The 285,401-nt window shown below is 49.5% G+C and overlaps 4 protein-coding genes across 8 annotated transcripts; 1 reads left to right on the top strand and 3 right to left on the bottom strand.

The window, feature by feature from the left end:
- Positions 1-2,111: 2,111 nt before the first annotated feature.
- On the bottom strand, positions 2,112-79,463 carry LOC143827143 (uncharacterized). Its single transcript, XM_077316462.1, has 3 exons — positions 79,306-79,463; positions 17,094-17,299; positions 2,112-2,218 (listed from the first exon to the last, which is right to left on the bottom strand). Exons 1-3 carry the CDS (start codon positions 79,389-79,391, stop codon positions 2,193-2,195), a joined length of 318 nt encoding a protein of 105 aa, XP_077172577.1. The 5' UTR covers positions 79,392-79,463; the 3' UTR covers positions 2,112-2,192.
- A 27,280-nt stretch (positions 79,464-106,743) lies between these two features.
- Positions 106,744-159,577, bottom strand: PDGFA (platelet derived growth factor subunit A). Of its 3 annotated transcripts, XM_077317210.1 has the most exons (7): positions 159,061-159,576; positions 157,221-157,317; positions 125,176-125,280; positions 121,660-121,847; positions 111,439-111,565; positions 110,128-110,205; positions 106,744-108,469 (listed from the first exon to the last, which is right to left on the bottom strand). In XM_077317210.1, exons 1-6 carry the CDS (start codon positions 159,127-159,129, stop codon positions 110,150-110,152), a joined length of 642 nt encoding a protein of 213 aa, XP_077173325.1. In that variant the 5' UTR covers positions 159,130-159,576; the 3' UTR covers positions 106,744-108,469; positions 110,128-110,149. The 3 variants fall into 3 exon arrangements, with proteins under 3 accessions (XP_077173325.1, XP_077173326.1, XP_077173324.1); XM_077317211.1 differs by lacking the exon at positions 110,128-110,205 and having other exon boundaries at positions 159,061-159,573; XM_077317209.1 differs by lacking the exon at positions 106,744-108,469 and having other exon boundaries at positions 110,165-110,291; positions 159,061-159,577.
- Positions 159,578-179,326: 19,749 nt separating this feature from the next.
- Positions 179,327-275,226, bottom strand: LOC143827051 (cAMP-dependent protein kinase type I-beta regulatory subunit). 3 transcript variants are annotated; one of them, XM_077316229.1, is made up of 11 exons: positions 275,002-275,226; positions 272,504-272,700; positions 256,503-256,673; positions 254,173-254,264; positions 236,460-236,521; positions 235,875-235,921; positions 224,900-225,058; positions 213,454-213,514; positions 208,566-208,687; positions 183,184-183,265; positions 179,327-182,988 (listed from the first exon to the last, which is right to left on the bottom strand). In XM_077316229.1, exons 2-11 carry the CDS (start codon positions 272,678-272,680, stop codon positions 182,816-182,818), a joined length of 1,146 nt encoding a protein of 381 aa, XP_077172344.1. In that variant the 5' UTR covers positions 272,681-272,700; positions 275,002-275,226; the 3' UTR covers positions 179,327-182,815. The 3 variants fall into 3 exon arrangements, with proteins under 3 accessions (XP_077172344.1, XP_077172342.1, XP_077172343.1); XM_077316227.1 differs by lacking the exons at positions 272,504-272,700; positions 275,002-275,226 and adding an exon at positions 257,894-258,684; XM_077316228.1 differs by lacking the exons at positions 272,504-272,700; positions 275,002-275,226 and adding an exon at positions 258,014-258,684.
- Positions 275,227-278,887: 3,661 nt separating this feature from the next.
- LOC143827052 (dynein axonemal assembly factor 5-like) lies at positions 278,888-283,665 on the top strand. The gene is made up of 4 exons (XM_077316230.1): positions 278,888-279,479; positions 281,506-281,690; positions 282,555-282,679; positions 283,431-283,665. Exons 1-4 carry the CDS (start codon positions 278,951-278,953, stop codon positions 283,606-283,608), a joined length of 1,017 nt encoding a protein of 338 aa, XP_077172345.1. The 5' UTR covers positions 278,888-278,950; the 3' UTR covers positions 283,609-283,665.
- Positions 283,666-285,401: the final 1,736 nt, after the last annotated feature.

Raw genomic sequence — 285,401 nt, 5'->3', positions numbered from 1 at the left:
TTTTTTACAACCAGGGAGATGAAGCATAGTTCTGTACTATACTGAGGTCCCAGTAAATACCCTGGAGCTATATTATGGCTATCAAAGAAGTCACAAACACCAGGTCATTTTTTTCAAAAAGACCCCTTCCTGCAAACCCGTCCTGGGCTGAAGTGAAAAGAGCATGTTGCTTTTAATAGACCTTGATCTCCAGCTACCACCTGGAGGTTGACAAGCCTGGGAGACATTGAATGGAGCTTTGCACATGGGTTGCCCTGCGCTGAAGTCAATTCGGAGACCTTATCTGAACCGCCAGGACCGGTGAGTTTCCATCATGAATTTGTGGAAGAGCGGAGGCCGGTGGGAAAGCAGGCCATCTCGCTGCCTCGGTGTGAACTGAGAACATGTGGATCTGGTTTGCTCCTCTGAGTGAGAACCCACAGAAGGTCTGGAGCCAAATGAGGTATGTAAACATTCTGCTTTCGACAAGAAACATCTGAGACGTAAAGAACATTTCTAGCGGGAGCCAGCATGGGGTCCTGGGGAAGAGAGGCAGACTCTAATCCGGAGAGCAAGGTTGGATTCCCCGCTCCTCCACACGCAGCCAGCTGGCTGACCTTGGGCCACTCACAGTTCTCTCCGAGCTCTCTCAGCCTCACGTACCTCACAGGGTGCCTGCTGTGGGGAGAGGGAGGGAAGGCCGATTGTAAGCCGCTTGGAGACTCCTACCTGAAGGAGGTAGTGAGAAGCGAGGTATTTGTTTATCATAATTTTTTAAGCCACTCCTCACCCCAAGGGTCTCGTGGTGACTTGCAACGTGAAAACCATATAAATCTGCCTAAAAGCAGATAACATAAGAAGGAGAAGGAGGAGGAGGAGGAGGAGGAGGAGAAGGAGAAGGAGAAGGAGAAGGAGAAGGAGAAGGAGAAGGAGAAGGAGAAGGAGAAGGAGAAGGAGAAGGAGAAGGAGAAGGAGAAGGAGAAGGAGAAGGAGAAGGAGAAGAAGAGTTGGTTCTTATATGCCGCTTTTCTCTCCCTGAAGGAGTCACAAAGCAGCTTAGAATCGCCTTCCCTTTCCTCTCCCCACAACAGACACCCTGTGAGGGAGGGGAGGCTGAGAGAGCCCTGAGATTCCTCCTCGTTCAGAACAGCTTTCCCAGTGCTGTGGTGAGCCCAAGGTCATCCAGCTGGCTGCATGTGGGGGAGCAGGGAATCAAACCAGCCTTGCAGTTGGTGCTCCTAACCACTAGTTCTCATATATAAAACATGAAACTAATTATGTGGCTCGCACCATACCTCTAGACAAACAACTCAACCACATGGGTTACTCTCCAAAGGCCAGCCTAAAAAATTCAGCCTTGCATGCCCTCCAGAAACTAAATGAGTCCGGGAGGGCTCAGGTGTCATCAGCGAGTATATTCCATAGGGCAGGGGTAGTCAACCTGTGGTCCTCCAAATGCTGGCAGGGGCTGATGGGAATTGTAGTCCATGAACATCTGGAGGACCACAGGTCGACTACGCCTGCCATAGGGGACGGAACACCATTGAGGAGGTCCTTCCTAAAGCAGTTTAACAACCCCCTTTCCCTTCCCTTCCTCTCCACAGATCACAGATCAGACCCCCTGTGAGGTAGGTGGGGCTGAGAGAGCTCTAAATCCGATGAACGAACTAGGGGTGCCAACCTCCAGGCGAGACACGGAGATCTACCAGAATTCACCCTTGATTTTTCAACTAACGCCGATTGAGGAGCTCTGCGCTGGAGTCAGCAACGCTACTAACCCGAGGAGAACAAAATCTTAGGAGGGACGTTGGTTAGGCAAGGCACACCTCTGCATTAAGCTCCCGTTTCCCCAATCTCTCCAAAAAGACCCGGGGACCTCCGTGGTATTTGTCCCGCACAACGGCGCCGTTTTATTTGTGCAAATGTGAGCATCCATCAACGGCATAAAAGGGACTTTTCATTAGCTCCCTTTGCCGAGGTTGGGAGGCAGAGGGGCGAGAAAGCTATTAATTTAGCCACTTCTTTCCGATGAACTCCAGGGTTGCTGCACTACCCGGAACTGATGAATACAAAATAAACGGGGGACCGCATTAGATGTAAAGGTTAATCCATAAATCAAAGGAAATGTCAGATGCCTCTTAACGTTGATTGAGATGTAATTGGGGGTCGGCGGATGCTGGGTTTTGTTAGAGGAATTCGCAAATCTTCTCCGGTTAGGAGCCGGGCTGCGGGTACAACCCTGAAACAAATTAAGCCGCGTGGACTGTTTGTAGCAGCACGGCCAACGCAATTGACCCACCTGCACCAGGCTCGGCCACCCAGTGCCTGGCTTCCAGAGAAATGTCCCCCCCAAAAAACCACCATCCCAGGACAAGAGGGGTTTCTTCCGTCTTTTAACTTTAAAAATAAAATTATGCGTGGAGCTTTCGGAGAGAGGGGTCAGGTTGCCAGGTTTGATTCTCGCTCCTCCATACACAGCCAGCTGGGTGATCTTGGGCTAGTCACAGTCCTCTTACAGCTGTTCTCGCACAGCAGTTGCCTCAGAGCTCTCTCAACTCGCCTACCTCACACAATGTCTGTTGTGGGGAGAGGAAGGGATTGCGGTTGTAAGTCACTTTGAGACTCCTTCTGGAAGGGAAAGGCAAGGTATGAAAACTAACTCTTCTTCTTCTTTTGCTGATTCCCCTCCGCAAGCTTTCCCTCCCTAGGCTCCACCCCACCTCTAAAATCTCCAGGAGACATGCCATAAATCTATTTTTATTATTATTATTCGTCACACATAATCAATGCAGGGGAACTAGGACAGGGGGATTTGGCGCTCCGTATGACCACTATAACGGGGGGTGGTAGAAGGAGAATCAATACATTTCTTGGGCCCCTAAAGGTAAGGTATCCCCTGTGCAAGCACCGAGTCATGTCTGACCCTTGGGGTGACGCCCTCTAGCGTTTTCATGGCAGACTCAATACGGGGTGGTTTGCCAGGGCCTTCCCAGTCATTACCGTTTACCCCCCAGCAAGCTGGGGACTCATTTTACCGACCTCGGAAGGATGAAGGCTGAGTCAACCTTGAGCCGGCTGCTGGATTGAACTCCCAACCTCATGGGCAAAGCTGTCAGACGTCTGCCTTACCACTCTGCGCCACAAGAGGCTCATTCTTGGGCCCCTAGTGGTGTGCAAATACTTCTGCCTTCTTCCTGACCAAAGTGTGCTGGAGGCCAGGACTTCCAGAGGAAAGCGGGAAAGATGCTATATGTAGGAGAGCAGCTATATCTGATTCATAAGGAGGGGAAATCTCATAGGAGTGTGTTTATGGAGAAAGTGGACAGTGTTTGCACGCAGAAGTGGCTCCACATGGTGGCAATGTGAGAACATGAGGAGAGCCCTGCTGGATCAGACTAGTGGTCCATCTAGTCCAACATCCTGTCTCACACAGTGGCCAACCAAGTTCCTCTGGATGGCCACAACAGGGCATAGAGGCCAAGGCCTTCATAAGAACATCAGAGGATCCAGACCTGGGGTCCATCTAGTCCATATCCTGTCTCACAGTTTCTCTGGAAGTCCAACAACAGGGTACAGAGGCTGAGGCCTTCCCTTTAGAAGAACATAAGTAGAACCCTGCTGGATTGGACCAGGGGTCCATCTTGTCCAACATCCTGCCTCTCACAGTGGCCAACCACTTCCTCTGGAGAGCCAACATGTAGGCATACAGGCTGAAGCCTTCACCATAGAACAACATAAATAGAACCCTGCTGGATTGGACCAGAGGTCCATCTAATCCAGCATCCTGCCTCATACAGTGGCCAACCAGTTCATCAGGATGTCCAGCAACAGGGCACAGAGGCCGAGGCCTTCCCCTGAGGAGAACCTCAGAAGAGCTCTGCTGGATCAGATCAGTGGGGGTCCATCTAGTCCAGCATCCCATCCCACACCGTGAAGGCCCACTGCTCTTCTGGGAGCTCGTTCCACCAGGTAGGGGCCAGAATCGAAAAGTTAGATGTAGTTGCCTCCTCCGGCAGCAAGGGGGCAGTAGAAGGCAACGTTATCTACCTCTGTAATCAAGTCCAAGCCGCTGTTGCGGAAGCTTCTTCCCAGTTTCCAGACTGACTCGTTTCTTTTCTGTCTCGTCACAGTCAAACTTTGCAATAGATCTAGCACTTTTCCCACACTGATGAATAGATAAGCACCTCGTAGCCTTGTGATCTAGAGAGCGCCCAGCAGCTCAGACTGCTTGGAAACATGACGGTTAGACAAAAGTGTAGAGAGAAAGCATGCTCACATTAAAAGCATCCATGTTCAGAGGCAGTGAACATGATCCCCAGGCCTAATTCAAGGTCTTTAGTAAACCCTCCTGAGTTACCACCATGTTCTTCTGACCTCTTCTAACAAGGAACAGAAGCAGGACACACTATGTCTCCCACGGGGATATTCTACCCCACTTGGTAGTCAACAAGAAGAGGAGAGGAAAGGGGAGAAAACCCTTAATGGAGAGTAGAACCATAGAGTTTCCATTGAATCCTAGACTGGTATGATGTCACGTACGGGTTAGGCCCAGAAATTACACCCTGTCCTGGCCCACAGTCTCGTGCTGGGTACCAGCTACCAAATGGTAGCCCCATTCATGGGGGGGGGGGAGCTCCTGACCAATATTGTTTTTTAAAATCTTCTATGCAGGGCCAGAGAGACTATAAGGGGAAAAAATAGATTATCTGCTCTTGTTTTTCCATAGAAGGCAATGGAGATCAGATGGGGTCACCCTCATTGGGTACCCCTAGAATTTGACCCCCTGGTCCAATCTTTTTGAAACCTGGGGGTACTTTTGAGAAGAGATTCCTACAGCTACACTGGAGCCTCTAACTCAAACTCCCACCCCACCCCACCCCCAGCCCATAGAGAAAACAGAAAATTGGAACATTCCCATAGATTTCAATGGCTTCATTGAGTTTCGTGGCACTGAATTGATTCGTATTTGGCCGAATCGATTCAACTGACCCTGGTCCCGAATCAGTTGATTCGGACGGATCAGACGGCCTGAATCAAGTCAGGTTGAATCTGAAAGAGTCCAAAATTGTTCGGTTTTGCACATGCCTAGGACATTGGACCTTGCGGAGGTCTCCCCGCTCCCCAACCCAACTTTCCCAGCCGCAATCTTCAAATCTCCAAATATTTTCCAACTAAGAACCGGTAGCCCTAAGTCACTCATACAGCTGCCGGGATCAGAGAGCCAAAATAAATGAGCATACAATTGATGTTGCTTTTCTCCTTAAAGTGACCTGTTGAGATCTCACAGAAACCTGTGTCATTTCAGCTCATGTTTGTGTGTTTTTTCCCCCAGAAAATGTTAAGGAATCTATCCATAAGGTGGCAGTGGAGTTCAAGGTTTAGAAGAAAAGATTTTTCTGGAAAGAGGGGGGGGGGAGGACCAGGGCAACTTCAGTGACCACCGGAGATTCTTGTGAATGGTGAGACAGATCCATTTTATCCTAATGGAGAAACAGATAGATGAGGCTAATTAGAGAAGGAGGTGGGAAACCAAATTCCTTCTTGGATTTAGGGAATTCATCTGGTTGAATTAACAAAGCTGAGCCATTTGGAAGGAAGTTAGGAGAAGAGAGGAGAATGTTCTCCACAGACGCTTCTTCAAAAGCTTCGGCATCACATGCTGGGTAATGGAGAATCATATTATCTCTGGTCAATAGGCAAGATTCTCTATACAGCTACAGGCAATTTTTGAGGGAGGACACACGTCCTCCTTGGGTCCTCCTAGTATTTCTGGGCCAGGAGACATGGGTGGCACCCTAGAGTAATTGGCTGCCCACTGTGAGAGACAGGACACTGGACCAGATGGACTCCTGGCCTGAGCCAACAGAGCTCTTCTGATGTTCTTAGGAAGGCTTCGGGCTCCATGCTGGACAGATACTTACCTATAGCTCATCCACTGTAACCTGCTACCCCCTTGAACCTTCACAGAATCAGATGGCCTCTCTGGCCCCTTCCAACTCTAGGATTCTATGAATAGGTTACCATGCAGACTTATGAAGCTACAGCCAATCAGAATGCTTCCCAGGGGTAGCCAGACACAGCGGCTTCATCTGCTTTTTGCTGAAAGGACGCCAGCATGGCACTGTCCTTTCCATCAACACATTTAGTAATAACAGGCCAGATGGCCCAGGTGAGTCTATTCCTCTTTACAATACAGGGCAATTCCCAGTCTTCAGCAACTCCCAGGCCTTTTGTACAAACTCTCAGATATCCATCTCAACATGCTTTGATCCAGACCTTTTCTTGACAAGAAACATCTCCGGCAGCGCTCTGCGCCTCACCTGGAACAGGAGTCGCTGGGAGGAAGGCCGCCTAACATTCAGAGCACTGGCAGGGTTTTAAGACACAAAGGAGCCATGGAGTAAATAGTTTGACTGAGAAGCGAAGCAGCTTTGTAAAGAAGAGAGGAGAGGGAGAGCCCTAACTGTCTAACTGATTAACTCTTGGGGAGGGAACACAGAGAGGAAGTGTGGAAGAAGAAGAAGAAGAAGAAGAAGAAGAAGAAGAAGAAGAAGAAGAAGAAGAAGAAGAAGAAGAAGAAGAAGAAGAAGAAGAAGAAGAAGAAGAAGAAGAAGAAGAAGAAGAAGAAGAAGAAGAAGAAGAAGAAGAAGAAGAAGAAGAAGAAGAAGAAAGACAACGATGACGACAACGATGATGACAACGACGACTTGGTGAGATCCAGCTAACCTGGGACCATCCAGGTCAGTACAAGAAGCAAACAGTAACCCAATTTCCTTGGTGGACTCCCATCAAAGAGTTAACCAGGGCTGACCCTGCATAGCCTCTGAGAGCCAACCAGACCAAGGCAAGCTTGAGCCAGCCAAGTCAGGGCTATTATTCGTCCTGATTCAATTCCTCGTTGACCTTCTCTGATGCTCTGCCAGTCCTTGCAAGACTAGAAAGGGCCTTTGGTTAGAGATCAAAGATGAGTCACGAGTGGTGAGCCCAAGCAGGAGAAAGCCTCTTTTCCATCAGGCCACCGAAACTTGGAGTCAGCCCTAGGTACACACACAGTAACTGAAAGACCAGTGTGGCCGTGAACTGGCCCACAAAGTAAGTGGCAAGATGGATATTTATACAAATGATGCATCCCGTTCCAAAAGGAGGAATCCAGAGGAGGAGGAATTGCTCAGACCACCACCGGCTCTGCTCACCTCCTGTTCGCCAGCCACAAAGAGGGAGCTGAGTTTTCAACAGGCCGTTTTTCAGTCCATTGACCAGCTTGGGGCCATTTGTCAGCTACGGTTGCCAGGTCCTGATGGGGGGGAGGGTGGCCTCCAAGAGATTTAGGGGTGGAGCCTGGGGAAGACAGGGATTTCAGTGGGGGTACAAAGCCAGAGTCTAAACTTCCAAGTATCCATTTTCTCTAGAAAAACTTCTCTGCAGCCTGGAGATGAGAGCCATTTTGATGTCGTTCAGGGGGTTCCAACTAGGCTTCCAGGAAACCCTGGGGTTCCATGTGAGCTCCACAGGGATTACACAGCCGCTGATATCACTAAATGTCTCTGGAGCCCTCTTCCCTGGTTGCTTTACAGGCCTAGTCTCCGTCTCCACAATAAAAAAAACAGTAAATGATTTATTGACTGGCTCCTGCATCTTACTTCTGCACCCATTTCTCTGAAGGTGCCCATCACCACTTCTGGGGTTCCTCAAGACTGAAAAATATTTCAGGGTTTTCTCCTTGAAAAGGGCTGTAGGAGTTAAGAACAGCAGCCTCGAATCTAGAGACCAGGATTGGATTCCCCACTCCTCCACATGTAGCCAGCTGGGTGTCCTTGGGACAGTCCCAGTTTTCTCAGCCCCACCTACCTCAAAGGGTAACATCTGTTGTAGGAAGAGGAAGGGCAGGCAATCATAAGGTACTTTGGGATTCCTTCAGGTAGTCAAAAACGGGATACAAAATCTTTCTCTCTCTCTCTCTCTCTCTCTGTCTTTTTCTCTCTCTCTCTCCTTCAGCTGTAATTCTGGGGGATCGCTAGGTCCCACCTGGAGGCTGGCATCCCTGGCTTCAATTAACAGTCCAGCCCAGCAGTTGGCTTTTACACGTGTGCCTTCTCACGTATTTCAGTGATGTGGTGATGGCCGCCATCTTGAAAGGCTGTCCAAGAGGAGTTGACCGGGTCTTGGAGGGAGAGGCTGTCTAGGGCTAATCAACAAGGTAGAAATCTCCCCTCTTCAGTATCCCTGAGTCTCTTTATAACCATTGCTGGGCAATCCAGCTGGGACAATACCATTTCACCCATCCTACCTGGAGTTCCTAGAGAACTGAATGCGGTACTTGGTGGGCCTGAGGTCCGATCCAGCAGTGTTTCCCTTATGTCTTTAGCAGTAGTATTGTATAGCTGCTCTGCTTAGTGGGCAGCTTCTTGAGCAGGCAGTTAAATTGGTTGCAGATAACATAAACTGGTCATAAATGAAAACCACGGTGTGGAATGCAGACGGAGTTGCATTTAATGGGGTGCCTCCTCCAGACAAAATTATTGTCTTGTTTTGATTTGTTTTGTTTTATTCCTGGTATCACACGCTACATGGGAAGGACACTGTGGACCTCTTGTTTCGCTGGATTAGCCTGGGAGGGAACGTGCCCAAATCCTGTGGTTTCAAGAATCTATGTTGCCGCTAATATTAGGGAGCCCAAACCAGGTTTGAAAATTGATTTATCATTTGTTTTTTATGCCGCCCCCTCCCTGCAAGCAGACTAGGGATGGTTAAAACAATGAGCAACAATAAAAACATTTTTGAAGCATAGTTTTCTGTTTGAAATATGGTTTCTGCTCCTTGGAAAAGCTTAGCAAGGTTTAAATAAGCACACTTTATTAATTTTATTTTATTTAGGGATTTATATGACGCTCCTCTCGGACATCCCATCTTGGGGTGGTTTACATGGTTGAAAGTTGAGTAAAACCAATAAAATTAACAGAAAAAATTAAGAATTTTAAAAGCCACAATTAACCACTGTTGCATCTGCCAAAAAATCTATAATAATTCATAGCCAGCTAGACGTTACAGTTAGGAAGAACTGGATGGGGAAAGGAGGGCAGACGGGAAGGGAGGCAGGCCCGAGATTTGAGAATTGTTGCTTCCTATCTGGCTTCAAGGCAGATTTTGTATTAACTTTCTTTAAATACCAATTTTCTCCACAATGGGTACCCAAATGGCTTATATCATAGAATCATAGAACCATATACTTGGAAGGGATCATAAAGGCCATCTAGTCTAACCCCCCCCCCCTGCTCAATGCAGAATCAAATGAAATGAAGGAACAATGAAAAGGCTTATAGAGAAATATCGTTGTGAGATCCAGGAGTTGGATTTGTGGGTTGCGAGTCATAACCGCTATCTTGACGATCTACTGGTTTGATCCCACAGATGCATTTGAACAGCTGTGGTGGACAGACAAAGATACCTGTCAAAAAGACTGCTGCACTTAGCTTCACTGGCCTTTCCACCAAACATCAAGTGCAGAAAAATAAAGGCCAAGCTCAGCTAAAGAGAGGCCTATGACTACACCTGGAGATGTAGAGGGGGTGGACCCTAGGGAGGGCAGATTTTGGGAAAGGTACGGACCTCAGCAGGGGACAACACAACACAAAGCCCACCCCTCAAAAGCAGTCAATTTCTCCAGGGGGAGTGATCTTGGTTGTCTGCCAATCAATTGTCTGCCACTTGGAGAGCAGCAACCGTCCTCCCCCCACCCAAGGCCTGATGTTAATATCTAATCATTTGGATTAATGACTGATTAGTTTTCCCTGCTCTCGTTGACCTTCCATAATTCCTGTACTAACATACGTTGTTGAGGCAGGAGGGGTCACGTTATCTGATGTACGAAACAGAACCGTTCCTTGGTGGGGAAATCACCACTTTGCTCCACCCAACCCAAAAGTGAGTTCAATGATTGCCAAGCACATTTGAGAGCAGTACCTTGCAGCAGCTCAATAATTAGAATTTAACCAAGTCATATATGGCCACGTGCAGTCAGGGCCCAGTGTACCTGAGGGACCGCCTCCCTGCCTATGTTCCCTCAAAGAGCTTTATGCTCCACCACCACTAACCCTGGCCCTAAAGAACCCCACCTAGTCTCAACCAGGGCCAGAGCTTTCTCTGCCCTGGCCCCCACCTGGTGGAACGAGCTCCCAGAGGAGACCAGGGCCACGATGGAGCTAAAACAGTTCCACAGGGCCTGCAAAAGGGAGAACTTCCACCGGGCATTTGAACAGCTGTGGACCCTCACTGGGTCCAGGAGGAGCCCTGCAGTGGTGTTACTCCCCCTGCTCTGGGGTTTTCAGAACACAGGAGGAAATCCCCTTCCCCAAAATAGCAACTTTCACACTGATCTTCACCCCTTGCCCATTCCCGAGAAGTGATGTCAGCATGCTGGGGTGGTTGAAGGATGATAATCAGGGTTTTGGGGGGAACTCTATGGTTTGAAGCCGTCTGTTTACCATAGAGTTTCCCCAAAAGCCAGAGCATCATCCTCAGGTGATGCCAACCCATCAGATGCTCTTATGGGTTCAGGTAAGTGTAGGGGGGGAAACCCTAGGTCCAAGGTCACCCAGCTAGCTTTGTATGGAGGAGGGAAGGGGAATTAAATCTGGTTCTCCAGGGGAGATTTCACTGCTCTTAACCAAAGTCCCTAAGAGCCTCTTGTGGCGCAGAATGGTAAGGCAGCCATCTGAAAGCTTTGCCCATGAGGCTGGGAGTTCAATCCCAGCAGCCGGCTCAAGGTTGACTCAGCCTTCCATCTTTCCGAGGTCGGTAAAACGAGTACCCAGCTTGCTGGGGGGTAAACGGTCATGACTGGGGAAGGCACTGGCAAACCACCCAGAGTCTGCCATGAAAACGCTGGAGGGCGTCACCCCAAGGGTCAGACATGACTCGGTGCTTGCACAGGGGATACCTTTACCTTTACCTTTAACCAAAGTCCCTAGCTGATGACCAATGAAATCCTTGGTAGCGTTACTCTAGTCAAGCTCTGTCGAAATGAACAGGCAGAGAACAAGCAAACAGGACAACAATTGCATATCGGGTACAAGGCAAGAAGAGAAAATCACCAGCAAAAGAAAGGAAAACGAGCATGATAAAATCGAGAGAACAAAGGCAAAACCCATCCTATTGTGTTGACAGGAAAAGGGTTTGGGGTGGGGCCTCAAAAGGACAGACCTGGTTTGGCGCCTGAATGCCCGCAGGGATGGCGCCAGGAGAATCGCCCCCGGGAGGGAATTCCAAAGGCAAAGACAGAAAGGGTCGTCTGATCGGATCTCCGCCACTTAAAACCCGACGAGCGCATCTTTTGCCTTTCGACGGGGCAAATTGTCTTTTCTTGCAAATGCAAGATACGGAAGCGGGCCTGGGATTCTCAAATTGCACAGATAGACCGTGCAAACTGTGGCGGGGGGGTCGTAGTGATGGGAGAAAGAGGGTTCCCTTTGTGTGGTTCCCCCTCCCCCCTCAGTGAGAAAGAGGGAGAGAGTCCCCGCCGTTATCCTTATCTCGAAACAATTATGCGTAATAGCTTTTAATACCCGCTATCAGATCCGGCTTCCTACACATGTACGATCTTTCCGCAAGCAAATCTTCTCATCACGGAAGGGGGCGGGGGGCACCAAAATAAGAGACTTAAATAGGTATTATCCACCCCTCCACCCCACCCCTTCCCCAAAATTAACAAAAGTTTGAATGAAGCTCTTGTTACGGCTGCTCTAGGCAGCCTCAGGAGTGGGGGCGGGGGAATTGTACGGGCTCGAGATGAAGGGCAAAAAAATGACAAAATTGGCCACTGTTACGGACACTTTATCAAGTCTGATAGAAAATACGGCAGTGGAATTAGAGGTGACAAAGGTGCAATGTTTGGTCTTTTTCTGGCGCATGAGGACTGCTAATGAGGAGAGAGAAAACGTCCCACATCTGGCATGCATCGATAAATATATCAACCTTGTTATTGAGGTGGGGAAGTGACCATGAGCCATTCGCCCCTGCTAATTTACCCACCTCGCGGGGTTGTTGTGAAAATAAAACGAGGAAGGGGCATGCAGAATGCCTTGGGGGTCTTCTGAGGAAGGGTAGATAACGATGAGAAGAATTTGTTGGAAATCTCACGTTGGTCCCCAGCAGGAGATGAGTGGGAGGTGAAACCCTGCTACATCCTTAAAACCTCTTTCTGTTTAGAGGGGCACCGTTTTTGTAGAGATGTGCTTTCAATCTTGCCAGCAAAACTCTGGACGCTGGACAAATCCCGTCCGACCTTGAAACCTCCTTGATACTTAAACAAGAGTCACTTTGGGGGTTTTACGCACAACTGTCAAGTGCAGATGTGCCTAAAGAAATTATATATATATATATAATCCCCTTAAAGTGAAACTTCCTCCAAGGCTGCAACGCAACCACAAATAGTGTAACACGAACCATCTCTACGTCTTGGTTCAAAGTCAACAATGTCGAAACCGCACCATTCCAAATCTGGAAACGTCCCATATTTAGAATTTTCGGGACACTGGGAGCTTATACAATAGAACAAAGTGTAACATTATGAAATGCCGAATGATGGATGGTCTGAATATAATGACTTTTTGGATCCTGCAACAATCCCTTAGAATCCCCCCCCCTCCTTCTCCGCTTATTTAAACGTCTGCTCCAACTGTATTCAATAAGCCCAGTCCTTTTAAATATATAGACGGACGTGAGATTCCTTTCACGTATTTGGTCTCTTTCCAGTTTTGGCAAGTGGCCACCAGACTGATTCGGTTTGGCGCGATGTCAGCATTGGAGGCTAGTCCTGCAGCAGGTAAACTTGCCAAATCTGAAATTCTGGGAGATTTGGGGAGCATGTGAAAGAAAGACTGGTTGGTGAGGGGAAGGGGAGTGGAGGGGAGGAAGCAAGAAAAGGGGAGGGGAGACCGGCCTAACGGGAGGAAAGACAGAGGAAATTGTGTGGCAAAGGGAATCCAGCGGAAAATGATGTGAACTCCAAGGCTTAGCAGGTTCCCCAATTGTCTGGGTAAAATAAGATCCTTTCAAGGATGGTTGGACGAATGCTGAAGAAGAAGAAGAAGAAGAAGAAGAAGAAGAAGAAGAAGAAGAAGAAGAAGAAGAAGAAGAAGAAGCGGAGAAGGAGGAGGAAAAGAAGGAGAAGAAGGAGAAGAAGGAGGAGGAGAAGAAGGAGGAGGAGAAGAAGAAGAAGAAGAAGAAGAAGAAGAAGAAGAAGAAGAAGAAGAAGAAGAAGAAGAAGAAGAAGAAGAAGAAGAAGAGCTGGTTTCTTGTACCCCACATTTTACTACCTGGAGGAGTTTCAAAGAGGCTTACAACTGCCTACCTTTCCACTCCCCACAATAGGCATTCTGTGAAGTAGGTGGGGCTGAGAGAGCTCTGAAAGAACTGGGACTGACTCAAAGTCTCCCAACTAGCAGCATTTGGAGGAGGAGTGGGGAATCAAACCCGGCTCTCCAGATTAGAGACCCCTGATCTTGACCATGACACCAAGCTGGCTCTCAGAGATATTTAAAGCTTGGTTTGAACGAATCCCAAGGCCATTCCGGACCGAGCCTGACTACTAGTTACAGAAATTAAAAAAGTGTTGGGGGGGGGGGATTGCTAGGAGCAAATGAAGGCCTGGATTGACATGGCCAGCAATGTGGCCATGTCTCTATCATCAAGGACCGGAGGTGATGTCATCCTGTCACCGGCGTCACTGGGCCGCTCTGACATTCGGGCGGAAACTCTATGGTCGAAGGCCTTCCAACTTTCAGAACGCTTGGCCATTTGAGGTGGTCAGGGGGAAATAAGACTTTGGCACGATGTTTGAGCTTGATTGATGGCTGCAATTTTTGCGAGCCGGACTGCCCCGTCCCACCCGTGACCTGCACTATCACTGAACAATGTGAGAAATGAGCGGGAGGCCGTGGGGGGGGGGAGGAGGCCCGCCCCACCTCCCCGTTGGCCCCAATGGCAGACCACCAGAGTGGAAAGATGACAAATATTTTTTCAAGCAATTCTATATTTTCACAAAGCCACAGGAAACAGTTGCGCCCGAGAGGCTGCGCTGGAAGAGCTCAGGAATGCGCTGGGGGGAAGCGGAGGCATCTGTCAAAGGCCTCGATGCGCCCGGTGCTCTCGAAAGCAGGAAAGACGGGTTTGGGAGAAGCGACAAAAGAGGGGAGATAGTCTCGCTTCTAGGGCGGCCAGCCTCCAGGTAGTGGCCTGAGCCTTCCCAGAATTAGACCTCACCTCCCTACTACAGAGAGCGGCTCCCTCCGAGCAGCCTTTGTCAACCAGGGTTTTGTGAATCCTTGGGGTTTCTTGATGGCCCTAGAAGGGTTTCCTGAATGGGTGGGTGAATTATCTTTTGATATAGTTGAAAAAATTGTTGAACATTTATCTGGTGATAGGACCATGTATGGCCATGCTTACCACCCAGCCCTCCCAAAATGGCCAATGGTGGGGCTGGGGAGGGTGGGAAATGGAGGGGGCCCGGGTGGGCGTGTCCACAGCTCTGCTTCCTGACCATATTCTGCATGATTGGGAAACTTCTGAGGTTTCTAGAAGCCTGAGGAACGTTTCGGGGGTTTCTTGATGGTTAAAAAAGTTGAGAAAGGAGAACGTGGTCGCGTTGGAAGGTAAATTCTATGACATAATGTCAAATGGAGACCCCTCCCCTACCCAAACCCTACCTTTCTCAAGCTCCAACACCAAAAGCCCCAGGGACTTCCCAACCTAGAGTGTGGGAGGCCAACTCTTTGTTGGGAGATACCTGGAGACCTTGGGGGTGGAGTCGGGATTTGGGATGGGGACGGACCTCAGTGGAGAATAATGCTATGGAATCCAGACTTCCAAGCAGCCATTTTCTCCAGGGGGGATGATCTGTGCCATCTGAAGATGACTTGTAATTCTGGGGGGATCCTCAGACGCTTCCAGGGGGATCCACCTGGAAGTTGGCAACTGTAATTGTGAAACTGCTGGAGATTCGGGGTGGAGCCTAGCAAAGGCAGGGACCTCAGTGGAGTCCTATGTCCCAGATTTGACCAAAGTATCCATTTTCTGCAGGGGAACTGATCTCTAGTCTCGAGATGTGCACTAATTCTGGGGGATCCCCAGGTCCGCCCCATAGGCTAGCATTGGCAGATGACAGACAGACAGCTAGATAGATAGACAGCTACTTAGGCAGAGAGTTGTCTGATGCAGATATGGGTTGCCAGGTGCAATTCCAGAGGTTCTTCAGGTCCCACTGGAAGCTGGCATCCCTAAGGCCCACCTGGCTCGACCCTCGACCCAAGGAACACCCCAACCCTCCAGGTGCCTCCCTGGGTCAGTATCTTCTAGCCAAGCCTTTCAAGGCGGGCCCAAGAAAACACCCTCTTCTGTTTGCTTGCCTCTCTCCCTTCAATCCAGTGGCGAGAAGTTTAAAAGAGGAAAGTCCAACTCAATGGGGCACACAGCAGAAATCTCCATCTGCACACATCAAACCTTGGTGACCTTTGGCTAGAACAGCGCTGTGGCCAGACCCGTGGAAGTTCAAAAAGATAAATTATCTCCCCGGTTCTTTGCATGGAGCACCGTCTCTAAGGTTATACCGCAAAGGAACTGGCACACTTTCCTTCGATCCAGCTCTTGGGTGGGGTGGGGGGAGCCAGAAAACAGAAAGCTGTTTCAAAAGTAGCAGCAGAAGATATCTCAGTTTTTCCAGGGGTGACCACATTTTCCTTCCTCTCTGTGTCCCTGGAAGGGCCTTCTGAGGAGGCCTTCAAGAAAAAGCCTACGTACCACTTTTGGGGTGGGCAAGAGAGGGCTGCCAACCCCCAGGTAGGGCCTGGAGACCTCCCCAAATTATAACATATCTGCAAACTACAATTCTCCTGGATGCCTCGAAGGGTAGAGTCCATGATACTAGTGGCCAAACTGTGACTCTATGGTATCCGCAGACTACAATTCCCATGAGCCCCTGCCAGGATGCTGCCACCAGCTGCACCAGCATGCTGGCAGGGGCTCATAGGAATTGTAGTCCACGGACATCTGGAGAGCTACAGTCTGGCCACCCTCGATATTGCTGGGATTCCTGGGGTGTCCCCCAGAAGTGATGAAATATCTTCCATAACACTCTAAGAAATTCCATAACAATCTAAGAAATATGTTAAAGGCCATAGATCCTGCTGGGGTTCCTAGAGTGTCACTCAGAATTTATTAGGCATCCTCCACAATGCTCTAGGAATTTACCCAATCCCTGTGATACTTACCATAGAGATTGGTGAAATTTCTAGAGCATTGTGGAGGACATGATAGCCCATCCTTGACATCCCAAAATTCTCCTGGCTTTGCCCATTCAAGGCTGGCAACATACCCAGGTTTAATTATCCAATTTTGATTTCTGGGCTGCTGTTTTTCTTGTGCGTTGATTGCAGCTGTTTTGTTGCTCTTTTTTTTAAAAAAAAAATTAGGCTTCCCTGTGAATTTCCTCATCTACATCTAAGATCAAATGCAAACCGTCATTAGGCCTTTGTGTCTTTCAAGGAACCTGGTTTCCAAGAATTCCAGGTTCACCTTTTCAGAGCCTCGTCCGTTTCAATATAATCTGGGTGCTCCTTGCCAAAGTTCCACCCACGGGAACCACGGAATGATTTCAAAGGCTGGAGAGCCGTCTGACGGAGAGGCTGATTCTGGGAAGGCTCAAGGGGGTGGCAGGTGACAGTGGATGAGCGATTGGGATGTGAGTGTCCTGCATAGTGCAGGGGGTTGGCCTAGATGACCCAGAAGGTCCCTTCCAACTCTATGATCCTAAATTCCGTCTAAACCTCCGGAAGAAGTTCCTGACAGTTACAGTGGTTTCTCAGTGGAACAGGCTTCCTTGGGAGGTGGTGGGTTCTCCATCTTTGGAGATCTTTACACAGAGGCTGGAGAGCCATCTGACGGAGAGGCTGATTCTGTGAAGGCTCAAGGGGGTGGCAGGTGACAGTGGATGAGCAATAGGGATGTGAGTGTCCTGCACTGTGCGGGGGTTGGACTACATGACCCAGAAGGTCCCTTCCAACTCTAGGATTCTACGATTCTACCATTTGTCACGAAGGACTGTGCTAACATTGCAAACTCACCGGTGATGGGGATCTCCCTCGACTTGGGGGCTGCACCCTTCTCAAGTGGTTTCGCTTTAATGTCTCGGCCAAACAAGGTTCTGAATGCCGCGGGGTGCTCCTTCGCCCGCGACGAAGCCGCAGGGTTCGACCGTCGCTCGGCCTCCTCCGTATACAATCGGCGGCATTGACGAGGCGTCCTTTCCCTTGTTCTGTAAACACGGAGCCTAAAATTAAAGAAGAGGAGGGGGGGGAGTCAAAACCACCCTCCCACTTTACCGAGGAGTAAATAGGGAAGGAGGGAAGCGTCTCGTTCAATGCCGTTCTGTTTCCAGGCGACTAAAAAAGGAACGGGTGCGAAAGGTGGGTCAGGGCTATTTCTAGAAACAGTGGAAGGGATTCTATAGCTCTTCGACGCCAGGATTCAGACTTTCCAGACGCCGAGAAGTGTTAATGCAAAAACCCGCTCTGTGTGAGACCAGCTGACGACTGTCATTAAGCTGCCTTAATGGGGGGGGGGGAGGCATAGGGTTATGTTCAGGGGGTCGACCGGGCCATAATGGCTGGGGAGATCAGTAGAAGCCGAATATTCACACGGCACTCTTTCATCCTCATCAATGGAGGGCCAAGCCATGCATAAATCTATCAAATGGCGGGGTGCCTCTCGGCGTGATGGAGTGGTTAAGAACAGCGGCTTCTAAGCTGGTGAGCCGGGTTTGATTCCTTGCTCTTCCACGTGCAGCCAGCTGGGTGAGCTTGGGCTCGTCACAGCCCTGATAGTGCTGTTCTGACCGAGCAGGAATATCAGGGCTCTCTCAGCGTCACCCTCCTCACAGGGTGTCTGTTGTGGGGAGAGGAAAGGGAAGGCGACTGTAAGCCACTTTGAGCCTCCTTCGGGTAGGGAAAAGTGGCATATAAGAACCAACTCTTCTTCTTCGGTAATCTCAGGGCTCTCTCAGCCTCCCCTCCCTCCCAGGGTGTCTGTTGTGGGGAGAGGAGGAGGTGGAGGAGATGGAGGAGGAGGAAAAGGAGGAGGAGGAGGAGGAGGAGGAGGAGGAGGAGGAGGAGGAGGAGGAGAAGAAGAAGAAGAAGAAGAAGAAGAAGAAGAAGAAGAAGAAGAAGAAGAAGAAGAAGAAGAAGAAGAAGAAGAAGAAGAAGAAGAAGAGGTGTTGGTTCTTAGATGCCACTTTTCTCTACCCAAAGGAGTCTCAAAGCAGTTTACAGTCGCCTTCCCTTTCCTCTCCCCACAACAGACACCCTGTGGGGTGGGTGAGGCTGAGAGAGCCCTGATATTACTTCTCGGTGAGTACAGCTTTGTCAGTGCTGTAGCCAGGCCAAGGTCACCCAGCTGGCTGCATGTTGAGGAGGAGCGGGGAATCAAACTGGCTCGCCAGATTAGAAGTTCACACTCCTAACCACTACACCAAGCTGTCTCTCACCTCAAGAGAAATAGACTTCTCTTGAGATTCAGGGCCAAGTCACCCAGTCATATTCGCAAGCAATGGGAGGAAAGGGAAGGACCCTTTAAAGAAATCCACAAGGGCTATTTCATTCATCTCCACCAGTTTGGCTCCTCAGAGCTTCTAATCACAATAGCTAAATGGATCCTCCGTGAAGGTATAGCAGGTTGAGTTTCCGGTAATGCAAACTTTGTTTTCCTAAATTCCGACGGCAGCCATGATGGGAAGAGATGCGTGGGGAGGTCAAAAGGCACCCAGTGCCAAAGAGACTGGCGTTTTGGTGGTCACGGCCCAGTGATCAAACTTCTCCTGAAAATATAGGGAGGGAGGGAGGGATTTCTTGCAGCTGAGTTAACTTTATGACGGATGTTTATTGCTTCCAAAAAGCCCGGAGTAGTCGGGGCGCATCTATTACTTAATAAGTGCATTTTAAGCCTCTAATTGCACACATTTAGTTAATTGCTATTATACGCAGTCAATTAAACCCACCGTTTTACGGCACTTTAAAACGGCACACCCTGCCCCACAGCGAGTAAATAAATAAGTCAAGAGACATTGAAATGCAAATTCTCGATACTGGCAGATCAATTATGGAAGGGTCAATATTTTCTACTTCACGGCTTTATTGACCGCATGGTCTATAACTGCTCTGTCAGCAGAGGCACCAATTAGAAGCTTGTTTGAGGCAGAATTTAACTCTAATAACTCTGGTCGCTTTCATCCAGTGATGGGTTGTTGGGGTAGGATAGAAGTACTTTCCTACTTCCGATAGGAAAATGTCTGGAAGAGATGGTCCTGGTAGAGAGCCAGCTTGGTGTCGTGGTTAGGAGCACAGACTTCTAATCTGGCGAGGTGGGTTTGATTCCCCGCTCCCCCACATGCAGCCAGCTGGGTGACCTTGGGCTCGCCACGGCACTGATAAAGGTGTTCTGACCGAGCAGGAATATCAGGGCTGACAATATTCATGGTAGGGACAATATTCGTGGTAGGGACAAGATTCGTGGTAGAGACGAAATTCTCAGCTCTCTTCTTCAGAGAGCTCATAGAAAAGAGGTTATCAGTGGTGAATCTTGATGGCCCTTGAAGTTTGAACGTTCAAAGCTGGGACCACTGGGAAGGGAAGGACGACTATAGGAACATATGTTTTTTTTCCTTTGTATCTGCTCCAGGAAGTTTTTGTTTCATCTGTATTTATAATGGTTTCCCCAAGCATTCCAACCACGGGTGGTATGTATGTTCCATCATACACTATTTAGAAATGGAAATTCCTTCGTTCAAAGTGAAAATGTGGGCCGAGGGGAAGGACATTGTACCGACTGGTACGGAGAAGGGATTTTTGTAGACACTGAGCGCCATGTTGTGTGTCAACATGACAGTAATCAGCGTTTTCCCCCTTTGAAAGGGTGTCCAGGGGTTTCCTTTGCTCTCTCCTCCTCACCAATAAAGTTTAACAAGCCGTGAAATGGGAGGAATATCTGCTTATCTTCCATTGGAGATTGTCGGCGATCAACAAAACCCTCCCCAACCCAAAGGCTGGTTTAGAAAGATGAAGACGGCGAAGGGGGGAAGAGAAGGAGAAAACCAGGCCTGGTGGGTGGGAATTAGTAGGAAAGTTCCTTCACCCAGATACATACCTAAGATGACATTTTGGAGAAGTCACTGAAATTCCACCAGAAGCCAATGAACTAGGGGTTCTGCTCTGAGGGATTTTGAGAGGGTCCAAAAGAAGAACATAATACTCACTTCATCTTGTAAGGGAAATGGAGAGGTTTTGATACATTGAGGGGTTAATTTTGCTTTGGGCTTCTTTGTAAATGTGTAAACTTCACATGGGAAGCCAACGTGGTGTCATAGTTAAGAGGAGTAGACTATAATCTGGAGGACCGGGTTTGATTCCCCACTCCTGCTCCACATGCAGCCAAGCTGGGTGGCCTTGGCCCAGTCACAGTTCCTGGAGAGCTGCTTGCACAGAATAGTTCTCTCAGAGCTCTCTCAGTCCCACCAACCTCCCAGGGAGTCTGCTATGGGGAGAGGCAAGGAAGGCAATTGTAAGCCGATTTGAGACTCCGTCAGGCAGTGAAAAGAGGGTTATCAAAACCAAACTCTTCTTCATCCTCTTCAGATCATAGCCCCATCAATCTCTGTTGCAGTCCTTTATGGTTATAAACTCTGGTTTGGAAATTCCTGGAGACTTGGAGGGGCAGTTTCAGGGGACAGTGAAGCTTGGAGATGGGACACGTTCAACAGAGATATGATGCCACTCTGGGACTTCCATGTCTCCTCAAGTCTATGGTATCCATGGAACTGAACTCTGTTTTCTAGAGATCAGCTGTAATTCTAGGAGATCATCTAGATCTCACCTGCAGGTAGCACCAGCAGAACGATCTTCTAGGTCTTGTTGTGGTAGATGCCAGAGATCTAAGCTTGGGTTTGTCCACTGTCACTGAAGGAGTTATTTCTATTTCTAGCCTTAAAAACTACATCACCCTTCTCTAGCAAGGCCAGCTCTGGGTTGGCAAATCCCTAGAGACCTTGGAGGTGGATCCAGGACTGGGCAGGATTTTGGACGTGGAATATGACACTCCAAAGCAGCCATGTTCTCCAAGGGAACTGATCTGTCTGTCCACTAAGCCGCAATTCCTTGGACCCCTCCCTTTCTCTGCATCTCTGGGTAGTTCTACCTTGGTGCTTCAGCAGGCACAAACAGGGTGCTGAACCAAATTGGTGGAGGAAACATCACGGAACGGTAGCCTCCGAGGCAGATGAAGCTCTGGAATGCACCCAGGATCAGTCAAGATCCCAAGGGACCTTCCCCTGCCAACCCACAAACAATCTAAGTTTTGCATAACAAACTGGAATCCAGGTTATGGGCCTCAAATGCAGTTCTGCTGCTGAGTTCCAGATCAACAATAACATCCAATGGAGAAGGGAACATTTCCACATGGCTTTATGGGTTTTTTCCAAGTGTGGGACACTTCTGCCAGCCTCACTTTGGCCTCTCTGGGACTCAGCTACCAGTTTTCTTTCTTTTCTTTGGAGTGGACAAGAATGGAAGAAACTGCTGGATTGAAAGGGGCGATTTGTGGCTTGTGAAATCGTTGCACCTATTGGCATTTTTGAGAATGGGGCACGTGTGGCGAAGGGAGAGATGGACCTCATGGGAGAAGAGACATCAGCTTGAAGCAAGTGCAGTTGTGGTTCTGTGATATCTGTAGACTGGAGAGAAGTTAATTCCAGATCTCCAGGCAACTCCTTGCAGTTGGTATCCGTAAGCCCAAAAACATTAAGGGTTTCCCTCCGTCTATGGACTGGCCTGACCCGTATTTATTTCCCTCTATTCGTTTGACTTCCTTCAAAGAATTTCATGCACCCCAGTGATTGTCCATGTCGGTCCCTTGACAGTCTTTGTTTTCTTAGCATCGGCCACAAAACTACATTCTGAACACACCTTCCGGCTTAGTAGGTTTCCCGTTCAGCCTACAACTCCACACACCTTGACCTGTCTTTGATTTATCCCCGTATGAGGCCCTTGTTCTACCTCACTGGACTGGGAAGTAGACATGTGAAGTAAAATCCTGACCCCTGTGACCTTTATCTTGGCCATTGTTCCAACCACTTAGCCGCCGTCTCTGTCCCAACCCAGCTAAGACGTTCCCTAGAACAAGCGTGGGGAAGAAGGAGAGGGGGCCAAACTAGTCGGACAGGTTTGCAGGCCATTTCACGGTGGCGTCTCCCATTCCACTTTTGCCTAAGTGGTTAATAATGAACCATTTAGAAACGGCCGATGCGAACATGGGGCAAGGGGGTGTCATGACTGGATTTTCGATGCAAGGGGTCGCCGAAAGTTCACCGGGGCTGGTGGCCTATGGGACGGCTTAATCTCACCGTGGGAAAAGTTTCCGTAGGAGGGGGAAACGGGAGGATAAACTCCCGTTTCTTGCAAAGACGCCATGGGGCCTGCTTCCCCCTTCCAAAAAGGGGTAGGAAAGGGGCCGTTTGCTTCACGTGTACCATAAATTAGGCCCTACCTCAACTGCCAGAGGCGACCTGTAAATCAAATTCCATTTCAGATACTTCTGAAAGTCGGTAGGGGGAAACTATCTTAGCTGTTCCCCTAAGTTTTTCCCCCCCTTTCTTTCCATGAACAGAGATTACACAAAAGGAGAAACCAAAGACCAACAATTCTCATTCAATTGTTGACTGAAATTTTGAGAGAAGACCTCCTATATCTCCTTCATAGGTTACATCAGCCTTTCTCGACCTTTTGACACCCGAGAAACCCCCTGAAACATTCTTCAGGCTTCAAGAAACCCCAGAAGTGGAGTGATTGTGCAGAATATGGTTGGTAAGCAGACCTGTGGACATGCCCACCTTGGGCAACTCCCTTCCCACCTTGCCCATGCCCATCATTGGCCATTTTGGGAGGGGGAAGGGGTAGACATGACCATATCACCTGATAAATGTTTAACAAATTAAAAAAAATATTTAGAAAATTAATTCACTCCGTCCCATTCAGGAAACCTTCCATGTCCATCAAGAAACCCCAGGGTTTCAGGAAACCCTGGTTGAGAAAGCCTAGATGAGATTCTTGTTTTTCTGCCACCTTCTGCATTCTGGGTTTTGCCCCTTTGGACTCAAAATAAAGTTTACGCCATTTTTCCAGTTGTGACACATCGTCCTTCATCTCCAAACGAAGGGGGAGGTGGGGGGCAGGAAAACCCAACTTCTGTGGCACCCCAGGTTGCGTCTTTCAAGACAAAATCACCCTGGCAGGAGGACACAGAAAACGCTGAAGTGAGAACCCCAGATTTTTCGCGATTGCCTTCCTTTCTGCTACATGAAGAGCAAAGTTATCCCTTGAGGCAAGCATGAACTTGCTGGAAAATGTTACCTCTGGAAATGAAGAAAAAAAGACAGGTAGAACTGGCCAAGTTCTTAATCCGTCAGTCAAGTTTTTACCCGCCAGGCCTTCCCTACCACATCCTGTCCCCTCCCTCGCGCGGCAGCAAACAAAATAATTTCGGTGCGGGTTGCATCGGTTCCTGCCAATTCCAGCTTTCCTGAGAAGTTTCACTTGAACTTGAAGGCATTGGAATGGGGCTCCTGAATAGTCCTCTTAAGAAAAGATAGCACCGTTCTCCTGAGATAAGGAGAGGAGGAAAGGATGGAGGATTCATAAGGGGTTAAGACCTATTAATTGTCAGGGCAGGGTTTCTCAACTTTTTGACCATTGAGAACCCCCTGAAACATAATCCAGGCTTCGAGAAACCCCAGAAGTGGTGCAATCACGCAGAGTATGGTTGGAAAGCATAGCTGTGGACACGCCCACCCGGCGGTCCACCCTTCCCACCCCCTCCAGGCCCATCATTGGCCATTTGGGGGCAGATCAACATGAGCATCTATGGCCGTAGCCCCCAATAACTGTTTAAGGACTGTCAAGAATCCCCAGAGTCCTGGTTGAGGCCAAACATTATGAAATTGGTCCCAGAACTGCACACGTGCCAAGAGAATTTCTAAAACAAATTCCAGAATTAGACTTTCCGTTAGCTTTCCTTCATGCCTTCCCGCCCAGAACAGCAATGCATTCAAGCGCGTTGATAAAACACAGCACAAAAGCAATCTTCAAGACCGACTGCGTGTAAAATTGTTTTGGTTTAGCGCAACGTTTGAGTCCAGCGACTCTCTTCACACCGACAACATCTTATTCAAGGGATAAGATTTTGTGTGCATCGGAGGAAGTGTGCGTGCACACGAAAGCTTATACCTCAAATAAAACTGGGTCGGTCTTAAAGATCCAAGCGGACTCTTTGTTCTGCTGCTTCAAACCAACATGGCTAGCCACTTGAATTTATCTTGGGGGAATAATGCGTTATTGATGCATAAAGGCACATCCATAAAACACCACTCCAAAAGACCCGTATGTCATTTGTTGGCATCACAAACATCCAAATCAGAGAAAATGCAGCTGAATGCCAAAAGGTAACTTCTACTATACAAAACTGAGCTTGTCCCTTCCACAATGACTAACAGTGACTCATAGAATCATAGAGTTGGAAGTGACCTCCTGGGTCATCTAGTCCTACCCCCTGCACTATGCAGGATACTCACAAACCTATCGCTCATCCACTCTAACCTGCCACCTCCTTGAACCTTCACAGAACCAGCCTCTCAGCTGTTAGCTGTTAGCTGAGATATTCTCAAGAACATCAGCAGTTTTAGCAATCCCTTTTGCATAACATTGATTTTATAGTGTAGAACTTGGAGCTGTACCTTGAATTGACTAATCCAAATCAAAAATTCCCATCCTTTCATAGACTCCAGGTCTAATATGGCCACACCAAAATGGGCTTAAATTCTGGCCGAAACATTTTGAATGGTTCTAACCTTTCTCCAGAATCTGTCTTACTCATTTCTCAATGCAAGGTAACCCTGTCATAGATTTTGTTATGTGTCTCTCCAGAGTTGCTTGCAGTGATTTCTAGTTTTAAAATAAGCTCCCGGGTAGAAAGGGATCACACAACTCCAATGATTTCCTTAAGTGTTTCATCATTTGTATAACATCAAGACTGGTTCAGCTTTATTAATGCACGGGTGCAAATCATTCACATAGAAGAGAAGGGAGAATATCTGGAATGAACCGAGTGCTAGGGAAGCCCAAACAGGCACATTTTTGTCTGCATAAAATTTTGATATTTTTTAAAAATGAAGGCAGATTGGCACCACCCCAGAAACAAGAACGTCACACCTGGAGGAGAAATCCAGGATGTAGACAGGTGAGACAAACATCACACTTCTTTGTTCCTTCAATAAAATGCAAATACCATGCCGTTCCCGTCTCAATTTGCCCCGGGGCCATGCAGGAAAAGGAGGGGGTGTTTCCCTCTTCTGCCACCACTCTTTGAAAACAACGCACCGCAGTTTAAAGAGGCAACAACATGGTTTTTAAAAGGCCATTCACCCTCCAGAATTCGAAGGTAGGGAGCCAGTTTCAAAAGGGAAAGCCGAGCAGAGGTTGAAGGGTTAAATTCCCTACAGAGGGATCCATGCCCTCTGGCTCCCCCTAACTACTTAATAAATTACAAGACCCCCCCCAGGTTTTCTGCCCCCCCCCCCAGTGATCAAAGCTCCCAACAGTTTTGTCCCTCTAGTTTCCCCCTCCCTGACTTGAATGCCCCAATCTAGCTGGCTCTTGTCAGAGCTTGGAAGCTAAGCAGGGTCGGTCCTGGTGAGTACTTGGAGGGGAGACCACCAAGGAAGTCGAGGGATGATAAAGAGGCAGGCAGTGGCAATCCACTTCTGTGCATCTCTTGCCCTGAAGACCAAACAGGGTCAAGATAAGATGACTGCGACTCAGCTCCGTTTCCCATCTCTCAGCCTCTCTGCTTTGAAGGAAGCCGCCTCTTCTTTTTGAAATATTTTCCTTCTGTGATATCAAAGTTAAGATGGCACTAGGGCCTTATGTGTTTCATGACCTTCGTGAAATTCAGGAAGAACAACTCTTTGATAACGCTTAGGCAGAGTGCAGTTTAATCAGCTCAACAATAAAAAGGCCACCAATGTATCTAGTGGGGAAGTTGCATTCAACATGGAGCTTTCTGTCTCTCTCTGTCTCTCCCTCTTTTGAAGACCATTGACCCTGGAGAGAGGGTTTCATTCAGGAGGCATTATTCAAAGAGGAGTTTTAAAATGGAGCATCAGTCAATTAGGATAGAATAGAAAGAGGAAGGAAATAGGATAAGTCATGGAACTATTCTGAATTGTAATTATTTCATATGTTATGAATTTATTTGGGAGGGCATTTTAATTTCCCATCACAGTAATCCCAGGACCAGGTTCTTAATTTCTCAAATGAAACATTCTTGATCTCAGGCCAGGATTCTGCATCAAATTATTTGATTTGTCCTTGTCTCTGCTTTTATGCTGTTTTATACTTTTTGTGGTAGTTATACTGCTTGTTTTCTTATTTTGTGGCTGATATATTGTCTCTACCACCTTGACATAGATGCCTGGAGAGGGAACCCTGTATATAATTGAAACAAATCCAAATGGATCAGTTCTACTCCCCACAAAATCATTTAACACTTCTCTTTCCATGAAAGTTTAAGGAACTAATAATTGCAGAATATTAGATTAGAAAGCATTAAGTGTTGGAAGTCCACAATGTCGCTTTAAGCCTCCACTTAAAAAAAATTCCCTGCACAGTCTCCTGAAATCTCCAGGACTTCCGTAGCTGGCGAATCTACTTTGAGGAGATGGTATGTCCAAAATCTGTACCTCAAAAAAAAAATTATTCCAGATTTGAAAGAAGTATTGAAATTTTACATGTTTTACAGGTTGGGTATGTTTTCCATTGTGCTGTGGGTCACACAGTATATGACCGAAAGGCCCTAAAGTGACTCACGAGCAAATATGTTCATGCGAAACTACCCTGTGAAAACCACAAGAAATGGCCTGCTTGGGACTGCGTCCGTGATTTGATTTGAAGCTTTATAGCAGGGAAAGTAATGTAGAACTGTATGCAACACGGTCAACTACTATTCCCTGCGGCGTCATGTAAATCCACTACCTGGAGGAACTCTAGCATTGCTTTCCATCTCTGGGCATCCCATTACCTGAGAAGAAATTAATATTAATGCAAGCTACTGACAGCCAGACAGAAAACTCCATTAAGCCACAACGTCTAAGCAACTGAAACAATTACATTGAGAGGTAAATGGAAACTGTTTTTTTTTCTCTCTCTCTCTTCCAAGAGATTAATAATGTACTTTTAGTATTGAGAGTTTAGCCCTACTCTACCAGGAAAGAAGGAAGCCTTGATGGGATTGCTTAGATGTCATAACTGGGCCCCAAATGTCCACATTCTTATTTCTAAGATAATTGAGGCCCTAATCTGGTGAACCAGGACTGATTCCGCACTCCTCCTGCACATGAGGAGTGACCTTGGGCTAGTCCCAGTTCTCTCCAAACTCTCTCAGCCCCACCTAGCTCACAGGGTGCCTGTGTGAGGAGAGGAAGGGAAGGATGAGTTGCTTGGAGACTTCTTTGGGTCTAAAAACCTACTCTCCTTCTTTCCTGGTATTCTTTCCCAAGGGAGCCAGGGAAAACTGTCTAGCCACATTTTTCCATACAGTAGGTAGATTAAAACCCAAGTGTTCAATTCTCTTTGAGATAGCTCAAACCTTGCAAAGAAGGGGGGGGGGGAGATTAAGGATCTAATATTGGGTTTTTAGTAAGGTGACCATCTATCCCACCTTTGGTGGGACTGTTCCGCTTTTGGGGCATTTGCCCCGTGCCCTCATTTTTTTTAATTAAAGAAAAGACATTTTCAGTCACCGTCTGGACCCCCACTGTTTGCCTGGGAAGCACGGCTGCCTCGTGGTGGATGAGTTATCCATGGTTTCCAAAAAATCAGTCATGGCCTGCATCTGAGCGATGGATTGTTCAGAGTCTCCGATTGTGACAGTGTGATTTACGCCCGCTGAACTCGTGATATCGAATAAGCCATCTCCAGTGGGAGAGCTGGGAGCAAGTGGTGACAGTCCTGTCCCTGGGAGACAGCGTGCCAGAATCAACACCTTGGCTAAGCCCAGGACTTATGAAAGTGGTTTCCTCAAAGCTCCCCGGCAGACAGCTTCATCTGTATCCCAGCGCATGGTGTGTGCCAGAACAGATGTTTGCTCGGCAATGCTGAGTTATTCTCTGCCAGACATCTTTTAGAGTTCTGGGAGGACCTCGCTTGGGTCATTGGGCCATTCTGATGCTCGGCTCTTTGAATTCAGTCCACCGGTTTGACGGAGGATCAGATCTTCTTCAGATCTCATTCTCGACCGTGGGACGCTTGCATGGAGAATAATCTTTCCAAATGCTTCTCCCCTTCGGTTTTTGTGTGCTCATGCCATTTTTTGATTCCTCGCCACAACACTTTCCTGGCCAGCTTGATGAAGGAGAAGAAGAAGAAGAATTGGGGGTTTTACCCTGTTTTTCACTGCCTGAAGGAGTCTCAAAGCGGCTTCCCTTCCTCTCCACACAACAGATACCCTGTGAGGTAGGTGGGGCTGAGAGAGCACAGACAGGACTGCTGTGTGAGAACAGCACTATCAGGGCTGTGACTAGCCCAAGGCCACCCAGCTGGCTGCTTGTGGAGGAAAATTGGGGAATCAAGCCCAACTCACCAGATTAGAAGGCACCAGCAAAGTATTTTTTCTTGATGTGAATTTTGGCAGTGCATATTTGCGCAGAGGTTCATTTACCATTTCTTATAACCTACCGGCATACCAGTATGTAGATATAAGGAGATTTCCCCCCTGAACACAGCTGTAATATAAAAGTTTGCTAACTTTTGCTCATAAAAAGCTAGGCAGGGCCTTCTTGGTGCTGGCACCAAAACTATGGAAATTTCCTCCACTAGGATATTCACCTGTCCCCTTATGTTACTGTTTTCCATTATCCCGCCCGCCTAATCTATATTTTAATAACCAGGCACTATTTTTATTTATTTTATTCATGTCATTCATACCCCTTACATCATTAATTCTCCTTGCCTCCATTTTTATCCTCACAACAACCCTGCAAGGTAGGTTAGGCTAAGAAGTTGCGACTGGTCCAAGGTCGTCCAGGGATCTTCCATGTCAGCGTGGGGATTCGAACCTGTCCCTCTCCCATCCTAGCCCAACCTTGTAACCGCTATATCGCCCTGGCTCTCATTCTTTTACAGATGTGTTTTAATTTGGCTGTTAATTGTTTTAAGGATGCGGCTTTGGTTTCACAGCTAGCTGAATGGGCAGAACGGGAGGGCACGAGCATTAGAGATTAAGTAGATCAATAGTAAGAAATGGAAGCCGGCTTTCCAAATTGCAAGAGGGAGGGAGGGAGGGAGTGGATTGTGAATGGCAGCATTGTATTTCTTTTTGCGCATTGTTAATGATGCACGGGGCATGCCTAGAGCAAAGCTTCCAAAAGACATCATGTGCCCTCTATGCTCCATAGAGTTGTTTGATTTTGACCTACCCTTTGATTCCTTCAACTGTGAAAATGGTGTCTGGTAGCAGAAAGAGTTTATGGAGGCCAGGAATGAGCAATTCAGTGGCAATAAGCTTAAAAGTACCTCAATAAATGCCAATTTGGGTACTTTTTGGACCTATCCAAGCCCAGTTGCTTATCTCGGCCCTTTAAATGGACTGAATCTGCCACAGCTGAATCGGGATTCAGCAATTCAGCCACGATTCAGCTGGTTTAAAGGGCGGGGTGTAGGTGGAGCGCACTAAGCAGCTGATCTGTCATGATCAGCTGCTTGGCAGGCCCTTTAAATGTCCCCCCCCAGGCAGTGGAGAACATCTGTAAGGGAAGGCATTTAAAGGGCATACCTAGCAATTGATCGTTCATGATCAGCTTCTTTGTGGGACCTTTAAATGCCTCCCCCCCCCCTAGCCTTCTCAGGCAACAGAAAACTCTCTCCTGCCTAGGAAGGCTGTGGGGGGGAGGCATTTAAAGGGCCCACAAAGAAGCTGATCATGAACGATCAATTGCTGGGCATGCCCTTTAAATGCCTTCCCTTACAGATGTTCTCCGCTGCCTGGGAAGGCGGAAAGGAGAGAGGCATGTGCATGGGGGGGGGGGGGAAGGATTCAGATTCACCCGGATCAGAACCAATAGAGGATGAACCCTAAACAGCCAGAATCTTTCTCACATGAACATGCCTAATAGGAAGCAACCCCTAAGGGTTCCCAAAGCAAGAGGTGAATAGACGTAGTACGCCCTTGACTGCCTCAGCATAGCCACTCCTTGGCCTTCCTTGGTGGTCTCCCATACAATTAGGAACCAGGGCTGACCCTGCTTAGCTTCTGAGATCTGACAAGAGCAGACTTGCCTGGGCTACCCAGACCAGGGCAGAGACAGTGGCCAGGCCATAACCAATACAGAAATGCAAGCGTACACCTGTTTGTCCCACACGGCTATCCGAAAACCTGTCTGGTCTGTCTTGTCTGTCAGTCTCATCTTCCCCCTCTCCTTTCACCTCCACGTCTACAGCCTGCCTGGTCTCTTTTCCCGAGCTGGAAACAGAGGAGCATTCAACATACGTGAGTGACAAGATGCGTCTTTTGCACGGCCTCATCATTACATGGAGGCCAGTACGTTTCCTACACAGACAACAGGAGCCATTGAGAAGACAGGAAGCCAGCCTCTCCCTCTCCCTCTCTTCACCGCATGAATCTCATTTGGATTTTCGCAAGGCATTATGAGTCTGTTACAAGGAAGAAGAAGGAGAGTTGGTTTTCACACCCCACTTTTCACCCCACAAGTGGCTGACAGCTCAGGTCGGTTGTAATAGCTAAGTAATCTAAAGCAGTTATGAAAAACGTTAAAAGTATCCAAAGCCACATCAGCCAAAATTCTTAGTTACTGCATCTCCCCTTCCTATTCAGGGGTGGGTTTATGCTTAGGGAGAGCCTGTTCAGATGATATTGTTTGGTCATTTACCGACTCCACTGAAAAGTGTGGTGAAAGAGCTCCAACTTGCAGGTCCTTTGGAAGTGAGGAAGTTCCTGTAAGGCCCATGAGTCTTCCAGGAGCTCATTCCACCAGGCAGGGGCCAGGACTGAAAAGGCCCTGGTCCTGGTTGAAGCCAGGTGTACTCCTGTCAGGCTGGGGATCACCAGCCAGTTCATATTAGCTGAGCAAAGTGCTCTTTGGGAGTATAGTTGATTAGGCAGTCCCTCAGGGACACCAGGTCCAGATTACAGATGGCCTTGAAGGTCAATACCAAAACCTTGAACTTCATCTAGTGTAGTTGCCTACGAATGAGGCATATATGAGCCTTCCAAGGTGTTCTTCTGAGGACCTGTGCTGCTGCCATGGTGGACCACTTGCAATTTCCCTTGAGGACCTTCTGAGATGATATAATGGGTTCCCTTCTCACCTGGCGCTCCACAGTCACTCCTGGTTGAGCAACCTAGCGGGGAACTATAGTGCCAAAAAGGTCACATCCCAAGATAGATCAGGTGCTCTTTGTGTGAAAAAAGGGCCCTTGGAGGCTTGAGGGATGGGACCTCCGATGGTGCCCATGTGTCTGAACCCGTCGCCTTCCACGGCTGAACCGTAAGCTGCTGGATCAAAGGTGTCTCGTCTGCTCCACCACATTAAAAAAAAAGCAGCCTGAGGAAGGACGATGGCTGATTTATCCATCACTTATAGATGAGTGTATGTTTTTTTTTGTTTTTTTTTAAAGGAGCAATAGCAGCAACGGCTATTAATAACACATCATCTCAGCAAGGTAAACACGCCTTCCTAAATAAAGCCATTGATGTCTCTCGGCTTCAAGGCACAGAGGCGCAGGTCTGTGTTTACCTGGAGCAGCCCTTGTGTTCTCCAGCCGATCTCACGGGCCAAGCTAGAAAAATAAACGGGGACACACACACACATTGCAAGGATCTCTCCACACTTCTCATCTGTGCTGCATTTCCTTGTGCTCAGCAGGGGGCAATCTTCCACACCCGCCACGCCTCTCAGCTGATCCCGAGGGCTGTTTCTCAGTTTGCTTTTGCAGAGCCCTGATAATACATTGTAGCCTCATCTCATCAGGGCTTGGACGCTGAGCAGAGTTGCTCATGGGATAGGAGAACATCAAGGCTGCTATGCAGAAGAAGGCAATGGGGAAGGACCTCTGGCTCTTCCTTTGCCACGCATCAGCTGAGACCTGACACTGTATTGCCACTAGCAGGTTGATGATAAGCCTAACTTTAAAAAGAACAAGAATTCAGTAGCGCCTTAAGCAAGCAGAGTATAGTGGCCAAGAGCCGCAGACTCTAATCTGGAGATCTGGGCTTCGTTCCCCAGACCTCTTCTACATGCAGTCAGTGGGGTGACATTAGGCCAGTCCCAGTTCTCTCAGAGCTCTCTCAGGTCCACCTCCCTCACAGGGTGTCTGCTGTGGGGAGAGGAAGGGGAGGCAATTTGTAAGCCCCTTTAAGATTCTTCCGGCTAGTGAAAAATTGAGGTATTAAAAAAAAAAACAGCTCTACTTCTCTTCTTCAAGACTAACAAAATTTGTGGCCGGAAATGAGCTTCAGTGAGTGAACAGTGACTCACCAAGCTCAGATCCTCCCACAAATTTTGTTAAAGGTGCTACGGGTTTCTGAAGAAGTGGGCAGGGGGGCCTTATGAAAGTGCCTCGCCTGCTTGCTTCTTGCTCTTTTGCACTGCGACACACACACTAACCTGGCTTCCCAGAGACAAAATCTAAACGACAGTCATGTTTATCAACAAACATGCTCTGAATCAGCCTGCAGACTTTCCCTTCCTCATTTGCTTCTGGGGGGCTTGTGCACATGTTAAAATGCCACAGCGATCGCTGCCTGTTGATCATCACCTCCTTCTTATGTTTTTAACTTTTGCAAAACAATTCAGGGCCTTGCTGGAAGACTCCTTGGTGATGACACAGGCACCGGCCAATCAGTGCTACTCCTCACTGACTTCTGTTCCACACTGGCAGGACCATTTCATTGTTGTTCTTCAGAGTTTAACCCTGGAGAAAAAAAGGGCACAATCCTTAAGAGGCCTATAGTTATGTCCACCTTGATCCATTGCCTTGTCTTCAGTAACACAATTCCGAGCCATGTCAAGAGGGAATCTTGCTAAATTCAAATGATGCACAGCTTCCATGCAAGAATTTTATGCCCACTGAAACAGAACCTATGGCTTTTCCATTGGGGGGGGGCAGAAACAGGTCCCCAGATGTATGATCCTTTTCTACAATCTCCTTGGGCATCTCCGGTGGTTCCTCAGATTATTCACCCACACTGGTCCATACATCTATGACAAAATACGTTTTTCTTTTTGGTCAAGCTGGAAGAAAAAAAAATCAAGCAGTTCGTAGGAAAGATTCTGCACTCCTCCTTTTGAGCCAGCTGTGTAAAAGTACATGAACTGGAAACACTGAGTTATTTGAACAGATGTTCCCGTTTCCCCAGACCAACCAGGATCATCCTTGTGGAAAGATTGATTAAAAACGGGAAATTACCCAAAGGAGAAAGGGCCTGCTGCTGCTACAAGGGGAGTCCAACTTCCAGAAAATCCCCTGATCAATCCCTCTGTCAAGGCTTGCTTATAAAAAGTGGTTGAGAGGGTTTTTTTAACTGTATGTTTTAGAATTTTTGTTGTATTTTAATGAATGTTGTTAGCCACCGTGAGCTAGCTGGCTAGGAGCGGGGGCCTAGAAATTAATTGAATGAGTGAATGAACGAATGAACGGATGGAAGGAAGAACAAACCAATGAATGAATGAATGAATGAACGAATGAACGAACAAGCAAACCAATGAATGAATGAATGAATGGATGGATGGATGGATGGATGGATGGATGGATGGATGAGGCATTATTTATGTGCACGATTGAGCCAAAATGACGTTCTCAGTATGTTGAGAAAGGCTCGGTTTTGTTCCCCGCTTTTGACTACCCAAAGGAGTCTCAAAGTGGCTTCCAATCGCTTTCCCTCCCTCTCCCCACAACAGATACCCTGTAAGGGAGGTGGGGCTGACAGAGCTCTGACAGAACTGGGACTGGCCCGTCACCCAGCTGGCTGCATGTGAGTGGGGAATAAAACCCAGTTCTCCTGATTAGAGGCTGCCACTTTTATCCACTCCACTAAAGGATCTCTCTTTCTTGTTGCATCTTTTTAGCATCTCTTGGGAATTCTAATCACGAAAAACAGCAGAGAGGAAAGTATTTATCCTAGCTAAAAATAAGATCCCTCTAATATTTGGGGATCATCAATTGATAGAAATATAAGAGGGGGAGCAACATTTTATGGTTTTAAAAAGGTATTAATGTACCTATGTTGCATTTTATTTATGCCGTTAGCCACCCGACGATGCTGAGTGAGGGGCAGGATATAAATCAAATTATTAATAGTATATTAATAAGAATATTACCTACAAACCCCCCCAAGAGCAGACGGGTGGTCTAATGAAGGGGTGGCCAACCTGAAGCTCTCCAGATGTCCATGGACTACAATTACCATGAGCCCCTACTGTAATTGTAATTGTAATCCATGGATATCTGGAGAGCTACAGGTTGGCCACCACTGGTCTAATGGCTCCAGAACCCTGTAGTCTAGCCGCCCAAGGGCAAACAAACAGGAGGAAGTTGGCCCTTTCATGCTTATTACAAGTCTTCATTTGCTGAAGATCTTGGTAGTTTTCTTTGTCTTTTACAGTCAAAAAATGCTTTCCAGTCATGCCTCTGAAACCTCTCAGTCAATTGTTGCTCCTCTGTTCCTAGGCATTTCTATGCCACTCGGTGCTTTGAAAGATCTGCACATACCTTCTTGAACAGCCCTGGCTTAAAAATGACAGCATTGGAGAGGGAGGAAGGGGGGGGGGGGGTCCAGGGAACAAATTCCGCCGAAGCCTTGAATTCTAACCAAGTAACTTCTAAGGTTCTTGGAGACCTTGTTCCGACACTGTAGTTTCTTTGTTGCGGCCTTTGTACACACTTGTACAAAAGAAAGATGAAAGAAAGAGAGAGTGGTTGATTCGGCTTGAAAGAAATTGGGGCGGGGGGGGGGGGAGCAGGATTAGATGGCAAAGGGAGGCCGGTCAGATTGCAGACAATGTAAGCCAAAGGGGATCAAAGGACGCAAAGCGAAAGGCTAGATCAAAGTCTCGCCGAGCCACATCGGAGAATAAAGAGGCTGATAATTGCACGCAGCAAGAAAAGCGGTGGGATCGGAACGCAAGAGAACGCCATGACCTCATGGCTCCGAGTTCTTCCTTGCACGTGTCATTGGCTGGCTGACATCCATGCGCCGCCCACCTATGGCAAGCCTGGGTTAGAATGTTCCCTCCCCTTTGGAGGCAAGATTTTAAGAATGGCTAAATTAGAACCTGAGTCCCTGGGCTGTGGCCCAATGTATTGCCAAGAGGGTGCTACGGCAGACCTTCTGCAAACATGTTGGTGGGCTCATAATGAGGACCTGTGGATGTAAGCCTTCCCTTGATGCTGGCACGCCAAGCATTCTGTGAGCACATGGGAGTTTGTGGGCTATGGTGACTGATCTCTCTCTCTCTCTCTCACACACACACACACACAATTTTATGCTGCTGCTTCAGAAATCTGCCAAAGATGGCTTACAAAATAAACTAACTTCATTGGTTTACAAGAAGAAGAAGAAGAAGAAGAAGAAGAAGAAGAAGAAGAAGAAGAAGAAGAAGAAGAAGAAGAAGAAGAAGCGGAGAAGCAGGAGGAGGAGGAGGAGGAGGAGGAGGAGGAGAAGAAGAAGAAGAAGAAGAAGAAGAAGAAGAAGAAGAAGAAGAAGAAGAAGAAGAAGAAGAAGAAGAAGAAGAAGAAGAAGAAGTTGGTTTTTATCTGCCACTTTTCTCTACTTGAAAGAGACCCAAAGCAGCTTACAATCTTGCAATTGCCCTTTCCTCTCCCCACAACAGACCACGTGTGAGGGAGGTGAGGCTGAGAGAGCCCTGAGTGAGGAGACACGCATGACGTCGGTGAGCAGGGCACAAGGGTTTCACAGAGAAGTTTGAGGGCTTTTCAAAAAAGCATTTGGGCGGCCAGTTCCCTAGCTTGTGGCCATGTCCTTTTAGGCAGAAGGGGAAAGGCTGCAGACCCCCTCCGAAGCACCCATACACCCCCAGGCACCCACGGACCTCTGGTTGGGAATCCTTGGAGTAGACTATGCTGACCTTGATGAACGAAGTGTTAGACTGCCTCATGTGTGTTCATGTGTCTTACTGCCACTTGGTATCGTGCGTGTCTGGGCGTTCCCCTTGGGTTCTATTTAACCGGCAACCCATGTCCACAACACCAGACATCCGGCGCATTTCCTGCTGTCCCAAAAGAGCTGGCGACCAAGGCTATTCAAGGTAAAAGTTTGGTTGTGCGTGTTATTTGCTCATCTCCAAAAGAAAGGGGCCAGTCAACAGCAGACCGAGGGCTTTCCAAATGGCCACAGCAGAGACACCCTTGCCAAGGCCCTGAGTCAGCCTTCCGATAGCATGAGGAAAAACAAACAGGGCTCACCAGTGGGTGAAAAAAGGAGTCTCTTTTCTCTTGTCTCCAGCACCGCAGGCGCAATGTTGTGTCTGGAAGGGTCAAACAATGCCTCTGGCTGTTCGTCTTTCTCCTCGGTCGTACTCTGTTTCCCTAGTCGGCTGTCTTCCACCATACAGATGGATTGCTGACCACTTCCTCGGCAGGAAGGTAATGGGATAAACAAGGCTGTTTATGTCCTCTGGCTCTAGATTTCAGCACACCGTCCATATTTTCAAAAACGAGGGAACCTACGGGGTTCCCCTGAGATATCCCAGGTTCCCTGGAGATTGGAGTTACCAGATTGTATTGTATGTGGATGATCTGCTCAGAACAGCAGCAGGCAAATGAGGGGTCCAAATCCAACCAATGGGAGGCTCGTTTCAGGACTTGGATATCTCCGTTCAGGGCGAATCAGGTTCCTCAATGGGCCAGCTCAACTGTATATAAGTTCCCTAAAGTTCTTGTGTTCACTGCTGGTTTTCTAGAGGTGCTGAATTGACTAAACAGCCAATAGTTTCTGAAGAAACGGTGTCCATGTCTTGTCAAACTCACAGATTTAATACAATGTCTTCTATTTTTAATGTCTGTCCTTTTGGGGGCCTGTTAAAAAACTGATGAACATGTCCTCTTTTGGGGTTCGGAGGCATCCTCTGATCTGGAGGTCTGATTCCCCATTCTGATTCAATATGCAGTCAACTGTGTACCACAGTTCTCTTAGAGCTGTTCTTGAAGCTTCCTTCACTTCACTTACTTCACACATCTGAGTGGGACAGGGGCTGCCTCCCATGATGCTTTGCTCCTTTCCCCTTTACTATATTTTTTGGCAAAATGGTGTTTGCATCTTTCATTCACTGTGCCCCTTAATTCATTGTGCACCCTCGATTGCCTTCCCCACTTCCCCCCCCAAGTATACAAAAGTGTTATTTTTAAGTAAGTTATCATGTTACAACGCTGCTACAATAAGCAATGTGGAAGACGCTAAAAACAGCGTTGTAACACGATAAACCCACATAGTTGTTTTTTAACAGATGATGTTTCGGGAGGGAGGAATGAGTTCCCAGAAGACCTGTGGGGCCCACAGGAACTTCCCCAGTTTCGAAGGCCGGACAAAATGGAGATCTTCTGCCAGGCTTTTGGTTGGAGCTAGTGAATGATGGAAACAGAACCAATGCATGGGCCCTCCCTAAAGAAACCTAAAGTGACCCACCCCCTGAATGGGAGATGGAGAGGCAGAAATGAAATCCCCCAGTTGCTGAGGATTAGAATCATTTGAATTGCTTTAATTGTTTTGTTACTGATTATAACCAGGCTACTGATAATTGGATGTAGTGAACCACCACTGAAAGAGGCGATATAGAAATGTAATTATAAATAATAAATAAATTGCACCTAGAGCTGGGGATTTCTTTCTAACTCAATGCGACAAAGATACCTGTATGGAAATCTTTACTACCAACTCTTCCACAGTAGACAAGACAGTTCCAAGAAGAATTAAAGGCCTCACCAGTCGTCTCTGGTTTCTCTTCGATGGAATCCCAATCACCGGCCAAGTCCTTGTTAACTTTCCACACACGGATTTCTCCCCTAGAAATTCCGCCTTTAAACAAATCTGATTAAAGGCTTGTTTTCTTTTCCCTTCTCCGTAATAACTTCCTTTTGCTTTGAGGGATCTCACTCAATGAGCTTCACAGTGCGGCTCCTCAAGTTAAACACAGGACTAGGAAAGACCAACCCAACTCACAGATCTGTCTATTGAGAGGACAAAATTCCCCCTCTCAGCTAGGTGGAAATTCTTACTGTCCTGCAAGCATAAGGAACAGGGTTGATGCACGTAAGGTCATAGCCAACAGAATCTGAATTGGGAGAAGCGTAAAGTATTACATTTGGGTAATACTAATGTGATGCTTAAATATAAGATGGGGGATACCTGGCTTGACAGCAGTACATGTGAAAGAGTCCTAGAATCCTAGAATAATTGATCTGGAAGGGACCTACAGGGTCATCTAGCCCAACCCTTTGCATAATGCAGGAACTCTCAACTACCAGCACACCCACAGTGACCCCAGTTTCATGCCCAAGTGATCCCCTCCATCACCAAAAATCTCCATCACCAAAAATCTCCAGAATCCAGCCTGGCCTGGAGGAAATTCACCTACCATCCCACAGTGATGATCTACAATTCCCTGGATATGCAAGGAAGGGCCACAAGAGGCAAACACTGGCACATCCCTTCCTGCCCACCCACTCACAATCTGCCTAAGTTCATAAAATCCTGGTGGACGATAAGTTGAATATGAACCAACAGTGTGATGTGGCAGCTAAGAAGGTTAATGCGATATTAGGCATTAACCTCATCTTCAGGGTAGGCAGAGGAGAGGGTGTGGCTTAACCATAGCAATCCAATCATCAGTGAGAGGAGGCGGGTCAAAGAAAGCCAACAGGAGAATGACGCACAAGGGAAATGCCAACTCAAAATCAGCTTCCATAAAACCATCGGGGGAAAAGTAGTCCCAAAAGTTCCAGAAAATTTATGGGGGTGGGGGGAACAACAAAAACATCCCAAAATGAAAAGCAGTCCAGGATCAGAACTGACCAAAAAAAAAACCCATACAGAAAACCCCACTTTCTGAGAAACAACCCCATGTTAACAAACATGTAAAAGCTATGCTCCTTAAACTAAAAAAGAAACAAGGAAGGAAGGAAGGAAGGAAGGAAGGAAGGAAGGAAGGAAGGAAGGAAGGAAGGAAGGAAGGAAGGAAGGAAGGAAGGAAGGAAGGAAGGAAGGAAGGAACGTGTTTTGACTCTTGAAAGCTTATATTCCACAAAATTTTGATTTGCTGCAAGATAGTACCATCCAGAGATTGTCTGACTTCCAGGGGGATGTGGCAGCAGGGAAGCATAGCCAGCTGACATCACTTCCTGGTACCTCAAAGCCTGAAAAATATTTCAGTGGTATCGCCATGCCCAAAAGGTTGGAAAAGGCTGCTCAGGCGGAAATAAGCTTTTTCCACCATGGAAGTCTTCTTGAGACATCAGAAAATCCCACACTTAGCCGAGCAGAGGGGTGGGCAGAAACCCAGCACCATGAAATTTGACTAATTTTCTTATTGACTGTTCTTGACTGTGTTTGTTAACCTTTTCGATACTGCCTGGAGAGCATCTCCGGAGGGGGAGGACTCTCTCGCACTTCCGCAAGAAGTGACCACTGTGCCGTTTATATGGCAATTCTACGGATACCACATGCAAATTCCACGTGGAACACACTATAATTAATACGGACGGTGCGTATGCTGCAGGAACAATTTCAAAATCGATGCTTGGAGGGAGGGTTGATTTGAGGGAGACACAAGACTGCGGAAAGCATCGTACGTTCACTTACAAGGGAAAAGCTCATCGGCCTGCCCAACTCTGTCACGAGCCTTACATACTTATGACTATATTTTAGGGCCTCCCAGACCTGTCCCCCTCCCCAAATTCTAAACCGACCCTTGTTTAGAATTCGACAAAGCCGGCGGTTCTTGTGAGGCAGAGCTTCGTGGAGATCTGACCTCACTCAAAGAATGAATCATTTTGCCCCTGGGGAAAGAATGCTTTTTGCAGGATTTGGAGTTTATCAGCAGAGGACGAGGGGGGCGGGCGGGATCTGCCCGGGCAACACACCTGGCTTGTAGATAAGCTCCAATGCCTGGCGGCCAAATTTACCATCCAGTGACTCCCTATTTGATCTGACACTTGCTAGTGGAGGGTGGGGAGGGGGAGAGGAGGGAGCGGTAAAGTTTAGAGGCAAATCTCGGGGAAATGTTTTAAGGTTCGGTCTACTTCTGGAGGACTTGGATTCTGGGAACTGGGGGCCACCAGGTTCCAATTTTTGGAAGGGATGGTCTGAATGGGTCCAGGTGTGCGTTTCTGGGAGTCTTTGGTCCAGTGGCCAAGGGCTCATGGTGCCAGCAGAATTTATAAAAGAATTTCATCATCAGTGTCTTTCTGGCCTGTTGACCATTGAATCCTAACCATAATATGTAGGAAGGCTGAGCGTCAAAGAATTTAGGATTTTGAACTCTGGTGCTGGAGAAGACTCTTGCGAGTCCCTTGGACTGCAAGGCGAACAAACCGGCCAGTCCTAGAGGAGATCAGCCCTGACTGCTCCTTAGAAGGCCAGATCCTGAAGATGAAACTCAAATACTTTGGCCCCCTCATGAGAAGGAAGGACTCCCTGGAGAAGAGCCTGATGCTGGGAGCGATCGAGGGCAAAAGAAGAAGAGGAAGACAGAGAATGAGGTGGCTGGATGGAGTCACTGAAGCAGTCGGTGCAAACTTAAATGGACTCCGGGGAATGGGAGAGGACAGGAAGGCCTGGAGGATCATCGTCCATGGGGTCGCGATGGGTCGGACACGACTTCGCACCCAACAAAATATATATATACCACAATACATATAGAGATGATACCAACGTAGCATAGATCATTAATAAGGATAATTTAAAAGACCATTGCACTTAGAATATGAAACTGCACGTTGAGATTTCGGTAACCTTTTGGGGTTTCTTGTACCAAAAGGGGGAGAGGGTTTTTTTTTTATTTATATCCCTTTGCTGATGTTCTTTTTGAGAGAAGTTTTTCATGTCAGGAAATGACTTGTCTTTCAGCTGGCAGCCGCTAAAAGCTTGACGTTGTGTGGTCCGTTCGCCTTCCTTGTTCTGTTATACGGGTAGATTAGACCTTCCTGCTCTAGAAGGGTGGTTGGAAGACGGCGCAACTTACTTGCCCTGGGGCTAGGTTGGCTAGCAGGGAAATCCTGCTTTCTTGCAGGCCATCTAGTCCAACCTCCTGCTCAATGCAGGGTCAACCTACAGCATCCAGGAGAAGGATCTGTCCAGCTGCTGCTTGAAGACCACCAGTGAGGGGGAGCTCCCCACCTCCTCAGGCAGCCCATTCCTCTGCTGAAGTGCACTGACCATAACAATTTCCCCCCTGATGTCTAGCTGGTACCATTCTACATGCAGTTTAAAGCCATTACTTCAGGTCCTCTCCTCTGCTGCCAATAGGAACCTCCAAGCGACCACCTTTCAGATCCTTCAAGAGAGCCATCTTGTCCCCTCTCAACCTCCTCTTCTCCAGGCTGAACATTCCCAAGTCCCTCGGCCTTTCCTCACAGGGCTTGGTCCCCAGGCCCTGGATCATCCCCATCGCTCTCCTCTGCCCCCTCTCCATTTTGCCCACGTCCTTTTTGAAGTGAGGCCTCCAGAACTGCACACGGGACTCCAGGTGGGGTCTGACCAAGGCAGGACCTGGACATCTTGCAGTTTTTATCTATTTGCCTTCTTCCGCAGAGTTCACTGTGCCTCCCTGCCACATATTGACCCTGCTTAGCTTCCAAGATCAGATCTCTAGCTCTACAATGCTACCTTAAAGCTGGATTTTAAAAAAAAATGCAATCTGGAACAGCACAAATCCTACCACAAATCATGCTGCCTTGCTCACTTGAGAATTGACCGTCTGCTGAGCACCTTCGAAAGAAAAACCCAGACGGAAAAATGTGCCCGGACTTCCAGCAGCAAGGAGGCTCTCCCTCGAAGGCCAGCCGCCACAAAGAAGGACTCTTTGATGCAGAGGGGAATACTTGCGGCTTGGGGAGGAAAGTCGGGTCGTAAAACTTCTACCCCTCTTCGAACGCTCGGCGGCCGAGTATCAAAGTGCTAATTATGCAGCCTCAAAGGACGGCATGTGCGCTGTGCCCTCTAGGAAGATGGAGAGGTCACTCCATGAAATGGGGAAGGAGGCTGAACCTCAAGGCCTGAAAGACCCCCTTCCCTCCTGAGAACCAATTTGGCGGTGTGGTGAAAAGCAGCTGCCCCCAATCCGGAGAGCTGGGCTTGATTCCCCACTCCGCCTCCTCCACGTGCAGCTGGGTGACCTTGGGCTAGTCGCAGTTCTCCTAGAGCAGTTCTCTCAGAACTCTCTCGGCCTCGCCTACCTCTCAGGGTGTCTGATGTAAGGGAGAGGAAGGGAAGGCGGTTATAAGCCCCTTTGAAACTTCTTCTGGTACTGCAAAGCAGGGTAACCATGAAACGGTTCCTCTTCCTTTCATCTGCATATTTCATCTGCTAATTTCCTGAGCCCTGTATTGGACACTCAAGCCAGCAGCCACAGCTCTTGGCAGGAGGATCCTTTGGCTGTTGGACCCTGAAACAAAGTCCTCATTTGAGGAAGAGCAGAAGGAATCATAGAATCATAGAGTTGGAAGGGGCCACACAGGCCATCGAGTCCAACCCCCTGCTCAACGCAGGATTAGCCCTAAGCATCCTAAAGCATCCAAGAAAAGTGTGCATCCATCCTTTGCTTGAAGACTGCCAGTGAGGGGGAGCTCACCACCTCCTTAGGCAGCCTATTCCACCGCTGCGATGTAAATTCTCCTGCATTGAGCCTCTCTGGGGTCTAACCCTCATCCAACAAGTTTTGCCAGAGTGGTGTATGAGTGATAATGTCACACTAGTACAACCTTTCTCTAATTTTGGAAGATCTCTCTGTCTCCCTCCCTCTCCCTATCTATCAAAACAAAATAATAGCATGGAAAAGATACAGAAAGAAAAAAAGAGACTCTAGGATGTAATTGTGTATATCAGTGATCATTATACAATAGAGCAGCGTTTCTCAACGTTTTTACCAATAATAATAATAATAATAATAATAATAATAATAATAATAATAATAATAATTCCGGAGAACTGTGATATTTGTGCTTGGTTTCAAGATACCTTCTGCCCTCTGGTCGGCACCTTTTCCCTCCTTCCCTCCCAGGTGAGATGTGTGGCTCTCCCCTCCATCCTCACAACAACCCTGCAAGGTCAGCCGAGCCAAGCAAAAGCAGACCGGCCCGCAGTCACCCGAGGACTTTCATGTCCACGTCTGAGAATCTTTGTCCGTTCATGTGCTGCAATGAGCCATCCATGTGTATCCAGTCCCCACCGTCTTTTGTTATTGTTGTTGTTTTGGAGTGGCTTCTCTCCGCTTGCTCAAGGGGGCCTCCGTCTCCAGTTCCCTTGACAGCTTTATGGATGTTTGCGCTGAGCACCTTTGAATGGCTCACAGTCAAAAAGCCGTGGTTGTTTGCTTCCCCCGAGGCCTTTGGTCCTCATACTTACAAAGCAGGGTCCATTTGCAGCCTGCCTAATCCCGTCCCGGCACTCTTAAAAGGATGTCCTGACAAGCAAGACATCACACCTCAGCAAAGAGGGGCCAACCGGTTCGGGGAAGGGCCAATTGACTCATCGATTTAGCAAAATTAATGGGGAGGAGAAGGGCGGCGAGGCGGGGGACGCGGATTGAGTTTCATGGGCCGGCTCTTGAGAAGACAAGAAAACATCGTGGGATCTTTGATGATCTCCGAAAGAAAAGAGGCATCACGGAGGCAAAACAAAGAGGCTTTTGCTGCTCCCAGCTGGCCCCCCAACCCAAGTGGGCAATTATATAGGATTACTAGAATCTCATGGACTGCGGGCTGCTATTTCATTCATCCGCCTTATGCATTTTACGCAAACAACAAAGGGCGCCTTCAGGCGATTCAGCGGTCCATATGAATTTAGGCCAAGAGGAGGAGGAGAGAGACCTTCTCTCCTCTCTCGGGGTGTGTGTGTGTGAGTGTGTGTGTGTGTGTGTGTTTTAAGATGGGTAACAGAGGAGTCCCCCTGCCAGGGTGAAAGAATGAATGGAGATGTTTCGGATCGTGTTTGGTCTTCGCCCAATCATGCCGAATCTCAAATTAATGAGCGCTTCGGGGGAAGGCAAGCTCACCGCTTTTGGGCAACTGGAAGCTATGCGGCCTGATTTCGCAAAAATGTAAAGCAATATCCTTCTTGGCTGCAGATAAAACGGGAAGAGGAGAGGTTTTTTAATATTTTTTTCATCTCTTCCCGTTTGATTTAATACCCCCGCTGACTCGCCAGTTCTGTGCGTGTAAAGAGAAGGGGAAGGGATCCATCGGAGGGGTGAGGGAGGAGAGCAGAACAAATTGCAAAGCGTTCCAAGGGTTACTGTTCCGGCCTGCTTGGCCCAGCGACAAATTAAATATCTAGGATGAGGAAGGGGGATCGGTCCCCCTGGTTTCCAACACTCATTCGAGTGGGCTGGTGTGTCGGCCTGAAGCAGCAGGACAAAGTGGGAGTCCTGTGGCAACTTTAAGACCAACAGCGTTGAAGAAGAAGAAGAGGAAGAAGGAAGAAGGAAGAAGGAAGAAGGAAGAAGGAAGAAGGAAGAAGGAAGAAGGAAGAAGGAAGAAGGAAGAAGAGTTGGTTTTTATACCCCACCTTTCTCTACCAGGGGTCTCAAAGCAGCTTATAATCGTGGTCCTTCTTGTTTGCATCCACCTCTGGGAAAGCTTCCTGCCCCCAAAGTGTATCTGGGGATTCACCGGATTCCGCACATGATGGATAATGCACTTTCAATGCACTTTGGAAGTAATTTTTCTGTTTCACGCAAGAAAACGCAGCTGGGAAAGCACATTTAAATGCATTATTACTTATTTTTTATCACGTTTATATACTGCCCTCCCTTATGCTCTGGGCGATCTGTTCCTTGATCTCTTATCTTTGAATCTGAACTTTGTCTTTTGCATTGCATATTCTGTATTTATTTTATGCTGCCAACATTGCATATCGTTACGGCCTATGGCCGTACTCAGCAAACTCAGCTCAAGAGTTTGTGCTCGGTCAGTTGTTCCCTGATAGAGCCCAGTTTAGCAGCATGTGAAATTATTGCAGGAATTCCAAATCGGGGGGTAAGTTTTAAGTGAGTAGCGAATGAAAACGAGGAAAAAGTCAAAAACGCTTCCCCGTCATTTTTATTTATTTATTTATATTTATATACCACCCTCCCCTGAGACTTAGGGCCATTTACATAAGACTTAGAAACAGGACACAGAACTTAGTTTACGTAACAACTTTCATACAACTGTGATAATGTGAACATTAAACTGTCAACTGCAAAATATATCAAATGCGAACAGGTCCAGAGCAGAACACATGGGTGGATTTTTTAGGAGGGAGGGAGCAGGGTCCCTGTAGATGTTGCTGGTTGGTTGGTCTCAACCAAATGCCTGGCGGAAGAGCTCCCTTTTGCAGGCCCTGCGGAACTGTTTTAGCTCCGTCAGGGCCCTGATCTCCTCCAGGAGCTCATTCCACCAGGTGGGGGCCAGGACAGAGAAGGCCCTGGCCCTCGTTGAGGCCAGGCGGACTCCTTTAGGGCCAGGGATCATTAGCCGGTTGGTGACAGTGGAGCATAAATGTTAGACATTTATCCCTTTCCAGTTACAGGGCACATAAGACTCAGAACTCTTTATCTGCGGGGAAAGATCAAACTCTCGTACTGCCTGGAAAACTAAAATCACATCAGGGAGATGTCTATTTTGAGCCTCTTGTAACCGGCATGTAGATCAACATATTGGGAGCAAAATTGCTTAGGATGTGGTGAATCTAAACCCCTTTAATCTTAAAAAAAAAAAAAACCAAAAAAGCCCAAGTACATCTGCCCACCGCTTTAGCATTTTAGCAAATAGCCTCTTCTTCCCTGTTTATTTACCTTGCCCTCCTCAGCTTTTCATAACCCCGCACACAAAACCTGCCTTGGAAACGTCCAGATTTGCTTGGCCTAACGATCCCTTCAGCTCAAGTTGCCCTCGGAGCCAGCAAGAACCTGAGCTGCAGAGCCGAAACGTGTCAGGAGTTCAACATCGCCTTTTGCCTCTGAATGTCAACACACCTGAAACATCTTAGCGGCTTCCTCCAGCCAGTAGACTGCCAGCTGGGGTCCACCTGGGGCATTTTTCGTCCCTTCCAGGATGCCGTACCTGGGCAAAGGTGGAGAGGAGCCAGGACAGGATGGCACAACACTTCCCTTCTGGCCTGACATAGGCCCTGTTGATGCCAGGGGCCAAAAAGGGAACGTGGAGTTTTGTCAGCACTTGACAGTTGCAAGGCAAACGAGGGCCTCAGTCAGGCCAGGTCTGGGACAGCGCTGACCTCATGCAGAATGGGAATTTGCCCCACCACCGGATGAGGAGTGAGATGGGGCAAATTCCTAATGTGGAAAAGGTCGGAGGGTGTTCAAAAGCTATAACTAGTGCCGAATGATAGTGATAACCAATCTGCAAGCAGAAGGACACAGTGCCAAGGTGCAATCAGGCACAGAGATACTTTTTAAAAGAAGTGACTTCTACTCTCTAGTGTCATTGTCCAACCAATCAGTGACCATGACAATAATATGTTGCCCTGGGGTCAACCAGGCATGGCTACTTTTGACTACAAAAACAACAGCACTTTTCAAAATAAGTTATTTCTACTTTGTAGTGTCATTGCCCAACCAATCAGGGATCCTGATAACCAATCAGTGACCATGACAATAACATGTTGCCCTGGGAGGCAACCAGGCATGGCTACTTTTGACTACAAAAGCAACAGCACTTTTCAGAAGAAATGATTTCTACTTTGTAGTGTCATTGTCCAACCAATCAGGGATCCTGATAACCAATCAGTGACCATGACAATAACATGTTGCCCTGGGGTCAACCAGGCATGGCTACTTTTGACTACAAAAACAACAGCACTTTTCAAAAGAAGTTATTTCTACTTTGTAGTGTCATTGCCCAACCAATCAGGGATCCTGATAACCAATCAGCAACCATAACAACACCATATTGCCACAGGGGGCAATCAGACATGGCTACTTTCAACTGCTGGAACAGTGGCCCTTTCTAAAAGAAGTGACTTCTGCCTTCTAGCAACATTGTCCAACCAGTCAGGGATTCTGATAACCAATCAGCGGCCATGACAACAACAAATTGCCCCAGCAGTAATCGGACATGGCTGCTTTGTAAATACCTTAGCCTAATCAAAATGACCCAGCAAATACTGCTCCCCCAAATTACAGGAGAGAAGCTATGTTTTTGCTGGAAGTGAAACGGTTCACAAAGTGCCTGCCCTGGTTTTGACTTTACAACTCTAGCTTTTTATACCGTTTTTTTTTTTAAAGTAAAGTAACATGATACAATTAAGGTCTCCAATGCTCTGTGGCAAATTAGGGTGATTAGTCCCAACATGTTCTTTTGGTTGTCATAATTTCATTCCATTTCCTACCCTTACGCAGATGTGGGCATATCTCTGCAACTTTTTAATTTAATGTCATGGGGTCCGTAGCAGACTGGTTGCTGAGACTCCACTCGAGATGTACTCAAAGACCTTTTGTGCTTTCTACGCGCATGCCGTGCGCCTCTCCAAAGCACAATCTGGCTGTAACGCTCTGTTCTGAGGTCGAGTGACATCCCAGCTAACGATTTTCGATGAAACCCATTATTCCCAGAGTTATTTTTAAACACTCCGGCCCCCAACACACCTAAAAGACCAATGTTTTAGTAAAAGAGCAATGAAAATGGTTGGCAGCCACTACATTCTCCTTTGGAGTTCCTGTTCTGGAACTTAGGTCCCTGCAAAGTTACCTTAATGTTCCTCATTGAGAATGTTCCTGAAAAGGAAACCAGGGGTGGGATGGTGAGAATGGAGCTGGACAAGATGGCAACCTGTTTTTTATTGTCTCACTTAGCTCTTCTTACCTACTCACATATCCAACCTGAGTTTCTCAAATGAGCCAGGATCTTCTGGTCAAGATTCAAGGCCAAACCTATCAGGATTCTGAAAGAGCTGGGATCATATCTTGTGTTTTTCCTCCGTGAACAGCCCGTGTGGATGGCTGGGTTCCCTCCCACTCTCCTCAGACTGAAGAATGAACACATCTATAAAACATGAATATGAAACTGCCTGTTTCCAGCCCTCCAGAGCAGAGTTGTGGACTAAAAGGAGAAGTGCTTGCTTTATGGCTAGATGTCAGCCACCTGCTGACAGTGATGATGAGTTGTTGCAGGATTAAGTCTGAGCAGTTGGAATTTAGCTATGAAGCCTCTTGAGGGACGTTGCCGGTTGTGGAAGCGATGTAAACGCTACACTGACAAGCTGGTGCCTTGTTGATTGAATCCTGAAAGCCTTGACTTCTTGGACTGAACCATTATGCTTGTCTGACTTCTTCAATCCTGAACCTAGGACTGTGGATCTTGTTTCCTCCCTCAACGGTAAAGGTTGCTGCACTTCAGAAACACAAGATGTCATAGTTCCACTGTAATCTGCATTGGTCAGACTGCACCTGAAGTCCTGTGCATGTCAGAATCCTCTTGCCATTATTTCGGATGTTTCTGTAACTAGATTATGTAGAGTATTCACCCCCATGTAAGAGATGGGGGCAGCTTCTCTCTTTTGCTTTGTTTCATGACCCTGATGTTTTCTGCGTTTTCATTCCACCTTCCCCTCTTCCTCACCTCTAAGCAACCCATTTGCTCTGTTCCTTTCCCCTTCTCCCTTGAAGCCGAATTCCTCCTCTGAGTGTCAAGGCCTTTATCCTCGGCCCCAGTTTTGTCAATGCCTTGATTTCCAAGGGAAATCATCTCCTTCGCCTGGAAACCAGTTATAATCTCAAGAGATCTCCAGACTCTACAGAAACAATCCCCCGAGGGAAATAAAATTCCCTACCGGTAGAAAGCTAGCATGTCAAGGCAAAAGACCACACCAAAATATTTCTCCTTCTCCTTCTAAGTGCCGGACGTTTTCTTCACACGAGGGAAAATCCCTGCGCAAACAGAAAAAGAAATCGGAGGACTAACGGCCCCTCCCACAATGCATGCCACTTGGAGTCAATCTTTTAACAACCAGCCTCTGGAATCAGAGGGATTTCCCCCTCCCCGCAGCAACAATGGCGAGAGCTATCTCGTGTGAAAAAAGCATGGAGTACAAAATGGTTATTAGCATTGTAAGTGCAGCATCGTGCTTGGCGGTAATGCATTTGACCCTTCCCGGAGAAGATCACTGACCAATTATCTTCCTAACCGCTCAGGAGATTAGCTCCCCTCTTTGAGCAGGCCTCTGGATGTTTAGGCCTGGCCTTTAGCTCAGCAATTGGACCACCTACGGCTTGCCTGCGGAGACCCCTGCATATTTTACGCTGGTGGCTGGGGGAGGGAGTTGATGTTAATGCGCTAATGCGACCAGGAGATTCCAGAGCGGCTTTGTGAATGGCCATTGCTCTCGAATTCCAGTGTGGCATGGGATGGAGGCTGAGACCTATGGTGGCCAACCCTGGGTTGGGAAATATCTGGAAATTTGGAGGAGCGGAACCTGGGAACGGAAGGCTTAGGGGTGTGGCAGGAACTCAGTGGCTCCGTGATGTTCCGCAGGGCTTCAGGGCCTGTACAATGGCACTCTTCCACCAGGACTATGTTTGAGGCCAGCATGAGCGAGGAATAACTACAATCTTCCCTCCACCTCCCCTCTTCAGGGGTCTTTCCGACTCAGCTCCCCCCCCCCCAGCGTCATCTGAATAGCATTATAGGCCCCCCAGGCAGAGTGGTGCATGGGAGCCCCACCCTAAACAGCCACTCGCAGGCATAAAAAAAAGATAAACTATCGATAAAACGAAACTTACGTTTATCGATACCTCCAACAGTTTTCACATCTTTCCTAAACAGCTTGCCCATTGACAGCTTGGCGTCGTGGTTAAGGGAGGCAGCTTCTAATCTGGTGAGCCGGGTTTGATTCCCCGCTCCTCCACATGCAGTTGGCTTGGTGGCTTTGGCCAGGCACAGTCCTGATAGTGCCATTCTCACAGAGTAGTCATGTCAGAGCTCTCACAGTCCCACATACCTCCCAGGGTGTCTGTTGTGGGGAGAGGAAGGGAAGGCGATTGTAAGCTGCTTTGAGGCTCATTTGGGGAGTGACAAGTGAGGTATGAAAACCAACTCTTCTTCTTCGTATCACAAACTATGAATACTTATGGAGATCAGCATGGGGGTTCTATGCTCACAGCCCCCCTCCCCCCCAGCATACCATTTCTCCATCTTTGGAGATTTTAAAACAGACGCTGGAGAGCCATCTGACGGAGAGGCTGATTCTGTGAAGGCTCAAGGGGATGGTAGGTGACAGTGGATGAGCGAGAGGGTTGTGAGTGTCCTGCATAGTGCAGGGGGTTGGACTAGATGACCCAGGAGGTCCCTTCCAACTCTATGATTCTATGATTAGAGTCTGCCTCTTTTAATCACGACACCATGCCAGATTTCTCTGCGACTTGGGACTCTTCTTCAATACCTATACGCTTGGTCACCGTCCCCCTATATTTGGACTTGACTGCATGAAAGGGATTGGTCCAAAGACATTGCAGAATCCTGGTTCTTCAGCTGCAGAATTCAAAAGCGTTTCCCCAGGTATCCTCGGGGCCGTGTCTGCACCAGCTGCTTCTTTGTCTGTCACATGTATGCGGAATGGAATGTCACCCTCCCATCAAAAGATTTGCTTCTTTGAAGCTTCCCTTCTCCCGCTGTCATAACTGATCAGGATCTGGCGTCGGCTTCCTCGGAGGGCCTCTCCCAAGAGCGGTGGCCGTTCTCTCCCATCTCGGCCCCGAACGCAAACAGCCAGAGCGGCCCACCTGCTCCTGGGCCACTTTTGTCATGTGCAATCCTTGGGGGGGGGGTGACGTTTACCTCTCTTCGTGATTCCTGGATGTCGAGTCAGCGGGCGGAATGAACATCTGTCCCCGTTACCCCACAGTGAGCTCATTAGGAGATTTGGGGGGGGAAGAGCAACAGATGAAAAGACACTTTTTTTGCATCCTGGTAAGTGGCCTGGGGAAAAAAATGAACCATTTAGGGCAGGGGTAGTCAACCTGTGGTCCTCCAGATGTCCATGGACTACAATTCCCATGAGCCCCTGCCAGCGTTTGCTGGCAGGGGCTCATGGGAATTATAGTCCATGAACATTTGGAGGACCACAGGTTGACTACCCCTGATTTAGGGCAAAAGAACAAGACGAGCCTGCCTCATTTTCCTCCATTTCATTCCTCCCTTTCCAGACTGGCTGCACCAAGGAACCTTTTCCGCTGCAGCCCCCTGGACTTCAAAGGGCAGAACTTGGCGAAGAATTCCACCCTGGGCACCGAAAAAGCATTTCAGTGCTCCTTGATCTGTAGAAGGCAATTTGGTTCAAATCAAAAGCTGTCAACAGGAAGGTAAAACCGAGGCCCGGGCAAGCAAGATCCCAAGTGAAAGACAAAGCCCTGAACACCCTTCTCCCGCACAGATGTACACAAAAGGTCCAAGTTTGATTTTTTTTTCTCCCCCCTTCCACCTGTGCAATCCCCCCCCCCCAAAATTATCAGATCATCTCTGCTGGGTCGAATGAAAACTGATCTGTGCACCTGGCCCTGTCTGCTTTTGGAGGCCAAGAAACACAATCCAGGCAAAGGAATTAATCCAAAGTTTATTTTGAATATTTCTCCAAGCGGAGTCACGTGAAGATGACACCGGCAGAAGGCCATTCGAAGAGTATCTGAGATACAGGGAAAGGAGTTACACTCTAAACCGTACTTTTTTAGTGTTTTGACCATGGAGGAATCCCTGAAATGTTTTTTCAGGTTGCAAGGACACCCGGACGTGGGGACATGGAGCTTCAGTCATACAATCATCGAGCTGGACGGGACCTCCATGGAAATCTAGCCCGACCCCTGCACAATGCAGAAACTCACAACTCACAACCAATCAATCAATCTGGGAGTCTTAGTATTTATTTATTTACTTATATGCTGCCCTCCCCAGGGGTTCAGAGCGGTTTACATGAAAGGGGAAGAATACAATTAACTCAGTTTATCGCGATGTGGTAACAAAAGTAACAATAACAACAAGATAATGGTAGCAAATAAACATTGTAGAACAGTAGAATACGAATGAGAATAAGGAGGAGGAGGACTTAGATGCTGCTTTTCTCTACCCGAAGGAGTCTTAAAGCAGCTTACATTCGCCTTCCCTTTCCTCTCCCCACAACAGACACCCTGTGAGGGAGGGGAGGCTGAGAGAGCCCTGAGATTACTGAAGAGGAAGAAGAGTTGGTTCTTATATGCCACTTTTCTTTACCCGAAGGAGTCTCAAAGCGGCTTACATTCGCCTTCCCTTTCCTCTCCCCACAACAGACATCCTGTGAGGTGGGTGAGGCTAAGAAAGCCCTGAGATTCCTGCTCAGTCTCTTTAAAAGAGAAACTTTCAATCCGTCACCATCCAAGCATGGGAGAGTTCTGTCCCCAGACCTGAGAATTAAATCTCAACTTCCCATTCTAAATCGCACTACACCCCATTGAATAGTGATTATAAAGTAACATGATGCAAAGGAACACAACATAAGTAGGTGACAGTGTAACTTGGTTGGTCTTCAAGGTGTCATTGGGCTCAAAATTCTCAACGTAGGCTTCCAAACTCTGCACGGTGCATTTCTTAACACAGCTGCATCTCTCTAAACCCACTGACTGCAATGGAGTGAGAAAGTAGATCTTTCAGGATCTACTTTCTATAGAGAGGAGTGAGACTCCAGGACTCGGACACAATGTGCCCTTGACTTCCAAATCAGTGTGTCACAAGCCTCTGAGACAGGCTGCAGGTTTTCCAGGTCAATATTTTAGCTAATTATTGTACATCATATATCTTCAACTGTAAATCCTTTGGGGATAGAGACACATTGGTTTTAAAAAAAGAAAACCTGTTGATCTGAGCTCGTAGGGGGATTTGAATAAGAAATATAAATAACTCTCAATATTAAGCTTATTAAAAAAAATCTAGAAAGAGAAAGAACTGAGTATTCTAGGTGTTTAGACCTGCTCGACAGAGACAAGGTCTTAGAAGAAGAAATGGCCAGGCATTGTTGAGGGTAGGCCCCTGTCCATGGTGCTGACCCTGACACCAATGGCCTCATAACTCTTCCTGTAACAGGAGTCTGATGTCAAGTGTGATCAGGAGGAGCTGTGGCTCAGTGCTAGAGCATCTGTGTGGCACACAGAAGGTCCCTAGGTTCGATCCCCAGCATCTCCAGTTAAAAGATCTGGCAGTAGGGGATAGGAAAGACCTCTGCCTGGGACCCTGGAGAGCCACGGAGAAGGGCTTCAGTTAGAAGAACCAGGCAGGAGGTGAGGAGAAAGACCTTGATCTGAGATCCTGGCTCAGTAGCAGAGCCTCTGCTTGGCATGCAGAAGGTCTCAGGTTCAATCCCCGGAGAGCCATGGAGACCCTGGAGAGCCATGGAGAAGAGGCTCTGCTTGACACACAGAAGGTCCCAGGTTCAATCCCTGGCATCTCCAGTTGAAAGGACCGGGTAGAAGGGGATGGGAAAGACCTCTGCCTGAGACCTTGGAGAGCCATGGGGAGGGGCTGTGGCTTAGTGGGAGACCAGCTGTTTGGCTCTCAGAAGGTCCTTGGTTCAATCCCCGGCATCTCCAGTTTAAAAGGACCAGGCAGTGGGAAATACCTCCACCTGAGACTCCGGAGAACTGTGTAGAGGGGCTGTAGCAACTGATTGACATGCAGAAGTCACCCCCGTTGGAAAGGAGCAGGCAATGGTTACTGGGAAAGATCTCTTCCTGAGACCCTGGAAAGCATTTGCCAGTCTTAGACAAGATGGCCTCCGATGGGCCAATGACTTGATTGACAGCTTTGTGTATTCAAAGAGGCCATGGCTGAACAGTAGAGCATCCACTGAGACCAACATGGTGCCCCACCTGAATCTCTCTTGATGGACCAGATTCAGTAGAAGGCACCTTCACGTGAGGAAGTGGGGGAGAAGGTGAAGGAAAATAACACTCTGCTTTTAATTTTGCCTCTGAAAAGTTTTAATTCTGACACATCATTAAAACAGCAGTTCCTCCTCCCCGTCAGGATCCTGGCTCTTTCTGGAGTCTCAAACCAAACAATATCATTTTGAATGATTTAGTAAAACAAACAGGGACTCCTGAGCTCTCGGGTCCACCCGTAGGCTAAATGGCTTCTTTTCCAAACGACTCCAAAAACAGGAAGCTATCAGACCGGAGGGGAAGAGCTGGAAGGCTGATTTCTTCGCTGCACACCAACCAGTGGCATTCCAGGAAAGGTGCCAAAATTGTTGCAGGCAATTCCTGAATTAAATGTTGATGTGTAGCAACCTCTGCCATTCCAACAGCTTGACACCGGCATGTCCGATCAGATCCTAGCCACAATGTCCTGCTCCTAGCCAGTCAGTTTGGTGCAGTGGTTAAGAGCAGCGGCTTCTAATCTGGTGAGCCGGGTTTGATTTCCCGTTCCTCCACGTGCAGCCATCTGGGTGACCTTAGGCTAATCATAGTGCTGTTCTCACAGAGCAGTCCTGTCAGAGCTTTCTCAGCCCCGCCCACCTCACCGGGTGTCTGTTGTGGGAAGAGGAAGGGAAGGTGATTGTTAGCCACTTTGAGACTCCTTCAGGCAGTGAAAAGTGGGCTATAAAACCAACTCTCCTTCTGATCTCCATCGACTGTTTGTAGATATGACCCCTCCCCCCAAAAAATATTCCCACCTCAGAACCTTGGGCTCCTCCTTCTTTCTTCAGGTCACAGAAATGAAACAGGATGAGAATGGTTTGTACTGTACCTCGAGTGGTTGTTGGACATTGCTATATTTCAGAGGTGTCTTCTCAAATTCTTCCAACCTCTCCCATCCAGGTAAAGCCAAATACGAGAAATGACTAAACATCCGGAAGAAGTTCCTGACAGTTAGAGCGGTTCCTCAGTGGAACAGGCTTCCTCGGGAGGTGGTGGGTTCTCCATCTTTGGAGATTTTTAAACAGAGGCTGGAGAGCCATCTGACAGAGAGGCTGATTCTGTGAAAGCTCAAGGGGGTGGCAGGTGACAGTGGATGAGTGATTGGATTGTGAGTGTCCTGCATTGTGCAGGGGGTTGGACTAGATGACCCAGGAGGTCCCTTCCAATTCTGTGATGAACACATTTACCAATTGATCTGGATATCCTACTTAGATCTCCTAAGTTCTTTCTTCTGGGTACAGGAAGTGAACCAACAGGGGAAGTGCATGGGCTAAGAAATGGCTACCTGCCAGGATCCTGGTCCCCGAACTCTACCTTTCCCTCCTGTTGTGTTGCAGACTGTCTGCTTGAAAGCATTCAATGAAGCATTCTAAAGTGACCAATGATTGACTTGTATTAGAACGCTATCACGGACCTATCAAACGGGTCCATTAAGGGTTCTTAGATGGGCCAGCTCAAATGTATGTAAATCCCTACGTCTGCTGTTTGGCGTTTCTGGTTGGAGTTGAATCAATAAAGAACTGTTGGGTTTGAAGAAACTGCACCCATCCCAGCTGGCTGCTGGGGTCGAACTCCCAGCCTCATGGTCAGAGCTTCAGACAGCATGTCGGCTGCCTTACCACCCTGCGCCACAAACTCCCTCCTGTCCAAGTCTGGCAGTCAAAAATCTGGACAAGGAAGGAAATCAGGGCCTTATTCTGGGCACCCAAAGCTTGATCTGCTGGCTTTGAAAGTACAGGACAAAGTGACTTGTAATTGAGGGCCAACCTTCCTTAAGAGTATACTGCAGGTGAAATGGTGTTCTTCCCATGAAAAAGGAGGCCGGGCCCAGTTCCTGAGAAAGACACCAGCAGAGCAAGGTGATTTCCAAAACTGCACTCCTTTGTTTCTGATTTGCTTTTTCAAAATTTCCATACGTAATGAAGACAAGAAATTGGCACGCTGAGGGCTTGTGGAAATACTGGCGCATCTTGAAGCGCATCCTGTTCTAATTAGATATTTCCCAAGCGCAGGCCCACACAGGTGACGAGAAGATGCCCGCGAGCACACCTTGGCCTGGCACCTGATGCCTTTTTCCTCCAGGTACGACCGTGAAGGACGGTTCCGGGGAGAGCAGAGCCAAGAAAAGATTGTTTTTCAAGGGGCAATCAGAGGATCTCAGATGAGGCGGCTCACACTCTTGAAAATAAGGTTTCTGCTGAGTCTCCTTGTCCAATAAAAGAGCGGGCAATCACCGCCAGGCTAATATCGTTTTTTTTTAGTCATCCCGTAAAAGAAAAGAGAGCGCTTCCCTACCTGAACAGCAAATGAACTTGGGGAGTAAAAGGTGAGCTATAGATTTCTTTCTCCCCGGTGGCTGCAAAGGAACTTGAAAGTGAAGATGGTGAGGGAGACGGTTAACCAGCTGCCTGGCACTACCCTTGCCAAGTTATGGGGAGCATCAATCAGAGGAAACATTGCAGCAAAAGTCACCTTCTGAAGAAACTGGCCCTTGAAGTTTGTAGTTATGGAGCATATTTATAGAATCGTAGAATATGAAGGGGCTACAGAGGCCATCCAGCCCAACCCCCTGCTCAATGCAGGAGCAGCCTCAAGCGTCCCTGATGAGTGTTCATCCAGCCAGGGATGGGGAGCTCACCTCCTTCCTCCATTCTCCTGTTTCTCCCATTCAATTACCACACAATTCTCTGCCCTGCATGCCGTGCCTCCAGCACTGCGGTTAACCACGGAGAATTGTGCATATTAATTTTGGTGCTGGGCTGGACTGGGGGGGGAGAAGCTGTGACTCAGCAGCAGGGAATCTGCTTCCCGTGATAAATGTACAATCGGCATCATCGGTCCAAAAGTTCATGTCTTAAGCCACGTGGCACTGAATCGGATAGTCCAGGCTAGCCAGTTCTTGTTGCATTTGGGAGGCTGAGCAGGGGTGACCCTGGTTAGGATTTGGGTGGGAGACCACCTAGGTAGCCCAGAATGACTGTGCAGAGGCAGGTGATGGCAGACTACCCCTGTTTGGTCTTGAGAAAGGCATCCAGGTCGGCGCAGTGACTTGCTGACGCTTTACACGTCCAATAACAATAATGGGGTTCTTTCACAGTGGCTCAATAATGCACTTTGCAACTGGATTTTACTGAGCAAAAGGGTAAATCCCACTTGCAAAAGATCACTAAAGTGCATTAAAAGTGGACTGAAAGTACATTAGAAATAGACCGAAAGTACATTGAAAGCAGACAGAAAGTACATAAGAAGTGAATCGAAAGTGCATTAAAAGTGGGCCAAAAGTACATTAGAAATAGACCGAAAGTACATTGAAAGCAGACAGAAAGTACATAAGAAGTGAATCGAAAGTGCATTAAAAGTGGGCCAAAAGTACATTAGAAATAGACCGAAAGTACATTGAAAGCAGACAGAAAGTACGTAAGAAGTGAATCGAAAGTGCATTAAAAGTGGGCCAAAAGTACATTAGAAATAGACCAAAAGTACATTGAAAGCAGACAGAAAGTACATAAGAAGTGAATCGAAAGTGCATTAAAAGTGGGCCAAAAGTACATTAGAAATAAACTGAAAGTACATTGAAAGTGGACTGAAAGTGCATTAGAAATGGACCGAAAGTATATTATTCAATGTGTTCACTTTGGGTCACGTTTTCTTTTTTGCTTCCTTATTCACACAGGAACCCTGAGAAAACACCCAAAAAATGTTGAGCGAATTAAAGGGACTTAAATCGTGGGAACTCTGTGCATGCACAACCCCATTTTGTGATCCAGAAATATTTTTAAGCAGAGAATGCTGGAAGCGTCGATTGCCTTTTGGAAATACGGCTGTCCGTTTTAGAATTCCGCCCATCAGGATGAGAGAATTCCAAATCGCCTACTCCTGGTAGGAACATTTCAAACAAACCCCGGTTATTTCGATGCTCCGGGACTCCCCCTACCTTCCTTTGGCCGGCACCTTGAAGTGGCAGCACAGGGACAAAATAGCTCCACAGAATCCCTTGGTACTTCCGTTCACCACCTATGGTTGTCTTCCCTTGACACCAGTTGTTTTCCAGGCTTTTTCTCTCTCTCCCACTCATCTGGTATATTTGAGTTTACCTTTCACTCACTCCAAAGGGAGGTGGATATGCCATCTTCTCTCGTCCATGAACAATATATATGCCTGAGCCTCAGGCTAAGGATGCATTTAGGAGCAAAGGAAGGAGGGGACCACTAAACCAAGCTATTAAAGGGAGGGGAAGGCATAGAAAGACCTTCATCTTAACAATAAAAAGGATCTCGGAGGTCTTAAGAAGTGTACATCCGAAGAAGGTCTTAAAAATACACCTCCTCCTTTGATACGAGCGCATTTCAAAGTTTTACACAGCCTGGCAATTGCCTTCAAGTAGCTACACGTGACATACACGCCAGCGTATTATTTATGTAACCAGCAGTTTTCTCCTGCCGCGGTAATTTCCACCTCTTACCCTGTCAGCCCAAAGAGACGTTTTCACCTGAAATCTCTGACAAATGAGAAAGCCGAGCAGCAGGGGGGGGGGGGGGCAGAAAGGAAAGTTATTTCAAGGAAGTGGTTTTTGACTGATGCGAAAAGACGACGGAAAGTTATGATAATGCTAGGGGTAGCGGAGGGGGAAAACCAGGTGGGCAGACAGGAACAGACAGGTTTTCAAATAAAGCCGATACTTCCAAAATAAAACACTTCGGCAGGATTGAAATGCTTGAATTTTGTACTCTAACCTACCACAGGATGGATTAAAATGGCCAATATTCCATTTTTAAACACAAAAACAGCTGTTTTAAGGGTCTATTACGCACCGAGACAAGGTGTCTCATCTAATATTTCAGTTCAGATGTTTGGAAGCATCTTTTTAGTAAGGAGAACAGTGACCAGACATTTATTTATTTTAAGGAAAATAGGAATCCTTAGAATCAGATTTCCTTCCTGGGTTATTTTTCAATGATATCATAGGGTTCTTTTGATACACTATTTGATTTCTTTTTTTGTAATCCCCCTCCCCTTACTCCAAGGAACTCAGCAAACCAGATAGTCCTTTCCTCCCATTGCATTCATTCAGTTCTCAGTGTGGCCAAAACTGTGGATATTTAAATCCAGAGTCTGGGGCTATGGACAGACAAGTCGTATCTTTCTATAAACCTGAGACTAGATGACCCAGAAGGTCCCTTCCAACTCTATGATTCTATGAGAAAAAGAACAATCTGAAATCTTAAAAAATACAATGGGGTGCTTAAAAAAACCCAAAACTTCCACACACAAAAAGAAGAAGCAGTGCCTGTAATAGTATTGGGTCATTCAGGCAAGGGGGTCACAGGCAGAACCTGCCAGGTACTACCTCCCCCAAAACTGATCCATCGCAGTTGAGTATCAGCACTTGCAATAAACCTAACAGAACCTCATCTGTCATCCCCTCTCCCAGTTAGTTGGGTGAAAAATGGATGCTCCTGATTTACCCTTCGCAATCAAAATCCTCGCTCCAGTGATATATTGCTCTAAAAGTGATTCTCTGAAGGCCTGCCACAGAAAACATCAGTCTAATGTTGGGAGGGGGAGGGGGAGGGGGAGGGGGAGGGGGAGAGGAGAGGAGAGGAGAGGAGAGGAGAGGAGAGGAGAGGAGAGGAGAGGAGAGGAGAGGAGAGGAGAGGAGAGGAGAGGAGAGGAGAGGAGAGGAGAGGAGAGGAGAGGAAAGGAAAGGAAAGGAAAGGAAAGGAAAGGAAAGGAAAGGAAAGGAAAGGGGGGAAGAGGCGAGGAACCCAGGCTTGAGTGGAGGGAGCAGGGAGACCCAATTCACATGTCCATAAGCCTTAGCTTGCAAAAACCACATGCCTGGTGAAAGGCTGTTGTTTTACAGGCAGTTCCAAAAAGGCCCGGAACTCTGCTGAGAGCTCATTCCACCAAGCGGAATAGACCTGTGTTGGCAAGAAGCTCCCAAGTGGTCTTGTGGACTAGCAGCTTCGAAAGCCCTATCTTTGCACGAATGTTCTTTCCCCTTGTCGCTGTTTACATCCGCATCCCCTGACTGTTAACGGTAACCGCAAGCCATTGTTGGCCAGTCCGTCTCCATATCGGCTCCTCCGAACCCAAGGAAGGCCGATCGGATGCTATTTATGTGCAAGAAAGTCTTGTTGGAGGCATTTTTAAAAACAGGCAGCTTGGGAGATAAGCGAGATGCTACGGAATCTGCTGAGCTACCAGGCAATTTAAGCCATAACGTCATCGGCCCGGAGAACAGCTGGACAGAAAGGGTCACATTCAGAACAGAATCCCTGAGTCATGATTTCAGCAGAAAGCTAAGAAGGGAATGACCCATTTGTCGAGAGGAGGAGAGACGGCATAGCAAATGAGAGAAGACAACCGAGAGAGTAAGACGGGCAGGGGCGTGGTGCCGATTTCACCCCCCGGCAGGACAAATTTGTTTTGCTCGGCTCGTGAACGAATGCCGATTTACCGACCGCCTGGGCCTTGCCTTACGTGACCAGCATGTTAAATCAAGCGCCAATTTTAGGATATGGGTGACACGTGCATTCCAGACCTCACACCAACACAGGGATCTGTTGGGTCCTGAGTCAGACCCTTGGTCCATCTAGGTCAGGGTTGTCCACACCAGGGATTGCCAACCTGGGGTCTGTGGGGGTCTTCTGGAACTCTGAAGGGGGACCACAGGAGTTATGAGATGGGTGTCTGGGCTATCTTCTGGGTTGTAGGGATGCCAGGCCCCCTTGGTTTATAGCTCACCTCCTGGTGACATCTGTTCTCCTGGAGAAAATGGCTGCTTTGAAGGGTGGACTCCATAGCATTATACTCCACTGAGGACCCTCCCCCCCCAGATCCCACCTCCTCCTGGCTCCAGGTATCTTCCCAACTGTATTCTGCATGATCATGTATTTATTTATTTAGATTTTTATTTCCCGCCACCCCCAGAACTGGCTTGCAGAGGGTTACATAGAGTCCATAAATTAAAACCCCTGTAGGACCCCATCAAAATATCAAAACAGGACATTAAAATATTATAGTGTATGAATAGGAAAACATGGCGGTATAGTCCACTTCACGTCATCCCCTAGTAGGGGAAGTGGTAAGAGGGGAGTCATAACCCCCGCCATAGATTACCCTGGTGTACTGCAGCTTAGCAACAAAGGGAGAGTCAATCATATCTTCTATTCAGACCTCACCCTCAACCATAAACCTGGCGGAAGAGCTCCGTCTTGCAGGCCCTACGGAATGCTGAAAACTCCTGCAGTGCCCACAATTCTTCCAGGAGCTCATTCCACCAGGTTGGGGTCATAGGACCAAAAAGGTCATAGAATCATAGAGTTGGAAGGGACCTCATGGGTCAAATCTGGTCCAACCTTCTCGCTCATTCCCTGTCACCTGCCACCCCCTTGAGCCTTCACAGAATCAGCCTCTCCGTCAGATGGCTCTCCAGCCTCTGTTTAAAGATTTCCAAAGATGGAAAACCCACCACCTCCCAAGGAAGCCTCTTCCACTGAGGAACCACTCTAAGTGTCAGGAACTTCTTCCGGAGGTTTAGACGGAATTTCATGCTACTCCTGGGGTTTCTCGATGCCTGAAGGCGGCTCCAGGGGTTTCTTAATGGTTAAAAAAGTTGAGAAAAGCTACTCTAAGGTGCTCTTGGACTCAAATCTAATTGATCCTTCTAACTTGTAGACAGCAGGGATTGAACCTGGGGACCTCCTGCGTGCCAAGCGGAGGCTCTGCCACCGAGCCATGGGGGCCTCCCGGAGATGACAGGATGAGAATCCCCCCCCCACCCCACCCTGCCCCTCCAGCTTTCCTTAAGCCATAAATCTGAGGTGGAGATCCAGCTAAGCCGGTGTGTTTATCGCCAAGTGAGGGGAAAGGGGGCACTAATAGCCTGGGGTTGCATCATGGACAAAATAGTTACTCATTGCCAAAAGCCCACGGCTTTAACCTGCCGGAGGAATTCCTGGCTCCCCCGCTCTATCATTTCCAGATAACGAAAACCCCACACCATTCAACCTGCCACGCTAATTGCTGCCCATCAGCCTCTCGTTTATCAAATACAAACAGCCATCCCTTTAATGAGCTAACGAAGGCATCCGGGGAATTCCTAAATGCCCGGCCTCCGGAGGCCTCTCGCTTACAACCCCGCGAAGCCAGTGGCTAAGCAAATAAAACCGGGCCGTCCCAACTGGGTCACCATCATCTTGGGGAGGGGAAGGGAGCAACCCTATAAACTGAATAGGGGAATCATTAACTCGGCTACGTTAATCGTGGATTTAACTTTGTAGCTGCGCTGGTCTGAAGCGATAGAATGAAGGCTGAATTCAGTGGGACGAATCATAGAATCCTAGAATTGGAAGGTCCCTCGTGGGTCATCTAGTCCAACCCCTTGCACTACGCAGGACACTCACAAGGTTTAATTCTAGATATAAGCTTTTTGGTTGCATGCGTGGTTCTTCAGACACACTGGAGCAGATATGATCAGGCCAAAGAAGTTGTTAAGCAGAGATTGACCGACATAGAACACCAACAGGACCTAGCAAATAACCCATCTTTCATTATTAGTGAACCCAATAGATATTCATCTTACCCTATGACATATCTGGCCAAGCTTGAAGTACCTAGTCATAGGAGGGCCTTCACTTTGGCACGCTGCGATGCTTTCCCTTCAGCGGTATTAGAAGGAAAATATAAGAAAATACCCTATACTGAAAGGAAATGCACCTGTGGCTCTGGGCATGTAGAAACCATGGAACATGTTCTCTTTCAATGTCGATTCTATAATGAGATTCGAACTTGTCTAATTCTTCCATTGCTAGGCAGATTCCCAGGGCGCTCAGGAGAATTTTACATTTCTCTGCTGCTTGCAGATATAGAAAACAACACAACTTATAGAGTTGCTAAGTTCTGCGCAGCAGCGATCAAAATTCGTAATAGAATGGTCTGTTTTAAATGAATCTGGACAGCTGTGTCTATCTACCTTTTGTATTTTCCACCTTTTGTGTTCTCTATATTTTAAGATGTTTTAATTCCTGGTTTTAATGGATGTTTCTTATGCTGGTCTAGGACCGTAATAAAACTGTATGTATGTATGTACACTGGAGCAGAATGCCTAAAGCCAAGCCATGTGTCTGCAAAAAGAGCCCATGCAAACGAAAGTTTATATCCAGATTTGGGAGAGTAGAACAATAGCTGAGATACGTATGGAAACATCCTGCTTGAAATATGGGCATTGTTACCTTTAAATTTTGAATAGCGGTCTTATATTGACATTATTTTTACAGAGGGGTGTTCCTAGATATTACTAGGATATTAGAAGGTGGGGCTCCAAAAAGAAACACTATACCAGCATTTCTTGGGGCTACACGTAACAGCAAGTCACCACTTGTGTTTGCACAGCTTACACATAAAATATATTAGACTTTTTGTTTTTTAAGAAGAGTTGGTTCTTACATGCCGCTTTTCTCTACCTGAAGGAGTCTCAAAGGGGCTTACAGTCACCTTCCCTTCCTTTCCCCACAACAGACATCCTGTGAGGGAGGTGAGGCTGAGAGAGCCCTGAGATTATTGAAGAAGAAGAAGAGTTGGTTCTTATATGCTGCTTTTCTCTACCTGAAGGAGTCTCAAAGGGGCTTACAGTCGCCTTCCCTTCCTCTCCCCACAACAGGCACGCCATTAGCTAGGAGTAGCTGCGGTTAATATGACCTTATACTCTGTCCAAGAGACAAGCATTTGCTTATAAGAAGTGTGCTTGAAACACAAATAATTTGTCCCTTGACAAAGCCAGCAGGCGAAACGCGTTGGGACTTATATGAAGTAAGAATTTAAAAACATCTGTAACTGAAGAGAGACGACTCTATTTGGATTTATTATTGCCATATTGTGGTCCCAGTGCATCTGTCCACAGCAGACACCCTGTGAGGCAGGCCAAGCTGAAAGAGCTCTAAGAGAACTGTAGATTCATCCAAGGCCACACAGCTGGCTGCAATGTGGAGGAGCAGGAAATCAAACCTGGTTCTCCAGTTTAGAGTCTGCCGCTATTAACCACTACACCAAGCTCACTCCTACATAATCAATTTGTCTTCTGATCATAACCTTGCCCCTCCACCTTTTGATGGAAGATTTTTTGAACCAGATTCCGATAACAATTGAGTAGGGGAAATAGTCTGCCTTTCCTAGCTTTGTGTATGTGTCAGCTGTTAAACTCAGACTTCTCGGATTCTGAATCAGTCGTGGAAATTGTTCCAAACTAGGACCAGTCTACGCAGAACTCAGCCATTCCAAGTTCAAAATCAGCCCTTCAGCAAAGTTCATCAGACAACCAATGCGCTATCGCCCCAGTTCGATTAGTCCATTTTTTTGAATTCCAGAAAAAAGAGATTAAAACTTTCATTTCTGTAACCCGAAAATTACTTCAGGGTAACAATGGAATAAGAAGAATTCAGATGGATCAGACAAGTTTCCCATCTAGTCCAGCATCCTATCTCACATAGTGGCCAACCAGTTCCTCTGGAGAGCCAACAACAGGGCAGAGAACATCATAAGAACATCAGAAGAGCCCTGTTGGATCAGACCAGTGAAGTTCCATCTAGTGCAGCATCCTGTCCCACACAGTGGCCAACCAGTTCCTCTGGATGGTCAATAACAAGATGAAGAGTCCAAGGCCTACACAGAACTTCAGAAGAGCCCTACTGGATCAGACCAATGGTCCATCTAGTCCAGCATCTAATCTCAAACAGCAGACAACAACCAGTTCCTCCGGATGGCCACCTACAGAGCATAGAGGTCAAGGCTTTCCTGAGAACATCTGGAGAGCCTTGCTGGATCAGACTAGTGGTCCATCTAGTCCAGCCTCCTGTCTCACACACAAGCCAACCAGTTCCTCTGGAGGGCCAACAAAAGGGCATAAAAGCTGAGGCCTTCCCCTGAGGTTCCTTGTGGTCTCTGGGATTCAGAGTTTGACTGCCTCTGAACATGGAGGTTCCCTTTAGCTACTGGGATGCCTAGCCACAGATAGACCTCTCCTCTGAGAGTCTGTCTAATCCCCCTTTAAAGCCATCTATGCCTGTGTGAATTATTTAAACTGGGAATAACCTGAGCACTTGATCCCACTGCCGTCAATAGGACTACGTCTGCTGAAACCCAAGTCCATGGCGGGCTGTGGGTCAGCCCATAAAACGTTGAAAAGGGCTTAGCCAGAGCGGAGTACAAAGATCTGCGGCTTTTCGCTTTTATCCAATGAAATTTGCATATCGTCTACGAAGGAATTCCAAGAGTATTAAGGTCGGATTAGCCTTCATGAGACTGGCAAATCCAAGTTCATATTTCATAGCAGAGAAACCCTACCAGCCGACCAGGAAGTCTGTCCATTGCAGCTTGTAAAAGAAATCAGAAAACTCCTCGTTGGACTTCCAGGAAACGTGTAATTTAAGAGGGGGGAATCCGAAGCAAACTTGGGGGTTGTTCTTCAGAAGGGCTCTCTGTGGAATTCTGAATGGAGCCCATGTGGATTTTAATAACAGTCTGGAAATCACTCAATGGTATTCTGTGAATTCCTAGGAAAACAACATTTAGATCAGTGGGTTTTTATTGGGGAAGTCACCCCCCTGAAGATACTTTTGAGGACCTGTGAAGGAAACCAGAAGACCTGATAAGCAGAGAACTCGATAACAGCTTTGATAAAGCAGAAGGCTTGACAAGAACCGTGACTTTGCAGGGCAGTTCTGTTAGAGAGCTCTCTCAGCCCCACCTACCTCGCATGGTGTCTGTTGCGGGGAAAGGAAAGGCAGTAAAAAGCAGAGTACTAAAAAACCAGCCGTGGAAATGGAGAGGAATGCAGGAGTCCCATCGGGCTACACCACGCTGCCTTCCTTCCCAGTAAACGCCTTGGATTGTGCCCATGACCATTCCGTCAACTTGTGACGACGTCGTTCTCTGAATGAGTCATCCTTTTGTCAAAGAGAGGAGAAGAATGGCTGGGGGAAGCATTCTTGAACTTCACCCTACCCAAGATTATGTGCTGCTCCCCTCCCAGGCACCATCAATGGAATCCTTTGCTTTCAGTCCAAGAGTCCATTGGAGAAAAGCCATTCTTCCTGCTGATTTCCATCTTCCCCTTGTCTCCAGTTGGGTTTGGGTCTCGTGCCCTTGGATGGTGGCAGTACAAAGCCAACGCTCCTTGGCAAAGAGTTATCGCGCAAGACATGCGGGCTCAACGTGACGGTGGCCTCTTTCAGTGAATCACTTCTTTTTCTTCTTCCCTCGGGTAGTTCTCTCCATTGACAAAGAAGTTGGAGCGCAGCTCAAAGATTGCCACGCCGCACATACAATTACCGCGATAATTACCGTTGCAATTACCTGCGAAGGAACAAGACAGTCTAATTCGTCCTCCGGAAAGTCTGCAGTTCCCAGAATCAAAGGGTTTGACAGCGTTGTCGGAGAGCTGGGCTTGACACGCTGGGATGGCTATATCGGGAGGGCTTTCTGCCTGGTTATTCCCAGAATTGAGAAAAATAATAAACTAGAGGCCTTTATTTTCTGCCGCATTCTCCCTACTGTGGAAATGGACATGAAGAACGGGTCCATCTCGAGATGCCAAACCACGTCACCAAACTGTTGGATCACTTCAATAGGCCTCAATTCCCTTTTATTTCTTCTGGCCGAGGCACATCTCCCAGGGTGAACTCAATTCCCTATCATTAGTGGCTTAAAAATTCCAAATGTCTGTGTCTCCCCATCAAAAAATGGTACCATTTAAAGAGTACTTGAACGATGCTTTGGGTATGCGAATATTTGGAACCACCGAAATGTCAACTGGTGAAGTCAATGGAATGTTCTTGTCCCTTTGTTGCTGTTCCAGAGGCATATGGAGAAGCTGAGAGAGCCCTCCCCACACGCACCAAAAAAAGAGCAACTGAAATGACAACAAGCCTCAACGGAATGACCTCGGAGGAATGACTGAGGGGTTTTCTTGGAGGCGAGAGTGGCATCCAGCATTCGGATGATATTCTTTGGACTCTCCTCCAAGATAAACAGTAAATAAAATGGCAGATTGGCTGAAGACGGAGCATTTTTAGACATGACACATTAGCAATAATTGTATTGTCGTTTTATTGTAATTTGGTATTAGTGTTGGTTTCAAATGCTAATATGATTGTGAACCGAGCTCTACCGGGACTGTGAGTAGCCCAAGGTCAACCAGCTGGTTGCATGTGGAAGAGGAGTGGGGAATCAAACCTGGCTGTCCAGATTAAAAGACACCACTCTTAACCACTAAACTATGCTGGCCCTTTTCTGGTAGCCACCTAATTTCCAGGCAGGCTCACCAAGCCCCCAATGGGGGTAGGGGATCTCCCATTGCCAGCAGGAGGTGGGGAAAACAGCAGGAAATGGAGGGAACTTCCTAGTGCCCTGATGTAACCCAGAAGTGACATCATCAAGTTGCCAGAGACACAGGGGCCGCTCTGGAATTTGGGCAAACTCTATGGTTCTATCATAGAGTTTTACCAAGATGCCAGAGCGCCCCTAGTGTCCGGGAACCCTATATTGGTGATGTCAGGGAAGGTGTGTTGCCAAGAGGTACAAAGCAACCCTAAAGAAAGGGCCTTGGTAAATAAACTTAAGTCGTCAAGCAGATAACTGTAGCCGAAAGAAGCTCTTTAGGCACGCTGATCCCATATCATTGAGGGATCTAAAGGTAATAAGCAGCCCTTTGAATCGTGGCCAGAAACTACCAATCCATTCTTTGAAAGTCCCAAATCTCCACGAATCCTTTCTCTGCGGTTCAAAGGGAAGTGTTGTCGAACAGAAAGACACAACAATTTCGTTCCACTTCATGCGTCAGCCGTGCTCCCTGTATTCTGAACTCCACGGTCCCAAGTAAACAGAATTAGAGAACATGTTTACTGGCTCGGAGCCACGGAGATGAAAAGGGCCGGCTGTTTTGTTTTCTTCTAATCCTACCGCGAGTGAGTCCTCGCTTTCTGAAGCAGGTTGGGTATGTGATTAATGAATGGGATTGGGGTTTTCTCCTGTGAGCAAAACTGAAGTTTTCCCAACTATCATTAACAGCGATCCTTTTCTCCTAAATAAACTCCAGCATAATAATTTCAAAGAAATGTGTTGACACAAGCCATGCCTTGGACGGACAAGGGCTCTCAAAAGGTCGGAAGGAGCGGATGGGGACTCTTTTTCCAGTTGAGATGTCAATTGATGCTTCATGGCTTTTGAAGACTTTATTTCGAAGGCCTCAGAGCTGAAGAGGGGTCCCTCCCCTCTTCTTCTTCTTTTTTGTTATTGGGATGGTCATAATGGACAGCCGTTCCTCCGGAATTTCCCCTTGAAACCAGAGACGGCAAAGAAGTCCACCCCAACGTCCAACTGAGAAGATCTGTTAAACCAATCTCCTCTTGTAAAAAGGAACTCTGCATTCGGGGCACTCAGACCACACCGTGGGTCTTAAAGGTTTTGAAAGGAAGGGGGAGGTGACTACAAAATCCCACCGAAGGCACTTTTCAGCAATCCAGGAACGCCGAACAAAAGAAACTACACTCCAATTGGTCTCAGGAATCCAGCTTAAACTTTGAGAGAATTCTGAAGTTGAAAGGAAGAGAATCTTGGGGTCTGAAAGGGCAGGATTTGATCAGGAAGAGTGTTCTTTTTTGGGGGGGGAGCAAAAGCTTTAGTCCATTTGATGACTAACTGGAGGACGAAATAGAGCAAATGAAGGTACATAGCAAATGTTTTTTGCTAAATAGCTCTAGATAAGAAGAGATTCCCACATGACCTCTGTGCCTTTCCATGAATTCCCAGGCAGACTCTGGGAAAACCCACAGCTGTTTTTTGATAGCTAGCGTTTTAAGGGCTGGGCATCTCCTGCAATTTTATCATGGTGGCATTTTGGAGAAGCTGCCATTAATCCCTGGAGAAGGCAGCAAATATAAATGATCTAATTAACAAACAACAGTTGCAAAATTGCTCTCCCATTGCTTCCGCACCTAATGCTTACACTAGGAATGGACACGAACCAAACCACAAATTTTGCTCTGTTTGTAGTTTGCAAACTAAAATGCATGATGGGTTTACTATCATGAACTTCCCTTAACTTCCAAGGTAGTTTGTGCAATTCGTGCTGGTTCATGACCAGAGCAGCCCTCAACCTTTGCTTAGCAAAAAGCTCAAAACAGCTGAGCGGCTGGGAGCACTCCCAATGCTCAGCTGTTTTTGCAGCTTTCTGAAAACCCCATTTGAAGGGACTGTGGTCCCCTTAAAACAGGTTTCATGAGCCCATAAACAGAACTGGTTTGTCAGAGAGTGAATGGGTTGAGTTTCTGGTTCGGCCACAAACAACAAACTGAACTGTGTTTTTGTTGTTCGTGCCCATTCCTATATACTATGCCGAACCGGTATGTACATGTTCTGGTTATGGCTCTAAACCCTAGAGCAGGTTTTCTTGGCCAGGGTTTTGTGAAATCCCAAGGTTTCTTGATGGCCCTGGAAGGGTTTCTTGAATGGGAGAGAGTTAATTAAATTTGTAATTTTTAAAAAAAATTGTTAAACATTTATCAGGTGACGTGGTCATATCAATCTGGCCTCCCCAGCCAAAATGGCCAATGATGGGCCTGGAGGAGGTGGAAAGGGGAGGGGCCTCAGGTGGGCATGTCCACAGCTTTGCTTCTCAACCATATTCTGAACAATCGCACCATTTCTGGGGTTTATTGAAGTCTGAAGGATGTTTCAGGGGTTTCTCAATGGTAAAAAGTTGAGAAAGGCTGCCCTGGAGCCAGAATTTGTAGGATACATGATCACACAAACCCTACAGTTTTTTACGATGACCATACAGGGGAAACAAAGAACCTTGGCAGTTTAGTTCTTTTCATTGAAATGTAAAGGTCCCCTTTTTACAGAGTTGGTGTCGATCTCTCGGAGAACTTGGCTTTCTTCTCCTTTTCATACATTCAAAGCTCTATGTAAACATTAATTAATTTATCATTATGAAACAATGCCTCATTCACATTCATCCGCCGACTCCAGCAAGGGCCATGTCGAAGCGCTCCGGATTGTTTCATAATTACGGTAACATACAATCAGATATGTTTGTTTTTTAAATTACGGGGTAGGGTTCTTCCCTTCTTCTCCCAGCTAATTTTCAATGTTCCGTAGGCAGTCAGACATGATCTTACATGCGTCTACGGGGACAAGACCTGTTCAGAATGGCTCCGGGGAATGACAACTGGCAGCAAGGGGAAAGGAACTGCATAAAAACAAAACATTCGGCCAACTACCGAACACCATTTCCTATCAGAGAGATTTATGAAGCCGAGGGAAAAGTAGTCATTGAGGACTCCGGTGGCTGAGAAGCCAGGACAGGCTACGAAACTGTATTTGTATGCCGTTTTCCAATCTTTCACAGTGAATTTTCGAACAATAATAATAATAAAATCTTATTTTTAACCCACCCTTCCAGGCAGCTAACAGCATATCACACAAACAGCATAGACAAAAGTTAAAGCTACATTAGTTCACATGCCCCCAACCAATATTTCCAAAGAGAGGAGGTTGGCATCATGAGCTTATTTTTCCATTCCTCCCAGTGGTAGTAAAGCTAGCATGTATTGGTGGTTGTCATTTTGGGCCCCAACCATAGGCCTGGTGGGATTGCTCCATCTTACAGGCCCTGCAGCTTCGAAACAGGAGTTCTTAATTGGGATACACCAGTGTACATTTTACTGTTATAATTAGAATAATTATTGTGTTCTTTTACTATTTTATATATGCTATTACATATATAATTTATTTCCCACCACTCCAGAGACCGGCTCATGGCGGGTTACGATCGCCCATACTAAAAAAAAACCCAATAAATCCCCATTAAAACAGTCCAAGGACAACAAAAAGCATACGAGAAGAAACCCAAAAACATGGTGGTCATCCTCAATCTCCCATGCCCCAATAAAACATCTAATAAAGGTATACATTTATTATTGCTATTATTATTATTATTATTATTATTATTATTATTATTATTATTATTTCCTTACTGCTATTAGATTTTTTGCCTGGTACTGGAAGCAAAATTCTATTCCAGATATGGGTAGAAAGAGTTTTAAACATTTATGTGATTAAGAAACTTAGTGGGCTACAGAAGGGTGATTGTTCTTCTTTACTTGCTCATTTGCAGAGTATGTAATTGCACCTTATAATGTTCACTTTCTTCCTAAAACTTAATGAACTAGGAAATGACCCTGTTACTGGAGAGCTTATGCCGAGATTATGCCCAAGGGATTTTTGTTAATTGTCATATTCAAACCATTTATTCAGATTATGAGGTGCAACCACCAATTAAGCTATAGAAATTGGGATACAACATCCGGGACCCCGTTTGGTTGCTGGTATATTGGATACTGAGGGAGTCAACCAATATTATTTGAGAAAAAAAGGTCCACACCATTTTTTTTGCCAATTTGATTTTGTTCATTGATCTACTGACATTCTCGGTGAAATCAACATTTTCTTTTCATCACAGTACAGGCAGACTGCATACGATACCAAAATGAAAAATTCACAAAGTGGTAGCCCCCCATCGAAAACAACCCCAAGCCCTTTGGCACTCAGAAATCGGACTGGGAGGGGAGAGAAATGTTTGGATAAAGAGTTCCAGAAACATCCTTTGCCTGCCGTTCAAATTTGCAGTTGGAGACGCATTCCCATCCCAACCCTCTGAGCAAAGGGTTGTGAGTGTCCTGCACAGTGCAGGGGGTTGGACTAGACGACCCAGGAGGTCCCTTCCAACTCTAGGATTCTAACTGTCTGGATGGAAAGATAGCCAATTCTGTCTTTTCTTGAGTCAGCTCTCTTTGTCACCCACATCTAAAGGGCACCCTGTGTACCTCCTATTCTGCCAGTCCAGGTAAGATTTGGTGCTCGTTCAGTGGTAGGAGGCCACCTTCCCATGATGGCCCTGAGTGGAGGGCAAGGAAGTGCCTGTGAGTCACGCACTCAAATACTTCTTTGGCCTGCTTCCCGTGCTCTACAGAAGCTGTGAGCGACACACGGTTTCTCTCCCTACCCTTCTGAGGCATGTCTGAAAGAAGGCTGATATATCTCCATGCAGGGAGGGGATGTGGCTCAGTGGTAGAGCATCCACTTTGCATGAAAAAGATCTGGGTTCAACCACCAGGGAAAACCGTGATGTGAATGAGACTGCTGCTGGTCAGAGTTGGCAAGACTGACCAACAGTAGCCAGACTCAGTTTCAGGCAGTTGTGTGTGTTTATTCAGGGATGCAGCTCCAGGTTGGGAAATTCATGGAGACTGGGAGGTGGAGACTAGGAATAGAGGGTTTTTTGGGCAGGGCTTAAGTAAATATAATACTGTATAGTCCTGGAAGGGAGCCTTTTTCTACAGGAGAACTTCTCAGTCACCTGGAACCTGGAACTCTATTGTCTATCTTTCTAGCCTTCTTTATTTGGACATGGTCCAAAAGAGATGGCCCACATGGAGAGGAGAGGAATGGAGCATAGTGACACGTTCTCCCTCTGAGTCAGAGGAAATGTACAGAGAGAAACTTCAGTTTATTTCTTCCCCCAGACATTTCCAATCTTTATTTGCCATTGAAGTGTGGAATTTTGGAAGCCAGAACATTGATTTCCAACCAAGTCAGCTTCACTGGGCAGACAAGCAAAGGTAAAAGGCGAATAAATTAACAGATTTCCAAGATAGCTTTCCTAATTATACACCAGCATGGTTTTTCAAAGCTTTATCGGGGGTGGGGGAGAAACCAGACTTTAACAAGAGATACAGACTCACTAAAAAATAAAACCATTAAAATGACTGAAGGAAAACGTCAGTGTATTTTAAACTTTTTTTTCATGTGGGCTACTGGTCTTGTAAGGAATTTGATTTTCTGCCACTTCCACTGAAGTTTCTGGGATCGGGGAGGGGAGAGGGATAATATCAGAGCCAATCCTTTATTCTTTATCCTAAAGGGCACAAAATGCCCTTTTATGTGGCTATTGGCCTAGCACTGCTTCTAGCCACTGATATGGCTCCAGCTCCTTTGGCCTGGCAGCCGATCGAAAACCCAGAGTGAATAGCACTCCATTATGTTTTCACTTGCCAAGTCCAAGGGAAATATAGGAAAGGACCTGGACGATTGAGAAGGGTCATAGGGAGAGAAGGTCACACATGTCTCCCTTCCAAAACTTGTAGATTGCCCCTAGAGGCTGGGCAGGTTAAGAATTACCAAAATATCAGGTTGCCATTGTTTGCAGAGTGTTCTCAGAATATAAGGAAGGCCGAGCGTCCAAGAATTGAGGCTTTCAAACTCTGGTGCTGGAGAAGACTCTTGCGAGTCCCTTGGAGGAGCAGATAGGTGCCCCCAACACAATGATGTCACTACTAATGTGAACCAGAAATGATGTCATAGCTCCTGGGGTGACATTCTAGCATTTGCTCAAAACTGTACAGTTCGCCCATAGTTTTGGGTGAATGCGAGAGACTGTCATGTGGTGATGTCACTTCCAGGTTGCACCGGAAGTGATGTCATCGTGCCAGTGATGTCAAACGCATTGCCCCCATGTCACTGGGGAATTACTTCCTGCCACCCAAATGAGTGGCAGAGGGCAAGGACAGCAGGAAGTAAGCTGGGATCTTTCACTATACCACTCCGAGACTTCACTGTGAGGGGTGCTATATAAGATGAATGAATGAATGAATGAATGAATGAATGAATGAATGAATGAATGAATGAATGAATGAATGAATGAATGAATGAATGAATGAATGAATGAGCTGCCAGTGCTAATGTCAGGCAACCATTTTACCACATACCATACTTCACATCAGCACCTGATATACAGTGGAAGTTTCTTTATGATCACGGCCAATCACAAAATGGCAGCCATTTGGGTCAAGGGGGCGAATTACAAAATGGCAGGTTTGAGGGCTGGAGCCCATCAAAATAACATTGGGAAGTTTCAATTAGCTGCATCCAGTGAAATTCCGGTGCAGACGAAAATCAAATATTCTGGATGCTTTTGCAGAATAAACACGCTCTTTCAAGCGGTCAGCTCCGATCATCTGGCAGCTGTCAGCAGAAGATTTGGAGTGAAATGGAATGACAAGTGCATCCTATTTATACCGATGACACTCCCTGTCTCAAAATAGGAATGTGAAGCCTAAGGATCGCTTTACACTTAGGGTAAATATTGCTTTAATTTGCATGGAGTGAAAGATCGTAAATGCTAAGAAGAGGTTTCCCGGGTCTTCCCCCACCTCTACAAAACCAGAGAGTCTTCTAGTCTGGAGATGAGAGACAGATCTCACTTGAACCCACAAAAAGAAAAAACCTTCAGAAATGATCTTCAGCATCCAGAGTTAATCCATTTTTCTTCTGTCTGCCTCTTGTGGCCACAGTTTTCTCTGCACCATTTTTGATGGTTTCTTTGAACAAAAAAAGCCTGGAACTATGATTTGCCCAGAACAATGTAACCTGGGTACTACCGGTAAAACGATAGAGTTACTGGTGATTCCTAGAGTGACTGTCATCACTTCTTGGTTTCCCCTGGAAGTGACATCATCATGCCCACAACTCCAGTGAGTTTTAAATTTTTAAAATAAAATTGGAGACGTTTTAGGGTTTTTTGTTGATGCATTTTTAACCTTTTAATGTATTATCTTCGCTTTTACAAACTGCTATTGTATAGTAGTGCATCTAAAAGTTTGGTCTAAATGACCATAAATAAATAAAAGGGTCACTGTGTGAATCCAGCACAGGTTTAATATAAGTAGATTCGCCAAGAAGAAAAAGAAAGAGGTTTTTATGCCCCGCTTTTCACTACTTGAAGGTGTTTCAAAGTGGCCTGCAATTGCCTTCCCTTCCTGCCCCCACAACAGACACCCTGTGAGTTAGTTGGGACAGAGAGACCTTCAAGAGAACTGGGACTGGCTCAAGGTCACCCAGTTGGCTGTAGGTGAAGGAGGAGTGAGGAATCAAACTCAGTTCTCCAGATCAGAGACTGTTGCTCTTAACCACTACACCAATCTGGCAGCTCAGCAAACCCTTTCCAGTCAGTGAAATAGCTTGAAGGCAAAGAGGTAAAAATTATACTTTGTCACTGCTGTGAACACAATCTGGATCAGGGCCTCTGTGGCTGCCTTCTTCAACTCAACAACATGTTGGAGGATCCGAACACAGAGTCTCCCCAATACCATGTTTAATTGGCTTCTAGATCAAACTCCCTCCCACTTGTCTCCCTTGCGGTAGCATCAGATGCCCTCAACTTCAAGGTGTCCAATATTGGATGTCTTAAGGAAGCTCCGAGATCCATGATAGTTTACATTCGGGTGTCATGGTTAAGAGCAGCTGCTTCTATTCTGAAGAGCTGAGTTTGATTCCCCACTCCTCCTCCACATGCAGCCAGCTGGGTGACCTTGGGCTAGTCACAGCCCTGTTACAGCGGTTCTCACAGAGCAGTCTTGTCAGAGCTCTCTCAGCTTCGCCCACTTCACAGGGTTGCCTGTTGTGGTGAGAGGAAGAGAAGGAGACTGTAGGCCGCTTTGAGACTCCTTTCAGCAGCGAAAAGCGGGGTATAAAAACCAACCTCCTTCTTCAAATCTAGTATTGGCGTCAGTTTTGTCACTTCTGGGACGGTGTGTGTGTGTGTGTGTGTGTGTGTTACACCATGCTTCTAAGGCATTCCTTAAGGGATGAGTCATCTAGCAGACATATAAATTAGGCAGCAAAAATCACGACAGATTAGAATTAATAGCACTGTTAAAGGATTTAAACGCCCAGGCAGGCCGCTGCAGAGCTTTAAAAAAAAACTGATCGGTCCATACTGGGATCCCATACTGCAGAAGATAGGAATGCAGTCCCTGCTACCGTAAATTGTTTAATTGGGAAATGGGAACAAAGCTCAGAAGTCTCTTCTTGCTCTCAGTGTAACAAAGCCACCAGTGTTTGGGCTTCCGAGAACAAAGGGAGCAAGAAAGAGAGGTAGTGTTTGTGGGATTTCATTTACAGAGAGGTTCGGCGAGGAGACGAGCATTCTTGAAAGGGTTTTTCCCCCAAAACCCTATAAACTCCATAAACATGCAAAGGATAGAAACTTCTGTAATCCATGGCTGTGCTCCAGCCCGGCGGGGAGATATAGCAGTAAGCAATTGGGGGAAACGCCAGGGGGCAAACAGGGACAAGGGAACGTCGTGCTCGTTCTAGGGTCAAAAACGAGAAGAATTCGAATATACCAGTTCTGAGAAATCAGGCATGAGGGGCAATTCAGATGCAAGCACAGGGGGGGGGGGTTCAAGCCTCAACTGACACCCATAGCCTATTCTTGTTTCCTGATCAAAAACTCCCTCGGGAAGCTACTACTTGCCCAGCTGTACCAGACACATGTGGTATCTACTTATAGCAACCCCGTCAACTTTTTTACCATTGAGAAACCCTGGAACTGGTGCGATTGGGCAGAATATGGTTGGAAATCATAGCTTTGTACATGCCCATCAGGGTCCTTCCCATCCCATCCCTCGGCCATTTTGGGAGGGAGGGGCAGGTTCACATGACATTATTAATATTATTATTATTTATGATTATTATTATTATATGCTGTTATTTGCAGAGTCCTTTCAGAACGTACGTTACAAGGCTTCGTGCGTTTAATGAATTTCTCTTCCGTTCGGACAGTCCCGACCCTGGTGAATCTTGGGCAAAATGTCAGGCTGGCACAAGACCGCGTGGACAAATTAACTCTCGGCATTCCCCGCCCTGCGTGCATTTAATAAAGCACTTGGGCCAGAGCCAGTTACCTCTCACTGCTCAAAGCCCTCTTGCATCTGTTCATGTTGCACACTTTGGAATGCGCAAGCCGCATGCCGGGAACGTCCAAGGGTGACTTAATAGGTCACTCCTATCTTTAAGTTTTGTCCTTCAAAATAGAAACAAGGCTCTCCTGCAACCTTCTCCAAAGCATCGGGAGGGAAAGGGAAACCGCTCGGCAGCCTCGTGGATTCCCACCTCCCCTCCCCCACTGCCCAGCCAGAAAACTTGACCAAAAAAATAACAGTGGCAGATTCAGCTAAATCTCCAAGGAAGGTTACGGAGTCTTGCCCCAAATAGACATGAAGTTGGCCTCTCCAAATCTCAACTGAAGCCCTTGCAGCGTATTTTGAAATTTTAAAAGGTCTTTGTCGCTGTGGAATTGCCTGCTGAATGAGCCAAAAAATAAATCTGGGAATCGTTTCCCCCCCCCCGCCCTTTTGCCCTGTGTTTATAACCACCAAGAAGTCACGTCACACAAGCGAATAAATTATTAAAAGACTCAAGGGAAATCCCGTTGCACCCAGAGAAATAACGGGCACGAGGATGCACACCAGCCCTGTGGCTTTCCTAGGGACTGGCGACATGGCAAAAGCCCTTTGCCCACCCCTGGACTCTTGAGGCCCTGCCTCCAAACCTCAAGGAATATTCCTGATCCCAGGGGTCACCAACCTCCAGGTGCAGCCTGGAAACCTCCTGGAATTTGAGGTCATCTTCAGACTATAGAGATCAGCTCCCCAGGGGGAAATGGCTATTTTGGAGGGGGGACTCAGTGGCACTGTGACCACTCATCTCCTGGCTTCTGGAGACAAAAGGGCTGCTTGGGAGGGGAGGACTCTGTGGCACTGTGCCCCAGAGAGGTTGTAGGATGCCAATCTCCAGTTTGGGACCTGAGGATTTGCTAGACTGGCAGGTGATTTCCAGGCAACAGAGATCAGTTCCCCTGGAGAAAGGGGCGACTTGGGAAGGAGGATTCTCTGGCTTTGGATCCCATGGAGGTGCAGGTTCCACATGGGAAACAAAGAGAAATGCTGTGTGGCAGGAATTGCTAAGAACAACAAACATCACATAATTCATAAACTTGTCACAGTTTCTTTCTTCAATTAAAATATTGAATTGATAGCAAAAATGTGCTTGAAGAACAGTTCAGTTAAATATCAATCAAAAACAGTCGTATGTTACAATCAAACATGAAAACATTGGTTGGCAAAGAAATTAGGGAGGGTTTCTCAATTACTGCCTCTGTGTCAGCTTTTCTCAACTTTTTTACCATTGAGAAACCCATGAAATATTCTTCAGGCCTTGAAAAAGCCCAGAAGTGGTATCTCCAGGTCCCAGCTGGAGGCTGGCATCCCTGCCACTGTTCAGGGATGCCAGCCTCCAGGTGGGACCTGGGGAAGCCCCAGACTACAGAGATCAGTTCCCCTGGAGGAAAAGGCTACATAACACTCCCCTTCACAGAGAGAGAGAGAGAGAGAGAACGAACACAGAAGACCAAAGCATTCCTCCCTTCTCAAATTGCAAACCTTATTAATGACACAATCACCTCTCCATTAGGAAATATTTCAGTGTCTCCCTCCTAGGATGCCTCTGAGAAGCCATGGGCCAGAAGGTCCAAATTTAGAGGAAAAACATACCATAACAGCAACAACTTCTTCTGCCTGTGCTCTAGCTACATCTCTGTAAGGCAATGGCCATTTCTACAACTTGGTGTAGTGGTTAAGAACAGCTAGTCACAGTCCTGTTAGAGCTTTCTCAGCCTCACCTGCTTCTGTTGTGGGGAGAGGAAGGGAAGGTGATTATAAGCCACTCAGGCCATGAAAAGCAGGGTATGAAAACCAACTCTTCTTCTACAGGGAAGATGCTACTGGGAAACAGTGTCTCCCCCCCCCCCTCCACATCCCCATGGTGCTTCTGTGCCCCATCTACAGTTTCCCCATCTTCCATGCCACTGGGCTCACATTTGCTTTGCTGTGATGGTCTTGGAAAGACTGCAGGAGGCCAAGATGGTCTCCATAATGGAAAGGGAAAGTCCATATCTTCCCACCCACCTCAGCATTATTTCCCCTGCTGCAATTGCCTGTGATGGCTACTCCCAAAACATTCCCCCCTTCTCAGAATGCCAATTGCAAACCTCACATCTTACTCATGAGTAAACATTCCCAGGCCAGAGGTTTTTCCTGGGTGCCAGAGTGCCTCCCACATCTCCCCCCCCCCTCTCCTCCAGAAGGCGGCTCACTCACCCCATGTCCTCTGCGTTGAATGAGGACAGGAGACCAGGACAACCTATTGGCAGCAGGACATGTTCTGAGGTTGCCTCCTCTTCCATCCAGAAAGCTTCTTAAACTGGCAGGAAGTTGGAGACAGAGGGATGACCTTTCATTAGCCCTTCTTAGCCAAGGGTTCCCTTCTGATTGGGGTTAAAGTACCAGAGTGGGCCATTCCTGGCTAAAGGTCACCTCCCATTGGGGGAATATTTACAGGAGGAGCAATTAGGTGGGGAGTGAGTTGTCTGTATGCAATTTGAGCTAATTGGCCCTCGTTGGCAGAGTGCTCTCTCCCTATTAGCAGCACACCCCCCAGGGAGGGCCAATCAGGGAGGGAGTTGTCTGCATGCAATTTGAACTGATTAGCCCTCGTTAGCAAAGTGCAATTTGAGCTGGTTGGCCCTCATTAGCAGAGTGATCGCTACAGAGTGGCACACCCCCAGAGAGGATCAATCAGGTAGGGTGCAAGTTGTCAACTTGAGCTTTATAATGTTCTCTCTTGCTTTAGGATGCTTTGGGCTGATCCTGCGTTGAGCAGGGGGTTGGACTAGATGGCCTGTGTGGCCCCTTCCAACTCTGTGATTCTATGACAGACCAGAACGAATGGGATGAAATTAATTCAAAAGAAATTCCCTCTAAACATCCGGAAGAAGTTCCTGACAGTTAGAGCGGTTTCTCAGTGGAACAGGCTTCCTCGGGAGGTGGTGGGTTCTCCATCTTTGGAAATGTTTAAACAGAGGCTGGGTAGCCATCTGACGGAGAGGCTGATTCTGTGAAGGCTCAAGGGGGTGGCAGGTGACAGTGGGTGAGCTATAGGGATGTGAGTGTCCTGCATAGTGCAGGGGGTTGGACTACATGACCCATAAGGTCTCTTCCAACTCTATGATTCTATGATAGGGTTGTGAGTGTCTTGCATAGTGCAGGGGGTTGGACTAGATGACCCAGGAGGTCCCTTCCAACTCTATGATTGTTTAGTGATGATAGTGATAACACACCAGTATTTTGAGTGCCACTAATAGCTCATTCTGTATAGGGTGGTTCACACACACATGTTCATAATTCGCTTGTGTGAACAGATGACAGTCTTCAAGCAAAGGTTGGAGACACACTTTTCTTGGATGCTTTAGGATGCTTAGGGCTGATCCTGCGTTGAGCAGGGGGTTGGACTAGATGGCCTGTATGGCCCCTTCCAACTCTATGATTCTATGATTCTATGACTATGAATAGGATGGCCCATGTTTTCACACATCCCCTAAACAGTTCCACAGGGCCTGCAAAAAGGCGCTCCTCCGCCAGGCATTTGGTTGAGGTCGACCCAAACCATCGCTTCCAATTGGCCCCCAAGCCCCCTCCCCACTACGACTGACACTAATCGGCCTTACCCACTGGGTCTGCAGATGAGTGTGTGACTATGAGTTGTGTAGCACACCTCATTTTGTTAGGTCCTCCATTCTGCTTGCCAAACCGTGCATGAACCAGGTCTCTTAAAGTAGAACGTAAAATTAAGGAAGAGTTGGACAAATTCTAAAAGGTGACAGAGGAAGGAGAGGACTCCCTTTGTGCCTTGAGTAACACACCACATTTTGTCAGGTCCTCAGTCTAGCTTGCAAAGCGGCGTGTGAACAGGCCTCTAAAAGCAGAAGGGAAGATTAAGGAAGAGTTGGATCCATTTGAGGACTCCTTTGGAGCAAGCGTTGTTCAGGTATCTCCTGGGAGGCCTAAGACAGCCTTGTCATGACTGACCGCCTCCCAGAAATCCACAGGAGCAAGATGCAGATGGAAGGAGCAACGTGAAACCCAAGAGGGTGCGATCAAGTGTTGGAGTCATCTTCCCAACAGCTGGAGCGGCCTCCTCAGAAAGGTCCACGCTGAGTCTAGCTAGATGGAGGAGGGGAGGTCTCACATATTCTTTTGGCCCAAGTCCACGCACACGCCCTCCTCAGAAGGGAAAGAGAGACGAGCATTACACAGGCCGGGCCAAGAGATACCAAACTCACGCGAGCAGAAGGCAGAAAGGTACGGTTGGCAGAGAAGAATATACGTTGGCAGGGAGCCTTCATTTCAGATTTCAGACAACCACATTTCCAAGTGAGGTCAGTGTTCGGTCAGAGGGAGAGCGATCGCTATAAACACGTTCGCCAATGGTTACGCCGGGGACCAAATTAGCCTCCGCAATCGTCAGCAAACCCAAAGAAGCACACTGATCTACGATCGGAGGGGGAGAGGAAAGGTTTAAATTCTTCCAAGAAGGCTTCCCCAGTATCCACGAGAAAGGAATTATAGACCAGGCAACAGAGATCAGTCCTCCTCAAGAAAATGGCTGCTTTGAAGGGTGGACTCCGTAGCATTGTCCTCCGTTGAGGTCCTTCCATGCCCTAAATTTCGCCCACTCTCAACTCCCTCCCCAAAGTCTCCAGCTATTTCCCAACCCAGCGCTGGTGACCCTATCTCATCACGACATATTTTAATTCCTGTTTTGTTGACGGGATGGTTTAAATCAGAGGTTCTCAACCTGGGGGTCGGGACCCCTTTTGGGGGGGTCAAACTGACCGAGAAATGATATCAGGGCTCTCTCAGCATCATGCACCTCACAGGGTGTCTGTGTAGGGAGAGGAAAGGGAAGGCAAATGTAAGCCGCTTTGAGACTCCTTCGGGTAGAGAAAAGTGGCCTATAAGAACCAACTCTTTTTCTTCAGTAATCTCAGGGCTCTCTCAGCCTCCCCTCCCTCACACAGGGGGTCTGTTGTGGGGAGAGGAAAGGGAAGACAAATGTAAGCCGCTTTGAGCCTCCTTCGGGTAGAGAAAAGTGGCATATAAGAACCAACTCTTCTTCTTCTTCAGTAATCTCAGGGCTCTCTCATCCTCACCCACCTCACAGGGTGTCTGTTGTGGGGAGAGGGAAGGGAGGGTGATTGTAAGCCGCTTTGAGCCTCCTTCAGGTAGAGAAAAGTGGCATATAAGAACCAATTCTTTTTCTTCTTTTTCTTCTTTTTCTTCTTTTTCTTCTTTTTCTTCTTTTTCTTCTTTTTCTTCTTTTTCTTCTTTTTCTTCTTTTTCTTCTTTTTCTTCTACATGGATCGAGGCAGGGTGAGCAGTTTGGCCAAGGGGAGTGTGTGGCACAACCACTGTTGCTGATCCTCCTGCAAGTCTTAAAGTTGCCCCTGAACTCAATTTTTATTCTTCCAAATCATTGGATTTTGTTATCCAGTTGGTACCCCGCCCTTCTCTCCAAGCGGGTCCCAATTCTGCAAAACCAAACGGGATAATTCCACTCTGTTATAATTGGCCGCCATTTCATATATCCTCACCCTTGAAATGGAGTCTAAGACGATCCGGTCGCTTGGAAGGGAAGCAACGGGGAAACGTTCAGTCTGCTGTAACACTGACATTTTCCTTAATCGTTTTTTCCCCCCTCCCTGAACTGGCCATTCTTGCTGACGGAAGATAGTACTAACGAAGCCATCTCGATACACCCTGCGTATCAGGAAATGGAAAACCCGGATGGATATTTCAAGCTCCCTCTTTTCAAAATGTAATAGAGTCATCCGGGTTGTTCGCCGCGGGGCTGCGGTTATAAAATTTAATCATACGGAAACGGATTGCGCCCGAGCCTCATTTTCCACCGCGGCAAATATTATATCTGCAGGTAGCCGTTTAATGGGGACGGACATCGTATTTTGTGTTCAAGGAGGTTAGAAGATAATTGAAAACTTACAGCCACCTGCTGCAGGGAAGATAGCGGCGGGAGGGGAGGAGAAATTGCGTCCCTCCCTCAACGAGAGCTGCTTAGGCCAGGGCTCGTAGTCTGTTAGTGGTTTAGAGTAATCAATTAAAAGCCTTTTGATTGATTCCAAAGGTGTGCCCTTATGAGTCAGTCAGCAGATACTCTAAAGAATGTTATATTTAGGCATGCTAAGGACCTTGCGGCAAACATGCTTGGCAGACGAATGCAGAGTTTGACGACCTGCGTTAAGAGTTGTGGCAGGGGGGGGCTCGGTTTCTTTTCACCTCGACTCTGCTTGGCTCTAGGGAATAAATAATGCGCGGGGTGGAGTTTTTGCCATTGTGAAAAAGCCCCCAGCGTGGTGTCGTGGTTAAGAGGAGTGGGCTCCAGGGTGGAGAACTGGGTTTGATTTCCCATTCCTTCTCCCATGCAGCCAGCTTGGTGACCTTAGGCCAGCCACAGTACTCTTAGGGCTGTTCCCAGAGAAGAAGAAGGAGAAGAAGAGGACAAAGAAGAAGACAATGAAAGGAGGAAGGAGGAAGGAGGAAGGAGGAAGGAGGAAGGGGGAAGGAGGAAGGAGGAAGGAGGAAGGAGGAAGAGGAAGGAGGAAGAAGAAGAGTTGGTTCTTATATGCCACTTTTCTCTACCAGAAGGAGTCTCAAAGTGGCTTACAATCGTTTTCCCTTTTCTCTCCCCACAACAGAAAATGACTACAACGTGTCCCATACACAAAATACTCGACTGTCCATTGACAACCTTACCATAGGTGGTCTGTGGCTCAGCAGCAGACCACCTACCTGGCACACAGAAGGTCCCAGTTTCAATCCCTGGCATCTCCAAATGTCAAAGATCACATGGTCTTCTTGCAACCTTGACAAGTGGCTTCCAATCAGAGTACACCAAGCTTTCTCAAGCAGGGCTTACTGAAACCCTGGGTTTCTTGACAGCCCTGGAAGGGTTTCCCAAATGGGTGGAAGGCCATGTTGACCTGCCCCCACTCCCAAAATGGCCAATGTGTGTCTAAAGAGGCTGGGAAGGGGATGGCCCTAGGTAGCCGTGTCCACAGGTCTGCTCCCCAACCATATTCTGCATGATTGCACCACTTGTGTGGTTTCTTGAAGACTGAAGAATGTTCCAGGGGTATTTCAATGGTTAAAAAGTTGAGTGAGACTGGAGTAGATGATGGGTGTTGAGAGACCAAGGGGCCCGTCTTGGCAGAAGGTAGCTTCGTGGGGCCAAATTATGGGGAAATGGCAGGCTTATCCTTAAGGAAATTTCACCCTACCAATAACGCGGACTCCTCCATAGCTCTCTTAAAAACAACTGTAGCAGTGGTTGAACTGTAGCATTGATTTGAACATTGCCCCTATCTTGCTGATCCTGGATTATCGGGCATGCCTGCCTATAATAATAGCTATCTATGCCTCCTGGTAGAAAATGCATCTTTCGTCATCCTGCAAGCTATTTGGAAATTTCCCTCTGGCCAATAAATCAGATGTCATGACCAGAGCATTTTAAACTGTTCTTAACATGCTGGAAAACTCCCCAAGCCTGTCCACAGAGAGGGGCAGTATATAAATTTAATAATAAATTTAAAAATTTTAATGATGGCCTGAAAGATTTATTTTCAAGGGTAGAGATGCTGGCTTCCAGGTGGGACCTGGGGATCTCCTGAAATCACAAAGGTCAATGCCCTTTGGAGTTTAGGTTCTATTACAGGGGTGGCCAAAATGTGGCTCTCCAGATATCCATGAACTACAATTCCCATGAGCCCCTGCCAGCAGCAGTCCGTGGACATCTGGAGAGACATATTTTGGCAACCCCTGCTCTATGGCATTGTACCCCACGGAGGTCTCTGTCCTCCCCGTGCTCTAACCCCAAATCTCCCGAGGTTTCCTGGGCTCCTTCCGCATGCATTGGATAATGCACTTTCGATGTGCTTTTGCACAACCGGAAAATCTACTGCATTGAAAACCTGCTGCATTGCAAGCGCATTATCTGATGTGTGCAGTATGGGTTTTTGACAACCCTAAGCCCTTGGATCCTGAATCTAAGCAGACTTTTAGTCTCGCCCTAAAATTGCCCCTTTCCTCCGTCATAAAATTCAGGATCCACAGATAAATAGGTGCAGATAGCTTCTGGCCTCCAGGGGGAAATGGCAGGACCAGGCGGTGGGTTACTAACGCCACAGCTCTAGCAGTGGGCCGCAAGAAACTCGGCACCCATCTATTTGGAAACTCGGAACGCAATAAAAGCTTCTCGTCGTCTCCTGACTCCTTAAAAGGCAAAATGTTCAGAAACTTGGAGTTATTTATATCCTACTTTTGGGGGGATTCTAAAGGGAAGCCTGGAATGTTTGCAGTTCGGCTGAAGGATCAAGGACTCCGCGGAAATCTTCAAACGGCAGCCACTTTGTTCCCATAACCCTACATAACATGGTGAGCTGCCATCCCCGCAACAATTAAAATGCTTGTGGCCAGGGCTGAGCAGTCATAGGAACAGATGTCGTAAGGACAAACCGTAAAGAAGAAGAAGAAGAGTTGGTTCTTATATGCCGCTTTTCTCTACCCGAAGGAGTCTCCAAGCGGCTTACAGTTGTCTTCCCTTTCCTCTCCCCACAACAGACACCCTGTGAGGGAGGGGAGGCTGAGAGAGCCCTGAGATTACTGAAGAAGAAGAAGAGTTGGTTCTTATATGCCGCTTTTCTCTACCCGAAGGAGTCTCCAAGCGGCTTCCAGTCACCTTCCCTTTCCTCTCCCCACAACAGACGCCCTGTGAGGTGGGTGAGGCTGAGAGAGCCCTGAGATTAAGTAGAAGAAGAAGAGTTGGTTCTTATATGCCGCTCTTCTTTACCCAAAGGAGTTTCTAGGTGGCTTACAGTCACCTTCCTTTTCCTCTCCCCATAACAGACACCCTTTGAGGGAGGTGAGGCTGGGAGAGCCCTGATATCACTGAAGAAGAAGAAGAGTTGGTTCTTATATGCCACTTTTCTCTACCCGAAGGTGTCTCAAAGTGGCTTACAGTCACCTTCCCTTTCCTCTCCCCACAACAGACACCTTGTGAAGGAGGGGAGGCAGGGAGAGCCCTGATTTCATAGCTGGCTTCATCTTCTACGGCAGAAGTGGCTGCAGGCTGGAAAAGGTGGTGTATCCCTGGTGTGGAAGATATTTCAGATACCAAGACAAACCACTGTGTGTCCAGGAAGCACCCTTTCAAAAACAGCTACCTGTATTTTAGCTTGGAACCTCTCAAAACCATGTGACTATCCCCACGGCGGCCATTTTGTCATGGGGCCTCCAACTCCTTCCAAACGTTCCAGAAGCTGCCACACTTTCAACAAGTCTGGTTGCCCCCGAAATAAAGTCAGAAGGTTTCCACGGGCATATTAGTCTACAATATGTCAAAAAGATATAAAATGTTGCATGACAAGAGAGGTGACTTATGGTTACCCAAGCTCCCAACACTACGCAAATACGTTCATCTCCATCACCTCAAAACTCTTGGATATTTTGGCTGCCACAGACAGACTACTGGTCTGGAATTTGCCAGTTTACCCAGAATGAAGCAATAATTAGATGTCACTATTTTCATTAGAAATAATCCTCCAGCCTATTAGTTCCATTTTTCTAGTGGCATTCCAGCTCTGGGCATGTTTAATGTGTGAAAATGATGAACAACGATATTAATTTCCGTCAATTCATACGAGAGACAAAGATATATACATAACACACACCATTGGCTCCCAAATAACCCTACCGAAACGAACGCAACTGTTCTGGAGCCAGCGAGTTTTGGCTGGAGCCCAACGTGAATTACTCTGAATTAATTTGTCTTTTCACTCGAGGAGGTGAATTGCACTTTTTTTTTTCTTTCTTCAACAAGTCAGCGGAGTTAAAATGATCGCACACGCACACACACACAGATCTCCAGCCCAAACTAAAACTGGTTACCATGGTGAAATTATGGGTTTCTTGAGCTGCCAAGGCAAACAGCGTATATCCCAATTTTGGCAAGCCTGTGAAAAAACGGAGATGTCCCCGAGGACTTGCTTGGTAACATATTTCAGTTATTATTGTTATTTGAAGAGAGCTTGGAGGGGGGAAGAGGGGCGGGGGAAGAGATGTCTTTGGATTTTCCAGTTTGATTTCATCAAGAGACCAAAACCTTACCAGGGACTTGAAGGAACACATTCACCAGGGGATGTTTCACCGTGGCCTGATGGGTATGGCCCAACTTCAGAGCATGCATGCTAATTCTTAATTAAGGCACAACACCACCTTGGATGGTACATCAACTCTTACCTCAACTTGCACAGGCTGAAGAGGGTCCCAAGGAGTTAGCCTTCCCTTCCGAACTGGGGATTTCGCATTTGAAAGGACACCGGTTTAATCAATCCCTGGCATCTCCCGGTGTCAAAGATCGCATTGTCCTCCTGCAACCTTGACAAGTTGCTTCCAATCAGAGAAGACCAAGCTTTCTCAAGCCGGGCAGGATTTGGGGCAGGGTGGGACTTTGATGGAGTATCACGCTGTGGAGTTCCCCCTCCGAAGAAGCCATTTTCTCCAGGGGAGCTGACCTTTGTCACCTGGAAAGGAGCTGCAAAATTGGGGGATTCCCAGGGCCGATGTGGCGACTGGCAAACTTAGTTGAACAACACCTCAGAATTAGCCAGTGGTTTTCCAAAATTGAGTTCTGGATCCATATTCTTGGGGGCAGATCCATGGACCTATTTGCAAGGGTTCCCTTCTTCCCAGCCATCTCAGGAATTCCTCAACGACAAGCGGTCCTCAAAGATACCTGGCTTGCTCTTGTTCATTACCCGGTATTCCTAGAAGGACCTCAGCGGGGTGCAGAGGAGAGGACCTGTGTGTAGAATGATAACGGCTAGATAAACAAATTTTCACTGTCAGAGTACTTCAACAGTGGAATGGGCTGGTGGTTTTTAAGAGAGACTTATCCTGGATGCCCTAGGGTGATCCTGCATTGAGCAGGGGGTTGGACTAGATGACCTGCATGGCCCCTTCCCACTCTAGGTTTCTATGAGTCTAGTTCAGCAGTGGAATCGGCTGCCTAAGGAGGTGGTGAGCTCTCCCTCACTGGTGGTCTTCAAGCATTGGTTGGACAGATACGTATCCTGGATGCTTGAGGCTGATCCTGCATTGAGCAAGGGGTTGGACTAGATGGCCTGCATGGCCCCTTCCAAGTCTAGGATTCTATGAATAATATCCACACTCCCAAATAGCCATTTTCTCCAGGGGATCTGCGATGGGCCAGGAGAATGTCGCGCCGTTGCTCCCACTGTCAGGCATGAAAGCATTTAGCCTAAGCTTTCAAAAGCAAAAAGAGGAGGGGATCAACAGTTCCCACTTGGTAAACAAGGTTCCAGCCCATTAATGCTCTCTGTGATGCCGCTAATGAGGTGGCCATTTTGGGAAGGCGCCGTGGGGAGCCACGCAAGCGCCCCTTCTGCTAAATGTCTGGATTCATTTTAATGGTGTGTATTTTTAGCCTCGCCAGCACGGCCCTCCCTCCGCTGCACACCACTGCCTCAATCCCAATGAGTGGTCCTTTTTAAGTGGTCCTCACTTTCGTTGTCCGGGTGGCCGAAATTCGCTTTTCAGCTGTGGGCGATGGAACGAGATAAGATTGTCTGACGTCCAGCCCTTCTTCGCTGGCTTTTGTTTGGGGAACCGCAATTTCTACACACACACACATACCCCTCCTGCAAGATTTGACAAAAACACACACACACATCAGCCCACGTTGCCATGGGAATGGCCGTCATGCTGTCGTAAATAAAAAAATATTGCCAGATCACCGGGTCTGCTGAATAAACACAAGAAGAGAGATTCAAGGCTGGGGGACAGGGAGGCAGCAAGCAGGCCCGGGACAGCGAGATTCCGGAATGTCTTACAAAGGCAGGGAGATAATTCTGGTGTTTGGAGGAGGGCTTTTGCACATTACCGGTCAAGGACAGCTAAATATAAGGATTATATTATGAGCTTGGCGCTCATCGTAAAACTTGCCCACGGACACACTCCCACGTGCATCCCTTCTGGTCCTGGGAATGAAAGAGCTTACCGAAAAAGAATGCAACTATTTGCCCTCTGCCGAGAAGCCGGCCTTTGTTTTTCTTATCCCAAAGAAGAGCAAGGAGCGAGCGAATCTACTGCATGCATAAGCTGGAGAATAGAGCAAGAGTCCAGGAACACCCTCAAGGATTCGTGGCAGGATATTCGTGGCGGGGAAGGAGCTTTCGTGACTCACGAATGCTCGTGCCCTGCCACAAATTGTGTCAGTCTTGAAGATGGTCCTGGACTCTTGCTTTTGTTTCTACTGCTGCAGAACCACAGAGTTATAGAGTTGGAAGAGGCCATGCAGGCCATCTAGTCCCACCCCCTGCTCAATGCAGGATCAGCCTGAATGATCTAGGATAAGGATCTGTCCAGACGCTGCTTGAAGACTGCCAGTGAGGGGGAGTTCATTGCCTCCTTGGGCAGACTATTCCACTGCTGATCTACTTTGACCATGAACATTTTTTCCTGATATCTAGCCAATATCGTTCTCCACATAGTTTAAAGCCGTTACTGCAGATCCCCTTCTCTGTCAACAGGAAGGGCTCCCTGCCCTCCTCCAAGGGACAACATTTCAGATCCTTCAAGAGAACCATCCTGTCTCCTCTTAGCTTCCTCTTCTGCACACAGGACTCCAGGTGGGGTCTGAACAATGCAGTGGGACTTTTAACTGGAGATGCCAGGGATTGAACCTGGGACCTTCTGCGTACCAAGCAGACATTCTGCTACTGAGCCAGGGTCTCAGATCAAGGTCTTTCTCATCCCCTCCTACCTGGTCCTTTTAACTGGAGATGCTGGGGATTGAACCTGGGACCTTCTGCATGTCAAGCAGAGGCTCCACCACGGAGCCACAGCCCTCCCCCTCCCCTGCTTCCAGACTGCCCCCTGACTGTGTGGCTTGCAGTTCTAGTTTAAGACACTGTCAACTGGCCACAAACACAAGGCTTTTGGCATAAAGCAGCACAGTTCTGAGTTTATCTGGGGAATGGGCCAAGCCGGCTGCATTCTTTGGGCGTCCAGGTGGCTTACGATGGTTAGATATACACAGGGCCAGCATCAGCATACCCAGAGGCAGAGCAGCTGCCAGGGACACAAGAAAACAAAGAAGACGAAAGAAGTATCAACGTGCAGCCTGATGTGTGTGTTATGTAGAAAAGTAAAGAAAAAGGACATATTCCAAGGTTAGCAAAGCAGGAATACTCACTGGACATTTCTGCCTCCCTACCAGAGCAGGTTCTCAAACTCATGGGATGCCTGAAAAGCTCCTTCTAGTACAATTGATCTTCAGGCCACAGACAGCTGTTCCTCCGGAGAAAAACAGCTGTTTTCAAGAATGAACTTCACGGAGGTGTAAGGTCCTTCCCCTGCCTAAACCCCACATCACGAGGTCCCCTCCTCGTAATCTCCAGGTATCTCCCAACCTACAGCTGGCAAGCCAGAGAGGGAAGAAGCCACATGCTTTCAATGCATTGATCAAAAACAAAATCCCTTAGTGTATATCAGGCTTTCTTAACCAGGGTTTCATAAATCCTTGGGGTTTCTTGGTAGACCTGGAAGGGATTCCCAAATGAGTGAGAGCTAATGATGAGAGAGAGAGAGACGGACGGACGGAAATAGTTAAACATTTATCAGGTGATATGACCATTTATTTATTTATCCTTATCCATTGTTCCAATTAATATTTGTGAAACAGCCTAGGGGGTGGAACGAGTCTGAGGTATCCGAGTTGGAATACGGCCAATCAGCTTGCTGGCCGCACCCTCATTGGCCCTGCCCCTACAGCTCCCTTCCCTGCCCTGGATGCTAGCCACTTTGCTCTCAGACACCTGAGAGAGACACACAGAGACACAGAGAGCCCTGCCAAACAGCAAACGAGCCCTGATTCCCTGCTACAAGCGAGCCCTGATTACCTGCGATGGCTCCTGCTGCGAGGGAGAGACAGACAGAGACAGCCACCCCAAACTGCAAAGGAGCCTTGATTCCCTGCTACGAACAAGCCCTGATTACCTCCTATGTTAGAGAGAGATATGTGCCTACCGGTATCCCTGGGTTCTAGCGCCCACTGCATTCCTGGTTGCAATGGGCTTTCTTGCTAGTTTATTTATATCCCACCCTCCCTGAAGGCTCAGGACGATTCACATAAAACAGAAACAATAAAGATAACTAACAATAATAAAGTGATAACAGCAAGCAACATAGAACAATATGACATTTTGCCCAACAATATAGAAAAATATGGAGAACATTAAATTAACGCACACTGACAGCCCAGTGGTTTGGGTGAAATTGTAGTGGGCGCCATAGGAGGGAGGTTCAATGGGAGGGCCCTTGAGAAGTGGTGGTGCAGGTCAACCTCAACCAAATGCCTGGTTCATGCTGACCCCTCCCCCATGGCCAATGATGGGCTTGGGGTGGGAAGAGGAGGGGCCCTGGGTGGGTGTGTACACAGTCCCAACCCTATAATGCCACTTCTGGGGTTTCTCAAAGCCTGGAGAATATTTCACAGGCTTCTGAATGGTGAAAAAGTTGAGAAAGGTACATCATGCTAATGAATCATAACAAATGCTATTTTGAAAAGCATATGTGAAATCTAACACTCATATAACCTTTACACTGATGAGCATTTAGATGCGGCCGCCGTGACTGACAGATGTTTCACATTTTTTAAAAAAACAAACACTTTTGGAATGGCCTACCTGTTTGGCTCTCACCTCAGGCGGCCATTTAAATGGTAGGTCACCTCTTTTCCCAGCTGTCATTTTAAGAAGGTCAACGTTCCTCACGGTGCTTTGATTTCTCATTGAGAAGGAAGGCTTGTGCTCCCGAGGAGCCCTTTAAAAAGCTGTGAATGAGAAACAAGTCCGGGGCTCAGATGTGTTTACTAAAGACCCCTCGCTCACACAAAAAAGAAAGACCGAAGGGAACAATGAGGGGGAAATGGCTGTCGTTGGGTACTCAAAGGCCAACGGCCCTCTGTGTATTTAAACAACCTCGGCAAAGATTTTAGCGGTTGCTAAGGAACCACGAAGCATCTTAATGTCTCAGTGACCCTCGGCGTTGACGCCGATCACAAAAACAGCATCGTGGCCAAACCGAGAGTTTCCTGCCATGTAGAATCATCGAGTTGGAAGGGACCTCCAGGGTCATCTAGTCCAACCCCCTGCATGATGCAGGAAATTCACAACTACCTGCCCACCCACAGTGACCCCAATTCCATGCCCAGATGATGCCTCCCCACCCCCCAAAAAATAACAGAATCCCTGGAAGAAATTTGCTTCCCAACCAGAAAGTGGTAATCAGCATTTCCCTGGGCATGCCAGAAAGGGCCAAAAGAGTCAAGCGTGGAGACAATCCCTTCTGCAAATCGGATCACATGGGATCGGTTCACTCATGTGCACCATGAGCAATTGGTGACAGGCGTTTACACCAGTCAGGTGCCCCAGACAGAACTTGCAGTTCTAGCACCTTCTTTACAAATTCACGCGTGAAGCAGATGTCAGCAGGTCCGGACAACGAGGCATTTGAAGGGGGGAAAGGCAGAGCCAAGCAGGTGTGGGTGAGGCTGTTTAAAAAGATGCCGGATAATCAGCGCTGGATGGCGGAAGCACCGATCTGATTGGAAGTGACGGGTTGCGGATTTCGGGTGGGCAAAAGAAAGCCCTTCCGCATTCTGTGAGGCGTTAAATTGTGCGCTTTGCTGCCATTGGCTTGAGCGAAAGCAGTCCAATTACCTAATTAAAAATAGCGCATGGCTGCCAGCTAGGTGTAGGGGTTAGGAGTGCGGATTTCCAGTCTGGCAGGCCAGGTTTGATTCCCCGCTCCCCCACATGCAGCCAGCTGGGTGACCTTGGGCTGGCCACAGCACTGATAAAGCCGTTCTGACCGAGCAGGAATATCAAGGCTCTCCCAGCCTCGCCCACCTCACAGGGTGTCTGTTCTGGGGAGAGGAAAGGGAAGGCGACTGTAAATTCTGCCCAGGTCTCTTGGCAAGAGATAGCTCCCAGGGAAGTATTTTTAGGATTCATCAGATAGAAAAGCAATTTTTCCCCCTCCGTTTGCACTGATACGATTACCAGGCAGACTGTAAGCATTTTCTGCCTTGGTGTGTTTGCCGCCTTCCCCTTTTACGTATTAATTGGGGTTCTTTTGTGTCGTTATCCTTCCCCCGCTCACTGTTCAGCCACAAGATACGTCTTTGGTTTGACAATCACGCAAATGAATCCCTGTCACTCAAAGGAAGCAATGAATATCATTTGCCCATTGAAAGGGGTTTTTTTTTAAGGGGGAGGGGGGAGAGAAACAAGCTGATGGGTTCATTACTCCGACAAAACGAAGGAACAAGATTTCTCAAAAGCCCGTTTTGCTCAGCTTGACAGCAAGAGAACGAGAGAGCAGGGCGGCGTTTAGTGGATTTGGTGGGTGATATAATATTGACTGGGAACAGAATGCCTCTCTGTGCAAAACACTGAATAAGCATGACACAGCAAGCCGTGGAAGCCAATTGCAGTGGGAACAGGGGGCGGATACAAGAAGCCAACTTTCCCTTGAATGGCTACTTTCGGAACGGCCGCTGGGGCCCCGAGATGGTCTGTATCGGCTGTAATCCTTTGGGTTGTTGTTGGGGTTTTTTTTTAAAGCTAATCTTTCAAAGCTGATTAATAAAATATGCTGCTTGAATTATTATTGCCAACTGGGATCAAGGAGAGCGAGAAGTAAGTTTGCGGCACGATTTTCTAGGACTTCTGCCAATCGCTGGCCAACCTTCTGATTGGATCCATACACATTCCTCGTCTTTAGCCGTAAAAGGCCATCTATGGAGAGGATGACAGCTGCTGGGAACAGGCACCTAGCCGGGCTCCCCGCAGGCTTGCCAACCTCCAGGTGGGGCTTGGAGATCTCCCTGGATATTAACAGCTATCAAGGCTACAGAGATCAGTTCCCCTGGAGAAATAGCTGGTTTCTAGGGTAGGCTTTCTTCCTCAAATCTCACCCTCCAAAGGGTCCATCCCATAAATCTCCAGCTGCCAATCCAGAGGTGGCAAGCTTAATTCCACCACCAGGTCAGTCTACCACTATATAGATTTCCTGACAAACCACGCCTTTCCCTGAAAGTCCAGTTAGAGGAAATGAATGGAAATTGGCGAAAACCTTAGAGTTTCCCCAGTCCTAGAGCATCCCATGATGTCACTTCCAGGTCTGGCTCAAAGTGGCATCCTGGATCCGAAGTGGAATCGTGTGTGGCAGCCATTTTAAGGCTGGCTCCGCCTTCTATGGTGGCCATTTTGGGACTGGCTCCGCCTCTGGTGGCAGACATTTTGGGGCTACGCCCACCGTGCTGTGTCAGGACTCCAACGGTGTCTACAGGTTCAAAAATGGAATGAGTTCATGCACATACATTGACACATGTGCTCTAGAGCAGGGGTAGTCAACCTGTGGTCCTCCAGATGTCCATGGACTACAATTCCCATGAGCCCCTGCCAGCAAATGCTGGCAGGGGCTTATGGGAATTGTAGTCCATGGACAACTGGAGGACCACAGGTTGACTACCCCTGCTCTAGAGACAAGATGTAGTCCATTACTTGTTATAAGGACTTACTTCGAAGACTCCAGGGGAGGTTGCTGACAGACAGCAGGTTTGAGTCCCCACTCCTCCTCCACATGCAGCCAGCTGGGTGACCTTGGGCTAGTCACAGTCCTGTTAAAGCTGTTCTGACAGAGTATTTCTTTCAGAGCTCTCTCAGCCCCACCTATCTCACAGGGTGTCTGTTGTGGGGAGAGGAATGGAAAGGGGTTTGTAAGCCACTCTGAGACTCCTTTGGGTAGTGAAAAGTGGGGTATAAAACTCTTCTTTCCATAATGGGTAATGCAAAACAGGGACTATTCCCAGTAAACGACAGAATAAGCTTTTGTTAAGCTTGGCTGCACACAGGATCCGGCCCATGAAAAAAAAGTACATTTTTTTCCCTACCCTCCCTCACGTTTATCTTCTGGGGTAGGGTTCTGAGGAGGGAGGTTTGTTTATTATGTCTCCCCAAATTGTTTCTGTAAATAAAAGGAATTATATTTTTTTTTCTCCTCAGAAGCAGACACAAACAGTGTGATAATGAATGGGAAAATAAAAGCCTTGTTTTATCAGAACACGCAGCTGTCTGTGCCTTATATAATCAGGATTTCATGCCTTTAGTCTTGTCTATGTTCCATTAATATTCTGTCGCTTTCGTCTCTGCTGCCTCTGGAAACAAAAAATTCTCCTTGGCAAACAAATGACTCTGCCTCAAAGCTGTCGTTTCTTTTGCAAATCTCCCAAGACTTGACTGCCGCAGCTAAGGGTGGCAGCATAACCAGATACATGTTTAGCAGTGAGCTGAAGGTTACGATGGGCAGTCTGGTATACTGGCTAGAGCAGGGGTAGTCAAACTGCAGCCCTCCAGATGTCCATGGACTGCAATTCCCAGGAGCCCCCTGCCAGCGAATGCTGGCAGGGGCTCCTGGGAATTGTAGTCCATGGATATCTGGAGGGCCGCAGTTTGACTACCCCTGGGCTAGAGCATCAGTCTAAGACCAGGAAGGCCTGAGTTCAAATTTCCCCTTCTGTAGCCTTAGTGAGCTCACTTTCTTCAAGTCCGACCCACCTCAGGGAGTCGTTGTGAGAATTTATTTTCTTCATTCATCCCCCCCCCAATGGGGGACTCATAGAATCATAGAGTTAGAAGGGATCTCCAAGGTCATCTAGTCCAACCCCCTGCACAGTGTCGGAACTCACAACAACCTGCCCACCCACGGTGACCTCAATTTCACGCCCAAGTGATCCCCCACCACCAAAAATCTCCAGAATCCAACCTGGCCTGGAGGAAATTCACCTACCACCCCACAGTGGCAATCAGCAATTTCCTGAGCATTCAAGGAAGGGCCACAAGAGACAGACACTGGCACATCCCTTCCTGCGTAGGTTCATAAAACCAAGCAAATGAAATGATTACCAAGCTGGCAAGATGGAAAATAGCAGTTTATTCCGCTATAAACAATTCCTCAAACTTCCAGAACATCAAAACGAACTCCTAGGTAAATGAATCCTTATCATATATCATATATATTACCTTAATCCTATGGTGATATGTATGTGGTTCAAGGTGCAAATGTTTTTATGGCACTACCAAAGGGCATTTACACTTTGTGATGCTAATATTTGTAGACCTCTGTATAGTGAGACCATAGAAATATTTGGAGATTGAACCACATACATATTACCATAGGATTTAGGTCATTCCCTTCTCATATATGATAGGAATTCATTTAAAGAGGACCTATTATTAAAGATTAAAGGGTATCTTACATCGCTGATGAAGATACCGAAAACAAAAAAAATACCTAGGAGTTCGTTTTGATGTTTTGGAAGTTTGAGGAATTGTTTACAGGGGAATAAACTCTTATTTGCCATCTCCAGCCTGATAATCCTTTCATTTGGTTGCATTACGGCTGTTGGGTCTTCACCTGTTGGATTACGTTAATAAAATCAGCATTTATGCCATATGGCTATCCAGACACTACTTAAAAACTTGCAAAGAAGGAGAACTCACCACCTCCCGAGCAAGCCTGTTCCACTGAGGAATCGCTCTGACTGTCAGGAACTTCTTCCGGATATTTAGCCAAAAAATCTTTTGAATTAATTTCAGCCCATTGGTTCTGGTCCGGGGCAAGAGAGACCAACTCTGACACATCTTCTCTAGGACAGCCCTTCAAGTATTTGAAGATGGTTACTATATATCACCTCTTATTCACTTTTCTCTCCAGGCTAAACAGACCAGGCTCCCTAAAAACAGCCTACGTTATTCTCCTGGCAACACACATAGTGACTAGATGGGTGACTTTGGCTCAGATACTTTCTCACAGCCTCTGTGGTTTTGAGGGGAAATGGAAGGACAACCATGACATTTCGGGGATGTCCTTGAAAACAATCACTCTTCCGCAGCCCAGTCTACAGCACAGCAATATTTTGAAGAAAAAATGTACGGAGAAGTATGAAATGTTTTGGGAGAGTCACTCATCCTGGCCTACACCACAGGTCTAGTTTGAGCCTAGCCTACCTCACTGGGCTGTTCTGAGGAAATTTTGCCAAAGAACCATCAAACTTTGGAGATGAACTGCGGGGACTCGTCACATTCTCAGTCCAGGCTACCTCACAGGGCTGTTTTGAGGGAAATATGTGGGAGAACCATCAAACTTTGGGGATGAACTGCTTGGGACCAGGCACATTCTCAGTCCAGGCTACCTCGCAGGGCTGTTTTGAGGGAATTTTGGCAGAGAACCATCAAACTTTAGGGATGAACTGCTGGGACCAGGCACATTCTCAGTCCAGGCTACCTCGCAGGGCTGTTTTGAGGGAATTTTGGCAGAGAACCATCAAACTTTAGGGATGAACTGCTTGGGACCAGGCACATTCTCAATCCAGGCTACCTCGCAGGGCTGTTTTGAGGGAATTTTGGCAGAGAACCATCAAACTTTGGGGATGAATGCTGGGACTAGTCACATTCTCAGTCCAGGCTACCTCACAGGGCTGTTTTGAGGAAATTTCGGCAGAGAACCATCAAACTTTAGGGATGAACTGCTGGGACCAGGCACATTCTCAGTCCAGGCTACCTCGCAGGGCTGGTTTGAGGGAATTTTGGCAGAGAACCATCAAACTTTGGGGATGAATGCTAGGACTAATCACATTCTCAGTCCAGGCTACCTCACAGGGCTGTTTTGAGGAAATTTCGGCAGAGAACCATCAAACTTTAGGGATGAACTGCTGGGACCAGGCACATTCTCAGTCCAAGCTACCTCACAGGGCTGTTTTGAGGAAATTTTGGCAGAGAACCATCAAACTTTGGGGATGAACTGCTGGGACTAGTCACATTCTCAGTCCAGGCTACCTCGCAGGGCTGTTTTGAGGAAATTTTGGCAGAGAACCATCAAACTTTGGGGATGAACTGCTTTGGACCAGGCACGTTCTCAATCCAGGCTCCCTCACAGGGCTGTTTTCGAAGGCTCACACCTTGAATAAATCTTTGTTGGTCTTAAAGGTGCTATTGGACTCTATTTTTGCTGCACTATGCAAAAGGCTCAACTCCATCTTCCGTCCTCTCCAAAAACCTCCACTTTAAAAGCCAAGAAGGTGTTTGATCTTTTGATCTAAAATATGCTTTTTTAAAAAACTTGCTCTACAATGTCATTCACAGTTCAGTTCTTTGTGGGTCTTCAAGGTGCTGCTGGACTCTGATTTTGTTCTGAAAAACACAATTGTCCGACAATACGCTCTCCCTCAACGTTGAGAAATCGCAGCTTGTGGCATAGTCTGCATTTGGTGCCTTAACAGTCATGCAAACCTATTTATGGGCTTGTGTCCCACCCCACATCGAGCCACACATGAGCCTCTCTATTCCCAGAATGACTTTGGGGGCCTGGGGGGGGGGTTGAACCTGTCGGAATTCTCGTTTGAACCGTTGAAGTGGTGCATGATGGGAGCGATGCACTTCAGTTAGCTTTTGACAGTTGGTGACCGTTGGCTTCGGTTGCGTGAGGGAGAGTGCTAAATTTGAAAATTAGCCCGTCCGAAAATGTAAAACGATCTCTCCTTCTGTCCTGTAACGGTCAAAAAGGGAACAGTGTGACACAACCCAAGTGTAACTTGAGGCAAACAGACAAACAAACATGTTTCTCCAAAGACCGGTTTTACCTCAGAGAAAAGTTACCGTTAAAGCCTTATGGTGAAACGTTTTAGTATACCAGTAAACGTTTTTTTTCCCCTTACGAAAGGCGGCTGTATACTTTCTTTTCAAAGAAGAAGAAAATAGCCAAGAAAGTGCTGTTTTTACACGGCAGCTTTGATACACAATTTTCTTATCCAGCTTTCACAATGATTTTGGCATATTTCTACAATTCAGATATTGATAGAAACCAAAGTCCCACTGTATTTTTACAAACAGAGAAAAAAAATCTCCATGTTTAAAAAAATAAATATGATTTCAAATTTTTCTGCAACCCCAGGATGCTTTTCATAGACTCCAATCACCAGATTTAAGGTAATCTCAGGTTTGGTTAACGTCAGTATTAGAATACACAACGATAATGCATAAAGCAATGATGATGCATAGCTGAAGCAATAGGAAAAGGCATTTTTAAGACCAACAAAGTTTAATTATGGGGAATAAGCTGGTGTGTCTCCAGAATTCAACTTTGTTGGTTTTAAAGGTGCCACTGAACCCAAACTGTGTTTTATGTTAGCGTGAGAAAATTGTTTTATGTATGGTTCATAAGTTCAATGTAAACCGCCCTGAGCCTCCGGGGAGGGTGGTAAATAAATAAATAAATAAATAAATAAATAAATAAATAAATAAATAAATAAATAAATAAATAAATAAATAAATAAATAAATAAATAAATAAATAAATAAATATTGTGCCAGTGTTTAAAGCTGTGTTCATTTGTGAGGGGCAAGTTTGTTGGTCTTGAATTAAATGTCTTTAGAAGAATATAATAGCGCTATAAAAGGCATACAGAAAGGAAAAGGGGGCTCTACAAAACAACTCACAGCATTATTCAAAATTTATTTTGTGCAACTTAATATATTTAACAAACAAGCAAAAGAAAAAGATTCTCAGCATCGTCCTCTGAATCTTTATAGCCATCCTTGCTTCGGTTATTATAAACAATCCATTTTCCCATTATATTTTATCACTATGTTATTCTTTTCATCATTTTCAGAATGTTGCTGACCACCAAGATGCTGCATTGCCCCATCACTGCAGACCAACACGGCTACCCACCTTGAATCTTATTTCACACAAGGGATATGCTGAGTATGTTTGCTTCATCCCTCCCTAGGAAGCAACGCCACTCAATTTGCCGCAGGTTCATTGACTTGCCGTTTTATTTATTTAGAACATTTCCGTGCTGCCTCGCCAGAATCCTGCTCGTTGATTCTTCACCGTGTTTCGATCCCGGAACCCGCACGCAACAGGAAACAAAACAGGCCTGGCTGCCACCAAACAAGTACGTGACGTGTTTTATGTGCAAAATGACTTCTTACACGCTGTTGTATCGTTGGTATAGTTTACCACTGTGAAAGTCTCTTTTTTGGACAAAGGGCATGGTGTAGTGCTTAAAGAGGGGCAGAGAACTGGGGAAGAGGGGCAGAGAACCTGGAGAACTGGGCTTGATTCCCCACAGTGCCGCAGTTCAAGAAGGAAGCTCGAAGAAAGACGACTAGCATGACTGAGGGGTTGGAATCTACGCCTTAGGAGGAGAGGCTAAGAGAATTGTGTAGGTACAACTTGGAGGAGGGCAAGGTGAGGTAGGATAGCTCTGCTTAACTACCTAGCCAGTTTGGTGTAGTGGTTAGGAGTGTGGACTTCTAATCTGGCATGCCAGGTTCAATTCTGCGCTCCCCCACATGCAACCAGCTGGGTGACCTTGGGCTAGTCACAGCACTGATAAAACTGTTCTGACTGAGCAGTGATATCAGGGCTCTCTCAGCCTCACCCACCCCACAGGGTGTCTGTTGTGGGGAGAGGAAAGGGAAGGAGATTGTACGCCGCTTTGAGCCTGCTTCGGGTAGGGAAAAGCGGCATATAAGAACCAACTCTTCTTCTTCTTCTAAAAAGTTAGATTCAAATGGGTAGCTGTGTCGGTCTGAAGTAGCACCATAAAATCAGAGACCTCGAAGGGTGCTTGCACTCGAAAGCTCACGCCTTGAATAAATCTTTGTTGCTCTTAAAGGTACTACTGGACTCTGATTTTGGTGTACCTAAAAGGTTGACGTGTTGAAGAGGGAGCCAATGTGTTTACTGCAGCTTTAGAGATGACTAGGAGCAATAGATTCAAATCACAGGAAGTTCCACTGAAATATTTTTAAAGTATTTTCTGATGGTGAAGGCTGTTCGTAGATGGAATTTGCTGCCTGGGAGGGTTTTCTTCGTTGGATATTTTTACAAGGAGATTTTTCTGTCCCCAAGAAGGTGGGGGGCTGGACTGGATGGCCCTCAGTGTTCTCTTCCAGTTCTGGGTGATTCTGAATATCTGTAGCTGTCTGTCTGTCTGTCTAATTTATATACCACTCTCCCTTTCAGTTCAGGGTGATTTGCATTGGAACTTTCATAATACAATGCAATACAGTAAATATCTTAAGTATATGATGATGATGTTATCCAGCCGTGTCCGACCTTTGGTGATTCTATAAGAAAGTTTTTGCGTTACGTTTTGGTCAATGACTGCTTCTTTTAGTTGGTTCATGGTCATCCCTGTATCAGCTTTGATCGTGTCGAGCCAGCGGATCCCTTGCTGGCCACGTTTCCTTTTGCCACTGACCATGCCGAGCATTAATGATTTTTCTAACGAGTTTGATCGCATGATGTGTCCAAAGTAAGTGAGCTTCAGCCGTAATATCTTCCCTTCTAATGACATAGTCGGTTTGCTCCTCTCTAAAACTATCTTGTTGGTACGTTTGGCTGTCCACAGTATTTGCTGCATTCGTCTCCAACACCATAACTCGAAAGCATCTATTCTCCTCCTGTCTTCTTTCTTCAGGGTCCAGCTTTCACATCCATAAATTGTTATGGGGAAAACAAAGGCATTGACTAGCTGGCGCTTTAAGTATATGATAAACATCTTGAACGATAGGAACTTGTATCGAGTAGCGCAATTTGCAATTTGACTTTTAACACCCAACAATCGGCAACTCAGCTTTCTGCACTGTGATTTTCTTTTTCTTCTGTTGGTGCAGTGAATGGTGGGAGGGGCCACTGGGTTTTGGCTGGTGGTTGTTGGCTTATTCACTTGTCCTTAGCAAAAGCCTGTTGGAAGAGCTCCCTTTTGCAGACCCTGTGGAATTGTTTTCACTCCGGATTTGCGATTCGCGGCCCCGCATCCATACTGACGCTGCCCTGGCCTTTTCCGCCCATGCAGAATTGGCTACAGAAAAGTATATTCACATCCATCCAAAGTATATCCACGTACAGGTCCCAGTCGGATGCAGGTGGGTAGCCGTGTTGGCCTGAAGCAGCAGGACAAAGGTTGGATCTAGTGGCCCCTTTAAGAGTGTCAAAGTTTTATTTCTTCAGTATCTGAAGACATGGGCATGCATACAAAAGCTTATACCGTGAATAACTTTGCTTACCTAAAAGGTGCCACTAGCTTTTCTGTCCATAAAAGGGGGAGGGGGAAAGATGGTTTCTTGGGGGAGTGTTTTGTAAATAACTCTATAGTTTTCTTACTCAATGGCTCTTCCAACCTCCTTTGTTATCCCAAATTGTTATCCTGGCTTACCCCGTGTTGTGAATGTACAAGATCTGAGTTCTCCCACAAGGTCTAGAGCCTAGTCTGCACACAATAGATAATGCATTTTCAATGCACTTTAGAAGTAGATTTTCCTGTTCTGCACAGGAAAATCCAGCTGCCAAAGCACATTGAAAGTGCATTATCCTATGTGTGCAGACTAGGCCCTGGACTCTTCTTTATGTCTACAGCAGGCTTTCTCAACAAGGGCTTCAAGAAACCCTGGGTTTTATATTTAAAAAATTGGGCGATATCACCATCTATGGTTATGTCGACCAACTTATCCCTCCCAAAATGACCAATGATGGATCTAGAGGGGGTAGAAAGGGAAGGAGCTGCCGTCATAAAAACCCATGTTGGCCAAGGCTCATTGCACATGGTAGTGACTGGAGTCCAGGGACACATTTTAACTTAACTGCGTTGGGGAGGTGGCAAAGCAGTGGATGCTCCCCCAGCTTGTTTCTGGTCTGTTGGAATAGGCCACTGGGCAATGTCTGGTATTGGGAGGGCAGGGGGGGCAATGAAGTGTGATGTCATCTGGTGGGAGTGTCTTGGTGATGTCACTTCTGGTGACATGTGACTTTGAGGGGTGTGGCAGGGAGGTGTGGTCTGCTGGCATCTCTTCCGGAGTTTCTCGAAGCCCGAAGAATGTTTCAGGGATTTCTCAGTGGTAAAAACGTTGAAAACGGCTTATCTACAGTCATAAAATTTTGGTCCGCTGTACGTTGGCTCCTTCAATACATCTCGGCCCTCCGTTTTATTTAGGAACCATGTTTCTAGGCTTCAGCAATGTGGAGGTAAAAGCTGCAGATGAACCGAGACTTCCTATAGTTCAAAACTGGACTTTCCATAGACAAGGTCATAGAATCTTAGAATCATAGAGTTGGAAGGAACCTCATGGGTCATCTAGTCCAACCCCCTGCACTATGCAGGACACTCACATCCCAATCGCTCACCTACTGTAACCTGCCACCCCTTTGCCTTATAGAGGTCATCAGTTTGGCAGAACCAACTGTGCCAAACAAGAATATATAAAACTGGCTTTTACTTGGATTGCAGAATGCCTCCTTTTTGGCCTAGCGTTTGGGTGCATCTTATCCCCAATATACGATTTGGGTGAGGATGCACACTCACTCTTCCATTGGGGAGACAGACCAGCATGGCCGTTTCTGTGCTGGTGTTCACACTACATTCATGCTAGCAGGGGCTCCTGGGAATTGTAGTCCACGGACATCTGGAGAGGCATAGTTTGGCCAACCCTGGTCTAGAAGGAACAATCCATTAGCATGAGGACTTTTGATCTGTCTTGCACACCCTGGAGAACACTAAGAACATATGATCAAAACTTGCACAGGCCCCCCCCCAAAAAAAGTAAAACTGGCCTTGACCAGTTCTCAGCCCTGGCCCCGATCCAGTGGAATGCTCTGCCCAGCAAGATCAGGGGCCACTGGGACTTTAAACAATTCCAGAGAGCCTGTAAGACAGATGTTCTGCCAGGCCTATGGTTGAAGCCAAGAAACTAATACTGGCCTCCCTGTGAGAAAACTTATTTAAGAACCAGTTTGAAGAAATCTGCCGGACCACCAACCAAGCCCCTCCCCTTGGAAGGATTTTAGCTACAAAAAGATGGCTTTTAGCCTATTTAATTAACTTTAAAACGTAAATTTACTTGATTAATGATTTATGTTATAACCTATCGAAATATGGTACGGAATGGCTTCACGATGTTGCTGGCAGGGGGCTCATGGGAATTGTAGTCCATGAACATCTGGAGAGCTACAAGTTGGCCACCTCTGGGCTATAAGAACAAATGTATTATTATTAGAACAAGAAATGCATCATTCCAACATGAGGGCTCAAAGCCTGTGTTGTTAGACAGGTGCAAAAGCACAGAGGTAAATTTGTCACATAGGAAATAGACTCACCTGCCCTATCTGATCGGAAGCGTGTTTTGTAAACAGCATTTTTCTTCAGTTGGACCTAACTATACATGCATGAATGATTTAGCGTCAGAATCCCCAGGTTGTCTGCCATGATTTTATTGTTTCCATGATTTGATTCTCTTGCTTGCTAAAGTGTTGCTTTGACCTGTCTTGCCCTGATGTAACAGATGCCTTGGTTTGACACCCCAAGGTCATTTCCTGTGTTTTATGACTCCCTGTCCTCCTCCACATTCTCTCCCCCTCCCTTTTGTTAGTACCCCGTAGTTCCCAGCCCTGTTGTTCTGAATGGCCAAATAATGTTTTGACTCCTTTGAACTGTGCCTTGTTCGAATTCCCAGGGGAGGGGAAAGTGACCATATATTGTTTATGTTTTGTACCTCAGTCCTGACTATGCCTTCGTTGTAGATGCTTTCATAGAATCATAGAATCATAGAGTTGGAAGGGGCCATACAGGCCATCTAGTCCAACCCCCTGCTCAACGCAGGATCAGCCCAAAGCATCCTAAAGCATCCAAGAAAAGTGTGCATCCAACCTTTGCTTGAAGACTGCCAGTGAGGGGGAGCTCACCACCTCCTTAGGCAGCCTATTCCACTGCTGAACTACTCTGACTGTGAATTTTTTTTCCTGATCTCTAGCCTATATCGTTGTACTTGTAGTTTAAACCCATTACTGCACGTCCTTTCCTCTGCAGCCAATGGGAACAGCATCCTGCCCTCCTCCAAATGACAACCTTTCAAATACTTAAAGAGGGCTATCATGTCCCCTCTCAACCTCCTTTTCTCCAGGCTGAAGAAAAGTTCATTGTTCTTAACTAAAGAAACTTTCATTCCATGAGGAATCGAAGCCTCTCACATTTAAAGACCACCCCCCAGGTCTTGTTCCGTAAACTACGTAGCCCAGATTTTTTAAAAATTAAACCATGTGCAGGACCCTCCCCGAAAACACAAAATCGATTCGAATAGTTACAGCATAAAAATTGCAAAACCCTCCATGCAAACTCAACCCGGGTTGATTTTTAATGCTTGCCAAGAAAGTCTGATCTCGACAGCTGCAGAAAGACCAAACTGTACAGCCCAGATTTGTATGGTTCGATCTACATTAAATCTGTGGATTTTAGGCTCTGCGTGTTGACAGAAATCCATCAGCCTTGTGTCAAAGGGACACTTCACCGCGATTATTGTCAGCAACCATGAGTAATCCCCTTGTATGATGAACAATTGGTTATTTACCGTACATACTTTGGGGGGGGGGCTCTCCCTTGATCTGAGACTTCTTCCTTTCTCTGTTTTCTCATGTTAGAAGGTCCATCATGCAACAAACATTACTAGACAAGGGCAATTTAGCCAACAGGGTTACCGTAAAAAACATCTGCATAGCCCTTTATTTTCAAAAATGGCCAACAAGAGCTGTCCTGAGTCAAGGAGAAGAATATAAGCCCAAATTTTGTTGTTCCAGTTCACCCTTGGATTTGTGAGGTCAGGGGCTGATTCTGTTCCCTTTAAGAGCCAGCTTGGCGTAGTGGTTAAGAGCAGTGGCTTCTAATCTGGCGAGCCGGGTTTGCTTCCCCGCTCCCCCACGTGCAGCCAGCTGGGTGACCTTGGACTTGTCACAACCATGACAAAGCTGTTCTGACCGAGCAGGAATCTCAGGGCTCATTCAGCCTCACCCACCTCACAGGGTTTCTGTTGTGGGGAGAGGAAAGGGAAGGCAACTGCAAGCCACTTCGAGACTCCTTCTGGTAGAGAAAAGCGGCATATAAAACCAACTCCTACTCTTCTTCTTCTAATAAGACTTAGGGCTGCCAGTTCTGGTTTGAGAAATACCTGGAGATTTGGGGAGGGGGGGGAGGAAGAACTTGGGGAGGGTGGGGTTCAGTGAGGAGAGGGATTTCCGTACCAAAGAATCCACATTAAAAAACAGCCATTTTCTCCAGGCGAGCAGATCCGTTCCTCGGAAATAGCTGGAGATTCCCAGTCATCATCTGGAGGTTTTCATCCTAATAAAACCGCATGCACAAGGATCCCATGTCCCCACACTGTTTTATGTCAAGCTCCCAGTGCCCTAAAAAATTCTGACATGTGACATTGTTTGTCATCCGAAAATATAGATGAAGCCCAAGTAGTTTGCACTGCCCTGCTATACTTACGTATACTTAGAAATCATAAGGACTATTTAACTACTGGGGAAAAAACGTCCCTCCATAAAATGAATTTCCCCAGCCCAACTTTCCTTCTTTTTTTCAGTTCAAGAAAACATAGCAGGCTTTCTCCGACAGATAGAAAACATTAATTTTAGATTTGAAAAAAACAAAAAATACAAACTCCGCCTTTACCAAAAAAAAATAACACTTATTTCTGTTGAGTACACATAAAGCATAACTTTTTTTAATACCAAAAATAAAGAATTTTAGGCTTTCCGGCAGGGTCATTCCCCCACACCACAGTGACGTCATACAATACGAATAACAAGAGTTTGTACATCTCACACAGCTTAAAACATGTGAAAGAGCAAAAGGGATCTTTGTCTACTGAAAGGAATAGCCATCGCTACCACGAGATTGCACCCAGGCATCTGGTAGAAGGAACAAGATAAAATTATTTTTTCTTAACGCTTGCATATCAGCTAAAACACGCTCACGCACATCAGCTGTCCTCCAGGAGGTTTTAAAACAGTGACTTTCAAACTTCTTAACCGCCCCATTTCTCCCCCCGGGGAAATTTTTCCCTGCACTGAGGTATCAACCTTTGCCACGAAAAAGGTTGTCCTCTTGAAGTGGGATTCTGGTGTACATTCTAGGCAACCTAATTCTCACTGGCCCCCAATTCATACGATTAGGCCTTTCTGGTATCCCATGTTGACTAAGATACACCCCAGGTCCTCACCCACAACGATGCCCTTCCTTTTCTCCCATAAGGCGAGATCCGTCCCAATGGACAACCAGAAGTTACCCTACCCCATGAACGTTCTTCTGTTTTGAGGAACCTCCTCTAGACCCTTTCCCGGCGTCTCAAGAGACACTTTGAAAACCACTGTTTTAAATTAACGAGTGGGACAAGATGGACATTGGGGAGTGGGGGGGGGGGGAGAAGAGGGAAGGAAAAGAGAGAGGGACATAAACCAAGAAACATTTAGAAAATTATGCATAGGTATACCATTTTTATTTCAATACATCTCATTAGTTTGCATTCCGCTAGGAGAAATCCCGTACTTTGTCTGTCTCCCGTCTCATTGCTACAGCAGGTCTTCTATAATGGGTTATTGGTAAATGTAGTCCCGAGAGATAATAAAAAGCTAGGCAAAAGAGTAAAAAGAAAGCTTAATAATAACTTTATGGTGTTAAAAAAAAAAAATCCACTTAAGGCGCCCCAGATTTTGTATGGTTTTTTTGTTTTTTTTTTCTTCTTCTCCTTTTGTATAGACTTTAAAACACCACCAGGCAAAACCGCACGGTGTCTGTAGTTTTCCGCTGTGGCGTTTGATACATTCCTGCTTTTTCTTTTTTTCCTTTCTTTCTTTTCCGCGTGTGTTTGTGTGTGGGGTGTGTGTGTGTGTGTGTGTGTGTGTGTGTGTGTGTGTGTGTGTGTGTGTGTGTGGACTCCATCAGTGTCCGTCCATCTTCATCAAGAACTCAGGCACATTTCTTGACAAAAATAAACCGGGGAGAAGGGGGGGAAAGCACCATTGGCCACTATTGTAAGAGGAAATCCACCATCCGCTTTAGGTTTTTGCCTCGTTTCTGAAGTCCGTTCGGCGTCCTCGGTTCCGGTCACCTTCTCTCTCTCTCTCTCTGTCTCTCTCTTTTTCGGACAAGGAAAACTTCGTATGGTTCCGCAGAGTGCTACAATGCTTGCTCGGATGTCATATTAAACAAATGTACATTGTCTCTTTTTGTTCTCACGAAGCATCCTTTTTAAAAAAAAAAAACTTCTTTTTTTTAAGTTTCCCCACCCCACCCCTCCACGTAGGAGAACAAAAACGAAGGATACAGTCAATAAAGCACCATACATAGTAGGTTCAGGAATGTAACCAACAATGTACATCCATGTCCCAGAGAGAAGTGTTTTTCCTAGCTTATTTTCACCTTACATCTGCAAAGGAAAGGGAGGGGGGGGGGAGGAGAAAAAAAAGCATATTGTCATTTTATGGTTAGGAAAGTCTTATTCCCTCCACCCTTTAAATCTCAGAGGCCACCAGAAATCCCTCACACAAACACACAAACACACACACACACACAAAACATGGAAGGTGCTCTCCTGAGATTTCAGCCTGCAGCAGCACCGTTACGATATTTCAAAACGTAGAACCTCACGAGCAGAGCCGGTTTCTCCCCCAATCCCAGCCGAGGGAAAGTGGCGTGGGAAGGGCCTGTGTAACGGGCCTCACCCATGTGGTGGGCATGCATTAAAGGTTACAGCCGCCCTGTGGGAGGAAGGTTCAGCAACGCAGGCTCCGCGACCCGAACGGAATGTCTAAAGGGCTCCTGACCCACGTTTCCTACGCTCTTTCAATTGAGGCCCTTTCTGCACGCGCTGCTTATTCTCTATGTTCACTGAAACCCGGTCGGCTAGGGTTGGGCGCTTCGGCACCCGAATCGGCCGGTCACTCCCCACGCAGCCAGCGCCGTGCAAAGGGGGGGGAGAGGAAGTGCAGGTGAGCTGCGGGTTCCAGTCACAGATCGGGGTACCAATTCCACTGCAGCGACTACAACCCTCCAGATTTAAACTCTGGTTTAATCTGAATAAGTGTGCCAGCACTGAAAAAAGTAGCTACGTGGTCTTGTAGATTGAAAGCTCTGCATACTGGACAGCTTTCCCGAGATTCTGACGTATCGCATCTTAGAATGAAGTCTGTGTAATTCCCTCTGCTTCCTGGGCATCTTCTGTTTTCGCCCAAATTGCTCTCAGCGGTGGGATGTTAGCTGGGGGGTGTTGCAGCAGACTTCAAGAAAACCCCTCCCCTGTGCACAAACCTCCACTGGCGTGACAGTGCAAACTGCTCCCCCCCCCCTCCGAAAATAAAAACCCTGCAAGCACGAGTCTGCTTTAATTTCAAGTTTATTTCAGTCACTGGAAAACAGCTTGAAATGATGTCCAGGGCCACCAGGAAGACTTTAAAGAGAAGAAACCCTACTGATTCAGCTGAAATTTGGCAGCAGGATCTCTTCAGAATCTAAAGCTGAGAACGGTGTGTTACTTTAGGTTCTTTAACTGAATATGCCAAGCATTGTAGCTGGGGCCTTCTACAGGTGGCTCTGCCATAAATGTCTCTGTGACAAATGTCAAAAAATGGGTTCTTCATAACTACATGGTTAAGATTTATCCCCCAAACACCGCTATTTTCCATACAACCGCTGCAAGACGAGCCGTCGGAATCCTTGTTCATCCAAATATTATCACAGAATGCCTTGGCACCCCCAGAAATCAACAATAATTTCAGAAAGCAACAAGGGAAGGAGAAGGAGTGGCAGATTACAGTCAATTTAAAATGTCAGTCTTCCCAAATGCCGTTTTCCTCGTGTGGGAGGGAGCAAGCCAAGGGAATTTCTTCCAGAGTGTGAGATTCTTGCTGTGACGGGTGTAGCGCTAAGCAGGGAATTTGGGTGGGAAGAAAGATCAAAGCGAATCACATCTGATTTCGTGGCAACCCTAGGGTGAAGATTTTGAAAAGCGATTGGGCAGCAGAGCGACAGGTGATTAAGTTTTCCATTGCTGGTAGTAGAAGGGTAGTTTTAGCACGAGGATCCTACCTGTGTTGTTTTGGTTTTTTTTTTATGATGGTTTAATTTTTTTTCGTCCCCATTTCTTAACTTTTCCCCTAGGCCTTCCTGTTAACGTAAGGGCAGGTTTGATGCAAAAATCATCTCAGCAATTCCACATTTACCGTTAACATCATTTTCAGTATTTATACCTCCTAGAAAAATAAAATGTCTTTCACTGGCTACGGTATTTCTTTGTATGAATCTAGAAGAAAGGCTGAAGACCCATAATCCGACACAGTTACTTTCCTTCCTGCTGCAGGGCGAGGGTGTTAAGATCTCACTGCATCGTTTTTCAGGTTTTGAGGCACCCCAGATGCGATGCCAACTAGCCGTGCCTATATGGTACACTCCCGGAAGTGACATGTCCCTGGGAGTGCATTAACAGGAAGGCTCAAGGACCAGGGGGAGGGGGGAGGCAGTTTAAGGCGGGAGTAGGCATGCAGGCTCCGCCCCCTCCCAGCGCAAATATCATGGGAGAACTCACGGGGCCAAGTCCAATATAGTAGGAGGAGAAATGCTGCAAAGACTGTTTCATGTATTGTTGATTAGTTTAATGTAAACCGCCCTGAGCCTTTGGGGAGGGCGGTATATAAATCTAAAAAATAAAAATAAAATAAACTCCTGGCGGTCTGAGGACCCTGGTTGGGAACCCCTGTTCTAGACTGACCCCTATAATCTGTCGGAAGTCATTTTGCCATGGTAGTAACAACACAGTCACTGACAGGCAAATGGTTTAATTAATTCGTACGCTACCTTTCTCCCCAGTGAGAACCCAAAGCAACCCATACCATTCTCCTCCTCCTCCGTTTTATATTCACAACAACCCAGTGAGGTCGGTTAGGCTGAAAATGTGCAACCGGCCCAAGTTCTCGCCGTAGCTTCCATGGTGCGAGCTGGGATTTGTAATCTTGCAATTGCGAGACCCCGCACTCTGACCCACAACACCACACTGGCTCTCAAATAAGATCACCCCAATTTTCCGCTTCAAGCAATCAATCAGTACTACTCAATTTGTAATTAATTTCAGATAGTTTTTCTTAATTTGCTCGTCAACAGTTGAGAGCCATCAGGCAAAATCTGGGCTTGGCCATGTGCAGGTTGGGAAGCCAACCGGGAGTCATTGTGAACTTTTGTGGAGGAAAGATGAAATGTCAACTTTCTCACAACTTTCTCTGCTGTGATTAGACAGTTTCTCTCACAACCTCCTCACACTGTTTCCAGTATGTGTCTCGTGCCTGACTATTGCTGCTACGGACTTCAGGTTACAACATAACGAACACCCATCCCCACCCAACGTACCCGTTTCTTCTTCTCGATAATCTGAATTAGAACTTGACGATGTACAGGTGCACTCCATATGCTCTTCTAGCTTCACCAGGACTTCTTTTAATTTTGGCTTTTTTCTAACGTATTCCACTTTTGCCACCTGTGGGAAAGAAACGTGGAAGGCTGGGTTATGACGCCACAAAGAACACGACAACGCCCTCCCAGAAGGCTCAGGGCGGTTTACATCGAACGGGAACAATACAACTAACTCAGTTTATAGTGATGTGGTAACAACCATAACAATAACAACAATATAATGATAACAATAAACACTGTAGAATGGTAGAACACTGAAAACACTGATTAACCCGTACTGAGGGCTAGCGGTTTGGGCAGATCTGTAATAATTGTCGTCGGAGGGAGGCGGGGCCAATGGGAATGGTGGTTCAGATCGACCTCAACCAAATGCCTGGCGGAGGGGCTCCCTTTTGCAGCCCCCATGTAACTGTTCAAGTTCCATCAGGGCCCAGATCTCCTCCCTTAATCATAAACATTAAACCCCAGTTTTCCAAATCTAGCCTTCAAACCCACCATTGACAGCGACCGAATTCCAGGCAGTTCTTTCATTTCACATTTCCTTCGGCCATCGTCCTACACCAAATCATTTTTTTAAAGTCTTTGTTTCAATAATGTCACCCATATTAAATTTTCTTTCATCGAAAGAAAGGAACATTGACCTTACATTCCCGAGCTTCCATAACGAAACCTAGACTGGCGTAACAAAATGTCACAATTAATTATCCTGCTCACAAAAGCTTAATACGGCGAGCAGAAATCAACACTTTATTAACAACACTTGCGGGCCGGCCTTTTCAAATCAAGCAAGCCTACCAGGGAAGCAAAGCAATGCGCTGGATACCCACCTCGGAGAAATATTTGGCCAAGCGCCACTCATACTACGAATGCTTGTCCAGCTATCTTGGATAACTTCCTCCCGATGAAAGACAGAGCCTTTCTTTGCAAACACAACATTGAGCTGACTAATTCCGCAAAAGCAGCAGGCCCTTGGGCATGGAAGGCCTTCCCATTCTGGGCCTGGAGGCCACATGGGGAGCCAGAAATACATGTACACAAATACATAACATGCTTGTCCTTCCTACATCCCGCTAGGAACCCGAAGTGCGTTAAAACAGTAAATGCATGATTTGATGTTGTTGTTGTTAGATCAAATTGTTGTTAGTTGTTAGTTGCAAAGTCGTGTCCGACCCATCGCGACCCCATGGACAATGATCCTCCAGGCCTTCCTGCCCTCTACCATTCCTCGGAGTCCATTTAAGTTTGCCCTGACTGCTTCAGTGACTCCATCCAGCCACCTCATTCTCTGTCGTCCCCTTCTTCTTTTGCCCTCAATCGCTCCCAGCATTAGGCTCTTCTCCAGGGAGTCCTTCCTTCTCATGAGTGGGCCAAAAATTTGATATAAAACCTATCAATAAAACTAGGATTAATACCTTGAGCACCAAATGGCTGCCCACTACTTATCAGAGTAGTTCCTAATGAAACAGTGGGAACAGGGAGTGTGTATGTAGTGGGGAGGGGTGTGTGATTACGTGATTATAGCCGCACTGGCCTCAACCAAAGTCTTGGCGGAAAAGCTCTTTTACAGGCCCTGCGGAACTGTGGAAATTCCATCAAGGCCTGATCTCACCCAGGAATTTTTCCACCACGGGTTGAGACCAGAAGTATTTCCTTGGGGCCTGTTGGGTGTTGGCGGATTGTACCACCCCAATCTAGGGTTTCCAGGCTTCCCACTATAAAATCATAGAATCATAGAGTTGGAAGGGGCCATAGAGGCCATCTATTCCAACCCCCTGCTCAACGCAGGATCAGCCCAAAGCATCCTAAAGCATCCAAGAAAAGTGTGTATCCAACGTTTGCTTGAAGACTGCCAGTGAGGGGGAGCTCACCACCTCCTTAGGCAGCCTATTCCACTGCTGAACTACTCTGACTGTGAAAATTATATTCCTGATCTCTAGCCTATATCGTTGTACTTGTAGTTTAAACCCATTACTGCGTGTCCTCTCCTCTGCAGCCAACGGAAACAGCATCCTGCCCTCCTCCAAGTGACAACCTTTCAAATACTTAAAGGGGGCTATCATGTCCCCTCTCAAGCTCGAAGCTTCCCACCAGCAGCCCTAGTTTCTCACTGACATCCTGGGTGGCAGTGAGAGAAACAAAAATGGTCACAAGGACTGTGTCGTTAGGTCATTTCCAGGGACATCCTGGAAGTGATGTAGGGTAGCTCTAGGAACCACCTAGATTCCTCTATGATAAAACCATATAGTTTTAGCCAATTCCTAGAGCTCTCCCCACATCAATTCTGGGCTTTTCCCCTAAGTGATATAGTAACAGCAGAGGTCGCCCCCATGTCCCCTGCCACAATGTCTTTGCCATCTTCTGTCATCTCTGTACAGAAGACAGGAGGCAAATTCCATAAACTGTCTCCAAAATTACTCATTCAACTTGCAGCCCTCTTGACGCCTAGGCAATATTTATTGGGTTTTCTCTACTCAAAGTTGCTTCTTGCGTTAGGAACATTCATCATCTGACCATCTCACTATGACACCAAAGCAATTAGGAAACTGTGGCCCCGTTGCTTGGAATAGCTCACCAAGCAACCCGCAGTTTGGACAGAGGAAAAGAGATCCACAAGCAAAAGAGATCCACAAGCCAAAAATATATGGAGGAATGAAAATACCGTCTGTTGTAGTAACAGAACCTTATCCAGTAGAACTTACTGGACTGAACGGCTCCAGTTAAAATCCAGGCCCAGTCCTAAACCCACAGGAAGCCCAACACAAATGCCCAGGATTTTCCTTCATCCAACTCTAGCTACCCAAATTACAGTGCTTCTCAGCCAGCAGCCTCTTGCAGGTCTAACCACATAACCCAAGCTGCAGCGTTCCCACAGGGCTAACTATATAACCCAAAATGCGGTGTTCCAGAACCGGATCTCAGATTTATCAGATGACTGAAGGAAACAAGCCATGTTACACACTTCAGAAGGAAGCAAAACAACGGCAATAACCACTCAGAGGGCTGGATAAACATTCAAGAAATGTATTATAAAAATATATACAAATTTAATTCCCACCCATTTGGGAAACCCTTCCAAGGCCGTCAAGAAACTCCAGGGTTTCACGAAACCTTGGTTGAGAAAACCTGCCCTGGAGGATTAACTTTTTTTACCCGGAATATATTTTGCACAAGCGAAGAGCACAAAGAAATAAGGTTGAACATGCTGATAGAATCTGAAGGCCCAGCAGAAAACTTCACAAAAAGTTTGAGTCCAACGGCACCTGTAAAACTAACAAACTTTTATTCAAGGTCTGAGTTTTCGCGTGCACAGCTCGCAACCTGAATAAGAACTAAAACAAATCTTTATTTTTCCAACCTGTCCATCCTGTGTAGCTCAGAGCAGGCAGCAACACTGGTAAAACAATCGGCTGAAATCACAACATCCTATAATTTACCCCCCAGCGAGTATAAAATCGAAGGTTTTGGGGCAAATCTTACTTCAACTTCCAGTGAGAAGGCCAGCATTTCCCGGTGATCCTACTGACCATAAACCTACTGACCCCTGACCATAAGCCTGGTGGAACAATCTGCATAAGTGGTTAAGGTCCTGAGGGCCTTGATATTTTTTGGCAGAGCATCCCACCTGGCTGAGGCCAGGCCCAAAAAAGCCCTGGCCCTGGTCGAGGCCAATTTTATCTCCTTTTTTGGTCTTCAAGGTGCTACTGGATGCAGACCACCCATCTAAGACAGCCTAGATGGTAGCTGGTGTGGTCCCCCTAAGGGACAATAAGAATCCAGTCTATCTAGGGGGAAAGCTCCCTGCCCTTCGGCCGAAATGCTCATAACTTGCAACGTGTCCCAAGGCTGCCAGCTTTCTGCCCCGGGAAGATTTACGGCGGGCCGCAACTCATAATAATGCTTTGCTTGAAAGGTCAGCAGTGGGTTGGAGAACAACCCTTTGAACCTCTTCTTGGCATGGCCCAACACTTCCCGAGTATAAAGTCTGAAAGGAAATGTATGATGAATCTGAGTCATCCAGCCCCAAGGATGACTCATCCATCCCGTCTGCAACAACAAACACCGATGAAGACCTTCGCGAGCAAAGGGCAAAGATGGAACCCCAGCCCTAAACGAAACAGCTTTCATAGTGGCTGTCCGTTTTTCGGGGAGAGAAATGCACCGACGCCGGGGTACGAAAACTGCTTGGGACAGATATCAACCCCTGAATTCATTCCTGTCTTTTTCGAACGGAGGCCAACCGTACACAAAGGCATGCTTCGTATTGTAAACACGCAACGTGCACTGGGAAAACGGACGTTTTGCGATCCCATAATGACAGTACGAGGAATGACAAGGCTACGCATGCTCAAAACTTTAGTCATTTGAGTGATCTGAGAAAGGTCCTTTGGTGTCGAAGTTGGCCAGCCCCCACAGAAACTTTTTATTTGTAGCTACTTGTGGAGCGTTGTTCCCGACCCTGATCTAGAAAAATAAAAATACATTTTATTCATTTATTTCCCTACGCGAACGCCCTATGAAAGTCGTTTGAGGTATCTGGTCAAAGTGTAATGAGAACTGGCTGGAGTTCTAAAGGGGTGCAAAAAGAAACCCAGAGCTGAGACTCGGATCCAGTTAACTGAGGGGCAAGAATTCTCCGCTTTCCACGAGAAAGGAACAACAGTCTTAACGTCTCCCGAACAATGGAATGCTCTTTTGAACCAGAGTCTCTTTTCCCAAAAGGCATGCCTTCCCTGAAGCTCTCAAGGGGATTAATATGAGCAGGGGGGGGGGAATGACAGCCCCAGAAGCGGGCCGCTTCGAAAGGGCCGTGTGGGTCAAGGTTCCCGCGCCAGGATCCCCCGTCTGGCATTCTGCTGGGGGTTGAAATAGCACTTAAGCCGGCATGTCACAAAAACAACAGCTGAGAGGCCGGGGATATTTGTGCAAAGAGACTCAAGAGGCAATAGCTGGGTGACACTTTGGGGGGTGAGGAATTAACAGATGGAGCCCTTTTGCATGGGAGAGTGGATTTGCGGTGTCCATCCATCCTCCCCGAAAGCACCAGAGACAGGACGACGAGGAAGAAAGAGCAGGGCGAAGATTCGGAGCCAGCCAAGTGGCTGAGAGGCCATTTGGCAAATGCGAGGGATTCATCCATTCTGCCGTGAGCAGCCTCCTGCCAAGAATAATGCCACCAATATTTCACACGGGAGACTCAGGACAGCAAGCTTCAGCTCTGCCCAATCCGGCAGGCTAAGGGATAAAACTTACAAGCATATGGACCGAGGGCCGCGCCAAACTGATGACAGCCGAAGCGAAAGGACAGATTATTTTTATCCCACCCTACTTCTTGAGTAGCTCAGGGTTCTCCCCCTCCTTCTGCTTTATCACCACAAATGGCCTTGCTAGGCTGGAAGAGAGAAACCCTTTCCAGATGTTACAGTGCTGGTGATGTAACTTCACAAAAGGGAAGCCTGCAGCATGCTTGGTGTAGCGGTTAGGAGTGCGGACTTCTAATCTGGTGAGCCGGGTTTGATTCCCCGCTCCTCCTCCACATGCAGCCAGCTGGGTGACCTTGGGCTCGCCACGGCATTGATAAAGCTGTTCCGACCGAGCAGGAATATCAGGGCTCTCTCAGCTTTACCTCCTTAACAGGGTGCCTGTTGTGGGGAGAGGAAAGGGAAGGCGACTGTAAGCCGCTTTGAAACTCCTTCTTCCTTAATATCAGGGCTCTCTCAGCCTCACCTCCCTCCTTCACTGGGTGTCTGTTGTGGGGAGAGGAAAGGGAAGGCGAATGGAAGCCGCTTTGAGACTCCTTCGGGTAGAGAAAAGCGGCATATAAGGACCAACTCTTCTTCTTCTTCAGTAATCTCAGGGCTCTCTCAGCCTCACCCACCTCACAGGATGTCTGTTGTGGGGAGAGGAAAGGGAAGGAGACTGGAAGCCGCTTTGAGCCTCCTTTGGGTAGGGAAAAGCGGCATATAAGAACCAACTCTTCTTCTTCTCACTATGCATATTTTTCAGCCTTGGTTCATGCAAGCCCATCCCCTCAAATCAGCCGTGTTGGTCTGAAGCAACAGAACGAAGTTTGACTCCAGTGGTACCTTTAGAAGTAATGATGTTTAATTCTGGGTATAAGCATTCATGTGCACGCACACTTCTTCAGAAAAGTGCGTGCACACAAAAGCTTATACCCAGAACTAAACTTTGTTGGTCTTCAAGGCGCCACTGGACGCAAAAATCTTGGTTTTTCAATTGCATAGATCAAAACTGGGGGATTCCCACTCTGCTATGGAAATAAAAGAAATGGGATGTCACCATACATGACGGCTGGATGGCACAGGGCAGAATTCTGACTGTGCCGCCAACATATGATAAATACGAGACAAGGACATTAAAGTTGTCGGCCAGGACAAAGAATGACCCGCCAAACGTTACTAGACCAATACAGAACGAGCTCCGTCTCCAACCTCCTCATTTCTGTCCCTCTTCAAAGTCCTGACCCCATGCATGACCGGGTCACCACAGGTGGTGGGGACAGTCCATGCATGTGAAAGAAAGACGAGGACGGTACATTGGTTGTGTGCATCAGGGTTATTTAATAAGAGAACCAATTTGGTGTAGTGGTTAGGAGTGCGGACTTCTAATCTGGCGTGCCGGGTTTGATTCCCCGCTCCCCCACAGGCAACCAGCTGGGTGACCTTGGGCTCGCCACGGCACTGATAAAACTGTTCTGACTGAGCAGTGATATCAGCGCTCTCTCAGCCTCACCCACCCCACAGGGTGTCTGTTGTGGGGAGAGGAATGGGAAGGCGACTGTAAGCCACTTTGAGCCTCCTTTGGGTAGGGAAAAGCGGCATATAAGAACCAACTCTTCTTCTTCTTCTAAGTCTCAACACGTACAATCTTGCAGTTGACCCTGCTCCGTTGGTGACGTTCTCTGGCCGCCATCCTACAGAGGAGGAGGGTTAGTTGACGTATCTGCCATGCGAACACAGGGTCCTGTGCTCCAGACCCGCCATGGAACAGTCTTACAACGCTCAGCTTGACCTCTTGTCCCTGCATCCTACACTGTGGCCTCTCTCCTAACGGGATGCATTTCCAGTCAAAGTGACTTAATTGAGGGAGAAGCCATGATCTCACCCGTCTAGAACAAGGGAGCTCTCAGCTCCGTTGGGAGAGTAAGCAAAACCAGATCCCATCCCCTCTACCTTCAGCGTGACCCCCCAAAGAGGATCTTCTGGATTATGGGACACACGAGCCATTCATCTCCGAACATGGGAACTCCCCAGAGCCTGTGAAACAATCCATTCTATCAAAGCAACAGAAAGAGAGGAGGCATCTGAGGCCAGAGAACATAAATATGAACTCTGTTTGGAGACTCTGCGGTGCAAGAGTGGGGTCAGATAAGCCCTCTCGACAAAGGATGCTCTGCCCCCTTTTGACTCCTCATCTTTAATTAACGTTTGGAGCAGGGAGTATTTTCTCAAGACCTCTGGAGCACAACAATATTGAGTTGGCTTTTTTTGTTTTTTAAGGGCGTGGACCGCAATAATCGGATGTCAGATGTTATTATCACAAGCAGCAGCAAGAGGAGGCAGAGATTTCCCATTATTAAGCCCAGTGCTTACTGGGATCAGGGGGAATGGTGTATTTTCGTGCCCCCAAATGAGGCTGTCGGATTGCACTTCCCGAAGGCCAACTCTTGACACAAACGACTATTAAACAGCAAAGGAGTTACAAAAACAGTTTGCTAAATCCTGAATCCCAAGCCTTGTGTGGCAATGGCCACTTGTTTATCCGCTTCCCTGTCTTTTAAAGGAAATTTAGGAAGGAGAGTTGGTCTTTAGACCTCCCCCTTTTCTCTACCCTACATAATCTTGTGTTCTGTCCACCTGTTTCTTCTATGGTTAACGGTAGAAGTTTCAATCAGCAAACACCGTGCCTCTTTCAGGGTGGCTTGCTGAAGCGTTCGATCCCCTCTCTTCTGTGCTACAAAATCAATTGAAATCCCCCCTCCCCTTTGCAATTTCTCTTTTCAAGATATTTCATTCATTTATCTCTCAGCATCTTGTGTGAACAAAGACGCATTGGCCGGGAGGATTACCAATTTCGGTGGACTTTTCAAACTTCTGAAGTTTTACTTAAAAGCCAAAGTAAAATGGAGATGGAAATGAGGGGGGGGGCTAAGAAGTGCCCCATATGGGGCCTGGTTTGGCCTGGGGTCCCCAGTCACTTATTCCTATCTTGGGAAGCTGTCCTGGAAGCACCACCTCTGCATTTTTGAGCATGTAAACCAGGCTTTCTCAACTAGAGTTTCGTGAAACCTGGGGTTTCTTGACGGCTGTGGAAGGATTTCCCAATGATTGGGAATTAATTTTAAATTTTTAAAAAATTGTTAAACATTTCAGGGGATGTGACCATATAATTATTATTGCTATTGTTATTGTTGTTTTTATTAGAATTTATTTCCCACCACTCTCGGTTAACAGCAGCAGTTTCCCTAAAAACCCCACTAAAGTCCCCTAAAACCCCCACTAAAATTACAACAATTACATAAATACAAAGTCCAATAACAAGTGCGCCGGCAAACGAAACCCTCACCTACCCCCCGCTGGGGACTTAGGGGAAAACTGCTGGTCACCACTGTTAAAATGTAGTGGAATACCTTCCTTTCAGGGGCCCACAGATCTTCTCTCCGTGCTGGCCTCAACCATAGACCTGGTGGAAGAGCACCATCTTACAGACCCTGTAAAGTCATGTTGACCCTCCCTTCCAAAATGGCCGATTATGGGCCTGGAAAGGGGTGGGAGAGTCTCTGGATGGTGGGGCGATAATGCCATAAATTTCACCCTCCAAAGAAGGAGAAGGAGAAGGAGAAGGAGAAGGAGAAGGAGAAGGAGAAGGAGAAGGAGAGGAAGAGGAAGAGGAAGAGGAAGAGGAAGAGGAAGAGGAAGAAGAGGAAGAGGAAGGAGAAGAAGAAGAAGAAGAAGAAGAAGAAGAGTTGGTTCTTATATGCCGCTTTTCCCTACCAGAAGGAGGCTCAAAGCAGCTTACAGTCGCCTTCCCATTCCTCTCCCCATTTTTTCCAGAAGAACCAATCGTGGTCATCTGGAGATCAACTGGACTAGTGGGAGCACTTCAGACATTCCCAAAAGTTGGCCAGCCTAGTCCAACAGACCTCAGTAGAGGGGGAAAGAAATTCCACCTAATGAGCCAATGTGGCGTGAAGCCATAAGAATTTCAGATCCCAGGAGATGAGTCCTACATGAAACACATTTCCCCTCCTCAGGATCAAAAGCACTCTGTTTCCACAAATAAAAGACCAATTTAGCCTACATAATATTTAATTAAGGAAACAGGCTGTACAGGGATTTTTTTTTTTTTGTTAACGTTCAAATGTCCCCTGAGTCATTCTATCATTCTGAAATCAAGAGCAGGGCTCGGGGAGCCGGTGGGAAACGCATAATCCTGGCGGCCTCTAATCAGCGCTATTTCGGCCTCCCACGGATTTGGGGTGACCCCAAAGGATTACACAAATATGCAAAAAGTTCCGTCGGACTGTACCAGTCCGTAACCTTCCCCCAATGCTATCCTTGCATAGTTATAGCATATTTCAAATTATTCCCAATTCCTAAAAAATTAGCGGGGAGGAAATGAAAACACAATGCAATGGATCAGGGAACAAATTAATCCAAGTCCCATCAACAATACTTCAGAGTCTTCATGTGGACGAAGGGTGGTAACCACATTAGTAGAAGTTCCTTTATAGTGGGGTGGGTCGTATGAATTAAAGAGAAAAATGTCTGAGATACCCCTTAGGAATGAATACTAGAGGCGTTTGCTGGCAGGGGCTCATGGGAATTGTAGTCCGTGGACATCTGGAGGACCACAGGTTGACTATCCCTGGCCTATGGAACAGGAAGAAGGGGTTGCTCAGAGTAGGAGGCCACATGCCTTAATGCAACAGAGAGAGAGATCAGTTTCATAGGTAGGTAAAGAATCATAAAATCAGAGTTGGAAGGGGCCACGCAGGCCATCTAGTCCAACCCCCTGCTCAACGCAGGATCAGCCCAAAGAAAGCAACCTGGAATCACAACCGAAAGGGACATGTGCAGAGACACCAGGCAACTCCACCTGGAGCCGCCCTGTGCCACCCCACGCCACGGCTGCCCTCACCTTGACGCTTCTGTGGTGTATCCGCGAGGGCTGGCATTTCACACTGCTGGTGTTGCAACAGCCTGTGCAGCGTTTCACCTCCACGCACGGTGGCCATATCAGAAAGTTTGCCGACGTGGGATCGATCTGACTCCGAGGTATCTCGTAGATGACGGTTCGGGTTTTGCAGACGGCAGGAATGGCTTCCTCTGTGAGGGGGACAAAGCACACCGGATGAACAACCCGCCCCCTGCACGGCACAGCCCACAAACTGTTGGCTGGAAGGGGAAATCTCTCCAGGGCAGGCTGGCCGGGCATGTGTGCGCATCTACTATTACTGGAGATTATGAGAACGAAAACGTGAAACTGCCTTGTACCAAACCAGACCCTTGGTCCATCAGAGTAAGTCTTCTGTACAGTGGCTCTCCAGGACCTCAGGTGGAGGTCTTCCCCCTCACCTCCTGCCTGGTCCTTTGAACTGGAGATGCCGAGGATTGAACCCAGGACTTTCTGCATGCCAAGCAGAGGCTCTGCCACTGAGCCAGGGTGTCAGGTCAAGGTCTTCCCCATCACCTCCTACCTGGTCCTTCTAACTGGAGAAGTCGGGGATTGAACCAGGGACAGATTTCCCTTGACCATCCAGCTATACTTCATAACTGGTTTTAGATAAGAGTGCATTATTATTTAATATATTTGTTGTAGCTTGACAAGAACTGGAATGTTGTGGGTAAAGTTTGTTCCCCCTCTTTTGTTGTTCGTGGAGGTTGCTTTACCTGCCCCCTGGCCCTTTTTTGTAACTGGAGACACCAGGGATTGAACCAGGGATCTTCTGCACGCCAAGTAAATGCTCTGCAAGTGATGTCATATTTTTAAAAAGTCACAGAGGCTGTGCTCAGCTTCCCATCCTCCCGGCTTCACAGTTTGCATCACAGATGTACCTTTATTCAGTAAACGCTACGTCAGATACCTGCCTGGACTTGCCGTCTTGCCAAAAGCAAACCTTTTGATTTTATAAACCTCTGCATGGCACTTAGTCATTTGTCTGCCCCTTGGCTCTTTGTTTTTAAATTATGCATTAACAAACACACTTCCAAAGCAGTTGCGGGGACTACAGGATGTCGATGACATCCCAGACACTAGCCAGTTGGCACTGGAAGACCTTTGAAACATTTACTTATGCAGCCATCAACGTTTGACCTGATACAATGCAAGAGGGCAGCTTCCTCCCACAAAAGGACTTATAATTTAAAATGCAATACAAGGGAAGGAGGGGAGAAGAATATTTCTGTGTTCCAGTGATACAGACTCAGTAAAGGAGGGGGTCTAAAGAGCAGTGGCAAAGACTTTAAAAGAAGGGTGGCGTTTACAGAAGGATTTTACGTTCAGTTGACTACTCCAGGTTAGAAAATTTCTGAAGGTTTTGAGGGGAAGGTGGAACCTGGGAGGAGCAGGGTTTGGGGAAGGAGCATCTCAGCTCTATAATGCTTTTCTAAAGTCCCACCTCCAAAATACCAATTTTCTGCAGGGGAACGAATCTACATAGTCTGGAGGTCAGTTGTCATTACAGAAGATCCACGTTCCCTTTTTTGCCCTGGGGTCCATGTAGGGCCTGGACTGTGTGACTGCAGAAAAGTCGGGCCACCCTGGCCTGACTTCACCCTACCCACTCCTAAGTACCACGTCCCGGAAGGAATGAAAAACACCCCAGTTGGCTCCACTCTGCTGTACAGCATGGCAGAGCTGCCTAGGATATTTTTTTATTTTTAAGAAAGCAATATTGCATTGGTATACAATACCTCGGTCTTAAGAAATCTTTTTAAAGGGCCTACAGTTCCCCACAGTGTGGAGGAACCTCACTGTCCCAACTGCTGTGCGGGATTACAAATCCAGGGTGAACGGAGTCCAGTGGGCCAAATATTCCTCCATGCAAGAACAAGAAGAGGTGGGACCACCTGCCCCAGCCCAAACACCAGGCGGCAGCCCAGCGTGACATCGACCAAGGGGTAAAGGTCTCAGAGCAACTGGACAAATCACTGTGCCTCCTGCCTATCTCCTAAACGGAAGGCAGGTCTGAAACAGTGATTCATGCAGAAGCACAACAGCCAGCCTCCTCTGAGAAGAGGTAATCCCTCTGAATCTCTGCATCAGAAGTGAGTAAATGACCAGTCACCATCAGCGCACAAAGGCAGGCCCGACCCGTAACAGGAGACTGATCAGGAAACAAGGGCAGGGCCTTGTGTCATACAGAGACACAACAGGCAGTCTCTTGTATGGAAGGGCATGCGGGACTCCCAGAGGCCTGGAATATAATTAACTTAGGATATCTACATTTCTCTTGTGGTACTGCAATAAAACCAGAACACGCTTTGGGACGGCCAATTAAATCCACAGCACCCCGTTTCTTAACGGATGTCTTGCCGCCGACGTGCTCAAACACGAACGGTGAATGCAAAGAATTTTTCTGTGCTTGTCCTTCCCAGATGCCTAACCCACCAAAGAATGAGAGACTTGCAGAGAGGGGGGGGGGGGAATTAAAAATACAAAGCCTTTTCCTTCGAGTTCATTGGGTTATTCTCCTTTTTAAAACAATGAGAAAATTTACGCATGATAACGAACTGGTAATGACGAATTCCGTGGTTCGTATAATCCTTTCCTCCCTGCCTTCCACTTTTACGTTACTTCAGTTTGCCATCTCACCGGATCGCCAAAAACTATCATCCATTTGCTTTCGCCTAAATTTGGTTTAGGATTAAGACGTCTTTTTGGAGGATGGGGAACCATCCAACTATAGTTTGTTTATTTATTTGGATTTTTATACCGCCCATTCTTTACAGCTCTGGGCGGTACACAATATGTACACTATGTACCGGATTATGGACCGGATGGACAAACTACATGTTGCTGAAGATGCATTTCATTTCCTAGACAGGCCTCTCTTAACTTGAGCATCCCCTGAAACGAGGCCTCAAGATACCCCAGAAGTGGGCGATCGTGCAGAATATGGTTTAGAAGCATGGCTTTGGGCACGCCCACTGGGGGCCCTTCCCCTTCTCATCCCCTCCCGGCCCATCATTGGCCATTCTGGGAGGGGGGGGCCTATAGAATCATAGAATCATAGAGTTGGAAGGGGCCATACAGGCCATCTAGTCCAACCCCCTGCTCAACGCAGGATCAGCCCTAAGCATCCTAAAGCATCCAAGAAAAGTGTGCATCCAACCTTTGCTTGAAGACTGCCAGGTCATATCACCCAAAATATGTTTAACACCTTCTAAAAATGTCTCAACAATTAATTCACTCCCATCCATTCAGGGAACCCTTCTAGGGCTGTCAAGGAACCCCAGGATTTCACGAATCCCTGGCAGAGAAAGCCTGACCTAGACACTTAGCAGAGGACAAGGAAGGCATGTCAAAACCCACAGAATTCCCAGGCATACTCATACCTACTTCGGAACCGGCCCATAATTCCTTCGTTGCCGTTTCCCCACCTCAACCATTCACACTGCTCTCATTCAACGCTGAAATTTTAAAATGTCTCACCAATGCTTCTTTTCCTACGAATGGGTCTGGGGCGATTATCTTGCGTGTGTTTTATGACGTGAACGCCGTGCGGTATCAAGTTTGTTTCCGAGGCATCGTCGTACCCTAAAGAGCAAAAGAGACAAAGAATGGTTTCGAGTCCAGCGTCTTGCAAGGAAAGAAGATCGGGTCGCGCAAGGGGGGGGGGGTAGAGCAACGACGTGGAAAACCGCTCCTTTCCTTTGCACCCAAGCGGTCAAAACAGGGGGACACAAGGGCAGTTGCAGAACAAAATTGGAGTCCAATGGCACATTTGAAGACCAACAACATTTTATTCGAGGTGTGAGCTCTCGTGGGCATGCACGCTTGCTCAGAAAGCTACAGCTTGCATTGATCAGTAAACACACATTTCTCACTACCCCGACTGCCTCCCAAGATTGTTGTACACTATACAGGGCAAGCCGAAAAGGGACTCCACATGCCAGCAATTTGCTTTTTCACAGCGACATCAGTAGAATGGCTGCCCGTTGCCAACCTACAGGCAGGGCCTGGAGATTTCCTGGAATTACAATTGATCTCTACCCAGCTGCTTTGGAGGGGGTTCCTTCCCCTCCCCAAATCAGATTCAATCCCCAAATGCCCAGGAATTTCCCATACCAGGTTAATTGCTCCCTTTTTCTGCTTGGATGTTTCTGAAAGTCAGGGACTCACTTATATTATATATCTCTAATATACATTCGAACTGGCTCATAACTCTTCTGGGTTTGTTGTCAAGGCTTTTTGCAAGGTATGCAAAGAAACTTGGCATTTTTCAAGTTTGGGTACACTGAACCCCATAAACATCCATATCTTGCCATGTTCCTGGACCCCAACATCAGTAAGGTGTTCAGATTTGGTAGATATTTGGGATTTCCGAATTTTTCCGGCTCCGTTATACCCTAGGACCATTCCAGTCAATAGTCTCCATAGGGTATAACGGAGAACCAATATGGGGGTAGTTGGGGCTCTGGGGAGAGGGCTGCTTGGGGGCAGGAGCATCAAATCTGCAGCACAGTTGCTGATCCCTCTTCTCAGAAAAAAACCCAAGTTTTAAAAAAAATTGGACCAGGGGTTCCAATTCTATGAGCCCCCAAATAAAGCGTACCCATCCTCCATAGCTTTCAATGGAAGGGGGGGAAATATATTTAAAGAGAATGCAGTCCCTTTAAAGGAATCTTGCAAGCCGCAAGTGAACTCTGAAGATGTTTAAAGGGCTAGCTGTCCTTTTAAATGCCTTCTGCGAGCATCAAGTTCACCAGAAACCCTCCTTGGTGTTCAAGTTAATTGGTATAGTCATCGGAAGCTCTAAAACGTTTTGTTTTAGGAGACTGATTTAATGTCATGACTGTTTTATTGACTGAAATTACCCGCCGTGAGCCTCACGAGAAGGGCGGGTTATACAAACTGAAAATTAAAAAGTTCATTATTTAAATGCCCTTTAACTCTGACTAACTGGCCATCTTGAAAATCCCTGAATATTCCAGATCGCCAGAATTCAACCCCAATCTATATCTGGCTGAAAGAACAGTCGGGAAATACCGAACAGGCATTTTTCGGTTATTTTTCAGCTTGGGCATATCGAATGCACGCCCCTAGGGAGTATTTCCCCCCCCCCCCAAGGACGAAAGCACACCCAACTGCCCTGCTCCAGATTCCACCTGCAGTATAAGATTTTTTTTAAAAAACCCAAAACACAAAATCTTTGACTGTGAGGCAAAGGGCACCATGGAGCCCCCTCTCAAGAGGCTGGCAGTCTTCAAGGAGTCAGTCACCCCGGCTTGTTCGAACAGGCATTTGAAGGCTAAGTATTTGCATGTCACTCCCTGAACATTACATTTGCACAGTGGCAAAGCACGATGCTATTGTGCACAAGATTGCACAGCACGCTTCCTGTATACCATGCAAATGTGTTGGAAAGAGAGGTGGGATATACCATTTCACAGCCAAAATAGCAAGCGAGGCCCACACCTGCCCATCCAGTTTTCGGTGGGTGGAACAGCCCAAGGTGGGACGGCTTAACATAAACCATCTGGGCCACGGCACTCTTTAAGATGGGCCGAGGGCACCAAATATGAAACTGGCTGACATGACTGAATGATTCCAATGATTTCCAATTATTCCAATCATTAGACTGAATTATTCCAATGAGTAGCCCTGTTGGTCTGAAGCAGCACAATCAAATCAGAGTCCAGCCGCATCTTTATGATCTACAAAGATTTATTCAAGGCGCGAGCTTTCGAGTGCAAGCAATCTTCCTCAAAGCTCACCCCTTGAATAAATCTTTGTTGATCTTAAAGTTGCGGCTGGACTCTGATTTTAGACTGGATTAGATATCGGTCCATCAGGGTCAGTCTGGGAATGGCTCCCCAGGACTCAGGCAAAGGTCTTTCACATCACTTGATGCTCGATCCTTTTCACTGGAGATGCGGGGGATTGAACCAAGTTGCATGAGGGAGCCTGGTCTGTTTAGCCTGGAGAGAAGATGACTAAGAGGTGATATATGGTACCCATCTTCAAATACTTGAAGGGCTGTCCTAGAGAAGATGGAGCAGAGTTGTTTTCTGTTGCCCCGGAGGGTCGGACCAGAACCGATGGGCTGAAATTAATTCAAAAGAATTTTCGGAGGGAGGTGGTGCGTTCTCCGTCTTTGGAAGTTTTTAAGCAGGGGCTAGATAGACATCTGACAGATAAGCTGATTCAATGAACTCAGGCAGATGGTGAGTGGGTGGGCAGTAAGGGACGTGCCAGAGTTTCTCTCTTGAGGCCCTTCCTTGCATGCCCAGGGAATTGCTAATTGCCGCTGTGAGGTGGTAGGTTAATTCCCTCCAGGCCAAGCTGGAGTCTGGAGATTTTTGGTTGGGCGGGGGGAGGGGTGAAATTGGGCCTGAAATTGGAGTCACTGTGGGTGGGCAGGTATTTATGAGTTCCTGCACAGTGCAGGGGCTTGGATTAGATCACCCTGGAGGTCCCTTCCAACTCTATGATTCTATGAACCTGGGACCTTCTGCATGCCAAGCAGATACCCTTCCAGCAAGCCATGGTCCCTCCCAACAAGTCCATTACTCCACTACTCCGAAGTAAGAGCCTTTTCTTGGACATGCTTAGCCAAGTCCCTTTTAACTGGAGATGCACGAGACAGTGTTTAGATCCTTCTAGATGGACAGCATCTATTCCCCTGAACGATGCTCTTGACAAACAAAAAACATTATGGGAAATTTGCAACTGCACACCTATTCAACCTGAAAAACAACAAAACGAAACAAAAAAAACCCGCAGCATTTTAAAAAATTAACAACATTTTCTCCCAGCATTAAAACTGCGTGGACAAGAAGCAATGTGGGAGGAGAATGAAAAGGGGGCATTTTCAAGGGACGATGAACTGCAGGAGGTTTAGACAGACACATGATTGTATGACTTCCAAATCTAACGAAGAAAAAAAATTCAGAGCTGGTTGGCATCTGTAATGAGTTGGGGATTCCCAGATCTCATTAAGATAGTTAACCCCATAAATGAATTAAAATGTTCGCTATCAAGGCAATCTGAACTCTGTGGCCTGGATATCAATTAAGCACCAGATAAATCTGCTTTCTCTGCATAAGTTGTTTCTCCCGTTAGCAAGAAAGCCAGCAAGTTTTGAAAGGCAATGTGCAAACCAGAGTTATTGAATTTCTAGACCGCCCTTCCGAGATTGGCTCAGGGCGGTGAGTGTAACATAGTTAGGGATACAGTTAAAACAATAAAACAGTCAACATTAATGATGTATTAACAATTAAAACCAAATAATAATTAAAATGCTGTTGCCTTTCGTCCCCCCCTTTCGAGTTCTGCATCCCAACCAAAATGCATTTTTAGCTGAATAGGAATCTTTAACTTCAAGTGTTATCTTCTTATTTCGTAACCTGCTTACCGGCTGACGGAAACATTTGTTAGAGCATTTTTTCCTCTGCCTTTGTTTCCAGGGAGAACATTGTATGACAAAAGAAAACAGCAACAATTATAATAGCAATCCCCTATGCAAATTACAAACCATGCACTCCGATGTCAGTTTCCAATAAAGGCTGGAAGATTTCTTTGCAAGAGGAAAAATGAGAGAGCTGAGCTGAGAATGGCTCAGTAGAAGAGCCTCTGCTTGGCATGCAGAAGGTCCCAGGTTCAATCCCTAACATCTCCAGTTAAAGGGACCAGGCAGGAGGTGATGGGAAAGACCTCAGTGGCTCAGTGGAAGAGCCTCTGCTTGGCATGCAGAAGGTGCCAGGTTCAATCCCTAACATCTCTAGTTAATGGGACCAGGCAGGAGGGGATGGGAAAGATCTCAGTGGCTCAGTGGAAGAGCCTCTGTTTGGCATGCAGAAGGTCCCAGGTTCAATCCCTAACATCTCCAGTTAAAGGGACCAGGCAGGAGGTGATGGGAAAGACCTCAGTGGCTCAGTGGAAGAGCCTCTGCTTGGCATGCAGAAGGTGCCAGGTTCAGTCCCTAACATCTCCAGTTAAAGGGACCAGGCAGGAGGGGATGGGAAAGATCTCAGTGGCTCAGTGGAAGAGCCTCTGCTTGGCATGCAGAAGGTGCCAGGTTCAATCCCTAACATCTCCAGTTAAAGGGACCAGGCAGGAGGGGATGGGAAAGACCTCAGTGGCTCAGTGGAAGAGCCTCTGCTTGGCATGCAGAAGGTGCCAGGTTCAATCCCTTAACATCTCCAGTTAAAGGGACCAGGCAGGATGTAAAGGGAAAGACCTTAGCCTGAGACCTTGAGAGTTCACTGCTCACTTGACTTTGTTGTTCCAAAGGTCTGATTTGGTATAAAGCAGATTCAGCTGCACAGGTATTCACAATGCTGATATGCACAGCTGACCATTTACAGAACAGTTCTGGTCAAAATCTTTTCCCCAGTCAATGCCAGGCCTCTAATCCGGAAAGCCAGGATTGATTCCCCGCTCCTCCACATGCTGGTTCGGCCTTGGGCTGATCACAGTCCTGTTAGCGCTGTTCTCACAGAGCTCTCACATCCCCACCTACCTCACAGGGCGTCTGTTGTGGGGAGAGGAAAGGGAAAGTGATTGTAAGCCCCTTTGAGACTCCTTTGAGTAGAGAAAAGCGGCCTATAAGAACCAACTCTTCTTCTTCCTCTTCAGTAATCTCAGGGCTCTCTCAGCCTCACCCACCCCACAGGGTGTCTGTTGTGGGGAGAGGAAAGGGAAGGCGAATGTAAACCGCTTTGAGACTCCTTCGGGAAGAGAAAAGCGGCATATAAGAACCAATTCTTCTTCTTCAACTCCTCTTCTGACAATGACACCACGAAACAGGGCTCATGATATTAGAAACTGTGCACACAAAACCAAGGTCCTTTTCCTTTTTAAAGCACAGGACATGGCACATTCTGCAATTGGGCGCCGGAGGGCAGAGCAGTGTGGTTTTTAATTACTGTTCTACAGCACCCAACATCTTCAGGCGCTTTTTCAAAAGCCGTGATGATTGCAGGTCTCTCTCGGGCCCCTTCCCCCCCCAATTCCATACAGCAACAATGCTACCTCTATAAACTCTCTTAAAAAAAAAAAAGCGAAGGCTCAATAATTTAGGAACAAGTAGCAACCCGTCGAGTTTTTCCTTTTCATCCTCTCTGCTGCCGAACAAACCCTTTACGGGGGAACCTTAACCTTTCAGAGCGGCATCCGAAACAGGGGCAAACTCTGGGCCTGCATCCAGACATGTCCTGTTCTTTAAATAATCCAACCGCATGGGTGAAAGGGCCATGAGAAAAAGCAAAAGACGGGAGACTTGGCGTTTCACTTATCGTGAGGCGGCGGCCACAGAATCTGCTCAGCTTTGTTAAAGGGGAGACAAACCGGGCAGCAGAGCTCTCCGGCAGCGGGCGGAAAAGCCAGGGAGGCGGCGGGGAAAGAAAGCCACCAGATTCCAGCGCGCGAAGAGAGGTCCGTTCCAATGCTTGGCTTCGCTTGATGCCCTCCGCGACACAATGGGCATGTTTCATAGGGGACAACGGCAGAGGCCGAGCCGCTGGTGTGCCGTCTGTAGGCTCTTGTTAGCGTCCGAACACACACGGCTTTCATGAGCAAAGATCGAGAAAAGCTGGCACCAGGCACGCTTTCGGAGCTCAAAGGCATAGGATGGCTGGATGCTCGCAGAAAGCACCCCCGGGGTTCTCAAGGAGAACATGGTTTTCAACATCAAATGGGGCAGGTCTTCCCCAACCAGCAATTGAGGGGAACTCAAGTAAGAGCAAGCACCGTGCCACAAAACGTCTCGTGGGGACAGGGCTGCCAAACAAAACGAAGTCCGTCACGTGGCCTGCAGGTAGTGAGCGTCCAAGGCAGCCTTCCCCAACTTTTTGACAGCGGAGCAACCCCTGAAATGTTTTCCAGGCTTCGGAAGAACCTCAGAAGTGGTGACATACCCCTTCAGAGAAGCGGGTGTGGAAGAAGGATGTGGGAACTGGCCAATCAATCTACTGAACGTTTACCATTTTTTCCATTGTGGAGAAAGAAACTAGGTCTCTACAACAATAGGGGTAGTGAGGTCTAGTGACGTCAGTGGTCATCTGGAAGGCTGCGTAACCCCTGGGGAGCACTTGCTGTAACCCCAGGGTTACCCTGCTTGGGAACCCCTGATCTGAAGATTTGATAAAGAAAGACTTCCGTCTGCAAGACCGGAGCAAAGTTGTGAATGACATGGCATTTTCAGAGGTTGTTAATCCATAGAGTTGCCATAAACTGGAAGCAGCTTGAGGGCACCCAATGGCACACACGTCCAAGGAGGTTAATCTCGGTAGGAAGAATACGGCACCTCTATTCCAGTTCGCAAGTTTGGGTATTGAAAGAAAAGAGAGACTCAAATAAAACAACTGATCTATTGTACGTGAGACTTTAAAAAAGGAAGGAAGAACTGGAATCACTGCAGCCATCCATGGCTTTGACTCTTTCTTCTTCTGCTGCTCTTTGTTGTCCAGGTTTAATGGTAGACGGGAGGATAAGTCACTTCCGTGCTCAGAAAAGAGCAAACCTGATGAGATTTTATTATCTGCACAACCCGGGGATCGTGCTAGGACTGGCAATAAGATGCAAAATCATTCCCCCAACATGGCTCCGAACCTTGTAAATTAACAATTTAGTGGCATCAAGGGACCACGAGGCAGCCAGAATCCTGACTAACTTTCATCGGATTCACTTAATGTTAAAGGCACACCAAGATTTATAGCATTATTAGGACCATGTAAGTTGACAAATGAAATTATACCATAGACGTTGGACAAAAATACAATATAAGTATATGAGATGAATACCACCATTACGTCAAATGTGGCAAATAAAGGAAAACTGTGCTAAATCTTTATTTTGATAGTATCGTTTATTTATTTATTATATTTATATACCGCCCTCCCCGAAGGCTCAATCATACAATTGTAGGAATTCTTGGTTTAAGTGGCACAGCCTTATCTCAATATGTTGATTTGTGTGTCTTGTCAAAGAAATTGGTCTTTTTGCTTAAGTAGCGAGGGATGAAAATCTTAAGCATGGTTCAAACGTAAATGTCAGATGACGTTTTGCTCTTATGTGAATAACCCTTAAGCCTAGGCACTCTCTCTGCACATGGTTCGCTAATTAAACACTTCCAGGTTCATGCCCAAACACTGTTCATTAGTCCACCCAAACCACAAATAATGGTGCGGTCCCTTCTCCGCAAACCAGGATTAAACTGGCATTTAACCAACCATAGCTTGTGGTTCACATCTAGCTATCGAGGATTCCCCAAGCTTGTCCACAGAAGTACGAAAACACGGTTTGTTGTTGCATCTGAACTTGAAGCGAACAGAGTTATCTCATTCTCAACATGGCCAAATCGGTAGGTGCTTAAATCCAGAGACCACAGCTATGAGCAGACAAAACAGATTTTTCTGTAAAACTGGAAAAAGCTCCAGGTTTGCAGGGAAATTATGTGCAGACTGCCTAGAGGCTAATTTAGGAGAGAGGCAGTCCAAAAGACTAATCTGTTCCACTTAATATTTCTGGTAGGGGCTTGGAGGAGGAGCTGGTCTCATGGCTTAAGTGCCACTCAGCGCTTAACGGCCACTCAGGAAGATGCCCCGCTCCTGAGTGCCTCATCCTCCAACCGGCTTGCCTGTCTGTCCAGCAGCCAGCCAATCGCCTTCCGTCCCCCACCCCTGACCACCCCCTCCTCCTTCCACTTCCCTCTGAGGTTCGGAGGCTGCAGATCCCTGCTGCATGAGCGCTCCCCCTGCTGGTGAGTTCCCTAACAGCTGCCTGCAGCCTTTCCAGGTCCTGGGGGAAGGAAGAAGCCATCGCAGAGTTCTTCCACCCCATTCACCCCATAGCGCCCGGTGTATTCCTGAATGCAGCCAACTTGGCCCCTACTAATAATAACAACAAGTTGGTAAATAGTTTAAAAAGGAAGCAGAGGACAGTGAGGCTGTGAGGGTCTTCTTTAGGAGGGGAAATTTAATAGCATGGGGAAAGGGAATACAGGAGAAAAAGAGGGCCCCCCACAAGTCTTCGCAAGTACCATACCAAGCTCTTGGACCTGGGCCAGTGGCTGACTCTGCCCTGCTTGGCCATAGTTTACCCAGGCAGAGGGTGCTGGGGGGGGGTAGAAGAAGAGAAAGCTGAAGACAAAATTTGGGGGGGTGGGAAGGGAAGAAAGCAGGAAATGAAGGCCCCCACCAGTTGCCCCAAATCCTCCACTCAACTGACTGTGATACTAACTCTATATATCCGTTTCTCTATGACTCACGAAGGTCCGTTTTGGTGTTTCTCTCCTCTCTTCTCTGTTTTGCACGATTATTAATTATGAGGAAAAGGTTCCAGAAATTAGAGGCCTGTAGCACAGGTAGTTCAGCTAAAGGCCGCCAAAGATCCTGGAAGGCACATGGTCTTCTTGTGGGCAATTTGTGAGCAGGTGCTAAAATGTTAATTGCCCCCCCTCCTCCCAAATTGGAAAAGTGACAAGAAATCATAAGAAAAAATGCACAGGTAAACATTTCAGCATAAAGAAATCCGAATGGGTTGTTTAGATCAGGGGTAGTTGACCTGTGGTCCTCCAGATGTCCATGGACTACAATTCCCATGAGCCCCTGCCAGCATTTGCTGGCAGGGGCTCATGGGAATTGTAGTCCATGGACATCTGGAGGACCACAGGTCGGCTACCCCTGATTTAGATCATGCCTTGCGTTGTATCATTACGGATTATAGATCAGTTCCACCCAAGGTTTGTTTTTGTATCCACGGACGGTTGTTTTCATGCACAACCGTGTCAATTTACTCCAGTCTAAACACAGTGGAATCAATAAACAGGTTGCATTCTTGGTGTGCTATTCAGTATCGCGGTCTTCGTCCTTTTCAGCCCTACCCATAATCCGTTGTCAACAACATGGGATGATCTGAGCTGCCAGCACAAAACAGGAAATCACAGCAACCCATAGTCACAGGAAAGGAAGGGGAGGTGACAGAGTTAGGACCTCGCCAGTACCGGGTGGTTAAGAGCGGCGGGTTCTATTTGGAGAACTGGGTTTGAGTCCCGTCTCCTCCTCCACATGCAGCCAGCTGGGTCGCCTTGGGCTAGTCACAATTCTCTCAGGGCTCTCTCAGCCTCACCTACCTCCCAGGGGGCCTGTTGAGGAAGGGAGAGGAAGGGAAGGCTGGTTTGGGACGCCTTCGGGTAGAGAAAAGGCGAGTACAATAAACAGGTCTTTTCTCATTCTTCTTCAAGGATAACGCATGGGGGGAAAACAGGAAATATTAGCCCATGGTAGAATCCACTCCAGGGTATTGTGACTCGGACACACAATTCTGCCAGCATAGTGGTTAACAGTGGCAGACTCTAACCTGGAGAACCAAGGTTTGATTCCCCACCTCGCCACATGAAACCAGCTTGGTCACCCTGAGCTAGTCACGGTTCTCTTAGGGCCGTTCTTTACAGCAGTTCTCTTGCAGCTCTCAACGCCACCTACCTCGCACAGGTAGGTTGTTGGGAGAGGGAGGGAAAGGGGTTTATAAGCCACTTCGGGACTCTTTTGGGTAGCGGCAAACAGCTCTGCTCTTCTTCTGCTGCAAAAGGGCAGGAGGAGACACGACAGCTTCCTCTCCACTCCCATGCACCAGTTCGTCCCAAAACTATATTCACAAAAGGGGTGTGAAAGAAGAACTCCCACAGCCCATCGGATTGAGCTCCACGACCCACTTTGAGGAGCACAAGCCACTGGCTGAACCACGAATTTAGTGACACTCATTGAAACAACTTTATTTTAACGTCAGTGAAGTGTGCAAATTACTCTTCCTTAACCCTTTCAAAGGCATCGATTCAAATGGGTCGCCGTGTCGGTCTGAAATAGCACAACAAAATCAGAGTCCAGTGGGACCTTTAAGACCAACAAAGATTTATTCAAGGCGTGAGCTTTCGAGTGCGAGCACTCTTCCTCGGACTAAGAACTGACCATCATAACAGTGGGAATATGAAGCAAAAGTAAATTCTGTTAAATCAGCAAGCTGTGTCACACATCCAAATACAGCCGTAGGATAGTTCTTTGCCAAAACAGCCAATCAGTCGCCTGGAATTCAGTTGCCGTCCACAAAAACATTGGAGAAATAAAACGGTCTACGTCAGTGATTAACAGCTGTCGCTTTACCATTTGTTGCTGGCCTTTGAGAAAGGCAGAACGCATGCTCAGGATCTTGTTCCAGCTGGGCAGCAACCAAACCTGCCCATCATCAAAACCTTCCTCACTTCATTCCTTGATGGAGTAGAAGATTGCGCTCACCCACGTGGGGGGTCAGGCACGGTGGCAGAACGGGGTCTCAAAGCCGACTTATGGAGACCCCTCGTGGGGTTTTCAAGGAGAGAGGCAAACAGAGGTGTTTTGCTGTTGCCTTCCCCTGCAGAGCAGCCCAAATCTTTCTTGGTGGCCTCCCACCCAAGGTCAAACCAGGGCCGACCCTCCAGACCTGGGCCTTTGTGATATACCTAGAATCATAGAGTTGGAAGGGGTCACAGAGGCCATCTAGTCCAACCCCCTGCTCAACGCAGGATCAGCCCTAAGCATCCTAAAGCATCCAAGAAAAGTGTGTATCCAACCTTTGCTTGAAGACTGCTAATAATATCCGATCGCAATCAGTCGACACCGTTGCCCCAAACCTGATGGCTCACCCCAGGAAATTTCAACTTCCATTACAGGTTTTTTTGTTTTATTTACTTAAAAAACGCACGAGGGGGAGAACACTAAATTGCTCTTTGTCCCGGAGGTTTGTTTTCGGTGTGTACACGGGCAAGGCAGTTTTCAAAATGGGAGCGGTTCAGACATGTGACTTCGCACACACCTGCGTCCCGGAGCGAGTTCAACCCAGGGAACGCTTCTCGTCTTGATCCGGGTCCAAAGACGTCTCCGCGGCCTTCCGGTTGTTCCGCGGCCGAGCCAGCCAGTCTCATAATCAGGAAGTTATTTCCAAGTGTCTAACCCGAGCCAATTTACCCTATCATATTTTTAAAAAACTCAAACCTGGCCCGAGTAAGCGAAAGATCGCTTTCCTCCTGATGAACAGATAGGCAGCCCTGCCCAAATCCGTCCCTGTTTCCAAGCCCCAACTCTCACTGCAGATATTCCCGTGCAAGGAGAACAGAATAACACTCATTAAAATTGCAAGTGGGTGGCATGCGGAGCAAAGAGGGAAATATCAATTATCCTCTGCTAATTTAGAAAAACACCTACCCATCTCCCCGCTCTTGCAGCCCTTTGGCGAGCGTTTTTGTCAGCTCTCTCTGTTCCCGGCCTACTTGCCTGCGCCAGGGGCACCCGTTTCGGCCCCGCAAATTGTTGGACGCCTGGCTTGTGTTAACAGCAACGCTCACGCCCCGCGGCTCTGTCAATAAACCAAACCTGCCTTCCCTTTTGCTTTGCCGAAGAATCACACCCAACAGAGCCTGCGGTCATGAAATCATTTTCGTGCCTCAGGTGCACAGTGAGACGGAGAGGCCAGGTGCTTTCAAGAGGCTTTAAAAGGAGACACATGCCCTGAAGGACAGAATTTGTTGGGTTGGCTGTTTTCAAAAAAGAATACCAATTGAGGTTTCCCTTTCTAAATTCATGGAGTGGCCCGATCCTCAGCTTAGTGCAACCTCGGTTCGCTTCCAAAGACTCTTCAAAGACTCTTCAAAAGTCTTCAAAGACTTCCAGCCAAAGTAAAGAGCTTTCGGGTGAGGTATTGTCTGCCGTCGGAAAGAAAGGGTTGTGCAGAGAGGTGAGCCACACAGGTTCAAGCCCCCACGCAGCTATGGAAGCTCAGTGGGGATGGGTTGCCATCTCTAGGTTGGGAAATTTCTGGAGATTTTAGGGGGGGGGGAGACGGAGGATCAGTGGGCACAAAAATAATTCCTTGGTGTAGTAGTTAGCAGTGCGGACTTCGAATCTGGGGAGCCCGGTTTGATTCCCCGTTCCCTTACATGTAGCCAGCTGGATGACCTTGGGCTCGTCACGGCACTGAGAAAGCTGTTCTGACCGAGCAGGAATATCAGGGCTCTCTCACAGGGTGTCTGTTGTGGGGAGAGGAAAGGGAGGGCAATTGTAAGCCTCTTTGAGACTCCTTCAGGTAGAGAAAAGCGGCATATAAGAACCAACTCTTCTTCTTGTTCAGCAATATCAGGGCTGTTTCAGCCTCACCCACCTCACAGGGTGTCTGTTGAGGGGAGAGGAAAGGGAAGGTGAAGGTAAGCCGCTTGGAGACTCCTTCGGGTAGAGAAAAGCGGCATATAAGAGCCAACTCTTCTACTTTGCATAGGTTGCACTCTTTAAACAAGACTCTAAACCTTGGCCAAATTGCATGGGGATTGTCTGTCCCATGCGCACACACACTGAAATTAGGCCTAAATGCATGCAACCAGATTCAACCTCTTATAATTCTCATTTATCTGCAGCCCCGCCTTCCTTCTATGGCTCTGCTCTTGCCTTATAAAAAAAACTTTTTAATCCTACTTTTCTCCCGAAAGGTATCCGCAGTGGCTTTCTTCTCTCTCTTTTTTTGTCAGATTTCAAACTGTTAAGTTCCCGAGGGCAGGGAGGCATCTTCTCATGAGCCCTGAAGCCCCACACGATGTGACGGCCTTATACGAACAGGAATGATAAATAATTACATTTGCTCCACTACCAGGCATTTGTGTTCAGGGCCAAGAATGTGTGTTCAAACTACTTCCACTATACATAGATGATCTATTTGTTTTTACTTTCGCTTTATCCAAAACTCCGCGCAGGCGAGAGATGGGCCTTCAGGTTGACCCATCAAGGTCTTACTATAATGCTCGGATTGGCACCAAGCCCAGCAGTTTTTAAATTACCATTATCGAAATAGATCTAATGCTATCCCGTCTTCTCAGGAATCGTGGCTACTTTCGTCTCCCTCTGATGATCAATCATTCCGAGGGCCCGGCGTCTTTGATTTTTCTCACTTAAGATCCTTCCTGACAAAATCGTCTTTCTTACTCGGGGTTTTAAAAATAGACCTCAAGACAAGCCGGGCGGGTTTAAAGAGAACAACAAGGCTGGTAATTCTCTTCCTGGCAGCCACCTCACCGAAAACTGGCACAGGCTCTTGGAGAATGATTGCGGACTGCACCAACCGGGAATCATAGAACCCTGGAGCTGAAAGGGACCTCCAGGGTCATCTAGTCCAACCCCCAGGGGTGCATTTATACTTTCCCCTGGAGAACTGTAACATTTTCAAGGTACTGAAAATGCTTCACATTTTCATAATCCTTAACAACCCAGTAATATAGGTCGGGATTGTAGGATAAGATTGAGAAAGACCAGCCTGCCTAAACGTAGGCAGCAGAAGATGAAGAAGAAGAATTGGTTCTTATATGCTGCTTTTCTCTACCCGAAGGAGTCTCAAAGCGGCTTCCAGTCGCCTTCCCTTTCCTCCCCCCACAACAGACACCCTGTGAGGGAGGTGAGGCTGAGAGAGCCCTGAGATTACTGAAGAAGAAGAAGAAGAAGAAGAGTTGGTTCTTATATGCCGCTTTTCTCTACCCGAAGGAGGCTCAAAGTGGCTTCCAGTCGCCTTCCCTTTCCTCTCCCCACAACAGACACCCTGTGAGGTGGGTGAGGCTGAGAGAGCCCTGAGATTACTGAAGAAGAAGAAGAGTTGGTTCTTATATGCCGCTTTTCTCTACCCGATGGAGTTGCAGGAGGTGTGGGGGGGTCACCTGCTTCATAATTCATGTCCTGAACCGTTCTGAGGCACCTCAAAAAAAATTTGCATCAGTCTTATATCTGTCCAACAGTCTTGGCTAAAATGTCAATAACTCTGCCAGAGAGCCCAGACGAACTGAATTTCCCCAAGGAGAAAGAGAGAGACTGTTTAAACCAGTTTTAGCTTTATGGACTTGTTAATCCTGTTTAATGTGTGCCAGCTAAACCATCAAGTCTCTGTTTTCCAACTGGTTAAGTGTCTCCCCTACTGGGCTGATACAGGATAGATTTACACGGCGTAGTGTCACCTATCTCCATGGGGCTCTCTTAGCTGAATGGCATAAAGCCTTTGTCAGACAACGCCTGGAGTACTGCGTGCAGCTCCATGTAGACAAAACTGAGAGGGTGCAGGGGGTTGGACTAGATGTCCAGGGTCCATGAGTCCCTTATTGCTCTCCCTCAAAGCAAATTCTCTCACAGGAAGAGAATGCAGGAGATTTCATCTCTGCTTCCATTGTCATCATCAATACTATCATTCGGTTTCCAGACTGCCCCCCCTCTCGCTTTGCGGTTTGCAGCATGTCAAAAAGACACCCTTACAATAGTTTATTAATTGCGTATTTAGAATCCTCACCTTCAAACTGCTAAAATAGCCAACTGGCAACTAAATTAGCTGTCTAGTTACCTCTTCCCCCTCCCCCCCAGATTTCTGCCCTCGTCTCATTTCCCGCCTGTTAGATATGGCGGTGCCTCAGCTGCATGGAAGAAAAGTGTGGGGAAGAATTGTGAGGGTCAGACAGAGTCCTCTGGTAGATTGCCGTGGCCTCAACCCTAGGCCTGGTGGGAGAGGCTCTGAGGAACTGTACTAGCTCCTTCCGGGCCCTACTTTCTGGCAGCAGCTCATTCCACCAGGTTGGAGCCAGAGCTAAAAAGGCCCTGTCTCTGTTCAAGGCTGGGCAAATGTCACAGGGGCCAGGGGAACATATTTGGAGAGACCGACCCTCAAATGGGTAGGTCCCACATGAGCTGCCTCCATTTATTTATCTATCTATCTATCTATCTATCTATCTATCTATCTATCTATCTATCTATCTATCTATCTATCTATCTATCTATCTATCTATCTATCTATCTATCTATCTATCTATCTATCTATCTATCTATTTATCAATCATACTTCTATACCGCCCTCCCCGGAGGCTCAGGGCGTTTTACATTATAACAGAGAACCATACATAAAACAGTCTGTAGAACATGTACATCGATAACCAACAATTGCAACCAAACACAACACAGTATAACAGTAAAGAGAATTTGCAACATTGCAAGAGAAATGACTTGGGACTTTCCAACATTTTGTAATCAGCCCTCTGTGGGAACCACTATCAGTTTGCATAGTTACAGGAGCTCCAACAAGGTCAACAAAGATGGGGTCCCCTAGGTTAGAGGGTCTTATTAGAATCGAGGAGACCCAGGTTCAGATCCCCACCCAGTTCTGAAATAATTTTTCAGCCTTCAAGGAGACCTCAAAGTGATGTTACCTGGCCATACCTCCCTGCCACACTGCCCCGCATTAATAGGCAGGCTAGAGGAGGACTGAGGAGGTGGTTTAAGGTGGGAGTAGTCTACTCCCTCCCATGCACAGAGAGCGAGCTTGCTTCTAATCTGGCAAGCCGGATTTGATTCCCTGCTCCCCCACATGCGGCCAGCTGGGTGACCTTGGGCTAGTCACAGCACTGATAAAGCTGTTCTGACTGAGCAGGAATATCAGGGCTCTCTCAGCCTCCCCTCCCTCACGGGGTGTCTGTTGTGGGGATAGGAAGGGAAGGCGAATGTAAGCCGTTTTGAGACACCTTTGGGTAGAGAAAAGTGGCATATAAGGTTAATGTTAGCCACTCTGAGACTCCTTCAGGTAGAGAAAAGCAGCATATAAGAACCAACTCTTCTTCTTCAGTAATATCAGGGCTCTCTCAATTTCACCCACCTCACAGGGTGTTTGTTGTGGGGAGAGGAAAGGGAAGGCAAATGTAAGCCACTTTGAGACTCCTTTGGGTAGAGAAAAGCAGCCTATAAGAACCAACTCTTCTTCATCTACTACAAGAGAACTCATTCACGCTTGGGAGGGGGGAGAAATGGAACTGGCCAGTCCCTTAGCCTTTGGCCAAGGCTCTTATGGCATGAGGGAAAAGATCTCGGACCCCTGCAGACTCCCCGTTGGGAATCCCTGCTCTAACCGCTCTTGCACTTGATTAAAACACTAAAAATGAAACAGAAACCCAGCAGCAAAAAGACAGTCCGGAATAAAACTATGAAAAGTGACTTCTCATATATCCAATCTTTACAACCACCCTACAAGGTAGGATAACGTCGTAATCACCGTGCTGCAGAAGAAATGCCGAAAGAGAGTAATTTGGGAAGGGGGCACCCAGCCTTAGCTGTCACAGTGCATTATGTCGCTGTCACTCCGGGAATAGCTCCTGCAGAGCAACCCCCATGGATTCCTGTGAAAATTCCTGTGGCCATGCATGAACACAGATTTCTCAGGAACAGGATCAGAGGTCAACATTCCAGAAACATAATATCTTATTCATGGATATTTCCTGGGAAAATGTGTCATCTCAAGCACTCCTCTGCATGCGTAGGCAAGCCCTTCGGCTGGATTCTACTGAAGCGGCAAAGCAAGGAAGAGAGAAATCGGGAGCCCGGGTCCCTTAGAATGATATATCAGATGGAAGAACTGCAGAAGAACCGTGCTTCAATTGTCCATCAAGTCACAGAATCATAGATGGAGAACCCACCAGCTCCCGAGGAAGCCTGTTCCACTGAGAAACTGCTCTAAATGTCAGGAACTTCTTCCAGGTGTTTTAGACGGAATCATAGAGTTGGAAGGGACCTCCTGGGTCATCTAGTCCAACCCCCTGCACTATGCAGGACATTCACAACCCTCTCGCTCATCCACTGTCACCTGCCACCCCCTTGAACCTTCACAGAATCAGCCTCTCCGTCAGATGGCTCTCCAGCCTCTGTTTAAAAATCTCCAAAGACGGAGAACTCACCACCTCCCGAGGAAGCCTGTTCCACTGAGGAACTGCTCTAACTGTCAGGAACTTCTTCCGGATGTTTAGATGGAATTTCTTTTGAATTAATTTCATCCCATCAGTTCTGGTCTGTCCCTCCAGGGCAAGAGAGAACAACTCTGCTCCACCCTCTACATGGCAGCCTTTTAAATACTTGAAGATGGTGATCAGATCCCCTCTCAGTCGTCTCCTCTCCAGGCTAAACAGACCAAGTTCCCTCAACCTTTCCTCATAAGTCCACCACCTGAATTACTCAGCAGCCAACTAATTGTTCCAGAGGGCTAACTAACATGGCGCAGAGGTCACGGCCTTCCCCTAACGACCTCTCCTTGCACTTTGTGTTTCAGAGGTTGACTGCTTCTCAGCATGGAGGTTGGCTTTACTCAACATGGCTAGTGACCACAGAGGGACCTCTCTTCTATGCCTCTGTGCAAAAGCACCCTTTCAAAGCCATGCACACATTCAATTCTCCGCCGAGTCAAGTTGTATTCCCTGCTATCTGTCCTGTGCTTATCGCTTCATAACAACACACAACTTGCCGGGGTTGTGTGTTGCGCTGTGTGGCACAAATCAGTGATCACCATCCTTGCACAAGATGGCCTTGCACAAGTCAAATGCACACCCAAGAGATCAGCGGCATGGACAAGCCTTTCTTAAATCCTGGCACAATACCAGTTGGCGTGCGGGGTCCGCGTTCAAATTCCTACTCTGCTGTGAAGCTCAGCAGGCAACTCCGGGGCAGTCAGCCTGGCCTACCTCACAGGGCTGATGTGAAGATAAAGTAGAGGGGATGCAATGCCCCTGAGCAACGAGGAGAGGGATGCAGGGAGACACTGCAAGTAATAAAAAAGGGATTGAGGGTCATCTTCCCCTCTCCCCTGCCCCGCCCCCAGGAAGGCAGTGTTGCGTGAATTAAAATGCAAACCTAGAAGCTCATTCACACATGCATCCCTTGGACTAAGTATGGACCTGAATGTCATTCGTGGCTTAGCACCATAGGCAAAACCAGCACCGTCCGGATGTGGACAAAATGGAGAGGGTGCAGAGGAGAACGACAAGGATGATCCAGGGCCTGGGGACCAAGCCCTGTGAGGACAGGCTGAGGGACTTGGGAATGTTCAGCTTGGAGAGGAGGAGGTTGAGAGGGGACAGGACGGCTCTCTTGAAGGATCTGAAAGGTTGTCCCTTGGAGGAGGGTTGGGAGTAGTTCCTGATGGCAAAAAAGTAGAGAACCTGCAGGAATGGCGGTACGGGCTAAGTATCAGGGGAAGCGATTTCACAGTTCTCCTGGATGCTCAAGGCTGATCCTGCATTCAGCAGGGGGTGGGACTAGATGGCCTGGAGGGGTCCCTCCCAACTCTGCCATTCTTTGATTCTATGCTGTCTCGATGCCTTCGACAATGCTTTCAACATGGCTCCAGCAAACAGCAACCCCACATGAGCAAGAAGTTATAGGAAACCCATTAGGGAGAGCATGGAGAACGAACCTCTTGGAGTCCAGTTCTCAGAACTCAGCAAAACTCTCTGCAGCTGCCTTGACTTGGGACCATGTTTCAAGCGCCTTGGTTCACCCCCCCCTCCAGACCCGTGCAACAGAAGGGAAGCCTAACCGTGGAAGCCTTTTCGGAGGGGGGTTTTCACAAACAAAAGTCAAGCCGCTGGCCCCGTTGCAGAAGCAGAAGCACAGGTAAAAGGGCACACACTTCTGAAAATATTTTTCAGGGTATGACGTTTCAAGTGTCTAAGCTCCCTTGGTGAGACGCAAGCAGGAATGGCAACCTCTGGGTCTTTCTTTCTCAAGATGTCTCCATAACCTGCCCTATCAACATCAGTCATGGTAAGGATTTTCGGGATGGTGCACGCTGTTTTCAAAAGCTCACACAATGCCAAAAGCTGGAATCGTGACATCACAGACGGCAGCCAATCGGCACCGTGGATAGTGACCCTCTATTGCAAACTAGCCCACCTAGGGCCTTCTAGGTAGTGGCATCACAAATTTAGAATGAATCATAGAATCACAGAATCATAGAGTTGGAAGGGGCCATAGAGGCCATCTAGTCCAACCCCCTGCTCAACGCAGGATCAGCCCAAAGCATCCTAAAGCATCCAAGAAAAGTGTGTATCCAACCTTTGCTTGAAGACTTGAACGGCCATCCCCTCTCTTACACCTTTATCCAGCTGCCACCGAACCAATTTCTTCGCTGACCTAGGTTTTTAATCCCCCCCCCTCTCTTTCTCTGAGCTCAGATCTGCTTGCTCTCTTGTTTTTTAAAGGCTGAGATGTCTATCATCGATCCTGGCAGCTAGGTTTCCTTGCTGGCTTTCAGTCTCGTTGCTTATTGCAAGAATTTCGTGAAGTATTTCGATACGCCAGCCCTTTGCGTGATATCGATCGAATGGGGGGGGGAAGGCTGGGGGGGTTTGCTGTTTTCACTGTAGAGAGCTGTCTTCAGTGGTTGTTTTGCTGAGTAAGCGAGCTACGGGCATTTCAAATAACTAATCCGTGGAGAGAGGACAAAATATAATCGCAGGCTTATTGCTTTCCTTCTGGCGGCTCTGATTCCGCTGTGTCACCGTAAATGCAAAAGGCTTACGGCGGCCCGATGCATTTATTTATTTTATTTTAAAAATCACCTCTTCTCTCCCAGCCACTCACGGAACCGTTCCCTCTTGAATCTTTTATGCTCTGCGGCACTGGCAGGTTATTTTCTTACAATGAAAACCCAGGAATCTCAAGCAGTTGGCAATGCTTTGGGGCCTAAAAATACAGGGTAATTTTGGGGGTTGTGACTGTGTGTGTGTGTGTGTTTGCCAAACTGGTGCGTTTCCACCCTGTCCTTGACTAGCCAGTGCATAAACACATGATCTGGTTCAAGGTTTTGGCTTTAACCTTTAAGGCCCTTTGCGGTCCGAGACCCACATGTCTGACTGCCACCCCATGGCCCGCGCAGAGCATAAAGTTAATATTGGGCCTTGCTAATATGTCACAGCCTTCTGGAACAGTTGCCAGATTCAAGCTCTAGTGTTGGAGAGATGGTCGCTGACCACTTAGCTGGGTCTCCATTACTGGGATAAGCAGGTCGGTTTCAGAGGGTGACCAGGAAGCCCGCGTGGTTCTGATTTAGGAAACTGGGTTTGATTCCCCGCTCCTCCACATTGCAGCCAGCTGGGTGGCCTCGGGCTAGTCACGGTTCTCTAAGAGCTGTTCTCACAGCAGTTCTGTCAGGGCTCTCTCAGCCCCCCCCCCAACCTGTGGTGGGGAGAGGGAGGGAAAGGTGTTTGTAAGTCACCTGTGGAACTCCGTCAGGTAGTAACAAAACAAGGCATAAACACCATCTCCTCCTTTTCCTCCACCTCTCATTCCTTCTGAAGAACCCTTCATCTCCTGCATCTTGAAGGCTAAATACTATTCCTGATTTCTCCTCATTTTCTAGGGGAGGTGGCTTTTGGGGGAATGCCTTCCCAATGCATTAGTGTGCTTACTAATTCAAGCTTCAGGTTTTTGCCCCCTTTTCCTGTCTTTCTCAGGCTCAAATCTCTGAGCGGGGCTACCTGTCTGACACTTTTAGCCTATCCCTTCCTCCACGGACCTCAGAACCGTGCTTGGTGGCTCTCCCTTTCTGTTGCTTTATCCTCAGAGCACCCACTGAGCTCAAGAGAAGGCCCAAAGGCCAAATGGAGACTTGAACTCACATCTCCCTACCTCTCATTTTTCCACACTGACCAGAAGTAATTTTCTTTCCCCCAGTGCACACGTGTGTTGCTAAGCAGCGTGCGGCAAGCAGATGCGGCCGAGGGTGATTTCAGAACTACTGTGCGTGGTATTATATTATGGGACAAGAAATGCAGAAGAAAATACGCATGCCACACACAGCAGGCATATGAGCTTTCAGAAATACACACGGGGAGCTGACAGCAGTGCACGAACAAGGATGTTGCAAGGCTCCCAAATTTCATTTGAACTCTGGGGATGGAGAAGGCTTCTGCAGATTCATCACAAACAACGAAATACGACAGCACATAAAGCCTGAGTTATCCCTGGTAGGCAAAATTGCGAAATTCCGTCTCACTTCCTTTGGCCATACCATGCGATCCAACCCAACGGAGAAAGCAATTCTGCTAGGACTGGTCAGCGGTAAAAGGAAACCAGGCTGGCAAAGTACACGGTGGTTAGTCACGATCAAAATGGACACCGGCCAGAGCATTACACAGCTAAAAGAAGCAGCGCAAGATAATCGTGGCTGCAACTGAGCCATAGGACCGCCCAGCGTCGGATTCGACTGAATGGCCAACGTCGTCATCGATTTCCTCTGTGTGATGTACAAACATGCAACCTCTCCATAGAAGGAGAAAGCAAACAAGCCAAAGTCGCTGCACCTTTTTTAAGAGCAAGATCCAAAAGGCAGACAAGGTAGGAAGCTGTAAACCCGACAGGTGACTTGGCTTATGTACACAAGTCCCTGGAATACATAAAATCCCCATCGGCTTCTTCAATCTTTCAGGAATTGAATGTAGCACACAAGAGAGTCTGCTGGACAAATAGCCCTAGCGCATCTTGGGGTACAGTAATCAGTTTTTTTTCTGGCCATCTTTCTCGGGCTGGCATTAAACATGTGGGTGTGTTGGGGGAGGAGTTTAACACGAATGTGCAGTTGTGTATACCCGTGAGATACCCCAATTCACAGATTCACAGAGTACTAAAGGTAAAGGTAAAGGTATCCCCTGTGCAAGCACCGAGTCATGTCTGACCCTTGGGGTGACGCCCTCCAGCGTTTTCATGGCAGACTCAATACGGGGTGGTTTGCCAGTGCCTTCCCCAGTCATTACCGTTTACCCCCCAGCAAGCTGGGTACTCATTTTACCGACCTCGGAAGGAGGGAAGGCTGAGTCAACCTTGAGCCGGCTGCTGGGATTGAACTCCCAGCCTCATGGGCAAAGCTTTCAGACAGCTGCCTTACCACTCTGCGCCACAAGAGGCTCATTCACAGAGTACTAAAGAAATCAGCAAATATCAAGAGCATGTTGGCTTCACTGCCTGGCCTAAGACAGAAGATAACAAAAGAGCACACGAGCAGCGGTCTTGGATCAAAGTTGTCAATGTGGAATTCCAGTTTGGGAAATGTGACTTTGAGAATTCCTAATGTAGACCTCGCTGCGAAAAATATTGAAGCCAACTTAATGGGTCAGGACACTAGTGAACACATCCGGAAGAAGTTCCTGACAGTCAGAGCGGTTCCTCAGTGGAAGAGGCTTCCTCGGGAGGTGGTGGGTTCTCCGTCTTTGGAGATTTTTAAGCAGAGGCTGGAGAGCCATCTGACGGAGAGGCTGGTTCTGTGAAGGCTCAAGGGGGTGGCAGGTGACAGTGGATGAGCAAGAGGGTTGTGAATATCCTGCATAGTGCAGGGGGTTGGACTAGATGACCCAGGAGGTCCCTTCCAGCTCTATGATTCTATGATTCTAAATTCCGTCTCAATATCTTGAAGAAGTCCCTGACAGTCAGAGCAGTTTCTCAGTGGAAGAGGCTTCAGAGGGAGGTGGTGGATTCTCCATCTTTGGAAATTTTTAAACAGAGGCTGGAGAGCCATCTGACGGAGAGGCTGATTCTGTGAAGGCAAAGGAGTGGCAGGTGACAGTAGATGAGCGATTGGGATGTGAGTGTCCTGCATAGTGCAGGGGGTTGGACTAGATGACCCAGGAGGTCCCTTCCAACTCTATGATCCCATGATTCATTCCAAGGTGAGGTCTGGGGAGGAAATGTGGAGACCAAAGGAGTTTCCAGTTTCCAAGGGGGGTTGTTTTATGCAACAGAGTCAAAACCCACCACCTGCTTCAGGTGGGTGCTTCAGTCCTTTCCGCCATTTTGCTATTTCTTGCCACAGATGGGTTTCTCTCACCAAAAAAGGTGACCCGCTACTCTGAAGTCACTTTGACACATAGTCCTCAAAAGGGGTTGCCGTTCAGGTATGGGCCGCCAGCCCCAATTTAAACATACATGCACACCGTCTGAAGCAAAATGTACCCTTGTCCTGGCCCTGTCCAAGATGGAAAATGTTTGTGTCTCAAGTGCTGTCTATTCCCTTCCGACTTCTGGCAACCCTGCCCTTTTTTTGGGTTGGCCACAGAATAAAGGCATTGGGTCCCTGGCTGCTGCCTGGAATCCAGACTACTAGATACGCTGAAAGTTTTGCGGTTTATGTCAATTACTTCCCCAGACAAGTGGCTATGAATCCAGGGTTCAGCACCGAAGTATACAAAAATCAAGGTCAAGCAAGCCTAGCTCTTGATAAACATTTGAGAAAACCCTGTCAACTGCTCTTCGCAGCAATCATCTATCGCTACTTTCTGCCCAAATGCAGCCTTCTTCCCCAGACAGGAGGCCTATTAACCTTCTGGCTCTTCTCTTCCCCACCTCTGGGCTAATTCCCCTACAGTAAGATGATGGAAACCAATGTCAAGTTATGGCCAACTTAAGGCGACCCCATAAGGCAGGGCTGGCCAAACCGGACTCTCCAGGTGTCCATGGACTACAATTCCCATGAGCCCCTCCTTGCTATTGTCTGACTCTACAGAGCAAACCTGAATTTCCTTGCTGGTCTCTCATCCATGGACCAACCAGGGCCAAGATCCAATGAGATCGAGCTAGCCTGGACCATCCCAGTGGGAGCTCCACCCACCATTATTTATTTATTTATACATATTTCCTTCCTTCCTTTACGATCTCCCTTTCTGGCGGCGATGCAAGGTGGACCGCACAGCCGAAAACAGCACAGCGGGAAATGCCTACCAACAAGCAACGCCATAAAAACCGGACTGCAAAATTTGATGACCCTTAGGAAACCGTCTCCTCCAAAAATGGGAAGAGGAAAGGGAAGGCGACTTCAAGCCGCTTTGAGCCTCCTTCGGGTAGGGAAAACCGGCATATAAGAACCAACACTTCTTCTCCTTCTTCTTCTACCGCAAAGAAGGGAGAGCTGTTTCACAAAGCCCAGCGCAGCCGCAACACAATTAGCAATGTAATGGAAACTCCGGAAAACTTCACAGTCACATAGGCTATTCATAGAAACGAAACGGAGGCAGGGCAAAACCAAACCACGCAGCGACATCCCAAAAACCTAGCCGGCGGCTTCTCACAAAGTTCCGCATTGACTTCCTGTCGGGCTACCCTCTGCATCCTCTTCCTGCTTTTCAATCTTCTCCTCAACCGCTCAGCCCTTTTCAGCAACAATGCTGACCAAGCTAGTGAAATCCTTGATTTCGGGTGCTTAGGGCTGATCCTGCGTTGAGCAGGGGGTTGGACTGGATGGCCTGTATGGCCCCTCCCAACTCTAGGATTCTATGAATGTCTCAATGGGCCATGGCAGACCGGGGGGATCGACCCCTCAGTTATGATCAGCATAATTCCTGTGGGTCAAGAGCAGCTCCCCAAGAGCTTTCCTCCATATCCTGTCTTAATGAACTCAGCCACAAGTTATTCTGGAATTGCCCTAAAAGCAGGGGTCTGGACGCTTCCATTGACCTACGAGTGTCTTTTTTGCGGGGTTCCCATTCCTAGGAAAGGGGGCGGAGCCTGGACGCTACTTTTGCACAGCGGGGAGGTGTGGCCAGCTGACATCAATTCCGGCCCGGTTCTGACGCTCCTTGAGACCCGAAAAATATTTCAGGGGGTTCCTCCACGGTCAAAAGGTTGGAAAAGTCTGGGCTAGAGGGAAACTCAGACTCAGCTTCTGTTAAAATAAATCCTAAGCATTCCCTGGATCACCATTAATAGCCTAGATTAGGCTGATTTCATCTGGGCTCAGGCAGGGTTCGCAGTTGGATGGGAGACCACCAAGAAAGACCAGGGCTGCGATACCATAAAAAAGCAATGGCCAAATAAATCTGCACCTCTCTTGCCTTGAAAATAAGGGTTTAAATGGCTCTGAGCCACTAGGAGCCCCATTCAGCTGGCTTTCATGAAGAGCAGAAAGCAGGGGTTTAAATGGCTTTGAGCCATTAAAACCCCTGCTTTCTGCACTTCCCGGACCACCACGAACTGCATCAAAATTTGTGGAAGCTCATGGTAGTTCTTCATTCCACAAACCACATAGCAGCTAAAATTCATGGTGGACTTTAGTTCTTGAGCCGCAACGTTCCCATCTCGAGTCCAATGCAGTGCTCTGATCGCAGGAAAAGCTACCAAGGAGCAAAATGAGCTACACCTTAAATATATGCACACACGCACACAAGTGTCATTTGGCCACAGGTGATTCACGGTGACCCCAGCAAAGGGATTTCAAGGTGTACAAGAAGCAGAGGCAGTTTGGCTGCAGTAACTGGGCACGGTCCTCCTCCTCCTCTTCTTCTTCTTCTCTCCCCAAAACCAAGTCAAAGCTGGCTTACTTAGAATCTCCCACAGCCAGGAAGTGGCCTCCCGTCATCCCCAGACTTTTCGATGGAGAGTGGTTAGTCATCTGCCCAAAGTCATTTGGCCAACTGTTGAGAAACTTCCTCCACTCTGACGGGAAACTTGTGCTTGATCTTCTGGGTTGCAAATGCATTTCATCATTGCTGGACATGGCCAAGGCCACCCCAGTCAACCTAAGTCCAATCTCCTCTCAGAAACCCTAGAATCAAAGAGTTGGAAGGGACCTCCAGGGTCATCTAGTCCAACCCCCTGCAGAACGTAGGAAATTCACATCTACCTGCCCAACCACAGTGACCCCAATTCCATGTCCAGATGATGCCCCCCACCCAAAAAAAAAAAAACCCAAGTCACTGGCCAGTCTCCTGGAAGAAATTGGCCTTCTGATCCCAAAGTGGCCATCAGCATTTCGCTGGGCATGCAAGAACGGGCCAGCCAAGCACGGACACTATCCTTTCAAGGGAAGACTTGGTGTGTGTGGAAAAAGACAGCACTATAGTATCATCCCAAATACTATGAGGGGGTCAGATCCCAACATCAAGCCAAGAACACACTGGCTGATGGGAAGGGTTTGGATACACCCCATTATCATTGCTGAGACTGGAAATATTTTAAGACTTCTCCCCCAGACTGGTTTTGGGGGGCTGTGAAGATTTCAGATGGAGTTAGGGCTATTATCTCCAAGTTGGGAAATACCAGGATTCGGGGGTGGAGTCTGAGAAGAAGGGCAGGACTTCAATGGGGTAAACTACCAAAGTGGCCATTTCCCACAGGTGAACCCTGTCACCTAAAAATCAGTGGTAATCCCAAGGTCTCCGGCCTTCACCTGGAGGTTGGCAACCCTAACCAAAGTAGACAAAGGGATTTACAACAGCTCATTTTCAGCTGCTTAACGAAACGGATGCATTTCACTGTGCCTCATCCTTTCCCCAAAAACATCAGACAGCATAGGGGATCACACCCCAGTCTGCCCTTTACCCTCACAACAACGCTGGGAGATAATTCGGCCGAGAGAAAGGAGTTGGCCCAAGGTTAACTTGTGACGTCATGGTGGAAGAGGAATTTAGACCTGGGTCTCTGCAGAAACTGGGCACAGTCCTTCTCCTCCTCCTCCTCTTCTTCTCTTTCCCCAACAGCAAGTCAAAGTTGGCTTACAGCATCATTCTCCCTGGGGTAATGGGCTGGGTTCAGTGGTAGAGCATCTGCTTGGCATGCAGAGGGTTCTATGTTCGATCCCCAACATCTCCAGTTAAAAGGACCAGGTAGAAGATTATGGGAGGGACCTCTGCCTTACCCTAGAAGGCTGAGTAGACAAGACTGGCTTTAATGCCAGGGGCTCATGGGAACTGTAGTCCATGGACATCTGGAGGACCACAGGTTGACTACCCCTGCTTTAATGGACCAATATTAGCATAAGGCTCACGTGCCTAGACAGGGACTGTGGCTCAGTGGAAGGGGATCTGCTTGGCATGCAGACAGTCCCAGGTTCAATCCCTGACTTCACCTGTTGAAGGTGGTACATGACAGGAAAGAAGAACTCTGCCTGAGACCTTAGAGAGCTAGACAATACTGAAATTTCTGGGCTAATAAAATCAGAGTCCTTTAAGACCAACAAACATACTTCAGACCAACACGGCTACTCATTTGAATCTATCTCTCTGGGCCAATGCCTTGCTTCAAGGTAGCTTCACGTGATCTTCTGGGAAAGTCATACATACTGCCTTGAATCCCGTCCCGGAGAAACATGAGATTGTCCGATCTACAGAGCCGAAACCATCCGTCCCAAGAATTTAGGATGAGTCACACTATAAATTTGCTTCCCACTGAAACCCAGGCCATTTAGCAAAGCTTCTCAAAGCAAGATACCAGAAATATTCTCAGCCTCGGCTGGGCTGAGAACTTCTTGTGGTTTACTCTGCGGAAGTCTCATTCCAAAACCAAAACATTCCAGTTGGGCTTCCTACCATGCTGCAAGACCAGACTGCCGTTTTACAATCTGGCTTCCTTCGTTTAAAAAAATAATAATAATTAAAAAGGACAGAACGCTTGATAAGCAGTATGCCTAAGGGTGTTTATTTTATTCCTTTTAATGATAACGATGCCAGATGATCCGGAGGTGTGGTTTCTAATTTTATGAGGGAGAATTATCATTCATCCCTCCAGTAAAATGCAGAGTCAAAATCTGTCGGAAGGCAAGACAGAACAGATGCTCTTGACTCAACAAATCATGGGGGGGGGGGGGGGGGGACTATACTGTTTGCTGTAGGGAAAGAGAAACGGCCTGATCTCTTCTGTGTTCCACAAAGAAGGTCCCTCGGTAGATGACCCTTTAAGACACTCAGGGAATTGATACAATTGGAAAAGACAGGCCTAGGTCAGTGGGGTGGATCCAGCCATCCTCCAAGTAAAATAATACAACTGAAAGGGGCCACACAGGCCATCTAGCCCAACCCCCTGCTCAACACAGGATCAGCCTCAAGCATCCAGGAGAAGGATCTGTCCGGCCACTGCTTCAAGTCCACCAGTGAGGGGGAGCTCCCCACCTCCTTAGGCAGCCCCTTCCACTGCTGAACTACTCAGACTGTGAAAATTTGTTTCCTGATATCTAACCAGTACAATTCTTGATGTAGTTTCAACTCACTACGACAGGTCCTCTCCTCTGCCGCCAACAGGAACCTTCCCTGCCCTCCTTTAAATGACCACCTTCCAAATACTTCAAGAGAGCCATCCTGTCCCCTCTCAACCTCCTCTTCTCCAGGCTGAACATTCACAAGTCCCTCAGCCTCTCCTCACAGGGCTTGGTCCCCAGGCCCCAGATCATCCTCATCGCTCTCCTCTGCACCCTCTCCATTTTGCCCACATCCTTTTTAAAATCTCCTTCTTCCAGCCCTGGGTGGGAGTTAATTCATTTGTACGTGTTTTCTGAAATGTTTTAAACGTTGATCAGCTGACAGGACCATATGCAGTCCTGTCCACCAGCCTCCCTTCCCTCAAAACAACCAATATTGGGCCTGGACAGGGTGGGAAGGGGTGTAAACAGCTGTGCTTCCCCAATGATATTCTGCATGGTCGCGCCATTTCTTGGGCACTCAAAGCCTGAGGATTGTTTCCGGGGGTTCCCAACAGTACGAAAGTTGTAGAAGTTCCAGCGGGACTCCACTCAAGACCCTGTGCTGAGCCCCAGTTTGCCCCTCCTTTACTTTAGGCAAAGCTTCCCAACAGCCAACAGGTTCAGAGAGTTGCTCTTCTGCTTATGCTTCCCCGTCAGTTTCATTTCCCTTCCAACTACGCGGTGGAGGCTACGGTGTGTTTGCAAACTCCGAAATCGCACCAAACCGCGGTTAGCACAAACTGTGGCCTGCAAGCTCACAACAGACGAGGGCCTTGCTTTTCCTGTTTGCCACTAAATGGAAACACACAAACAAAGCTCTGCTGCCTGCCAGTTCGTTCATTACCCAGCTCTACAGTTCTCAACAGGAGTTCCTGAAAAGAGCTGCTTTGCCCTTGATATCTTCCGTCAGTCTTGTCCGCCAAAGTCCCAGCCAACTAGTCCTGCCCAACCCCTATTGATTCAGCGGGGAGAAGTCAAACTCTGTGAATTATCTTCAAGGGCAATAATAATTTGAGAAACGGCAGGGACCGGAACGGGTCTTTACAAATGTCGGCATCTGTGCCGAATTAAAACTGGTGTCAACAGCGAGAACTGGGCACACGTTAGATAATACCCTTTGGAGTTGATTTTCTTGGTCTGCACAGGACATTCCAGCTGCAAAAGAGCATTATCCAATGTGTGCAGAATGCGACCTGGTTTGAGAAGAGTGTTCATCTCACAAATAGTCATCTGAATTTTCTGTACCAATAAATCCTACTTCACCTTTCTATAGATGGTAAAGAGATATCCCATACTTGCTCACGTTTGGGGAGACAGCAAAGAAACACAGAGCCAGAAGGTACTCCCAAGGGCCATCTAGCCCAACCCCTAAACACTGCAGGAAATCCACAGCCTACCCCCCATTTCTCCAGTGACCACTGCTCTATGCCCAGAAAAAATTCTTAGCAAGTACAGAAGGTGTTTCTGGACATAAGGTGTCACTAGATTCGAATCCAGCTCTTCTGCTGCAGGCCAATACCACTACCATCCTGGAACTAGCTTGGCATAGAGGGTTTCCGAGTCAAAAAATGAACAGAGATGAATTTTGCGAAGGTATAGCAACACTGTCCTTCCTTGGTGGTCTCCCATCCCAAGTTCTAGACTGGGTCAACCCTGCTCAGCTTCCAAAATCCAATGAGGTCAGGCTAGCTGGACCCTCCAGGCCAGTGCTTAAACTGAGTGGGCGCATGGTTATTTACAGAGCTCAGTTCTGGCCCACTCTGGCAGAACCAATATGGCATCCGTGGAATTCCTATCCAGGTCTTGAACAGACACAGAGGGATACATTTTTAGCTGTGCTCTCCGATCATCGCCTGGAGCAGCATTGCCGGTATGAACCTGTGTGCAACCTCAAATTAGTGTCCACGGACCTTGCACAGGAGAACTTTCCAGCGGATTGGGAGCCACTGGCTCCGGAGGAGACCCGCTGAAAGCAGACTACATTCACGTGCCCGAATCCGAGACTCGAGCTGACATCAAACTTCCCCAAGGGCCTGTGATTTCTTTCTTTCTTCCTCCAAGGCCCAACAACCATGCCTTTGTTTAAAAGCAGCACCTCCACTATTAATAACACAAGTAACAACTTGCCAGATTCTTGGCTGCAGATACAAGATGCGTTACGACTTTCCCTCGGTCTTTCCCCCCCCCTCCCCTTTAAAGTTCTTTGTTTTCTGCATATTTCTGCAAAAATAAACACCAGCCCTTCTCCTCGGAGCACACGGCACACGGGCAGGGCGGATTCGGCCTTGGCAATTGCACCGGATTAACTTTAGCGACAGTGTGCAAAATGGACAAGGTGACTGTAGCCGTGCAGGCAAACAACCTGGGCTTAGACGGTTTTACAAGGGAAGCCAGATAAACTCAGCGGAAAGACATTCTGGTCAAAAGTCAAAAGGAAGAGTCGATATTCCCTTTCTCCTCCGAGCCCCACCATCTTGTAGAGACATGACTTCATTCATAAACACCGCCTGGGATATTTTTATAAAGGACCCCCAAGGCTGGGGATCTTAAAGATAACAGGACTGTGGCATTTTACAGGCGACGCGGTGGGAATTTGTCCCAGCGAGAGAAATTCTCCTGGGTAAATACATTTATATATAAGAACACTCACCAAAATAAAGAGTCACATCCGGTTACAAGCCAGCTTATCTTAGCAGGGTAAATGGGTGTGTTTGTGTGTGTGTGATAATAATATAAAGATATCTAGGATTATGAGGCCACCGAGTTCCGAAATGAGACGAGGAAATCTTAGACAAACACAAATATCCCGAATGTACAGTTCAAACAACTGCAGCATGGCCCTGTGGCATTTGAAGCCCATTTCAAGCACGAGGTCTGTGCCCCGCCACAAGACGGAAGGGCCCCTGGGGCCAGAGCACCACAGAAAAGGCCCCCCTCCTCAATCCGAGCAAACAGTCTGCAGCTGACGGAACCGGTTTGCCATATCGACGGCCAGCCAACAACAGCACCGCGGCTCGATGCAGAAAACCTGGGCCAAGGCACACACACACACACAAACGTACAAATCCGACTCGGTTCAATCAAAACTCAAAAAAATTCTGCTCTCTAAGGACGGGGGAAATGTTGACCGGAGAACAGAACCTAGTTCTTCCGGAGATTTACAGCTCTGTCCCAAGCAGAGTCCTAAACCCACTGCAGCCCACAAACTTAGAAGGGCACAGCTCCACTCAGGAGCATGGCCTTGAGCCTCAGTTATCTCTCTGTGAAACGGGCCCACGCTGATGCACCGCAGAAACAAACATTGCTAATATCAGGCAAGGCTCCGGAGCCGTCCTGGCCCTTGGGAAGGAGAGCCCACTTTGTCACTCGATACCAGTCCAAACAAACACTCTTGAGCTGTCCAGGCGTGGAACTTCTCGGACGGACAGATGGGAGGATGGGCAGACAGAGAAGCTTTCTGTCAAAATATCAGAACCGTAGGAGCTCCAAACGCACACCGTGTCTTGGGCCAGAAGTCTCTGCTCCGTTCTGGCCAAACTGTTCTCCCAAATATGCCTGACTCAGCCGGCCACCCCTCAAGGGCTGACCTTTGGGTGACATCAGTCCTGAGCGGCAGGGACTTCCCAGGCCTCCTGTTTCGCGTGAACACCACCCCCCTGCTGCCTAAAGCAATGGGGCAGAGAGGTTTTTTCTCCTCCCGAAAGGAAAGAAAGTAGGAAGGCACAGGAATAATTTACCTACGGAGTCAATCTCCAGGAGGCGCTGCAGGTCACGGATGCTGTGGATCTCGCTGTGAGCCAGCCTGTCAATCACCTCTTGGGGAATCTCGGCTTCCTTCGGGGGAAAAAAAAAACAGAAGGGACAAAAACCAGCCAATCATTCTCCTCCTCTCCTTCCCAGCGGCCACCTTTCCAGCGGAGTCTGTGGCCACGGAGGACGGCGTGGCTTGCCCTGGGGCGGCCGTCCACCTCCCCACCCCATCCCCAATAAATCCAGGAAGCAAGCAAGGTTGTTTTTCCCCCTCTCTGGAAAAAAAAACAAACCTTGCAATTGCCTCTAACCCTGCAAATTCTTGCAGGGCTGCCTCCAGCCGGCGTTTCTAGCAGGTGTCCTCTTCCAGGAAGGCAGACTGGTTTGAGAACCGCCGGGTTCTTACACGGAGGGGGCCGTTCTACGGATCTTCGAGGCGTCTGGGCCTCCCTCTTCCATCGCCCCCACCCTGGAAACCTTTCCGAGATGGGCAAAAAGCTCTCCCAGCAACCCACGGTGAGGGAGAAAGAGGCGGCCCGAAAAGCCACAATCCAGGGCACGTTCACCGGAGAATGGACATGGACTGGGGTGTTACTCGCATGCAAAGAGGATTAAGGATGTGCGATGCGCGGAGCATGCCTGCAGTCTGTTGGGTGGGTGTTCCCTCCACCCTCTGGCCACCCGCCCCAGGGTGCCACGCCGGGTGGAAAGAGCAGAGGTCATGAGGCTGGCCCCAATCCTCCGGACGCAGCCCTGGGAAGAAGCCCCACTGAAGCCGGTGGGGGTTTCCACCGAGTAAAGCATGCATCCGATCAAGCCGGGGAGAGATCTGCAGATGGGGCTGGTCTCTTTGCCTCTTTAACACACACCATGCTTCTTCGGGGACCCTCCTGCGAGAGAGAACTTCCCCAGCGCCCTGAAGTGAAGTTCTCTATATTTTACAGCGTCATCTTTGCTTCTTGCTCTTCCTCCTCCTCCTCGCCACCGTCCCATCCCCCCCTCCGAAATGTATTTTTGTTGGGGGGGAGGGGGTTCCCCAGAGGTGAACTGATATCAGAGCTGATATCGGGAACCGGTTCCCCAGGTCCTGCGTCCACACAGCCCCACAAGCCTAAGCTGGCAGTTTCACACCAAAGCACCCATGGGAGATTTCATGGCCACCCTGGGGAAGAGCCACCTGTAATAAATCCACCCCACCCCCCAGGGGGAGGGGAGGCAGGTAGCCAACTCGGGAGAGATGGAAGCCCCCTAAAACACGGATCTCCCCTTCCTTCCCCTCCCCCCGGCTCAAGCGTCCCTTGAACTCTGGGCGAAATTCGCCACGGCTGCCCAGATTTCTCTTTTTTTGCCCTTATAAAGAGAATTTCGGGCCACGACTGGTGTGTGTGCGTGCGGGGAATGGGGAAGGGAAAGAGGGAAAGGCGCCCTTTGGAAGCTCGACCCAGATGGGGCCTGAGTTCGAAACCCACCGTTTCTCTCAATCTCTCTCTTTCCCTCCCCCCTTCATTGCCAGGTCCTGGCGAGCAGGCAAAGGCGCCCAGCCGGGCCAGTTCGCGCCCATCTCCCCCGCCGCCTCGCCTCCACGCCCCGGCGTCCAGACAGCGCGCCTTCAAACGGGCGCCCGTCGACACGCGTGTCTCAACCCCCGCATGCAACAAACATACATACATACCTAGGGGGGGTTGAAAGAGAAATGAACCGTGCAAAGGATCTCCCAGATCTCCCACCCATCCACCCATGCAAGCAAGTGGGTCCCTTCGGGGGGCTTCCTCCGGCTTCCCTGCAGCCCCCCACTCATCCCCCAGGGCAAGGCGGGTGGGCACCTACCTGGGCGAGGGCGGCGAGCAGGTAGCAGAAGCCGAGCAGCCCGAGGGCGGCCGGGGTCCTCCTCATCATTGCGCCTCGGCGGTGCCGCGCCGGAGCCCCAGCCGCGCTCCTTGGGCTGGCCACGAATGCACCATCCCGCAGGCAGGCAGGCAGGCAGCGGGGCCGGGGCTGGGGGGGAGGGCGGCCGGGTCCCTCCGCGCCCCCCCCGCCGCCACCACCACCACCAACCCCACGGCCACCAAACCCCCTCCCCAGACGCCGGCGCGGGGGCCACGGGCCACCTGCGCCCGCGGGCGCGTCCTTGCCGGGAGGGCTCCTGGCCGCCTCCCTCCCCCCGCGCTACAGCCGCCGCCGCCGCCGCCGCTGCTCCTGCATGTCGGCTGTGCCGTGCGAAATCAGGCGCGGGCCGCCGCCGCCGCCGAAACGCCCATCACCTGCTCGCAGGCAGCGCGCCCCCTTTGCGCCCCAGCGGCGAGTTCGCGCCAGTCCCGCCCGCCCGCCTGCCTGCCTTTGCTCGCTCGCTTGCTCTCGCTCCCCCCCCCCGCCCCGGTTTTGGACCCACCCACCCCTTAGCGAGAGGCGAAGCCCGGAGGCGACGCGCATTTGCAGCAGGGGGGAGACAGAGCGAGAATTTCGCCGGCCCTCCCGTCTCCACGCGCGCACACGCCCCTCCGACAAGGTCTCCCTCGCCAGGCGACGGGCAAACCTCCTTCCGGGAATCATTTTTATTATATACATAGATATAGATATATAGATATGTCTTCTGCAAGAATCAAAATAACAGACTGCGGGGGGGCCCATCCCTTCTTTGGGGGGGGGAATAATATTTTCGGTTCGGATTAGGGGGCTGCTGCGTTCGCATGGGATTCGGATCGCCTTGCAACCCCCCCCCAAAAAAAAAAATAGAGCGAGGAGAGGTGGGGGGGAGAGAATGCCAGCTGGAGGCTGGACTTTCGCCTGCACTTTGCAAGGGAGAGGCGGAGGGGGGAGAGACTTGAGCCAGGTTTATTTATTTTTGTCATTATTGTTGTTGTTGTTGTTGTTGCAATCGTGGCGTGTGTGTGTGTGTGCGTTTTCATTCCCCCCCCCCAATGCAAACTCGGGAGAGTTATGGGACGAGGGCGGGTCGATCCTGCCCCCAGGGTGGGGTGGGGGTCTCGAGAGCGTGTGGGGGTAAACCAGCCCGGGTGGGGGGAGGCGGGGGGTCTCCCTCCGGCTCTGCCCTCCTTTGCACGCAGCCAGGCCGACCACAAACAACCGAGGCGTGAGCTAGAGGGGGGGGGCGCTCTGCTTCTTTCCCCCCCCCCTCCCCCTTTGCAGCTGCTGGCGCTACTGCAATCTGCAACCAGTCCAGGGCTCCGGCTGCACCGCACTGCAAAATAAAATAAAATAAAGCCACCCGAGCAGAGGAAAACACCCAGCTAGACACGCGGGGAAGTGGCCGGAGGGGGAGGGGGGGCGGCCACTTGTGCCCCCACCCCACGGCCAAGGCTTGGCTTGAGGGGAGGGGGTCTGCTCTGCGGCCCCGGAGCGAGCCGCCTCCCCTAACCTGGAGCCTTCCCCTTTCCCCTGGGGGTCCCCAATCGCCATGACGGTGCGGCGGGGGTGGGGGTGGGTGAGTGGCAGCTGCTGTGGAGCGGAGGTGGGGTGAGGTGGGGGGCTACCACCCTGGGGGTCTGCCGGCCGGGGAGGAGTGGTCCCGTTAAGGCGGCGCCCCCACCCCACGTCGGGAAGGCTTCCGGCCAAGGCGCACCCGCGCTCCGCAAACGTTGCTGCGTGGCTCTCCTGGGGGGGGACCCCAGCGGTATTTGGGGAGGAAAAGGAGAGAATCCGCCGTTCTCAAAAGGAGCTGATCTCCCTAGTTTGGCGATTGGGGGGGGTCCAGGTGTAGCCTGGAGGTTGGCAACCCCATGAAGCAGGACCAAGGACACTAGGTGCATGAGAAGGGCTTGAAAAAAAAAAAATCGACGTTCCCTTCTGATCATTGGGGTGACCTGTCTGGGTGTGCTACATAGGTGGGGGGTGGGGGGGTGTTGAAATAGAAGACGGCCTGGCTTTTTATTCCCTGCTTTGCACTACCTGAAGGGGTCCCAAAAGAGCCTTTCTCTCCCTATACCCACAACAGACCCCTTGTGAGGTAAGTGGGGTTGAGGGAGCCCTGAGAGAACTGCTTTGTAGGAAGACTGTGACTAGTCCAAGGTCACCCAGCTGGCTGCAGGTGGAGGAGGAGCGGGGAATGAAACCCGCCTCCCCATATCGGCTCTCCAATAAGTAGGACTGCAAACTGGCCTGGGAAATTCCTGAGGATTTCGGGAGGAGAGTTTGGTGAGTGGTGGGGACAGATCAACAAGGATGTGATTCTCTGCAGCCCCCCCCCTCCAAAACTGTCATTTCTTCCACGGGGGCCGGTCTCTCTTGCCTGCACATCTGGGAGAACTCCAGGCCTCACCTGGAGGTTGGCATGCTTAGTGCTAGCGAGGTCTACCTTGTATGTACTGGATCGCACCCAGGCTCCGTTGAGGTCAGTATTGCATGTTCAGACTGGCCGGGGCGAGGGCAGCGGCCTTTCCCCGCAATTCCCGCCTCGTCCATTAAACTGGAGATGTGGGGGATCGAACCTGGGACCTCCTGCCTGCCGAGCACTGGCCCTTCCACTGAGCCACACACATTCTTTAAGTGCAGGGAGCATCGAGGTGCTTCCTGTCGCCCATTTGGTTCCTGGACACGTGCCGTCTCCTCTTCTCCACGTCCTTGGAGCGGAAGAACCAGACCGATATTCTCACCTTCGTCCCTCGGTTCATTGGTTCTTTGCTTCTCCAGGGAGCCCCTACTAGGATGCGGTTTCCTCCCGGTCGCTTGGGTCTAGCTGACCCCTCCCGTTACACATTCCCCGTCCTCAAACCAAATCGCAAAGTCATTGTGCTTCCTGCCGGTCCCGAAAGCAGCAACGCTTTGATGTGCTTGCCAGGTAGGCAAGAGAAGACCGGCTTGTGAATGACCCCCCACCCAGCCCCCCCAAAGAGGAATGGCCAAAGTTTGGGTCCGGTGGCCCCCTTCCGACCACCAAAGTTTCCTGGGTGCAAGCTCTAGGCTGGGCCTTGGAAGAAACCCGAAAGCTCAAGGAATTTCTTCACCCCCTTCCCGGAAGACCTTGCTGGATCGACTTGGGTGTCCGCCCAGCTGGGTGTTTTGGTCTGGGCCATCCATCTCAAAGGAGTTCAAAGTCAACACCCCAGCCCTTCGGTTAAATATTAAACCCGTATCCTACTGATTTCGGCCCCTCCTTGGTCTTCGGGAAGCCAAAGAACCCCGCCTGAATTTACACAACCAATTGGCACCGCTGTCCAATTTGCAAACCTGTTAAAAATTAATATCTGGGCACTTTTCGGGAGGTGTTTTCGACGCCTGGCTTCCTTCTGGGAAGGAATGTTGTAGACTGGGGTGGCCAGACTGTGGCTCTCCAGATGTGCATGGACTACAATTACCATGAGCCCCTGCCAGCTCATAGTAATTGCAGTCCACGGACATTGGGAGAGCCGCAATTTGGCCACCCCTGTTGTAGACAGAACAACCGGCAGGAATGGCAGCCTAGAACGGGCCTTGCAGATTTCTATCTTGAGTGACTGACAGTGCAGTCCTAAACAGAGTGACGCCCTTCTGAGTCCATTGATGTTCATGAGTATAGCTCTGTTTAGGACTGCACTCTACACAGACTTGTCTCGTTGCTTCTCTTCGTATTTTGCTTTCTGGGATAGCGCTCTCTTGAGATCTCTCCCACCTACCCCCTGCCCCAAGCCCTTTGCTATTGTTTTTGTAGTTTGTGGTTACTCAGTTTCCATTGTGACGCCTCTCATGGAATCTTAGAGTTGGAAGGGACCTCCTGGGTCATCTAGTCCAACCCCCTGCACTGTGCAGGACACTCACAACCCTCTTGCTCATCCCGTCACCTGCCACCCCCTTGAGCCTTCACAGAATCAACCTCTCCGTCAGATGGGGAGCCATGCTTTCCTCAGTCTGCCCTTTCCCATCTGTAGAATGGGTGTGTTGCCCCACGTTGAAGAGTTGGTGAAAGGGTGTCAGAAAAACTCCAGGGTGCTTGTACCCACTGGAAGATGCCTTCAAACACACAGAACAACACTCCCCCAAAGGGAGAGGGCAGAATTTGCAAGCAGCTCCCATTTTCAGCCCCCCACCCATGACCCCACCCACCCACCCACCCACCCTGCAGCCAAGACAGGCTGCCGGGAACGTTTTGAACAAGGGCTCTTTTCTCCTCTGAACAAAGCGTGTTAATAGCAGGGGCTCATCCGACAATACCTAGAGCGTTTAAGTGGATTAACGGCAGTAACAACCACGGAGTGCTAACTAGCCAGACGACAGACTGTAAAATGCACAGCCCCAAAGCTTTCGTCTGCAGCTTTAAAATAAAAAGGGAGAAGAAGTGGTGGGGGGGGGGCGGGAGAGAGTAACTGCGTAGGTAGGTAAGTAGCAGCGTTAAGGGCTTGGCCATGTAATTCCCTGCCTCTCCCCCGCCCCCACCAAAAGGCCCCTTTTAATGGACCACTTTGCCAAGTTCCCACTGAAACACAAGTGGTCTTTCAAGTGCTTCCTGATGTCATTGGCCTTACAGGGTGGTCTTAGAGCCGCCCTGGAGCTTCAGCCCTCCGAAGGACAAAGTAGCATCCGACCCGCTTGCAGGTGGTTTGTGTCCTGGGCAGGCGGAGGGTATTGCGTGGCCACGTTGCTACTCAGCAGGGAAACAATAACAGAAGGATGTTTTCTAAATCAACCCCCAGAAGTGGCTTTTTCCTAGGGGAGCTCGGAGGCTGGGCCCTTGGCCGAGGGACACGCCCCTGTTTCGGAATAAAAAATAGTTTATTGTAATAATTACCTTGTAGGTCATACCACTGAAGAAGTTTTGAAAACGGGGGTTTGATAAACCTTGCATAGCCGGGAAACCTGTTTGGGTTCAAGATTTTTGTTCGTAATTTTCACAATTAAGATATGAAGAGAATATCTACGGAGGACTAGGTTCAGATATAATTAGAAATAATAAAAACAAGAAAATACTGAGAAAGCCAACCGGTCGATTTTTTCTTATTTGGGACCTTCCAGCCGACCAGCCCTCTTTTCTGCATATGAAATATTTTTCAGGCCTTGAGGCACACAGGAAGTGATGTCCGCTGGCCACGCCCCCAGGAAGTGACATCACTCCCTGGAAGTGACATCACACAGACGCATCTGCTCTGCATTGCTGGGATGGGATGGAGAAAGTGACCATTCAGCAATTGGAGCCAGCGAAGAAGCAGAAGAAAGAGACAAAATATAGCAGGGAAATGACAGCTTTCGTGCCAAGTATATTACGTCAGAACGTGGACCGGTTATACACCCGTTTTACCCGTGCTTCCTCAGTGACGTAACTATAAAATAAAGACATGGGGCTTACAAGCAAGAAACCTCAATGCCAATAATAAATGCTACATGCAAGGCATCCTAAACAAAATGTATTATTATATAATCTGGGATATACTTCGAAAACTTTGCTGGCTAACTCTCTCAGGTTCTCAATGGGAAAGATCTTAAAAGAAAATACGACTGGTTTCTTTAAGGAATACTCTCAGCACAACGACGGCGTAAATACAATCCTGTGCTAAAGATGCTTCCTCTAAACTCTCAATGAAGAGTTTAAATTCGGTCAATAGTCAAGCAGGTTTTATACCGGGGTCCGTAATAGTGGCACAGCCGATAAATCTCGTAAGAATGACTTTGTAATTTTGGGCTGAGCTGTGTTTAATTCGCACTCGCCAGTCTGCAGCAGACTTCCAAGCTCCGTAAGCTACGCCACTGTTTCCCACGTGAGTTAAAACGAAAACACTCACCCATCTTGTCAAGCCGGCACAGGTTGACTTGAAGCGAGAGGAACTCCGACTGGCAAAGGTTCGAATGGCCGGGACCCTCCCTCCCCTCCCAACCAGGTCACTTTGGGAGGGGACAAGTTAACCTGCCCCTATAAGGGAGAAAGTCTTAATTTAAGATAACACTAAATCCCTCTCACACTTCGGAGACTCCTGCGGCACAAACTTGAGAATCCCTGCTTTAGAAGACAATGCAAGGCCCGGACTGTGACTCACACAGAGATGCAACAGGCAGCCGCCAGACTCCCTTTGGAATTGCTGCCACACTTTTGAGGATGAAAGTTTGGAGGGGCTCACAGCAGCTTATGACTTGTTTAATTCTCACAGTGTGCCGGGACATCATGCCCTCCGCACAATTTGGGCCGATTTGAGCTGCGGCGTGCCGGTATCGTGCGGCGGGGACTCCCAGCGATCAAAAAAATCCAAAAACTCTTACAAGAGCAACCGCGAGAGGGAATGTGGCCAGGCAGAATGACAGCTATCACCCTCTCCCCTCTGTTGGAAGCCGATGATATCACGCAAGCAGGGAATTATTGGCCAAAATATCTGACCCTACTGTAATCGGAGGGAGGGGAGGGGGGGGCGCTCAAAAAGGTTTCCAATTCTGATCCCGGCTGCCATAGTAACCACAGCAGGAACAACAACAACAACAATTGCCCCCTCCTTGGGAGGCCGTGAGGATTTTCGTGATCGAGATCTTGGTGACGCTGCCCCTGCATTAGTTCGCTGGCAGAGGCTTATCTTGGAGCAGAGCTGGCTGGAAATGAAACAAGCAACCGGGAAGGGGCAGAGGGGGGAGATACACCCAGAGGTTTCTCTAAAAGCGGCTGAACAGCTGAACCCAACCTCTGGTCAATTTAGCAGCCTTTTTTAATCTGATGAAGAGAAGGCTTTCCTTTGCTCCCTGGCTCCTTCGTGTTCTGGCAGATTTTGCTTTCTCGGGAAGAAGGCGAGGGACTGCCCCAATCTGTGAGGAGTGGCTTGTCAGTCCTGGGGGGCGACGTTAGTTGCAATCGCATTGCTCACAGCCCTTGTATCTGCACCGTCGAAGGCCTGGAGTTCTCCTGGAATGAGAACTTGTCTCCAGACCCCAGAGGGTGAACTTCATGCATTTCATCTCACTGAAGTCCCTCCCCAAAACCCACCCTGCTCGTGTTCTGCCTCCAAGTCAACGGGAATCTCCCAACCCAAAAAAGTTGGCAGGCCAAGCACGTGACGAAGGATTACTCCGTCGGGTGGCCAGCCTCCAAGGGGTGGCTAGAGAGCTCCTGGGATTGCAGCTGGAGAAGAAGAAGAGTTGGTTTTATACCCTGCTTTTCACTACCCGAAGGAATCTCAAAGCGGCTTCCAGTCGCCTTCCCTTTCCTCTCTCCAAAACAGGCACCCTGGGAGGGAGGTGGGGCTGAGAGAGCCCTGAGAGAACTGCTCTGGGAGAACACGAGAGCAGCTCTAAGAGGGCTGTGAGGAGCCCGAGGTCCCCCAGCTGGCTGCATGTGGAGGAGCGAGGAATCAAACCTGGCTTGCAAGCTATTGCTGTTAACCACTACACCACGCTGCCTTTCTTTGTGACAGAGATTAGATCCCCTGGCTCCAATGACCAAGTGGGAAGGAGAAAGCTGTGGTATTATAATCCACTGAAGTCCCTCCCCTCACCCAAATCTCCAGATATTTCTCAGAGTGACAGAGATTCTTGACTTTCAAAGACAGGTTCCTCAATTCTGAACACTCTATGGCAGGGGTAGTCAACCTGTGGTCCTCCAGATGTTCATAGACTACAATTCCCATGAGCCCCTGCCAACAAATGCTGGCAGGGGCTCATGGGAATTGTAGTCCATGAACTTCTGGAGGACCACAGGTTGACTACCCCTGCTCTACGGTGCATGGATGGGTGCACCGTTTCCCATGGGTGCTCTCCCGCCTTCAGTTTTAAAGAAAGCTTATGTCCTTACGGTAGAGATCACTTCAAAAATCTGGTAAAATTTGGGAAGCTGCAAAGGAGCATGGTGCATATGCGCCTGACCGACCCATGTGCTGGCAGGGTGGCTTTCCGGCTCCTCGAACTTCCCTGGGGTGAGCAGAGGCCCTTCTTCAAAGTCAGCATGGCTGCTCATTTGCATAAGTTCTTCAGAATATAGATTTTGGGTTTCCATGGAAAAGAGTGAATTGGGGGCGGAAGCCGCAAGAGTACACACAGTTCTGGTGAAGTGCAATCCAGATAACTCTCTCCTCTCTCTCTTTCTCTCTCTCACCGGCCTGTTTCATAACTCTTTATCTTATCTTATGCCCGGGCAATGCAAAGGGAAAAAGTGACCGTGAATTTGCATCCGGGGTGATGGACAAAGCACCGCCGGGTCCCTTGAGCCATTGATGTCTAAAATGCTCGGCCAAGGCCACGATAAGAACATTTCACGCCTCCCCCCCACATACCCCTGGCCTCAACCATTACTGGTAACCAGTGTGACCTTTGACGGGCCTGCTCACTTCCATCAGAAAAATAACCACCGCAGTTAAATCACACCTGCCTTGGCAGGGGAATCCGAGGGAGAAACGGGAAGGCGAAGAATGTTCCCCGCATTCAGCAGGTGGTCTTCCCCATCAGAGGAAGTTCAGGAGGACGGTGGTTGTCCTGGCGGGTCAGAACATTGGCTTTGCTGTGCAGCCCCTTCAGGGGCAGCTTCCGCAGGGAATATTTGCGGGTGAGGCTTGGCGGTTTCGCAAAGACATCCAGGAGGTGGTTACTGGAGAACTGCTTAGTATAGTTCATCCCCACCCTTCTTCCAAGCAGCTGGCGGTGCTGTATGTGACTCCCCCTGGGAATGGAGGAGGGGGGTGTCTGGCCCATGGTTACCCCGAGAGAATTCATGGCGGATTTGAACCTGGGTCTCGCCCATCCTAGTCCAGAGGTTGGGAACCGTTTGGGTCCTGCGGGCAACTTTCAGAAGAAGAGTTGGTTTTCATGCCCTGCTTTTCACTGCCTAAAGGAGTCTCGGAGTGGCTGACAATTGCCTTCCCTTCCTCTCCCCAAAGCAGACACCCTCTGTGGTCGGTGGGGCTGAGAGAGCTCTGACAGAACTGCTCTGTGAGAACAGCTCTGACAGGGCTTGCCCAAGGTCATCACCCAGTTGGCTGCCTGTGGAGGAGCGGGGAATCGAACCTGACTCTTCAGATTAGAGGCCACTGCTCTTACACACTACATCAGGAAATTCTGCCACAGAGGGGTGGGCACAACCGCAAAATGGTTGCTGCAGGAGGCCGAGCTAACCATGAAAAGGGCACCACGGAGCCAACCATGCTCAGAAAACCCAAGTCAGTGTGGGGTAGTGGTTAAGACTCAGCGTGGCGGAGTGGTCAAGAGCAGCAACCTCCCCTCTGGAGAACCGGGTTTGCCCCCCCCCCCGTTCCTCCACAAGCAACCAGCCGGGCGACCTTGGGCTATCCACAGTTCTTTTAGTCTGTTGTGGGGAGAGGAAAGGAAAGGTGTTTGTAAGCCACTCTGAGACTCCTTTTGGGCAGGGCATTCAAAACCAGCTCTTCTTCTTCTTAAAAAGTACACGTTAACAATGCTCTGTTGATCTGTGTGGCCAGTCAGAAAGCTCTGCTGGTGAGGAGTGCCATCTGGGCCCACCCACTTCCCCCAACGCATTGGGGCCCAGTGTCGGTCTGCTGCCACTTTCTGCCCCTCGCCCCTTTCAGCCTCACCCACCCCACAGGGTGTCTGTTGTGGGAAGGCGACTGTAAGCCGCTTTGAGCCTCCTTCGGGGAGAAAAAAGCGGCATATAAGAACCAACTCTCCTTCTCCTTTTCCTTCTCCTTCTCCTTCTCCTCCTCCTTCTCTTCTTCTTCTTCTTCTTCTTCTTCTTCTCCTTCTCCTTCTCCTTCTCCTTCTCCTTCTCCTCCTCCTTCTCTTCTTCTCCTTCTCCTTCTCCTTCTCCTTCTCCTTCTCCTTCTCCTTCTCCTTCTTCTCCTTCTCCTTCTCCTTCTCCTTCTCCTTCTCCTCCTTCTCTTCTTCTTCTTCTTCTTCTTCTTCTTCTTCTTCTTCTTCTTCTTCTTCTTCTTCTTCTTCTTCTTCACCCGTCCAGCCGTCCTCCTGCCTTCCTCCCGGCCCACCCCTCTTTCAGATCCGACACTCCTCGGGGGTTATGGACACCTTCCGAAAAACAGCGAACGCGAAGGAGTTAACAGCGGCTGTCCCGACCCCGTCCCACTCCGGAGACCTCTGGGCAGCTGCTGCGATTTTGTACAGGACTTCATGTGCCTTGCTTCCCCCCCCCCCCTTTTCCCCTTTCCCTGCACAAAAAAGAAAGGAAAAACTTTCTCCCCCCTTTTCCAAGAGCTGCGGGAAGAATTTCCCCTTTTGGCCAATTCTACATACTTGTTGTCATAGGAGAAGATGTGGACTGTAGTCTTCCGCGGAGGCTAAAGAAGGGGAACCGCAGGATGTATTTTGGGAGCGGATCAAGCAAACAGAGAATAATTGAAAAGGCCGCGGAGAAAGGAGAGAAATTAGTTTAACACTCGCTCCAGGCGGCAGACCAGTGAAGGGCAGAGAGGGCAGATGAGAAGCAATGGCAATCTGATAGAGCAGTAATTGATGCCAGGAGAGAGAGCCGAGACGCCCCCGTGGGCCAGAAAAGCAATTATGTAATTCCAAAGCTCTTTGGAACCCCGGCCAGGGGGGAGCCAGCCAGCAGTATCTCTGTATGATTTGCCGCATTGGCTTTGCCTTCTTGCCTTCTGCCTCTAGTAGGGGAGAAAGGCTGTGGTTTTGTTGTGTTTCTGGATCCGTAACCGCGCAATCGTTCCATCGCTTCGGATCGCCTGTGCACTCAGAGGAGGCTGCCCGTTGTGTCTCTGCATGCAGGGCTGGGCGAGGGCTTGGTGCTTTCGGTCAGGAGTCATGCTCAGAGAGAGCCAGCTTGGGGTCGTGGTTAAGAGTGGCGGCCTCTAGTCTGGCGAGCCGGGTTTGATTCCCTGCTCCTCCGGCTAGGTGACCTTGGGCTCGTCACAGCCCTGATAGAGCTGCTCTCACAGAGCTCTTTCAGCCCCACCTGCACCGCAGGTTGTCTGTTGTGGGGAGAGGAAGGGAAGGAGAAAGGAAGCTGCTTTGAGACTCCTTGGGGTAGTGAAATGTAAAGTATAAAAACCAACTCTTCTAAATTTCTTCTCACTCAGAATAGTAAGAATTGGCCAATAATTCTTTGGCTTTCCCCCTGTCAAATGACCCTTTTTGAGGTATAAGAGTGAAGAATGTCTCCAATTTATTGGGAGGGGGGGGGAGTTCCTCCTGAAATATCAAAACAGTGTGATAGGTGGTAGGAAGCCAGCAGAAAACTAGCACTGCACCGAATCTCTTCTCCAATTGCTCATTTCTCTCTTATATAATGGAGAGCAGATTTCCGCCACATTGTAGTAAACATCCCAGAGATTGAAGAAGAAGAAGAAGAAGAAGAAGAAGAAGAAGAAGAAGAAGAAGAGTTGGTTCTTATATGCCACTTTTCTCTACCAGAAGGAGCCTCAAAGCGGCTTACATTCGCCTTCCCTTTCCTCTCCCCACAACAGACACCCGGTGAGGGAGGGGAGGCTGAGAGAGCCCTGAGATTCCTGCTCGGTCAGAACAGCTTTCTCAGTGCTGTGACTAGCCCAAGGTCACCCAGCTGGCTGCATGTGGAGGAGGAGCGGGGAATCAAACTTGGCTTGCCAGATTAGAAGTCCGCACTCCTAACCACTACACCAGACTGGCTCTCTTTTTGGTGTTGGTCTTCAAGATACCCCCTCAACTCAAACTTTGTTCCACCTAGTAGTAAGCTTGGACCCACTGGCCCATTGGAGAGTTGCCAACTTCAGCTTGGGAAATCCCTGGCAATTGGGAGGGGGCAGAGCCTGGCCAGCACGGGAAGTGATGTCACGCATGCAGCCTTCCCTGGGAAGCATCTATTTCCTTCTGAGAGCTTTGTGACCAGGAGAGCCCTTGCAACGTCAGGAGAACACCACACAACCCTAAGCCATCTTGCTGACTGGTGCCTATTCCAGGGGTGGCCAAATGGCGGCTCTCCAGATGGGCATGGACTACAATTCCCATGAGCCCCTGCGCACATTGGCAGGGCCTCATGGGAATTGTCGTCTATGCCCATCTGGAGAGCCGCCATCTGGCCACCCCTGGTCTGTTCTCCAGTCAACAATGCTGAATGCAACAAGCTTCGTAATCCAGCTCAGAATAAGCTGGATGAAGTGGCGGTCAAGCCAGATCAGCTGAGTAGGGTTCCAGGTCCCACTGGCCCTCCGGCAGGGGGCAGGGGGTTAGGGTTGCCAGTTTCACAGGGGGGGGGGGACTCTCTGAGATTTGGCTGTGGAGTTTGGTGAGGTCAAGGACACTGCTGTATCGTCCTCCCTCCAAAACATCAATTTCCCCCAGGGGAACCGATCTCTGTGCTTTTGGGTGTGAGCTGTAATTACAGCTGCCGGCAGTGAATTTGGGAAATGCCTGGAGGTTTTAGCAGTGGAGCCTAAGAAGGGCAGGGTTTGGGGCAAAATGCTACGGAATCCGGCTTGCAAAGCAGACCTCCATCTAACTAAATCAGTTGTACTAGCAGGAGGTCTTCAGTTGCCACCTAAACAGCCCTAGCTCTTGGGACGTTTTTTCCCCAGGCCACTCCTGGAGGTTGGCACCCCTACAAGGTTAGCTAAAGAGATGGCCTGGGTGCATTCCCCAAGACGGGAGGAGCATAAGGCAGAGCCATCCTCTCCATCGCTGAGGCCGAGATGGGCGACTGGAGGCCGAGGAAAGCCCCCTTGGAAACCAGCCCGTTTGGCGGGCCTTCTTGGGCTCCCCCGTCCTCCCCCAGGCGTTCCAATCGCACCAGTCCCAGCTTTCTTTTTTTGGTTTCTGCTGACCCAGAAGCCGGGAATTGCCAGCCATAAACAGATAATTGGAGCATTCAGGTGAGCTATAAAAGGGGCTATGGGTGATAAATCTTTAGGGCATGCGGTGCTAAATTCCTCACAGGGTCACAAAAGGCTGCAATCTTTTCTTGGCTAAACTGGCCACCTATTGTTTCCCTCTCTCTCTTTCTATCCCTCTCTTCCCCTCCCATCTGCCTCATACTGGAAGGAAAGATGGGCCACTCACAGTTGTGAAATGGTGGCAGTGGGGGAGAGAATTGGGGAGGGGAGACCTGGGTTGGCTCCCACCCACCGTGTGCCCAAGAGCTCACGAATATCACACACACACACACACACACACCCTGTGTCAGCCGTGAAATGTAACCCATTCCGCACTCATTAGATAATGCACTTCAGAAGTGGATTTTCCAGTCCCGCTCAGCTATGACAGCACACGGAAAGGGCATTATCCAGGGTGTGCGGAATATCCAGTGAGGTCCCTCTTCTCTCCAAACCTCACTGTCCCAGGTTTCACCCCCAAATCTCCCGGAACTCCAGCCCATGGGCACATCTGGAATTTGGAAAACGCTGGCCACCGATCCTGTTGGGTGGTTCCAAGCCGAGCATCATCCTGTGATAGTGGAAGCTAAGAGGCACTAGGAAGCTCATTGGTGGGTGCCACATTGGGGATCCAGGCACTAACAGTTGCACGAGACCAAATGTCTTGAACAAATGAAATTCCAGAATGTCCCCTTCCCTTCCCTTCCCACCCCATTTCCAATCTCCTTCCTTCCTTCCTTCCTTCCTTCCTTCCTTCCTTCCTTCCTTCCTTCCTTCCTTCCTTCCTTCCTTCCTTCCTCCCTCCCTCCCTTCCTCCCTTCCCTTCCCTTCCCTTCCCTTCCCTTCCCACCCCATTTCCAATCTCCTTCCTTCCTTCCTTCCTTCCTTCCTTCCTTCCTCCCTTCCTTCCTTCCTCCCTCCCTCCCTCCCTCCCTCCCTCCCTTCCCTTACCTTCCCTTCCCTTCGTTCTTGGCATTTTGGAGAACAGAACTGTTCCTCACTCAACCCAAGAAGCCAAGATGTCAAGAAGTCGATGTTCATCCCCACAACGCCCCCCACCCTCCCCATAACGTGTCTCCCTAGAAACTACACAGATGGCCCTGGATAAGAAAGGCAATCCATCTGCCAGCCATCCCCCGGTCTTTCTCAGGTTTTCTTTTCTTCCCCTTGTGCACGCATTATGTCAATGACGGGAGAATAAAGTTAGCAAACGACGGCAGGGCCTCCAGCCCATGACACGATTCGAGTCGGTGAGCAATATCGTTTTTTGTGGCCTCTGTGCAGTTCCATATGGGGAACTGCACTTTCACGGGCCAGCCAGGGAGGGGAGCTAGTGAGCTGTACGGAGAAGTTTCTAGAACCTGAGAGTGCGCCCCCTACCCTCTGGCTTCAGCATAGCCTTTCCCGCCCATAGGGTCATGTGACAGACATAGGGTCATGTGACACACTTCCCTCCATCCCCTTCTTGCCACCATCAGAAGAGGATGGACCAGAGCAATCTACTGCGAATGATGCCCTCTCGTCAAAGGCCAGAGAAGGAAGGGAGGCTAGACTTCAAGGGTCTTTGTGGTGAAAAAGCTTTGGGAACAAATTTGCCCTGCGGAAGGGCAGGGTATACATCTAAAAATAAAATAAAGTAATAGAATTCATAGCTCAAGGGGCCCATTGGTGAGTTTGGTACTGACTCCCTTGAAGCCACACCCACCCACAAAGTTGACTATTAGTTGTTCGACCTCAGAGCCATCGGTGAAAGAAATCGAAGAAAAAGTCAGATTCCACCATAGCAACCTCCAGGGCCACATGGACGAAGCAGGGACGGTTGCAAATTTCGTTATGGAAACTGCATGGACTGACGGGATTGAAGATTGGAAATTTTAAGTTCCTCGGCCGGGGTGCCAATGTGGCAGCCTTCCAGACAGGCTAAATCGCAACCCGTTCCAAGCGACCGTCCGTTTCCCAAATTATGCGCTGTCTGGGGCGAACGCTTCTTGTCTGTGCGAACAGCTCATTCGTTGAGACGCTGTGTCTTCGGGAGTCCTTGTGCTATGGTATCCGATCTGTCAGGAAAATAAATCTGGTATTGTAGATATCAGCCTCAATTAATCTCCCTTTAATCTCCGGCAAATATTAATACACGACGGGAGGGCGCCTTGCTTGTTTACAGGCCCGCCTCTGTGCCAAGGGGGTTTTGATCCAGATCCTTGGGCTAATCTGCTTGTAATCTGCTTGGCAGGCAGAAGGGATGTGAAGAGCTTTCCGCTGAATCACTTCATCCTCACCGGCTCGGGGTGCTGTCGGAATAGACTTGGCCGGTCCTTTTTTGACCGGTTAGAATCAGGCTAGGGTTTGTTGGCTTTGAGGGGCAGCTGCTGCACATCCCTTCTCTGGCACCACGAAAGCAAAATGGAACCTCCATGTTCAGAGGAATATATCTGTGAGTATCAGTTGATGGAAGAGCCTCTTGTGGCGCAGAGTGGTAAGGCAGCTGTCTGAAAGCTTTGCCCATGAGGCTGGGAGTTCAATCCCAGCAGCCGGCTCAAGGTTGACTCAGCCTTCCATCCTTCCGAGGTCAGTAAAATGAGTCCCCAGCTTGCTGGGGGGTAAACGGTAATGACTGGGGAAGGCACTGGCAAACCACCCTGTATTGGGTCTGCCATGAAAACGCTAGAGGGCGTCACCCCAAGGGTCAGACATGACTCGGTGCTTGCACAGGGGATACCTTTACCTTTACCTTTTTATCAGTTGATGGATATGGCAGCAAAGAAGATTAATGTGATATTAGTCTGCATTGCTAGAGCAAGGGAAGTTCTAATACCTCTCCTTTCTGCATTGGTTAGACCTCATTTGGAAAATTGCGTCCCGTTCTGGGTGACGCAGTTCAAGAAGGATTTTGATGAGTCGGAGCGCGTTCAGGGAAGGGTATCCAGGATGGTGGAGGGGTTGAAACCCAAGCCTTTTGGTGAGAGGTTAAGAGAGTCGGGTCGCTTGGAGAAGAGACAAGCAACAGGTGACAGGATACCTGTGTTGAACTACGTCAACGGTAGCCAAATAAACAAAAAACATTGGGAAAGGGGCTATAGCTCAGAGATGGAGCACCTGTCTGACCTGCAGAAGGTTTTCTTCAATACCTGGCATCTTCCAGTGGGGGCGACGAGAAAGACCTCTATCAGAGACCTTGCAAAACTGCTGCTGATCTGAGTAGATAATGCCGGATTTGGTATAGTGACAATCCGAGTCATTAAGAAGCGTGATCCTTTGGGCTAGTGACGCTGGGGGGTCTTCTGGGGTCTTCTCCATGTCCCGTCAGTGGGTGAAAGACTCCCTACCATGTTTGACCACATGGAGCTGCCCTAACTGTGTCAGATTATTGGTTTATCGAGGTCAACGTTGACAGGCAATAGTTCTCCAGGAGATGTTGGGTGAACTTAAGTCTACACAACACGGAACACAATCTTGAAAATATATATAGTACCAGTACTGATTGATCAAGTTAAAAACTCAAGGTTTTTCAGCATCACCTCGAGAAAAATCAATACATACTGAAGCTTCCCACTAATCGGATGGGTTTTGGCGTTACCGCTGTTATCAATGGTTGGACATCAAATAAAACCAGGTGGCGTTAAATATACAATAAATGCAGTAATTGTTATATATATATTATTGGCTCCTTTCCGGGAAAAGATACATCCAGGAGAGTATGGACCTATAGTCAATTCTGTTGACCAGAAGGCCAAATAAAATGCTTTGAGACCTCTAATATTTCAAAAGCAGGCCCTGGTCAAGGTGTCCACTAAATGTAAGCAGGAGCCAACCTTCATCAAGAGCAGGAGTAGTCAAACTGCGGCCCTCCAGATGCCCATGGACTACAATACCCATGAGCCCCTGCCAGCTGGGCATTGTAGTCCATGGACATCTGGAGGGCCACAGTTTGACTACCCCTGATGCTGCAGGACTGGAAGCCAGAGATTGACCTGGGGTCCTTTTGTAGACAAACCAGAAGTTCTACCACTGAACTAGGGTCTGACTCTGTCCATGCACACAGTTATACAAAAGGCCGGCAGGTGAACTCCCTGTGGCTGGTGAATAATGAATACGTCCCACTGAAATTCTTCCGTTCCCCGTTCCCCGAAAAAGGCCTTCTCCAAGTCGGACACAGTGGCCCAGTTCCAGGCATTCAGCTGCTGTCCTGGGTCCAGCCAGCCCTTTGAGCTTTGTCCAAAAACACAAAAATGGCTGAATGCGCTCCTGGCACCCCATCAATTTCCCCCAGCCACCACCCCTTCCAAAAAACGCAAGGGAGCATTTTTGTTCACGGTTCTTTGGAGGGCGCCACTTTGATGCACGGCCAGGCTGGACTGCAATTCATTTCGGCCTCCTCTTCCCCTGACCAATTGGCCACAAGCTTTCTCATGCTCCTCAAGAACAGGCGGAAATGTTCGTGCCACTTTTGACAGCCCGGTTATATGACTTGCCGCACCAACAGGGAAAAGCCGGCTAACCAGGATAAAACCCTTCAAAGAATTTCCGTCGATTAGCCATCCATGTCTGTCCTGGAGAACCAGCCAATGCGCACCTGGAGAGCACCAATTTACACAATGCACATGGCTTGGCCATCGCTGTTTCTAGGACCGATCAGGCGGCATTGCATGGAACGGGTCTGGTGTAATGCCTGGAGTATTCTCTGTGCTCTGCGCTTGTGAATTCCGTCCCCCAAATCCCCGACAAGAGCGACTGGATTCTGCAACCTGTAAATTCCACCGCAGAATTCTGAGATGAAAGCAACAGAATTCTGCAACTTATTTCGCCGGATTCGTTCTGCTTCAGCGACTCGCAAGGAGGAGCAAAGGCCCGTCTGCAGCATTCCAGCCTTGTTGGAAAATCTTCCTTGCTTCCCTTGGAACCCTTCCATCCAGGAACCTCTGAACTTGCTTTGAGGTTTTGATTTAGGAGAAATCTGACAGTGCCTTTCCTTCCTGTCCACAAATCCTCTCCGTTGCTCATTCAAAGATTTCGGTGGCATAATGCTCAAGTCTTCTCATGAGGGCAGCTTTTGCCCTATGGCTTTTAGCTGGTGAAACATATGAGCATTCATGTGTTAATCAAGTACTCAACACATTCGTGGATGCAGTTGTTCTGCCAGAAAATGGACATTTCCCTTGTTTTGAGGTGCCTGCAGCTGAGCCTGTTTGTGTAGCTTTTTCGTGCTGAAATAATTGAGAAGAGTTGGTTTTTATACCTCGCTTTTCACTACCGAAGGAGTCTCAGAATGGCTTACAATTGCCTTCCCTTCCTCTCCCTACAACAGACGCCCTGTGAGTTAGGTGGGGCCGAGAGAGCTCTAACAGAACAGCTGTGTGAAAACAGCTCTAACAGGACGTTGACTTAACTTTTAAAGAAACCTGCCACCCTCTTAATCAGAACCACTTTGTTAACCCTACTAAAGAGTTTAATTCATCTTTAATTCTTTAATAAATGCAACCACCCAGTTTTTATTAAATCTTTTTCTCTTGTTCTTGGGTAGCATTCCGATCCTTGGGATACCGAATCTTTTGACCCCCCCGAATCCTTAGCATCTCGGGGCGAGCGTGGCGGCCCTCCGGCCCCGGGAGATTCTCATGCTCTGCCTAGCATGTGGTTAAGCCAGCCTACTCAAGCACAAAACAGCCTCTCAAATTCCAGGCACTGGACAGATGGCTGCAGATGCCGCTTCGCCTGGCCAGCTCCAGATTTGCCACGCAAGAGATGTGTGCCAAGTAAAAGCCCGTTCCGCGGCAAAGAAATTTCAAGGGGTGGGGGAGGGAACCCGGAACAGATGCGTTCCTGCTGGGGGACATCTTGGGTGGATTCCCAGGCCAAGATAGGCTTTATGAATCCAGGAGAGCTCTGGAGAGCAGATCTGAGAGGAAACGATTCATTTGTGCAAAATGCAAAACCCCTCCGCTGGAGAGTGGCGGTCGGCGCGTTCAGGGGCAGACAGATGAACACAAAAGTGGCCTGTTGGGTACATCTGTTGGGCATATCTGCAATAGCTGATTTTTTTTCTCCCAGGCACAACTGGGATTTGTAGGCCGTGCATGGGGAGAAGGTTAGGGATCTCCGGTTTAAGAGTTCTTGGCACCTCACTGAAGTACAGTTCCCAGGATCCTTTGGGGGAGACTCCAGAGAAGTGGCATGAAACCAGTTTATGTTGGGCCACCGTACCCAAGGAATGCGCTCCCATGAACTGTTCTCTCACACAGGTCTGCTTTTTATTTAGTTTCATCCTATTTGTAGGCTGCCGCTCCTGGCCAGCAGGCTTGTGGCGGTCAACCACAAATTGGCATGCAGAAGGTACCAGGTTCGATCCCCGGCATCTCCAGTTAAAAGGACCAGGAAGGGATGGGAAAGACCTCAGTAGGCCAGTGACAGAGCCTCTGCTTGGCATGCAGAAGGTCCTCAGTTCAATCCCAGGCATCTCCAGTTAGAAGAACCAACCAGGAGGGGATGAGAAAGACTTGACCTTAGACTCTGTCTCAGTGGCAGAGCCTCTGCTTGGCACACAGAAGGCCCCAGGTTCAATCCCTGGCATCTCCAGGTAAAAGAACCAGGCAGGAAGTGATGGGAAAGACCTCAGTAGCTCAGTGAGCCTCTGCTTGGCACGCAGAAGGTCCGCAGTTCAATCCCCATCATCTCCAAGTTTTAAAACAAGAAAAGGCCGCAGGAGATGTTAAAGGACCTTCAGTCCAGCTGGGTCTCCTCAATGTATTTCTGAATGAAAATGCTCAGTATAACGAGAAAATACTGGTGAACTTTCTGATTGTCGCTGCCAGAATGATAATTGCCACTAACTGGAAAAAGGCAGATAATATCTCATTAGTTAATTGGAGAAAGGAAATCAGGCAATTTATGATGTTGGAAAAAAAATTAACAAATCATATTCCAGTAATTCAAGGGGAGAAACAGATTGAAGATTTCAGTACAATTTGGCTCGATTTGGCAAATTACCTAGGGAAATTTTCAGACCTGTAAGGTATGCGAACTAGTGTTGTAATCTGAGACTTGGAATTATGATTAAAGGATGAAATGTAAGAGAGGAAATGGACATTGTTTACAGGATTTAAAAGACTGATGAAGCTACAGAGTTGTGTTGGGGTAAATGTTGTTTTTGGTGGGGCATTTCTGTTGTTTGTTTGTTATTTAACTAAAATAAAAATAAAATAAAGGACCTCAAAAGCAGGGGTAGTCAACCTGTGGTCCTCCAGATGTCCATGGACTACAATTCCCATGAGCCCCTGCCAGGGTTTGCTGGCAGGGGCTCATGGGAATTGTAGTCCATGGACATCTGGAGGACCACAGGTTGACTACCCCTGCTCTAAAGGAACTCACCGTGGAGAGCATAAAACCATTCTTCCTTGAAGAAACTCAAGAGGCACTTCTTGGCTCCAAAGATTTTATTCGCTTCGTAAATCTCTCTCATAACCCCGATCGATTGTCTTGAAAGCACAGCAAATCTCGGTTACACCAAACAAACACCGGCGGCCAAGGGTGCTGCTTCTCTCCGGAACATTTGCAACGACAACTGAAAGGCGGCTGGGCCAAATGTCTGATTTCCTTGTAAATAATGGGCGTGGTACAGCAATAACAACCCCCCCAAAAAAGGCATTCTGAAGTGACACTGGAACCAATAATTGTGTATTTAAGTCCCCTTTCGTTCAGCCTCATATAGAAGGGTACCATAGCTACTATTCCACCAAACATTAGCTTTTCTCCCCGTACGACAAGAGATTAAAATAGCTGCAGGCAGCCCCGGTGCTAGAAAAATGCAGGCAAGTATTTAGAGGGGAACATTCCTTTATTCCTGATGCGTTCAGCATAAAACTCTTTTTTTTTTCCAAGGGAACTTTCCTTTATAAACAAGTAAAGCCATCAGACCTTGAAGCGGAGCAGGAATAAAAAGATTTTTTTTGCCCATATACGGGTGCTGTTTTGGCTTCCCCGCACGCGGAGGATTGCGCATGGGATTGCAGCAGTGGAAGGGAAAGAACCACGTTGGACTCCAGTCTCCAAAAAACTCTCACCTGGGCTTATTCCGCACACATTGGATAATGCACTTTCAATGTGCTTTTACGGCTGAATTTCCCTGTACAGAACAGGATAATCTGCTTTCAAAGTGCATTGAAAGTGCATTATCCAACATGTGCAGAATTGGAGGCAGGCCTTGATTACTGTAGGCCAGGGGTGGCCCAACGGTGGCTCTCCGGATGTCCATGGACTACAATGCATGCTGGCAGGGGCTCGTGGGAATTGTAGTCCATGGACATCTGGAGAGCCGCCGTTCGGCACACCCCGGCTAGGTGACCAAGCAAGTGGCTCTTTCCAAGACAGCACCAGGGCCAAATGAGGCATTGTGACCGATTCAGAGTAGCTGCCGTGCTTCATTTCCTCTCTCTTTTTGAACAAACCCTCGTGAACAACATCTGTCCTGCCGGCCGGAGGCAAGGATGCATGGGGGACAGATGTGACGTCACAAATTACTTGCATAAGGCTTGTAAGAGAAGGGATGCTCTTACAATGTCTTTGTGGTTGTTAGGTGCGAAGTCGTGTCCGACCCATCGCGACCCCCTGGACAATGATCCTCCAGGCCTTCCTGCCTTCTCCCATTCCCCGGAGTCCATTTAAGTTTCCACCGACTGCTTCAGTGACTCCATCCAGCCACCTCATTCTCTGTCATCCCCTTCTTCTTTTGCCCTCGATCACTCCCAGCATCAGGCTCTTCTCCAGGGAGTCCTTCCTCCTCATGAGGTGGCCAAAGTATTACAATGTCTAGCCCGGCCTTAATTCCTGCCTAAGTCAATGCGATGCGGGTACACCCAGCTTTTGCTCAGTTGTACCCACTCTGCAAACTGATACTCTATGGAACGCAACTGTGATAAAAATTTTGGGTATTGCGCTGTACGCCTTTTTTTTTAAACCGACGTAGCCACAGAAATCAGCTCAGCCAAAGGAGTTTAAAAAAAACAAAACACATTACTTCTTTCGGCTTGGAAAAAAAAAGTTTCCTTGCAAATCTTTTTTTCATACACAAAACGAAATGACGCAACACATCACAGGAAACGAGTTTTATACGATCGTCACAGCATGTATGCCTTTTCCTTTTTAAAAAAAGCAATTTTAGAAATTTGAATGATCCCCCATCACGCGCACCCCCCCCCCGATTTCCCGCAATTTGTACACATGCAAAAGCCAGCGATCAGAGGCGATCAATAAACACAAAAAAGGCAGCATCACAGCAATCGATAAAAACGGGAGGAAACGAATCGGAAACTCTTATTTGCAAGCACAAGTTCACGCTACTGAGAGGAATGGGACAGGATACCATTGCAGGCTGAATATTACAGCCACAGCGCTGGGGAACGGAAAATTTCGTTTCCCACGATGCCATTTCCCTGAGCAACCCGGGATGCTTTTGGCTTTGGTTGGGGAGAAAGATTTACCCCTTTTGTGCCCCTCTTTTTCCCCGATAGGGAGGAAATATCGGTACAATAGGAGCGACTGTCTTTTTCCCTGCAAGAACAGGCGCTGTGCAGTCAGCTGTCTTTTCCCTGCTAGGAAAAAAGACAGGCGCGCTAGAGCTAGCTGTCTTTTAGAGCCGCAATAGAGTGGCAGGAAGAGAGAGGTTACAAATCTCCAGGTTAAGAACGAGCGATCCGTTCACTCAGAGGGGATAAGGGCCATTAGTAGCGAATATAAAAGCATCTACCTAATTGTCCACTTCGATGCATGGGCGGCATGATCTCTGACCCTTGGAAGCTTACGGTTTATTAGTCATTAACGTCCCACTGGACTCCCGTGCGGTTTAGGGATGTGGCAAGCAACCCGTTCCCCCCTAAGCTGAATTCTGAAATGTGGAGATCCTGTTGTTCCCTGCGTGACATCATCACGTGCGCATTCTGGCCTGACACGGATGTGGAATAGGCTGACAGTGGAATAGGCTGCCTAAGGAGGTGGTGAGCTCCCCCTCACTGGCAGTCTTCAAGCAAAGGTTGGAGACACACTTTTCTCAGATGCTTTAGGATGCTTAGGGCTGATCCTGCGTTGAGCAGGGGGTTGGACTGGATGGCCTGTGTGGCCCCTTCCAACTCTATGATTCTATGAACCTGTGTTGAGCAGGGGGTTGGACTAGATGGCCTGTGTGGCCCCTTCCAACTCTATGATTCTATGAACCTGTGTTGAGCAGGGGGTTGGACTGGATGGCCTGTGTGGCCCCTTCCAACTCTATGATTCTATGATCCTGCGTTGAGCAGGGGGTTGGACTAGATGGCCTGTGTGGCCCCTTCCAACTCTATGATTCTATGAACCTGTGTTGAGCAGGGGGTTGGACTAGATGGCCTGTGTGGCCCCTTCCAACTCTATGATTCTATGAACCTGTGTTGAGCAGGGGGTTGGACTGGATGGCCTGTGTGGCCCCTTCCAACTCTATGATTCTATGAACCTGTGTTGAGCAGGGGGTTGGACTAGATGGCCTGTGTGGCCCCTTCCAATTCTGTGATTCCCATGTCAACTCATGACCAAGGGATGCTGACCTGTGGTTATTTGTTTATTTTTTAATGTACAGCGTTTTGGGGTCCCGGTGAGGGTGACTGCCCGGAACGCAACTTAATCTAACGCAACTGCTCCCCAAAGCTCTGCGTCATCTGCTCTCTTTTTAGTGATACATAAAAAAACCGGACACCCAGCGACACGAACATCTGAGACAAAATATAAAAGACACAAAACGCAACACATCCTGTCCTCTTCATAAAGCTATGCGACTTGCACAGGTTCAGTTATTTCTTTTCCTTTTTTTTTTTTTAAGTGCACGAGTTTTGTTTTCGTTTTTTTTTTTTTAACGTAAAGGCAGTGAGACCCCGGACAGGCAGAACTTAAACAGTGAGCGAGATGAAGCTGTTGTATCTCTGGATGTTCCTCTTGAGGATTTCCGAGCACGGGCCCAGGACTCGTTCGAAGCGGGGCCGGTCCAACTTGACGCATTTCAGGGGCCCGCGGGCCACCACGGTGGCGGCCCGGGGCCGGTTGAGCAACAGAGCTATCTCTCCTGGAAGAGGAAACAAAGAGACTGTCATTCATCTGAGAACGTCACCCCTGGTGTTGACCGAGGTCCCATCCCAAGGAAAGGGCCTTCCCCCTTTCAACCCTTTCCGCACGGAAAGCTGTGCTGTCATGCACACTCCTCTCTAAAGAAGATACCGCCTTACTTCTGTAAATAAATTGAAAAGGAGCGTGTACTTACCGAAGTAATCTGAAGGGCCGAGCCTCCCGACTTCCACGTACTCCTCATTGGCAGACCTGCGCTGAAGGACAGAGGCTGTACCCTGAAAAACATGGCCAAAGAGAGAGGAAGGATCATGAGCACTGAATGGGTACTCTGAAAATCCAAAAGCATCAGTGAGCTCCAGTCTTGGGTGGCCCGTCACGGACACAAGACGTTCTACAGCTTCTACTTGTGCCGTTCTGGTTGGGCTTCCAAAAGCTGGACTAGACAGCTCGTACGGCCCCTTCCAACTCTACGATTCTATGATTATGATTATCACTGGTAGTCTTCAAGCAAAGGTTGGATACACACTTTTCTCGGATGCTTTAGGATGCTTAGGGCTGATCCTGCGTTGAGCAGGGGGTTGGACTAGATGGCCTGTCTGGCCCCTTCCAACTCTATGATTCTATGATTATCTCTTCGATGGATGGGTTTCAAATATTTGTATCCCAACAAAGAGCACACACCACACTTTATTTCTTTCTAAAAACTGTTATTAGCCACACAATATGAGAAAGACCTAGGAAGTGTCTTGCGCCATCATCCAACCTTCTGGAATGTTCTCTGTCTCTCAATACGTCCGTCACGGCAGGTGGCGGTGGGAAGGGCCATCGAGTCTCAGCCAACATATGGTGACCCGTTGACTTTTCAAGGCAAGGGATGGACACTGCCTGCCTCTGCGTAAGGACCTTGGACTTGCTTGGTGGCCACTCATCTAAGTACTAACCAGGGTCAACCCCGCTTAGTGTCCAAAATCTGATGGGACCGGGTTTGCCTGAACAATGAACGGACGCGGTTTGCATTGCCTGATCCTGGACTTCCTTGGTGGTCTCCCATCCAAGAATTGAACGAGGGGCGACCCTGCTTAGCTTCCAAGGTCTGACAGAATCTGGCTAGCCTAGGCCACAGGGTTGAGGCTGTTGCCAACTGCGTTCTGAACAGAGCAAAAAGCAAAAGAGCCGGGCTTATTCAGTGCCCCTCTACTGCCCGACCCTGCACAGTCATTATCCTGAGGAAGGATGTGTGGAGGTCTCCATCACCCTAGTCGGACCCCGGCAATGGCCCACGGCCACAAGAACAGCCACAAGGGGGGAGGCTGAGACTGGTAACACCAGGCTGGGAATGTGGGAATCCTGTAGCCCATCAAATGCCTGCATATATTAGATGAGTGTTTTAAAAAATTAGCAATCAACAGAGAAAAGACAAGGGAAGCTTGGTTAGCGAGGAAGAGGAAAACAAGGAGATCCCTGCATTTGCACCAAAACCTTGCCTTTAGTTGGCAGAACTGGCGGAAGTCAATTCCGAACTCGGTCACTTCCGCAGGGCTTGCAAGATGGAGCTCTTCCGCCAGGCCTGTGGTTGAGGCCAGCCAGGAAGCTATGCCATCTAAATGCTGGATTCTGACTTTGTTCCGGTGGGGTAGGTTAGACTGAGAGCGGGGGGGGGGGGGGGGTGGCCCACGGCACCCAGGAAGCTTTCTTGGCAGAGCAGGGATATGCACCCCAATCTCTCTGGCCGATTCCCCTCAGCACAGCATGCACCGCCATCACGCTGGCTTCGGCAATTTCCCCTTTATTGTCCCCCAGAGACAGCAGGCCTTCCACGTGTCAGTCAGAATCATTTGTCCATCTTCCAAAGTGGAAGAAAAACAACCCCCCAGGTTTATAGTCTCAATGTCTTTTCCGAAGATCTATTTCAGACAAACAAGAGATGGATGGGGTGGAGGGGAGAGACTGGCGATGCATGTTATTTCGGAAGGAAGGAAGGAAATGGGATAGAAAGCAGATTGGAAACGGGGTGGAAAGGAAGGAAGAAGGGAAGGGAAGGGATGAAGAGGCACAGGGAGAAGGAAGGAAGGAAGGAAGGAAGGAAGGAAGGAAGGAAGGAAGGAAGGAAGGAAGGAAGGAAGGAAGGAAGGAAGGAAGGAAGGAAGGAGGAAAAAACAGGGAGGTAAGGAAGGAAGGAAGGAAGGAAGGAAGGGAGGGAGGGAGGGAGGAAGGGAGGAAGGGAGGAGGGAAGGAAGGAAGGAAGGAGGAAAAAACAGGGAGGGAAGGAAGGAAGGAAGGAAGGAAGGAAGGGAGGGAGGGAGGAAGGAAGGAGGGAAGGAAGGAAGGAAGGAAGGAAGGAAGGGAGGGAGGGAGGGAGGGAGGAAGGGAGGGAGGAAGGAAGGAGGGAGGGAAGGAAGGAAGGAAGGAAGGAAGGAAGGAAGGAAGGAAGGAAGGAAGGAAGGAAGGAGGGAGGGAGGGAGGGAGGAAGGAGGGAGGGAGGGAGGGAGGGAGGGAGGGAGGGAAGGAAGGAAGGAAGGAAGGAGGGAGGGAGGGAAGGAAGGAAGGAAGGAAGGGGGGAGGGAGGGAGGGACGGGAGACAGATAGACAGTTTCACACCATTTGATCTCAACCTTAACTCTTGCCATCTGGCTGTGCCACTTCTAGTGGCTCCAGAAATCGCCCCTCCAAACAGATGACATAAACCAGGGAATTTCCTGGGCCGTTTTTGTCCCCCCCCCCCCCTGTGTCTGCCTTTCAGATATGAGAAATACTCCAGGATCTGCAGGGCGAAGGGATGGCCGGTCTCCACATTAAAAAAAAAAAAAACCCAACCCAAACGAAACAACCTAAAAATCTCTGCTTGGCAGCCCAAAGCAATGCCTATTCCAGTTACATATTTTTTCCATTCTTGTCCTCATTTCTGACTCTTGCCCAGCAAGGCCAGGTCTATAATGAACCAAACGAGAAAGGGGAAAAAAAAAACACCCCAGGATTTTGACAACAGGAAGCAGATGTGAGAATAGATTGCATCTCTTTTTTTTTTTCACCTCTCCGTAGAAGAGCTCTGGACTGAGCTAGTACTTCCTGGAGACCTGTCAGAGGGCGACCCTCTTGGAAATACAGTCCCCACCGGGGCACAAAGGAGAGGATGCTTATAATTAATCTTCAAACGGTTCGAATCGCTCCTGCAGAATCTTCCGTTGCTGTAAATCCCTGTTATTCTATCCGCGGAGGATATGAAGGCCAGTTGGAGCAACAGCGATAACGGGCTGAGACGTAAGCCGATGCAGGCCGGCGATACGCGTGCTCTCGGAGAGTCCAAACCTACACCGCTCCCCCTCCTTTTAGTTTTTGGATTTAGTTAAGCCAGTTCGGTGTAGTGGTTAGGAGTGCGGACTTCTAATCTTGGCATGCCGGGTTCGATTCCCCGCTACCCCACATGCAGCCAGCTGGGTGACCTTGGGCTAGTCACAGCACTGATAAAACTGTTCTGACCGAGCAGTGATATCAGGGCTCTCTCAGCCTCACCCACCCCACAGGGTGTCTGTTGTGGGGAGAGGAAGGGAAGGCGACTGTAAGCCCCTTTGAGAGTCCTTCGGGGAGAGAAAAGCAGCATATAAGAACCAACTCTTCTTCAGTAATATCAGGGCTCTCTCAGCCTCCCCTCCCTCACAGGGTGTCTGTTGTGGGGAGAGGAAGGGAAGGCGACTGGAAGCCACTTTGAGACTCCTTCGGGTAGGGAAAAGCGGCATATAAGAACCAACACTTCTTCTTCTTCAGTAATCTCAGGGCTCTCTCAGCCTCACCTCCCTCACAGGGTATCTGTGGTGGGGAGAGGAAAGGGAAGGTGACTGTAAGCCACTTTGAGAGTCCTTCGGGGAGAGAAAAGCGGCATATAAGAACCAGCTCTTCTTCTTCTTCTTCTTCTTCTTAATAATGGTTAATAAGCTTCCGAAGGTGATGGGTGCCCATGGGCATAGTGTCCAGGAGGACCCCCCCCCCCCTAGGCTTTCTCTAAATAGAACCCGCCTGCTCAGCGCTTCGTAAAATAAAGGGGCAATGCTCTTCAGTACACCTTGGTGCTGCTCAGTGACCTCTATGGAGACCGCTGGCAGGTGTGTTAAAAGAAAATCAGTGGCTCATGAGGAGGCATGAACTTATCTTCAACTGCAGCTTGACAGATATTAGAAAAAGAAGGAGAGCTGGTTTCTGTATCCTGCTCTTCACTACCTGAAGGAGTCTCAAAGTGGCTTGCAATCCCCTCCCCTTCCTCTCCCCACAACAGACACCCTGTGAGGGAGGGGAGGCTGAGAGAGCCCTGAGGGAACTGCTCTGTGAGAACAGCTCAAACAGGACTCTGCCTGGCCCAAGGTCACCCAGCTGGCTGCATGTGGAGGAGCGGGGAATCAAACCTGGCTCGCCAGACTAGACCGCTCCACCATGCTGGCTCTCTTAAAGGAGAAGTGGAGCTGTGTCTCCTGTGTTGTGTAACACAGGTAGTTGCATCCCATGTGTGTCAAGTGCTATTGCTTCGCCTTCTGGAGCCTCTATGAATGAATGACCTCCAAAACATCCTATCGCTCGCCGTCTTGCTCAGGTCTCGCCAACCGTGGGCCGTGGTGGATCTTCCTCTTCCCCTCCAGCCTTTCGCTCTTCCAAACTTCCCTGTCTTGCCAGCTATTTGCGTTCTCTTGTAGTGGGACCAACAAATTAGACCCTCAGCTTGGTCATTTGAGCTTCCAGGGAGCGTTCAGGCTTGACCCGATCCATTGTTGTCCCAGACTCTCCGCTGATATTAAGAAAATACCCACCTACGCCCTTCTGGTGTCTCTGTTAAGGGCAGCTCTGGTGGCCGGAGAGATTTGCATCCATTCGCAGGACGTTTGACAGTTCAGATGATTCAAACCTCCACGCCCCGTGAGTTTTAGAGGGATGTTTGACCTCCAATGTACTGGGGAGAGGACAGCTCGGCAAAACGAGAGCCATGGCCCTCCTGAGCTACTCTCCTTCTGGGGGGTTGAAACGGTCAATCTTCAGTGGGTGTTTTTTTGGGGGGGAGGGGGGTCTTCTTTCCCAGTAATCGGATCTCATTTCTCATCCTCCCCTTCTCCAATTAAATACGGACATGGTCTTGTTAGCACAATACGGACATGGTCTTGTTAGCACAACAGGAGTCGCTCACCTAGATCTCGTTGGTTCTCACCAACTCTTCAGTATCTTTCTCTGCCCCCCTCCTCCTCATACACCTGTCTGCCTCTCCTCCTCTTCCTCCTCTCCCTCCCTCTGTCCCCTTCCTCACCACAACTCCCTTCACGGCTGAGGGGCTCCGTATGCAACAGCGAGACCAAAGACCACCTACTAATGGCTTTTGCGGCTTTCTTTATGGCGCTGCAATTGAGGATATTTTTTTAAAATCAAAATTTACAACCCGCGACCTTGCGTCCCTTCCGAAGAAACGGGGAGGGGGAATTAAGACGTTTTCCTTGTGAAAACGTGGAGCTGGAAGCCATGGAACGTGTCCTAAATGCTCCCACGTCCTGATCGGTAAGCCTCGGGCGTGAGGTTGGCGGTCGAGCTGGTCTGCCTTTGAAGGGCCTACTGTCTTTTGTAGCAATTGTCCGTCACACTTGCCTCGGGGGTTCCTGCTACCGTATTTTCTCCGCACGCCTGTTGAAAACATGACGCTTCCCTATTCTGATTTGGAACGTGGGTCTGTCTAGGTCAGGGGTAGTCAGACTGCGGCCCTCCAGATGTCCTCCAGATGTCCACGGACTACAATTCCCATGAGCCCCTGCCAGCACTCACGGTTTGTCTACCCCTAGTCTAGGTCAAAGCTGCATACTCTGATTGGGAATGGGTCTCCGGAGTCACAGGCTGAGATCTTCCACACTGCCTGCCACCCGATCTTTTTAACTGGAGACGGCAGGGACTGAATCTGGGAAGGAAATGTCTAATCAGCTATTATTAATAAGTAACTTGCTGCTTCGTGGGCTACCTTCTCCAGTTGCTCCTTGCGGTCGATTTTGGAAACAAGCAAGGCTTCCATTCATACGGTCCAATAAGGTCCAAGGGCCAATAAGCTGGGCAACTTATAGCAGGGGTAGTCAACCTGTGGTCCTCCAGATGTTCATGGACCATAATTCCCATGAGCCCCTGCCAGCAAACGCTGGCAGGGGCTCAAGGGAATTGTAGTTCATGAACATCTGGAGGACCACAGGTTGACTACCCCTGACTTATAGGACTCTTACCAACTACCTGCCTTTCTCCATGAAAACACCACAGTTGGGTTGTGGCTCACCAAAACAAGCTACTGGACATTTTAATTGTTCCCTGTAGAATTGCATTGGGGGGAAAGGGGGGAGAGAGAGAGAGAGAGAGAGAGAATGAGAGAGAGAATGAGAGAGAGAATGAGAGAGAGAATGAGAGAGAGAGAGAGAGAGAAGATGCTTGGCATAAGTCAGACAGAAGTACAATCCAAGTCACGTCAAAGTCAGTGGAAATTCTTCTTGGCTTCTTCACCAGTTGGATGGAGCCCTAGAAAGCCAAAATACATCGATGGCGCAGTTGACGGAGTATTTTTTTGGGTTCTTCCTTCAACAACAAGAAAAAATGCCTGGCTGATGGACACGACACCTTCGGGTCACTTCAAGTTTGGAAAATTTAGGTGGCCGCCGTCACGGCTGACAACGGCACTTGGAGAAGGCGGCGGACGGAGAGCTCCAGCCGACGCACTGAGATTCAACCCAACCTCAAGGTGATGTTTTTAAAAACCCCAAAACAGGTTTCGGGCCGAGCAGCTGGTTGTAATTTAAGCTCGACACCAGTCTAGTTTTCGAGCAATTTCGGCTCAGTTTCACCGGCTTCCCTTCTCGCATGACTATCCCGGCTTCTTGCCTGTTAGAGAGATTACCGCTTTGAGTCGGAGGAGGTTGCCTAGACAGGCCTCGCATTTGCATTTCAAAAGCAAGCCCTCTCTTGGAGCGAGGTCCGGAGGCTGACCTGCTCTTTTCTCGGGCCCCCGCAAAGATTAATCGGACAATAATCACGACGGAAGGGGCATTTCTCAGCCGGGAAGGACAGGGAGTCCTTCGCAAAATGGGGAATTATTTCGCTCCGAACAACTGCGGACTAGTGGGTGAACAATGGGCCAGGAGAGGAGAGGTGTTGAGGGCCCATGAGGCTGGTTGGTGGCCATGGATTATTGGTGCAGATCCAGCATGTGTTGTTGCCTTCCGCTTACGGGAAAGGGAAGAGTCAATATGAGTCGACGTATACACTGAACATCCAGCAGGTGCGAATCTGCTTTTGGCCCCTGGCCCCAGAGAAGCACGCCTGGCCTCGACCCGGGCCAGGGCTTTTTCGGTCCTGGCCCCGACCTGGTGGAATGAGCTCCTGGAAGAGCTGCGGGCCCTGACGGACCGGGCCCGGTTCCGCAGGGCCTGCAAGACGGAGCTCTTCCGCCGTGCCTTTGGTTGAGGCTGGGTTTCAGGGACAACTGCGGCCCCTCCTCTGGCCGACGCTGTACCACTCTGCGATCCTATACCTGTGAGGGTTGATTGTAGGTGGGGGAAGGACTGGGGATTATGCCGCCGTTTTATGGGTTTTTAGGGCACTGCGTACTTATGATTGTTTTAATGGGGTTTTAACCTGCTTTCGTGTAACTCACCATGAGTCTACTGAGGGTGGCAGGATTTGCCGAGAGTGGTGGGTTATAAATCCTAAATAACAATAATAATAATAATAATAATAATAATAATAATAATAATAATAATAATAATAATAATAATAATAGACATTATGTTGTATATGGCATGGAAGTCGTTCCTCCTCCCCAGGAAAAAGTCCCTTAAAACTGTTAAAGTTCAGAAGTCACTATAAACCTGGGATTCCCATGGGTCTGCAGAAGCTCCAGAGGGGGTCCGTGGCCTTTCCCCTCCTGCCTTAATGGACTCTGCTTCCATTGCTCCCCCTCCCCTCCTGCAAAACATGATTCTCTTGTGGGGTCTGTGCCTGGGAGGGGGCGGGGCCTGTATGCCTTCTCCTGCTTTAAGCTCTCCTGTCTCTCCCCCTCCTTGAATCTGCCTTGTTAGCATGGGCAGTGATGTCACTTCCGGCCGACATGTCACTTCCAGGGCGTGGCCAGGGAGGCGTGGCCAGCTGACAGCACGTCCGGGCCTCCTCGAAGCCTGAAAAATTATTTAGAGGGTTCCTCTAAGGCAGCTAGAAACAAACAGCTACTCTTTGCTTTAGGACAAACCCCCTTGGAGAATGTCTTCTTACGTTATGCATGGAAAAACGAGCTTTCGAACGAAAACTTGCTTCCTCGTTCCTGTGTTGCATTCCCTGGCAATCTCCCTGGAAGAATTAATAGGACAGCATTTGCCAGTGGCAAGGGAGAATGAACGCACGGGGTGAAGGGAGGGACGTGCTGCTAGGCAGGCCGTGCCAGACTGGCTCATTGGGGCATCTGTCTGCCAAGGGGTTTGACACATGGAGTGCTCATCGACAACCCTGGCAAGGTTACAAGGCAACCCGGGGCACACCTTGCACAAACACATGAAGCTTCCTGGTACTGTCAGGCCACTGATCCATCGGAGTCTACTCAGACTGGTGACAATCCGGGGTATCATGTAGAGGTCAATCACATCACCTTGAACCTGGTCCTTTTAACTGGAGATGCCGGGGACTGAACCTGGGACCTTCTGCATGCCAAGCAGAGGCTCTGCCACTGAGCTACTGAGGTCTTTCCCATCAATTCCTGCCTGGTCCTTTGAACTGGAGATGCCGGGGACTGAACCTGGGGCCTTCTGCATGCCAAGCAGAGGCTTTGACTCTGAGCCCCTGAGGTCTTTCCCATCCCCTCCTGCCTGGTCCTTTTAACTGGAGATGTCGGGGATTGAACCTGGGACCTTCTGCATGCCAAGCAGAGGCTCTGTCGCTGAGCCACTGAGGTCTTTCCCATCCCCTCCTGCCTGGTCCTTTTAACTGGAGATGCCGGGGATTGAACCTGGGACCTTCTGCATGCCAAGCAGAGGCTTTGACTCTGAGCCCCTGAGGTCTTTCTCATCCCCTCCTGCCTGGTCCTTTTAACTGGAGATGCCGGGGACTGAACCTGGGACCTTCTGCATGCCAAGCAGAGGCTCTGCCACTGAGCTACTGAGGTCTTTCCCATCAATTCCTGCCTGGTCCTTTTAACTGGAGATGCCGGGGACTGAACCTGGGACCTTCTGCATGCCAAGCAGAGGCTCTGCCACTGAGCTACTGAGGTCTTTCCCATCAATTCCTGCCTGGTCCTTTTAACTGGAGATGCCGGGGACTGAACCTGGGACCTTCTGCATGCCAAGCAGAGGCTCTGTCGCTGAGCTACTGAGGTTTTTCCCATCCCCTCCTGCCTGGTCCTTTTAACTGGAGATGCCCCTTGAAGAAAACCACCCCTCACAGTAAAAATAACCCAACCTTATAGGACAATTGAAACACACGTTCTTCAAAAGCCCACCTTCAACTGCTGGAGGCAAGCACAGAAGTGGAACGGGACTTTTTTTTTGCACAGTTACTGGGTTTCTTTCTGTTGCTTACTTCCCTCCTCTATAAATTTCGGGGTCTGTCACACAGTACCAGACATTCAGTTTTAACCTATAATAGTGATATTTTAGTTAAGTTCGTGTTAAGGGGTAAAGACCCAAACATCACCCATACGGTAGCAAAATACATTTCTGCCAGAATAACAGTAAGCAAGAACATCAGTATCGGTGAATATCATTTGATTGGGATGCCTGTCCCTGTCTGTACGGAGTAATGAGACGAACAGGTTGATTTTTCATTCCTGTAACTAATACATATGATCACCCAGTAAATATCCTTTTATGGTAAATAACAATATATCGACTTTTTGATTCTTACCCGTTTTAATACTGTGCTAATATTCTCGTCCTTCTTGTAAGCAATATTTTTGCATCCTGTCCTAATTACATTAATTGTTATTAATTTTATGGCGTTTTCGTTTTCGTATATTATCGATACGGGTCAAATTGACTGAATAAATCTACTACTTCTGATTCGGTGAATGTAGGCAGATGGTGAGAGGGTGGGCAGAAGGGATTGGGTCAATGTTTGGTTCTTGTGACCCTTTCTTGCAGGCCCAGGGAAATGCACTTTGGTATCGGACGGCAAATTTCTTCCAACCCCGCCTGGCCAGGGATACCGAGTTGTTTTTTGGGGGGGGACAGTGGGCGTCATCTGGGCATGGAGTCACTGTGGGTGAGCAGGTAGTTGTGAATCTCCAGCATTCTGCAGAGGGTTGGACTAGATGACCCTGGAGTGCCCTTCCAATTCTGCGATTCCATTACCAAATTTCTGGGTCTTTGAATGGCAGCTTTCACACCCCAGATCTAAAAGCCTGTGCCTCGACCCCTTCAAGCCGAGCCGTGCCTCCGATGGCATGGCGCACACAATGCGCCATGAGCCGCAAACGCCCTAGCTGGCGACAGCCCTTGTGGCTCTGGAACCATGCGCTCCCCCCCTCGTTATGAGAATTTCGAAGGGGCCATGACTCGTTCATGTACTCTTAGCAATGACAGCCGCACTCCCGCAAAGGGAAGAACAAAGGCGAAGCACGCACTGAAAGAGCCACAAGAAAGAGAGATGCTTTTTTTAAAAAAACGCTTCTCGAAATGACAATCCATCACGCCCCGAAGTGCAGTGCAAACAACACAGCCACAGGGGCATTTCCGAGGGACCGATGAAAGGGCAGGGTTAAAGCCCAGATGCAGCTCCACCCAACTGGCCATTAATCACCAGGAAATTCCTTTTCCTTGATGCTTTCTTTAACTCTTGCAAAAAAAAAAGAAAAAAGAAATCAGACCCGCCAGGCTTTTTTTAGACCCTTTCCACCCAAAGTGGTGGAAGGGTGTACAGCCCTGCTGTTGTTTTATACACACACGAACGCCGCTGTTAATGTGTACAGGCCCATTACGGCTCGGTGCCAGGCAGAACTGAATCCTGGGACGGGCATAAATTATGCAGGCGGAGCCTCGCTCGGTCCATTTGCTGACTCTCCTCAATTTATTCTGCTCTTGCGATGCTGGGGGTGGCGCGGACAGCCCACCAGGACACGGGGGGCCTTCTCCTGCGATCAATTCCAGCCCCTCGTGCCCCTCTGATTTCTGAGATTTCAGCTCCAAGTCTCACAGCAGTTGTGTTCATTTTTGGGCACTCCAGTTGAAGAGGGATGTAGACAAATTGGAGCGTGTCCAGAGGAGGGCAACAAAAAGGGTGAGGGGTTTGGAGACCAAGACATATGAAGAAAGGTTGGGGGAGCTTGGTCTGTTTAGCCTGGAGAGGAGACGGCTGAGAGGGGATCTGATAATCATCTTCAGGTATTTAAAAGGCTGCCATATGGAGGATGGAGCAGAATTGTTCTCTCTTGCCCTGGAGGGACAGACCAGATCCAATGGGATGAAATTAATGCAAAAGAAATTCCATTTAAACATCCGGAAGAAGTTCCTGACAGTCAGAGCGATTCCTCAGTGGAACAGGCTTCCTCAGGAGGTGGTGGGTTCTCCGTCTTTGGAAGTTTTTGGAAGATGGCTGGAGAGCCATATGACAGAGAGGCTGATTCTGTGAAGGTTCAAGGGGGAGGCAGGTTACAGTAGATGAGCAATTGGGATGTGAGTGTCCTGCATAGTGCAGGGGGTTGGACTAGATGACCAAGGAGGTCCTTCCAACTTTATGATTCTATGATTCTGTCATTCTATTCAAAGCACCCTGCTCTTCCACATGCAGCCAGCTGTGTGGCCTTGGATGAGTCTGCAGTTCTCCTAGAGCTCTCTTAGCTTGACCTGCCTCACAGGGTGTCTGTTGTGGGAAGAGGAAAGGGAAGGAGAATGTAAGCCGCTTTGAGACTCCTTCGGGCAGAGAAAAGCGGCATATAAGAACCAACTCTTCTTCTTCTCCTCCTCCTCCTCCTCCTCCTCCTCCTCCGATACTACCTTTCCCATATGGTCTCGGGATAATTCACAACAATAAAACCCGCATCCACAGTAAAACGCAACAGTAAAAATACAATAAAAGGCGGTTCTAAGATACCGTTCGAAACCCTCACCCCCCATCCCTTCACCTTCTTCACTCCCTCTTCTGGCTGCCCCAGACTGGAGATGACAATAAAAAAGCAGGGGGTGGGGGAAGGAAGAGACGGAGGCCGGCCCGAGAAGCTTCAGCCAGCCCTGATCTCACTCCCAGAACAGGCATCTGCTGAGGCATAAAGGTAGAATTCAGGTGTCCACCTGGAAGGAGCCACCGAAGACACGCTTGATGTTGGGGCCAGGAGAAATCACGAACATCTTCTCTGGGGAAGAAGGCAGGGCTAGCATGAGCCTTGAAACGGCCGGTTTTCCCTCTGCCAAGCAGCGTGGCGTCTGGCCAAGGAGGCTCGGCGTCCTCCTCCAGACATGCCAGCGGAGAAAGCCATAAAAGTTGCGATGGGGAGGGGGGGACGTGTTGCATTTTAAAGATTCCTCCGCTCGACAATGCTCGCCATTCTCTCCGGCTCTCTCCGAAGCCAGGAAATGTCCGCTGAGTCAATAGGAAAAGCGGCCTGATAATAGGTTATTCATCAGCTCTTCATATTTGGAACTGACCTTAGCCGTTACCACGTCGGGAGGCACAGATGGTGCAGAATGCCAGCCCCCCTAATGCTGGCGTGATTGAATGTGGGGGGGGGGAGAGGGAGAGAAATAAGACAGGCAGGCAGGCAGGCAGGCAAGAAGGAAGGAAGGAAGGAAGGAAGGAGGGAGGGAGGGAGGGAGGGAGGAGAAACAGTCACAGGAAGGAAGGAAGGAAGGAAGGAAGGAAGGAAGGAAGGAAGGAAGGAGGGAGGGAGGGAGGGAGGGAGGGAGGGAGGGAGGGAGGAGAAACAGTCACAGGAAGGAAGGAAGGAAGGAGGGAGGGAGGGAGGGAGGGAGGGAGGAGAAACAGGCACAGGAAGGAAGGAAGGAAGGAAGGAAGGAAGGAAGGAAGGAAGGAAGGAAGGAAGGAAGGAAGGAAGGAGAAACAGGCACAGAAGGAAGGAAGGAAGGAAGGAAGGAAGGAAGGAAGGAAGGCAAGAAGGAAGGAAGGAAGGAAGGAAGGAAGGAAGGAAGGAAGGAAGGAAGGAAGGAAGGAAGGAAGGAGGGAGGGAGGGAGGGAGGGAGGGAGGGAGGGAGGGAGGAGAAACAGTCACAGGAAGGAAGGAAGGAAGGAAGGAAGGAAGGAAGGAAGGAAGGAAGGAAGGAGGGAGGGAGGGAGGGAGGGAGGGAGGGAGGGAGGAGAAACAGGCACAGGAAGGAAGGAAGGAAGGAAGGAAGGAAGGAAGGAAGGAAGGAGAAACAGGCACAGAAGGAAGGAAGGAAGGAAGGAAGGAAGGAAGGAAGGAAGGAAGGAAGGAAGGAAGGAAGGAAGGAAGGAAGGAGGGAGGGAGGGAGGGAGGGAGGGAGGGAGGGAGGAGAAACAGGCACAGGAAGGAAGGAAGGAAGGAAGGAAGGAAGGAAGGAAGGAAGGAAGGAAGGAAGGAAGGAAGGAGAAACAGGCAGAGAAGGAAGGAAGGAAGGAAGGAAGGAAGGAAGGAAGGAAGGAAGGAAGGAAGGAAGGAAGGAAGGAAGGAAGGAAGGAAGGAAGGAAGGGAGATTGGATGCTTTAGGCTGATCCTGCCTTGAGCAGAGGGTTGGACTAGATGGCCTGCATGGCCCCTTCACACTCTAGGATTCTAGTTCAGCCATGGAATGGGCTACCTAAGGAAGGGAAGCTCCCCCTCTTTGGCGGCCTTCAAGCAGAGGTTGGGCAGATCCTTTTCCTAGATGCTTGAGGCTGATCCTGCATTGAGCAGGGGGACTAGGTGGTCTGGATGGCCCCTCCCCACTCTAGGATTCCTCTATGATTCGAGAAAGAACAGAAATGCAATTTCAACAAGCGACTTCGTCTGTCTCCCCCAGCAGGGTTGGGGCGGGGGAGGGCTCTTCCCTTTTGCAGCCTCCCTTGGGTCGGCGCTGCTGGGAACAGGTGGTTTCTGTCTCTCTGAAACACTGATTACACAGGTATGCCTTAAACACCACTTGTGAATACCTCACTGACATGTTCTCTGGCGATAGTTGGGGGAGATTACGGACAGCATGCCTTTCAAGGGTTGCATGATCTTGCCAGGCCAGCGTGGAGACTGAGAGCAGAAGGTAGAAAAGCTTGATTCCAGTCCAGTAGCGTTTGAGAGACTTACACATAGAATCACAGAATCATAGAGTTGAAAGGGACCTCGTGGGTCATCTAGTCCAACCCCCTGCACTTTGCAGGACACTCACAACCCTCTCGCTCCTCCACTGTCACCTGCCACCCCCTTGAGCCTGCACAGAGTCACAATTTTTGTTCAAGCTTTGACTCTCTTATATTCCAAAATTCTTGGCCTTTACTGGACTAGAATCCATCTCTGGACTAGATTCTGACTATTCTACTTTGGATACCCAATGCAATTATCTTTAGTGTAACTTGCTTGTAATAAAGTAGCGTGTGTACAAGTATCCTTCTTGCCCCTTAAGGTGCAGATTTACTTAACCTCACTTAGGGTGCGGATCTGCTCCGATTTCTAACCAGTTACACAGCACTAAACTCACTGACTGTGATGACCTCTGAAGTGAGTAACTCTGGTCAAGACTGCGATGCCATTTCAGCTGGCGGATCACTGAATTACCCATTCATAGAATCCTAGAGTGGGAAGGGGCCATGCAGGCCATCTAGTCCATCCCCCTGCTCAATGCAGGATCAGCCTAAAGCATCCAGGAGAAGGATCTGTCCAGCCACTGCTTCAAGACCACCAGTGAGGGGGAGCTCCCCACCTCCTTAGGCAGCCCTTTCCATTGCTGAACTAATCTGACTGTGAAATTTATTGACCTGATATCTAGCTGGAACCATTCTACACGTAGTTTAAACCCATTCCTGTGGGTCTTCTCCTCTGCTGCCAACGGGGACCTTTCCCTGTCCTCCTCCAAGGAACAACCTTTCAGATCCTTCAAGAGAGCCATCCTGTCCCCTCTCAGCCTCCTCTTCTCCAGGCTGAACATTCCTGAGTCCCTCAGCCTTTCCTCACAGGGCTTGGTCCCCTGGCCCCGGATCATCCTTGTCGCTCTCCTCTGGCCCCTCCCCATTTTGCCCACGTCCTTTTTGAAGTGAGGCCTCCAGGTTTGGGAGGGGAGGAGCTTCAATGGGGTATCTTGCTGTGGAGCCCGCCTTCCGTCTTTCTCCAGGTGAGCTAACCTCCGTCCACTGGAGGCCAGTCGTAACCCCAGGTCTCCAGCAGCCTCCTGGAGGTTGGCAACCCTGCCTTAGAGGCCTCTCCTGGCCACGTCCCTATCCCAGATGCAGAGCTGTCAGTCCCGAAGACCTCATTTACGCGACACGGGGCAATCGGGTTAAGATGGAAACAGGACCTTCTAGCCGTAAGTTCCGCGCCCAGGAAGGGTTTGTGGAAAGCCCACATGCTCAGACCCTGCAAAGATCAAGCGGTGTGGAAGATACAGCATTTGCCAAGGGAGACGACGCGGCTGGGTTTGCCAATCTGGACACATCCTCTCCTCCCACGCCCACTTAGCCATCAAAGGAGCCCGTGGTGGGAACCGCTCTGCCTGACCGTTGCGAAGAACGTCCCGGCGTTTCCAGCACCAACGTCAATTTTAAGGGGTTTACGGACCAGATGTTTCCCATCACCGCTGGAAGAAGCTGTCGTTCCAGATGTGGCTCTCAAAAACACAAACGCCGATTCGTCACGCTACGTGTACTTTCGGGGCATTTAGAATTCCATTTAGAATGCCTTCGGGGCATTTAGAATTCGCGATGACATTCTTCAAGGGCACTCCTCTTTTTGCGTCCCAAAGCTGCTAGGATCCCAGACCCACGGGGTCAAGACCACCAAACGAAGCCATGCCTCAGCGTGCACAAGGAGGTCAACCAATCTGGTTGCTTCTTCCGGGGCAGTATCCCCCAGCTTCTTTCCTTTCCCCTGTCTGCTCCGTTCCGCAGTTTGACCTTCTCCACGCTCTGGTCTTCTCTCCTTTTACTTTGCTCACGGGGGTTTGGACCCTCGCGTTGCTCCGGAACCCTTTCCGGGTCCAGATCCCAGATCTTGCATTCTGTAACGAACTGGCAACGAGGCACTTTGGCCAAAGACTTTTCTGGAGCACATTATGGCTGAAGAAGCAACTCTTTCATTGTGGAAAGGAAGGCGGCATTCTACGGTTGCCAGCTTCAAGCTGAGCCCTGGAGATCTTCCGGCACCCCGACTCACCTCCAGATGACAGAGACCAGCTCCGTCCGTCCCCCCACTCCCCGAGGAAATGGCCGCTTCGGACCCCCCCCCCACGGGGGTCCTCGCCCACCCGAAGCTCCCTCCCCAAATCTCCAGCGATTTCCCCACCCAGAGTTGGCGACCGTAGGGAATTTTGAGCCAACTCAAGTCCCAAGCTGCAGAAGCTGGCGGGAGGGGAGTGGGGGGGGGGCTGGCTCCAAAAAGTCCCCCTCCCCGCGCGCCTGCTGCAATCCGTCCCGCTTCCCAATTAATAATTAATCACCCCGTCTTTCTTCACGAGATTATCTGGCACGATAGCGCCGTGTGCCCAAGGAGGGCAGACACCATTAACCCCTGCCCAAGGAGGGCAGGAGGAAGTGCTCAGCCTCCGTCTGGCTCACTGTGTGCCCAAGGAGTCCCCCGGGGGCTCAAGTGTCAAGCAGGGGAGAGGGGAGGGCACAGTCAGGCCAGCAGCGGGTATTCTGTCTGTCTGTCTGTCTGTCTGTCTGTCTGTCTGTCTGTCTGTCTTTCTTTCTTTCTTTCTTTCTTTCTCTCTCTCTTTCTTTTCTTCCATTCCATTTCCCCTTCCTTCTTTCTTCACTTCCATTCTTCCCCCTCTCTTCTTCCTTCTCTTCCTCCCTCTCTTTCCCTTCCTTTTTCTTCCTTCCTTCCTTTCTTCTCCCTCCCTTTTTTCTTCCTTTCTTTCATCTTTCCTTCCTTCCTTTCTCTCTCTTTCTTTTCTTCCCTCCCCTTTTTTCTTTCCTCTTTCCATTCTTCTCCCTCTCTTCTTCCTTCTCTTCCTCCCTCCCTCCCTCTTTCCCTTTTTTCTTCCATCCTTCCTTTCTTCCCCTTCACTCCTCTTTCCTTCCTTCCTTCCTTCCTTCCTTCCTTCCTTCCTTCCTTCCTTCCTTCCTTCCTTCCTTCCTTCCTTCCTGTCTCTCTCTTTCTTTCTTCCCTCCCCTTTCCTCTTCCTTCTTTCTTCCCTCCTTCCATTCTTCCCTCTCTCTTCTTCCTTCTCTTCCTCCCTCCCTTTTTTCCCTTCTTTTTTCTTCCCTCCTTACTTTCTTCCCCCTCCCTCCTCCTCCTCCTCCTTCCTTCCTTCCTTCCTTCCTGGGTGGCTTACTCTATAGCTTTGTACCCTGCTGAGCTGCTTCCCCCTAGACCCCCCTCTCCGGGCTGCACCCAGGAACTTCCCAAACGGAAGCTGGCCCGCCCAGGGCGCGGTCAGGCAGAGAGGGCTCTGCAGCTGTGACCCTCAGAGGTCTTTGGCTCACTTTGCTCTGCTCAGCTTTTACATGGAGGTGAGGAAACGGAGGCAGAAAGGCCTTGGGGCAGTGGAAGGGGAGCCAGGGAGGCATCCTGAATTGGTGTGCAGAGGAAAAGCTGTGTGTGTGTGTGTGTGTGTGTGTGGGGATGGGCTTTGGGGGGGGTGCTCAGAGTAAGGGGGCAAGTCTTGACAAAAAGGTTCAGAAAACCGTGCAGAGCTCCGCGGAGGCGTGTATGCCCAGGAGCACCGAGAACCAGGGAAGCTGAAATGCACATATCGATCTGAAAGAACTGATCCAAAACCCGGGCTGGAGGTCCCGTCCACCTTTAAGCACTTTTGGAAACCTCCATCAGCCTGTAACGTTTGGGGCCGCATTCCTATGGCTCCAGAGGGCACGCAAGACGGGGCAGTGGTGGGAAGGGTGGCCAATCATTCATGCGAGAGGAGCTGGCACCGCTGGCGGACTCCCTCACCCCCCCTCCCCCCTCCCCGTTTTAATTGCATCCCTCTCCCATTTCCCCCTCCGCCCCCCTCCCTGATGGCGAGCGATACCGCTTGGTTTCCCATCAGCGCTATGGCACGGGCCCAGCTGCTAATCCGGCATGGTGAAGAGCTAGGCATGCAACCGGTGTGTGCGTGAGCGTGAGGGGGGGGGGCTCTGGAGGCATACTTTCGGGAGTTCCGTGACATAGCTCCAGACCATATATGGCGGGGGCTGATGATCAGTCCAGCCGGAGGGTCTGACATGGTGGGGGGGGGGGGAGCGTGGGAGCGCAAGGATGGCCTGCCACAGCTGTGGGCTCCGGCGTCCCTTCTCGGGCAGCTCCCCTGTGCCCCTGAGTCAGCCGGCGGGAACGTGGGGAGAGGGGGCCCAGAGGAAAACGCCCTTCCTGAGGAAGCGTCTGCAGATGGATGCCCAGAGGACCAGCGACAGCACCTGATCCGAACACGGGATGCCTGGGAGGAGGTGGCGAGATGCTTAGGGATGCCAACCTCCAGGGGGGGCCTGGGGATCCCCTGGAATGATAGCTCCACTCCAGGCTAAAGGAATCTGTTCCCCTGGAGAAAACGGCCATTGGGGAAGGTGGACACTAGGTAGGCATGCCAACCTCCAGGGGGGGTCCCCTGGAATGATAGCTCCTCTCCAGGCTAAAGAAATCTGTTCCCCTGGAGAAAATGGCCATTGGGGAAGGTGGACACTAGGTAGGCATGCCAACCTCCAGGGGGGGGGGGTCCCCTGGAATGATAGCTCCTCTCCAGGCTAAAGAAATCTGTTCCCCTGGAGAAAATGGCCATTGGGGAAGGTGGACACTAGGTAGGCATGCCAACCTCCAGGGGGGGGGGTCCCCTGGAATGATAGCTCCTCTCCAGGCTAAAGAAATCTGTTCCCCTGGAGAAAACGGCCATTGGGGAAGGTGGACACTAGGTAGGCATGCCAACCTCCAGGGGGGGGGGTCCCCTGGAATGATAGCTCCTCTCCAGGCTAAAGAAATCTGTTCCCCTGGAGAAAACGGCCATTGGGGAAGGTGGACACTAGGTAGGCATGCCAACCTCCAGGGGGGGTCCCCTGGAATGATAGCTCCTCTCCAGGCTAAAGAGATCAATTCCCCTTGGAGAAAAATGGCTGCTTTAGAGGGTGGTCTCCATGGCATTATAGTCCTCTGAGGTCCCTCCCAGTCCTACTCCTGGTTCCACTCCCAAATTCGCCAGGGGTTTGGCGACCAGCAGGGGTTTGGCGCCTGGCAACCAGCAATAAGGTTGCGAGTGGGGGCAGTGTCCCGGGAGGAAAACGAAAAATGAGGCCTCATCAACATCCAGGGAGTTTAGACCACAGAGTTTCCAGTGATTCCTAGAAGAACGGGGTAAATTAGCAAAACCCACTTCAATCTACAGACAGACTCTGGGAAATAAGCTGCTTTGAAAACAAACCAATAACAGCAGCAAACACAGCAGCAAACACAGACAAAAAGGTTCGCTTCAGATTCAGTCGGAAGGGCAAAATCTGCGTACGCTGCAGTGAGAGTTTGACGATATGACAGCCAATTTGTTTTTTTTGGGAACGGTGCATCTGTTATGAGGTTCCCATGCCAGAACCCAATTCTTTACGGCAACAACCGTGGCATGCCGTGGAAAGGTCTGCGCCCCCGTGCCAGGACTCTCCGGCAGGATAATTCCGTGACCTTGAAATCCAGCCCTTGCATTCCACATCTGCCCTGTCTGGGAAAGCCTGGGGTTGTTGTGTGAAAAACGGGGTGGGAAACAACATCCCCCCCATGTCTGAAGGCAGGGCAAGCTCTGGGCTGGGTCGAAAGCCGTCGTTGGCTTTTCTCTCCTCTCCTCTTCTGATTTGCAGCGATGAAATCGGAGCCCCCGTCCTTTTTGGAACGAATAAACGTTCTAAACGCCACATGGAATCTGGTAGGATGTCAATAACAGCAACAAGGAAAGAGAATCACTTAAAGAGTCCTATTGCTGTGTAAAATATCTGAATGTGGATTCAGAGTATTCGGGTCATTCACGTCGCAGCCTTTACAATAACCCTATAAGGAAGAGGACCCCGTTTTTGAGTTTGATTCAGGGGGATGTTCAGCCTGGAGAGGAGGAGATTGAGAGGGGACATGATTGCCCCCTTCCCTCACTTATCCTGGATGCTCGAGGCTGATCCTGCATTGAGGAGGGGGTGGGACTAGATGGCCTGTCTGGCCCTTTCCATCTCTATGATGCTACATAGTGAGCTCCCCCTCACTGGTGGTCTTCAAGCAGTGGTTGGACAGATCCTTCTCCTGGATGTTCGAGGCTGATCCTACATTGAGCAGGGGGTGGGACTAGATGGCCTGTAAGACCCCTTCCCATGCTAGGATTCTATGTAGTGGGGTCCCCCTCACTGGTGGTCTTCAAGCAGTGGCTGAACAGATACTTAACATGGATGCTATAGCCTGATCCCAGATTGAGCAAAGGGGTAGACTAGAGGGCCTGTATGAGCCCTTCTAGAGAGCCTCTTGTGGCGCAGAGTGGTAAGGCAGCCGACATGCAGTCTGAAAGCTCTGCCCATGAGGCTGGGAGTTCGATCCCAGCAGCCGGCTCAAGGTGGACTCAGCCTTCCATCCTTCCGAGGTCGGTAAAATGAGTCCCCAGCTTGCTGGGGGGTAAACGGTAATGACTGGGGAAGGCACTGGCAAACCACCCCATATTGAGTCTGCCATGAAAACGCTAGAGGGCGTCACCCCAAGGGTCAGACATGACTCGGTGCTTGCACAGGGGATACCTTTACCTTTATGAGCCTTTCCCATTCTAGGATTCTATGAAACTTTGTTAGACTCAAACATTGTTCTACTGCTTCAGACCAGCATGGCTGCCTACCTGAATCTACCTGCAAAGGAAGATGGATACTTTTAATTTGGGAAATGTCTAACATTTCAATAACGAAGGTTTTTAAAAGGTTTTCATACTCTAGAGATCAGTTCCCTGGAGGAAACGGCATCGCCAGGGGGTTGACCCTATGGTGTAGCTTAGAGTCAAAAAGAGCAGCCCTAGAGTGACCAGCCCTCCCTACTGAACTCCCTCTCCTTCACAGACTCTGCCCTCCCTGGGTCCTGCCCCCCAAATCTCCTGGCATTTCCCAATCCAGAGACCCGACCCTACAGCACACATACTGGCAGTTACAACACATTTGTGCCATGTCAGTTTGGATTTGGGTTTCAAAATGCTCTTCATCCATACAATTGTGTGCGTCATGAGGCTTACAACGTCTCCACTTGCTTGTCTGAAGAAAAGGCCAACACCTCACAAAGCCGATACAATACGTACCCCACGCAAAGTGTAGACACTGTACATAGCATCGAAAAAATTAAAAAATGAAGGTTGAGACTCAGAAACCCAAGCTGAACAGCCCGAGCCAATGAAACAATAGCAACCCATAACAACTAATCACCTTTCTCTGCTCAAGTCTTAACCCTGTTCCACAAAGGAGGAGAGGGAGCTCTGCTAAAGATCACTCACGATGGCCCCCAATCCGGTTTCTGACGCAATGCAGCAAGAACAGGAGAAGATCACAAAGTACCAAGACCTACAAATCATCTTCCTCTTCAAATAAATCATCTTCCTCTTCAAATGTCTCTTGGAAAAAGAGGTTATCATCATGCCAGCTGCTTGAAACAGCAAGAATCCTGTGAAAATACATCTGAAATTCCCCAAAACTTGACTAGATTTCAGACTTATCGATCAGCTGAATATCTTACTGTGACAATTCATAATATAATACTAATTTGAGAGCCAGTTTGGTGTAGTGGTTAGGAGTGCGGACTTCTAATCTGGCATGCCGGGTTCGATTCTGCGCTCCCCCACATGCAGCCAGCTGGGTGACCTTGGGCTTGTCACAGCTCTGATAAAACTGTTCTGACCCAGCAGTGATATCAGGGCTCTCTCAGCCTCACTCACCCCACAGGGTGTCTGTTGTGGGGAGAGGAATGGGAAGGCGACTGTAAGCCGCTTTGAGCCTCCTTCGGGTAGGGAAAAGCAGCATATAAGAACCAACTCTTCTTCTAATAATAATAATAACCCAGAAGCTACTGCATGGTAAAGTTTGGGGGAAATGCCATGCCAAGACCTCAGACCAGTAATCCATCAGGCTCTATGTATGAGTCAATCTACCCCCCTTCCCCAGGCATCCTAAAGAGAATTAAATAGGATACACCTCTGTCTTACACAAATCGCCCCTAGTTGTGGACATTTCAGGTGCCTGGAAGGGGGAGAAGGAATTGTTGAGAATCAGTTTCCCCAGCACTACCTACACGTGGTTAGAAAATGTCATCTGTGAAATGCCCTTGAATACGATGTGGCCCAATTCCTCCATTCTGATTTAGGAGGGATGTGTGGGCCTCCTCTTCAAACGCCCCCACCGCCACCTCTTCCACCCTCTGCTCATAACTCCTGCAGCTATCGGATGTGGCAGGCAGCAAACATAAGCTCCAAGGGGGTGCCCTTGGCTTGGAAGGGGGACAAATCTCGCCGCCAGCCCAAACTGCGCCTTTGTTTTCTTCCACTTGCTTTGCTGACAGTTCTGCCCTCCTCAAAACTATTTCCCGCGCCACACCACTGGGGGACGACAACAAGTAGGACAGGAGATGCCATCTACGTTGAGCCAAACGAACGACATTTGCTGGCTTCCTAAACGCATTTGATTTTTGTGTCCCCTGCCGCTGGGTGTTTCATACCGCTTGGAAACAGCTGGGGCAGCGGATATCGGGAGGAGAGGGAGTCCGGCACTCCCCCGTGCTTTCGGCACAGAGTGTTAAATTCTCCAGAAATGTTATGGCTATAAATTCCCTGTGAAACGAGGTTTTAAATTGCACTCCCAAGCCGATGAGAACTAAGTGGGATGGTGGAATCAGCCAGGGTAGCTTCATGGGAATGGTCTGGGGGTCAATTGCTCAAAAAGAGCCAAACTACAGCTCCCAGGATCCACTGGGGCTGTTTCTGCACGAGGAAACATACCTTGTTTCCGCCTCGCTTTGGTCTTCCTCTGGATGCTGCAAATCGACTCTAGCCTTTTCACATTTGGGCTTTTCTCCCCACATTTCCCATGCTGGAATTCGCAACACGCTTTCTGCACTGGGTCTGATTGAGACAGCCTCCCATCATGCTTTGCTCTCTTCCCTTTTTCAAAAAATGTGCTTTGGTGCCAGCTTCCACCTCTGTTTTCATTATGCCCCTTAATCCCACCGTTCTGCACCCTTGATGGCCTCCCCCTTCCCTCCACAGTGTCCTGAGTGTAATTTTTAATAATGTTATAACACTGCTTTGTTATAATGTTATAACAGAGCATTGTAACGTGATCACCCTTTTTTTTTAAGGCGGATTTTTCAGAACAGAGGGAGGGAAGGGGAAGGAGGACAGCAACAAGGAAAGGGATGTGCCCATTCAACTCAAAATGTTAGGTGTGGGGAAAAACCCAAATGCACATATTTCTGCATTGGGCAGCCCCGAATTAGATTCTGTCTTGACTGAAGAAATTGCTGTAACCGGAAACTCACAAAATGAGCAGCAATTGTGGGCTGTGCCTGGACAGGCAAATTTTAATGCAGAAACGGACGAAAAAGACAGCCCTTTAAAAGTGCAATTCCGAACCATGTTGCTAGTATGGAAACAGTCTGGGGGAAAGCAGTGAACTGATGGTCCAACTAGTATGAAACAGAAGATATCTGTAGGTGGTCTGCAACCAGACCATCTGCACCATAGACGCAATTTCCACAGGGAAATGCAGTGTCAACCTGCTCAAGACCCACTGCGGTGACGGCCTTAACAGACATTGCTACCAGGGACCTATGGATAGGGGTCATTGTGGATCCAACAAGGAAACGGGCAAAAGTAGGAGCAGTCATCCCGGCTTGAACAGTGCAAAATGAAACTCGAGAAGGAAAAGGGAAATCCTAGCAGCCTTCCCCCCAAGTAACAGTTTCTCCCAGAACAAAAGGAGAAGGCTTTCTGTACAGGTTAGATAAGGCTCTTTCAATGCTCTGTAGAAGTAGGTTTTCCTGTTCCACACAGGAATATTCAGCTGCAGAAGGACACTGAAAGTAGGCCCAGGAAACAGAAGTAACCCACATTGTGTCCTGTTTTACAGGACAGCCTCATAATTCTTCCCCTCGACAACCTGACAGTTCTTTGGCCTTTGACCTTCAGTCATGGGCATCAGGGCTTGGTCACATGGCTGGCGGGACGCTGGCTACAAACACTCCTGTGACCTGGAGTAAAGGGCTGCTTTGGATGGTGGACTCTGTTTCATCACATCCCTGCCAAAAGTCCCTTCTTTCTCCGAACCCCACCTTCCCTCGGGTCCACCTAAAGAACTGCCCAACCTGCAGCTATCTACCGGACTTGCGCCCAAACGATCCATGCGTCTGAGAGCAGCAATTATACCGAACCACCCAGCTTCTCTCTTCTTTCTCTATCTCTCTTCCTCTTCCCAGAATGTGGGATTCTGCAGAAGCTTATCGGGGATTCCTCAGTGCTGAGATCAGAGAGGGTGGACAAGCTTCCCCCAAAGTCCTCCCGGCCACCCTGACGGAGCCTCCCCTGCAGAACGCCGGCAAAGAGGGCAGGGAGGGATACAGCCTCCGACGTCTTCTGATTCCGCACGGCGAAGGCCGGCAGGTCGAGCCAGCAACCCACGCAAACACCCTTGAACATGGCCTGAGAGCTGTTCCAATGCATCCTCCCACCACCACCGCCGCCGCCACCTGGCAGGCATCCTGGAGTTCTCCAGCGGTCAAACTGATAGGTCCAGCATTCCCAGGAGGGAGAACGTTTGAAAAAGCAAGCACGCCGATGCAGGCTGCTGAATTTCGAAACATTTTTTCTAACGTACGTGAACTAAGGGGTAACTCGGTTGACTGCAGAGGCAGCTCCCAGCCCGGAACGTAACGAAGGATCCCCTTCCCTCTTCGGTACACCCTGGCAGTGCTCTTGGTCACAGATTAGGGGGCAGCGCGTGACCCAATGTCCCCCGAGGAACTTGAAGAGCAAGAAATGCAATTCAAATGGGAGAAAACAAGAAGGAAGAACAAATCACTGCCCCAACCTGGATGGCATCAGATCCCGGAAGCTAAGCAGGGCTGGGGCTGCTGAGGACTTGGATGGGAGACCCCAGGGTAGCCACGCAGAGGCAGGCAATGCTAAACCACCTCTGTTCATCTCTTTCCTTGATCTGGATGGCCCAGGCCAGCCTGACCTTGTCCGATCTCAGAAGCTAAGCAGGGTCAGCCCTGGTTAGTGACTGAATGAGAGACCACCAAGAAGGGTTGCTTTGGAGAAGGAGGCCACGTCCAACCCCCTCTAAATGCCTCTTGCCTAGAAAACTCTACAGGTGTCACCACGCACCGGCTGAGACTCGATGGCATTTTCCGCCGCCAAAATCCAGAAGCGAACCCTCCCACACACCCCATCCACCCCAAAAGGGTCAAGGCCAACCATTTGCAGATTGCAACACATTGCTGGTGAGCCCCAAGCGCTGGAGAGTCAGTCTTACCTCCGTGATGATGAAGAAGTCATCCCCGGGTTCTCCCTGCACCACAATTTTCTCCCCGTCTTCAAACTGGACGGGTTCCAGGGCGTCGGCGACCGTCAGTCGCTCCCATTTGTCCAGTGACTCTTTTTTTAAAAAGAGAAAAAGGAGAGAAACAATCAGCGCCGTCAGCATTTGGGTCCGTCTCTCGCAAGGCTCTGGCCGCCTCCAACATCTAATAAATAAATAGAATTTCTCATTGGTTTTCCCCCACCGATACGTGTTCAAGGTGGCTTGCGGTACAAACTGGAGGAAACAGAGAACAGCAATTGTCAGATCACACACCCTTGGATCATGCCCCTCATACATCTAGAAAGTTGAGAAGGGACAGGATGGCTCTCAAGTATTTGACAGGTTGTCACTTGGAGGATGGCAAGGAGTCAGCTCGGTGTAGTGGTTAGGAGCACGGACTTCTAACCTGGAGAGCCGGGTTGGATTCCTCGCTCCCCCACATGCAGCCAACTGGGTGACTTTGGGCTTCTCACAGCACTGATAAAGATGTTCTGACCGAGCAGTGATATCAGGGCTCTCTCAGCCTCACCCATCTCACAGGGTGTGTGTTGTGGGGAGAGGAAAGGGAAGGCGAATGGAAGCCACTTTGACGCTCCTTCGGGTAGGGAAAAGCGGCATATAAGAACCACCTCTTCTTTTTCTTCAGTAATCTCAGGGCTCTCTCAGCCTCACCCACCTCACAGGGTGTCTGTTGTGGGGAGAGGAAGAGAAGGCGATTGGAAGCCGCTCTGAGACTCCTTCTGGTAGAGAAAAGCGGCATATAAGAATCAACTCTTCTTCTTCTTCAGTAATCTCAGGGCTCTCTCAGCCTCACCTCCCTCACAGGGTGTCTGTTGTGGGGAGAGGAAGGGAAGGCGACTGGAAGCCGCTTTGAGCCTCCTTCGGGTAGGGAAAAGCGGCATATAAGAACCAACTCTTCTTCTTCTTCTTCTTCTTCTTCTTCTTCTTCCATTTGAGCTTCTTTTCAGCTCTTGAAAGGAGGGGAGCAATTTTCTTTTTGGAACTCTCAGGGCTTAGCAGAAGGCCCATCAGCTCCGTTGCTTGTGAAACGTTCAGGATTAGCAAATCGCTTCCTTTGCGGCTCGTTTCCCATCAGAACCGAAGAGTGCCAATTATGGCAAATGAGAGCAAGGGTTTTGAAGGTCCCCGGCACCTGTGCTGTTAAGGCTATAATTGTCTCAATCAAGCCTTCTAAATCAAATCCGAGGAGTTAAACGCTCTTCAGAAGTGGACTCCCACCCTCAGATTAAATCAGATCAGTGTTTCAGAAGTGGAACCCACTTGTAAAGCGACTTTGCCTTTCGGGACACACCTCAAAACTTCGGCCGGGTTTTCTCTCCATGCCACTTTCCGCCTCCCCAGCTTACAACGCAGAAATCTTGTACTGAACAAGGCGTGTGCTTATTGCCCTGCTTGCTTATGTCTATAACAACCCCGAGCAAAAATCCTGCGTTTCACAGCCATTTTGCACGTCCTGCAGAGACGGACCCGCGTTCGCCGTCAAAATTCCTCCCCAACTCACCGTCACTCCCTGCTGACCTCACAACACACTTTTTGCAAGACGGCTGCAAACTTATGGCCCCAACCGGAAGCCTGGCGGAAGAGCTCCGTCTTGCAGGCCCTGCAGAACTGTGCCAGCCCCTACCGGGGTTGGGATTTGTTCCGGGAGGTCCTTCCACCAGGTGGGAGCAGGACAGAAAATGCCCAACTGGTTAGTGACTGCACTCTTCGGAGGGTAAGGTAAAGGTCAAGGTATCCCCTGTGCAAGCACTGAGTCATGTCTGACCCTTAGGGTGACGCCCTCCAGCGTTTTCATGGCAGACTCAATACAGGGTGGTTTGCCATTGCCTTCCCCAGTCATTACCGTTTACCCCCCAGCAGCAAACTGGGTCCTCATTTTACCGACCTCGGAAGGATGGAAGGCTGAGTCCACCTTGAGCCGGCTGCTGGGATCGAACTCTCCGCCTCATGGGCAGAGCTTCAGACTGCATGTCAGCTGCCTTACCACCCCGCGCCACAAGAGGCTCTCTTCGGAGGGTATCGATAGCCAAATCTGACCATCATTACGCCACGGCAGGAGCTCATGGTAATTGTAGTCCATGGAGATCTGGAGGGCCACTGTTTGGCCACCCCTGGCTTAAAGTTGATGCCAAACTACTGTTTTAGACAAACCAGCCGTCCCTCTGGCAATCGACTCTGTTTTCCTCCGTACCCTCGATGTTTAATAGAAATGTCTCCTATTATTTCGCTGGGTTAATGACCAGATAACGAGCTTCCATTGCAGCCTTTTGGTTTAAATCAGGGGTAGTCAAACTGCGGCCCTCCAGATGTCCATGGACCACAATTCCCAGAAGCCCCTGCCAGCGAATGCTGGCAGGGGCTCCTGGGAATTGTAGTCCATGGACATCTGGAGGGCCGCAGTTTGACTACCCCTGGTTTAAATAGTATGAAGACATTGTGTCCAGACATCTAGGCAGAAAACTGCGTTTCGAAGTGTGCGTTGTTGCACTTGCCCCGTTTCTATCAGGGCTTTTTAATTGCTTCTTTTCTTCCCCCCGATGATTAGCAGCACAGAAACCACACGCTTTCATTTTTCCCCGGGTTCCGTCTGGCTTCCGACAAAGCTATTTTGGCCTCCTCTGGAAGTCACGACCGACATGGGTGGTGGCGGGGAATTATCTGCAATGCTGGATATAAAATTACATTCTAAAACACAAAGCCTGGTAATTATAGTTCCTAATGGGATATGCTTTTTGTCTGCAGCATTGCGCTTTGGGATGTGGAGCACGTAGACTTGAAATATAAAATTTCTGCAGGTCAAGTCCCATGATGCAGGGCAACGGTGAAGGATACGCACAGAAATAGACAGTTTCATAGAATCATGGAGTTGGAAGGGACCTCCTGGGTCATCTAGTACAACCCCCTGCACTATGCAGGACACTCACACCCCAATCGCTCATCCACTGTCACCTGCCACCCCCTTGAGCCTTCACAGAATCAGCCTCTCCGTCAGATGGCTCTCCAGCCTCTGTTTAAAAATCTCCACAGATGGAGAACCCACCACCTCCCGAGGAAGCCTGTTCCACTGAGGAACCGCTCTGACTGTCAGGAACTTCTTCCGGATGTTTAGATGGAATTTCTTTTGAATTAATTTTGTCCCATTCATTCTGGTCTGTCCCTCTGGGGCAAGAGAGAACAACTCTGCTCCATTCTCTACATGGCAGCCTTTTAAATACTTGAAGATGGTTCTCAGATTCCCTCTCAGTCGTCTCCTCTCCAGGCTAGAAAGACCAAGCTCCCCCAACCTTTCTTCATACGTCTTGGTCTCCAAACCCCACACCATCTTTGTTGCCCTCCTCTGGACACGCTCCAGTTTGTCTACATCCCTCTTCAACTGGGGAAAGACACCAGCCACCCAGTTCAAGATGAGACACGACCGGCCAACGGTCTGGGGCAAGACTGTTGGGAGTCTCTTGGTGCTTCCAGAACCTTCTGGAGGACTGGAGGCTTTAAAGATTCGGGAAGCAAAAGAGATCTCTAGCGACCCACTTTTCTATTTGAGTCCTGCAGAGGAAAAAGACAGCCACACGAGACTGTTTTCCTCTCCGCACGCAGTTCCCCTTTCCCTTTGGTGGCCACCGTCATGGACACCAAAAGCCACAAAGCACCAGAGGACGGAAGAAAAGACACCAGAAGGACGGTGGGGAGGGACTGTCTCGGCGCACTAGATTGGGTTGTGTGGGCATTGAACACTAATGAGAATCCCTTTGGTCTGGAGAAAATAATTTCTCACCTGTCGTCTGGAAAACTAATTGCTCCTGGCGAGTCCCTATCTCCTCTGCGCTCCCTGCCTTTCCGACTGCCCACATGAGAAATGATTACAGGGATCGTGAGGAGGAGGAGGAGGGAAATGCCCACGCAAATCTTCCAGGAAGGGATGGGCGCAAAGAAAACTCCCCCTTGTTTTGTGTGAGGCCGAAGAGGAAAATCTGACTTGTCTCTCGTCTCTTGTTTTCGCTTTGCTTCCCACACCCTGCTCCTTTGCACGTGGGCGAAAGAGCTGCTTTTTCTGATCTCTAGCTTGAAGAGTTTCTGTTCTATTGTGATGCGTTCGCAGGCATGACCAGCCATGATGCTGGCATGCCAATATGGCCGGGGACTTCCGGCCAGCCTTGGGTGATACCTCGAGAGGGTGTTGTGAGGACAAATGCTTTTGATTTTGGCGCTCATGGATGCTTCACGCTAGTGGTGGCCAAAATGTGACTTCCCAGAGGTCCAAGGACTACAATTCCCATGAGCCCCTGCCAGCATGGCCAACTGGCAGGGGCTCATGGGAATTGTATTTCATGAACCTCCAGAGAGCTGCAGTTTGGCCACCCCTGCAACTACTTCTACTTTCCTCTACTGGTTTTGATTTCGGTGGTCCAACCTGCTGTAATGGGAGACAGCTCCATCTGTGGTATAAGCGTCCGCCATTGTGTGTGAATAGAGAATGGGGCATCTTTGCCGACTTTGATACCCTTCAAATTCTGAGCTTCTGACAGCATCTGTCAAAGCTGGAAAATGTGCAATCTGCCTGGTTCATGCAAAATGATGACCTAACATATCAAGAGGATTATGTATCGCATTATCTCCCCTGGATTGCAACGATTGTTATGACCAAACAGGTTTGTGTCCATATACTGCTGTGTCTCAGTACCCAATTTCACTTTGAGGGTTGTCTTACATGGATTGCATTGTGTATTTACAAGCTGGCATTAAGGCCATCCTCTTGACGCTGGGTGTTGCTTTCCGCCCCCAAAAATCAATGCCAACGAAGCAAGAAACCCTCAGCACATACCCAAAATGGAGACCTTGCTGAGGAATTCTTCGTACATCTTCCGTTTTCTCAGTGTGCTGCCCTGAATAGGAAAGACAGAACAGGTAGAAAGTTAGCTGGCGTCAGAAATGCCATGTTGGATTTAGACGAAAGGCCGTGGAAAGGAAAGGGAAAAGAAGTGAAGGCGATTGTAAGCTGCTACAAGATATGCACAACGTACTTCCGATCCAGCTTCTGCAGCTTCTTCTTTTGGTATCATGTACCCTGCCCCTCTTCCCGCCCCCACCCCTCTGAAAACTGCAATGCAGCCAAGGCAAACAGCCTCGCGAGAAAATGGATTTTTTTCCCCACACCTCACCCCAATCCATTACACCCCCTGGGAAAGGAAGGCGGTGGAGATCAAATGAATTCCTCGCGGGACTCCCCTGGCTTCCACATCGCACGGCGACTCCCCTCCCCTCCCCCTGGGGATTAAGCGGGTCCTTTCTACCGGTGAAAGCGATATGTAGAACAGCCTGGCAATTAAGCACTTAATTAAGCAGCCTCGTTATCTCTTTGCATCCAGGCAAGCTTGCAATCGAAACGAGAGGAAGCCGCACGAGGGACGCGAGGCGCTGTCGGGCGAGGGCCACGGAGTCCTCTGCCACCTGCCAAGGTATCCCGTCGCGTACGTGGTCTTCCTCCCACCGTGTTAAGGTTATCGATGGTCCAGGATAGAATAGACCAGGGGTAGTCAAACGGCGGCCCTCCGGATGTCCATGGACTACAATTCCCAGGAGCCCCTGCCAGCATTCCCACTCTAGCAGCTGGACTTCAGCCCAATAGCACTTCCAAGGCCCATCATCGAGGCCTTAATCCAGGGGTAGTCAAACTGCGGCCCTCCAGATGTCCATGGACTACAATTCCCAGGAGCCCCTGCCAGCATTCGCTGGCAGGGGGCTCCTGGGAATTGTAGTCCATGGACATCTGGAGGGCCGCAGTTTGACTACCCCTGCCTTAATGGATTCATCACACCAGTTAGCCAGGTTCAGCTCTGCCACCTTGACTCTGGCCAGCACACAAAAAAGGGCAAAAATACCCACTCCCCCCGTTCCCTCCCCCCCCCAAGCTCCACACCTGTCATTCAGGGTTCGGAAGGCCTAAAGCTTAACAGCGGGATGACATGTTAATCTTTTCAACCATCAGAGGAAGGAGAAGAAACACTCAGGCCTTCTGGGCTGGGTAGAGAAGCACTAAACAAACATTTGGGGGCGTTTGAATTTTTTTTTTTTTGCAAGGGTTGGGGGGGGGGGAAGGGGGAAGCACGTGTTTCCCTGACGAGGAAAGGAGGCCGATAAACTCGGAGTAGAGATGCGGAAGTGGAGTGCGATTGCAAAGAGTAAGGGGGGGGGGTGTTTGCTGAGTGCAAATCCAGTGGGGAAAGGAAAGGGGCTAAAGGGCCAAGGAGAGTGTGGATTGGGGGGGAATTGTTTCCAATTCCCTGCTTTCCCCAAACATTTTTATCAGTCCTTCTCACCTTTTTTGCTATTGAGAAACCCCCGAAACATTCTTTAGGCTTTGAGAAATCCCAGAAGTGGCGCGATCATGCAAAATACATTCCCTTAAGTGTTGGGCCGGTACGAGACTGTTGCCGAGTCCTCATATGATCAACCCTTTCTGATATATTTCAATTCCTTGAGATCTGCCTGATTCTAGACCAACTCAGTGGTTCCCTATGTGGGAAATGAGGTTAGTTGTTAATTATTACCGCCACTGTAGTACTGTAGAGTTATTTTATGGGGAGATTGTTTTATACGCATTTTTCTTGGATGCTTTAGGATGCTTTGGGCTGATCCTGTGTTGAGCAGGGGGTTGGACTAGATGGCCTGTATGGCCCCTTCCAACTCTATGATTCTATGATTCTATGACTAGATGGCCTGTATGACTAGATGGCCTTCCAACTCTAGGATTCTGTGATTCTATGATTCTATGAGTCTAATTCAGCAGTGGAATGGGCTGCCTAAGGAGGTGGTGAGCTCCCCCTCACTGGCAGTCTTCAAGCAAAGGTTGGAGACACACTTTTCTTGGATGCTTAGGGCTGATCCTGCGTTGAGCAGGGGGTTGGACTAGATGGCCTGTGTGGCCCCTTCCAACTCTATGATTCTGTGATTCTGTACTGTTGATATTATTGTTATGATGAAATGGGCCTGTGTTTTACGTCCTTGTAAACCGCTGCGAGCCAGTTTGCTGAGAGCAACGGTCATATAAATCCAAATAATAAATCAATAAATTGGGAAGCAGAGCTGTGGACACGCCCATCCGGGGCTCCTCCCCTTCCAACCCCCTCCAGGCCAATCACTGGCCGTTCAGGGAGGGGGAGGTTGGTCAACCGGATCATATTTGGTCGCAGCGCCTTATAAATGTTTAACACACTTTAAAAACATATTAAAAATTGATCAGCTCTCACCCATCCAGGAAACCCTGCCATCAAGAAACCCCAGGATTGAGAAGGCCTGGTCTGAGTTGTCACAACTCCTCGCTACCATCACCAAACGCGATCTAGGACTCCTACAGCCTGGTCATTCTCTGGGAACAGCCCTCTGCTCCTTCCCCAGGACGGTTCCCTCCCTCCAGGTGCAGCCTGGAACCCTCCTGGAATTACAACTGATCACCAGCTGGAGAAAACAGCTGCTTTAGGGGGCTGGAACTGGCGTCGTTACAACCTGCTTCACCCAAACCGCATCCCCCCAAATCTGCAGGCGTCTCCCTGCTTGGAGTTGGTGCCCCTCTGCTCTCAGGGCTGCAGCTTTCACAGCTTCTAGACCAGAGGTGGCTGGACTGTGGCAGGGGCTCCTGGGAACTGTAGTCCATGGACATCTGGAGAGCCACAGTCTGGCCATCCCTGGTCTTGATGGATAGCTGAGCCGTCCTTCCAGCTATCCTAATATTGTGACAGGAGGCAGCTCTCTGCAATTCTAGCCAGATGCTACCACGGAGCCTTGGAAGCAAACTGAACTGCGCATGGCGCACGCAGATGTTTTTCGGGAGAATGACAGGCCCGGCCAGATAAAGCCGGGGCAAAACTATGCTGGGGAAGCCTCCTGGGTGCTGATTGTGATCTTCCCTGACCCACGGTAACCCTTCTCTCACCTCCCCAGCGGAGGAGTCTGGCTGCTTCTCCGGGAGGATGAGCGGTCTTGGAAATACTAGACATTGAGACAACAAAGCCCCTGACAGCTCTGCATGGGACTGGGGAGGGAAAGCTGGACTTGGGGTCTTCCTCCCGACCCTCCCTGGCTAGAAGCCATACCACAGCACGGGGCGCGAGGGACCCAGAAAGGGATCCCCTTTCCATGACAGAGGGCTAGAAGAATCTGAGGAGGATTGCACGGGTGCTGAGCGATCGTGGGTGTGGAGGAATTTTAGGAAGCCGTCTGCAGGGCAGCACAACCATAGGTTGAGGGAAGGTTGACCAACCACACAGGAACTGGCAGTCTTCAAGCAAAGGTTGGATGCACACTTTTCTTGGATGCTTTAGGATGCTTAGGGCTGATCCTGCGTTGAGCAGGGGGTTGGACTAGATGGCCTGTAGGGCCCCTTCCAACTCTGTGATTCTATGATTCTGTGATTCTATGATCCTGCGTTGAGCAGGGGGTTGGACTAGATGGCCCGTGTGGCCCCTTCCAACTCTATGGTTCTGAGATTCTGTGAACGGAGGCTGGCCAGGAAGGACAAAAGGGGAGGGGAGTCTTTGCAACCAGCAGGAAGAGAGCGGTATAAATATCTCAGTTTCAAAGGTGGGTTCCAGATCAAATTGAGCCTCGGCTTTCCCAAGTGGAGTGCCCCAGGTTTTGAGAATATCTTTTTATTGCCAGATGAAGATCCTCCTGTCCCTAGCTGGGTCGCATGATTTGCACTGGCCGCCAGAAGGATTAGGCTTACAGTGCTGGAGGGACACCCCGATATCTGGAGATGTAGCCTTAGTTGCATTTTATCGTACATATTATTATTAATTATTAATCTTTTCAGGGGAAGGATCTCAGTTCCCTGTTGTTGACCCTCCAGAGGAACTGGCTGACCACTGGGTGAACCAGGATGCTGGACGAGATGGACCCCTGGTCTGATCCAGCAGGGCTTTTTTAATGCACTTATCAGAGTGAGGCCTGTATACCATGTTTGTTGGCCCTCCGGGATGCAACGGGATGCTGGACTAGATGACCCAGCAGGATGTCTCCTCGAAGGGGCCAAGCAGAAACCTGAGGATGTTATTTATTTGAAGAGGAAGATGATTATAAGTACGTGAAAGCTCCTGGACTTGCTCAGGAGATGCTTTTTTGCAAGCCAACAATCCACAGGCACACAGATATCCGCGCCTGGTCAGAAAGTTATTCCTTTTGTACATTTATTAGCCCACATTTCTTCCATGGAGGAATTCAATGCAGCAGGCACGAGGTTCCTGGGAGGTCCCCTATCAAGGCACAGACCAGATCCAGGCCTGCTTAGCTTCAGAACATGCCATGTATCATGGGCCTTTAGACCAAACACTGAAAATAGAAGTGTCTGTTCTGAAGAAATCAGAACCAGAGTCGGAAGGGGCCATGCAGGCCACCTAGTCCCACCCCCTGCTCAAGGCAGGATCAGCCTCAAGCATCCAGGAGAAGGATCTGTCCAGCTGCTACTGAAGACCACCAGTGAGGGGGAGCTCATCACCTCCTCAGGCAGCCCCTTCCACCGCTGAACTACTCTGTGAATCCCCCCCCCCCGGACATCTAGCTAGTATTGTTCTACACGGAGTTCGAAGCCATTACTGCGTTTTCTCTCCTCTGCTGCCAACAAGAACTGCTCCGTGTCCTCCTCCAAGTGACCTTTCAGATCCTTCAAGAGAGCCACCCTGTCCCCTCTCAGCCTCCTCCTCTCCAGGCTGAACATTCCCTCAGCCTTTCCTCACAGGGCTCGGTCCCCTGGCCCCAGATCATCCCTGCTGCTCTCCTCTGCATCCTCTCCATTTTGTCCACGTCCTTTTGGAAGTGAAGCCTCCAGAACTGCACACAGGACTCCAGTTGGGGTCTGATCAATGCGGTATACAGCAGGACATAAATTGCATACTTTATGTTTGTTCCTATGAAGATCCCTCTCCCCTGGAAACATGGCCACCTTTCTAGTTAAGGGAGCCCAGCCACGCCCCTAAACGCACAAGCAAATCTCAAATAGGATTCTTCTGAAAACCTATTTTGTTGGAGAAACAAGAGAAAGGAACTTCAAAGACCAATCATGCAGCCTTTCCCAGCTTTTTTATGTTTGAGAAACCCCTGTAATGTTCTTCAGGCTTTGAGGTGCTATCGTGCGGAATACGGAGGGGAATCAGAGCTGTGGACACGCCCAGCTGGGGACCCTCCCCTTCCCGGGCCATTTTGGGAAGGGTGGGTGTGTTGACGTGACTAGATATGCTCCTATCACCCAATAAATGTTTAATGAATTGTTAAAATATTAACGAACTCCCACCCATTTTGGAAACTCTCCCAGGGCCTTCAAGGAACCCCAGGGTTTCACAAAACCCTCTTTGGATGACTTTCTCCGTCGGGAATCTAAAGGGGAACAAACTCCCTGAGCCTAGGAACATTCTGCAGAGAATGCCTGGAGGGGAAAAGGGGGGATTTACAGACTGCAAAAGGAGCCTGGGGGTTTGCAACCCGATAGGACCTCTGAAAAACGGGGGGAAAGAAACCCTTTGCCACTGCTATTAGTCTCCGCAAAGGCGTCACCGCACAATCGACCAGGGATACGACAGCCTCCGTCGTCGTGGTTCTGATGTTCTTGCACCTGTGGTCTTTGGCTCCCTCCGAATGCCTCCTTGCCAGAAAAGAAGCAAACAACAGCAGCAGATCCTGACGGGCAGCAGTTCAGAAACACGGTGAAAATACCCTGCGAGGATTGATAGATGGGAATGAGCCCCGAATGCTTTGCAGCTTTGAGGGTTTGGGACGCCAACCTGTGTTTTTCGTCCACTCCGAATTGGACAGCGGTCAAGAAACTTTTCCGACCAGCGCCGCAAGCAATGGAAAATCCTCTGGTACGTTTGGCGGCGGGACCCTCCCCCCCCAAAGAGATAGATGAGTGATGTTTGCTGAAGGAGTCGTCTCGCTGGACAGGTTCAAAGCGACCGTGGAGAAAAGTCCATCCACGTCCAAGATCTTGGGTCTTCCAAGCAAACAGGGCGATAAATTAATATTGAGAAATGAATTGCTTGTGGAAGGAATGGATGGGGGAGAAAAGGACAAATAACAGACACGATTCTTCTCAAGGAAATCCATAGGTGCTGCTCATAGCGGATGGAAGCGACCTGCACTAAATGCAGGATTATCCTTTGGGGAAGTTCAGATGGGAGAAAGTCTGTTTATTGTTTCACAGGCTCCATGGTTAGGGTTGCCCATCTTCCCGGCTATGCCTAGAGATCTCTTGGGACAACCAGGAAACAGAGAGCAGGTAAACTGGAGGAAATGTTCACCTTGGAAGACGGACTCTGTGGCCTTACACTTCACTGAAGTTCCCTCTCCTTCTCAAACCCAGTCCTCCTGAAAGCCAACGGGGTAGAGTGGTCCTCACTCCGTGTCCACATGAAGCCAGCTGGGTGACCTTGGGCCAGTCATAGAATCATAGAATCATAGAATCACAGAATCATAGAGTTGGAAGGGGCCATACAGGCCATCTAGTCCAACCCCCTGCTCAACGCAGGATCAGCCCTAAGCACACTAAAGCATCCAAGAAAAGTGTGTATCCAACCTTTGCTTGAAGACGGCCAGTGAGGGGGAGCTCACCACCTCCTTAGGCAGCCTATTCCACTGTTGAATGACTGTGAAAAATTTTTCCTGATATCTAGCCTATATCGTTGTACTTGAAGTTTAAACCCATTACTGCGTGTCATTTCCCCTGACAGAACTGATCCCTGTAGTCTGGAGAGCCATTCTAGCCCCTGGAGATCACCAGGAACCAACAGCGGTGTGGGTTGGCACCCCTCGTGTGCACATCCAGCTCTGGGGGCATGATTTGTCTGCCACCCTTTAAACGAGGGTGAAGAGGGACAAGACAGTGGAGCAGAGTTCTAAACAGGCCTTGGAATATATGAAAACTTCGAAGGACGCCTGTGCAGTGAGGTCTTGGGCCACCGTTAGCTTCAAAAAGCCTCCCCTGGAAGAAGCCCTTCAAAAGAATGCTGGGGGGGTGGGAGGAACGACATACTGGGCTGATCTACACCGTTCCTTGGCTCCATGAAGGTATCAAGGGACTCCATTAGTCTCCAAAACATGCGCTTCACCACCTACTCCCCGAGATTCGGATTTCATTTTCCAACTCTGCTCCTCCAATCTACTTTCCCTCCTTGTTGTGCTCACTCTCCCAGGTTTTCTTCATTTCCTCTGCCCACTTGGACGCCCACCACATTTAAAAAAAACACAAAGCCCAATAGGACTGTGCCAGCCAAAATTTACTGGCCGACCCCCCACCCACCCAAAGGTCCACCTTGAATGAAGAAACCCAACCAATTGCGGCTGAGAGAACGGGAAAGCCAAGCTCAGGTTGCAGGTGAAAGACCATCTCTGGCAGGTACCCGGCTGGCGCAGGACGCCCGGCTAATCCCTGCGTAAACCCAGTATTGAATTATGCTGCGGACGTACATTCTTCTCAGCGCGCAGAACAGAGAAACGCCTCCAGGAGTCTCTGAAGCGACGACTACTGAATGGCAAAAACAAAGACGCAGTAATAAAAAAAAAGAATTCCAGGACTCGGTTGGCTTTGAACCACTGTCTTTTTTTTTTAAAGAAGGAAAATGAGAATTCCAGGGTTGGATGTTGCATATTGGTAAGAGGAATTTGAAAGCGTTTTCTGAGTCATGACGGCCTACAAACCGTCGATGGCTAAGTAGGGTGTGAGACCGTGTTTTTAGGGACTCCTTGAGGATCACTTTCCTTGTATTAATAAATTTTTATGAACAAACCGGGCAGCAAGTCATACCAAGCAGAAGCGGAGGGGTCCAAAGAATTACTCACGGACAAAGAGCCTCAACTTCCATTCCAGATAGTGAAAATCTGCCCCCACGGGATTCAAAGCCCGACAGAAAGATGCAAAACACTTATGACCACTATCATCATGTTCTTCTAGTTCATTACATTGACCTTTTGACGTTTTTATATTGCCTAAAAGCTTTGCAGTTTGATCGTGCCTGATCCCCGCGTTCCGGTCTGGGGCCGTAGAAATGAACTTGTGCTTGTACTAGTCATGGATATAAACTCGCTTGGCCGAAAGGCTTAGAATCATAGAATCCCAGAATAACAGAGTTGGAAGGGCCCTCCTGGGTCATCTAGTCCAACCCCCTGCACTATGCAGGACACTCACATCCCAATTGCTCATCCACTGTCACCTGCCACCCCCTTGAGCCTTCCCAGAATCAGCCTTGATCAGGACTTGAGGAAAGCTGTTTGGTATAAATGAAACAAGGCAGAATTTCTTTTTCAAATGGCAGACGGGAACCAGGTAAAGAAAAGGGGAGGAAAATCCTTTTCGAGGGAGACAATGGACACGTATACTGCAAATGCAAAAACGGCTGCTACCTTCATACCTTCCCCCTCACCTGTGAGCAAGGTCTCTTTGGCTTGCTCCCCCAAATTCTGGCAACAACAGCACCCCTAATGCTCCAACCATCCCCTTTCCCCTCCCTAGACATGACCGATGCGTTTGGGAGCTCCGAGCAGAGGAAATCGGCACCGACAAGTCTGTGGGGAGGAGACTGACTGACACGGATTAGTCACGAAACGGTGTCCCCCACAAGGGAACTGATTAAGGCCAGCAGGGGGCCGGCCAAGGAGAACCCACAGAAGGATTTCTCACCCCCAGAAAGCCCTGCGAAGGATGAGGATCAAGGGATCCCGGATGCATTAGTCAGAGGGCCCAAGTGGGAACTGGCAAGACCCCCCCGGAGAAGTTATGCCTGACAAGAAAAAGGTTGCATAACCCGGCCGCATTTGATGGGCTGGTGGAGAGAGGCATTCCCCTCCCTCCCTGCTCTGCTGCCCCCCCCCACACACAAACACACACACACGCAAAACACACAAATTGGTGAGAAGGGGTGGTAGTCGCTGACCGAACTCCCGTTTGGGAAAGGCGAGCAAAGATCAGCAGACCAGAAGAGCCACCAGCACAGCCCTGCCTTACAAGGCCTTCGAGCGACTGGGATTCTCCCGGAGACAGAAACGACCCCCCGCCCCCTGCAACAATGGAAGTTTGACACACGCAGCGTTGTCGGCTGAAGCCTAATGCGCTGGAAAGCAAAGTCCTTTCTTGGGCAGGTCCTCGGACACTGTGATGGGTGCGGGGAAGGTGCCACGGGGGGAGAGCAGGTTCTGATCTGGGGTTTTCCTCCTGGCAGACCATTAGGGCTGGTGGAGAGTTCTCTGGCTGCCACAGTTTTGAGGGTTCAGGGGCAGATTTGGGAATTCCCACGAAAGCTCCCCAGAAGCCCCCTGCCCTTCCCCCTGTACGCCTGCCTTAATAGACTCAGCCACAAGCTGTTCCCGGCATTGCCGTGAAAGCAGGGAACCGTCCTGGGGGGGGGGGGGGGCTTGTGGGGTCACCGCCCCTGGGAAAGGGGCGGAGTCTGGACGCCTACTCCTGCCTCAAACTGCCTCCTTTCTCCCCCCTGATATTACTTCTGGCCCCGATCCGGGGCTCCTCAAAGCCTGAAAAATATTCCAGGGGCTCCTCCATGGTCAAAGGGTTGAAAAAGGCTGGGCTAACCAGACCACACACTGAGCACTGAAGCTCTCGAACCTGCCCTGCAATACCCACATTGGTGGGGCCATGGCTCAGTGGCAGAGCCTCCGCTTGGCGTGCAGAAGGCCACGGACATCATGGACCACAGCTTGGCCACCCCTCCTCCAGAGCTTGAGCCTGGAGCTTCATGTTTTGAGATGACGGCCTCCGTAATCCAACAGAGGCAGCAAGGGCTTACGCCCTGGAGCTACCTCTAGGCAGAACAGGGTCTGCAACTTTGCTCCTTGGGGACAGTGGAGGAAAAGCTGAACCACCATATTGGTCCATGCTCGCCTGGCTTCGACCAGGGCCTTTTCGGTCCTGGCCCCTACCTGGTGGAACGAGCTCCCGGAAGAGCTGCGGGCCTTGAGGGAGCTTCCGGCTTTCTGCAGGGCCTGCAAGACGGAGCTCTTCCGCCCGGCCTTCGGTTGAGGCCACCATGTTGATCCACCAGCAACAGCGGCAGCACATTGGCGCCAGGGAGTTGGTTGGAGTAGAGGCGGGGTTATTTTTACCGCTAAGCTGTTATTCCTGTTTTTATCATTGTATTGGGGGTTTTAATGGGAGTTTTACGTATGGGTCTTTTTCACGTGCTGGCTTGCCGAGAGTGGTGGGGAATAATTCGAATTAATAACTAAATAAAATAAATAATAAAAATCCCAAAACAAGTCCCAAACCCAACGTTTTATTGGACCAACCAATTTAGCAAGAGGCTCCATGGTGGAAGGAAAGCAAATCTGGATCTGTGGACAGCGGTACTCTGCCTATGCCTTCCTTCATCCACCTTCCTTGGTGGGCTCCCATGCAAAGACTAACCATGGCCAATCCCGCTTAGCTTCCAAACTCTGCCAAGCTCAGGCCAAACTGGGCTATTCAGGCCTTGAATTCCAGGACGAATGACAAGTGGGGAACCTAAATTTTCAACTTTTCTTTACCACTGAGGAACCCCTGCAGCGTTCGTCAGGCTTCAAGAAACCCCAGAAGTGGCACCATCGTACAGTATATGCCTGAGAAGCAGAGCTGTGGACACGCCCACCTGGGGTCCCTCCCCTTCCCGCTTCCTCCAGGCCCATCATTGGCCATTTGGGGAAGCTGGGGCAGGTCGACATGACCATATAGGGTCGTATCGCCCGATAAACGTTGAACGAATTTGAAATATGCATTCAAAATGAGTGAACTCCCACCCATTTGGGAAACCTGTCCAAGGCCATCAAGGAAAGAAAGCCTGACTGAGTGAAATCCATGATGGCTGTTCATCTCCAGCCTTGAAGTCTCTCTGTTTTGACCCGGCTTGGACAACAGAGACAGACCAGCTAGACGGCCGGTTCCCCTCTGGGCTTAGCTACGGGTCAGGCCACCCACAGACCTAGCGAGGAGCAGGTATCTTTTTACGTCTGGTTTCCCAGAAAAGGTCAGTTTGGAACACGGTCATGTCAAGAGAACGCTGGGCAGCGGCGTTTGATTCATAGCGCTCCCCCCTTTTCCCACGAATCCGTGGAATCCTCCTTCTGTTGCTGTTTATTTTGTAAATAAACCTGGGCCTTTGGCGGTGACCGGACGTTAATGAGGCTTTAACCGCTTATCGTAAAAATGCACGCCGAGTGCCATGAAGGTTTACGGCGCCATTAATGGGAACCTGCGGAAGAGGAGCGGTGACTTAGGCGAAGAATGAGATTCTTAAACACACCATTAAAATGCGTCGGTAGCTGTCGCGGTCGATGCCCCAGAGCTTCAAGTCTGTCTTCGCTTTGACCGTCGCGGCCCTTGGCGTCCCGTAGATGAGGGCCAGCTCGCCAAAGCTCCCTCCTTCGCTGATGTTGGTAACCAGATCGCCATTGACATACACCTGCCGACGAAACAAGAGAGAAACCCAGTTTATACCGGGGGATTTAGTTGGGAGGGGAAAACAGGGTCTGACTGTCCTCAAAATTCACAGCGACCGCCCGACTGTTGCCCTCCAAAACGCCTTTCTTTCGCCTGATGTGGTCTCTGGAAGCCAAAACAAATCCCACAATGCCCGAGAGCAAAGAAACAACCTGCTTTGTGGGCAGAATTTCAAGTCCTCTCGCTTTCCTACAATGGCTGCATTGAGGCTCTGAGTTTCCAGCTCCCCGCAGTTCGTTGGCATCAAAGCCTGCCCTTTTCCCCCTTCCCCTTTCTAGAATGAGGTGTGCGCACCGAATCCAGGGGCAGGACTGTCGCCCTTCAAAAAAACAAAAATTGCCTTTTCATGGACACTGTCAGACTTGAAAGGAGAGGAGATGGCCGCAGCGCGGTTTGTAGGGGGACACCGTCGAGCTAAAAGGGGACTCCGGCACGGAAAGAGGAAAACGGCTCGCACAAAGGGAGCCTTTCTTCTCGGAACTTGGTTGGCGAAGGCAAATTCAGGCAGTTTCTAAGAACACGCTGACTTTGTGCTGTGCGTTTCCTACAGATGCACGCAGCAAGGTGGCGATCGGTCGGGAGGCGGGATGTCGTGAGGCGGCCATTTTGGGCCCTGAAACCATGAGTGAGGATTGGTCAGGGGGAAAAGTTTTCTGTGAGCGAATGACAGATTCAAGTGGGTAGCCCTGCTGGTCTGAAGTAGCCTATCAAGAGAAAAGAAAGGGAAACTTTCTAAGGCAACATGTTTGTGATATGTACAATGAGTAAATACAGTTTCTTTTACATCTTTTATATAGTAGAAGGAACAACCACAACGGCTTCTAGATCAGTTCCGTTTTCATTGGCTTCATCGGTGGTTGAAACCTCCAATCCTTATATTACATAGAATCATAGAATCATAGAGTTGGAAGGGGCCATAAAGGCCATCTAGTCCAACCCCCTGCTCTACGCAGGATCAGCTCTAAGCATCCTAAAGCATCCGAGAAAAGTGTGTATCCAACCTTTGCTTGAAGACTGCCAGTGATAATCATAATCATAGAATCCTAGAGTTGGAAGGGGCCATAAAGGCCATCTAGTCCAACCCCCTGCTCTACGCAGGATCAGCCCTAAGCATCCTAAAGCATCCGAGAAAAGTGTGTACCCAACCTTTGCTTGAAGACTGCCAGTGATAATCATAATCATAGAATCCTAGAGTTGGAAGGGGCCACAGAGGCCATCTAGTCCAACCCCCTGCTCCATGCAGGATCAGCCCTAAGCATCCTAAAGCATCCAAGAAAAGTGTGTATCCAACTATTGTTAATACTATTGTTAATATTTTAGTATCAACCGGCCATAGGCTCTGAGAGCCTATTAACCATGGATCTAGAAGCCGTTGTGGTTGTTCCTTCTGGTATATAAAAGATGTAAAAGAAATTGTATTTACTCGTTGTATATATGGCAAACATATTGCCCTAGAAAGGTTCCCTTTCTTTTCTGTTGGTCTGAAGAAGCTTGACAAAATTCCTAGTCCAATGGCAACTTTTAGACCAACAAAAGATTTACACCTGGAATAAATCTTTGTTGGTCTTAAAGGTGCCATTGGACTTGGAATTCTGTTGTGGGAGAATGAAGCTGCCCTCTTGAGAACTGAAATTAGAAATAGCTGGTATAAAACAACAAACAACAAAGTCTTTAATAGCATATTAAAAAAATACAATTTAAGGAAGGAAAGCGCAGAGGGATCCACTGCAGTGTGGAATAAACAAAAGCAGATATCATGCTTCAAAGTGGGATAAATTGCACTCACAATCTCTCACAGCGATGTCAAAAGAAAATGAATCTTAAATTCATCCGAATGCAGTTCTCTTTTGGAAAAAGAGTTGGCTCTTATATGCTGCTTTTCTCTACCCAAAGGACTGAGTCAGGAAGTGAGAGCACCAGCCTCAGCCAATCAGGACTGAGTCAGGAAGTGAGAGCTCTGCCTCAGCCAATCAGGACTGAGTCAGGAAGTTAGAACACCTGCCTCAGCCAATCAGGACTGAGTCAGGAAGTGAAAACACCTGCCTCAGGACTGAGTCAGGAAGTGAAAACACCTGCCTCAGCCAATCAGGACTGAGTCAGGAAGTGAGAGCACCTGCCTCAGCCAATCAGGACTGAGTCAGGAAGTGAGAGCACCTGCCTCAGCCAATCAGGACTGAGTCAGGAATTGAAAACACCTGCCTCAGCCAATCAGGACTGAGTCAGGAAGTGAAAACACCTGCCTCAGCCAATCAGGACTGAGTCAGGAAGTGAGAGCACCTGCCTCAGCCAATCAGGACTGAGTCAGGAATTGAAAACACCTGCCTCAGCCAATCAGGACTGAGTCAGGAAGTGAGAGCACCTGCCTCAGCCAATCAGGTCTGAATCAGTAAGTGAGAGCACCAGCCTCAGCTAATCAGGACTGAGTCAGGAAGTAAGAGTACCTGCCTCAGCCAATCAGGACTGAGTCTGGAATTGAAAACACCTGCCTCAGCCAATCAGGACTGAGTCAGGAAGTGAGAGCACCAGCCTCAGCCAATCAGGACTGAGTCAGGAATTGAGACCACCTGCCTCAGCCAATCAGGACTGAGTCAGGAAGTGAAAACACCTGCCTCAGCCAATCAGGTCTGAATCAGTAAGTGAGAGCACCAGCCTCAGCTAATCAGGACTGAGTCAGGAAGTAAGAGTACCTGCCTCAGCCAATCAGGACTGAGTCTGGAATTGAAAACACCTGCCTCAGCCAATCAGGTCTGAGTCAGTAAGTGAGAGCACCTGCCTCAGCTAATCAGGACTGAGTCAGGAAGTGAGAGCACGTGCCTCAGCCAATCAGGACTGAGTCAGGAAGTGAGAACACCTGCCTCAGCCAATTAGGACTGAGTCAGGAAGTGAGAGCACGTGCCTCAGCCAATCAGGACTGAGTCAGGAAGTGAGAACACCTGCCTCAGCCAATCAGGACTGAGTCTGGAATTGAAAACACCTGCCTCAGCCAATCAGGTCTGAATCAGTAAGTGAGAGCACCTGCCTCAGCTAATCAGGACTGAGTCAGGAAGTGAGAGCACGTGCCTCAGCCAATCAGGACTGAGTCAGGAAGTGAGAACACCTGCCTCAGCCAATTAGGACTGAGTCAGGAAGTGAGAGCACGTGCCTCAGCCAATCAGGACTGAGTCAGGAAGTGAGAACACCTGCCTCAGCCAATCAGGACTGAGTCTGGAATTGAAAACACCTGCCTCAGCCAATCAGGTCTGAATCAGTAAGTGAGAGCACCTGCCTCAGCTAATCAGGACTGAGTCAGGAAGTGAGAGCACGTGCCTCAGCCAATCAGGACTGAGTCAGGAAGTGAGAGCACGTGCCTCAGCCAATTAGGACTGAATCAGGAAGTGAGAGCACGTGCCTCAGCCAATCAGGACTGAGTCAGGAAGTGAGAACACCTGCCTCAGCCAATTAGGACTGAGTCAGGAAGTGAGAGCACGTGCCTCAGCCAATCAGGACTGAGTCAGGAAGTGAGAACACCTGCCTCAGCCAATTAGGACTGAATCAGGAAGTGAGAGTGTCAAGTTTGCAGATGACACCAAATTGGGAGGACTGGCAAATACTCCAGAAGGTACAGAGTCAACGAGATCTGAACACAATGGAAAAATGGGCAAATGAGAACAAGATGCAATCTCATAAAGATAAGTGTAATAAAGATAAGTCCTGCATCTGGGTCAGAAAAATGAAAAGCATGCCTACTGGATGGGGGATATGTTTCTAGGTAATACTGTGTGTGAACTAGACCTTGGGGTACTTGTGGATTGTAAGCTAAACATGAGCAGGCAGTGTGATGCAGCGGTAAAAAAGGCAAATACCATTTTAGGCTGTATCAACAGGGGCATCACATCAAAATCACAAGATGTCATAGTCCCATTGTATATGGCACTAGTCAGACCACACCACAGACACCCTGTGAGGTAGGTGAGGCTGAGAGAGACCTGGTATTCCTCCTCGGTCAGAACAGCTTTCTCAGTGCTGTGACTAGCCCAAGGTCACCCAGCTGGTTGCATGTGGGGGAGTGGGGAATCAAACCTGGCTCGCCAGATTAGAAGTCCGCACTCCTAACCACGACACCCAGCTGGCTCTCAAAGCAGCGAGTTAAGAAATGTAGCTCCTTTCCCAAAATAAAATGGACAATGGAAAAAAAAAGAAACCCACAGATGATTGACTCCTTACAGCATGGTCCACAGGGGCAAAGCCTAGCTGGATATGGGATCTGTTGACCTCTCCCATATAGCACCGCAGAAGGTAGAACATTCGTTCTAGCTACCGCGAATGCTTTACACCAGGAGTAGTCAACCTGTGGTCCTCCAGATGTCCATGGACTACAATTCCCATGAGCCCCTGCCAGCGTTTGCTGGCAGGGGCTCATGGGAATTGTATTCCATGAACATCTGGAGGTCCACAGGTTGACTACCCCTGCTCTGTTGCAGGATGCTTAGATGACAGAAACATGCAGCTAGGGACTGGGAACTTGGTGAGACCCCCAAGAAATAGCTGGTTAAATGACAGGGCCAACTTGACCTCCAACTATCTTCACGGAAATACACAATCCTTTTAAGAAAGAGAGTTATGGCTGTGGTCTAGCTATGCTCTCAGAGAAGGTATATGATTTCCTCCCTTCGCCGGTGAAGGACCAAGAGCACAACAAGCTGCCGTCTGGACAGCTCTCCTTCGATGGGAAGTGAAGGACCTGCGCTCAGTTCCCCAATAAAAATGCCATCTTCTCGTCCCAGCCACATAAAAGGAAGTCAACGTATCGAAACCCTCAGCGTCGGGCCAGACTTGACCGTAAATTTTGCCTTCGCAAGGATGACAAAGCGCATTGATGATACATTGTCCTGTCATGCTGTCCTTTGGCCGAAAGTTCGGCCACGCCAAGCTGGCTTGCAGATTTGACTTGGGAGACGGCAGGGAGGGGGGTGGGGAGAGGACAGGACGGGATGGGACGGGGGAGGAAGAAAAGACTCTTGAGAGCTATTTAAAACCGCAGTTTATTTCTGGGCTCTGAAATTTCTTAAGAAAGCAAGCTGGGTAACAGATTCGGAACGGCCCTTTCAGAGATCAGAAAGAAGCAAGTTTTGAAAGCTTGAGCCTTGGAACACTAAGAGTATGAGGAGGAGGAGGAGGAGGAGGAGGAGAAGAAGCAGAGGAGGAGGAGGAGGAGGAGAAGAAGGAGAAGAAGCAGAGGAGGAGGAGGAGGAGAGCTGTTCTCGCAGGGCAGTTCTGTTTGAGCTCTTTTAGCCCTACCTACCTCACAGGGTGTCTGTTTTGGGAAGCTGCCTAAGGAGGTGGTGAGCTCTCCCCAACTGGCTGTCTTTCAGCTGAAGCTGGACAGAGACATCATGGATGCTTGAGGCTGACCCTGCATTGGGTAGGGCAGCATTTCTCCACCTTTCTACCATTGAGAAACCCTTGAAACCTTCCTCAGGCTTCGAGAAACCCCAGAAGGGGCGTGATCGTCCAGAATATGGTCGGGAAGCATGTGGACATGCCCACCCAGGGCCCCTCCCCTCCCCTCCCTCTCCAGGCCCATCATTGGCCATTCTGGGAGGAGAGGGCAGGTCGACATGACCATATATGGTCATATCCCTCGATAAATGACCTTTAAAATATATTAAGAATTAACTAACTCCCACTGATCCAGGAAACCCGAGGGTTTCCCGAAACCCTGCTTGAGAAATGCTGGAGTAGGGGGTTGGACTAGATGGCTTCGAGGGGGCCCTTCCAGCTCTAGGATTCTATGGGTTAGGTTATATCTGAAGAGCTGGCACAAGGTCACCCAGTGACCTTTCCTGCTGACCATGAAATTCTGACCCCAGGTGTCTTCATTCCCATGCTATAGTTGCTGGGGTGCTGTATGAAAAGGCTAGAAGTCAGCCAGGTTACCAAGACTTGGCTGAGAAGCTCCTGGACATTTGAAGTGGCACCTGGGCAGTAGGAGGGAAGGGAGGGGATCCAGTGGGATGCGATGCGTGCAGGGGCTCATGGGAATTGTAGTCCATGGACATCTGGAGGGCCGCAATTTGACTACCCCTGAGCTAGATAGACACTGGAGAGTTACCGTGATAAATCCTGCGGGTTGAACATGATACTGGCCTCAACAGAGAGGAGGGTTTTGTTTTTGTCACTGCTGGTGTTTCTTTCCTCGTGAAAATCTATTTTAAAAGCTTGTCTGACAGGGTTTCATTGTTCAGGGGGGGGGAATGAAGTTGGTCAAATTCAAGTAGCCCACAGGAAGCCTGTTTATATTTGGAAATATGGATTAAGAATCCCCCCCCTTTTCCACAATATGTATTTTCAAGCAGGTGTTTTCAACCCCTTTACAAGAAGCCTGTCATTTATGGTTCCCCAGCCCCTGGTGGGCAGGTAGCCAGGTGGCTCTGGGTACCCACAGCTGCCAGCTGACCAGAGAAACAGAAATGTTGAAGCTGCTGTCTCATCTGACATATTTTTTCCATAACTGGAAGTCTGCATATAGAACAGAATCCTAGAGCTGGAAGGGACCTCCTGGGCCATCTAGTCCAACCCCCTGCGCTATGCAGGACACTCACAGCCCTCTCGCTCATCCACGGTCACCTGCCGCCCCCTTGAACTTTCACAGAATCAGAATATGAATCCACAAATTGTTGTGAGGGTGTTTTTCAACAGCTCGTTGGGTTAAGCGGGACCACTGCGGCCGTCTGGCAGACCTTGGAAGGAGGAAAGCCGAGCGGCACAGACATCTGGGTCCCTCCAGCCCTCTCCATGGTACGAAACGGATTTCTGAATCAAAACCTGTGAAATTAGATAGCATCCCTCCTACAGACTTTCTGTAAAAAGAAAATCCAGACCTTGCTTTTTCGATAGCGTGACAGCACCCCTGTGGACCATCAACTTAAGTTACGGGGGCACCGTGATGATAAATCACTGACTACCCTGCAGGAGCAACCAATCAGGTTCCATAAGAGGTGGCCTGCCGCATCTCTGCATGAATGTCTCTCTGCATGAAGAGGTGGCCTGCCGCATCTCTGCATGAATATCCCAGCAGAAGGCAGGAATTTCTGCCCCAGCGGTGCGCTGGATGCAACCAGAGCAGAACGGTCCTCTCCCCGGGGGGACTGCCTGTCGCATCTCTTCATGAGTCATTGTTCTGTGAGTTCTTCCTTTGAAATGAGGAAGAACGGTCAGTGACTCACGTCTAAAGACAGGGTGCGGACATCTCTGAGGGTGGGTAATTCTTACTTTTACGTGCTTTAGAAGTAAACATTTTTGGGTGGGGGGAGTGCCAGAGTGAACTCTGCGCCCGAGGTATTTTCAGGGATTGGGGGAGTCTAACAAAACATTCCGATTGTTCTGAGGATGGAAGCAAAACAGGGAGAGGCGTCAAGGGGAAATGCCACGTTGCTCCAGCCCGTCCCTTCTCCACTGAGAACTTTCATGAGTTTCTGAGCGGGAGATTCCACAGAGACATCTGATCCTAAGGTTGACAGGTTGGGAAATCACAGGATATTTGGGGGAAAGGAGCCTGGGGGAGGGCGGGATTTGGAGAGGGGAGGTTGTCTGCAGATCAAGCGCCATAACAGGGAATCTCCAGCCGCCACCTGCTCTGAAAACCCATGGAGAACTGGAGGGAGAAAGAGCCAGGAGGTCAACATGGAGGAAGAATGTGCAAGGTGTGCGAAGGGTTAAGCACACCCTTCCTACCCACAATGCTTTACAACAGACCATTCGGTCAGAGCAGGGGTGGCCAAACTGTGGCTCTCCAAATATCCAAGGACTACAATTCCCATGAGCCCCTGCAATATACTTGGTGCAATCCTGGCCCTGCCTAGGTCCACTGACTTCAACATACGTCAGGGTGAGGCTGAGAGAGCCCTTCGAAATGGCCATTTCCTCCATGAGTATTGATTTCTGTTGCCTGGAGGCGAGCTGTCATTCCAGGGGATCCCCAGGCCCCACCTGGAGGCTGGCACCCCTAGAGGCGTGAGAACCCGGCTCGGTCCGTGACCCAGAACGCGGAGCCCGATCCGGATGGGTTTCCATGCTCAGTTCACACCCCGGCAAACCAGGGGCACTTAGCCTCCCTCCTTTTCCAAAACAAACATTTCCACACTTCTATAAATGTCCTACGTGTGACATTTCTCTCTCTCTCTCTCTTTTTTTTTAAAGCCTGTTTTCAACCCAGCTTCTGGCACGGGCCGATGTGGCAAGAGACCTTCCCCAATAGGAAGAGTGAGTCACACGGATTTCCTGAGGACTGACTTCTGGCCGGAGAGGTGGTTCGATTTCCCAGCCGTGCCAATTAGACCGTCCCCTGACACAAACAAGAGCGTTAAAAAAAGACGGCGGCTTGCACCAGCGTCACTGCAAAGCCCTGCCGGGCGGCTCGAAATACATATTCCTGGTTTCTCGAAAAAGATATCAGAAGGAAGGACTCAAGAAGGACGTGGATAAAACTGAAAGGGGACAGAGGAGAGCGACGGAGACGATCTGGGGCCAAGGGACCAAGCCCTATGAAGATAGGTTGAGGGACTTGGGAATGTTCAGCCTGGAGAAAAGGAGGTTGAGAGGGGACATGATAGCCCTCTTTAAGTATTTGAACGTATTTGTACGGTCATTTCAGAACAACACGACCATCCTAAGCGGAGGTAAGACCTTTTCAAAACCCTGGACTGTCCTGAACCCTGCTTAGGATAGCTCTGGAAGATCCTTTCATTTGGAAAACGGCTAGCCTTGTAAAAATAAACACTTCGGGGAGAGATCATCTCTGGTTCCACAATAAAAAGTAGCACGAATTGGATTGTCGTGTAAGATGTACGTGGAGACATCAAACATGAAAACCACATATTCTTTGAATCTGGGGTTTTAAAAACACCCGTCGTTTCATGCTGGAGATCCCAACGAGTTGCCAGTGGCCGTACGGTACAGTGTATGACCAACTTGTGAAGCGCACACCTCTTGCCTGGTCTCCTGGATTTTTACACCTTGTGTTTCCGTGTCCTTTAAATTTTGCTAATCGACGCTTGCTCCCGTACTGGATTTCCGTGGCATTTTTGTTGTTGCCTATCTGAGAGCTTGTCCCTACGGCTGCCGAGTGAGATGTTTCCCCATCAAAAACTGAATGGCCCCCCATGGCCCTGCATTCACCACTTCTCCTTCAGTAGCACAGGCAAGAAGTTTCGTCCAGTTGGTGCTACCCGGGGAGAGTGAGATCTCGTATCTATTCCTTCTTCCATGAAAGTGGCAACCACACACATTCAAAGGACTTGGGGGAAAGCACTTTTCTAAAGACGAAACCATTAGCCTGAGGGTTCTTCTCTCTCTCTCTCTCTCTCTCTCCCTCCCTCCCTCCCTCTCTCTCAGTGGGGAGACACAAATTACACGTAAGCTAACCTGGGCGACTAAAGAATGCAGCCACCTCTGGTTTCCCATGCGCCCCTCAGGCGCATTCCACCATGCTAGTTCAGGGGCACACGGTTTGCCTGCAGGGGCGGGTAATGCGCTTCTAAATCTAAAATAATGTTTTTCCACAGCGCTTCCTAACCCACATACAGAGCTTCTTCTACTATGCGACGACAGCAACAAAACTAGAATTGGCCAAGAAATGGAAAACGTAAGAACTACCCTCGACAGAAGACTGGGTGAATAAACTAGCTGATCTTACCAAGATAGTCTAACTGACACTAAGAGGCCTTTCAAGAATAATGGGGCCCTTACCTGAACTATTTACAAAAGGGATTAAAAATGGGGAACCAAGTGTATCAAATGAAGAGTATAGCTCTCCTTTTCTGTATTAACAATGTAGATTGCATGTATCTCACTGTTTTCAACTCTGGAAAATAAAATAAAAACTTTCTATAAAAAAAAATAAAATAAAATAATTTGTTTTCCTTACGATGCCAAATTAACCTCCTTTTTACGGACAAATATGTTTCGGCTTGCCATCGCTACCCCGTGGCATCCCGGCGAGGTCTCCTTAGCCCCGGGGCTTCTAATTCGGGATAAGCATCCCTCGAGCGCCTCGGAGAGGAAAAAGGGACTTCTGGTTTTGAGGACACAAAATGAGATGGGCAGAGAGGGCTAAGGAATGCGGGCAGGTTCAAATAAAGGTAAAGGCAAAGGTATCCGCTGTGCAAGCACCGAGTCATGTCTGACCCTTGGGGTGACGTCCTCCAGCATTTTCATGGCAGACTCAATACGGGGTGGTTTGCCAGTGCCTTCCCCAGTCATGACCGTTTACCCCCCAGCAAGCAAGCTGGGTCCTCATTTTACCGACCTCGGAAGGAGGGAAGGCTGAGTCGACCTTGAGCCGGCTGCTGGGATTGAACTCCCAGCCTTATGGGCAAAGCTTTCAGACGGCTGCCTTACCACTCTGCGCCACAAGAGGCTCTAGGTTCAAATATCTGGACTCAAAAAGAAATATTCCCCCTCCCCTTCCCCAGATCAATGAATCCAGTACTCTGAAGGGGTACCGTGCAAATCAATGTCCCTAAACAGAGCCGTTTTAACGTTTGCGACTTGGGTCTGTCAACAAAGGGGAGGCCACCCTGGGAAATGGAGATTGAGGGAAAACCCCAAGGTGACAATAGAAATATTGTTTGAGTGAAAACGTTCCTTTGCTGCTGAGTACTAACCAGAGCTGGGCAAATCTACCATCCTAATGTCTGATGTAATAAACGGGAGCTTCCCAGTGAAGGCAGCATGCTTAAGATCAGGGGGGGGGGAGGAACCAAGAACTGTTTCGGGGTGGGAAGTGAATTCCGACTTACGTCCACTTCGCCTTGGTCGATCACGTAGAAATTGTCTCCTTCATCCCCTGGAAAGAAACAAGGAGCCCTGTTAAGTTAAGTGTTGGTGGCCCGCAAAACCATTTCCGGGCACCACCACACTGGGGACTGCCATACTCCCACTGGTTTCCAGTTTCATTTGGGAAATCCATCAATCCCCACCTGATGCCCTCACAGGGGTAGAGCCCCTTTTGTTCCCACCAGGAACAGAGTCTCAGCTGTGGCATAAGCTGGGTGGGATGAGCGGTGACGGGCGGAAAATTTCACAGCCACGCATCCATCGATGGGGCACCTGTTTTCCTCACCCAGATTTGGAATAGGGTGGGGGGAATGGAAGAACAGGGAGGTGGAAAATGGCGGATGATGGAAGAGCAAGTGCCTTTTCTTTGCAGATTCTGCAACTGTTGGGCACGCACACACACCCCGTCCTCGCTTGGAAGAAGAGAAAGAGAAGATGGGCACGGAAGCTGACATCTGGAGGCCGAATACAGCGACCCAGCCCGTGCCAAGGGACTCAAGGAGCTCTGCGCATCACCCTCGCGGACGCTACGAAATGGTCGCACTTACCCTGCTGTATGACAGTCTCCCCGGCGATGTGGGTGACGGGGAACATGGCGTCAAAGATGTCACTGCGGAGAAGAAGGACAAACAGAACTGGTCAACATTTCTGCCAGCCCCATGGATGAAAGCCCCACATTTGCCACGATGCGTCCGATTTCCCCCCCTTCAGCACAGGAAGGAGTCGCTGAGTTGCTCCAGGCTGCAGGTCTGTGATCTCTTCTTGACGATTCATTCCCTCTTATAGAATGTGGGTATGGAAACAGGACAAAATTCCCCTTCCTGATCCAAATTGGAAAACCTGGTGACTAGTTTATAAGAAAGACTGGGAGACCGAGCCCTACATGAAGTATTGCTTAGCCCACCCGCAAACCCTGCCCTCCTAAATATCCAGAAATTTCATCTCCTAGAGCAGGGCTGGCCAAACTGGGGTTCTCTGAATGTCCATGGACTACAATTCCCATGAGCCCCTGCCACTGGCCAAACTGGGGTTCTCCGGAGGTCCATGGCAGGGGCTCAGGGGAATTGCAGTCCATGGACCTCCGGAGAACCCCAGTTTGGTCACCCCTGTCCTAGAGTGGGTAGATCTGTCCTCCATGTGCCACTCTGTAACCCAATTTCCACTTGCTTCTGCCCTAAGATCCCTCTTCCCCTGTGTATTGCTGACTCCCAACAACCATACTTTTAATATTTAAATAAGAACTCAGCGTGGAGTGTTTTGAAGCAGAGAAGGGAGGAAGCAGCTGGAATAGTGGGTCAGAAACAGCTTGGAGAGGGAAGTTGGGATAAAGTTGCCAATCCAGATTGGGAAATTCCTGGAGCTTTATTTTGGGAGGGGGGCAGTATCCATGGGAAGGGAGAGGGAAAGGGGGTGCAGTGAAAAAGCAGGTGACATGAGAGAGGACACAGTGGAGATCCATCTTCAAGTATTTAAAAGGGTGCCATGTAGAGGATGGAGCAGAGTTGTTCTCTCTTGCCCCAGAGGGACCAACCAGAACCAATGGGATGAAATTAATTCAAAAGAAATTCCATCTAAACCTCCGGAAGACGTTCCTGACAGTCAGAGCGGTTCCTCAGGGGAACAGGCTTCCTCGGGAGGTGGTGGGTTCTCCATCTTTGGAAATTTTTAAACAGAGGCTAGATAGCCATCTGATGGAAAGGCTGATTCTGTGAAGGCTCAAGGGGGTGGCAGGTGACAGTGGATGAGCGAGAGGGTTGTGAGTGTCCTGCACAGTGCAGGGGGTTGGACTAGATGACCCAGGAGGTCCCTTCCAACTCTGTGATTCTATGAAAAGGATGGATAAGTACAGCACTCTGTTGTGGTTTCCAGACAGGAGACTGTGATGGGTTGAGAGGGAGAAAACCAAACAGCTTTCCCACAATAGAGTCATTCCGTGGGGGCCCTCCTCGGCGCACAGCGAAGCCGAGTGAGTAAGGAGAACAAAGGGATCTTCTTTTTATTATTATTTTTTTGCCTCTGTGAAGATTCACCCCCACACACACACACAGCCAAACAGCCAGGAGGTCAGCAACGAACCTGGCACATTTTCGCTCCCATATATGGCTACAGGCATGCTGCAAAATGCCATTATTAGCTTATTTCCTGTCCAGTGGTTCCAAAATCTGCTCGGGCTCAGCTCTAGGGAACACCCGGTCATAAATTGAGACCAAAGCATTATCTTTACCCCTGAACGGTTATCGCTTTTTCGGCTGGAGAGGAGGCCCGGCGTGATTCATCCTCACACAAGTGGGGAGGGGGGGGGGCAACCGGACGGCTGAAGGGCGCCCCCTGCTGTGGAAACTGCGGAGGCATGTGAGGAAGCAGCACCGGGGCCGGTACGGTTGCCGGATCCAGACCGGAGATTTGGGAGCAGGAAGGAACAAGCCTCAGCAGGAAGGGGACCCTCTGAAGTGGGCAGTTTCTCTTGGTTGTCTTGAGGTCAGTTGTAATTCGGGGAGGATTGCTGCCCTCCAATTGGGGCTGGTGATCCCCCGAAATCCTGACTGCTCCCCAGATGGCCGAGGTGGCTCCCCGGAGAAAAGGGCTGTTTTGGAGGGGGGAGTCTCCGGCGTTCCATCCCTCCTGAGGCCCCTCCCCTTCCCAAATGTCATCCCCAAGTCTCCCGAGTATTGACCAAGCAGGAGCTAGTAACACAGGCCTCTGGAGGGATCCCAGTCCCTATTCCAGAGGTGGCGGAGAAAGGTGGGGGAGTCACGTGTCCAGGTGAGGCAGACGGGGCTACACGGGAATCTAAGAATCTAAGAACTTCTCCTCTAAATGGGGACAATAGCCCAGCTCTCCCCTACACGAAAACGTACGGAGCCATGTCAAGGGCAGAGGGAGGAACAGGCGTTGCCAACCTCCAGGCGGGACCTGCGGCGCACCTGGTTTTACAGCTCATCCAGGTGGCAGCGATCGGAGAAAAGGGCTGCGTCAGAGGGTGGGCTCTACAACAATGTGTCCTGCTGCGGGTTCCTCTCTGCCCCGAACCCTCCCAGAATTTCCCGGAGCGCTTTGAGAAATCACCGCTCCCCCCAAAACGGGAATGGTCAATCAGGGGGTCGCAGCTCCAGCTGTCTCCAGGTGGGATTACAATACATCTCCGGGTGTTCAAAAACAACACTTGAAAAAAAAAACACATTAATATAATTCAGACCATTCAAGTGAAACGATAACACCTGTACAAAAAAACACAACAACATTAAAATCTAGAACAGGCAGCTACGTGCTATGTAGCAGGGGTGGCCAAACTGTCCATGGACTACAACCCCCATGAGCCCCTGCCAGTGGACATCTGGAGAGCCACAGTCTGGCCACCCCTGCCCTACACAACAAAACATTCCCCTTCAGTTCATTGAAGCCTCCTCCTGACCCTTCTGTCATAACAAAGCAAGGGGGGACGATAGAGCTTGGGGGAGGGGTAGGAGTTTGAAGAAGCTGCTATTTTCTCCTGGAGAGCTGATCTCCAGCCTCCACCTGGAGGCTGGCCCCCTCATCCCTCATTTGCACCTCAGGTAGGCATCCTTGACCTTTCCATATGGAAACAATTCTCCCGACATACACACTGCTGCTATCAGTTTGCCAACTCCACGTTGGGAAATTTCTGACGTTTTAAGGAGGGCCTGGGAAGGGGCAGGCTCTGAGGAAGGACCTCAGTAGGGTATCAGTTCCAAGCAGGTATTTTCTCTAGGCGGAGGGGGATTTTGACATCTAGAAATCAGATGCCATCCCAAGAGAAGTTCAGGTCCCCCCTGGAAGTTGGCAACGCTGCCCTAGTGGTGAAGATCCTGTTTCCTACGGGGCAGGTTCTGCCACCCCCTCCACCCCCCACATGTTTATTCTGAAGCGGATCAGAGTCCGGTTTGCCAAGCTGCATTCAACATAATGCTCCTCGCTGATCAGACCTGCAAAAGAAGACGACGGGGAATCTGTTCGGGCGTGAGCATCGGAAAAATTTTCAGAAACGATAATTGCCAACTGCATCCTTCGGGAACACCAGATTTTCAAAGATAGGGGAAGGCTGCAGGAACCGAAGGTGCGCGGCAGGTTGAGACAAGCCCAGAGCCCTGAAAAACGCCCGATGGAATCCCCCAAGTGATAAATACCCTCTCTTTTAACCATGTATATGCCTACTCAGTCACGTTCAGGCAAAAGGGATTCTTAGAAAATGCAGGGCAGAGTAAAGGCAGAGCAGAGGCGTGGAAAAACGTGCTTTCATTCTATAGATGCTGCCCTTCTTGGACCGGTGGGAATGACCGTAGGGAGGTCAAGGTGATTGTTTTTGTTTTAAAGAGTTCCACAGTTTTTCTCTTTCCTCAAGTGGAGAAGTTGATCAAATTGCCTTCATTCACGGGCAAAATCCACGTGAATTCTTCTTCTTCTTCTTCTTCTTCTTCTTCTTCTTCTCCTCCTCCTCCTCCTCTTCTCCTTTTCTTCTCTTTTTCTACTCTTTCTTCTCCTTCTCCTCCTCCTCCTTCATCCAGCAGCGACCCGGAGAAGACCTCCCCCCAGGAATGCTTTCAAAGCTCCGTGCCACTCCTCCAGAAGAAGGCCCGAGACTCCTTGTTGGTCCTTGTTGGTCTGCTGGTGTTCCCTTTCAAACGCTTCCTCTGTTTCTTCTCTACTGTACACCCCCTCTTAGGAAAACCTCCCTAATCATGTTTGCCTGGAATCAGCCTTGCTGCTAATGTCTTGCAGTGATAAACATCAACCCCGGGCAAATAGCACGTGGGCCTTTCTCCGGAAGAGGGTGATAAGGGAGTATTTGCCAGGCACAAATGCCGTTCCCCAAACCAACCTGTCCAGTTGCCTTAGCCCGCTGACCTGAAGCTGAGAGCTAGGACAAACATACCCACTCCTCTCTTGTCTCCCCGGGCATGAAAGGTTGCAACTCAAGGACAGTCCCACTGGGAAATGGACAACCTAAAAATAAACCTTGTGGCCCACTTGTGCTTTGTACGTATGCAGAAGCCATAGCATTAGACCTCAATAATGTTGTACGTTCCTCTTGGTTGTGTGAGTATTTTCCAGGATGTCCAGGGCATGACCTCCTGATGGGCCCTGGATTTGGGCCACTGTGTGGCACATCGGATGGGCCATTGGCTTGATCTAATATGGCTTCTCTCATGTTCTTATGTCTGGGACACTGATGCTCTGCATTTTCGGTGCGTGGGGGCCAACAGTGGGAGGACTTCTATAATTCGGGCCCTGCTGGTGGGCCTCCTGATAACGCCTGTGTTTTTGCCACTTTGTGACACGGAGTGTTAGACTGGCTGGGCCATTGTCCTGATCCAACGTGGCTGGCCTTATGTTCTACGCTTTCTCTGCTCCTGAAAGCAAGAGGGATAAACTTGCCCACTGTAGATGTGATGAATTACTTATTTGCATGGAATAAAGAACACATGCGCTGACCTGGATAGCCCAGCCTTGCCCGATCTCGTCAGATTTCAGATTTCAGAAGAAGAAGAGTTGGTTCTTATATGCCGCTTTCCCTGCCCGAAGGAGGCTCAAAGCGGCTTCCAGTCGCCTTCCCTTTCCTCTCCCCACAACAGACTCCCTGTGAGGTGGGTGAGGCTGAGAGAGCCCTGATAACACTCTAATTTAGAGCACAGAATTACTCTAATTGCACAGGGAGAGGGACACACATGTGTGGGCCATTTGAGACACAGTGGCTAAAAATTAATCTGCTGGCATTAATCTGCTGACACCCTCCCCCTAAGCTGGCATTCATCTGAAATCCGGGAAGGGGCTTTCAATCGTTCCCCCAAATGTGCGAACCAAGACGCTGATAGCAACTCCAGACCGAACCGAACGTATATATACTGACGCATTTTCCTAATAAATCTACAGGCGTGGGGTGGGTTCACAACATTGGGAGTGGGTTTCCTTCCCCCACCCAGGTTCCCAGACTGGCAGAGAGCTCTGGCAGAGTCGGTTCCTCCCTGAGAACTGCGTGGGCACGAGAGGAAGAGACGTGGGGAGGGAAGGAGGGCTCAGACTACAGCAGCTGGCCCCGGGGTCTTTTGCCAGGGACTGCAGGACTTTAAAATCTCGGTCCTTTCCCTAAAAATCTACTGAGGAACGGCCGGCCGTGTGCTGTAGTCTGCAAGGCACTCCTGCAACATCAGCCCCTGCCAGTGGCGGCAGAACGACCTTTGCTTGGGGCTGGGATCCGAAATTTTGGCTTTTTTACCTGCCGCCGGAACAACACCTCCTGCCCGTTGTTCTGGAAGGCTCACGTTCTACGCTGTTGCCAGCGAAATGGCCTTCGAGCTCCTCCGCTCCCTCCTGGCCTAGATTCGGGTCTCGCCGTCCACGGCGCCAGCCGATTCTCACTGCTGCGGTTCGACTTCCGGTGGTGTAATGACGCTTCAGGCCGAGGGGCAATAAGGGCCTTCTCAAATAGCTCTTGCCGGAATTAGGGATAATGCAACTTATTTCCCTGAAGATACAGCAGGCATTAAAGAGTCCGACTCACGTAGGAGTCTCCGTTTTCCAGAGCTTGTCTCGTGTGTCCCCAAGCTTTAGTGGGTCATCTGCCTGTCTGATGGAACGGAGGCACCGGTGTGAGCCTTCTCCTCCCCTAGCAGACTCTTGCAGAGCTGGGTTTTTGTACCCACTTTTCTCTACCTTGAGGAATCTCAAAGCGGTTCAAAACTGCCTTTCCTCTCCCCACAACTGGCACCTTGTGAGGTAGGTGGGAGAGCTCTGAGAGAGCTGGGACTGGCCCACGGTCACCAAGCGGGCTTTCTGTGGAGGAGTGGGGAATTGAACCCGGTTCTCCAAATCAGAATCCTTTGTTCTTCACCACCAAACCATGCTGGCTCCAGTATTTACCATCCCTCTTGCATCCAGCTCTAGCGGCCACCACCCAGGTAGCTCATTAAATTAAAAAACACCCAAATAATCACATTCTGTGTGTGTGTGTGTGTGTGTGTGTGTGTGTGTGTAGATGGGGAGGAAGGAGAGAGAGAGGATTGCCTGCAGGGAAGAATTGATCGGGAACTTGATTAGCTTTCAGAGCCTTCTTAAATATCTGCCAGAGCTGGGAGATGTTCCTTCATCCTCGTCAGATTCTTCGCCAAGATTGACCAGTTTTTTCCATCGGAACAGGCGTGCCCCACGGCAGTTTCTCTGTGAATCCGTTACCACAAATTCATCAGGAGCCATGCAAAGAAAATACGGAGATGTCCCCACAGGTTTTTCCATCGGTCAGAGAAGGGAAGGAAATACCCACGTTCTAGAAAATGGATGAAGGGTCTGTTCACCAACATCAGACGAGACCTGCTGGATCAGACAGTCGTCCATCTATTCCAAAATCATGTCTCGCACAGAGGTCGACCAGTTCCTCTGGAGGTCCAACAACAGGGCATAGATCCTGAGGTATTCCCCCGGAAAGAATGTCAGAAGAACCCTGCTGGATCAGACCAGGGGTCCATCTAGTCCACCAACCTCTCTCACACCAGCTTCTCTGGAAGACCAACAACTGGGCATAGAGGCAGGGACATCAGAAGAACCCTGCTGGATCAGATCAGTGTTCCATCTAGTTCGGCATCCCGTCTCACACAGACACCAACTAGTTCCTCTGGAGGTCCAACAAACAGGGCGTAGAGGCTGAGGCCTTCCATAATGAGAACATCTGAAGAGCCCTGCTGGATCAGACCAGAGAGGGTCTATCTAGTCCTGTCTCACACAGTGGTCAACCAACAGAGGTCCAAGAACAGGGCACAGAGACTGAAGCCTGCCCCTGAGGTCTCCTCCTGGCACTGTTATCCAGATGTTTACTGCTGTGGTCACCATGGCTAGTAGTCACTGATAGGCCTATCCTCCATGAATCTGTCTAGATGAGATGGGCATACTGTGGACCTCCATATTCCTCTGCCTCCAAACCTTGAAGAACTTTGTCTTATAGCTCATCAACCATGCTTTGCATCTTCCCTGACCAGGAAAGAGTTGACGGGGTAGAAGCAGCCCATTGTAATGGCGATGGCTCAGTATGAGCGCTGGAGGCTGGGGAACACACCTGCCTTTGACGGAGGAGCTTTGGCCATGCCTCCAAGGAAGATGGGCTCTTAGCACACCGAGGAGACCTCCTGGCTGAGACTGCAGACACAGGGCTGGTCAATGAAGCCCAAGAGCGGTCGATGGGCTTGATAATTTGACCTGGGCCCATTCCGCACACACAGGATAATGCACTTCCAATGCGCTTTGGCAGCTGGGTTTTTTCCTGTGCGGAACCGGAAAGTCTACTTCTAAAGTGCATTGGAAGTGCATTATCTAGGGAGTGCAGAATAGGCCCTGGTCATCTTCGCCTGGAAGTCCTGCAAAAGGAGGGCAGCGCCCTTCACGGTGATCTGTGTTCCCAGGTCCTGGGCTGCTCAGGTCTGGTGCTGGGTCCTTCTGGCAGGTTGTGCAAATGGAACGTTCCCTTGCTGTGCAAATGGAACGTTCCCTTGTTGTGCAAATGGAACATTCCAATGGGAATGTTCCATTTGCACAACAAGGGAACGTTCCATTTGTTGCTCCCCTCCGGCTTGCTTTGTCCAAGGCTGTCCCCGTTTCCTGTGCAGAAACACGTTGTGAGGCTCTCGTGCAATTGAAAGGATGGCGTCCAATGCTGGCCACCCCTCTCCCCCCAGGCGCCAAGCCTCGGCTGAGGTCACTCTCCGCGGAAAACCGTCGCCCTTGCGAATGTACCTGCCTTTCCGCACATGCGCAGACGTTTTTCATTTTCTTCGCACAACGATTTCTGGGAAGAGGCCGAGGAGGGACAAAAAAATCTGGGGCGGCCCACTGTGATTTTGCTGGCACCCCCTGGGGACCCAGATTGCGTCGCCAGATCCTTATTTACATTAGGGTATAATAAAAAAAAACAGCACGCTGGGGGGGGGTCTGCCTTTCTCAGCCATTCCCTTCCCAGATTAAAAAATGAATGCACATCAGAGATGCGGCCGAGGCTGTCGGAACAATCGTGCCCAGTGGGCCTGTGGGGCCCTGCTGCTTTTTAATTTTAGTTAATTAATGTTCTGCGATTGTGCGGGTCTATAAATATACACCTAGTAAACACGGTGCTATTTCAGTCCTGCTGGCTCTACGTCACGCCACAAACAACACGGGGGAATAAGGGGAAGGAGAGGGAAAGATTAGGGTGAAGGATACGTTGGCATCTGGTTCCCTCCTTTTTGTCAGAGGTAAAAGTAAAGGTAAAGGTCTCCCCTGTGTAAGCACCGGGTCATGTCTGACCCTTGGGGTGACGCCCTCCAGCGTTTTCATGGCAGACTCAATATGGGGTGGTTTGCCAGGGCCTTCCCCAGTCATGACCGTTTACCGCCCAGCAAGCTGGGTCCTCATTGTACCGACCTCGGAAGGAGGGAAGGCTGAGTCCACCTTGAGCCGGCTGCTGGGATCGAACTCCCAGCCTCATGGGCAGAGCTTTTCAGACGGCTGCCTTACCACTCTGTGCCACAAGAGAAGCACCAATTCTGTTTTCCAAGAAATATTTCCTTTGGAACTTTCATTTCATAACACCTCATGATAATCAATGGAGACGCTGCTTTTTCTGGGCTACTTTCTCTGGTCGGCTCTTGACGCCAACCTTGATTTGTCAGCATTTATTTATTTACTGTGCACCCACGCACAGTGGAGCCCCTTTAGCAGCATAATCAAAAGTTTTAGTCCCAGTCAAATTGAATAACGGATACCAGATTTACTATAGTTACGGTCCAACGTTCGCCTCCCAGGGGGACCCAAAGGGGCTTCACTTCATTCTCCTCTCCTCCATTTTATTCTCACAACAACCCTGCGAGGGGGTAGGTTAGGCCGAGGGTGTGCCGCTGGCCTGAGGCCGCCCAGCAAGCTTCCGTGGCATCCGAAGAAGAAGAGGTGGTTTTTATACCCCGCTTTTCACTGCCCAAAGGAGTCTCAGAGTGGCATACAATTGCCTTCCTTTCGTCTCCCCACAAGAGACGCCCTGTGAGGGAGGTGAGGCTGAGAGAGCTCTGAGAGAACTCCTCTGTGAGAACAGCACTATCAGGGCTGTGACTGGCCCAAGGTCACCCAGCTGGCTGCCTGTGGAGGAGAAGCAGGGAATCTCATGTCCCTCCTCAGTTTTCATCCACCACTGTCTTAACATCATCAGGGAACATCTCTGAGGCGTTTCCCTCCCGCCTCAGGATCTAGTTTCATTACCTATTTAATAAAAATAAGCCATTAGTCATCTTTCTCCTTGTCTTTCCCCTCAAGATCTTCCCCACCACCTTTTTACCCTCTGTCATATTCCTGTTGCTAGAAGGACAAATCCCCATATATCTTAACTATTTAAACCTCAACTATATATATATATATATATATATAGTTGAGGTTTAAATAGTTAAGATATATGGGGATTTGTCCTTCTTCACCTCAGTTTTGTGTCCGGCAGAAAAGTGCTTTTTCCGAGAGGGCTGTTTGCAGGTGTGTGGCTCAGATGAGTGCCCCGGCTTGCTCAGTCAGGTTTTCCTTTTATGAAAACAGCTTAAAAAAAAAAAAGACAAACGCAACGGGGCCTCTGGCGTTCAGATCGGCCTCTGGCATTCGGATCGTGCTAAATGCAAACGACGGAGGAAGGAGGGATATACTTCCCGACCTCGTCCCCTGACGACTCTCGACATGACGCCGAGCCAGACTGCGTCGGCCAGAAAAACAAATAAAAATACAGCTTTGACATTTTAATCTTTTTGAACGCACTGGAACCCAGAGACGGTGGCCGTGCGCATGCCTCCAAGAGAACGCTTTAAATCCCAGAAGATCGCGAAACGTCAGGGCCGGGAAAGACGCAATAGCACTCTGCGCTGAAATGGTGTTTTCTCAGCCGGAATCCTCCGGGGGATTTGCTTCCCGGTCAGCACCCCCTTCCCATCAAAATCTTGCCGTGCGATTCTAGAGGAGTGGACTCTGATCTGGCGAGTCGCATCTGATTCCCCACGCCTCGTCCCCAAGCAGCCAGTCGGGAGATCTTGGGCCGGTCACAGTTCTCTAAGAGCTCTTCTCACGGAGCAGTTCTCTTAGAGCTCTCTCTGCCCCCACCTACCTCGCCAGGTTGTCTGTTTATTGTGGGGAGAGGAAGGGAAAGGTGTTTGTAAGCTGCTGTGAGATTCCTCCAGGAAATGAAAAGCAGAATACTAAAAAAAAAGAAAAGAGCCTCTTGTGGCGCAGAGTGGTAAGGCAGCCGTCTGAAAGCTTTGCCCATGAGGCTGGGAGTTCAATCCCAGCAGCCGGCTCCAGGTGGACTCAGCCTTCCCTCCTTCCGAGGTCGGTAAAATGAGTACCCAGCTTGCTTGCTGGGGGGTAAACGGCAATGACTGGGGAAGGCACTGGCAAACCACCCCGTATTGAGTCTGCCATGAAAACGCTGGAGAGCGTCACCCCAAGGGTCAGACATGACTCGGTGCTTGCACAGGGGATACCTTTACCTTTACCTTTAAAAAAAAGAAAAAAAAACAGCTCTTCTTGTGGACCAGTGAATGTGATGGCAAACATCCTTTCTTGGACGGGATTGAAATGTCAGCATTTCGAGGACGATCTCCCATTTCATTCTGGTAGAGAAGTTCGGAGAGAGCATATCTTGTAGCTTTTCAGATTTCCACCCTACCAACGTGTGGGCAGAAGAAGCAGAGTGGGATTCTTTCCTGTGAGCCAGGCAGAAATCCAAAAACCTGTTCCTTTTTCCCCCCTCCAGAGAGCCAGGTTGGTGTAATAGTGAAGAGCAGAGGCCTCTAATCTGTAGAACTGAGTTTGCTTCCCCACTTCTCCTCCTCTGCATGCAGCCAGCTGGGTGACCTTGAGCCAGTCCCCGTTCTCTCAGGGCTCTCTCAGCCCCACCTGCCTCCCATGGTGTCTGTTGTGGGGAGAGGAAGGGAAGGTGATTGCAATCCACTATGACAGGGGTAGTCAACCTGTGGTCCTCTAGATGCTCATGGACTACAATTCCCAGGAGCCCCTGCCAGCAAACGCTGGCAGGGGCTCCTGGGAATTGTAGTCCATGAACATCTGGAGGACCACAGGTTGACTACCCCTGCACTATGAGACTCCTTCGGGTAGTAAAATTGGGGTACAACAAACCAACACTATTTCTTCCATTGTCAAGAGTACACAGTGGTGGCTGTTTTGCCAAAGTGAATTCCCCGGCACAAAAAGAAAGACAACCCTAAATCCCACTTACACTTAATCCACTTAAGGAGGAGTAAGAGAAACGCAAACAACACATTCCTTGTATTTCTTTTCTTGGAAGTGATAAATCCATAGGTTCCCTTGCCTTCCCCGTGAAGGGGTCGAGAAACCTCCTTCGTATCAAGTTCCCAACCCAGTTAACCACTTCGTTCCCTGGCTGTGCAAAAGTTGTTTTTGTGTCGTATCACAACGATCCTTCTCAAGAAAGCAGCGGGGGGGAGGGATCTAAAGGAGATTATATTTTAGAGAATCAGGGAATACAGACCTTTCCCGAGGTTATAAGAAGGCACTTTTGCCATTTCTAAAGAGCTATTTATTTCTTCTCGCGCCCCGAATTCCAAGTCATCGACGCCCACCTGTTAGCAAAGCCGAGGCCAAGCAGCTGGAGTTGAAAAGGAACGCTCAAAATTTGGCCTCCGCGTTACGTATGGATCAGACTCTCGATAAGTACAGAATTTTTTTTTTTTCGGTTTTGTACTCTACAAAAATTGTTACGGGAAGGAAAGACCATGTTGGGTTCCAAAACGACTTGGCTTCTCCGCTTAAAATCCTCAAGAAAAATGACAGCTGAAGTGCCAGAATGAAATCCTTGGCTCCTTCCTGAGTTCTTTGAACTTTTACCTGCATCCATTTCCAGGGGACGCCAATGCATATATTTTGGCTTCGCTTTGCCAAGGTGTCTAACTGTTACGAGTCAAAAACTATTGTACGTCTTTTAAAGGCCTACATAGGAAAGAGAAGAGAGTTTGGGCATTTGTACCCCACTAAGATCATGGCATCCGGCCCTCTCAATTCCTGGCAAATAGATGGGGAAGAAATGGAGGTAGTGACAGATTTTATTTTCCTCGGCTCCAAGATCACTGCAGATGGGGACAGCAGCAAGGAAATTAAAGGGAGGAAAGCTATGGCAAATCTAGACGGCATCCTAAAAAGCAGAGACATCACCCTGCCAACTAAAGTGCGTCTAGTCAAGGCCATGGTATTCCCAGTTGCAATATATGGGTGTGAAAGTTGGTCCATAAGGAAGGCCGAGCGTCAAAGAATTGAGGCTTTTGAACTCTGGTGCTGGAGAAGACTCTTGCGAGTCCCTTGGACTGCAAGGCGAACAAACCGGTCAATCCTAGAGGAGATCAGCCCTGACTGCTCCTTAGAAGGCCAGATCCTGAAGATGAAACTCAAATCCTTTGGCCACCTCATGAGAAGGAAGGACTCCCTGGAGAAGAGCCTGATGCTGGGAGCGATCGAGGGCAAAAGAAGAAGGGGACGACGGAGAATGAGGTGGATGGATGGAGTCACTGAAGCAGTCGGTACAAACTTAAATGGACTCTGGGGAATGGTAGAGGACAGGAAGGCCTGGGGGATCATTGTCCAGGGGGTCGCGATGGGTGGCATAAAAAAATCCATCCGAGACAGTAGCGTCCCTCCGATTTGGGGACTCGCATGCCTGTTTTTCAAAAGGAAAAACTACCAGAGAGCTCATTTGGGGAACTCCTGGGACAGAGTTTCTGACCCCTGCTTGGGAAATTCCAGAAGATCTACCAGGAGGAGCCTGGGGAGGGCAAGGTTTGCAGAAGGGAACGGCTTCAGCAGGGTCAAATGCCATGGAGTCCACCTTTCAAAGCAGCCATTTCCTCCGGGGGAACAGATCTCTGTCATCTTGAGATCAAGCGTCAACCCAGGAGATCTCCAGACACCACCTGGAAGCTGGCAACCCAATCACCCAGGGCCGTTTGTCCAAAGCATTACCTTCCACATTCTGTTTTGATCCGGAAAAAAAAAAAAACCCAGATTCAACGCAGGTAAGACATTAAAATCATTTTCCCCTCCACGGAGCCAACCCCCCCTTGAATGATCTCGATCCAAATGGCCGGACTGAGCTGAACTGGCAAACGGCTCGGTCTGGATGCCTTGTGTTAGAGACCAGATGTCCACATTATTTATCATCCAGCTCTCTGGCACGATGGGAAAGAAAGAATAAGGCCCATCCATAACCTTTCGGGACAGAGGCAGGACTCGGAAAGCGAGAGCACGTAACAGAACTTCACAGGGGGGCTACCACGGCCCCCCAAAAGCACACGCTCACCCCAAGTGGGAAAGGGGAATAAGGGTTGCTCTGAGTATTTAAACGACGCAACTGAATCCGGATTATTAAGTGGAGGGACGATGACCCCTTTCCGCCAATGGATCGCAGTTGGAAGCCACTTCATTGCCTTCTTTCATGTCCACCGGTGTGCGATGCTCCCCTGCCCAGGGGGATCTTTCACAAGCACCTCCTTGAAAAACGGAATGGGTTGACTACGTGGGGCCTCTGTTCAGTGCTGCCTCGCTCTTTCTGGGATGGCTCGCTCTCTGAAGAGCTTCGCACGCCAGCCCAAGCCTTGTCCCGGAGCGTGAAACGAACCAGCGGCCCAAAATTATTATCCCTCTTCTAAAGTGGCAGTCCTGAGGAACCTCCATGTAAACCCGCTTAGAACTGAGCGCACACTGGCAGGGGCTCATGGGAATTGTAGTCCGCAGACCTCTGGAGAGCCACAGTTTCGCCACCCCTGCCGAAAGCCTGCCGAGCCAAGTGGCCATTTGCTCCGAGGGAGTTGCCTTTCCCTCCCCTTGGGTGGCCTTCTGTGGGTTTCTACACAGGTTCCTCCCATGTTCTTCAGTCTCTGAGACTGAATTAGACCATTGGTTCGTCAAGTATTTGTCTAATCAGGCTGGCAGCAGTTCTCCTCTCTGGCGGGGGTCTCTCACCTCACCTGTGGCCCCTTCCTTTCTGGGTGCAGCTGCTGGGGACTGAACCTGGGACCTTTTGCCTGCCAAGTGGATGCTCTGCCCCTGAGGCACTGAGGTCTTTCCCATCACCCCCCGCCTGGTTCTTTTAACTGGAGATGCCGGGGATTGAACCTGGGATCTTCTCCCTGCCAAGCAGAGGCTCTTCCACTCAGCCACTGAGGTCTTTCCCATCCCCTTCTGCCTGGTCCTCTTAACTGGAGATGCCGGGGATTGAACCTGGGATCTTCTCCCTGCCAAGCAGAGGCTCTTCCACTGAGCCACTGAGGTCTTTCCCATCCCCTTCTGCCTGGTCCTCTTAACTGGAGATGCCGGGGATTGAACCTGGGATCTTCTCCCTGCCAAGCAGAGGCTCTTCCACTGAGACACTGAGGTCTTCCCCATCCCCTTCTGCCTGGTCCTCTTAACTGGAGATGCTGGGGATTGAACCTGGGATCTTCTCCCTGCCAAGCAGAGGCTCTTCCACTGAGACACTGAGGTCTTCCCCATCCCCTTCTGCCTGGTCCTCTTAACTGGAGATGCCGGGGATTGAACCTGGGATCTTCTCCCTGCCAAGCAGAGGCTCTTCCACTGAGACACTGAGGTCTTCCCCATCCCCTTCTGCCTGGTCCTCTTAACTGGAGATGCTGGGGATTGAACCTGGGACCTTCTGCATGCCAAGCAGAGGCTCTGCCACTGAGCCACGCACCCCCCCAGGCAGGAAAAAAAAGCCTGCCTTTTACAGTGAGCGATGGCTTTGTCCCCATCGAGCTGAGGTCAAAGCACCGTCCAAAACAACAACTTTTTTCTGCCACTAAACCTCCAAGTCGTCCTCCTGTTCGAAGGCCCCTGGCTGGAATGCCGCTTTTCTCTAGCGGGGCTCTTCAATCTGTTTTAGCGATGTTCTCCGACACGGCACGAGGATAGCAACCCGCTCAGGCCAAACCGAGACAGGCAGGCAGGCCGGCCGATGGACCTCCTCTCTGCAAGAACGAGAGAATCCGACCGTCCGATGCCCACTGAGCCAATATTCCACATCCTGTGGGGGGGTGGGGGGGCCTGCTACGATGGAGGAAGGGGGTCGGACTAATGCGAAAAACAGGAACCACCGAAAAGGCCGAGCAGCTGCCAAACGCAGCGCCGATGCGCGCTTTTCCAGATGTGACTTCAGGCTTTCTCATCAACACCTGTCGGACGCCCCTGGCAGTCCCGCCCGCGACCCCGCCCGGAGCATTGCAACACAAAAGCAATTTCCTCCCCTGTTTCACGACGGGCGATTCTCGACCGCCACAGCCGGTGCGGAATAGCCGGGGAAGAGCGTCAGGCTTGAAGGTGGAGGACCAGATTCGAATCCCCACCCCTTCTGTGTGCCATTCAGCCTCCCATGGCAACGCTTTACCCCTTCGTACGTTTGCATATGACGGACATTCGAAATAACAACAACTCGGTGGTTTTGGTTTATCGCAGGCCCGCGGCGGTTGGTTTATTTTTTAGATTATGTACACGGCCGTCCGTCCCGGCGTACTGGCGAAAGGCAGCTTCCAGCGTTGTTTATGAAAAATACATAATAAATAGTAGATACAATATGAAAGCTTTAGAATTATCTTAAAAACAGCCATACCAGCTGCATAGCCAAACTGTTTCTTTTAAGAGCGTTCGGTGTACAGGAGGGGTTGTATCTATAGAGGAGAGTAGGGTAGAGTAGAGTATGGTATATATAGAGGGAGGCCAAGCAACGTTTAGTCAGAGACATCTTGCTGTTCTTTCTTTCTTTCTTTCTTTCTTTCTTTCTTTCTTTCTTTCTTTCTTTCTTTCTTTCTTTCTTTCCTTCCTTCCTTCCTTCCTTCCTTCCTTCCTTCCTTCCTTCCTTCCTTCCTTCCTTCCTTCCTTCCCTCTCCCTCTCTTTCTTGCTAATAATCTTGAACACAGTGACCCCAGGTGGCCAGTCCCAACATGGCCACCCGGTGGTGACCAAGCTGAGATCCACTTGGTTCTCTTGAGTCCAGGGTGGGCGTGGCAAGAGAGATTCCCCAGGTGAATAACATTCTTCTCAAATACACAGCTAATGGCAGAGGCGACATTCAAACCCGGGACTCCACAGAGTTGGAATTGGCCAGGTAGTTGTGTATTTCCTGCCTTGTGCAGGGGGTCAATGACCCTGGCGGTCCCTCCCAACTCTGTGATTCTAAAGCAGCCGTATTCTCCAGGGGAACTCATCTCTGTTATCTGGAACTCAACTGCGATCCTAAATGCTCTCCAGGCCCCATCTGGGAGTCGGCGACCAAACTGTCCCCAGTCCCCCACAACCGCAGTGCTTCCCCTTCCTCTTGAAAGGAATTCCTCTCTCGGAAAACAAAATCCTAACCCTACAGCCAGGAGTGACCAAAGGCTCAAAGTATCTGATTACAGCCCGTCTGAAAATCCGCGCGGCGCGGCAGCTGACGAACCGTGGCGTGTCGGGCTTTTCCAGCTGCCGCTGTCCGTTCAAAGGGAGCCTTTGTTTAGGGGAAGTCGTAGAAACGGTTACTTTTTACAAGGACACGGATCAAGCCAGCTGCCTGCCTCCCAAGACGCAAAGCAGACGGAGCCGAAGACCCTGGGCTACCGACCCTTTGTTTAACGACTCTGGAGGAATCCCATTACAATCCATGGGGCGATCTGGGCTCGGTGGGCCGCGGCTGACGTGACCGATGCGTAAACGCAGACGTTAACAATTGGGTGTTTGTAAAGCTAAAACAAGGATTCGCACAAGGACGTTTCTCCAGCTTCCTTCTCGGCATTCCCTGACTCTTGCTTGTGGAATTTTTGGGTAAAACGGCCCCGGGTATGGTTATGCTTTGGGATGCCTTTCTGTCACCTTCCTTGTTTTTCTCAAGACCATTTTAAACGGGTTGTCAGCCACGTGAGGAATAGGGGGGGGAGGCGAGTTCGTGACGACCCGCGCACTAGCCAATCAGCACTGGCCATGCTCGACCGGATTCCGCAAGTGACTCGCAGAAACGGTTTTTCCTGAACTTGACTAGGGAAAGAAAACAGGGCTGCAACCCTCCACAAGGCCAGTCTCCAGCAACCCTTCCGTCTCATTTCCCAAAGCAAGAAGACTGTTGACCTACAACCCCGCATGGCTCATCCCAGCCCTGTGGGGTAGTCGTTGAGTACATTTCCACGGGTGAGCAAAATCTACACATTAGGAGAGCCCACTGCTAGGAACCTGCCACCGAAGTCGTAAGGGACAAGCCCAGAATATCGTACCTTCTCTCATTATCGTCCAGGTGGGCAAAGAGAACGTTCTTGGAGATGGCCTTCGCCAGAGCGGTCATGGTCTTATAGTCTTTGGGTATCACCTGGACAAGGGGAAGGAGAGAAAAAGGGAGAAGGGAGACATAATGGATTAGTATTGGATGTAACAACAGCTTAGATCATCCGAAGACAGAGAGCCAGCTTGGTGTAGCAGTTCAGTGGCTTCTAATCTGGCGAGCCAGGTTTGATTCCCCGCTCCTCCACGTGCAGCCAGCTTGTGGACTATTCACAGGTGTATTAGAACTGTTCTCAGAGAGCAATTCCGTCAGAGCGCCCTCCGCCTGGCCTACCTCACAGGGTGTCTGTTGTAGGGAGAGGAAGGGGAAAATGTTTGTAAGCCAAGTTTGATTTCCCCAGTCCTTCAACATGCAGCCAGCTGGGTGACCTTGGACTAGTCACAGTCCTGTTTGAGCTGTTCTCACAGAGCAGTCCTGCCAGAGCTCTCTCAGCCCCACCTCCCTCACAGGGGGTCTGTTGTGGAGAGAGGAAGGGAAGGCGATCGTAAGCCGCTTTGAGACACATGAGGCCTGCTCGGTGACCTCGGGCCACTCCCAGTTCTCTCAGAGCTCTCTCAGCCCCACCTAACTCACAGGGGAGAGTATGGGACGGTGATTGTAGGCTGCTTTGAGACTCCTTCTAATACTGAAAAACAGGGCATAGAAACCAACTCTTCTTCTAGACTGCCGTGGCTCCAAATTTTAATCCAGAAAAAAAGAGAGCATGTATTTGGCAAAGCATGGATTCATCTAGGAATTTTTTGTTTTTCTGAAAGCCTATCTGGACTGGTAGTAAAACATCTAATGGGAATATTAAGAACAGCTGAATAGGGAATAATTAAGTAGCTGGCAGGGCCTTGCAGGGCTTTATGTTTTGCAAATGTATCTTACGCTGCAAGATGCATTAATCTTCCGGATCGCTGTCGTGCATAAAGGGTGCCAGCCCGGCTGTTATTCAGATGGTGAGCCGACTCCCTCTCGATCTGACTCCCCATCTCAAAACCACATCTCCGTGTGACGGCTGTCGCTCGGAATTCACAGAGGTGGCCGTGCGAACGCTTCGCCACAGTCGGCACGGGGCGCAGCCGGATGGGAATGTGAAGCGATCAACGGCACGCCAAGATCGGCCCACACTCCTTAGACGAGCCGATCTGAACGTTTTTGAAACTGGTTTTCCACCCGGTTCACACGCGGAAGCACGCCATGGAAGAACGAAAGTTAAGACAGGCTTCGGGGTCGCCTGCAATATCACCAGATCGGTAACGCTCCTAAGCTAGTAACAGTTAGGGAGAATTAAACGCTTGCTGAGTGAGGTATTTGGGAAAGGTGTTTTGCGATTGGGGGGCCGCAACCAAGAAGGCCCTGTCCAGAGCACAAACCCACAAGCTCTGGAGCTGAGGGGGTGGAGCATCAGCACGCACGATCCCTGATCAAGGTACTCTGGGCAAGGCATCTGGGATCACAGAGACTACAGCGCAGAGTGTCTCTTTTCCCGGTCCTCCCAATGGATACAGCAAAACTGCTGAACCGATATTTAATTAGACCACCGAAGGAAGGCAGGCACAAGGAGTTTTTAGAAATTATTTAAAGGATACTTGTTTTCTATCAGGACTCCTGGAAACTACAGCTGGCAAGCCCTCTTTCGAGAAGAGGAAACAGGGATACCTAAATTTACTTACTTATTCTATTAGGAGAAGGAGAAGGAGAAAGAGAAGAAGGGTTGGTTTTTATACCCCACATTGAGAAGAGTCTCAAAGTGGCTCCCAAGCGCCTTCCTCTCCCCACAACAGACACACTGGGGGAGAGGGGAGGCTGAGAGAGCTCTAGGAGAACTGGGACTGCCCCAAGGTCTACCAGCTGGCTGCATGTGGAATAGGGAATAAAACCCAGTTCTCCAGATTAGAGGTCAACACTCTTGACCACGACACCAAGCTGGCTACCTGAAGGCGTCACCAAGCGGCTTCCAATCGCCTTCCCGTCCTCTCCCCACAATGGACTCCCTGCGAGGTAGGCTGAGAGAGCTCAGATAGGACTTATTCATTAGTCCAGCTGCAGGAAAACCACAAACTGCAAGCAGGACTCTAAAGAGATGGCGCAGAGAGACTTTTAAACAAAAGAAATCATGGAAACAAATCGCATGGCCAAGCCAACGGAGAGGTTTTCGATTGAGTGCTGACCTTTGTGACACGGATGGAAATACCTGCATGCCACCTCTCATCCCCTTCGGTCAGGTGCCGAAACAAGCAATTTATGACTCTTATCTGAAGGTCTCCGGAGACTGGTTACCTTCCTCACGTAGGACACGGCGTCTTCTTCGGTGTACACCTCGGCGCTGACTCCCCCCCGCCGACGCCGGACTTTGACCACGGGGTTGGGAGGTGGAGGGGAAATCTCGTCATCGTGAGAGTCCGCCTGGGAGCCCGACTTCTGCCAAGCCTGGATCTGTTTGCCTTCTTCCTGTCGGAGGGAAAGAGAAAGGGGGACATCTTTGTTCACTAGGACATCGGGATTGAAAAAGGGCACGCAAACCACACTCGGGGACACCTTGCGGGTTTTCTAAAATGGAAGGTTCTTGAGAGACACATCCCATAATCCCACGCAACATGCGCGGACTGCTTGTGGCTTCTCTGTGCTGAACGAAATGCACTCTGCCCATGTTCAGAGGCACATTTTGCTTGGGATCCCAGAGCTTCAAGTGTGACAGCCAGTCCAAGTTTGGAAGACGCTCGTAAAGGGAAGGGGGAGAAACGACCATACAAACTCCACCACGCTCGAGAATTAACCCGCTGTATTCACCTGTCCGAAAGCCTAATTCTTCAGCTCCAGGGACTGTTCAGTCTGACCTCCTCCTCCTCCTCCTCATCATCATCATATTTATTTCCCGCCACTCCCAGAACCAGCTCGTGGCGGGTTACAATTGTCCTTAAAACCCCAGTAAAAACCCCAGTAAAACATAAAGGTAAAGGTAAAGGTCTCCCCTGTGTGCAAGCACCGAGTCATGTCTGACCCTTGGGGTGACGCCCTCCAGCGTTTTCATGGCAGACTCAATACGGGGTGGTTTGCCAGTGCCTTCCCCAGTCATGACCGTTTACCCCCCAGCAAGCAAGCTGGGGACTCATTTTACCGACCTCGGAAGGAGGGAAGGCTGAGTCAACCTTGAGCCGGCTGCTGGGATCGAACTCCCAGCCTCATGGGCAAAGCTTTCAGATGGCTGCCTTACCACTCTGCGCCACAAGAGGCTCTTCCAGTAAAACATACAGGACATAAAAACATGACAAAACAGCATTGCAAAACATGGCGGTGCTACACAATCTCCCTTCCCTGGTGGGAAGAGAGGGCCATCGATAACCCATGGCCAAGGTGATTCTATGAATTGCTTCCTTAAAAATAAAAGAGCCCAAACAAGTTTCGAATGGAGCTGAGCAGAGAGTTAGGGCTCTGCAAGGGTACACGGGCCAGCTAGCATTAAAAAAGTGACAAAAACATACTCTGTAGTTTGCCTCACAGACCCTTCCGAGCGGAGACGAAACCCAGGACCGATTGCCCGCAGAGCAAAACCTTTGCCACAGAGTTTCGACTCGTACGCTTTGGTGCGTGAGTTTAGAACAGGACAGTGACTAGTCAAGTCCAGGATAAACCCCCAGCATCCGCCTTTCTTCAAGGGCCGCATATCTTGCCTGTTTCTCCTCAGGGGGTACTTCGGAGGTTCTTCTTTCTGCGAAAGCCACATGTTTACATGACTTCTTCGGAGGGAGTTCATTGGAGGTCTGGCTTTTTACGAGAGTCGCATGCCTCACCTGTATCTCTTGAGGGGTCCAACTGGGCGACTGTATTTTAATGAGAGCTGCCTGTCCCGCCTGTATCTCTGGAGGGATTCTTTCAGGCGACTGTCTTTTTACGAGAGTCGCCTGTCCCGCCTGTATCTCTGGAGGGATTCTTTCAGGCGACTGTCTTTTTACGAGAGTCGCCTGAACCGCCTGTATCTCTGGAGGGATTCTATCGGGCGACTGTCTTTTTACAAGAGTCGCCTGTCTCTCTTGAGGGATTGTATCGGGCGACTGTCTTTTTACGAGAGTCTCCTGAACCGCCTGTCTCTCTTGAGGGATTCTATCGGGCGACTGTCTTTTTACAAGAGCCGCCTGTACCGCCTGTCTCTCTTGAGTTCTATCGGGCGACTGTCTTTTTACAAGAGCCGCCTGTACCGCCTGTCTCTCTTGAGTTCTATCGGGCGACTGTCTTTTAACGCGTCTTGCCAGTCTCGCCTGTTTCTCTACAGGAGTTGCGCTGGGTGCCTGTCTTTCTAGGTGAGCCACATGTTTCGCCTGACTCCCTTTATGGGTTTCATTGGGCATTGGGCTTTCTTAAGAGCGCATCTCTTGGCCGCTTCTCTTTAGGGGTCTCATTGGGCGTCTTCTTAGCTGCCTGGTCAGGCACATGTCGGACACTGCCTATGATTCGGTCTTCAGGGGGAATGTCCCGGCAACCTATTGTGATGTCATTGCAAATCGCCTGAATTCTTCCGGAATTACAGCTGGGCTCCAGTCTATAAAGATCAGATGCCTTGAAAGAAATGGCTGCTTTGCAGGGGGGACGTTGGTATTTTGCCCTGCTGAGTTTCCTCCCCAGGTTCTAGGTTACTCAAATCTCCAGAAATTTCCCAGCCTATAGCTGTTAATTCAGAGAGGCACATCTCAAAAAGAAAGAAAGCCCCCCCCCACCCGATTATTTACTTATTTGAGGTTTTGCCCCCCACATTCTAGAGATTTGTGGCAGGTTACAATATTTATTTATTTATTTTAGATTTCTATACTGCCCATTTCTTTGCAGCTCTGGGCGGTTTACATTGAACATTATAATACAACTTACATGGAACGATATATAAAACCCCCACAAAACGTATATAATCCCATCTTGTCCCATAACAATGGCAACAGGACATTAAAAATAAGCAACCTGAACCAAGATTGGCAGCATAACTCCCCCCCCCTCCATGGCTGCATTTCCTGCAGCCATCCACCCCCAGGCAGGGTACAGTAGATGTCACCACGTAGCTTGAGGAGGGGCCTCGTTGTTCCTAGCCCTGACCTCAGACAAAGACCTGGTGGAACAGCTTTTTGCAGGTCCTGTAGAATGCTGATAGCTCCCTCGGGGACCCAAGCTCCCCTGGAGCTCATTCCAGCGGGTCAGGGCCAGACCAGAAAAGGCCCTGGCCTGAGTCAAGGCCAGGCATGCTTCCTTAGGGCCAGGGACCTCCATTAGGTTAGTGCCCGCAGAGCAGAGAGCCTTGCAGGGGGCATAAGGAGACAGGCGGTCCCTCAGATAGGTAGGGCCCAAGCCATGGATGGCCTTAAAAGGTCATCACCAGTACCTTAAACCTGATCCAGGCCAGAACTGGCAACCAGTGCAGCTGCCTCAGCACAGGCTGGATACGGGCCCTCCAAGGTGTCCCAGCGAGGACCCTAGCGGCTGCGTTCAGCACCAGCTGCAATTTCCAGGCCAGAGAAAAGGACAGGCCCACGTAGAGCACAGTCCAGGCTAGAGGTGACCGTCGCATGGATCAATGTGGCTAGAAATCCGACGGAAGGTCGGGCACTTGGAGCTTCGCCTGTCAAAGTTGGTAGAACGCTGTGTGAGCTACTGTCGTGGCCTGGACCGTAGAAAGGGAGGTGTCCAGAATCACCCCCAAATTCCCGGCTGAGGCCACCATCGCTATCTAGCTACCATAATCCAGTAGCCGTGGGTTCCCAGGTTCTGTGCTCTTAAAAGGGAGACCCCTCTAAGGCTCCCGAGGACACACGACTCCTTTCTGTCCCCTGTTGCACTGAAGACGGTCCCATTGTCCCCTCCCAGGTCTTTTCAGTGCTGCTGTTCCACTGACACGGCAATTTGGGAAGGGTGCGTCTACAAAATAGGATGAGCGGAGGAGGGAACAGCTCGGGTATCAGTGGCAGACATGTGGCTAATTATCATCTTCATCAGCCGGGTTGTATTTACACAGGAAATGAGTTACGGTTAGCTCATCGGGCGGTAGCGGGAGAAAGAGTAAGGTACACGAAACGGTTGTCCTAGTTTGATGGCGGCTGCCCAAAACGCTGAGAGCTTGTAAGAAAAACACATGATTAATATGTTGGTCGCCAGCGATTCTTGGGCCCATGCGACTGCATCAGCCCCTGAAAATGCTTTGGAGTGGTACCAGGGGTTATATAACGAGAAACCATCTCCTAAAGAATGCTGCAGTGAGTTCTTTGGGGCCAGGGATCACCAATCTGTTTGTGTGGATGGAAGGGTGTGGACAAGCAGACGGTCCTTCAGGTACGCAGGACTTATGGCCTTGAAGGTGAGTACAAGAACCTTCAACCTGATCCAGTACTCAACTGGTAAGCAATGCACGACTTTGGGCTTCTTTTGTCAAATAGGTCCAGTACGGTGACTGCCTTCCATAAGACTAGAATACCAATGAAATGGATAGGCAATCCATACAAGACTACAACACTACAAGGGAGATGTTGGGGATTGAACCTAGGGCCTTCAGTATGCCAGGCAGATGTTCTCCTACTGAGCCACAGCCCTTTCCCGTGTCTTCCGGGGTCTCAGCAGAGGTCTTCTGCATCCCTCACAATGCGATCTTGTCAACTGGAGATGTCAGGGATTGAACTTGGGACTTACTGCATGTCAAGAAATGGTTCTGCTGCTGAGCTACAGTCCTTCATGCCACTGAAGCCATAGCTCTGTCTCCTCTTCTTCCTGTCACATTTGCTTACTGAGTTGCCGCCAAGGGGCTAAAAGGGGCATCCCAGGTCTGGAGAGGTTGGAGGCCATTGGCTTAGGGGAGTCTGTGGTCCATTTTTTTAAATCCCCAGTGGGCATCTCCCAAGTTCTTGAGCATGCTCAACTGAGAGGGGATCTGATAACCATCTTCAAGTACTTAAAAGGCTGCCATGTAGAGGATGGAGCAGAGTTCTTCTCTCTTGCCCCAGAGGGACAGACCAGAACCAATGGGATGAAATTAATTCAAAAGAAATTCCATCTAAACATCCGGAAGGAGTTCCTGACAGTCAGTGCGGTTCCTCAGTGGAACAGGCTTCCTCGGGAGGTGGTGGGTTCTCCATCTTTGGAGATTTTGAAACAGAGGCTGGAGAGCCATCTGACGCAGAGGCTGATTCTGTGAAAGTTCAAGAGGATGGCAGGTGACAGTGGAGGAGCGAGAGGGTTGGGAGTGTCCTGCATAGTGCAGAGGGTTGGACTGGATGACCCGGGAGGTCCCTTCCAACTCTATGATTCTATGATCTCTGCCCTGAAATACCCAGTTGATTTCTTCTCGTTCCCCACTCCTCTGCCACTCTGTTTGGGCTTTCACGGTGCTCCCAAACAAATGTCTCGTCTCACCCTTACTGGGCCAAGGACAGTTTCCATGCTTCCCTAATGAAAAGAAGTTCTCAAGGACGGGTGGCCGAAATTCTTTGCATTCCAAAGCAACGCTCAAAAAGAACAGCTTTACCCAACAATACACACTTGCACCGTGCCCTCAACTCCACTGCATTTCGAACGGAGAGCATCAAAACACAGCACAGCAAATTTGTTGGGGGCAGCGAGAGGGGAAACCCAAGAATCTTAATAGCTCTGGCCGGATCACCGAGAGGCAAAAGATCACGGAACTAAAAACAGAGTTTCTCTGGCAGGGAAGGTAAACCATCCTACCATTATACCATCAATTATTACTATAGTATTACAGCAATAATTTGACCGCAGTCACCTGTAGGGCCTCCTTAGGCAGGTGCCAATTTCTAGTGAACAGAACAAGCTGTTCCCTTCCTGTCTCCGGTATGGTAATACTGAGATTCTGGGGATTGATCAGAGATGCACATGTCAAGGAGGGTCTCGGCAAGCAGAAGGCCCCAGCTTTCAATTTAGGGATACCGGGTCCTGCTTGGCCGCCAGTAAGGAATTAATATATCGGTTCGGGACGATCCAGATTGGGAAACTTCTGGAGATTTTGGGATGGAGCCTGGGGAGGACAGGAAATACAGTGCCCCAGAGTCCCCCCCCCAAAAGCATCGATTTTCTCCGGGGGAACGGATCTCTGTAGTCTGGAGATGAGCCGTCGGTCAGAGAGATTCCCCTGGAGGCTGGCATCCCGAGTTCGGTCCCCAGAATCTCCAGTTTGGCAGCAGGTGATGAGAAAGACCTGCCAGGGGCTCATGGGAACCGTAGTCCATGGACGTCTGGAGAGCCACAGTTTGGCCACCCCTGCCTTAGACGCCGGAGAGCCACCGCTGGTCAGAGCGGGCGATACCCACTTGGTTCGGTGCCAGGCCGCTTCACGCGTTCGAGAGGACTGAAAGGAAGCCCGGGACTTGCTACCAGTTTGGGCACAGTTTTAATCATGGAAAGCTGAAGTATAAACCGTCCGCAAATACATAAACCCAATGCAAACCGCGGCTCTCCTCCCTGCCCTTCACACTCCCCCAAGCCCCACGGCATGCACGTACATCCAGGTCTCTCCGGATGCTGCAAAGGTGCCCGTATACATTTATATATGTTAAAAAGCGACCTAAACGTCCCCGAAAGAAACAGGTGACCGTGACCGTACCTCTAGAACGGCAGTTAAGGCTCGCTGCCCTACCAAATCGACCATGCTTCGGGATCCACACGGCCCCCGAGAGGCAGCCCCGGGAGTCATCCGCTTCGGACAGGAAAGTTTCTCACGCGCACCTTGAGGGCGGCTGCCAAACGCCCGCCAGGTGCGTCATCGCGAAACCCGCCAGTGAGGGTGCCTTCTTCCACGGCTCCTCAATCCACGCGGAGGCTTCGCAGTCTTTGGCACTCAGCTGGCTCAAAGCAGTCCTCAGTAGACACGCTGGGCTGCTGCGGAGGCTTCCCCCCCCACCCCTCCTTTTGCCTTTCCAGAGGCTCCGACAGCAGCGCTGAGAATCCAGCCTGCTCCCAGAGAGACGGCTGAATAAAGACTGATTTTGTGGCAGAGCAGAGAGAGCTCTCGTGCGCACCAAGCTCCGGCCTGACCTTGCCACACCGACACGGTGATTACTTCTGCCACAAATGCTATTGTCTTTCCTTCCTTCCTTCCTTTCCTTCCATCCTTTCTTCCTTCTTTCCTTCCTTCCTTCCTTTCCTTTCCTTTCCTTCCCTTCCCTTCCTTCCTTCCTCCTTCCTTCCTTCCTTCCTTCCTTCCCTCCCCTCCCCCTCCCCTTCCCCTTCCCTTCCTCCCTCCCTCCGTCCTTCCTTCCTTCCTTCCTTCCTTCCTTCCTTCCTTCCTTCCTTCCTTCCTTCCTCCTCCCTCCCTCCCTCCCTCCCTCCCTCCTTCCTTCCTTCCTTCCTTCCTTCCTCTCTGCCACTGTCTTTCATAGATCCTACAGACTGTCTGCAAAGGTTCCCAGGCTTTGAAAGACTTTTTTAATCTCTGCCCCGTCCCCAGTCTTGCTTTCTTCCCACATTGGTGTCCATTTTCCCCGTTTGCTTCTCCTCTTTCTCGATGTGTGGAGGGCATCTTAGCCCTTCCTCTGACCAAGATGCTTCAAACCAGCCCCCACCGGCGACTGTTCTCCCTCTTGCCGACGGAAGAAAGGGGAACCGGGAAGTTTAAAAAAGAAAACGCGGACGGAAAAATCAATGGCGATTAAAAAATGGACGAGAAGCCACCGGCCAAGGGGATCACCTCTGAGTGGCAAGGTCAAAAATATGTCTAGGAGAATCAGGCAGCTTTAGAACTAAATATATTCTTAAAAAAACATGAGTTGCCACATGGTCCCTTTTAGAAAAGAGACCTCTTTGCTACCAGCCCTCTTGGCTGCAGATGTGGCCCGGCCGATGTGAAGCTCAAGGTTGAACAGTCGGGACTGGCTGCTGTCAACACAAGAATTTATGGCTTGGGTAGAGGTGTTTCAAAAGCCATCATCGGTACATTCCTGGGGTAAAACGACACACTCACACGCACTCAGGGGAGCGGAAGCAGGAAGCCAACCTTAGAAGGTGCAAGAAGTAGACCAGGGGTAGTCAAACTGCAGCCCTCCAGATGTCCATGGACTAAAATTCCCAGGAGCCCCTGCCAGCGAATGCTGGCAGGGGCTCCTGGGAATTGTAGTCCATGGACATCTGGAGGGCCGCAGTTTGACTACCCCTGAAGTAGACCTTTTACAGCAGTAGCCCTTTAAATAATGACCCTGCTGCCCCACCGTGGCATGCCAAGGCACCCTCTCCAGAACTCAAGTAAACACCTCTCACCAACCTTATTAAAAAAAAAAAAAAACTGTTGCCGTGACAACAAGCTATCATGCTTTACCAAAATGGTGTGTGTGTGTGTGAATTCATACGTGAAGAGTAATTGTAAGTTTGGGGTGCGGAGTCTTTATTTCTGACCATACTTAGTACATGAAGCTATGCTGATGATAAAAACCAGTAAACCTTGTGCAAACCGGGAGGGAGGGAGGGAGGGAGGAAGGAAGGGAGGGAGAGGGAGGGGAGGGAGGGAGGAGGGAAGGAGGGAAGGAAGGAAGGAAGGAAGGAAGGAAGGAAGGAAGGAAGGAAGGAAGGAAGGAAGGGAGGGAGGGAGGGAGGGGAGGGGAGGAAGGAAAGGAGGGAGGGAGGGAGGGAGGGAGGGAGGGAGGGAGGGAGGGAGGGAGGAAGGAAGGAAGGAAGGGAGGGAGGGAGGGTGGAAGGGAGGGAGGGAGGGAGGGAGGGAGGGAGGGAGGGGGAGGAGGAAAGGAAGGAGGAAAGGAAGGAAGGAAGGAAGGAAGGAAGGAAGGAAGGAAGGAAGGAAGGAAGGAAGGAAGGAAGGAAGGAAGGAAGGGAGGGGAGGGAGGAAAGGAAGGAAGGAAGGAAAGGAGGGAGGGAAAGAGGGAGGGAGGGAGGAGGGAGGGAGGGAGGGAGGAGGAAGGAAGGAAGGAAGGAAGGAAGGAAGGAAGGAAGGAAGGAAGGAAGGAAGGAAGGAAGGAAGGAAGGAAGGAAGGAAGGAAGGAAGGAAGGAAGAGATTGAGGTAAGGGAGGGAGGGAGACATATATTTAGATACTTGTAAAATCCCTTATATTGATCCCTAGACCAATAACTTTTGGCTGATTCCACTGAAAAGCAATAAATCTGAGATGAGTTCTGGCAATATACAAATCTTATCCGTGCAGTTTGGGTATGTGATTCATGCAGGCCAATCTCTGCTGGACGCTGCAGACGTTGGGTAAACATCCCTGTGGGAAATGGCCCTGCAGAGGCCCTCAAATCCTTCCTGTGTAGGCCTACGGATTCCTTTGTTGTCTTGTATATAGGGCCATTGTCTTTTAAGGGGCAAGGTGAGCCGGAAAGCAACCAAACAAAAGAGTAAATCCCTGCCCCAAGGAGCTTACAATCTAACTTCCAACCATGGGGAAAAAGGAAACTCAGGGGAACAAGAAAGAGGGACATGAGAGAAGCATGTAAACACATGACCCAAAGGAGAGCATGTACTGACCTACGGTCAGTAGTGACCAGAATGCAGGGCAGGGAGATCCGGGTTCAAATCTCTGCAAAGTTTAGCAGATGATCTTACACCAGTCCCGCTTGCTCGCTAAGCCTACCTCCGAGGGTCGTTGTAGGGATAAAATGGAGGTGGGAAGAGCCCTGCCATTCCACCCTCACTGCTTTGGCTATGTAACGATTGTGGGGGAAAGACGGATTCTCCCTAGGGCTGTATGATCAATCAGGAGGCCCTCATTTTAGAAGAAGAAGAAGAAGAAGAAGAAGAAGAAGAAGAAGAAGAAGAAGAAGAAGAAGAAGAAGAAGAACTTTTCACTACCCGAAGGAGACTTAAAGCGGCTTACAGTCGCCTTCCCTTTCCTCTCCCCACAACAGACACCCTGTGAGGTGGGTGAGGCTGAGAGAGCCCTGAGATTACTGAAGAAGAAGAAGAGTTGGTCCTTATATGCCACTTTCCCCTACCCGAAGGAGGCACAAAGCGGCTTCCAATCACCTTCCCTTTCCTCTCCTCTTTTACCCCCCATCACCACCTTTAACATGAGGGGATATTCTCCAGCAGATCCACCTGAGTCTTCTCTTGGGCAGCTCCTCCAAGGATGGAGGTAGGGGTGGGGGGTGGGGGGGTCTTTCCCATCATCCTTCCATCTGCTGACCTCCTCTGTCCCTCACTCAGAGGCAAACAGGAGACCTAAAGCAACGCTATGGATTTTGTATTATAACGTTCCGGGAAGAACTTCAACCGCAAACGCAGGCCCATTAAGAACCACTTAAGGGCTCTCCGGGCGTCATCGGCTGCCCGACGTTCCAGAGCAAGTTCCAAATTCACTCTGCCCGGCCCCCACTCCGTTTCTTTTCAGCAGGTTTGCCCTTTGAAAGCCGAGGAAAGGACGGCCAACAGGACCGTCCCAAACAGAGCTACAGCCTCCAGCCCCAGGGGTGCCAGGGGAGAACTGGCCGGAGAACTGACGCCCGGGAGGCAGAGAGAAACTGCTTCCGTTCTCCGGCAATTCCTTAATGTCCCCAGCTGGTCACTGGATCTAACAGTAAGCCAAAAACACAAGTAGCAGGAGCTGTCTCTAGTGAAGGCTTTCTCAGCCAGGGTTTTGCGAAACCCTGGGGTTTCTTGGCGGCCTTGGAAGGGTTTCCCGAATGTATTATATATATTTTTTAATGTATTAAACATTGATTGGGTGGTATATCAGAGGCCCACAGACTACAATTCCCATGCAGCCCCTGGCAACATGAAAATTGTACTCCATGGACATCTGGAGAGCTACTGTTGGGCCACTGTTTGACATATATTTTTTATTATTTATTTATTTATTTATTGGCTTTATATCCCGCCACTCCCGTAAGGCTCGTGGCGGGTCGCAATTGATAAAAACCTCCTTAGAACTCCTAGTACAATAAAACCCATCTAAAACCCAACAGCCCTCAACCAATCCGAGCGCTACAGCCCAGTATCTCGCAGAGGAAAAACCAATCAGTTAGCCAGGTTGACTTCCCCCCTCCCCAAAAAAAGGCCAATGATGGGTCTTGAGGGGATGGGAAGGAGAGAAGCCCTGGATGACTCTGCTTCCCAACCATATTCTGCAAGATCAAACCATTTTGGGGGGTTTCTCAAAGCCTGAAGAATGTTTCAGGGGTTTCTCAATGGTAAAAAGTTGGGAAAGGCCGCTCTAGTGGCCTAAGGGCCCCCCAAATGCACCAGAATAAAGGGGAGAAAACTGTAAATATTCCAGGAACATCCTTGAGTAGATGAATGTTAATTAACGGGGGCGGGGGGAGAGAGAGAGAGAAGGGAAGATTCACTTTCTCAAACCCATCTTGGGAGCAAAAAGAATCCCGAAGGTGGGAGGAATGTGTCCAGCTTCCTTTCCAAGAAGGTTGGCGTATTCAGCGTCTCCTAAAGTGGGGGACCAGGGCCTTCGCAGGCCGCAGAAGAGCAGCTGGAGAATCAATGCAAGGCCTCGGCTGGGCCGGAAGAAGCATAGCCCCGCAAGGAGGATTATCATTCCTTGCATTTCTCTCCCGCATTCTCAGACCAACGGGGCTCCTGATATGGTTCTGAAGCAGATTTGAAAACATCTCTATACACACGAGTGGCCGAAAGAGATACCAGGAAGGTGGGCTTCTGTGTAGGCCGAAGGCATGCCCGGTGGGACAGCCCTGTAGGAATTCAAGCCACAGGCCCGGGGCCAAGAGACGTAGGTCAATCCAAGACCTTTTGCCAGCCACAGCGTTCGCACCGCAAGGAACGTGGGGCTTTCCCAACACATCCCAGGCTCCAGTTGCTCCCCAAAGCGATTCTGAGCCGGAGCAGATCTCTCTAGAGGAACCTAAATCCACCGCTCCGTCCCACCGTCAAGGACACATCATTCCCGTGTCCGGTTGATTGTCAACTCAACAGGACACACTGTGGTGCCAGCTGGTGGGATTCTGGCACCTTTTTTCTTCCACCTCCCTGGAGGAGAAGGACCTTCAGAGGGGCCTGAAAGGAGTGCCAAACATGAACCAGTGGCCTCCATCAGAGGTGGCTTGGAGCTTCCCACCATTTTGGAACTCCCCATCTCAGGAGTCTACAGCAGCCCCTAGCTCCGGGTTGGTCAAACTATGGCTGGCAAGGGCTCATGGGAATTATAGTCCACGGACATCTGGAGACCCAACGTTTGGCCAAGCCTGCTCTGGCTGTTATCAGAATGCAAAAAGGGCCTGTTGCGTCTTAATTATTAGAAAGTTTGTTTTTTTTTCTGATGGCGAGGGCTCTTCGTAGATGGAATATCCTGCCTCAGAGGGTGGCGGAGTAGCCTTCGTTGAAAGTTTTTAGGACGAGATTGGATGAGCGATGTTTTTAAGGCCTCAAGAAGGTGGTGGGGGCTGGACTGGATGGCCCTTTGGGGTCTTTTCCCCCTCGGTGTGATCCCGATTCTGAATCACGCGCAAGAAGGTGAGTTGTTCTTTTGATCAAATTAACTCCACGAGATGCTTTCTTTCGTTTCGGGGAGCCAGCTCTGCCGAGAGTGGCAGGCAATAAATTCTAACAACAACAACAACAACAACAGCAACAACAACAGCAACAACAACAACAACTTAATGTTCCGGATAAAGGAAACGTCTTGCCCTGATGACAGCTCTATATTCTTTCTACCTCCTGCACAATCTGAGGGTACACAGTTATCAGGAGCAAGGTACATAGATTACCAGGAGCAAGGTTCACAGATTATGAAGCTTTCTGCTTCCCAAACATTTTTGATCGCCAAGAGGTTTGAGAAAATGCATGAGGCAATTCATTGACTCAAGGACCGATCCGTTTTTAACTCTTGTCCTGCAAACCAGTGGTCCCCAACCTTTTTATCCCCGGGGACCACTCAACGCCGGAGACCACTCACCGGGGACCACTCAACGCCTTTTACTGAGGCCCGGTGTGTGTGTGTGTGGGGGGTAGTTTACTCCTCTACTCTCAACCACTGCCCTAACGCTCTCTGATCGCTATGGTAATGTTTAAACATCCCTTCAAAATAAGATACAGACACGCCACAACAATGAAGTGTGTTGTAAAGGGCCGGGGGGAGGGGATGAAGTAAAGGGCCGGGGGGGGGAGAAGGTGTCCTTCGGGGCCCACCTCCAATTAGTCGAAGGACCACATGTGGTCAGCGGCCCACAGGTTGGGGATCGCTACTGCAAACGATTACCCTAGGAACAGTGAATTTGCTCCTTGTAAATTAGGGGGGCTCATATTCTCTAGCCTGCCTTCCTTCCCAGTCTATGCAATTAGACCCTTGCAAAGTTTTCCTGATTATCTACACGTAGCAGGGTAGAGTCACAGCCACGGCAGGTAAGGGAACATCTAGGCCTGGGGTGGGCAAACTGTGGCTCTCCAAATGCCCATGGACTACAATTCCCATGAGCCCCTGGCTCATGGTGAATGTAGTCCACGGAAATTTGAAGAGTCACAGTCTGGCTACCTTTGGAGTCTAGCGAACCTTACAATTTTGCTGGTCGTAAAAATGCCACTTTACTCAAACTTTGTTCTAATCCGTATTGGAGAGAGGTCATGAAAGGCTAGAGCATGGCTCCGTGCTTGTAAGCTCAAAGACATGAGTTTTGTGGCTAAATACGTCGCTGTCTTTTTAACTCTCGGTTCCACGTAAAATATCTAGAAACATCCTGCTGCCCAAGGCTATCTACCAAAGGGCTTCTAGGCTTGAAGGGAACCAGGAGCTGTCCAAGGTGCTGACCCCCGTCTGACCCAACTGTGCCACCGACCCACCCCAGCCTGGCCCAGTAGTCTCCCCTTGTCCCCCCACCACCGCAGGAAGCTCACATCTTCCTAAAATATTGTCGTCGTCCTCCGCTGTGACCACTAAGGTTTGAGCGGTTGGCCCAGCCCTAAACTGGCCTAGTCCCTGGCTTTTCCGTTCGGGTTTAGCATGAAGCAAACGTCGGGATTCTCATGGGGGAGGAAAGCGGTCGTTTGGTTGAGTTTGCGGAACAGGGCGACTTGCAGAAGGCCGGGATTCCGCAAGGCACAGAAGCGGAAGAGAGCAGAAGGCAGGGCAGGGTTGCTTGCCTGACTGAGCATCCAATTTCTGGTGGGGTGCCTATTAGTGGGGTTTTTGCACTAAAAGGTGGTATGAGGAAACCCTGACCTCGTCCTACAAACCACTTCTTACATACTAAGCGCCTGCATGGGGTTACTTAATGCGGATGGGTTGTGCCTTGACTGTTAAGAGATCCTTGAGTAGGCGCTCTTCTTTTGTAAATTGAGGACATGTCAGAGACCATAGACTGTATCAGGGGTGGCCAAACTGTGGCTCTCCAGATGTCCATGGACTACAATTCCCATGATCCATATATATATATGGACTACTAAGGTATGGCATGGAAGCTAACTGTTTCCAAGGTCAGATCTAGGTGCCCAAGATACAAAGCAAGAGGGGCGGCCATTAGGGGAGGGCTAGCCTCTGACCCACAGGCAGAGGTTTCACAATCCACTTTTGCTTCCCAGCCCACAAGTGTGGGAAACATAGCTGTAGTGGATAGACTGGCGGGGTGGGACCACGGGAGACCCCAATTCAAATCCACTGCCACAGAAACTTGCTGGGTGATCTTGGGTCAGCTGCGTACTCTCGTCTTAACCTGCCCCACAGGATAAAGCCGAGGAGAGGAGAATGACGTGAACTGCTCCATGGAAAAAGGCAGAATATCAATCCTTATAGCCATGGTTCCTCTATATATTTGTGAAACAGCCTGGTGGGCGGAACGTCTCTGGCTGTCCAAGTTAAAATAGGGCCTGATTGGCCCTGCCCCTGCAGCTCCCGCCCTCCATCCCTGGACTCTAGCCTCTTTGCTTTCAGACACACCTCAGTGCCTGGAGCCAGCAGCAGGTAAGAGGAAAAGGCCCTGGGCAAAGGGTCGTGGTGGAGGGCTTGCTAACAAGGGCTTCCTGGCCTGCTAAGCAGGGCCTGCTAACGAGGGCCTCCCGGCCTGCTGACTGCCTGCTAAGGAGCTCTGTCCCGGGCCTGCTAACGAGCTGGCCAGCCTCCGTCCGCTGCAGCCCAAAGCCACCTTACGCTGCCTGGCCGGGGCCCAGGGGAGGGGACCCTTCCAAGGCCCGTTCTTAGGAACGGGCTTTGAAGCTAGTAAATACATAAATGCAAAACCAGAAGTTGTCTCTTAATGGGTCACACTCGCCAGTCTACCACGGTTAGAGCTCTTGGCTCCATCTGGCAGCAGCTCTTCCAAAGAGATCTCCGACAGCTTCTGCTAATCAACGCCAGGGATCGAATCGGGGACCTCCTGCCCGCTAAGCAGATGCTCTGCCATTGAGTCACGGCCCCTCTCCCAAACCCACACAAATTCTATTAATAAATCTAGTGGTTATTTTGGACACGTGGGGGGAGAGGGAGGGAACTTCCTTGGAAGAATTCCGCACAAAGATGCCGCTCAGACATTAAAATATATTTGGAAAAGATCTCTTTCCACCAGCCGACCTAGTAGACATCACTAATCGCAACCTTAGAACAGCTTTTATTAATATTTTATTTATTTATTATTCGATTTCTATACCGCCGTTTGCCGTAGCCTCGCAGCGGTTTACACATAGAATCCTAAAACAATAAAACCCCGATAAAATCCCCATTAAAATAACAATGGCGACCATAATCTCTAGGAAACCCTCCTTGTTCAGGGTGGGGCATGTTTACGTTTTCAGTCAGTGCCAATGGCCATTTGAGCTGGTCGTTGTGATCGAAAGCCAAAGACGCAAGGCCACTCCACTTGCAGAACTCTGGTTCCTGAGGACTAACACCGTTACATCCCCGACTGCCCACTTGATGGAGACCCTGGGGCCAAATTTCTTAGAATCATAGAATCCTAGAGTTGGAAGGGACCTCCTGGGTCATCTAGTCCAACCCCCTGCACTATGCAGGACACTCACAACCCTCTCGCTCATCCCCTGTCACCTGCCACCCCCTTGAACCTTCCCAGAATCAGCCTCCCCGTCAGATGGCTCTCTAGCCTCTGCTTAAAAATCTCCAAAGATGGAGAACCCACCACCTCCTGAGGAAGCCTGTTCCACTGAGGAACCGCTCTAACTGTCAGGAACTTTTTCCGGGTGTTTAGACAGAATTTCTTTTGAATTAATTTCATCCCATTCGTTCTGGTCCGTCCCTCCGGGGAAAGAGAGAACAACTCTGCCTTGTTCTGCTTTATGCAAATAAAATTTATTCATTCATTCATTCATAGGACATCAAAATATCTGGATTCCCCCACCCCCTCCCCTTAATCAGTGCCCACAGTTATTTGGGAAAGGAAACTCACTGACCTTCTCCAGTTTCTCGAAATGTTCTCGCAAGAACTTCATGGGACGGTCAGGCTTGGCTATGCAGAGGTTGACGATGCATTCTTTGAGGATCTGCTGGATGTTGTGCTTCTGAACATACAGCTCACAGCCCTTCAGGCTCTCGTCCTCTTCCATGTTGCAAGAGGAGGAGGCGGCCATCTTGAAGCCTGGCAAAAACCCTGGAAGGCAGAAGAACGTGAGTTCAGCGGAGCAACGACTGGACAGAAAACCAGCCCTGACAAGGGAGGCTGACTCCTTCCGTCCAAGACCAGCTGGGTCCTTCACCCTTGTCTGATTATGCCAGCGAAAAGAAAGGCAGGGGGAAAAAAAATCCAAACTCCTAAAAAGTCTCAAATAGCCAACTAGTATATCATGTCGGATGTTGTTTTGTAGTCATCCTAAGTCCATGAGCGTAGAAAGGGTGTAACTCACCAACAGGTTCTTCACTACAAAGGTAACATAAGCCACCTTGAACAAAAAGGTACGGTGGGATATATATGGTTCAATAAATAAGGAAAATGATAGGGTTACCAAGCACAACGGGATAAGGACATCAGAAGAGCCCTGCTGGATCAGATCGGGGGTTCATCTAGTCCAGCATCCTGTCTCACACAGGGGCCAACCAGTTCCCCTGGATGGTCAACAACAGGGCAGAGAGGACAAGGCCTTCCCTTAAAAAGAACATCAGAAGAACCCTGCTGGATCAGACCAGGGGTCCATCTAGTCCAGCATCTCGTCTCACACACTGATCAACCAGTGTCAATGGAGGGCCAGCAATGGGGCATAGAGGCCAAGGCCTTCCACTGATGAGAAACAGAAGAACTCTGCTGCATCAGACCAGTGGTCCATCTACTCCAGCATCCTGCCTCACATAATGGCCAACCAGTTCCTCTGGATGGTCCAACAATAGGGCAGAGAGGCCAAGGCCTTCCCCTGAGAAGGACATCAGAAGAGCCGTACTGGATCAGACCAGGGCTCCATCTATTCCAGTTCCTCTGGAGGGCCAACAGCAGGGCAGAGAGGCCGAGGTCATTAAAAGGACATCAGAGGAGCCCTGCTGGATCAGACCAGGGGTCCATCTAGTCCAGCATCTTGTCTCACACAGGGGCCAACCAGTTCCTCTGGAGGGCCGACAACAGGACACAGAGGCCAAGGCCTTCCTCCTGGCTGTGGGATTCAGAGGCTTAGTCCCTCTGAATGTGGTGGTTTCCCCCAGCCACCCCCAGCACCGCCTATCTAATTTCCTTCTATTTTTCAGCACGGATTTTAAAACACACTCGGATTTTTAATGACAGATTAGAGAGTCCCAGATTGCTATAAACTATCTCGTCCTTAGATTGCAGGAATCTGTCATCTACCTCCTGCAGCTGATGTTTTAGATTTGCGGAATACTGAAGCCTTGTGAGATTTACATCATTTACATATATAAAGGCCACCAACTAATTGATTCAAATCTTTGCATATGATTCATGGCCTCATCCTAAACCAGCTAGGACCTCCTCTGCCATACATGGGAGTTCCCAAATCCAAGAACCCTTAACCCTCCAGATTTCTGCAGTGGGAGGAACTCTCTCGAGAATGTCACCAAGGGGAGAAAAAAAACAGGAAAAGACAAAGAAAATAAAGGCATTTTAAGACTTCATCCTCAAGTCCTAGATGGAAAAAGGAACTCGTGTCTGGAATTTGCAACAGTTGGGTTAAGGATCTGAGGGCATGAGAACCAAATTTGGTAAGTGTGCCATTTCTGATGTCTCTTGTCATAATAAGTACAGATCCGAAATATCGGCCAAACGTAGATACATCACTGGGAGAGGACCTGAAATGAGGGACTTGGCAGGGGGGGCAGTAAAAACGATGAACAAGAATCACCGTTAAAGAAAGAACAAAACAAAACAGAGGCACACTCCCCCCTCAAGCGGACTCTTCCCCGGGAGCAACGCAATTAAAACCGGGACGGACGTGAAAACAGAGAATCTCTGAGCTGTCCTTACAAGTGGGGAAAGCTGTGAAAAAAACGGGGAAGCTTTCAGCTGTAAAGAGAGATGTGGTCGTCGTCCCCCTTTTCGGAAATATCGGCTGCCTCTGCCACCAGCTTTGGGAGGAGCAGGAGTTTCGAACCCCAGAGAGGTACCATTTTGAACGGGAGACGTGCCAGCTCCCGGAGCAGATGGCCGGACTGCCTCCGAACGGCTTCATCGGGAGAGCATCCCTCTCTCTTTCTCTCTCTCTCCAAGGAGGAGGAGGAGGAGGAGGAAGGGAGAAAGATTCCAGCTCCTCCATCCCAGTCACTTTTGGTGCTGGCTTCAACGATCAGCCATTGTTGCTAGGGGAAGAGCGAAGGAGGAAGGATGGGAGGAGGGAAGGAGGGAGGGAGAGGAGGAGAGATGTCAGAGACCACAGAAAGCGGGGGGGGGGGGGCAACACAGTGGGGCTAGGGCAGGGGAGGTTAGGTGCACGGAGAAAGAAGACTATTTAAATACCTGGCTTTTCGGAGCGGAGTCAATCGGGTAAAAAAACCTCTTCTTCCTTGGCTGCTTGTTATTCTCCGAGGATGCCCCCTTCCTCTTCCTCCTCCTTCGGCCGCTGCCGGGTTGGACCGCCTCCCCTCGCCTCCTCTTGCTTGCTTAGCGGGAAGAGGGGAGACAGCCTTGCACAAAAGACAGCCTTGCCAGTTGAGCTACCTTCCCCACACACGCACCGCTCCCCCTCCCCGGCGATGTCTCCCCCCCCCCACACACACACACGCACGCACACACACACACACACCCTCGCACACAAAGCGTTAAGGCTCGGCTAAGGCACCAGCCGCAGAGTTCCCTCCACAGGAAGTTTCCGGAGGCTTGTCAGTCACATCGCTGAGCTCGGCCCCCCTCCTGCAGGGAAAACACACGGACGCAACGCAACGGGGAGGCTGCCCTGGGCCCTGTGGGATGCTGGTGGTGACGTCAATCACGGGGCACAGAGATCAGCCAGCCAAAAGGGGACACACAGTCACACACACACACACATACACACACACACACAGAGAACAGCCATAAATTGTGCAGGGGAGATATCAGTCTCTGTGCAGAGGGAATGAAGCTTGCCTGTGGGCAGCTCGGAAGGACCTCAGCAGGGTCCACGGTCCACTCCTCGTAGCAGCCATTTTCTCCAGGGGGCACGGGGATGCATTGTAATTCTGGGAGGGGTCTCCAGACCCTGCCTGGAGGCTGGCAGCCTCGGTGATGGAGCCCCTACGGTCAGGTGTTCGGCCTCCAGGTGAGGCCTGGGGATCTCACAGAATTAAAACCGCTCTCCAGACTACAGAGATGGGTTCCCCTGGAGGAAAAGGCCGCTTCAGAGGACAGACTGGAGAGCAGCGGGGGCCAAACTGCGGCTCTCCAGGGGTCCGTGGACAATGATTCCCAAGAGCCCCTGGGAGCTGGAAAACGTTCCTGTGACCCTTCAAGACTTCCACTGGAGCAGTTCTGCAGAGGATTTATTTATTTTTTATCTTATTTATGTTTCAATTTGTATGCCGCCACTCCCACGCGGTGCCTCGTGGCAGGTCACGACAATAAAACCAAAATTTAAAATCCCCTAAAAACAATGCCCTTGTGACCCTCCCCTCGCAATGACAATCCCGCCTCCTCCCAGCTCAACAGACCTTTACAGTAACCGTGGGAGGGGGGCTGCCAGGGGTGGGCCCAGATCTTCCAAGCCCTGGCCTGAACCTAAGGCCTGGCGGAAGAGCTCCGTCTTACAGGCCCTGCGGAACTGAGACAGTTCCGTCAGGGCCCTTAGCTCATTCCACTAGGTAGGGGCCAGGACCAAGAAGGCCCTGACCCTGGTCAAGGCCAGACAAACCACCCTCGGGCCAGGGAACTCCAACCGATTCAACAGATTGCATGGCCTGGACAAGAATACGTATAAAATGAAGCTGTCGGGATGTGCATTGAGGTGGAAGGCCCTGGTTAGGAGAGACCATCAAGGAAGGCCAAGATTCTACGTGGAAGCAGGCAACAGCAAAGCACCTCTGACTGCCTCTTACCTGGGAAACCCTAAGAGTTCGCCATCAATTGGCTACAACTTCATGATCCTTAAGTACTTACTGGTCTTTAAAAAGACTAGAGTTGGGGAAGTGCTCATGCCCATGAACAGTATACAGAAATGAGATACAGGCCACCAGAAAATGTTAACCGTTTTGGGCCTATGGTACCTCTGCAATTGTGGGAAAGGGTGGTGGGTCCCACCACAACATGGCTGCCACAAGAGGTGGCACAAAATGGCTGCCATTGGAGGCGGAGCCAGTCACATAATGTCAGTCAAAGAGGTCGTGCAGAACTCTGATAGCAATTTCAACACTTCAGTCATAAGCTCTGCAATTGTGGCAAAGCTTGCTGGGTCCCATCACAATATGGCCGCCACAAGAGGTGGACCAGAGCACAAAATGGCTGCCATCAGAGGCGGAGCCAGTCACATAGTGTCAGTCAAAGAGATCGTGCAGAACTTTGACAGTAATTTCAACACCTCAGTCTGAAGCTCTGCTTGACAGGATGACTCTTTAAAGGAACATGTTGTTCTAAAATGTTCTCCTCCGTATCCACAGCTCACCTTCAGTCACATAGCAGTGGTTCTTGAATTGTGTGGGTGGCTGATGCCGGAGCAGCAGCAGCATCCTTTAACTGAGTCAATCCATCTCTCGTTGGGTCTTTGTCTCTTCCTAATGCTTCGCGTTTTCCTTGCAATGAATCTGCTGCAGATCTGTAAATATATATATTTTTAATTCCATTGTTTGGAATTGCTTGGTTCTAAACGTATAAGCGCAAAATACATTTGGGGCTATGCCGGTTGGTTTGTTGGACTGCAGGCTTGTTGGGTGACCAAGAAACCCCTCGATGGACTATGATGCCCATGAACCACTGCCAAATGGCCGTGCTGGCAGGGGCTGATGGTATTTGTAGTCCATGGATGTCTGAAGAGTTTGCCCACCCCTGCTATCCTAAGGAAGAGGTCTACCTGATTATGTTGGCTACAGTGGGGAGGGGAGGGGATTTGAGGTGGGGAGAGACTTCAATGAATAATACTACAGAATTCACCCTCTAAAGCATCCATTTCCTCCTGAGGAGCTGATCTCTGCTGTTTGGAGACGAGCTATAAAACTGGGGGATCCCCAGGTCCACCTGGAGACCGGCATCCCTATGCTGTAAATATGGGAGCAAAGGCATGATTCTATCCCCAATCCCACCAATACTCAAGCCAGCAAGGACCTGGTCCAGCGATCCAGTCTCCAAGGAAGGGACTGCTGAGGAAAGAAGGGAGCAGTCTAGCAAGGCACAGATTGCTACGGTAGAAGAGCTGTCCGGTCAAGCAAGCATTGTGGTAACAAGATTTTGATTTATTTAGACACAGACAGCTTGCTTTTCCTCATCAGTGTGGAGGATGTTGTTGCCAATGCCCAGGAGGCCCCTGGAGATCTCCTAAAAGTACCACTGATTTCCAGGTAACAGTAGGGTTCCCTGCTTGGGGTTGGGAAATACCTGGAGATGTGTGTGTGTGTGTGGGGGGGGGGTGTGGCAGGGAGGGACCTTGGTGTTGAATAATGCTATGGAGCCCACCCCCCTAAGCAGCACTTTTCTCCCGGGGGACTGATCTCTTTAGTCTGTGGAGCAGCTGCCATACCTGGGGATCCCCAAGTCCCCCCTGGAGATTGGCACCCCTACTTGGTGTCCACCCTAAGCTTCTTACTGCGGGAGGGGGGGAGAGGGAATCAGGGCCGCACATGCACGCATGTGCCATGTGCGGCCGAAATCGTGCATGCGCGGCACTTTCGCGCATGCACACATGCACAAGTGCTGCGCATTCACGATTTCGGCCTCGCATGGCGCATGTGCGCATGGGCGGGTGTGGCCGCGCTTGCGCGATGCGCAGGTGGGGCAGTTGCCCTGCCAGTCCCCAGTCTAAAAAAGGTTGGGGACCACTGCTCCAAAGCATCCATTTCCTCCAGGCGAACGCATCTCTTTAGTATGGAGAGGAGCAATAATTGCAGGGCGATCCCCAGGTCCCCCCTGGAGGTTGGCACCCCTAGTGTCCACCCTCCAAAGCAGCCCTTTTCTCCAGAAGGCCCGATCTCTTTAGCCTGGGGAGGAGCTGTCATTCCTGGGGATCCCCAGGTCCCCCCTGGAGGTTGGCACCCCTACCTAGGGTCCGCCCTCCAAAGCAGGGGTCTGGAGAGGCGCGATAATTGCAAAGGGGGAATTCCCAGGTCCCCCCTGGAGGTTGGCATCCCGACAGTTCCGACGGCTCCTGCTCGGCCGCCGTCTCCATGGCAACCGGCGTCGGCGCGCGGCGCCCCGCTCGGCGGCCGGCCGTAAAGCGCGTCGCCGCGCGCCGTCGCGTCCCTAGCAACGCGGCCTAGCGGCTCCGGGGCGCCCTTAGCAACGAGCGAGCATGGCGGGCGAGGCGGAGGCGGAGGCGGCGGGCCCGGCGGTGTCGCGGCTGCTGGCGGCGCTGGAGGCGGCGGGGGCGGCGCGGGAGGCGCGGCTGGCGGCGCTGTCGGGGCTGCGCGCGGCGCTGGTGGAGCGCGAGGTGGCGGCGGGGGCGCTGCAGGAGCTGCTGGCGCGGCGTCTCGCGCGGCCCCTCGCGCGCTGCCTGCTGTCGGACCCGGCCGAGCGGTGCCGCGGGCTGGCGCTGGAGCTGCTGGCCCACTGCCTGGCGCGCGCCCCCGAGCCCGCCGCCGCCCTGCCCGCGCTCGTGCCCGCGCTCGCCCGCCGCCTCGAGCCGCCCGAGCCGTGCGAGGAGCTCCGCCTGGGCCTGCTGCGCCTCCTCGGCCTCCTGCTGCGCCGCTGCGCCGCCGCCGCCCTCGCCCCGCACCTGCCCGACCTCGCCCGCCTCCTCGCCGCCGCCCTCCGGGACCCCTTCCCCGACGCCCGCCGGGAGGCCTGCGCCCTCGCCGCCCGCGCCGCCCACGCCCTGCCCGGTGAGCACACGGGCGCACGACAGCCCTGCCGGGCAGGCCAGGCGGAGGCAGCGAGAAGGGACGGCTGCAGGGCACCCTCCAGGGGCACAGGGCCTCACAGCAGCCCTGCCAGGGAGGCCAGGCAGAGGAAGCGAGAAGGGCCAGCTGCAGGGCGCCCTGCAGGGACACAACGCCTCACAGCAGCCCTGCCAGGGAGGCCAGGCGGAGCCAGGGAGAACGCCAGCTGCAGGGCGCCCTGCAGGGACACAGTGACTCACAGCAGCCCTGCCAGGAAGGCCAGGCGGAGCCAGCGAGAAGGCCCGGCTGCAAGGCACCCTCCAGGGGCATGGGGCCTCACAGCAGCCCTGCCAGGGAGGCCAGGCAGAGGCAGCAATAAGGGCCAGCTGCAGGGCACCCTGCAGGGACACAGTGACTCACAGCAGCCCTGCCAGGGAGGCCAGGCGGAGGCAGCGAAAAGGGCCGGCTGCAGGGTGCCCTGCAGGGACACAGTGACTCACAGCAGCCCTGCCAGGGAGGCCAGGCAGAGGCAGCGAGAAGGGCGGCTGCAGGACACCCTGCAGGGGCAAAGTGCCTCACAACAGTCCTGCCAGGGAGAGTGAAGGGCACCCTGCGAGGGCACAGCACCTCACAACAGTCCTGCCAGGGAGGCCAGGCGGAGCCAGGGAGAAGGCCAGCTGCAGGGCGCCCTGCAGGGACACAGTGACTCACAGCAGCCTTGCCAGGGAGTCGAGGTGGAATGAGAAGAGCCGGCTGGCTCCAGTGCACCCCACGGGGGCACAGTGACTCACAGCAGCCCTGCCAGGCAGGCCAGGCAGAGGCAGCGAAAAGGGCCGGCTGCAGGGTGCCCTGCAGGGACACAGTGACTCACAGCAGCCCTGCCAGGGAGGCCAGGCGGAGGCAGCGAAAAGGGCCGGCTGCAGGGTGCCCTGCAGGGACACAGTGACTCACAGCAGCCCTGCCAGGGAGGCCAGGCGGAGGCAGCGAGAAGGGCGGCTGCAGGACACCCTGCAGGGGCAAAGTGCCTCACAACAGTCCTGCCAGGGAGAGTGAAGGGCACCCTGCGAGGGCACAGCACCTCACAACAGTCCTGCCAGGGAGGCCAGGTGCAGTGAGGAGGAGCACCGCTCCTCACCACAGCAGGGGCACAGCTCCTCACGACAGCACTGCCGGGAAGGCCAGTGAGAAGGGCCGGCTGGCTCCAGGGCACCCCATGGGGGAACAGTGCCTCACGACAGTTCTGCCAGGGAGGCCAGGTGCAGTGAGGAGGAGCACCGCTCCTCACAACAGCAGGGGCACAGTGCCACAACAGCCCTGCCGGGAAGGCCAGGCAGAGCCAGGAAGAAGGCCAGCTGCAGGGCACCCTGCAGGGGCACAGCGCCTCACAGCAGCCCTGCCAGGAAGGCCAGGCGGAGCCAGTGAGAAGGGCCAGCAGGCTCCAATGTACCCCACAGGGACACCATGCCTCACAACAGTCCTGCCAGGGAGAGTGAAGGGCACCCTGCGTGGGCACAGCGCCTCACAACAGAGCTGCCAGGGAGGCCAGGCGGAGTGAGAAGGGCCTACATAGGGAGGGACCCAATCTTAAAGATGCCATTGGACTCAAGTCAACTGACTGTCAAGGACAGACTGTCCCCACGTAGACCCCCAGGGGCCGATGCTCACGCACTCCGGTGTCATCTCTTATTATGGCTGCACCACTTCAAAATGTTGGGTGCAACAGGGGTTGAAAAAGCAAAAGTCCGCCTCTGATGACAAGCAGCAGAGTTTGAGGGCCAGGAGTTCCCAATGATGACCCCACCTCCCCCGTCACTCTGCATGCTACGTTCGATATCTGCAGGTATCCAAGCCCTTAGAGACACTTCAGTTCCTTCATCTTTGAAAAAGTGAACGGTGTCTCGCTCAGGCTCCTCCCCTGCCACAGATGGTGGGGGTCTTGAAACTGCTCCCGGACTCTCGCTTGCTCTGAACCGTCTGTCCCGCAAAGTAGCTCTCGATACTAACAGGGTTGTTCTCTCTGTCCCGACAGAACATTTTCACTTGCAGTCGGAAAGCCTGATCAGCCCCTTGATGGAGTCCATTTCCCACCAGCACTTCCGTGTCCGGGTCGCTGTGATCCAGGCCACGGGGGCGGTGATCCAGTTCGGCAACGCAAAGTCGCTGGACGACGTGATTTCTCACCTTGCCCAGCGGTGTTTTGACAACATCCCGCAAGTAAGCTTAACGTCGGCGCGGCATTTGAATTCAGTCCCGTCGTCAAGGTTCAAAGGGGTGGCAGGTGACAGTGGAGGAACGAGAGGGTTGGGAATTCCTGCATAGTGCAGGGGGTTGGATTAGATGACCCAGGATTCTATGATTCTGTGACAGATGACGTTAATATTGTGGGTTTTTTAAAGATTTATACCCTGCTTTTTAGTCAGTTTGGCTGCCAAAGCAGCATACAATGCAAACTGCTCATAATTTTGCAAGAATGGCCAGTATTGTAACAATTCTGACTCGATGGGGTAACCGGGATCTCCTGTTGCAGAAAAGTGCGTCGTTTTATCCAAGTTTAGAAGTCATTACGAATCGGACACTAGTGATTGATGGGTGGCACCTTCAGTTCTCCCCCCCCACCCTGTTCCATCTTCTCCTGCCCCCGAGTACTCTGCCAGCCCTCTCAGCTCTTTCTGCTCCGCCCCTGAGCTCGATTGGAGGCGGGACTCTCTTAATCAGACCCAATTAATGGGCAAGCTCCCTTAATCAGGCCAGACTAGTTGCTCTGGCTCTATCCTTCCCAACTGCAGCAAGAGCCCTCTGGAGGGGCAGTGCCAAGGCTTCCTGTTCACCCGACCACTGCTCCTGCCATCAGCGACATGGGTCCCAAAATTGTGCCCTTGCTGCCCAAATTGGGGATGCTGCACCTGCTGCCATCAGGCAGCAGATGCTGTAGGATGCGTGGTCAGAAATTCTGCCTTTATGATGGCCCAGGCTGGGCCCGCCTCATCCGATCCCAGAAGCGAAGCAGGGTCGACCCGGGTTTGCATTTGAATGGGCGGCCGTGTCCAGCTTCTTCCTTTCCTGTTTGGCTGCTCCTAGGTCAGGGAAGCTGTGGTCATCGTCATGGGGGAATGGCTGTTACACCTACGAGACCGGTACTCCCTCTTTCACAAGCTGATCCCCTTGCTGCTGAGCGGCCTTGCGGATGAAATGCACGAGAACCGGTAAGGGCGGTGCCACCGGGGGGGGGGGATCGGGGGCAGGAGAACCACCCTGTCTCTCCCTACACTTCATTCCTTTTGAATCACGCCTGAGCTGCTGGGGGCCAGGAGGTGAGCCTTTCCCAGGGAAAGGTCATTCAAATAAGCTGAGAGTCAGATTCTTCGGCCAGCTCCTATGCTTGGCGTGGGATTCCCGCTTAGCTGGGGGCTAGGGAGTCAGGTGGATGAAGATCACGTGACCCCACTCCGGATTTTGCGGGTTCTGTAGAAGGAGCCCAAGACTTAGAAAATCAATGCTGCAGGGTGGGTTCCTGTTAAGCCCCCGGGATTCATTGTTAACGCCAGAGGTTGGGGATCACTGCTGCCCTTCCTTTGCCAGGCAGAAGTCTCCTCTGTTTGCGTCTGCCCATCTGCAGTGCCCGCACAGATCCAGGCGGCAAGCACTTGTCTCTGTCCTAGCAGGCGTTAAGCATCCCTAAGGTATCCCCTTGTTCGCTTGCACATGCTAATAAACTAAGGAGACCAGATTGTTCCACTTTTGGAGGGACACCTGGGGGCACCTGGCAAATTGTACTTACGTTGCAATTAAAAATATATATATTACAATACTATTTTTGTGTTCTGTGCGTTCTATGAACATTTTTGTTGCTCCATATAGACCAAATTTTTAATCAAGATTTCAGAAGAAATCTCCAGCTCTGCGCTAGCTGGCTATGAGTCCCGTTCTGTGATGGTTTTTTTCCTTGCCCTTCAGGGAACTGGCCCTGAGCTACTGGAAGAAAGTCGGGCTGCAGTGGGAGAAAGAAAACGAAGAGGACATTAAAGATAAACTGGACTTCTATAGCACGCCCCCTTATTATCCCCCAGGAGGTGAGTATCGTCAGGACGGCCATGCCGAGAGAGCAAGGGTGTCTAAATGCAGGGCGGTGTAGTGGTGCACCTTTTCTTCAATAACAGGTCCTTACTGTATTTTTACAAGAGCCTCTTGTGGCGCAGAGTGGTAAGGCAGCCGTCTGAAAGCTCTGCCCATGAGGCTGGGAGTTCAATCCCAGCAGCCGGCTCAAGGTTGACTCAGCCTTCCATCCTTCCGAGGTCGGTAAAATGAGTACCCAGCTTGCTGCTGGGGGGTAAACAGTCATGACTGGGGAAGGCCCTGGCAAACCACCCCGTATTGAGTCTGCCATGAAAACGCTAGAGGGCGTCACCCCAAGGGTCAGACATGACTCGGTGCTTGCACAGGGGATACCTTTACCTTTACCTTTTACTGTATTTTTGAAAAAGCAGATTCAAGAGGGTCGCCGTGTGGGTCTGAAGCAGCACAATAAAACCAGAGTCCGGTAGCACCTTTAAGACCAACAAAGATTTATTCAAGGCGTGAGCTTTCGAGTGGAAGCCCTCTTTGTCAGACTTGCACTCGAAAGCTCACGCCTTGAATAAATCTCTGTTGGTCTTCAAGGTGCCCCTGCTGGACTCTGATTTTGTTTTGTTTTGAGAAAGCAGTTGCCATAAAATGGCAACCAAAAAGTGAGGGCACAATTTCGGCGTCCACGTTTTGTGGGCCTGGTTAGTGCTGCACGCTTGTCGATCCTCTTCTTGGGCCTCTGCGCTCTGTGCTGCGTCTTGTGTACGTTTCCAGCATGGGCTCTGTCAACACATTTTTATTATTACTACTACTAGTACTGCAAATTTTTGATTTTTAGGCTGCCTGTCCCCGAACACAGGCTTGGGGCAGCTGGCAGTACAGTTTCACATAGTTAAACCACTAAAGAGGTTACAGTTTAAAATGAGCTATTGCTAAAGCCTTCCCCTTAACTGCCTTGGCGTTTTATCAGTTTTCAGAACTCTGTCCAGAGATCTCTCGATGCGGGAGATCGTCCGGTTGTATTTTGGAGAGGTGGGAAGGGAAGGCGGAGAGAGGCGCACGGTTGTTCTTGTTTCCAGCCTGGCCTCAACCATAGGCCTGGCGGAAGAGCATCGTTTTACAGGCCCTGTGGAACTGCATCAACTCTTATCAGGACCTGATCTCCACCAGTAGCTCATTCCACCAGGGCCGAGAAATGCCAGTCTGGTCGAGGCCAGTCAGATTTCTTTGGGGCCGTGCAGCGACACGATGGTAGCCAGAGTCGACCCCTCGATGCTTGGGTAGAGCAGCGGGTTTAACTCCTGAATTGGGACGGTCTAATTTATTGGTTTTTAAGAGCCTCTTGTGGCGCAGAGTGGTAAGGCAGCCGCCTGAAAGCTCTGCCCATGAGGCTGGGAGTTCGATCTCAGTAGCCGGCTCAAGGTGGACTCAGCCTTCCATCCTTCCAAGGTCGGTAAAATGAGTACCCAGCTTGCTTGCTGGGGGGTAAACGGTAATGACTGGGGAAGGCAAACCACCCCGTATTGAGTCTGCCATGAAAACGCTGGGGGGCGTCACCCCAAGGGGCAGACATGACTCGGTGCTTGCACAGGGGATACCTTTACCTTTACCTCTAATTTATTGGTTTGCTTCGTTTGTACACTGTGTTTCTCCCACGGGGACCCTGAGCAGCTTCTATCCCACTCCCCTCCTCACAACCCAGCCTGGGAGGCTGTGAGACAAGCAGGGCTGCATTGTCTTCCAGGGAAAGCTCACCCTGAGGTCTTGTGGAAGAGGGGAGGGCTAGAGTTGTGATCAGAGCATGGGTCTGTCAAGGTCAGGATTGTCTATCTCAGGCTGTCTCAACTTTTATACAACTGAGAA

Source organism: Paroedura picta, chromosome 17 (genome assembly GCF_049243985.1).
Source record: "Paroedura picta isolate Pp20150507F chromosome 17, Ppicta_v3.0, whole genome shotgun sequence".
In the NCBI taxonomy this organism is placed as follows: Eukaryota; Metazoa; Chordata; class Lepidosauria; order Squamata; family Gekkonidae; genus Paroedura; species Paroedura picta.
The sequence above is the reverse complement of the archived record's forward strand: the minus strand, read 5'-3'. Positions and strand labels throughout refer to the sequence as shown.

Excerpts from the sequence above, each read along its gene's own strand:
- LOC143827143 (XM_077316462.1), bottom strand. The coding sequence starts at position 79,391 with ATGGAAGAGGAGGCAACCTCAGAACATGTCCTGCTGCCAATAGGTTGT. Across the intron at positions 17,300-79,305 it reads TTCAACGCAGAGGACATGGG|GCTCCGTGTTTACAGAACAA; the intron begins GTGAGTGAGCCG and ends CTTTAATTTTAG. Across the intron at positions 2,219-17,093 it reads GAGGGAGATCCCCATCACCG|GGTTGTACCCGCAGCCCGGC; the intron begins GTGAGTTTGCAA and ends AATTTGTTTCAG.
- PDGFA (XM_077317209.1), bottom strand. The coding sequence starts at position 159,129 with ATGATGAGGAGGACCCCGGCCGCCCTCGGGCTGCTCGGCTTCTGCTAC. Across the intron at positions 121,848-125,175 it reads TCGTAGGAAAAGAAGCATTG|AGGAAGCCATTCCTGCCGTC; the intron begins GTGAGACATTTT and ends TCCCCCTCACAG. Across the intron at positions 110,292-111,438 it reads TTATCGAGAAGAAGAAACGG|GAGGTATAAATACTGAAAAT; the intron begins GTACGTTGGGTG and ends TTATTTTTCTAG.
- LOC143827052 (XM_077316230.1), top strand. The coding sequence starts at position 278,951 with ATGGCGGGCGAGGCGGAGGCGGAGGCGGCGGGCCCGGCGGTGTCGCGG. Across the intron at positions 279,480-281,505 it reads CGCCGCCCACGCCCTGCCCG|AACATTTTCACTTGCAGTCG; the intron begins GTGAGCACACGG and ends CTGTCCCGACAG. Across the intron at positions 282,680-283,430 it reads GATGAAATGCACGAGAACCG|GGAACTGGCCCTGAGCTACT; the intron begins GTAAGGGCGGTG and ends CTTGCCCTTCAG.
- LOC143827051 (XM_077316227.1), bottom strand. The coding sequence starts at position 258,568 with ATGCCCAATGAAACCCATAAAGGGAGTCAGGCGAAACATGTGGCTCAC. Across the intron at positions 235,922-236,459 it reads GGAGACTGTCATACAGCAGG|GGGATGAAGGAGACAATTTC; the intron begins GTAAGTGCGACC and ends GTTTCTTTCCAG. Across the intron at positions 225,059-235,874 it reads TCGACCAAGGCGAAGTGGAC|GTGTATGTCAATGGCGATCT; the intron begins GTAAGTCGGAAT and ends TTTCGTCGGCAG.